The sequence below is a fragment of the Cyprinodon tularosa genome, unplaced genomic scaffold (assembly GCF_016077235.1).
Source record: "Cyprinodon tularosa strain WSP-4 unplaced genomic scaffold, ASM1607723v1 ctg41, whole genome shotgun sequence".
In the NCBI taxonomy this organism is placed as follows: domain Eukaryota; kingdom Metazoa; phylum Chordata; class Actinopteri; order Cyprinodontiformes; family Cyprinodontidae; genus Cyprinodon; species Cyprinodon tularosa.
In genome coordinates, this window is record NW_024039130.1 from 1195743 (window position 1) to 1484100 (window position 288358).

Below are 288358 nucleotides of genomic sequence, written 5' to 3' on the forward strand. Positions count from 1 at the left end.
AAGATTCACCCGGGGTCTCAGGTATCCCATCAATGACCACATTATTTCTTCTCGATAAACCTTCCAGGTACTCTTGTTTATCCACAATTACCTGTAAGCTTTCACATATCTTGATTATGTCTGTCTGGATTGAATTACCATGATCAGACTGTTTTGCCTGAGTGATCTTTAGCTCATCCACATCTTTCTGTGTGAATTGTATATTTAATTTCAACTCCTGAATTTCTTTTGTAATCATGTCCATCCTTGAATTTGTTGAATCCATTATAACTTTAACAAAGTCTTTGAAAATGTCCTGCTGTTGCTGTAATAAAGCTGTAAACATGTCCTTCTGGTGATTCAGCAGGTCATTTACCTGAGTGAGTGATACCCAATCCTCCTCAGTGTTTCTTTGCTGTTTGGGACCCATTTTTCAAGGTAGTATGGTGTTACCTGATAGTGGAGGCTGGGGCCTGGCCTGGAGGCTGGGGCTCGTTCTTGTAGTGGTGGCTGGCCTGGCGTGGAGGATGGGGCCTAGCCTGGCCTGGTGTTGGAGGCTCCTAGCTTGGCCTGGTGGTGGAGGCTAATGCCTAGCCTGGTGGTGGTGGTTGGCCTGGCCTGGTGGTGGTGGCTGGGTCCTGGCCTGGTGGTGGTGGCTGGCCTGGTGTTGGAGGCTGGGGCTTGGTCTGGTAGGCTGGCTTGGTGTGGAGGCTGGGGGCCTAGCCTGTTAGTGGTGGTTGGTCTGGCCTGTTGTCGGAGGCTCCTGGCTCGGCCTGGTGGTGGAGGCTAATGCCCGGCCTGGTGTCGGAGGCTCCTGGCTTGGCCTGGTGGTGGAGGCTAATGCCAAGCCTGGTGGTGGTGGTTGGCCTGGCCTGGTGTCGGAGGCTCCTGGCTTGGTTTGGTGGTGGAGGCTAATGCCTAGCCTGGTGGTGGTGGTTGGCCTGGCCTGGTGTTGGAGGCTCCTGGCTTGGCCTGGTGGTGGAGGCTAATGCCTAGCCTGGTGGTGGTGGTTGGCCTGGCCTGGTGTTGGAGGCTCCTGGCTTGGCCTGGTGGTGGAGGCTAATGCCTAGCCTGGTGGTGGTGGTTGGCCTGGCCTGGTGTCGGAGGCTCCTGGCTCGGCCTGGTGAGGAGGCTAATGCCTAGCTCGGTGGTGGTGGTTGACCTGGCCTGGTGTCTGAGGCTCCTGGCTTGGCCTGGTGGTGGAGGCTAATGCCCGGCCTGGTGGCGAAGGCTCCTGCCTGGCCTGGTGGTAAAGGCCGATGCCCAGCCCGTCGGTGGAGGCTAATGCCTTGCCTGTTGTTGGCCAAGTTGTCCTGTAGATTGTCTGTCTCTGCTGCTGCTCAGTGCTGCTGCTCAGTGCTGCTGCTCAGTGCTGCTGCTCAGTGCTGCTGCTCAGTGCTGCTGCTCAGTGCTGCTGCTTAGTGTTGTATATTTTGGACCTAACCGTTTAAGTAACAAAAAAAACAAAAAAAAATACTGTATTGCCACCAGACAACATCAACCATAAGATGCCAAATTCTTTATGGACACAGCCCATGATAACTAGTCTGCTGCTAAATCCACAAATGCAGCACATTTTAAAACTAAATTAACAGGCTTTGCTGTGTTATACAATTTAATAGCTGATGATTTGCAAAATAAGATAAATAATAAATTTAGCCAGATATACTTGCTGTGTTGACTAAGAATATATGTTTTGTTGTTAAAAATGGGCTGGAAAATTTGAGATGCACAGGAGTACCATTTACTTAGAAAAAGCTAGGTAACTTTTTCCCCATAGAAATTCTTTGTACATTTTACTGATTACAGTAGAATCTAAGTTGATTTTATTTACTGAGAAGAGTAAATTTAACAAACAAACTCAGGTAAATTTTACTACCAAATTTCTCCTATCAACAAAATATGAACTTGTGTTTTGCAAGTACATTTTTCCAGAGAAGCCAATTAACCTACCAGTCATGTTGGAACATGGACTGTGGGAGGAAGCTGAATTACCCAAAGAGAACCCATGTATGTATGGGGAGAATATGTCATGAGTCAGCCCTTTGTGGACTTCTGTTTAAGTTTCTTTTTGAGTTTTCAGATATTCTGTTGATCTTTTTTTTTCCCATTTTGTGTTTTATTAAAGCAGTGTTAATTTTTGAGTTACTCTGTGTTGCCCCCTTGTGCCAGTCTCGTTTAATGAGCTCCTTTCTAGTCACTTCCATCCACACCTGCTCCATATCAGCTAATTAGACCATTCTTTGTTCTGTCCCCCATATACACCTCCTGTACAGTTCCTCGTTGCTGGATCCTCTTCATATATCATTCACATATTATTTATTCCCAATATATAAGTTGATATTCTATTTAATTGTGTTGTTAATACTATTTGCTAAGATAAATTAAATTGACTTGCCTTTTGATGGATAGAGTTACAAATTAATTCCAGCACATTAAATAAAAAGTGTCATTTTGAAATAAGGGCACTTACATGGCAGTTTGCAGTAAGCCTAACATAAAAACTGAGGTAACATTTACAGGAACAAAAAGTGCCTTTTTCAGTATTGTTCTGAATTAGACTTTTGACTAGATTGTATAAAACATACCTACTTTTAATTTCTGTTTGACAGTGTTTTCTTTTTTTTTTTTACAGAAACATGATTAAAATCCTGTTCAAATTTCTACACAGAAGTTTTGATCAAAGAAGGAACATTTACTATAACAATAATGTGGGAAAATAAAAATACCAAAATTGTTATACACTGTGTATTGTTCATCTTTAAAAATTATCTTTACAAAAAAAGTCATGCCTTATACAATGTAGCACCACTAGAGGACAGCAGTGCATTACTAGACATGTGTTTTAGAGCCATAAATAGAAACGGGTCTGAATTAAAAACAAAACCACAGGCAGTATGTGTTGTTAAACACCAAGGGACCTGGAAAACTCATATGCTTGGTGAGGTCATATTAGGATTTCTAATTTGTAATATAATCGAAATGGCTTTTAGAAAAACATGCTATGGAATGAAAGATAACTCAAAATGAGATCTTTTTACTGTATTAAGGTGAACTAATATGTGATCTTCTGCAGTTTTTACCCAGTGGCAGATGACACATAATGTCTGTAATAGCAGTAAATAGGGTGGGCCTTGTACTCAGTTAAACGGGGAAGTTGATTTTTATCAGCTCAGTCAATCAAAGTTTTTGTTCCGTAGGTATGACGTTGTTTTGGTTTAAGCTGACCTTTAAAGTTTTCTCTCTGATGTTGCATAAAACCATGTTTTCAGCAAGAGAAATAACCTATTAATGCTTACAAGAATATATAAGAACACATCTCCTTCAGCCTAAGCAGGACTAATGATAAGCAAAACTCATATGTCACTAAACAAAATCAAACAATTATCTGTAGCTACTATTTTATTGTTTAATTAGTGTAAAAAAAAAAATCCTTGAATGGTCTTTGTAATACATTTTCTAATACAATTAAAATTGCCTTGTCTTAATAGTTACCACCCTTCATCCACCTGACTCTAAATTTTCACCCTCAGAAGAATGAGATGTTTCGGATGTCAGAGCATACAGGAACAGCTAAGGTTATTGGGGATCATAGACCACATTCCTCATAACACCAGAGTCCCTTCTATAAAATAAATCAGGTTTTACATCAAGAACTGAGAGGCCATGGTGCAAGTAAGAAGAACCAGCTTAAAATGAGACAAAACTAAAATTAACAGATTCTCTCACAGAAAGTGCTTTTTATTAGGAAAAAAAATAATTCAAACTAGACTAATGTTTACAATTTATAAATCTAAGAAAATATAAGGAGTCATGCTAAAGTTTTTTTTTTTTTTTTCTTTTTTTTCTTTTTTTTTATCTAAGAACTTTTTGCCTACTGCAAAGCATGGAGAGGCACACCATGCCTAGGATCTGGGCTCAGTGCTCATCATATTGAAACATATAATGGAATAATGAAAAGTAATAATATCTTCAGTCTTCAGCTTGGCATCAAACAATTCTCTAATCAGTAATGACCAGTGGTCAATCTATTCGATGTCCCAACACTCTTATCGCCATAATGAGGTGGGAAGAGCAACAGTTGCACAGGACGTTACCACCATCCCACAGACACACACATAAGGCCAATCTACAGACCAATTAACCTCACATACGGTCATATAAACTAACAGACCATAGATGTTCACTTTGTTTCTTGTTTGCTTCTCTACTATTTTTTTTTTATTTAAAAAATAACTGAATAAAATCCTTAAAGGTATAATGGAGGATTTCTCAAAAGACCCGCCCTCTCAACTTAAAAAAAAAATGCACGTGCAAGACCATGCACGTCCCCATTTGTCCTCGTGAACACCCTCTTTAAAATGTGCTGTTCTCATAGCTCATACAAGCTTATTGTGTCTACATACAGCAGGGACTTTATAGTTAACTCAGTTAACTGACCTTTTGGACTGATGATCATTGCTTTTTGCTCCATTGGTCATGTAACTCCTCCTCCGTGCAGTGCCTGCGCCATCTTTGTTATTAGTCACCCCTAGCGACAGCCTATGGCAGCATCGGGCTGCTCTGACAGCAAATCCCATAATGCTTTGCGACGAGAGCTCTCTGCGGGCAAGCACATAGGACGACCTCACGTAAACATATCATCAGAATGAATGACAATTAGGAGCACTTATTTACACTTATTTAGATGATCAACCCAGATTATCTATACCTTTAACTTAAATCCAGTCAACATGAAAGTTCAGCTTTAGTAAACAACTTAAACAAGACTTATATAGAGGCAAAGTGTGTGACGACATTTTTACACTTTCACAAAATGAAAAAGCACAGTTCATGGAATTTTGACTGCATTGTGGAGGACAGACCAATATAAAATGCTTTATAGACATATGCTACTTTGTGTTCAAGTTTTGTTTTTGTTATTTTTTGTATAAAATGTAAATTACATCCACTCTTCTATTTTACTTTGTGGCTAACATGCACTTAAATGCACTGCAAATGACTGAAAAACAAATTTATTTTTAAAGTCTGCAGACTAAGATAGCTTTGCTCCCTTTTGGCCCCGCCAACAAAAATCCACTTTCTAACTGAGCTGAACATGTAATATCCTGTGTTGTAGAAAAAAGTTTAACTCAAAAGTCAATTGAAGAAGAAATGAAAAAAAAAATCAGAAGAAAATCATGTTTCCATATTCTTCTGAGGTGCTGTAACAACTGGAGCCTACTTGGAAGTTCAACTGAAGAAACTCAATGTTTTTTCATACATCCACAGCGAATCAGCTTTGCACCAAACCTCCACGAAAGCCAATCAGCAGCTGAAGTTCATCTTAAAAGGCCTCCGATCCGCATCAGTCTGCTCCTGTGCGCGAGCGGCGGATGCGCTGTGACTTCATTCAGATGACACCGTTTCAACCCACCTCCAGCGCCTCCTCGACCTTCGTAGCTAAAGCTTCATCAGAGTGTCATCCCTCCCGGACTCTTACTGCGTTCCCTGTCTCATCTCAACTGGTCCGGCAGAAGACCGCCATGTTGAGCCTGGTTCTGCCAGAGGTTTCTTTCCAGCGGGGAGTTTTTCCTCTCCACTGTCGCTTCATGCTTGCTCATCATGAATAGGTTCTCTCAACCTGTGTTATCCAACTGGACTTCCATCTTCCAAGTCCCTGAGTGAAGCTCTAGTATCAGCTCACGCAATCCACTGGTTCTCCCCATAAAGCTCAGCATACCATCTCTCTAACCAGCAGTCTACAGACTGACCAACTTCATCTATCTCCACTCCACCACCAGTTTCAGGCCTGGGGGGGAAACAGCCCTATTCTTTGCTCCTGTTCATGCATATCTATCAAAATTAAGCGCTATGTTTCCTGCTGAGATCTGAGCGCCAAAGACAAAGTAATTGTATCAATAAATTTCTAATTGTCTTTTCTCTTTTTGAGTTTTTTAGATTGAAATATATTTCACAAGTTTAAACGTGAGTGAGTGAGTGAGTGAGTGAGTGAGTGAGTGAGTGAGTGAGTGAGTGAGTGAGTGAGTGAGTGAGTGAGTGAGTGAGAGAGCAGTCGAGCAAAGCAAATGTTTGAAAATGCAGAATGCCCAATTTGAACCTTCCCATTACATTCAAAAGGGTTGTTTTCTTTTGTTCATCCACTGACATTTTCAAACAAAAAAACAAAGGTAAACCTGAATTTACCTGGCCAAACCACTAATCCTATGTTGTGAGCGGCTGCGGTATTTTGATGAGTCACCCTGTCAGCAGTGCAAATGTTTTGTTGCTTAGTTTTAACCCTCTCTACATGCATAATATTCCATCATTGTCATTTACACTTTTATTGATAGTGACTACATTATATATAGCTTTAATCTGACTTAAGCAATAATTTTATTTAGTTTTAAAAGACTTGATGATCATTTGTGTAAGTTGTAGCCTACTGTACCACCACTAGAGGCTGCTATGTTGTATTCTTTGCCTTTCTGGCAGGGGAAACTCTTATAACAGATGAAAAAGCCCCTTTTTTAGGTGACATGCGGATGACTTCTGACATTTTCACATGGATCACCCACTTTTCACATTTACTCAGCAGTTCTCTGTCCAAGTTAAACACAGAAACCAAAAGGTGACAATAGCTAGAAACAAGCAACTGTTTTTTCTCTTATCGAACACCTACCAGGGAGTAAAAGTTTGAAAAAAAATCCCATGTGAGGAGGAGGTGTGAAGCTAAACTTAATGCTTAAGAGAAATGTTGTTTATCAGAAATGAAAAACAACCTCAGTTAAATGAAATGAAGTTCTGTAAAGCCTGGAGGGTATTTACATTTTCTTAACAATATAGAAAATTCATTTATAAATGCAATAAAATAGTTACCTGCTGCTGTAATCCATTGGGTTACTTCATAGATACACTGACCCACTCAAATATACATGGGATCAGAATGCATCCACCTGTACAGTGTAGCATGGCAATGGATAAATGTAAGATTTCCATCTAGACATCATCATGTAGTCAGTCACGCTATTCAAATTGCATCTATTCTTTTAAATCTGAATTTTTATATTTCATCTGTTAGCCTAGTAGGGTACATTTATGTAAGCTAATATAAGAGGCTTAGCCAACTTATAGAAAGTGGGGGATAAACTACTCAACTATAGTACTTGAGTAAAAGTAGCGATATTCATGGTCGAATCTTACTCAACTACAAGTGAAAGTTAAATTCAGTACTCAAGGGTATCTTGCATGTCTTAGTTCTTCTCTCTCGAGGTAATTACTACCTCCTCAGCATGTCAAAGTTCTGCATATGCCTGTTAATGGGCTACCATTTGACCCAGGTATGTTGAACAAGAGGAATTCCTTAAACATCCAGGATACCTGTTCTGAAGGATGAAGTTAGTGAGAAACATATTGTGGCCAATTGCATTTCAAGGGAGAAAAAAAGGCAACAAGGGATTACAAAGCTAAGCTGAGACAAATTGAACGAGAAAAAAAATAGCTTCCTAGAAATGCAGTGGACTAAAATGTAAAATATTTGACTAGGAAATGTAGTAAAAAATATTCAAGTAAAGATACTCAAGAAATGTGCTTGAGTACAGTATTCACGTAAATTTACTCAGTTGCTGTCTATAGGCTAGCCTTCAAACTCTTGCTAATGAATGCATATCAGCATAGGCTTAAGAGAAAAAGAATGGCAATAGGACATATTTGAATTTTATCGCACATTTACACTCTGATAAATGATGGTAAACACAATGCTGGAAGAATAGCAACTATTGTTAGAGAGTGACTTAACCCACAATATATTTATTTTAAATATGCAGTAAAAATGGTAAATTAATAAAATAAATGGGTCTTAAGGGTGTTATCCTATTGCTTAAAACAGTACAGCTTGGTAACTGTCTATATCGCAGCCCCACCATTGCACATTCCAATACAAAGGCGTTGTGCATTTAACTCTGAACTTGGAACAGGGAAGTCAGAGGGAGATGATCTCTTAGGAGATAGCATTCCGCTCTCTCGCTTGTGGATTCTCCATTGTTTATACAAGGCCACTATGGCAACCATCACAACCATAAGAATGTATACTGTTATGGTATTCCAACTGCCAAGTACAGATGAAAGTGCTGCTCAAACCTGTTCCATGTTGAAACCACAACTTCAGACTTTTACTGGTCAACAGAAAGTTGTGCATAATGTTTGCATGTTTTTTGTTGTTGTTGTTTTTTATCAGTATCATACAATATAAAGTTATATTTTTAAATACCTGAAAATCTTTTATATGTGTCTATTAGCTTTTCACATTTGAATAAATGCATGTTCTTTGTAAACATGCATAAACTTGGTCTGAAACGAGAATCTAGATGCATTACATTTCAACTCTTGCAACAGGTTCTCAATTGCATCTAGGTCTAGATTTTTACTGAGTCATTCTAAAACAAAGTATGGTTTAATCTAAACCACTTTTTTTTTTTTTTATTGGTTTTTCTTGACGTTTTTCTTCTAATGAATTTGCACCCCTTCCTCTATCTTCTTACCTTTCTACCAGTCTCTATGAGGTTTAAGAAATAAGCACTTTAGTAAGGGAACTGTATAAAAACATTAGAATGGATTATAAATGCATAATACCGGTATATCAATATACATTCATCCATTTAAAAAAAAAACTGGTAATTCATTAAAAACAATATATTTGTGCTTAATCTCTTTTAATGCAGCTGTGCAAAAACCACCTGCACTGCAGCTGAGCATAAATGAGGTTTCTCTGATGACAGGAAAAGTCCAATACAGAGTGCGCAAACATGCTCTCAGTTGTCAGCAGGCAAACATTTACTAAGAGATGTTTTTCTGAAAAAAATGTGAATAGTATATTTGTGTTATTTGTGTTTTTTTTTTTTTTTTGTATAAAATACAATGTTAATTATCATTGAATATTAAAAAAGTTTTAAAGTCCTAAAAATGGAACAGGGTCTTCCTGACAGTTTTCTTTTTCCCCTCTCAGTCGGGGAGATGGACTTACCCCTTGACAGATAGATAGTAGATCAGTCTGTGTATTGTGACTGTATGGAAAGGAAAATAAGAAAATATAAAGGAGGAAGTAGAGGCTGAGCTAGAGGGAGAGATGTGAAACTAGCAACCACGTCACTGTTGCTGTCACAACAGAAAACTCCGTGAAAAGGCGGAGAGAATGAGACAGTCTGGCTTTTATGTTCTTTTCAGATCAATTGGTATCACAGAGGAGAAAGCCGAGTATCCTCGGGGGTGATATTTATCTAGTCTGAAGATGGTTTTAGTCGACCAGCGCTGATACTTGGAATGAAGGACATTTTTGGAAGCTACTGAAGGGATTTTGACTGAGTGATTATCTTTCCAAAATTCATAATGGAGATGAAAAAGGAGGCACTGATTCCTCTTTTTCTTTTTTGTTTCATCAACCATGTTTCAGGTAATTAGAGATTTAATTTTTGATCTTAAGTCTCCTTTGACATTTAAATGAATTAAACCTATTACTATAAGCCGTCTGAGCATTATTGAAATTGTACAATGTTATTACAAGTGGTTTCATAAATCATAATGGGCGAAAAAATTCAAACAGTTTTGTGTCTTTTTTCCTCAAATATTAATGATAAATGATCGGATGAAGGTACAAGATAAGCCAGTCTTGATGTACTAATGATGATTTCACATGTCTAAAATGTTCCTTCTTTCTAAAACGTGGCTTTTATTTTTATAATCAGAGTTTTGCCCCCAAAAGAAGTAGACTGTTCTATAGAAGCTTAGCTGCAATTTGAACTGTAATTTCGATCCAGGGATTCCTAAACTTGACCTTTGGGTTGTTTGGGATATTTTTCTCTTTGTCCCGCATAAAGTCACACACCTAGAAAGTAGTAATTCTCTGTTCCCTTTCAGGAAAAAACCCAGTGCATGTGATGATGATTTTCAGAATTTTGACTCCCTAGTCATCTAAGCTTCCTCTTTTTACTTTGGGTCAAAGCTTTGGAACACTGTCTAATTATACCCTTCTCAGTATCTATTTAGCATAAATTTAGACAAAAAAATATTCACCCTTTATGCAAACCATGTAGAAGCAATTCATGTTTGGAAGATATTAAAGGACTCTGTGATAGCGCTTGTATACATTTTAATATGAAACATTTCTTGTTACAGGAGCAATCATCCCTCCACCTAAAAAACTTGAAGTCCATATTTCAGATGGAGTGGTTACGGTTTTGTGGGAACATCCTGAGGACGCCCCACCAGAAGCAGTGTATAACGTTCAGATGCGAACGTATGTAGAAAATGTAGATATACAGATGTTTTTGGATTTTTAATCAGTTTCCCATTTCTGTAGTTCAGCTTTCATGACACTCTGTATGCTCCTGTGAGTCACATTTTTCTTTTTCCTTTTTTATTGACCTGCAATTTGTCTGCCTCCAGGCATAATCAATGGGAGAATGTACCAAACTGCATGGGAGTCCGAATAAACTACTGCCTCATTAGCAATATATCTAGCTATTTGCCAAAGTACCAAGTCAAAGTTCAACTGGTCAAAGGATTGCAAAAGTCTGATTGGGAAGTTAGTAAGAAATTTCTTATCAATGAAGGTAAATACTTTAATTTCACATGTGAATGTATCAAACTTCACATAGAATAAGTTAATTTTGCAATTATTTTGTGCTTTTTTGTGATTTTTTTCTTTTTTTTCTCTCAAAGGTGAATTGCTACCACCCTCCTTCACTTTGAAGGCTACATCCAGCAAACTTACAGTTTATGTTCATGAAAAACCCATCTTAAGAAAAGTCTTCCCATTTGGAGCTGCCTACACTTTATATCTCGAGGAAATTGGTGAAGTAAACAAGGTGAGACCAACAATAAGGTTTAAAAACAAACTGAATGACATTGGACCTTTAGAAAGCACATGCAACAATAAGAACCAACAATATCTTGTTGGCTCGCACATAAGACTCAGTCTTGCTGCAACTTAGTTATTCATGGCTTTTGAAAAAGAAATTGAAATTGGATAAAACCCTGATGAGTTCATTTCTTTTTTTTTTTTTTTATCAACAGACTACCACGGTCACTCTAAAGGATGATGAGGGAAAAGCTATGAGGACAAAGACTTTCTCATCTCTCCACTGGGGAAGAATGTACTGTGTCAGCGGGAAAGTTGAAGGCAATGGTGGCCTCAACTCCAGCCCTGTGTCTGAAAAACAGTGTTTGTTTCTCCCAGAGCAAGGTAAAAAGGCCAATCATGTTTACTCTTTGCTCTAATTTGAAATGCCTTTTAAAAAGTATTCATAATCTGCTCATATTTACATTTGGTAATGATGCTGCAACATAATTACATATATATTTTATGTATTTCTACATGATAGACAAACAAAGTGAAGTGGAAAAAAAATTTTCATCAAAAGTACAAAGTGTGGCATGGATTCATGCTGACTCCATTTATTGTGATGTCGTATAAAATACAGTGCAACTGAATGCCTTCAGAAATTAGTGTATTAGTTAACATTATATAACTGCAAAACCAACTAAGATATGACTGTCACCTAAACTAAAACGCCAGGCAGGAAGAGCATTTAACAGAGGAACCTGCCCTTTGTGGAGGGATAATAAGAATAACACCACTGCTAAATCTTGTTTCATTATTATTTTTCTTAATATCCTTTTTTTCCTTTGCAACATGGCTAATACAAGGAGCCCAGTAAATATGTAAAAAGAGGTCCTCTAGTCAGATAAGACCAAAGCAGAACCTTTAGATATTAGGTGTTCCTGAAAACTAACAATGCACATCGCCTTGAACACACCATTCCCTGGCTTGAACTATGTATGTGGATGGATCATCCTGGTCTAGAAATGCACAAAATGTAATACTTGACCACCTCTGTGAATAACAATTTTAAACATTAAGTGTAAGGATGAACAATAGTGAAAGTCCTGACCTTAACCGATTTGAAAAGATGTGACAAATGAAACCTGTTTTCAGTCTAAATGAGCTTTAGTTTTTTGCTAATAATGGTAACTTCTTCAGTCTCTAGATGCATGAGCAAAGTTTGTGTAGGTATACTGTGAAAAGATTTCCCTTTGTAACTGCAGTTGACTACATATTTTCTCTACTATTTAAAAAATTAAAACTGCATATTGTTTTCTTTTTATTGAACAGTTATAAATATGCCTTTGTGTTGATCAATAACCCGAACTCCTTACAAAATCCAAAGAAGTTTGCATTTGTAACAAAAAAATTGAAGGTTTCTCCTATGAAAGCATAACTTTAGTTACCTGAACCTTTTATGTTTGTAAAGTTTTTGCCTTCATCTAATTACATACATGGTCATCAGTTTAGAACTTTAAACATGATTTATTTTCTTCTTTCAGAATTTTATATCATTGCTGCATCATCCTTATCTATTCTGGGGATCATGGCCTTTGCTATTGTTATTACCAGCATTGTGTTGTGCTACCTGAAACGCCCTGCAAAAACACCTGTGGCTTTGGTAAGACAAACTTGGAAGAATTTGTCCAAATGATGATGATAATATGAAATCAGAGGCTCATAATTCCTTTGTCTTCTATTGCCCCTTATGTAGAAATCACCAGTAAGTGGCTGGATGCCACTCTCTGTTGCAGAAGGGACCATGGAGGTGGTCACAGACAAAGCATGGTTTCTTTCCAGTTACAAAATCAATACCAAACCTATAAACCTCCCTGAAACCACCATCACAATAACAGACAATGGTGAGGAGGAGAACAGAAGGACTAGCTTGGACAGCGGCGTCAGCGTAGAAACAGACCCTGCAGCGAAAAGAGGACAATGTCCTGCAAGACAAGAGGACAGTGGTTGTGGAAGCATGGGAGGACCAGAGAGCTCTTCCAACAGTCACACGGATTATCCTTTGCAAGATGAGAGCATGGAAGCAGATGATATCAGAAAGACAGAAGACAGCGGGATGGGCTTGAGCTGCCAGATGCATTCTTCTTCCTTGAACCTTTATGGTCAGGACACAGAAACTCTTGTGGAGACTGTCATTGTGGGAAATTACCGGACCCAGAGCCCATCTGAGATCCAGATCCAAAGCAGAGATAGTGAGGACATGTTAAAACAGATCCCTGCACACACAGTTTTAGCGGAAGTGGTAGCGGGATATAAAGCCGGGCCTCAGTCCTGTATATGTTCACAAACAGGCCAATGCACTTGGTGCCTTAGACATGGCCTTTACAGACCTGAAGAAACCAAACTATGCAGAACTGTTTTTATGGAGGATTTGTTGATTGACAGAAAAAGCGAAATGGTGGACTCAACCACAGCTGTTAAAACACACATGGACTCTGTCATAAACTTCGAAACAACATTATTACAACTATCTGAGGCCTTTCCTTTGCTTACATCAACATTCGAAAAGGACAGCAATATGAACATTTCCCTTTCTCTTTGTGACGTGGAACTGACAACTGACTAATATCCAGTGGAATGAAACACTATTTATAAACGCCTTCTGAAGGAGCCTGACGTACGCACAAGTCAGCCTCAAAAACAGAGGCCATGGTTGTTGTGAAATACTTCAGTGTTTCAGCTGGCAGGATAGAACAGATACTGGACACAGTTCCAGACTGTTAACCGTCTCTGATGCCAGGGAACCTTGTTGATTGAAGACGTTCGTCAAAACCTTCCTCTTTGGGTACATTATAAACTGACTTAATAGCACTTGCAGGAAATGAAACCTGAATGAGCAACTCAGTGAAGTAACAGTTTGACAGTTAACCGCTTTGGCATTTGATGATTTTAACTCCCCCAACAATGATGCTTGGTGTGAGTTAGATTACTATAAACACAGAGTGCAGTTTTTTTTTTTTTCAAAAGCGTCTGTTTTCTTTGGAATCGAGACTTTTTCATAAACTCTTACATAATCAAAATAACAATGTATATTAAAAAAAAGCAGAGACATTTATTTGTTTTTGACGATGTTCAACATTACTGTTTCTGCTTCAGTCTGATCTGCCTCAACAGATAACCTTTTGAAATCATGTTGAGAATATAAGCTGTTTCTGAAAATGAATAAATATTTATTTATTGTTTGTGTTGGTTTATCCTTGCATGTGATAAAAAGAAAACTCTCTTTGGATTGTTCTGTAATTTTCCACTATTTTACATGCCATGGTTCATTGAGGAAACAAATGACACAATATTTATGCAAGGAAAACCCTGAGAAAAAAAAAAAACTACTGGGGGAACACAAATTGCAATGTATGTGTCAGCATCAGGGAACCCCAAATGCAGATTAAGTACAGGAACCAGTGCTGTGGTTTTTTTTACATATCTAAACAAGGAAACAGATACTTCCTCTGCACTTACGTCCACGACATTTGAAAAAGTCCCACAGCACAGTTCTATATCATGTCTTCATATCATGTAATACATAACACACAATTTCCAGATGGTGTAGAAAAACAATGTGTGGCCTCTTTCTTTTCTTTTGCACTGAAGGGGAAGTGGGACAGATTTTGGCTTTTTCATGCGGAATGGAAAAAGAAAGCCTTTTTTGATCCAATAAATGTCACATTGTTTTAGCACACGTGTCTACCAAGTTTCCCAGGAGCCCATTTAATGAGTTCAGTTTTTCCGCTCACATATTTAAATCTAAATAAACAGAAATGGTAAACTCTTGACTCTATATACATCCACGTTATAAAAATGTTAAATAGTAAAACAAACATACTTTCTTATTATATATATATATATTTAAATACAGTTGAAATCAGCTGTTAGAATATTAAAAGATATTAAAACAGACTAAACTTTTTCTATTTATAACTAGACGTGTTATCAAAAGGATTTATTTTTATTATTAATGTTTCTAAAAATAATTTTTAAATTTCTTAAATTTAAAGTTACTGAGCATGTAATAGTTTTATAGGTGTGTGTGATTTTTACGCAGAAATATTTATTAAACACAGTGCTTATTTGTATGACATCATGAAAAAACAAACAAGTTCAATATAATAGAAATAATATAAGTAATGCACAAATATTTATTAGGTAACAAAAGCAGGGACCATTTTTAATATACTAGCTGCAGTCAGAAATTAATTGTCATGCCGGCAGTGTGCTGTAATGGACTAAAAAGCTATTTAGAAATGAATAATTAATAATTTTAGAAGTCAGATTAGCAAATTAATTTTAATCTTAAACACATATCCTGTGATAGCATAAAATAAAGCTTTAGTAGCATATAAAACATTGGGTAAGATCCGTACTAAAAGTGTATGTATACCCAAAAACCCAAAAAAAAATAAAAATAAAATAGAAATATATATATATATATATATATATATATATATATATATATATATATATATATATATATATATATATATATATATATATATATATATATATATATATATATATATATATATATATATATATATATATATATAGACATACAGTATATATATAGAAATTATAGGAATGAGATAAAAAAAATCACAGGTGAATTCAATATTTGTGTACAAGGTTATGATGTGTATTCTACCCCCTACCCAATGTTTAACCCTGAATGCACAATGCAGAGGACCTCATATGTTAAAGGTGTCTCCATGACCCATCTAATCACTGCTCTTTGGTTAACAATGGACACCTTGGAGAAAAGAGCAAACAAAATATCACCAAGACAGTATCAACACTAAATATCATGTTTATTAGCCACAGAAGTGGAGTGATAAATACAATTTTTTTTGCTTCTCAAAAAAAGCTTTTGGAGAAGCAATGATTAGTTGTGTCAGCAATATCCCAGACCTATGTATAATTATAAAGTATCCCATAGTTTGTAAAAGTGGCTTCCATCAGAGAGTTGATAAAGTCACACCATTACACAGTCAACTGTGAAGTTTAGAAATGTAAAAAACAGTTATTTAAACATTTGTTTAGTCTAATTGAAATATCCAAGAGTTAATCCCTCACAATAAATGGTGGAGATTCAGGGTTCCTAAATTCAAACAGCCAGTGTGTGTATTGGTTTTAAAGTGAAAACTTAGCAGAGTTTGGCTTAATGTTTAAACTCTTGTTTCCTCAAAGGCACAGCTGCTAAAAGTTGGACTATTTCTGTGAGCTGGGTGTGTTTTGTTTCTTTTATCTTTTTAGCAGATCACAAGTTTTGCATGAAAAAAGAATTACACTAGTTTCAGGCCATGTTTTTGCATGTGGAACTGCTAAAAGTCAGGCACCAGGTGTCTATCCATAATGATGACAGGACAGCTACATTTAGGTGGGGAAAAAGTAAAGCTTGCCAGCATGTATACAATATCTCTATTGAAAAGGGATGGGTCTGTGAAAAATTACAAGGTCTTTTGCTGAAGAAGGTTGGGTTCCTCTTATGCCTCATTTTGAGAGCTTGTCCCAATGCATCTAAAACAGAACTACAGTTCTATAGAGCTAGGTTTAGATGCATTGTTGTGCTGTGAGGCACAACCACCTCAAACCAGCTCAAAAAATGGAGGTGGAGGTGGCAATTTTGGTTTGTTTGCAGCCAAAAAAACTGGCTACCAAGCAGTCTTTTTAGTCTACTTCATATTCTAAAATATTCTAGAGTCAAATGTGAAGCCATCAGTGCGAAAGTAAGAACTGAAATTTGTTCATCAACAGGATGATGATCCCACACTAAGCAGCATATCTTTAACTGTTTAGGTGATAAAGAAAATGAAAAGCATGCTCTAGTTACTTCTTAAAATAAAGACTTGAAATGCAGTGGCAAATCTAAAGAATGCTGGGAAACAACAGAAAGAAATACATGGAAACCTTATGAAGAGAGACTACATTTCAAAGAAGATAAGACATATTTCCTCCACAAAGAGGCGAGAGACTGAAGAGTCATACAGAAGCTATAAAGCGTTACTGTTAAAGTTTTTTCACGCTGTTGAAGAGGTGTGAATTTTTTTTGTGTTTTTTTTTTTAAGTTAGATACATAAAGTTTTCAGAACCTGGTAAAGCCCTATTAATTCTTATTATTAAATGAATTAACTTCTTTACATACCCTTCAGAAGCAAAGTATCTCAAGACCCTGTTAACTGATTAGCCAGAACATGAAAAACTATTGTTACATTACCAATTCATGATGGTATTAGGGATGCACTAGACAAACAAGACTGTTCTATGGACATCCAGTCCAACAACTCACAGTACTTGAGACATCATTTAGAGATACCATAGCTCAGTTCAATTTATTCTCTAAAGTTCATGCTTTGATGATCATAATATTATGCCACAGAAATATACAATGTTTCATACCAGTAATGTTGCCTAACTCATCTTTTCTTAAATTTTATCTTAATTCACTTCACCTTATGGGGTCATGCTTTATTGATAGTTCTTAACTTAAATATACAGTACCACAATTTTACATGCTACAGTCCATCGGTTTTGTCTCTTGTGTTTTGCATTGGTAACTAATGACATGCAAGTGTCATTTGGAATAAAATAAAATTGGAGTGTACAGTTTTGCTATTACTTATTTTGTGTTATTAATAGCTCATTTGAGTATGCATCTCTCCATTCATGCATACCCAACTGTAACTGAGAGTCAGCTGCTCTGCATGGGGTTTTGCACCTTATGTACAGATACAGTGTATAGTACAGAATGGACAAGTACCATTGCAAACATTGTAGTGGTTAATGTATGTATTAATACACAATTCTATATGTATGATAGGGGATTTGATAACAATTTGTTCCCCTAAATGTTTAGTATACATCAAGTTGCTTATTACCTAGAGTATAATTACTATGGGATTATCCACCCATCGCATCTAAAAAGAACATGTTTTGGAGTAAAATTGGACAACAATTCCCCACAGAGAATCACATTCTGCATTATCATTGACTAAAATACCACTCAGGCAGGGGGATGACATTTTAAAAAAGTAAAACACAAAGAGCCAGATTCCATTATGTAAATACATACAGACACAAATACCTTGGAGATATTTCCAGCGGCCTAAAAATCTTAATTTTTGTGCGCAGTTACCATTGCTACTTTACAAGGAGAAAAGAAAATTGGCTGGAGGCTTTGAATCACTGTCCCAATTGTAAGGAAGGGTGGTGGAAACATTGTGTGTGGGTGTACTTTTTTTTGTGTCTCACTCGTGCCCCTCTCAAAATAGCTAGTATCATAAGGAAAGAAAGATACAGACGCAAAATTCAAAGTTAACAATGAATAGATTAAAGTTGAGGGAAATAACAGGTCTTCCAGATTCACCACAGCACAGTGATGTGTAAAGCTTTTATCAAAAGGGAAGGATATTGGTCGACTAGATCGTGATGTTGGCACTGGTATCATTGAAACCGAAAGTTCAATACATTCATTTAGCCAGCTATAAAAACAACATTGGGGTTTTACAAAAGCTATTAAAGGTAGAAATATGTGCTGGTCTTTCTGTGCATTGCTGCCTCTGGCACAGGGGAACTAGAATCTGTAAAGGACAGCTACCTAAACAAGACATGTTTGCCAAGGTCATTAGTCTGAACCTTTAACATTGAGCACAGAGGTAGTAACTAACAGGTGGTCCTGCACAGCTTGTTTTAATGAAGGATAGGAGTGCTAGTGGGAGATAAGGCACAAAGGATTCGTGCAGAGAAACCTAATGCCTAATATGTTTGTTTAAGGCCTCATCAGATGAAGCTGCGTTTGACTGTATACGATAAGCTTCTTTTTTTTTTTGTTTAGGGGTCCCATCAAGACAAAGCAGCTGCAAAACATACTACACTGGAAACCTACTTCTCAATCATGATACCCCATATGCCTAACTGACAACACACTGATGTGTTTGTGACACAGTGACTATAGTGCTGTGATTCTGATTTAGAATTAGTTTTATAAACTATTAAATGTATGGTGGATTTTATAGTTTCTTCTTGCTGCCTCTTCTTTCCAAACAAAATTTCTTTTTATCCCCTCTCTTTAACATTCAATACTTTACTTCTTCACTGCTTTGTTGTAAGAAAAGCATAGGTGTCAAAAAAACCCACATCTCACCCAGGGGAGATGTCTGCATCTAAGCCTACACTGGAAAAAAATCGAAATCTAGATAAGTAATTTTAAATAAAAAAAAGTGCATTTCTTCTTTAATTGAGGAGGTAAAAGAAACATTTTGCCAATAGAACAAGACAATTTACAGTTATAATAAGAAAACACAATTTAATTGTCTTATTTCAAGTGCTTATTATCTATTTATCTTATTTTAAGGGTAAAAATATTAATTCCATTGGCAAACTATCTCAATTACCCACTTAAATTAAGGGAGTATATACCTAATTTAAGAGATTTTTTACTTATTTCTAGATCATCTTTCCAGTGTAACACCAAACTTATTAGAACACAAGTGGGCTTTACTCAATGGTTTTGGAGGGGCCACCACATTGGCATTTTAAACTTCCCTTAGTAGGTTGTATGGAAATAAATGCTCAATTATAAAAGAAAGTCGCTTTTGAATAGAATTTTATTGTCATCTCTTTATAATCAATTTACATAAGTTTAACAAAAATAAAATGATTTAAAACTCCATTCATCCATCTATTATCTGTTCATGCTTTATCCTAGCTGGGGTCGCAAGGGGTGCTGGTGCCTACTGTAGCTGTCTACTGGTGAGAGTCAGGGTAAACCTTGGACAGGTTGCAAGTCCATCAGGGCAACACAGAGACAAAAGGGACAAACAACCACAATCACGCACACATTCACACCTAAGGAGAATTTAGAGAAGCCAATTACCCTAACAGTCATGTTTTTACTGTGGGAGGAAGCCAGAGTACATGGAAAGTGTGCATGCATGCTCAGGGAGAACATGCAAACTCCATGCAGAAAGACCCCGGGCTGGAAATCGAACCCGGAACCTTCTTGCTGCAAGGCAGCAGTGCTACCCACTGCATCACTGAGATGCAGATTTAATACATCAATATATTAAATTTTCATTTGTTTTTTAGACCTAAAATATATACTGCAAAGAACTAAAAGCAATATTTCAGAATCCGATTATATAGAATTATGACAACACACGACCAAAGAAGAAACATGCCAAAACCACCATGAGTGGATCGAACACTTAAGTTTCTCTTTCACGAAACAGGGTATTAATCAGACACTGAAAAGGGTCTGAAATTTTTTTTTCATGTTTTTTTTAAATGATCTAAGTTCTGTTTTGAGACATCAACTACATATATGATTGTCTTTCATTGAATGCAGGAGATGACCTCGACTCACTCCACTAGAAACTGCTCATTTAAGGAATAAAAAACTTAGACAAACAGCTTCTGGTTTCATTAGAGGAAAAACAGTAAGACGCTGAAGTTCAGCTTACCATGAAAAGTATCACAAGGGCGGTAGATATGTGAATTTGGAGGGAAGTCACCCGCAGTTTATAAGAAAGCTGATGTGCTTGGTTCCTGTGGCTGGGTTGGTGATATATTCTTCCCTTTGTCTGATTTATCATCAGCACTGAATTGCTTCTGCTTTCCCCTCTGTTTCACTCAGAGAGCTTAATTAGCTTTGTATCACGAGACACCTCATGTTGTCAGTTTCTCATGACACAGATCAAAACTGGTAAAGTGAAATTGCACGACATTATCTATTTACAAATTGAGTCCTTGTTTTACGTGTAATCTATAGTAATAATAGACAATGTGCTATAAGACTATAACATATTGTCACTATCACAAGTGGCATTTTTGCTTCTGCTTAAAACAAGGGAATGCATGAAACAAAGTATAAAGAAACAAATAATATAATTATTACATTACATTATTACATAATATAAATAATGTAATAATACATTAGGCAAAAAGAACAACATACCAAATTTAAAAAGCAAAAATATATAATAATATATAACTACACAGACATGAGAAAAAAAACAATCAGCATAGGCCTCTTGTTCTCTTGAGGAAGTAAAACATAAGATGGGTTCCTTCCATTGTGTCGGAGCTTAGATTACTGCCACAGACTTATTTCATGGAGCCACTAATTGTGAAGGGAGGGTTAGACTTTTTCACGCCAACTTTGCTGTAAAATCAAAACAGAGCAACGGTAAATGCCACCACAACCCAACTTTGAAGGAAATAAAACTTCTAAATATGGCTTTAAAAAAGAGACAGCCAAAAAATACTTACGTGAACACTCTGTCTTTCACTGATGGCTCTGCAAAGTAAGAGGAAATATGGTTAGAATGTATTTCCTTATATGATCAGCAAGAAAGGCTACATAGTGCCTTGCTTCTGTGGGTTTGAAGTTGCATATATTTATTCAATAGGTGATTCTCAGGCCTTTTGGAACACTTTGCATACACTGAAAAGAAAATGTGTTTACTTCATACTGCTTCAACATGAATCAGCTGACTTCTTTGAACCTAACATTTAATGGTTAGCTTCACTTTGAACTACTGCATGTCATGTGTTAAACAGTGTTGTCTAAGTTATTATACTTTACATGCTGTGTCTGTACCTGTAACCCATGACACATTTCTGGAATAAAGACATTGAAGTGTAATTAAGAATCATACTTTTTTTCTTGCAGCACTTTTTCAACTTCTTGCATTTGTACTTGCAGCAGAATTGCACGATGCCAATGGTGAAGAGGATTGCCAGGATCCCGAAGCCCACAAGAACTCCAACCGTGGCTGAGTTCACCCTGCTTCCTATAAACAAAGATGTCCAGAACGGCATGTTTCCCGATATAATATATATGTTCTAAGAGTAGCAGTTGGATAATTGTGAACTTACAAGACTTCTTATTACTGATGTTAATTTTAACATAGTGAAATTGACTAAATGGGTCTAAGTACATTCCTAGTTAGTATGAATAAACATTATTTTTAATAGGATAGGAAAACTTAGATTTTCTGTGGAAAAGCAACAATAAGGTTGTGGATCAAGTATCAAAAAATATTCAACACTTGTCAAAATTCTACATTAACACAGTTAATTTTTCAATTAGCTTTAATTATGTGAGTAGGACATTTAAAATGTCATGAAATAAATTAAAATATCTTCACAAGCAATATTAAATCAAAATCATTGGATACAATCTAAAGTTTAATCCTATTTGTTGCCCAAACTCTCTGCTTGACCCTAAGATATACTGAAACTGAACTAAAAGTTACTTAGAAGAAGAACTCTTACCACCATTCCCCATGGCTGTGAAGCCACAATGACCACTGCTATCTTGGTTTTTTCTTATCTTCTCCTCCCTTACTTTTTGGGGTTGAGTTCTGTCAACGCGTATTTCACTTGAAATAAGATTTTCATGAGATTATTTTGCTTTGGATCTAAGAAGCTAAAACAAGGAGCTGTCTTTTCTTTCCACTTTTGCTTGTGTCTTCCAGTCATATCCCCATACCAGACAATCCTTAAAACCGGTTCATCTTCTTTCGCTGTCCTGCCTACAATTCACCCTTCCTTCATTAGCAAACTTTAAGTCAAACTGATGGCTTGTCGTTGTCATTTCCATGCTTTAGAAACTCATCCTGGAGTACAGTGATTCTGGAATGAAAGATTTTCTGTTGTTCTTTTTGGTAAGAACATTCACAAAGAAGCAAAAGCAAGAAAAAAACAGGGCCTTTTTTCTCAAAATAGAACAGCTACGCACTTTACACATGTGACCATTAATATGACGTAAAGGTGGGTGTTAACATCTATGCTGACAGGTGAAAGGTGACTCTTATAGGAAAACAAAGTTACTGCACCTCCTCATGGTGAAACCACACAAAAAAAATATCTGAGTAAGAGAGAAACACCAGTAGTTTTTACACTGACTCAATAGTCTACAAACAATGACTTAAAGTACAAAAGTCCCAGATGTTCTTGCCTCCAAAACAAATAACTCTGAGTAAGAAATGGTCTCATCATATCCCGTAGTAAAATTTATAGTATTGTGACATTTTCAAGATGGATTGGCCTAAAATTTAATCTGAAAAACTCACACGAAGAGAAAAGACAATTAGGAGAAATTTATTGATAGAATTACTTGCTCTTTGGCACTCAGACCTTGGCAGGAAACATAGCACTTAATTAGCATATAAACTTAATTGAAAGATATGCATGAACAGGGGCAAAGAAAAGGTCTGTTTCCCCCCGGGCCTGAAACTAGGGGTAGAGTGGAGATAGATGAAGTTGATCAGTCTGTAGACTGCTGGTTAGCGAGACGGTATGCTGAGCTTTATGGGGAGATCAAGTGGATTGCATGAGCTGATACTAGAGCTTCATTCAGGGACCTGGAAGATGGAAGTCCAGTTGGATAACACAGGTTGAGAGAACCTGTCCATGATGAGCAAGCATGAAGTGACAGTTGCGAGGAAAAACTCCCCGTTGCTGGACCGGTTGAGATGAGACAGTGAACGCAGTAAGAGTCCGGGAGGAATGACACTCTGATAAAGCTTTAGCTACAATGGTGGAGGAGGGTTAAAACGGTGTCATCTGAATGAAGTTACACAGCGCATCCACGGCCTGCACACAGGGGCAGACTAGTGCGGACTTGAGGCCTTTTGAGATGAACTTTGGATGCAGATTGGCTTTCGTGGAGGTGTTGTTCAAAGCTGATTGGCTTTTTTGCAGGTGGAGCAATGAGTTTCTTCAGTTGAACTTCCGCCTTAGCTCCATTATTCATTTTTTGTGTGTACTATACAAATTAAATGAGTACATTTAGAGATTATGAAGAAAGACAAAGTTCTTTGTATAGAATGCCTTGCAAAAGTATACACAATTATAGGACTTTTCCATATGTTGTCATGTTTCAACAACATTTTTAGATAGATGTTTCTCAAGAGTTTACTTATAGACAGACATAAAGCAGTTCTCAATTGTAAAATACAAACAAAAATGTGCAAAGATGAAGCTGTTTTACAAGTAAAAATCTCAAAACAGTTGCATGCATTTCTCTTCAGCACTCTTAAGTCTGATACCCTAAATAAATTCCTTTGCATCTATTTGTCTTCAGAAACCATGTGATTAGTTAATAGACTCTTCTTGTTTGTTCTGGGATCTCAGTATGAATACTGCTGCAAATCTTAGAGGTTTGTTAGAGACAAAAACAGATCATAAATTTGAATAACTTTCAAAGGTATTGTTAAATAATATGTCCAAAGCTTGATTCTATAGCCAGTCACTGGATCCTTAAATCCTTTGACCTTACAAGGTCAAACCCCTCTAAAGACTATATCCAGTCTAATTTAGTATAAAAGTAAAATGTAGCTACATAGACTTTTATATTCATACTACCTATGCTGAAAGTATAATCCTTAAAGAAGTAAAAGTTTTGGGATTCATTTTGAAGATTTGTCTCCAGACTTGATAAAATGACCTATCACTAAAAGTTTGAACACATACTAGTTATTCATATCAGGGGCAGAAATTCTGTACAGTATGTGAATATCTCTGCACATGTTTAAAAGCACGTGTCACCAATCATCAACGAAGCATTATAAGCTCTGTGTGGTTAAGTGTTTCCTGTTATTTAAACCGGGTAAGTCACTCTCTGACATCATGGGTTTAACTGCAAAACATGAAACCATAAATTGCGGCAACATTTTTGAAGTAGTTAGAGACCTTATCTTGTCTGACAATAAAGCAGCATTATCTATTTTATACTTATTAACTAAACTACTTTGATGAAATGTATTTATGTACTTATGCCATATCTCTGCCAGCAGGCTGAACAAAATCATTTTACACAAAATTGCAGGTCTCCTACTCTGCCAGGGAAAATTTCAGCACATTGATAAACTATTCATATTAAACTCCTTTACATGATTTAATTCTATAACCTCAAAATAGTTTTACATTTGTGTATAAATAAAAATATGACATGTACTGTGATACCCTTGAAACTAGATCCAGTTTTTCTGATAACCATTGGAAGCCTCCTATTGAGTAAATATGATTCATGTGTGTAATTATTAGATTTAAAATTATTAGATAATATTTTTAGCATGCTTGCATTACATTAGATCCATGCCTTACATGAAGATCCTGAGTTTGAATCCCAGTGGTGTGGGAAACTTGGAAGAACCTTTTAGAGTGGTGCTGGCTGAAGATTTGAATTTGAAAGGAGCAAACAGAGACCCATGAAAAACCTCACCAAGATATCCAAAGGGACATATGGAAGACCACCAATAACCATGTCAGAAGGCTGGCCTGAGGACACAGAGAGTCAAACATGGCCTTCTGAAAACTAAAATCTTTGACAGAATTGACAGACTAGAACCCACAATTGTATTACTCAGTGAGAAGCTTTAGTGTTGGGAACTCAAAGAGGAGCTTGGGAAAATAGTGACAAAGCTAGGACAAGCTTTAAAAGAGCACAAGATAATGAAAGTAGAAGCTTACTGTTGTCCTTCATTTTCCTCATAGTTATAACATAACTGTATTTTATAATATTATTATTATTGTTTAATGAATCTGTGGAAATTTATGTATGACTTAACAAGACTACATCATTAGTGATTGATTTTTACCTTTTCACTTGGTCAACATGGATTCTGCAGACAAGCTTTTGATACACCTTTTGATTAAACTATAAAAGTGGCAGAGCATACTCCACAACATACTCAGCCAAAAGCCTTCTCACTTCTCCTGGGTTAAATATCTTCACCTTTGGTCTGGAAAATTCAACTTTTGTTGTTTAGATTTCCTCGTGCCTTCATCTTCCGGCTTCTCACTGGTAAGAGCTTGTTTAGCCTATACCTTAAGGTTGCTGTGCACTCTCTCCAGGTGTTTCTTGAGGTAACTTGTGCGATTTTTAACCATAGACAGGTGCTATATAATACAACATCTTCTTTTTGTAGGCATTTAGGACTCTGGCGCTGGCTCTATTTGTTTCAAGAAACAGGTTTAAAAATCTTCAACTCTTATTGATCTAGCCTAAGGTCAGAAACTCTGAGTTTTTGGTTTCACAACAATTAGTTCAATCAACTCTAAGTAGTGCCATGCAGAGTTGAGTGTTTGCGTAAGAAGTACACACATGATTCCGCAGTTGGCTAACTCAAGTGGTAAGTAAAGTCCTGCAAACAGGAGGCCTGGGTTCTTATCCCAGCTGGGGGGAATGAGCTGCCGGTTTGAGTCCTTAACCAAGACCCTTCATGCTAGTGCCTGCTTTGGGGAGTGGCGTTAGGTTAGGGCGTTGCGCTTGGAATCCTGAGGTTATGAGTTCGAGCCCCACTCCCATGGACTGTCAATCTGGCTCCCTAAGCAAAGACCCTTAACCCCACACTGCTCCCCGGGTGCCACACAATGGCAGCCCTCTTGATTTCGTTGTGCTGTACTTGTGACAGTGTAATGAAATAAAAATGCTGATAATAAATAAAAACACTGGATTTGAGGAGTCACTATGACGACAAGTTACAGGAAGTGCCTATATCACACCACTGGAACTAGAGATTTTAATGAAGAAATTTAAAAAAAAGGAGAATGTATTTAAAAGTTAGAAACAGTGCAGCAGCTGCAAACGAGAGGAAGATGGCAAAGGGGAAGATTGCTGCTGGAGTTACTAAGTAGGTTTATATGAAGTGGTGTATTGAAAGCACTCTCCTCTCAGTTGTTTCTAAATATAGATCACTAAAATAAGATTCTTCCTGATAAAAATCACACTACAAGACTGAATTGTAATAATATAGTTTCAAAATATTGTATTATAATTATATAATATATTATAATAATAAATATTATATATATTATATTATTATATATTATATATACCTGGAAACATTTTCACATTTTAAGTGGCTGTTTTGACATTTATCAGCATGACTGAATATGTATTTATGATATCTGAAATGGGGCTGCTCAGTGGCGCGGTGGGTAGCACTGCTGCCTTGCAGCAAAAAGGTTCTGGGTCCCCGGCCCAGAGTCTTTCTGCGTGGAGTTTGCATGTACTCCCTGAGCATGTGTGGGTTCTCTCCGGGTACTCTCCGACTTCCTTCCACAGTCCAAAACATGACTATTAGGTTAATTGGCTTCTCTAAATTGTAGTTAGGTGTGACTGTGTGTGTGAATGGTTGTTTGTCCTGTGCGTCTTTGTGTTGCCCTGAAACCGACTGGTGACCTGTCCAGGGTGTACCCCGCCTCTCGCCCATTGATTGCTGGAGATAGGCAGCAGCACCCCTCGCGACCCCACTCGGGAAAAGCGTGTCAGATAATGGATGGATGGATGGATGGATGGATGGATGGATGGATGGATGGATGGATGGATGGATGGATGGATGGATGGATGGATGGTTGGATGGATGGATGGATGGATGGATGGATGGATGGATGGATGGATGGATGGATGGATGGATGGATGGATGGATGGATGGATGGATGGATGGATGGATGGATATCTGAAATGCGCTTCTCCATTGTCAAAATAATAGAAATGCTGAACAATATAAATAGGAATATTGAAATCTGAAATTTATTTCTAGACATCCAGAATGTTTATTCTAGTGAAGGATATAATTTATTTATTTTTTACTGTGTTTCTGAAAAATAAATTTTTTTTAAATATCAGGAAGAAATGTCCAGTAAAGCTAATATATATATAATTGGCTTGCCATGGCTTGTTGTAACCACAATAACATTATGGGTTTATTTCTTGAACTGTAGTTGATCATTGTATCTATTTAGGTAAAATCATCTGGCAGCAGGTGAGGATGAAGCTTAAAAAGTTGTTCTAATAGAAGGAACCTGTTCATGATCTCATTGGGTTCCTCCAGTTTGATTCTGTCTTACATTACACAGTAAATACTAAGTGGCTGTTTGCAGTCGTTTTGGATGTTATCATCCCAATAAATGGTCTTTATTAGTGGTCATCTGTTGTCCGGGTTGATTGCGTGACAATCAGCCAATTTTTGAGAAGTGCCGACTTACAGGGGAAATTCTAGTTTACTTAGATAATGTTATAAATAGTAATTTAATAGCCTGTGTAGGATATAGATTTTATATAGGCCTAACTTACTGCAGTCACTGACTTGCTGGAGTATAATCGCAATCTCTACAGTCATTAATGTAGTTTGCCAGCTTTGTGCTGCCATAGAGCAAAGATGTCTGCCTCCATACAAATGCGACATGCTCCTCTTTAATTATATACAGCAATTACTAAGGCAATACAAACATAAAGATAGAGACTTTCAGTCCTTAGGTTAAAATGAATAACATACTGCTGTATAAGATATTACATTTCTGTCAATAAATCTCTGTAATTATTACACACTATAGCTTTAAGCTTTTTCAGCTCTAAGAGCTTTACAGGAAATAACTTATTTAGAAATTTCATCATCTCAGCTGTTCAGAAAGTACTGTGTACAACTCACAATGTGGAAATGGCCTCCTGCTGTCGGGCCTTGACCAAAAAATATAATTTAGTATTTCAGGAAATGGAGCATCAATTACATGCAATTGTAAGTAATTATATACTTTGTACATACTTTATCATGGCATCTTGCAAGAAATTTTTTAGTGGCAGACATACTGTCGCCTGTTGGGATCCTCAGGCTTGCCCACCAGAGGGCGCCAAGGATCCTCTTCTGCTCTCTTTGTCTTTTTCTCTTAGGGCTGGAGTTACTGTTAGGCTTTGGAGATTACCCTCTGTCTCCAGCAGAGTGCGCCGTGGGTCCTCCTGAGCTGAGCCTCCAACACACCTGTGGCTGATCTACTCATCAGTAGGACCATAGTATATAAGCTGCCTTCAGACCTTGCTTCCACGCCGCAGTGTTGATCTTAGTTGGTTAGCTTGCTGAGCCTCTGTTACAGAAGAATCTTTGTTATCTCTAGTGTGAGATCAGATTCTAACTCTTCCTTGTTTCTGCCTCACAGAAAAACCTGTCTCTTCGTGAAAGCTCTGGATGAGCTCAACCTCCTGTCTCTACGTGAAGCTCTAGAAGAGCTGCCTCTCTGGCGACCTGTCTCTGGCCTGCAGCTCTGGGAGAGTTGCATCACAGGAAACCAGTCTCAAGCCTGAAGCTCTAGGAGAATCTAAACCTGCTAATCTGCCCTGGTGAGCCAACCCGAAGATTCCTACGTGGATGAAACCTGAAGACTTCTTGTGGAGTTTCCCTAGAGGTTCCCATGTGGATTTTCCCCTGTTGTTCCCTGCTAAGAGCTGGTGGCTCAGCCTGAAGAATCCTTCGTGTTTATCCCCTGTTGTCCTCTGCTGTGAGCTGGAAGCTTAACCTGAAGAATCCTTTGTGTTAATCCGCTATTGTTCTCTGCAGTGAGCTGGAAGCTCAGATCAAGACCAACCATGCTAAGCAGAAAGCTAGATGCTTAGCTTTTCATGAACTCTGTTAACCAACCATCTCCCGTTTCAGTACAGTCTTCATTGAACCTGCTCCCCTGCCTGAATCTGTTCCAGTATTCATGTGCTTGTGTTCAAAATAAACTCTTTGAACTTTTACCCAGTTTTCCCGTGTGTGTTCTGCATATTGGGCTTAAACTTAGAACCCATCATGACATCGCCCTAAAACCAATTTTTTGCTATGTCAGTTCTAAGGGATCAACCATCAGGATATAAATACGATATTTGGTCCTTTTCACACCCCACGTCAGTTGACCTCATGCAAATACCATTGACAACACATAAGTTATTTAAATATGCAAAGAAGGAACTAAGTCAAAGGAACTTGTTGTGTGGAAAAGCAACCTATCAAGTTGAAAAAACGTATCCTCTTTGTATGTCATTATCTCCCCCTCACAAACCAGTTTGTATATATTAAAACTCAATAATAAACACATCTATATTATACTTCCGTGAATCAGAATAAACTGCTTTAGCCAAGTTAATGCAAGAAGTAAGGAAATTGACTTGATAAAGAGTAGCATGTATATGACTGTTTGCTTACAGTCCCCATGTTTTTTAATTAAATTTTCATTGCAGTTATCGTGATAGTCCTGATATGCTTGTTTGCTTTCAACTTCTCTGACTGGGAGGAGTTTATCGCAGAGACAGCCTGAGGAAATAAACTGTTTTTTTTCCCGGCTCATCTTGCAAATACCTGCCTGAAGGAATTCTGAGTACGATGTGTAGATGTTTTTTCATTTTTTCCAGATTCAATATTTAGGGTTTACTGGTTATATTTCATGAAGAGCTTTTGTATGCAGTAGTTCTCTGAGGTTTTACATTTTATTATTAACATCAAACCATCAAATCTGTCCAGCAGAGTGGATTTTCCTTCATTTTGGTAAGTGATGGCCAGTGGTAAGTCAAAAATGATTTTAGAACAGGGATGGTAAAGTGTTTATCTACTCATACAAAAGTACATAAACAAGAAACAGCACAGGGACACAATGTTTCATTTGTTTGCTTTTATAGAAAACTTTTTTAAGGGGGACATTTTGTAATAATTTCTCTTTTATACTGTCTAAAATCAATGACTGCATTTACATGTGTTACTGATGTGATATTATCTACTAATAATCAGATTTATTTTCATAAGCAAAGAATTTTATATTAGTTTATGCATAAGGCTTGTCAGCCATTTGCGAAGCACCATGACAGTCTCACATCTTGAGTATGATAAGGCTGAAACAATTAAGCAGATAAACTGCGGTTAATCTATTATTGATATAAATGTCCACTAATTTAGTAATTTATTGATCAATAACTGGAGTATAGACTCTAAAATATAGCCTGACGTAGTCCGACTCAATTCTAGTCAGAATATGAGTCTGATACTGCTCCATAGAGCTGTGATTATGGGGCGTGTTTTGAACGAACCAGGAAAAAAAATGCCTCTGCACTCAATTGGACAGACGTACAACCAATAAGAGCAACGGAGTGCGTGACGTATGTTAAGCAACGCATAGTTGTTGTCAACAAAAATCAAAGCGTGCAGTTGCACGCCTAGAACAAGACGATGAGCCTTGATCGCGTTTCTCTGTTCCTCTTTTAAAATTAAATTGCTGTCCATATCTTCTAGAACAGACCTAATAGCAGAATCTACTCACCTCAACTCTCCGGCGGCAGCCATTGTTGTTGTCACCCAAGCGCGCTTTGGTCACGTGGTTGATTACGTTACTGTTGATCATCTGTCCATCATAGTATAAAGCCCGCCCTGACAATTTGATTGGATCGCCTGACAGTGGGCGATAATACTCGCGCTACTATGGAGCAGAGCCAGACCGAACTTCCCGACCTCAAACCTTGTGGGCGGGACTAAGTTCGGAATGGCACCCAGGCTATCTAAAATATGCCTTTCGATGACAGTGCAACCCACTAAGAGCAGTAATTATAGCGAAATCGTAATAAAAATTCATAAATACTTTGAGTTAAGATTTATTTTTAACAAACTCTAAGTGTCACCTTGTTTAATTCTGTAAAATAATTTTTTAAGGAACCTTTCTCAATAAACAGTTGATTGAAAAAAATCATCTGCAGATTAATCGATTGGCAAATGAATTGTCTGTTGAAGTCAAAAATAGTACTAATGTGCGGAATAACAGCACATTTCCCCTTGCTGGCAGTTAAGTGCAATTAAGAGGCGGCAATGAAGATCATTTGGAGACACTTACCTATCAACTAAAAGTCTGAACTACTGAAGGACTATGCAAGACCAAGCATATACAGCAGCAGTACAAGAAACGGATTCACCATCCCCAAGAATGTGGAAAAGAAAACTCAAGAGACAATGAAACAGGAAACATCAAAAAATGAAGATAATCATCAGGCAAGTCTTCTCTCGATGGAAGGAGCGGATGAAGGAGAAGGATTTAAAACAATGAAGTTGATATGTTTATGCAAAGCTATTCACTACTTCTTGAACTTAAGGAAGCTTCCTCATTTCGTGTCTGTCATTACTGGAAAAGCTGACTTTTCCAGATGTGCCTGGCTGGTTACTGAGGTCATTTTCTTTCCAGCCATCTCCTGACTTCTGCCCCACAACCTCCACTGACAGTGTTTAAATCTCTTGTTCTTTTCCATGAGCTTCACATCAGAGAGACACTGGCATGAAAACCCAGGCCCACATTCCAGATTTCCAAACTGACCGAGGCTAAGTCATGATAGTTGACATTTAAGAACCGAACTGCTGACAGGGGCCAGTGTGCACTGCTGAAAACAGATATGTGCTAAAAACAGATATGTGCCAAAAACATCTTATGGTCAATCTATATAAACCAACAGGAACATTAATCAGCAAAAACAACTATATTTTCCAAATATATCACTGAAGACAAAGCTAGGCGCATAGTTAGTGCCACTTAAAGGAATTTATTGTTCTAAATAATATATAAATTATGGGTTGGGCAATGTTCTATAGGTGACTTCTAGGTGACTGCAGAGACAAATTCTTGCCTATAAATCCTAAAAACAAATTGCATGTTATTTAACTAATTAAGATAGAAACTGTGGAAAATCAGCATGAATGTCAGAACTCATTGAGGTTGTTGGAAACAGTGATGGTTATAAAGTCTCACAGCAGCTGGGAGGAAGGATGTGTGATAACACACCCTGGTGCATTTAGGGTTCAGCGGTCTGTTGCTGCTTTCCAGTTCTGCAACAGCTTCATGCATGAGGTGGGAAACATTATCCAACAGAGACGTTAATTTAATTAGGATCCTTTTGTTTCCCACCTCCTGCACTGAGTCCAGAGGGCATCCAATCACAGAGCTGGCCTTCCTGATCAGCTTATCTAGCCACTTTTAATCAGCTACACATAAGCCACAGCTCCAATTGACCGCTCCATAGAAGGTGATGCCACAAAAGAGTCATAGAAGGTCTTAATGAGCACCTCCAAAAGGCCTCAGTCTTCTCTGTCTGTTGTGACCTGTTTCGAAGGCAGGCTTTTTGTCACAGTAAATGCCAGCTTGCATAGACCACACCTCGCTTGGTATGACATGGATACATACATATATATATATGTATATGACACCCCTTGTGGGGTGGTATGTGTCATACACCCCCACAAGGGGTGAGAAAACAGTTGTATGTATATATATATATATATATATATATATATATATATATATATATATATATATATATATATAGTCAAATTACAAGTTTTTGACAAATCTCTCCTACACGTTTTGTCGTGTGTAAGTTATGATCTCCTTTATGGTTGCCCATTTACCACTCACTTACAGTAAGCAGAAAAAAAGGGTTGTCAGGAAAGAAAAAATCTTTTTTGTCATTTAAAGGTAACAGATTTGCAGTTTTCCAGTAAAAAATATCATATAACCAAGACTTCCCAGTTGGAAGTGTAACTGATAGTTGTCACCAGATTAGGGGAATATTAGGTTATCAGGCAGCAAAGCTCCACAATGATATCACCTATCCTTCCGCTATTATGCCTCAAATGATATTACTGCATTCATCCGTGTTTGGTTTAATAATAGGTAGCATCTTTCAGATATCTGAGCAGAAGCTTTCCCTTTATTGTAACCCCATTCTATCCGCAAGAAATGACAAAACATATATATCAGTAAACATTTACCGAAAAAAAAGAAATGCAACAGATGGACGGGTTTTTGTAATAATCTTTTACTGAGTCCCTCTGCTGACTTAGCATAGGGCTTTATAGAAAAAAAAACAGTCCAATCAAAACTGCCAAAACTTAAAAAACACTTTTATCGATTAAGATATCATAAATAAGTGATTGCAGCAATGAGAATATGTATCACAAAAATCTTGAAAAAAATCAGAGAAGCTATAGTGTTTATTAACATGTTCAAATAGATGATTATAGCAGACAGACAGAAGGAAATAAGGTGTTAATGAACAAGTGATTTTTCAAACCAGACTTACCAGAAATTGTTTAAAGCTCAATATCATGTTTCACAAAATTTACACCTGCGAGCACAATAAAGAATAAGACGCCCCCATTGATGGTGGCGGTAAGGAATAGGTCAGCTGAATGTAGCTAGGGCTCTGTGTGTGTTTGAGGGGTGGGAGTGTGTGTGTGTTTAAGGGACGTAAAGAGTGAGAGAGTGTTTACTTTGCCAGAGGAGGTGGAGAGATGGGATGAAGAAACATTCAAGGGTGTTCCTTCAAACAATAATTGTTGGTTCTGAAGGTCCTTAGAGGAAAACATTGAACAGTCTAACAGGAACTACTTCGCTTCATTACATTTAGATGTTTTTGGGATACTATTTTCACCTGAAACAGAAGAGTAAGAACTTCTGAGGCAGGTGAGGAAACCTCCTATAATGATGATATGTGTAAGGTAACTGTTTACATCTATTTCATGAATTCTTCCTCGAATATGTATATATATGGATATTTCAACAGCTTATGATAAGGGATTTATTATAGAGAACAGCAGAATGAAGACCAAATGACCTGTATGATGGGAAATGTTTGTTAGGTTTTACCGTCACAGCTTGAACTTTGGCCAGCCTCTGTTAAAGTTTAATTTCTTTCTGCTTTTCGGATAAGAATAACTAACTGCTCATAAGGAAATAACCACTTTAGAATGTGTGTTGCAGTGCATTTTATGGGTTGGTGTTTTGTTCATGTGTGTCTTTTAATGTTCATTTTTTTTGAAAAGTGATTTTGAGTCCAGACAGCAGATAATATTTTTCAAAAGGTGACAAATGTCAAAGCCAAAAAAGCAGAATTACATGTTATATCAAATACCATCAACCACGTAAAAGTAACTTTCTTTTAAAAAGATTTCAATTTAAACATCCAACATTATGAAGTTACATTTATGGGTTTTCTTAGTAAAAATGTCTGAGCATTCTACACAATATCCCCAAGAAGTTAATACTGTTTATATCTTCAGTTCTGCTACTCTTGGGCATCACATGCATTCACCTTTAAAACAAAAACAGTTAATTTTACCATAGGTTATAAGTCAATTTTACCCTTTTGTCAGCATGTACCAAATTCCATACACAATTTTCCCTCAATATATTGATTTATTCTCAAGCATAGGGGATTTTAATGCATTTTTAAAAAGATCCTTGTCTATTCAGTTCAAAGGGACATTATTTTCTGAAAGTGTCTCACAGGTTTTTTCCATTGATTGTCGTAATCACTGTTCAGACTGGTTTATTATTCACCGATGACTCTATGTTGAGGTGCTTATTTAACAATATGTAAATAGATTTGAAAGGGAAATGCAGTGGAAGTTACATCTCAAACAGTATAGATTTTCCTGTCTTACAGCATTAGTTACACTGAAAAAAGGGACTCTTTGGTCCTGTAAATACTACAGCACCTCAGTTTTTATGCAAAAATGTACTGCAAATTGTCATGTAAGTGCCTTTATTTCAAAATGACATATTTTGTTTAATGTGTTACGTAGAATGAATTTGTAAAACTATTTTCATCAAAAGACTAGTAAATTTAATTAATCTTACCAGATAGCATTGACACAAAAATTCAAATAAGTACTCATCTTAACGGATGCAAGCAATATGTACTTGATACACTATATTGCCAAAAGTATTTGCTCACCCATCCAAATTATTGGAATCAGGTGTTCCAATCACTTCCATGGCCACAGGTGTATAAATTCAAGCACCTAGGCATGCAGACTGTTTTTACAAACATTTGTGAAAGAATGGGTCGCTCTCAGGAGCTCAGTGAATTCCAGCGTGGAACTGTGATAGGATGCCACCTGTGCAACAAATCCAGTCGTGAAATTTCCTCGCTCCTAAATATTCCACAGTCAACTGTCAGCTGTATTATAAGAAAATGGAAGTGTTTGGGAACGACAGCAACTCAGCCACGAAGTGGTAGGCCACGTAAACTGACGGAGCGGGGTCAGCGGATGCTGACGCGCATAGTGCGAAGAGGTCGCCAACTTTCTGCAGAGTCAGTCACTACAGACCTCCAAACTTCATGTGGCCTTCAGATTAGCTCAAGAACAGTGCGCAGAGAGCTTCATGGAATGGGTTTCCATGGTCGAGCAGCTGCATCCAAGCCATACATCACCAAGTGCAATGCAAAGCGTCGGATGCGGTGGTGTAAAGCACGCCGCCACTGGACTCTAGAGCAGTGGAGACGCGTTCTCTGGAGTGACGAATCGCGCTTCTCCATCTGGCAATCTGATGGACGGGTCTGGGTTTGGCGGTTGCCAGGAGAACGGTACTTGTCTGACTGCATTGTGCCAAGTGTAAAGTTTGGTGGAGGGGGGATTATGGTGTGGGGTTGTTTTTCAGGAGCTGGGCTTGGCCCCTTAGTTCCAGTGAAAGGAACTCTGAATGCTTCAGCATACCAAGACATTTTGGACAATTCCATGCTCCCAACTTTGTGGGAACAGTTTGGAGCTGGCCCCTTCCTCTTCCAACATGACTGTGCACCAGTGCACAAAGCAAGGTCCATAAAGACATGGATGACAGAGTCTGGTGTGGATGAACTTGACTGGCCTGCACAGAGTCCTGACCTCAACCCGATAGAACACCTTTGGGATGAATTAGAGCGGAGACTGAGAGCCAGGCCTTCTCGTCCAACATCAGTGTGCGACCTCACAAATGCGCTTCTGGAAGAATGGTCAAAAATTCCCATAAACACACTCCTAAACCTTGTGGACAGCCTTCCCAGAAGAGTTGAAGCTGTTCTAGCTGCAAAGGGTGGACCGACGTCATATTGAACCCTATGGATTAGGAACGGGATGTCACTTAAGCTCATATGTGAGTCAAGGCAGGTGAGCAAATACTTTTGGCAATATAGTGTATTAGTTATTTTATATATATATATATATATATATATATATATATATATATATATATATATATATATATATATATATATATATATATATATATATATATATATATAATGAGTTCTTTCATTGTGTCAAAGGTGGGGGTGTGAGGGTACTCCGGCTTCCTCCCAGTCTAAAAACATGACTGCTAGGTTAACTGTCTTTTCTAGATCCTCCTTGTGTTGTGTATAATTGATTTTTCTATGTGTCTCTCTGTGTAAAATCTAACAGCATAACAAAATGATATCTTTTAATGTTAGGATAAATTTGGTAGAAAAAATTAGATTAGTTTGTTAAATGAATTCTTCCCAGTAAATGAAATCAACTTAAATTGTATTGAGTGAAATTTGCAAAGAATATATGTTGAAAAGTTACTTTTTCTTAAAGGAAGTTTTTCCTCTCCACTGTCGCTGCAGGCATGCTTGGTGTGAGGGTTTGCCTTTGAGTCAATGAGTCGATACAATCAACTGGTTTTCCTTAGATAGAAAACTTTAATTAAATTTGACTGTCTGATCGTAATTGTAAAGTGCCTTGAGAAGATATGTGATGTGAATTGGCATTATATGAATAAACTGAACTGAATTAAATTCCAAGTAATGATACTCCACATTTTTTTCAGTGTTCATATAGCTGTAAGTTGGCAAAATCAAGACGATCAATCAGTGGTATGTTGCTTTTTTTTTTTTAAGAATATATATTAAAATCATGGCTTTGATTTTGCAATAAAAAAAACTGCTGAGGTCAGACAAACAGATCAAAACACTGCTGTTCTTATTTATTGTAACAGGGTGGGGCTCCTATGTGTCATAGCAACTGCATACCTGAGTGAACACTTAACAGAAACTGTTTGCAGAAATAAAGTATGACATCAGCAGTTACAAAGTAGATGAGCCTAAAACTTATTTTCAGGTTAGAACAATCACTTTTTAATCAAAATGTAATTCATCCGGCTTGTTATAGTGCAAGTTCATATATACAGGCTTCCTTGTGGGAAAATAGGTAATGAGTCATCAGGTGCTACTGGTTGAAGTTTTCTAGGTGAAGACATATTGGAAGTGAGCCACCGGTAGCGGAGGTCACACAAGACAGTTAGCTGCTGTTTTCTTACAAAGGCTTATTCTGTTCTCCATCTTTACATCTTTTCTCACTTTCAACCAACTTTTTCCCCTCTAGTTGTCTGTGATCTGTTTCCCATCATTTCCTCAAAGGTTAAACATTTATCAGCATGGATGTGGTAACAAAAAGATTATTACGTGTTGTTGAATCAATGAACCTGTTGGAAATCAAACTACAGCAATCATTAGCTGTAGTATTACCTGATATGATCCAATATGTAGCTCTTTGAGTAAATGATTACTTTAAAAACTGAAAGTTGACGCACAGATTTTCTATCTCAGATTTTAGGTTTAGCCAGTTTAGTCTAGTTTGTAGGAAATGACAAGGTAGAGAAATCACAAATAACTACATCTACAATAAGGAGTTTCATAAAAATCAGATACCTGAATATTCTTTGTAATTGGCAGAACTAAGCCCAATAACTAGAAATAAGGATATTCCACTCTTTTGCTTTGTCCATTTCAAAGTTCATAGTTCTGGAGTATTTGTTCTTTTTTTAAAATCCAGAAATCTTCACGTTTTCATATCAACATAATGATTTTAGAGAGTGATACATACCTTTTTAATTTTTCTGCATATGAGTTATATTAATTGTTGTATTATAGGATGTACCAGTCTAATTATCAAAGGGCTGATTTTTTTTTCTTTATGCTAATCACTTGCTTAGCTGAGTTTGATAACTTTGCTGAGTGAATTCAGAATGATCATACCAGCATTAGTTTGATATATAAGACTTTAGAAGAGAAAAAAGCTAGAATAAAGTGGTAGTATGTACATGTGAGTGTACCTATGGTTCCATTCTTTTTTTCAGTAATAGTGCAGATATGCTTACTTGTTTTTCATGCGGAGTAGCTGATTCATCATGCTGTGAAGTGTTTATTGTGTTCATAGGAGGAGCGCCTATAGGGGAGTTAATGTTTACAGGTGCTGGTCATAAAATTAGAATATCATGAAAAAGTAGATTGATTTCAGTAATTCCATTTAAAAAGTGAAACTTGTATATTATATTCATACATTACATACAAACTCATATATTTCAGATGTTTATTTTGTTTAATTTTGATGATTACAAATGACAACAAATGAAAATCTCAAATTCATCATATCAGAAAATTAGAATATTACTGAAGACCAATAAAAACAAAGGATTTATAGAAATGTTGGCCAACTGAAAAGTATGAACATGAAAAGTATGAGCATGTACAGCACTCAGTATTTAGTTGGGCCTCCTTTGGCCTGTATTACTGCAGCAATGCGGCGTGGCATGGAGTCGATCAGTCTGTGGCACTGCTCAGGTGTTATGATAGCCCAGGTTGCTCTAATAGTGGCTTTTAGCTCTTCTGAATTGTTGGGTCTGGTGTATTGCATCTTCTTCTTCACAATACCCCATAGATTTTCTATGGGGTTAAGGTCAGGAGAGTTTGCTGGCCAATTAAGAACAGGGATACCATGGTCCTTCAACCAGGTACTGGTAGCTTTGGCACTGTGTGCAGGTGCCAAGTCCTGTTGGAAAATGAAATCTGCATCTCCAAAAAGTTGGTCAGCTGCAGGAAGCATGAAGTGCTCTAAAACTTCCTGGTATGTGGCTGCGTTGACCCTGGACCTCAGAAAACACAATGGACCAACACCAGCAGATGACATGGCACCCCAAACCATCACTGAATGTGGAAACTTTACACTGGACTTCAAGCAACGTGGATGAAGTGCCTCTCTTCTTTTCCTCCAGACTCTGGGACCTTGATTTCCAAAGGAAATGCAAAATTTACTTTCATCAGAGAACATGACTTTGGACCACTCACCAGCAGTCCAGTCCTGTTTCTCTTTAGCCCAGGCAAGACGCTTCTGACGCTGTCTGTGGTTCAAGAGTGGCTTGACACAAGGAATGCGACAGCAGAAACCCATGTCTTTCATACGTCTGTGTGTGGTGGTTCTTGAAGCACTCACTCCAGCTGCAGTCCACTCTTTGTGAATCTCCCCCACATTTTTGAAGGGGTTTTGTTTCACAATCCTCTCCAGGGTGCGGTTATCTCTCTTGCTTGTACACTTTTTTCGACCACATCTTTTCCTTCCCTTCGCCTCTCTATTAATGTGCTTGGACACTGAGCTCTGTGAACAGCCAGCCTCTTTAGCGATGACCTTTTGTGTCTTGCCCTCCTTGTGCAAGGTGTCGATGGTCGTCTTTTGGACAACTGTCAAGTCAGCAGTCTTCCCCATGATTGTGTAGCCTATAGAACTAGACTGAAAGACCATTTAAAGGCTTTTGCAGGTGGTTTGAGTTAATTAGCTGATTAGAGTGTGGCACCAGGGGCCATCAATTTTGAACCTTTTCACAATATTCTAATTTTCTGATATGATGAATTTGAGATTTTCATTTGTTGTCATTTGTAATCATCAAAATTAAACAAAATAAACATCTGAAATATATGAGTTTGTATGTAATGTATGAATATAATATACAAGTTTCACTTTTTAAATGGAATTACTGAAATCAATCTACTTTTTCATGATATTCTAATTTTATGACCAGCACCTGTAAGTTCAAATAACTTATTTAAGTTGTTTAAATAACACTCTAACACTGACCTGAACATAGGATTCAGTCTTTGACCACTATGGTTGGGGTCGGCAGAAATATTAGAGGCCTTTTTTCTGACCTTGAGACCTGTAGAGGTTATGGATCGAGGGAAGGTACCCCCTTATGATCTTCTCCACAGACCTAATTGTTCAATATAGTTTGGACCTGTATTGTTTTGTACCTGAGCAAAATCACACAGAAATAGATGCACTGTACACAAAACTGACAAAATAGTGGGCATGTAGGAGATGACCTTCAGCTCTTGAGGAAGGTTGTAATTAGTCAGTTGCAAATATATTTTATATTCAAGGAAATATGATTTAATAAAAATCATATTCAGATGTAAATTTAAAGCACCAGGTTCTCCCTCTACCTTTATGTGCACTTGTCTCTGTTCTGGATCAAGCCAAAAATATTGTAATCATCTTCAAACTTCAGGGTTTTTCATGTGTGTATGGGGAGAAGAAAAGAGGAGAAAGGACACACCCCAGGGGGGCACCAGTGCTAGAAAAGAGGCTCCCCATCCACCTCTGCTTCTGGTGATTAGTCAGGAAAACTAAGATCCATTGAAAGTTGGAATGGGTGAGCATCTGGTTAAAGGCCATGCAAAAGCCCACAAACAACATCTTGATTGACGTTCTGATAGAATTAAAGGGGTGCTTGATGAGATAAAGTACATGTTGATTTTAACTTCTGTTGACCTGTTTGCCAAGCAGACCACCTGCTGGTGGTCCAGCACGCAACCTCTGGTCTCCTTCAGTTACTTTAAAACCATGTACTCCACAGATTATATAACCACAGATGTCAGGGCAAAAAAACTGAAGTTATTTTCTGTATTGCAATGACAGTGCATTTTATGGTGACAGGGATTATTTAATTTTTTATCTATGGTATTTTAGGAGTCCCAAGCATCTAATGCCATGTCTTAAATATATTTAAAACACTTTAAACACTGCCGCCACCTCTGTGAGGTTGTAAGTCCTGTCCAGAACCTAATTTGGATTTAAAAGAGATAGTAAAACCTTACCACACATCTTTCTATACAGACCTTTTGCTCTAGCTCAGCACAATGTAATTCATTTGACCATTTTTAAACAGTTTAAATTGATTAACTAGTTTTGTGCACCATTTAATCTTTTATCTGTTTATATTATGAACGGCTTCTTTAAAATGTGACTGTACAGAACTTTGGTGTAACTAAGCTTGTCTTTAAATGTGCTCTTCAAATTAAGTAAATTAATTAAAATGACTCAATCTGAAGTATAAAGATATAAATGGACAAAGCAATAAGTATTACATTCATCCAAAAATGATCACATTTTGTTCAGATGAGTAAAAATGTGCTCACATAATAAAATTTCTCAAACTTCTAGTTTACTTTAACATTTCATACAGCTACATTTTTTAAATCTTTCATTATTTTGAGGCAAAAAGTGCACATAAAAATAAAATAAACATCTCATAACGTGACTTGCGGCATTAGTCATGTTTGACTGATACCATTACTGAGTGCAATGCAGTCAAAACAAAGTAAGTCCGGCCACGCCTAAGCCTGGAGGCATGTGATTGCATACCTGTTCTGTCTTTTAATTCTCTCCTACTGTGTACATACATTACATTAAATGACTCGTAAATATATACGTTCAGGGAAATACTGATTAAAAAATGCTGAAAGGAATAATTACAATAAAACATAGAAAAATGAACATTGTTCCTTTAGGGTTTCTTCCTTAACCTAGCAGGTAAAACATGAAAGAGGAGGGACAACACAGTGGAAGGCATGCAGGTGGGACGGAGTGTCATGTTACCTGGATTTAGTTTTGCTTCGTCAACAGACTAAGGACGTTAAAAAACAAACTTCTAAACCTGCCCTGCAACAAAACTCAGCACTGTACACTTTTTATGACAGCTTTGGGATTTCAAAGAAGCGGAGGTCAGGCACCCTTCAAGCCAGATTCAGTTACTCAGGTGTCGATAGAAAAGGAGAGGGAGGACGAAAGGGAGAAGGATAGGATCGCTCCTGGTTTTCCTGTTTAAACCTGCTGAGGAAAAGAGTGACAAAAAGCAAGAGAAAAAGGATTTAGAGAGCAGCTCCAGCTGAGCAAAGGGCAGTGGTCTTACTAGGAGAAGTGCATCATGTGGGTGAGTAAATCATAAAAGGAACAACTGCATATTTTAAAGAGGACTGTTCTCTGTTCTAACTGTTGTAAATCAGATGAAAATTTAACCATAACCTGAAAACAGGCTTGTACTCATGGATGGTATAAAAAAAAAAAAAACATTGTAAAACTAAAGGCGGTCTCTTCTTAGGTCAAGTAAAATTCAACACTTTGCAGGGTAGTAGGCTTAAAAACTAATGCTATATTTGAATTAAAAGAAAATAGATCAGTCTGAAAACAAAAGGCAAGACTTTTTTATATTATTAATATTAATTATAAGCAGCTTGGGAACAGTTAGGAAAATATCCTAATATCATTATGTTATCTAGGGTGGTCATCGCTTGGTGCTGTTAATTTTTAGGTTTTGCTTATATTCACAATTTATGACTATAGGCTTAATATTTACCAGAGCTGAGGTAGAACTATGCTATAGATAATTCGTTCTTTATACTAATATATCTGAAATTATATTTCAACCATGCAGTTGTTTTCATATATGTGTTTTAAATTCACAATCATAATAAAAATAGATAATTAATTTATATAAATGAAAATATAAGTGGACAAGTGTTAAATCCAAATTTGTTCTTTGATATCCATTTTCAGACCCATTGACGATGATCCTTATCACTACTTTTATACATTGTATAAACGTTTTTCCCCTTCCTTTAAATGGAATTTGTTTGATCTTATCAGTTTTCTTATTTTGTCCTATCATACACGTCATGTTCGGTGTTTTTACTGTTTTGATGCTAAACAAATGTTTATGAGTATTTGAAATAACTCCGCTATCTATTCATGTGTACAGCTTCCGAGAAATGACTCACATCTGAGGCCAGAAAAAAACAAAAAGACTTAAAACTTTGTTGACCTAGTTATACCTGTTTTTTTAAAGGTGGTTTGCTTCCCAAAAACGCTGAGTAACCCGAGAGTTGAATTATCATAACATAAAATAACAACAAACATCTGTACCTTGAGTGGTTTATATCAGTCATGATGTTCTTTTTATGATCTTACAAAAAAATTGTGTGTCATGATGATATGAGGAATGGAATCAACCCACTGCTCTCAGAAATGTTTTCTTTCACCTCCAGTGCTCTACTTTCCAGTTTCTCAGGTTGTCACTGGTAGTTTTATCCCATCTTTATTCCCGATACTGTGACTTAATGGCACACTTTCAGGTACAGGTGACCTACTTTCCTGTAATGATTTCATGACGTGTTGCTGTGATTGATCGACAGGAGTTTATTACCTATATATTTTTTTGTTTTTAAAGAATAGATTAATGCTTTCAATACAATATGAGATGATTCCTGTTACCTACACTTATTAATTTAGATTTTATGAAGAATAGATCAATCTCACCTCATTACAAAAAAGCACAAAACAACGAATGCGGTAAAAAAAAGTTGCTCTTAATAAATCTTATAAAGAGAAAACAAAATTACCTTGTATTTTACTTAGCCTTTTTGTGACCAAGGGAGTTTATCTGGTAAAATCTTCCATGACAGATACAACAGAACAGCAAAACTGACTGAAAAAGAAAACCTGTTCAACTACCTCTGCTTCTGTTTCTATTTGAAGTAGGGGGAAAGGATTGTTTACCATCTGGCAATAAACAAGTTGAGAAATAACTTGCGAATCCTACCTTTTTTTATTTTCAACATATAAAACAACTTCCACTGAAAACAGGATTTTGACCAAAAACATTGACTGAAAAACTAGAACAATCTTAAAATAAGAACAAAAGGCAAACCAAAGAGTTCCACAAACCAACCATCTGTATATAATCTGCTAAAAGTCTTTTAATAAACCTGATGGAAGCTGATTACTAAGTGAACAGAGTCTGCCTTTTATGAGTACATCCTTGAAATAAATTAAATTTTACTACAACAACAAAATCTCACGCTATGATATTTCTTCGACACGAAGACCTATTTTGCAAATTCAGAAATTCCATGATAAGAGATACAATGTAGCTTGATCTAGCGTGAGACTTGAAACCTGGCTTCATTCGTTCTACAAAGGCAGAGCCAAACTCACCAGATATGTTCTGTAAAATTCAAAAAAAGAAAGCTTCCTGGAGAGGTGACGAAACATCTTCAAATCTTGGAAACCAAGTCCAGTGTATATTATTTTTAATTTTTACGGAATGACTATGACCTGGATGACTGGGAACCTTCATGAGCATATCACCAGATATGGCTTCGTCAAGCAAGAGCCCTATTTCACAAAACTAACGGAAATGATTAATTCTGGATTTTCCAAATATCCTGGCATGATTAAGCCTCAACTTGGTTTCACAAAAGTTACCGCATAAGTTACAACTGGGATCAGTTCTTTGCAGTTAAACTGCTCCAAACCAGGCTAATATCCAGGCTTACTTGGACCTGCTGCCTTACAGTATCAGCTCTGTTAGTGGTGAGCGATCTACTCATCCCTGCAGATCACAGGGATGAATTCTGGAAATATCGGAATTCAGGTGATAAAACATATGTTCTGTTTAGTAAAGGATTCAATACAGTGTTAAGAATTAAATTCACTCTGCCACATTGAAGGCAAAGACATAAAAATACTTAAATCAGACCTCAGAAAGACTCGATCCTAAGACAAAAAAGTGATATAGTAAATCTATAAACTTAAGCTCTGCACATGATAAAAAAATAAATTTTAGGTGAATATTTGTTCATTTGAGAAAATGACAGGTCACTTCTTGAAGTATAACATTTTCAGTTAAAATTTTGGTTTTCACTGGCTTTACCTCTTACCCTGGAATTTCTGCATTGGTTTTGTGAAATGAGACAATGGGATGTTCTTTTCTAGCATCTATTGCTATTTCTAAATGTGAACATTTAACATTTTGATGACATAAAGCTAAAGTACATCTCTAAGAAAGAAAGCATGGTAGTTCTATTATGAATAAGAATCTAATCTAAATTAGAAATTTCCTGAAACTGGGAAATTACACTACATGTGCAAACTGAAACAGTAAGAGGAAACTTACAGCTGTACAATTAGACTGTGTAGGTCACATTACCTAAGATGGGGTGACTGGGGACAGTTGCAGGACTTTACACCGAGACAGTAGGGCCAACACACTATTATTTATATATTAAACTTAAATCTCCCTGCTAATGGCTCATACCGTTTAACAAAATCTACCAAGTCATACCAAAATCTAAATCATGTCACAGACTCTCCATCAAACTGACCATATCAATGCATTTTTTTGCACCATGTTTTATCTCCCAAAATGTTTATGTTTGATCACTGCTGCACTTTAAGGAAATGAAAATGTCATGAGAGCTTTACAAAACAAATTTGTTTTGTATAAACTCTGTGTATACAAAATAACAATAAATGTTGTCTAAGTCTAATTTAAATATTGCACACAGATTTTTCACAATACCAATAATAATTTTTTTTAAAGTTAATTGTTGCAGCCATTTAATGGATGGGGACAATTGCAGCACCTCTTAGGGACCATTACAAACAAGTTATACATTAATTCAGTTTTACACATAAAAGTTCATTATTTGTCTCGAGTCTGTATATTGTTCTGTGAATTTGTTTTACTTATAAAACTTAAAAACTGAAACACTGAGGCTGATGTCTGCATATACACTTACAGAAATCATAATGAAAATAAAAATCTCCAAACTACATTGGCTAACATAGCTTACTAAAATATTAATGACAGCCCTAATGGCAGCATTAATGGGAAGTTAAAATTATAAGTGATTTTAAGACTACTGACACTTAAATAAAAAAAAAAAAAAAAAAATATGTATCTTACTTTTTTTGGTAACAACCCATTAGGGCTGCACAGTGGCGCAGTTCGTAGCACTGTTGCTTTGCAACAAGAAGATCCTGGGTTCTATTGCCAGGGTGCATGCGTGGTTTCTCTTTGGGTACTCTGATTTCCTTGGTCAGGAAAGTTTAACAAAACTACACAACAAGGAAAGACATACTTTCAGTTCACAAGAACACTTTTTTATCAGTAAAAAAAATATCTTGAATGTGTCTTAAGTCGTACTTGTGGTGGTGGGGTCCAAATGAATGTGCAGTATTAATGTCATCATGATAACCGTCAAACCGTCCCTCATTTAAACTGACCCCAGTCCCTCCAACTTACTAGTTATTGTCCAATCCTTATAGGTACACTTACTTTATTTCACCTATTCAAAAAAATATATATATTTATATATATATATATTTCTGTCTGTGTATACATAGTTAAAATAAGCCATGATTTTGTATGCATTAGATTTTTCTTCAGTACTTTTAGTTGTACAAATTGTTCCAACACCCTAAAACTGATCAGACCAGTCTAGCTGGTGCATGTGCAGACTACAAAGCTGTTAGCCTCAATTAGAAAGCACCGGATTCAAGTGAATTTCAATTATCAGGAGCAGTAGCCTCAAGGCAGCTTTTATAAAAGTTCAGCCATCACTAAGGGTGTTGACACATAAAATACACACTCTCTATAAAATAATTTACATGGTTCTTCAGTCATAGAATCTAATGGCAAAAAAACAAACAGGAAGAACAATCAGCCACGCAACAGCACCATCCTCCATGGCTACAACACATTGAAGACATTTGTATCTTTCTTGGCGAAAAAACAAAAACAAAAGAACATTTAATGATGGACAGTATAGTACAAAATGATATCATATCAAGAATCAGTTCTTTTTTTCTTCTTTTTTTTTAACAGTGTCCTGTCTGACAGTGTGGCTTTAAGAATAATTGTCTTGATGCCAAAAAGAGCTCAACAGATTTTGCTTTCACAAGTGGAGCAGTACAGCTATCGCCATAGAGTTCCGCTTGATTTATGCATATAAGTAGCTTAATTATAATTAATGCAGGGAGTATTACATATTATATTTACACTGCTATGGGAAAGTAGAACAGGAAAGGAAAAACAGGAAAAAGCACAAAAGCTGAAAGAAAGAGGAGATAAAAGGGAGGCAATGGTAAAACTTCTGTCTGCTTCATCACCTGCAAAGAGATGTAAAAAGAACAGCACAACCAACTGATATAGTATAAGAGATACAATAAAGTAGCACCTTGATACTATTGCTGAAGTACAGGTAGTATTATTTAATCTGACATGCATACTGTGGTAGCTAAAGATCAGAATGTGGGTTTTCTGTATGGAAGGGAATCTCTAAGTACCTGGAACCAAGCCCCTGTAGTTGTTTGTGAAAGTACTTGCTACGCTAGAATGCTAAAGAAAGAAGAGAAAAGGCCAATCAGAGTGAAAAACTGCTTCAATTAGAACCCAAAAAATTTTAGTATTGCACGAAATGTGTATAAAAACACATATGTTGTTACTAACCCTTCAGTAGCCTTGCAAATACCATTCTCTCTCATTAATTGGTACTCAGGATGGGAATGGAAGGGGTCAAATTTGGTATAAGCTCAACTTCCACTTGGATGGCAGATTTTACCAACCCAACATCTCTGTTCTGTTTGGACCACAAATGGTCTGGTACATCTGTTAGCATTTTCGTTAACATTGCATTATCCTCTGATAATATTTAATTTACATCTGATTAATAATTTGGTTTAGCAGGCAACATTATTACCAGTGGTTTAGCTGCCATTCTTGTTTCTCACAAAGTCTTTATCACTAAGGCATCGTTTTTTTGAAAACAGTATGGATTTTCTGTCTTTTCCCATTTAACCTCAGTTGCAGTTTTTATCATCAATCTGACAGCTTTTGCATGGCCACCTCTGTGATCAAAGAACTTTATGAAATCATAACCTGGGAGCATCTGTGCTTCACTTTCCATTAGTAGATACGTGCTGAAAAATGTTGAACTTTAGTAAGATCAAGCATTGTGTCACATTGCAATATAGTGGCTGATGATTTAAAACATTGACATTTTGATTCTGTGAATAGGAAAGTCCCCAGATATTTTTCTCCATTAAACGTTTGGAAAGTTTTTGTAATAACTTAAAGTTATCATATCAAAAATCGGCTAAGATCCAAAGAGTTGAAGTGGTAAAGTTATTTTTAGTCTCTGAGCCATAGAGTAAGCTGAAATGAGCTTATAGATAGCCTTTTCAGGGTTTATCAATTCAATCTACAAAACTTTGAAAACTACAAAGTTTTAAATATATTCAGAATCACTCTAATAGTTGTCAGGTTGTCAGATGGTACTATTTCAAGCTCTGACATTTAATGTTTCAGTTTTCTTCAGTTTTCTTTCTTGTTCAGACATCCCAAACAATATTAGTTTGTGATCTTAATTTATTCTTGTACATTTACAGCAACCATGACCTAAAAGCAGTTACAAACTTTAAACTGCAACTGGTAAAGGGGAGATTAAATTTCACTCTTTACACCCTAATAATTTCACTCTCCCTGAAAATGTTGCTGTTTTCTGATTTGCATACATGCAAAGTCTGTTGGTTGGTAGGACTTTATCGTATCCACTGAATTTACCCACCTGCTGACAAAAGCTACCTAAATAAGTTACCCATTTAAAAAGGTAGCCAATAAAAACGGTATTTTTGCTCAGAAGAACCAATCACAAAACAGGCATCTCAATCTAGATTGACTCCTCTTAAGCCGTTTGCTTTGTTGTCAGTTCAGCTAGAAAAGCCCACAAACAGCAACCATTAAACAAGTAAAATATGCGTGTCATCAACAACTTGGGAAAGTTTTCTGCACTGCTTTAAGGTATGCCATTGCCATTTCTTTATGATACCTGAACTCTGGTCTTCTATAGTTGAAAGTGGTATCACTGAGTTTTTCTTATATGTCGTACATTTGAATTTCCTTTTAATTTGCAAGATAATTTAGATATCCCTTATTAAGCCTTCTAGTTAAGTCCTACCTGACCCGGGAACACATTAAAGAATCACCATAAAGTTAACTTTTCAGATGTTAGTCTACTAAATAATTGAATGCATTCAATTATTTTTGTTTTTTTCAATATGTTTCGGACTGATTAACACAAGACTGTGCAGTTTTAGACTTCTAAATGATTGAGTTATTACATTTTTGTGTTGGAAAGGTGTAAAGATGCACATCCCATCAGGTTGGGGGGAACCCACCATTTGTCCTAGTCCAGGCATCCCCAAACTCGGTCCTCAAGGCCCCCTGCCCTGCAGGTTTTAGAGGTTTCCTTGCTCCAGCACAGCTGATTTTAATTGAAAGCTGATTAACAGGCTTTTGGTCTACTGCAATCATTATAACCAGCTGTGCTGAAGCAGAGAAACCTCTAAAACCTGCAGGACAGGGGGCCTTGAGGACCGAGTTTGGGGATACCTGTCCTAGTCCATTTAATCAGAAAAAAGGATTGAGGCATTAGAAAATAGTATTCCATATCACCTTAAATAAAGCAATTGATTCTGTATATAATGATTTCTATATCACAGCAAAATCCAGAAACAATATGCTACTGTAACTAGCATAATTGTTCTTTTACTGTCTCATATGTTTATGATGTTTCTCTGTTTCCACATACTTGATTTTAACAAATGGGAATTGGTAGAGCTTCAACGTAAGCTGAGGGGATAATGCGATCAGCAGAATCAGGTGTGCTGAACCAGGGACCCAGTAAAAATGCTGTGACACATAATTAGGAAAGGCTTGGGCACTCCTAAACAAATTGGTCTTGAGCTCTCTGCAGTTCTTTCCAAATTGCATGATAATGCTTGCAATGTGATAATTAACAATGCAAAACGCTAATCTTTATAGTGAAACTGTGCTCCACCTACTTTGTTTTAATAGGCATCATTCAACACCACAAGACCACGTCCTTTGGTCTCTGTGGTTTAGAGGTGGCTGCAGGCAGCTTTACATGAATTCCCATCATCAATGCCTTATTTTTTACAGTATGTTGCTGATGGACTGAGAAATTAGCCGTTCTCCATGAACTTCCAAACTGCTAAAGTTTTTTTTATTTTTTTGTAACTAAAATTCCATTCAACAGTTCTACTGAATATTTGGCATAAATTTATTCAAACCGGGATTTTAATATTGCTTGCATTGATCTTGAATGTTAAGTACATTTTTGCAGCGCTACTTTGCAGAACCTAATGTCGTTGTTAGCGGTAAGTTGATACTGATTAGATGATATCTAATGAGATAACATCTAATGGAACCTATAGAGAATGTGATAATGTCATCTGTGTCAAAAATGTTTGTTTGGTGCAGTGTTCTGATTCTCACCTTATAAATGTACTTAAATGGGTCACCTGTTTGTTTTCCAATGGCTTTGTTCCAATTTTAGTTATAATCACGCATTCCTTCTTCCTGACAATACAATTCCTCCTGTTTAACTTTATACAAGGGCAAAATATTTTAAGTGTTTTTATATATCACTCAAAGTTCCAAAACATATACTGTATACGTGCTTTTAAGTTATTGAAATTTTCTGTAAATAGAAAATGCTTTGATAATAATATAGCAGCAAATTTAACCCAAACCTGTGACGGAACCTGTCAGAGGTGACAAAAGCACAGCTTAGCCTTCATGTCTACTATTTTGTTCTTTTTCAGTGCTGTACTCTATACTAGAGACCAAAACTGACAAAATTAAAAATATATATGTACATATATGGTAAAATAATTAAACATTATACCTAAATTTACCAATTAACATGAAAATATTGATTGACTTTTTGAGAGATAACAAAGAAAGACGGCCTACCTTAATTGTACAATGGAATTGAAATGCATAAAAAAAAGTTAAAAACGTAGGCTGAAAAGTTTTAAGATGCTTTTCAGAATAAGTTTATGGGGGGAACTGAAGGATCGCAGTAGGATCCTTCAGTTCCATTGTATGGCACCAGGGGAGCAATCAGGAGTTAAGGGTTTTGCTCAGGAACCCAGAGTGCAGGCTGAGGGGATCAAACCGGATTATTGGATTATTGGCAAACTTCTCAGAGCACAAGCGCAATACTCTAACCCACTAGGCCAACACTCCTCCAAAAATGTGTGGTTGAGTTAATAGTTTGGTATATTGATTGACTTCATCAATCTTACAGTGCAGAAATGTACTTGTTACACTGGCTCAAAAGTCAAAAAGAAGAAGAAGGTGCCAAAAGGAAGAAAAGGTGCATGGGGTATATACAGTGCATCCATATATATATATATATGTATGTTTGTTTGTATGTATGAATATATATAGCTATTGCACTGGGTATCAAATGTAAACGGGTACATGTAAACATCTTTTTTGAAGGGGGTTCTGAAGTTGAGCTGAGGAAGCACAAAGTAGAGGTACTCTGAAGAAAACTTTTTTACGTGAACAAGACCTACAAAACCATAACGCTGATCTACAGGTACAGTTGAGGCTAAAATACTTCTGCCAGATTTGGAGAAATCTTTTCATTTTGTTAATATTCCCGTCATTAGTGGAAGTGATCATGTTTCAGCCAAAGTCTGAACTTGAAGCTGGCAAAGAACATGTTAGGGGAGCTAAAGATTAGGGTGATGGCAATACGCCTTCCAGTCCTAACATAAAGCTCATCACTAAAGGTACGTCTCCAAAATACCAGTGGAGGCATCCGAAATGCTGGTCTTTGATTTCTAGAAACTAATTAAGATATTTACAATTACTAAACACACTATCAAGCTTTTTATGGTAAAGTAGAGACTTTTTATGAACACCCTCTGTATCGCATTTCAGTAAGGAACATACTTCTTACTACCCCATGCTTAAAGGAGACTTGTATATGCATAGCTTAAAGGCCCATGTCTTCTTTAATCTGGCCCAAGCATCACAAACGCCTGTGCTCTTCTGATATCTGTCATCTTCTCTCCTCAGGCTCCAACACCACAGCAAACGGACAGCTCCAAACCGTTAAATCCTGGGAAGCCAAGTAAGTTAGGAGTCCATTTTTGGTTTTCTAGATGTTGTACTAATAGATTTGATGGTCGATAAGGAAGCTAAAACAAACTTGAAACCGAGACTCTGACACATTCTGTTTTGGACACTTTTTCACTTCCTATAGATAATCTTGTGGGTTTTTTTTTTCTTTTTTCCTTTTTCTTTTTGCCAGTTCCTCGACCAGGCCATCGCAAAAGACCAATGACAGACCCCAAGCCTCAAAATGCAAAAACGTCGAAAAGGAGGAAAATATTACTCAGTATTTTGATAGTGGTTGTGATTGTGGGAATACTGGTCACTGCAGGATACTTTAGTAAGTCCCAGTACCTTTATAACATATCTTATTAATGTATTTTGGAGGATTAAAACAAGTTTTTGTAAATAGAACAAGAATGTTCTTTAAAATCTTACCTGAATTGATACCATATACAAATATTATTTTAAAAGTCTCAATTAGGTGTACTTATCAGAAAAGCATTTCTTAACCATGCTATCCTCTACTATTCCTACATTTGCTGCCTCTCTCCTTCAGTTAAAAGGCTAATTGACAGCAAATACTTCTTCTGCAAAAGTTCAGTGAAGTTCATCCCACTCGATAAAGCCTGTGATGGGAACAGAGACTGCTCTGGAGGAGAAGATGAAATTACTTGTTTATCATCATTTACAGAAAACACCACATTTCCAGGTACTGTACAACAAAACACTTTGCACCTTATGTTGCCTCAGATAAAACTGGAGGTTGAAAGAAAAAACATGACTCATTTTTTTTTCACCTTCCTCCCAGTGCGCCTTACTACTTCTAAGCACGTCCTCCAAGTGTACAGTCCTGGCTCAGGATGGAAGACCATGTGCAGTGACAACTGGACTGAGAAGCACACTCAGACTGCTTGTCAGCAACTGGGGTACACAAAGTAAGTTAATAATAGGGCCATGTGTTAAAAAAAACAAAAAAAAAACTGTTTGCTTTGGTTCAAATTACAGTTTGCATTTCTTCCCTCACTCTGTGCGCACAGTTCCCCTACAAGCAGTACGGTCAAAGTTGGTTCTTTACAATCCCTTCTGAAAAGTCAAACATTCTGTGCAGTGGGGAACAAAAGTCCAAGCACACCAGTGCATGAGGCCACTACTGAACGGTAAGAACAAAACAGCAAATTCAGTTTTTAATGGAGTTGATTTATGGCCCTAGTTGAGTTTCAAGCCATCCGACTGGGCCAATAGGGCTCAAAATCTAAAAAAAAAAAAAAATTATATTATATTAATATTATTCTAACTGTATTACTGTACAGAAAGGTCCCCTTTATCTTCAGGTTTCTTGCAATCTTGTTTTCTTCTTAGAATATGCATGGGAGAGACTGTTGACAAAGTTTCTGTTCCTCAAATGCAAAAAGTCCCATTTTTTTTCCTTCCTCAAATTAATTTTTCCCCTATTAAAAGTGAACAAACAGGTGCCTTACTAAATGAAAATGGAACAGAAACTGGGGCATAGTTCAACATGGGGTATTGCTGTTTGGTTTTGGTTATACTGACATACGAACAGTTTTCACTTGCTTTCTCTCTCTGCTTCTCTCTCTAAACAGCCGGCTGTGCAGTTCTGGATCTGTGATCTCTTTGAAGTGTTCAGGTGAGTTCAGTTTTGACTGAACTATGTGACTATGTTGTTGACACATTCTTATGGGGTACATTAGGTTCCAGTGATGAATAAGAGATGTCACAAGTTTGGCACATGCAAGCCTAAACATGAATACAATTAAAAGCAAAACAGTCCCGGCACCTCGCAACAGCTTGCTCCCTTCTTTACAACAGCTTAAGATCCTGGAATGGACAAGCTGACGTTTTTACACTGCAAACTTTGTCCAAATATTTTATTCTTAATTTTAAACAATGTCAGTTATGTCTTGAAAATCTATTACTGTAATTTTTTTAAAGTTTGTCTAAACTTGCATTGACTTAGGAATCTGTTTAAAAGGTTTCTCATGCCGTAGCAACAAGGGAAAAAAATTCCCACCAAATTACCAGCCCCTGAATAAAAGTACCACTATAATTGATGGTGTCCTAATTTGTCAAGCTTATGCAGTGTGGGTAACATAAATCATTCGTTAAACTGATTGTTTTATTTCTCAGACTGTGGAGAGGTGGGCAATCAAGACCGCATTGTTGGGGGTGTAGATGGCTTCATAGAGGACTGGCCGTGGCAAGTCAGCCTGCAAGAAAATGGTCAGCACAGGTGTGGGGGCTCACTGGTGTCCCCACGCTGGATTGTCACTGCCGCCCACTGCTTTGCTGGGTCAGTAAGGCTCCCCCTGTTCACCATTTAGGCCTAATGGGAATTCTGCTTTGTCTCAGAAACTTCAACTCATTCTCCTACTTCTTCTATCTCTCACTTTTGTTCTCTGGTCCCTGCAGCAATGTAAGAGAGTTGAGTCGGTGGAAAGTGATGTCTGGAGAGACGCACATGAATGCAATAGGAGGCTCCTCGGTGGATAGGATCATACTTCATGGAAAATACGATACAGATAAAAATGACTATGACCTGGCAATGATGAGGCTCAGTAGCCCGATCTCAGTGGGAGGTTAGATCTTATCATTAAACCTATGAAACGTATTTGAAATGTTAACCTGTTCAGCTCAATCTGTAGGTCAGTTGACTTTTTTTTTTTTTTTCTTCCAAAGCATTATTTAAGAAGTGCCCTTTACTAACATCTAGTGGTCAGTTTGTTCCTATGCAACTTCATAATTTTATGCTTACTGTAAGTCAGCTGGATAATAAATGCATATCATTATTTCTATTTAATTTTTTTAGGCATCCAGGTCATGGTTATCATATATGGTTAAAAAGTGGCTAATTTAATTTGTGTTGTCCCCCTTTTCTTAATGTGATTCACAGACAAACGCAAGCCAGCGTGTCTCCCTCCTAAATTTCTTGAAATACCTGACAAAGCTGCAGTGGTTGTTACAGGGTGGGGGCTGTTGAAAGAAGAAGGTGAGACACTCAACTGAGAACGGGAAATTAGATTTTTTTTTTTTTTTCTTAATGTAACAGTTTGTTTTGATGTTTAGGTAAGGCGTCATCAACACTGCAAAAGGCTAATGTGGAGATGATAGCTCGAAGTACATGTTCAAGCTCTGCCATCTATGGCAGCTATATAACACCAAGAATGATCTGTGCTGGCAACTTGAAGGGAGGTGTGGATGCCTGCCAGGTGATAAATTGTATTTCTAGTCATCTTCAAATGTATACCTTGAGTTCATCAAGGGTGTATCACTATTGTTCTTAAAAGTCAGATTTTTAAAATTGAATGATTTGTGTTTTCAAACTGCAGGGTGATAGTGGGGGCCCTTTGGTGTACTTCTCCTCGTTTAGCTGGGATCTGGTGGGAGTGGTAAGCTGGGGTGTTGGCTGTGCACAACAAAACAGGCCTGGCGTCTACAGCAACGTGGATGACATGCTCAACTGGATCTATACAGTCATTGAGGTACTGCACAAATGCATAAGGAATCTCCTCTTTAAAGCTATGATTATCTAAGTTTGGTTTTATTTATTTTGTTTTTTTTTAGAAGAACCAGTGATCTTCCCCTCTGACAAGACACTTTGGATGGCCTCAGGCCTTTTTACCCGGGAAAACTGTGAAACTAAAAACTGTTTAGCACTGCTTTATGTAAATAAGGGAAGAGAGAACTAAATATGCACAACTCAGTAAAACCAGCCATGTTTTACAACATGAAAATGCATGCAGACATAATTTATTTCCAAAGATTGGGCAATTTCCTATGTTTCTCAGGGATCATGTTTTGATGTTTGTTGCCAATTTAAGGGTGCAAGAGGTTGTAATAGATGTTTTAGCTTTTTTCTAAATAACCTTAACAGTTTTGTCAGGACAAGCTAGTGTGAGTGGCTTCACATATTCTTTTATTTTTACATGTATGGATGTTTTTAGAGTGCTGGGTTTGAGATTTTTTCCCAATGAAGAAACCCACATTTTATTTTATTTTTTTTACCAGAAAATTATCTGCTACAGGATGATTTGAGCCTTTTAGGTGTAAATTTAGCATTTTTATATTATTTTGAATGAAGACAGATTAGTGAAGTTCTGACCCAGTAAGTAAGCATTGCTATACTAGTTAATTGTCAATCCTATTTATTTTTTGACAATGGTATCTTTAAAAGCACTGGTCAAACAACCTCCCTTTATTCCTCGCACTTAATAGGAATGAGTAGCTTCTTTGGAAGCAAACAATTTTGATTTACCCACTGCCTCAAATGTCTAACTGTCCTAGCAATAGTAATGAACCATTGTTATTGTTTGTATTTGTTCTTAAACCTGTAAATATGTTTGGTACTTTCTCAATCTTGCCTTTTTTGGGTTACAGTGAAAATAAACTTGGAATTCATCCTTTTTATTGTTTAATCATCCTTTCCGAGTTGATGCTTTCATTTTGTTCCCAGTAGTTCAAGACCAGAATCCATTTTATAGTTAAACACAAAATTATGTAAAAGCATGTTTAACCATTGAGCATATTTATTAAGATTATTTGTGAATTATTTTTGCTTTAGAGGTTTACATGCCAAAAGTATTGGCTCACCATGACTCTCATATGAACGTAACTAACACCCCATTCTTAAAATGTGATATTTTGCAAATAGCTTGAACTCTTTCAGGGAGGCTGTCCACAAGATTTCGGGGTGTGTTTATTAGAATTTCTGACCATTCTTGTAAAAGCACATGTAAGGTCATGGATGATGTTGGATGAGAAGGCCTGGTTCTCACAGGAAGAACTTTCCAGTGTAGGAAAGGGACTTCACTCTGTGTACTCCGACGTCGAGGTGCTAACGTCTCTGTTAAACACTTTAAAAAACTCTGAAAATGGAATACGAAAGGTGGATTCTTGATTCTTGCCGTCGGAGTACACAGAGTGAAGCGAAAAGACTACAACTGTGTAAACAGGCCCCGTTTCCGGTGGCAGGGGAATATTGACTATTCCAACAGAACTCAATGGGATTTACAAAATGCTAAATAAAACACTACAGGAACGTTTTTTCTTTACGAAACTTTTTTTGGAACGTCATTGAACAGCGCTGACGACCCGGTGAGTAGCATATTTTAAAAAAAGAACGTTTAAGGTTGTTTTAAGGACATTATCGGACATGCTCTATGCAAGCCATTCTAAAGCAGCCAGGGGTGGATTCTAAATGAGCCAAAAAGCAGAGACAGGACCAATTGTCAAAATTTTGGTGTCGATCATTCGATTTCATCCTGGACACTACAGAAAATGGGCTAAAAGTGTTAAAAACCGAACTTCTCCTTTAACTTGAAATGGCCAAGCTGCTTCCGAAAAACCAGTGCAACTTTAAAATGGCGCTCCATCAAACTTTACACTTGCACAATACAGTCAGGTCAAGTAAGTGTTCATCTCCTGCCAACCACAAAATCCAGACTTGCCTTAAGATTTCCAGGTTGAGAAGCATTATTCATCATTCCAGAAAACATGCCTCTAATGTGGGTGGTGGCATGCAACTAACACTTTTCATTTTATACTTCATTTAGTGCTTGGGTGTAGCTGCTCAGCCATTCCATGAGTTTACAGGTGCTGGTCATAAAATTAGAATATCATGAAAAAGTAGATTGATTTCAGTAATTCCATTTAAAAAGTGAAACTTGTATATTATATTCATACATTACATACAAACTCATATATTTCAGATGTTTATTTTGTTTAATTTTGATGATTACAAATGACAACAAATGAAAATCTCAAATTCATCATATCAGAAAATTAGAATATTACTGAAAACCAATAAAAACAAAGGATTTATAGAAATGTTGGCCAACTGAAAAGTATGAACATGAAAAGTATGAGCATGTACAGCACTCAGTATTTAGTTGGGCCTCCTTTGGCCTGTATTACTGCAGCAATGCGGCGTGGCATGGAGTCGATCAGTCTGTGGCACTGCTCAGGTGTTATGATAGCCCAGGTTGCTCTAATAGTGGCTTTTAGCTCTTCTGAATTGTTGGGTCTGGTGTATTGCATCTTCTTCTTCACAATACCCCATAGATTTTCTATGGGGTTAAGGTCAGGAGAGTTTGCTGGCCAATTAAGAACAGGGATACCATGGTCCTTCAACCAGGTACTGGTAGCTTTGGCACTGTGTGCAGGTGCCAAGTCCTGTTGGAAAATGAAATCTGCATCTCCAAAAAGTTGGTCAGCTGCAGGAAGCATGAAGTGCTCTAAAACTTCCTGGTATGTGGCTGCGTTGACCCTGGACCTCAGAAAACACAATGGACCAACACCAGCAGATGACATGGCACCCCAAACCATCACTGACTGTGGAAACTTTACACTGGACTTCAAGCAACGTGGATGAAGTGCCTCTCTTCTTTTCCTCCAGACTCTGGGACCTTGATTTCCAAAGGAAATGCAAAATTTACTTTCATCAGAGAACATGACTTTGGACCACTCACCAGCAGTCCAGTCCTGTTTCTCTTTAGCCCAGGCAAGACGCTTCTGACGCTGTCTGTGGTTCAAGAGTGGCTTGACACAAGGAATGCGACAGCAGAAACCCATGTCTTTCATACGTCTGTGTGTGGTGGTTCTTGAAGCACTCACTCCAGCTGCAGTCCACTCTTTGTGAATCTCCCCCACATTTTTGAAGGGGTTTTGTTTCACAATCCTCTCCAGGGTGCGGTTATCTCTCTTGCTTGTACACTTTTTTCGACCACATCTTTTCCTTCCCTTCGCCTCTCTATTAATGTGCTTGGACACTGAGCTCTGTGAACAGCCAGCCTCTTTAGCGATGACCTTTTGTGTCTTGCCCTCCTTGTGCAAGGTGTCGATGGTCGTCTTTTGGACAACTGTCAAGTCAGCAGTCTTCCCCATGATTGTGTAGCCTATAGAACTAGACTGAAAGACCATTTAAAGGCTTTTGCAGGTGGTTTGAGTTAATTAGCTGATTAGAGTGTGGCACCAGGGGCCATCAATTTTGAACCTTTTCACAATATTCTAATTTTCTGATATGATGAATTTGAGATTTTCATTTGTTGTCATTTGTAATCATCAAAATTAAACAAAATAAACATCTGAAATATATGAGTTTGTATGTAATGTATGAATATAATATACAAGTTTCACTTTTTAAATGGAATTACTGAAATCAATCTACTTTTTCATGATATTCTAATTTTATGACCAGCACCTGTACTACGTACCTTTCTAGAGCTAATATGGAGCATAGGTGGAAGTTCAGCTAAAGAAACTCATTGCTTTTCATACATCCACCATTTCAACAGACCTCCAGCCCCTCCTCCACATTCGTAGCTAAAGCTTCACCAGAGTGTCATTCCTCCCGGACTCCTACTGCGTTCCCCGTCTCCTCTTAAACGGTTTTGAGCCTGGTTCTGCCAGAGGTTTCTTCCCAACGGGGAGTTTTTCCTCTCCACTGTCGCTTCATTCTTGCTCATTATGGACAGGTTCTCTCACCCTGTGTTATCCAACTGGACTTCCATCTTCCAGGTCCCTGAGTGAAGCTCTAGTATCAGCTCACGCAGTCCACTGGATCTCCCCATAAAGCTCAGCATAGCGTCTTGCTAACCAGCAGTCTACAGACTGACCAACTTCATCCATCTCCACTCCACCACCAGTTTCAGGCCCGGGGGGGAAACAGCCCTATTCTTTGCTCCCGTTCATGAATTAAGTGCTGTTTCCTGCTGAGGTCTGAGCACCAAAGACAAAGTAATTGTATCAAATTTCTCCTAATTGTCTTTTCTCTTTGTGTGAGTTTTTTAGATTGAACTGAAGGCCACATGTAATTTCTAAGCTTGCTGATTGCAGGAAGTTGGAGACCTCTGAGCACTAACCACATTAGCATCTGCTGACCCAGCTCCATTAGTTATCATAGGTCTGGACAATATGGCCCAAACTCAAAGTATTGTCTCAGTTAAGATCAGTTGATACAATAGAAGTTCAATATTGACATAAAAAATTAAAGTCTCTAAGAATGTGGAGAAAGCCCAAAAGAAAACGTAAAAGAGTTCTGTAAAAATGCATTAAAATTATCTTTATAAGTCAATATCTTTATAAATCGCGTCTACTGTAATTTCTGTAATTTTAAATCACTGCCATTGAATAGTGATATTTTATACTGAATTATTGTGCACCACTAGGTAACTTGGCCTACCAATACATGGCCGAATTGGCTCCAATCTCTTCCACTCTGTTATAACACTGATGGTGAAATTTGAAGAAATGCATTTTAATCACCTGGCCTGCGGCATGGCACCCAATCACTTCACTACACTGGAATTCACCAATTGTAGAAACTCACTGCATGCCTTATTAACTGATTTTTATACACCGTTGACAATGGAAGAGACTGGAATACCTGGTTTTAATTATTTGCATTGGTGAGCAAACACTTTTGGGAATATAGTACCGTATTTTCACGACCATAAGGCGCACCGGACTAAAAGGCGCAGTCTCAGTTATGTGTCCCATTTCTGTATTTAACACACACATAAGGCGCACCGGACTATAGGGCGCGTTTTTTATATACAGGTACATGTCCTCTCAGGTGGATTTTCCCACTTAAAAACATATTAAAACTACTTTATTCCCACTGATCACAGCAAATAAAGCTGCAAGGTGTATTTATTACAAAGTATTATTCAAACCTGGGAACCGGCATGCTGATGACACAGGGCTGTGATTACTCCTCTGATACAGTTTATTGAGGCATAAATTAACTTAAAACATAGGCAGGATAATAATCTGGATGAACTGACTGCAATGATTAAATTTTCAGGTGGACTTTCTCACTTAAAAAGATTTAGATTATTTAGATGAAAAAACACCTGCGGAGGTGAGCCCGTATGCCCCGCGGCCCATAGGCTGCTGTTGAATTGAGTTTTCAGGTAGAAAAATAGAGCGGGAGCAAAACTGAGTATGATTGTGCTTTATTAATGTATTTATTACAGAGTATTAATCAAACCCATCAAAGTCCTCATCCTCTGTTTCTGAATTAAACAGCTGCGCTAAATCCGACATGCCAGTTTCCCCTTCCGACATGCCAGTTTCCCCTTCTTCTTCGTTTATTGACGCATAAATTAACTTAAAACATAGGCAGGATAATAATCTGGATGAACTGACTGCAATGATTAAATTTTCAGGTGGGCTTTATCACTTAAAAAGATTGAGATTATTTAGATGAAAAAACACCTGCGGAGGTGAGCCTGTATGCCCCGCGGCCCATAGGCTGCTGTTGTATTAAGTTTTCAGGTAGAAAAATACAGCGGGAGCAAAACTGAGTATGATTGTGCTTTATTCAAGTATTTATTACAGAGTATTAATCAAACCCCTCAAAGTCCTCATCCTCTGTTTCTGAATTAAACAGCTGCGCTAAATCCGACATGCCAGTTTCCCCTTCTGCGCTGTCAGTCACTTTCCGTGCAGCGCAGCTCCTCAGAAATAATGCCGGCTTTTGCAAAAGCTTGAACAACAGAGCCAGCAGATACGTTAGTCCAAGCATCTACAATCCATCCGCAAACGGTGGCGTAACTTGCCCGGCGCTGCCTCCCACTTTTCCTGAAACTGTGGTCTCCGTCTGTCATCCATCGCTCCCACGCCGCTCGCAGCCTTACTTTGAACGGCCGCGTCACACCGATGTCGAGCGGTGGAAGCTCCTTTGTCAGACCCCCGGGATAACGGCGAGCACAGCGTTCATTTGATTCACCTTTTTTTTCACATCGGCTGTGAGATGGGCACGCAGCAATGGTGATGCGTGGAAAAAACCACCTAGTCTTCTCAGATACACCTGCCTCAGCCACGCATCCATACGGAGCCACCCAGCCTTATACGCGCGTCAACCATTGACTATGCATGTAAACTCGCTGCTTCTGCTGCACCTGCTGGGTCCGGTTCACACCGATGTCGAGCGGTTGAACAGCGAGCACAGGGTTAATTTGTTTCCCCATGTTTTTCACATCAGCTGTGAGATGGGCACGCATGGAGTTACATATTAACAGCGATGGTGAGGGGTGGAAAAAAAAAACACCTGGTCTCCTTACATTCAGCCACTCTTTCATCATCTCCTCAATGAGGTGGTCTCAAAAGTCGCAGTTACAACACACATAGGGCGCACCGCACCATAGTACGGAGCCCCCTAGGGGACATGGGGAATTTTTTTTCTTTTGCGTTCCCTCGCAATACTTTTGCGTTCCCTCGCAATACTTTTGCGTTACCTCGCAATACTTTTGCGTTCCCTCGCAAAAACTTTTGCGTTCCCTCGCAAAACCTTTTGCGTTACCTCGCAATAGGGCTTGGTCGTCGTGACCATGTTGACGGCGCACTTTACGGCTTCCTTAGACTATTGCCTGTGTTCTCCCTCTCAGCCGTGTTTTATTTCGTTTAATTTCACCGTAACTTGATTTCAACCATGGTAAACCGTTGCTGTATTGTGGGCTGTAACAGCGCATCACATGATCGCCGAGGGAAAAACCTACAAAATGGGATAACTTTCCACCGCTGTTCTGCCTGGAGGCGCAAACACGGAGACCAAGTTTCACAGATAACAAAGAGTCGTCGGCTAGCTTGGATCGCGGCTGTAAGACGACAGAACAGAACTTTCCACAGTATCCTGATGTCAATGCGAGTGTGTTCCCTGCATTTTCATTCTGGTAAGTTAAAGATGCACGGTTTTATTTTATAGCCTACAGTGTTTCCTTCCTTCATCCGTGGCACCACAAACAAGCATGAACGCGCGCCCAGAGACTGTTGATATAGCATTTTCATCCTCGTTGGTAGAACACACTGCCAGTTCCTACAAGGACAGGGACATCCCTCTCCATTTTCAAAAAAAACCCTGAGGTTGACAGCTGTCATAGCACCACTTATAAATTTTGCTGATCCTAGCGCTTACCAGCCGTCTTGTAATGTAATGTAATCATATAATACAATTTAATAATGTGTATATTGAGGATCATTGATAACATTATGGTTCTATATGTGTTCAACACTGCTGCTGTGGATAATAATTTTAAATTGTGTCACCAGGAAAACCAGCAAATGAAATGTACACCTCGCATCCGGATTGGGCACCATCACTACACTTGGGCCACACTGAGATAAAGGCCACACAGACTGCACGCTATGAGAGACAGGAAAAGAGAAAACGGCAAAGGACTGACAGTACACCTGCGAGGATGAGACAGCTATTGATGACCTTGTTCCACCCGGTAAGCCTTACAGAGCCAGCAGATTCAACACCGTATGTTGCTTTTGTGGCTTTTTCAGCTGCATGATGCACATTTAGCTAAAAGATGTCCTTATTTTATCCATAGTGGAGACACCAGCACCAGCTGAGGATGGAGCTGAGCAGACACCGCTGACAGAATGTGACTTCTGTCAGCGCCGGCGTGCTGAAATCAACCGGCTGCTGGAGGAGAACAAGACCCTGAAACGTGAGCTTGGCCAGAGACTTCAAGCTTAACACTAGCTTTGTGACCATTCATTCAGTGAAAGGAATCTCAAATCTTCATCAAAACATTATTCAAAATATTAAAAAAAAATTTAAGAATAATTTGCTGAAATAGAAATCAGCATTTGTTTGATACTTAGTGTTAGAAAAAAAATGTGTCCTAACAGGTTTTCTGAACCATCTTCTAATCTAGTCTCCCCCAGCTGCTGGTAGAAACAAGATTTTTTTACCATCATTCAGAAACTGGATAGGTGTTACATCTGTATTTTGTTGAAAATCATTTATTGAACATTGTTATTAATAAAATTTTAAGGAATAGATTAAATAGTCAAAGATCCGCAAAATATAAAAAAATAAACAATAGTGCAGTGCTGTGGCCATTCAAGTTAACTCCTAGTTTGAATCAGAGTCTTTCAAAGTGAACTATTTAGAAAAATGAGTGCAGTATTGACTGCGGGTTATTAAATCTGACCTCATAAAACACTGTAACGGGTAACTTTGAGCTTAAATCATTCAGTCAGAGGTATTATGCAGGTTTAAATGTCCTGTGCTCATTTCATTTCTTTTTCTTTTAAGTGATATAACAATATAACAGCGTGGTTGTTATACTTTACTGTTGTATAACTGTGATTTATATGATATGTATACACATGCATGAGGGGTTGAGGTTAACGTTTGCTTTCCAGCATAGAATGAAATATAATGGTGTCCTTACCTGCATAATTTATGTCTATTTTTTTTCTCCTCAGGTCTTGCACTCTCAGCGCATTAATGAGACTCCCCTGAAGCCATGGGTCATCATTGCTGACGATGGGCAGGTTTGCTGTGCACACTGTACATGCATGGCTGGAATTGCAGAGGCATGTACACATGTTGGGGCTCTGCTGTTTAAGATTGAGGCAGCAGTCCGCATCCGTGGGAAAAAGACTGTGACAGATGTGCCAGCTTATTGGAAAATACCAGCAGGTATCAACAAAGTCAGCGGTGAAGTCGCCCACAAGATGGACTTCACTTCATCCAAAGTGCAGAGGATTGCTCTGGACAGAGTCATCGATGACAACATTCCCATGCCTGGCCTACGGACACGGGCCAGCAGACGCACTGCCCAAGCCACATTGGACGACTTATCGTCAATGTTCCCTGTTCTTCAGAACCATAGGTCAGTTTGTATGTCCACAGTGAAGCCCTACTTTCACAACTATGCTGCTCCTGTCCAGCCAGCTGTGATCCCAAAACCCCTGCAAGACCGTCTGCGCGACCCAAAGTTTGAAAATGCTCCACCAGCTGTCCTTCTCCAGCACTGTGAGACAGTGAAAGACATTGCAGCTGCATATTATTGCACGTCGTTATATTACAATACAATTATAGATTATATTATTGTATATCATGACATATTGCATCGCAGCCTTTATTTATACAATTTAAGAAATGCATATTGTTAAAAGTAATTATATAAGACATTGCACTAACATTGTTTTTTAATGTGTACTATAGTACCGGTAATAATTTGCACTACTTCAAATGTTATTGATATCTGTTATTACTTAATTTGATCTACCTCCAATTTTTATGTTTGTAATTGATGTTTCATAAATACGTATTTTTTATTACTTTGGAATTTTTTTTATACATAGACATTTTTTATAAAAAGCATAGTATTTTGTATTATTACATTGTATTGTTATATTTGCATATTATTGCACGTTGTTATATTATACAATTATAGATTATATTATTGTATATCATGACATATTGCATCGCAGCCTTTATTTATACAATTTAAGTAATGCATATTATTATAAATACTTATATAAGAATTTGCACTAACAGTGTTTAACTGTTAATGTTTACTATAACTACAATTTGTATAATAATAATTTGCAATATCTCCACTTTCCATTTCTCCATTGATGTTTCATTAAGACCGACTTATTAATAGGATTGAACATTTTGTATAAATACATACTATGTTATTGTAAGTAATTGCACTGCATTTTCATCGCGTCCATTTTTTATTTGTAACCATTTACCTACAAGCATTCAAACTGCACTGCTCTGTTCTGCGCTGCACTGTGTTCTCAAGTTTCACTACTTGCAAATAAACACTGAAAAGGATCTGATCGTTTGAGACCTCTTGCTTTTGGGTATGGATGCAAAACACACCTATGGCTAAAAAACAACCCACTTGTTAAATGTTTGCTTAGAGTGTATTGTTGATACAAAGAAATTGTCAATTCCATATTGAGCATCAATCTTTTCTTTAAAACAGTAATTCATAAACACCAGAATAAAGTGGTTGACTTTAAGGTGTGGAAGTCCAGTGTAGTATTTCACTTTGACGGTGTCTTCCTTCAGGAAATCTTCATCCATTTTTCTCTGGCCAAGCTCACGTTTCAGGGTCCTGTTCTCCTCCAGCAGCCGGTTGATTTCAGCACGCCGGCGGTGTCTGCTCAGCTCCATCCTCAGCTGGTGCTGGTGTCTCCACTATGGATAAAATAAGGACATCTTTTAGCTAAATGTGCATCATGCAGCTGAAAAAGCCACAAAAGCAACATACGGTGTTGAATCTTCTGGCTCTGTAAGGCTTACCGGGTGGAACAAGGTCATCAATAGCTGTCTCATCCTCGCAGGTGTACTGTCAGTCCTTTGCCGTTTTCTCTTTTCCTGTCTCTCATAGCGTGCAGTCTGTGTGGCCTTTATCTCAGTGTGGCCCAAGTGTAGTGATGGTGCCCAATCCGGATGCGAGGTGTACATTTCATTCGCTGGTTTTCCTGGTGACACAATTTAAAATTATTATCCACAGCAGCAGTGTTGAACACATATAGAACCATAATGTTATCAATGATCCTCAATATACACATTATTAAATTGTATTATATGATTACATTACAAGACGGCTGGTAAGCGCTAGGATCAGCAAAATTTATAAGTGGTGCTATGACAGCTGTCAACCTCAGGGTTTTTTTTGAAAATGGAGAGGGATGTCCCTGTCCTTGTAGGAACTGGCAGTGTGTTCTACCATAGAGGATAAAATGCTATATCAACCAACGAGGATGAAAATGCTATATCAACAGTCTCTGGGCGCGCGTTCATGCTTGTATGTGGTGCCACGGATGAAGGAAGGAAACACTGTAGGCTATAAAATAAAACCGTGCATCTTTAACTTACCAGAATGAAAATGCAGGGAACACACTCGCATTGACATCAGGATACTGTGGAAAGTTCTGTTCTGTCGTCTTACAGCCGCGATCCAAGCTAGCCGACGACTCTTTGTTATCTGTGAAACTTGGTCTCCGTGTTTGCGCCTCCAGGCAGGACAGCGGTGGAAAGTTATCCCATTTTGTAGGTTTTTCCCTCGGCGATCATGTGATGCGCTGTTACAGCCCACAATACAGCAACGGTTTACCATGGTTGAAATCAAGTTACGGTGAAATTAAACGAAATAAAACACGGCTGAGAGGGAGAACACAGGCAATAGTCTAAGGAAGCCGTAAAGTGCGCCGTCAACATGGTCACGACGACCAAGCCCTATTGCGAGGTAACGCAAAAGGTTTTGCGAGGGAACGCAAAAGTTTTTGCGAGGGAACGCAAAAGTATTGCGAGGTAACGCAAAAGTATTGCGAGGTAACGCAAAAGTATTGCGAGGGAACGCAAAAGAAAAAAAATTCCCCATGTCCCCTAGGGGGCTCCGTACCATAGGGCGCACCGCACATTTTGAGGGAAAAAAAAGACGTTTAAGTGCGCCTTATAGTCGTGAAAATACGGTATATCCTGGAAAAAAAAACAATTCACATGTTTACACTTTTTGCAAAGATTCAATATCTGATCTAACATCTGATCGACTACGAGAGCAGATCAATCAACACTATAGGTCGGAGAAACCACCTGGAGGTCATATTTGCTTAGCTTTATTTCTTTGGGCTATGAGTAGATTGTACAAAGACTGGTTGCAAAAGGGTTTATAAAATACCTCCATGGAAGATTCTGTTTCTTTATGCAAATAAGAAAGTGGGAGCAAAAAGACAAAAAAAAACTAATAAAACACAATAAACCCAGATAGAGAAAGTTGAAAAAAAGCTGCAAGAACAGAGTGAACTTATTTTGATTTTAAAGTCCTACGACATAGAAAAGCTTCTTTTTTGTGGAGTATACATATGCCTTGGCCACCATACAGATGTGGGTAATGATTCATGTCTCATGACCTTGAACAAGGATCACAATCATTTGATCTGGTTCTCACACCAGAATGGAGTGACACCCACATTAGAGATGATGTGACCAGACTCACAAAACAAGAAAGTAGGATAAGAAAGGAAAGATCGCAGCTAAGGCCTCTAACCTGATAAACTTTATAACCATTTCTGGATAAAAGTAATTAAAAGCTGATAATGATTAGGTTTAAACTGCAAAAGAGGAAAGGAAACCTTGCAGGTGGATTTAACTCTCACAGACAGATGCATATGATCACATATGAAAAATCTTTATTTTAGAATGTTTTAGATAGAACAGTGGAAAAAAGAACCGATTTACAACAAGAACCCTTCAAGTGGTAGAAAGCAGATCAGACAGTGCAAACTTAACATTTTCTAATCTCCTCTGCATCTTCTAACCTATCAAAATGAATCCCATGCAGCTTTAGTTGACAAATTCAATTAATCATTGCAGGAGGACATCAAATATTTGCCTGAAACCAAGCTATAGTAATGAAGTATGACTGATGTGGTTATCTTCTTGAACCGCGGCTGTGGCCTTTGAACGGGTTGCCCTGCATCAAATTAAAAGACAGAAAAAAGAAAACAGGAGTAAAGACTAATTAGTTTACTGCAAAAGCTGCCACAGGCAAATCTAAATAATCTATATACATTTAGGGCTAGTTTTTTTTTAAAGCTTACAGGATCTAAAAATTCAGAACTATCCCATCCATTTATGTTTACATTTCAATCCCATATTTCCTCATACCTCCTCATCGCTGTCATCAAAAGCAACTCCTCGAGAAGTCTGGCTCTGGCTTTGAGAACTGTACTTTGGGAAGGATGATGTTGACGTCACAGATGATCTGTTTGATAAGAAAATTGTTCACTTAGAATTTAATTAAGAAGCAGTAGGTAAAAAGCATCATGTTAACCTTTCTCTCCCAATGGTGCATTTCCACCCAACAAAAATTATGCAAATGATTCGACTGCGCTACTATTAACATGTTATCCCCAAGAAGAGTTGCCTTTAGGAACGAAGTCATGCAAACGAAGAATTTCTAGTCATGCAAGTGGCGTGATTAGGGCAATTATAGGGAATTGAGAGCCAAGCAAAACCCACCATCAGTTCAAAACAAAACTCGCTGGAGTTGAAAAATCTTAAAGGTATAGTGGAGGAAGTTCTTTTTCCAGGTGGATCATCAAAATAAGTGGTCCTTCTAATTGTCAATCATTCTGGTGATATGTCTACGAAAGGCCGTCCTACGTACTCGTCCCCATTTTCACCAATCGTGGCGAGTGACATAGTCGAAAAATTGCAAATCTTCTTTTGGAAAGTAAGCTTGCATGATCGATGCATACAGCAACTTTTAAACAGAGTGTGCATAAGGAGAAATGGGCTTGTGCACGTATAATAGACATTCCCTCTCGGGAGCGGGTACAGGGTTGTGTATCTGGATTTCTTTTTTTAAGTGGAGAGGGCGGGTCTTTTAGAAATTTGCTAAAATACTCCAATAAACTATTCTGTCACAACATATATTGGCAACCAAATTAGGAACTGGGTTTGGCTCTGATGTAGTGTAAGGAGTGCAGCGGAGCAGAAGCTTTTTAAAGATCAATTAAATGGAAGATTAATTGCTCATGACATATCGAGTGAGAGTCCACAGGCAAACAAACATGCTGTACTCGCATTTGGTGTGAACTCACCACAACCCATCACATGTTAGATTAATACAAACCTTGAAGGTGGCCTGGTAGCTTTCATTACAGGTATATCTTCATCTGAGTCATCGATGATCACCTGAGCATTGTCAAAAAGCAAAAAATGGGAGTACAATATTATATTTAACAATTGTCAAACCTTCAGGAATATTTTCACAGCAACATGGTAGCTACAAATGCTCTGCAAATATATGTCTACATTTTAGGAAAGATATGTTTTTAAAGTGAAATTTATTAGTGACTCCCAACTCACTCCCCCGTGAACATCCAGGGGCAGGACATAGAAACAGTGGAGAGTTTTAAATACTTGGGTGCTAACGTCAATAATAAACTGGACTAATTTTTAGAACGCTACAAAAGCATATATATATATATATATATATATATATATATATATATATATATATATATATATATATATATATATATATATATATATATATATATATATATAGGTATGCAGGTGCATAGAGAGGGGGGACTGCATCCAAGAGTAGTTGATTAATGTGCAACATACTCAGGAAATCAGGTGCATTTTAAACATTATTTAGTGCAGTTTAATTACATTTATGAAGTTTGACAATGCATATAATTCCACTTACTTTGGGATATTTCATAAATTTTACTGGCAGCTGATTTTTTTTTTTCTGTCTTTGGTATGGGGTATGTAAAACTTCAAACACAACGGTGCATTTAGTTTATCTTCACAAAGCAATAACCCTCAATGGAGGACTTGGATTATTGATCAGTTTACCTCATCAATAGCAGAAGAAGAGGATCCTCCAACGCGAGATCTTTGGGATGAAGCCTGAAAAGCTGAGAAATGGAATATGTGACTCATATGGCAAATAGAAGAAATAAAATGATTTGAAATATTTATGTAGATTCCATGTTAACGGTGATAAATAAAGCTTTCTCTGTACCCTGAAATATACTTCTGCTTTGAGATGCTGGTGCTGATTTCTGAGAACGCCCCCGACCAGCTGGCTTTGGTTCTGCTGCTGTGGCTCCTGAATGGACACAAAGAGCAGTGGAAGGATGTGGAAAAAGGATGATGAGTAAATTAATTTGGCCAACCTAACAGGTCAACTAGTGTTAAAATGAGACAAAAAAAACTACTTTAGATAACACAAAAGATTAAATACTGCAAGCTTATTTAACCATTTGCTAGGTGAACTCTACTATGTCGAAGTCACTCCCCGATGAACCCATGCCTGAACAACGTACAGAGACCATATATGCAAACTTCCAGCTGGTTTCCCTATTCAAATTCAGAAATGAGGAACTAGCTTGTAGCTAAAAAAAATGCTTACACAATGGAATTCAGTGAGATTCATCACACATTTAAAATGATGTCAACATCTTTAAATTACACCTAATACACCACCAGAATAAAATAACTGTTTAAGTTCACTGAAATCAGTAAAAATGTCTCCACCTACATAAAAAACAAAGCTGATCTAATGATAAATGTGATAGCATTACTGTCATTCTACATGTTTGAAACTAATTTGTAACAGTCAAATGGAGCTAGCAATATTTCTTAAGGTCATAAGTAATAACATATAATAAAAACAAATACATACAAAACAATGTAGAAACAAGCATACTCATATTCAGACAGATCAGAAAGAACACATTTATTTAAATAAGAGTGAAACTCACTGGATTGGTGGATCTAATGAAGAGTTAAAAGGTCCAACATGAAATAAATATAAAACTGCACAGCTGTAGACAGCATGTCTGCTACACAGTAGGCTAATTCAAATAAACTGATACCCTGACTAATTAGTTTGTAATGTCAGCTTGTGTTTATTTTGGAGCAGAATTATTACATTTTATTAGTCGTTAAAAAAAAAAAAATCACTTAAAATATAAAAGGGACTTTTGACTCTATTTTAAGTATGTACTGTATATAGATAAACTTGTCATCACTGTAATAACCGGTATGCTTATTGCTGTCATAATATAATACTGCTATATTTACTCAAGGACAGGGAGACTAATATAAGTCTGAGTTTTATTAAACATTTAAATGGGTCTACAAAGCTGTTTAGATATTGAAGTAAAACTGTATTTATATGATCATCCCTATCTGCTTCTTAGGAGCCACTCAAAAAACAGAAAATGAAGTAATGTGCTTACTGCAATGATTTATAGGCTATTTTTTCCTAAGAAATAAATAGGAAGCAGAATTAGCTGGAAAAACTACAATCTGTGCATTTGAATTTCCATGCTAGTTAAATTACAACGAGGCCGCTTTGGTAAAAGGGGAAACTTTGGTTTTTCTCTGCTTTCATTTCTTGGAATTTCTTTTATAGCCCAATTTAAATATTACAGTACATATTACAGTACAATACGTTAAATAAAGAATAGCAGTAAAATGGATTAAAATTAAATGACATTTACATAAATATTTATAAAAAATCCTTTTAAACCTCATGTTCTATCGAAACAAAATGAAAAGCTATGAAGATAAATTTTGAGTGAAAAATGCCATATTAGAGGGGGGAAAAAAAGCGAAGAGATTTACTTTAGTGCAACTCTTGTATCTGTTTGTTTAGGGATTTAAAAACGATTGGCCTACCCAGGAACATCTTATACAGCCAGTCTTCCTTAATTGCAAATTAAATTGCGAGGTGTTCACAGAAACATAGTTGTGATAGTTAAGAAATGATATGTTTTTATCTGTATTATTAGAAGGAAGTTATGTTTAGGGAGTGCAGGTGGCGCAGTGATTAGCGTGCATGACCCATGTAGCCCTTAGTCCTCGACCCAGCCGACCCGGGTTTCGAATCCGACCTGTGGTCCTTTGCCGCATGTCTCTCCCCCTCTCTCATACCCCCTTCCTGTCAACCTACTGTCAAAAAACAAGCCCCTAGTGAAAGAAGTTCTGTTTCTGCATCATAACCACATTATGAGCCTCTGATATTCCTACACCTCAGCAGATGTGTTGTTTTTCGAGGGAAGTCTGGGTTTTCTGAAGCCTTTACGCAGTTTAATTAATAATTTTTTTTTGCGTGTTCATAATTTAGTGGCACAAAAGGAAAGCATGAACCTCCCAAGAAAAGGAAAGAAGGGTGTTTAACACTAGAACTCCCAAGGCTGTGACTTTGACCGTTCTGAGATTTTAAAAGAGAAAGAACTTTATTTACATTAATCATATGTTGCTCATGTTAACTTACTTTTCCTGTTTCTATATTTCCTTCATTTTCACATAGTTGTTTTTAATAAAATAAAAACGTAAAAAAATAAATATGGCTATTTTTACCTCGATCTCACACAGCCCTCATTTGACAGTTCTATTAGTTGCACTGTAAATTCCTCTTGTTTCTCTACTGTTGCCTAGCAACCAACATCTACCTAGAACTCTTTGGCTAATATGGAAAAATGGCTTTCAGAAGAAATTTAACAGCGATTCAAAATATTGATGATATCGATTCAGGCGGAGAGGGAGAGACCGATGAGTAGGACTAGTCTGTAGGAAGCAGCCCAGATTCTGTTAGCGAGTCTGAGGATGTTCACCTACAGGAAAACGCAGACGTATCAGTGACCCATCAGACAATAGTGAAACTTTTGTTCAAGCTTTGGATAGCACTGCCCACACGAGCTGGTACACTCTGGTGTATTCTGTAAAGCCTCCAAAGCGAAGGTGGCTTGTGGCTGTATTTTACCATCTCGTAGCCATAGCAGCAATAAACGCGTTGGTTTTGTTAAGGACCTGTTTGAACGTCACTGTCTCATGCAGAGATTTTTTCCTTAAACTGGTAAAAGAGTTGTGGGCAAATTGCAGGTTACCAGTCCCTCCACCGCAGTAGAGCAGCTGCACAAAAAAATGCTCATATGGCATCTCTCATAAATGTGAAAACATGGTTGTTCGGGGGTAACCAATCAATTTCTGTAAATAAATTGTCATTTCAAAGTTTGAACCTGTGTAGTTAAACAGTCTTATTTTACCTTTTTATTTTTAATACAAATTTAGACCACAAATAATAATAGCAAACAATAGAGCCTTTAAAAAATAAATATTTGACCTGTTTTAAGGTTTACATATCCGCAATGGGTTTATATCGCACACTAGAAGCATTTTAGTTGATGATATCATCAATACTCATGCGTTCCATTGGGAAATCTGTCACGCGTCAAATTGATGGTCAGAGGGTGCTCTATTAGTATCAGAATTCTGGGAGTCCTAGTGTTAAAAAGTCATTATCTTTAATTGACCCTTTAACTTCATTTAACTCATCTCTCAAACAAACTTTCCTTCCTTTTCAGGATGAGAACATTTTCAAACCCTGAAAGAGTGACAGCTGGCCTGGAGATGGGTGTAAGCCACTGACTCATGATGCTGCTGGGCCATGGTTTTGGTCAGTGGCTGCTTTTCTTTCCATGCTGCAAAAAGGTCACATTCTCCTACCTTTGTGGAATATGGCTTAGCTGTTTCCACCACCGTCTTTCTAACATTCGTGCGGGACTCTCACCTCTGCCCCTGCCACGACCCCCACGCGCTCTGCCTCCTCGTCCTCTGCCTCGTGTTGGAGCAGGAAGTGCTACCGAACCCTCATCGGAGTCCATGGCAACATCTGCAGGCTCATCTGATAAATCCAGGTCACCACGCTCCAACCGATGAGCTCTGGCTCTGCTAATAGCCTGAGAAACCAACAAGTATTGAACACAGGCTCTTTACATTAGCTGAGAGTTTGGCTGACTCTCCTACTTACTTCTCTGATGTCATTCTCTTCTTCAGTCGTGTTCTTTTTGGAGTCTCTGAATTTCTGAATCTGAAAAAAGATTCCACATTATAAGGATGCACATGAAAGCGGCTTGCTGTACTTTTTGTGATGCCTTTTGGTCTGCCTTGCCTCTGCGTCGATATCTTGCTCTGTGGTCACAGCTCTGCTCTGAAGGTGCCGTTGTGTCTTCTCTAACTGGTAGGTGATGAGCTCCTCGATGGCATCCTTCTCGTCTTTGTCCACAAACTCCTGAATAGCTTTACCCATGCCCTGCTCGGTAAGCAGGGACAACTGCACCTTCTGTGAGGACATCACCCCAACACACACCCCCATATAGTCTCATCAACAGATAAAGCACAAAAAAAAACCACTGAACTCTTATAAGTGATGTCGGCATTGGATCAAATGTTTAACACACCTGCTCAGCTGCTTCAAAGTACTGTTTAACCAGGTCCTCCACTCTCAGTCCCTCTACAGCCGCTGGTTTCACTAGCTTGCTGTAGTCAACATTGAACTCATCTAAAATATACAATAAATCATTTCACATTTGTTATCAGCCCCTTGTGACTCTGGCAGACAAGTGGTAGAATGAGGATGGGTGGTAAACACATCTGCATTACTTTGAGTACAATTTCCACATGTTTATAATTCATCAGTTGCACTGCTTTTCATTTGACAGCATGCACGACTACGAAGTGTATTTGTTCATTTTCTACATCTGATGTTAACAATTTCATTGCAGGCATTTGAAGAGGATAGCAAAGTGAGAGTATCAGGGTAAAGCTAGTGACAGTGAGGAAAATATGTCTTTGAACACCCTGCTATTTTGCAAGTTGTCCCACTTAGAAATAATGCAATAATGTCATCATAGGTGCATGTCCAATGTCAGAGATATAGTTTAAAAAAAGAAATTCCAGAAATCACAATGAAATCACTAATTATTTGTATAATATAGCTTCAAATAGGTATTTGAACACCTGCAAATATCAATGTCAATATTTGGTACAGTAGCCTTTGTTTGCAATTACAGAAGTCAAGGGTTTCCTGTAGTTTTTCACCACATTTGCACACACTGCAGGAGGGATTTTGGCCCACTGCTCCACACAGATCTTCTCTAGGTCAGTCAGGTTTCTGGGCTGTTGCTGAAAAGCATGGGGTCTGTTCGAATTTATGTACTGCATCCTCCGAAGGCCAGATTCAAAGGCCGATTACAACATAATGCGACACAGAGGTATGGTCGGATTCAAAGACTCCTCGTTATGCAACCGACAAATGCATCCTTTTTTTTTGCCTGATTTGAAGGACGGGCCATGACGTGCTGGTTTAAGCAGGGAAACCTTCCGTGCCATGCATGATATCAAACCATGACATCTTAGTGTATAAACCAACAGTAACCTTGGAAACGGTGGTCCCAGCTCTTTTCAGGTCATTCACCAGCTCCTCCTGTGTAGTTCTGGGCTGATTTCCCACCTTTCTTAGGATCAACACACGAGATGAAATCTTGCATGGTGCCCCAGTCCGGGGTAGATTGATAGTCATGTTTAGCTTCTTCCATTTTCTAATGATTGCTCCAACAGTGGACTTTTTTGTCACAAAGCTGCTTGACAATTTCCCCATAGCCCTTTCCAGTCTTATGGACGTTACAATTTTGTTTCTAGTGTCTTTGGACAGCTCCTTGTTCTTTGCCATGTTAGTAGTTGGATTCTTACTGATTGTATGGGGTGGACAGACCTCAAACAGGTGCATCTAATTAAGGATAATAAATGGAGTGGAGGTGTTCAAATACTTATTTGCAGCTGTATCTTACAAATAAATGGTTAAAAAACGTCTTATTTTTGTTGCTTTCCTGTCTTTTTGTTGACATGTCTGGACAGAACTTTCTTCTCGCAATTTAGATCATCACTATTAAGCAAGAAAAGCAGAGAAGATTTTCTTTTCTTTTTAAGGGCGGATATTATTTCAGGTGTGGGAGTCAGCACAGCGATCTACTATGCAAGGGATAGTTTAAGGATCGGCAGGCAGAGAAAGTGAGAAAATATGAACATTTATAAACAGTAAAGAAATAGTTTGTCTGAGACTTGGTAAAGGACATTCAGTGGGGCTAGATTTTTATATTTAAACTAGTTTTGATTTGCATAGTTTTGTTTGCATTTGCATGTTTTTTAAACATACATTAACTTTGATAAACATTCTGCAGAAATGTATCTAGCCAGGGTCCCACCTTTGATGTTCTCCTTCTGCTCTCGCTTTCTCAGGAAGTGAATTATGTCTTTTGGGTTAGCAACACGGTCCACAAACTTCTGACTGAAACGAGAGGTGTTGAATGTTTCAAAACCTCCACTGTAATCCACCTAGAAACAAGAACAAAAGACATTTATTTGAAGATAATGCCCAATTTCAAGGTAAGTGCAGACCTCAACTCACCCTCAGTCGGATTAAAGGTTTCTCTGGTGTGAGTGGACAGCCCAGTCTTTCCCTCTCGGCTTCTTCTAACATTTCTGAGACCTACATAGAGAGAATTCAGGTGGACAAATGAGACTTAAGGTCAAGTATAAAAAGAGAACAGTACATTTTAAAAAGACTATTGTTACCTTAGCATAGCAAAGGTTCTCCACTTTCTTCACAACCTGTGGAGTATCAGGTGTGAAGAGGTCCTCATAGTCAGCCAACACGACATCCTGAATGAAAAACTGGCGGACTGTCTTTAACGGGATCTTCTGCAGGTTCATCTTACGACCTTTCACTCTAAGCAGCCCTATATGCCTAAAAGTCAAAGGCTTAAGGTAGTACCTGTTAAAAGTACAATCAGAATGTTGTGCAGTGTGTTTGTTTACTTTTTGGCAGCTTCTCCAGGTGACAGGGATGTGGCTACAGAGCTTCCTGGCTGAGTCACATAGAAAAGCTGTTGTTCATTTCTAGTTGGAGCTATCAAACACTCATGTTCATGGCCCCACACCACCAGGTCAATAAAATCATCCAGAAACTGCTCAGGGATATAGTTGGTGGGACCGTGTTTACTCCTGAGCAGAAAAGAAATATATCAAAATCCTTCAAATAAAGGTTATTTTGAAGATAGCACACCATTTACAGTTTGACTGTAACATCATACTTGACATATGCATTGGGATTCAAATGCAGTACCTTAGTACCTTTAAAAAAAATCATTACATTCAGTTGCCTCGAGTCCAACTGTGTTTACACAATCACGTATAAATCTAGCCGGAAGCCTCATAAGGGGACATTTGTAACAAACGGCATCATAAAGACTGAGCATTACAACATACAAATCAGCAGTTAAGTTTGCTATAAAACAATTTCCAAAGATTTAAACATCCAAGAAAGTCCTGTTTAAGTTCAGAGAAAATATAAAGAGTATGGTGCTGCTTCAAGCCTATCAGGACATGGCGTGGTCCTACACTGACATGCCTAACAGAGACTTATACAAAGAGAAGCAGCCAAATAGACCATGGTAACCCATGGAAACAAGGTTTTAAGAGTTGTCCACATTACAAATCTGGGTTTAATGTAAGAGTATCAAAATGAAAGTCACTTTTGAAATAAAGCCAGATGTAGGGAAAAAAGCAAGTGGATTAAGGTACTTTAGAAGGTCAAAAAAAAATCAAACCTTTAACCCAAACGCTGGAGAGACAAGATGGATAAAACTAAATACAGGGCAAATATTGAAATGAAACCAGTCAGAAACCACAAAACGTGAGTCTTTTAAACATACAAGAGACTAAAGGGGTGAAGATTAACAGCCATTTGTGAGTTAAGGCGACTAATTAACAACAGATAAGTCTAAAAACATGATAGTTATGCAAAAAGTTGTATTTATCCTTTTATTTAATAATCTCTGTTGGTCTAAAATCTTTCTCTAGCTCATTTTAATTTTTTGTTTTCTAATTTGCAAAAACATTGAGGTGTTTTTTAAGAAGGCACTTAAAGTCTTATTGACTAAAGACTTTTTACCATATACCTTCAAACTGTTCAAATAACATGTTTGGGCACACACCTGTTTTGGTGGATTGCAAAGAGGTTAAACCACTCATCTTGATCTTCTTTGGGTCGAAGCATTGTAACCTGGTTGTTGACAAACATCCTGTACAGGCGCTCATCTGGGATAGAACCTTAACATAGATTCATACATAATTTAGGTAAAAAGAGCTAAAGTTATATCAGATCCCTGAATAAAAGGACCAGTAGAAAAAATAAACTTACCGAGACCATAGAGGGCCAACTTGGTGCTACCTTTCTGCAAGAGGATTGGACTGATCTCAATCCTCTCCACAGAGTGAGAGTGCCCAAAATGGTTGACAAGACCAGAAGCGCTTAGGAGGTCCAATGCACACAAACCTTCCGCCTTAGAATAAAGACAGGATAAACATGCAGACTCAAACTTGACAAAATATATACCCAATCATATATACCACCCTGATTTATTTCATATAGTTCTTGTTTTTTAGAGTAAAAGTAACTAACCCCAGTTGGATCATCATGGTTGCCATGAATACTGAACACAGGGATGGAAATGTTCAGGTTTTCATCCTGATAGTTCACCCAGGGGAACCTACAACACATTGAGAAATACCTTTGGTAAATAAACAGCACTAATTGAAAACCCTTTAAGAGCAGCAACAAAACACTGACTGGGTTGTGTTGAAGTTAACGGTTTGATCGCTGAGGATATTGAAGGTCACAGGGGAGTCTCCCATGCAGTATTTCCTCAACATAGAGATGCAGCTATGGAGGCATCTTCTTGACGGTTTATTCTCATGAAACAAATCCCCACCCAGCAGGATGAAATCTACCTAAATACGGGAATACATATAAATCAGGCATGTGAGCAACAGATAAACATTTGGTTTCACATTGCATCCTGACAACTTCCATATACCTGATTTTTCTTGGCACATTCCAGGATTTCATCCAGTGTGTTGTAGGAGTCATTTCCACGGATAGCGTCCTTCTCAAGGTAACCAAGATGAATATCTGTGGAAATCAGGATCTTGAATGTGTCCTCGTCATCCCTACAAAAATAAGACAAATCTATTTAAAAACTACAGCTCGTCAAGTCAAACTAAAGTGTTAATTTTATAAAAATGGTTCCCTATAGAAGTATAACTGCTAAGTATTACTGTGAGATTACTGCTAAGCTAGGGGCACAGTTCAGATTGTACTGTTAAAATAAGACTCATTCAGTGGTACTGCTTCAACTATTACCAGTTAGAAAAATGAAATTAACCTGAAGGTATCTTAAGAATTGGAACTGGAGAAGGCATTTGTGGGAGGCACTCCCGGAGGCCTTGGGCCCTTTAGTTAGGACCATTCCATCTCTCTACAAGCGGATCAGGAGTCTGGTCCACAGAGACCCCTGTTGCATGTTGGACTCCAGCAGGGCTGCCCTCCCTCATCGGTCCTGTCCACAAATGTTATTAACAGGATTTCCTCCCTGCTGTTTGCAGATAATTTGATTCTGATGCCTCCCCTGCCAAGACCTACAGCACGCACTGGGGCGGTTCACAGCAGAGGGTGAAACAACCGGCATGGGAATCATGTTCATAGTTCTCAACAGGAAATAGGTGGCTTGCCCTCTTAAGATTGAAGGAGAGTTTCTTCCTCAAGTTGCGAAGTTCAAGTATCTTTGGGTCCTGGAGTGAGAGTAGAACTAAGCAGGAGATTGATAGATGGATAGGTGTGGCCGTGGCTTTAATCACTGCACTGCTCTGATGTGGGAAAGGGAGAGCTGAGCCAAAAGGCAAACCTCTTCATTTATGAGTCAGTCTACATTATTACCCTGAGATTTTGCTCATGACTGAAGGAAAAAGATCCCGAATGCAAGCTGGTAAAATGAGCTTCCTTTGCAGGGTGGCTAGATTCACTTAACATGGAACTGTCATTTATTTCTTTTTGCTGCCTATTTGTCAATAAAAAATATAAATTGCATTTGTATCTGTGTTAATTGTTACCTCCTTCTAACCATGTTTGTCAAGGCTAAAGCCTTCCCTCACATGGCAAGATGTATGATTTAATCATTCAACTGTTGAATTACATCAGAAATGGATATCGGCAGATATGTTTAGCCCAGGCATCATAGAGGGAAAAACTAGATCAGTGCATTTCTGAGAGGAGCCAGATGAGGGGGCTAGGAAGTCTGTCCCAAATGCACCCTGCATGCCCTCCTAGGGAGTTGTTCCAGGCACATCCCCCTGGGAGGATGCCCAGGGGACAACCTGAGACACGCTGGAGGGAATATGTCTCTTAAACAGACATCTGTTGTAAAATTAGCAGTAAATAAATGACCTATATATTTTTCTTCCTTTAATCTAATGCCAACCAATAAAATAAAATTGCTGAGGTTTTTTTAGAGGAATGTAGTAAATTCACGGCATAACAAACTTAAAACAAAACACATCAGAAGGATGAGGAATTCGAGTGAAAATTTAAAGCAGGATTGCAAAGCAGTTTTGCAAGCTGTAAGCCTAAAAGTTCATGGGCAGTTTATTTAAACTGAAACTCAAACACTGATCTCACCATGATACACAGTAGTGGCAGCATCATGCTGTGGACATACAGGTGCTGGTCATAAAATTAGAATATCATGAAAAAGTAGATTGATTTCAGTAATTCCATTTAAAAAGTGAAACTTGTATATTATATTCATACATTACATACAAACTCATATATTTCAGATGTTTATTTTGTTTAATTTTGATGATTACAAATGACAACAAATGAAAATCTCAAATTCATCATATCAGAAAATTAGAATATTGTGAAAAGGTTCAAAATTGATGGCCCCTGGTGCCACACTCTAATCAGCTAATTAACTCAAACCACCTGCAAAAGCCTTTAAATGGTCTTTCAGTCTAGTTCTATAGGCTACACAATCATGGGGAAGACTGCTGACTTGACAGTTGTCCAAAAGACGACCATCGACACCTTGCACAAGGAGGGCAAGACACAAAAGGTCATCGCTAAAGAGGCTGGCTGTTCACAGAGCTCAGTGTCCAAGCACATTAATAGAGAGGCGAAGGGAAGGAAAAGATGTGGTCGAAAAAAGTGTACAAGCAAGAGAGATAACCGCACCCTGGAGAGGATTGTGAAACAAAACCCATTCAAAAATGTGGGGGAGATTCACAAAGAGTGGACTGTAGCTGGAGTGAGTGCTTCAAGAACCACCACACACAGACGTATGAAAGACATGGGTTTCTGCTGTCGCATTCCTTGTGTCAAGCCACTCTTGAACCACAGACAGCGTCAGAAGCGTCTTGCCTGGGCTAAAGAGAAACAGGACTGGACTGCTGGTGAGTGGTCCAAAGTCATGTTCTCTGATGAAAGTAAATTTTGCATTTCCTTTGGAAATCAAGGTCCCAGAGTCTGGAGGAAAAGAAGAGAGGCACTTCATCCACGTTGCTTGAAGTCCAGTGTAAAGTTTCCACAGTCAGTGATGGTTTGGGGTGCCATGTCATCTGCTGGTGTTGGTCCATTGTGTTTTCTGAGGTCCAGGGTCAACGCAGCCACATACCAGGAAGTTTTAGAGCACTTCATGCTTCCTGCAGCTGACCAACTTTTTGGAGATGCAGATTTCATTTTCCAACAGGACTTGGCACCTGCACACAGTGTCAAAGCTACCAGTACCTGGTTGAAGGACCATGGTATCCCTGTTCTTAATTGGCCAGCAAACTCTCCTGACCTTAACCCCATAGAAAATCTATGGGGTATTGTGAAGAAGAAGATGCAATACACCAGACCCAACAATTCAGAAGAGCTAAAAGCCACTATTAGAGCAACCTGGGCTATCATAACACCTGAGCAGTGCCACAGACTGATCGACTCCATGCCACGCCGCATTGCTGCAGTAATACAGGCCAAAGGAGGCCCAACTAAATACTGAGTGCTGTACATGCTCATACTTTTCATGTTCATACTTTTCAGTTGGCCAACATTTCTATAAATCCTTTGTTTTTATTGGTTTTCAGTAATATTCTAATTTTCTGATATGATGAATTTGAGATTTTCATTTGTTGTCATTTGTAATCATCAAAATTAAACAAAATAAACATCTGAAATATATGAGTTTGTATGTAATGTATGAATATAATATACAAGTTTCACTTTTTAAATGGAATTACTGAAATCAATCTACTTTTTCATGATATTCTAATTTTATGACCAGCACCTGTACATTTGCTAAAATATAAAGGGAAACTGTGCATAATGGAAGACTTACAAGGTGTTCTCTGAAGACATGACTATAGAAGAGGCTGAGGGACCAATTCAAAAGTTGGCACATCAAAGAAACCTTCACCTGTAGAGAACAGAAAAAAAGACAATCCAGTTTATGTAGATTTTTGACACGCTAACAGATTTTAAATACGTCAAACTATATTAAAGCATAGAGCTTCTTAAGACCTACTCCTGCCAGAATATTTAAAATGTAATTCAGCTGTCATGAAACAATGTCTATGTTTATTTAAAAGCAACACTTTGCCTTGAATAACTTAATATATTATATTTTAGTCAGATGAAATGAGGTTGTTACTGTTCTATTTGTTAAACTATATTGACTATAAAGCTCTTTATAAACTGCTATTCGAGACAGTAATTAAGCAGACATGGTATTTAGATGGGCATTTAAGCAACAACCCTGGTACTTAAATGCAGTTTATATGATTTAATCATCAAATAGTAAAATAAACAGTTTTGTAAACAGCTACAAAAGGCTACGAACTGTCAAATTCTAAGAAAGTAGGTTACTTTTTTCATATGAAGTAAAAACTACAAAAGAACTTAGCTTAAAAGAAAGGTATTCGATGTTAATTCAATCGATGTGGTCCTAAAACTGCTAAACTGGAGTGAAAGCTATAGCTAACGTGTAACTGAATGGTTATTTATCGTGAGGACGAGGGTTAGCAGCAAAGAAAGCTCAGAAAACGGTGTGGGATAGTGGGACAAGCTTGTGCGCGAAGACACTAGCTATATTTAAAAATTTATTTGTAAGGCTGGAGTACGCAAAACATGCAAGTCTAACCACCCACCTCCCATGAAGTTCTGAACCTTAAAATCCTGGCAACTCTCGCAAAACCTGGGTCCACTCCTTCCCGCAATGCTCATGGTTGTTGTAGTTTCTAACATGTTTGCTCGCTACCCGGATATACAGCATTCTCTGGGGGAGATAACTACATTTCCGCTAAGTTAGGGGTTCGCTTGTTTTACTATAGTAGGAGCACCGATTATGCTTTCACTCATAGAACGCATATCAAAATATAGAGACAAAGATACATTTGCGTGCAAATCGTAGGCCACATTTGAAGACGCAAACAAAATCAATCAAATAAAGTAAATATGGAAAAGGAGATAATGGCGTATTAAAGGAATTTTAGGGACAGATGGAGATAGGGAGGAAAATTTAGTTATTAATAAAGCATTGTTTTTATTTTTACATAGGTGGAACTATAGAGCTATACACTCATATACAGTAGGTGGCAGTATGCACCTATAAGTTGTTTGCAATCTGCCAATCTAACAAAGAAGAAGAAGAAATCAATAAAAATTTAACTTGAAGTTGAAATACATAGTGATAATAAGCGACCATTTAGTGTTTATCATGCAATCATTTCTGCTTTTTTTTTTTATATGATCCTATATTCTAGTCTTAGACGTTGTGTTTTTATTAACAGTTAACAGAACATCCTTATAAAAAGCAAAGGAGTCTAGACCTTTGAAAGTTTTGGCTTTTCCGTATTACTTTTAGGCCACTTGTAAATAAATAGGAAAGGCACCCATTTAAGTATCCATTAATTTGAATAAACTACATTTTATTCGATGTGTAATAACGTCAGCTTTAAAGTACAGTTTATGGTAATTTAAAGCATACACTGCAGCCTCCGAAGTGAAGTCGCCACTCGCAACATGGCGGCGTAACTGACGTATCCCCTCTACCGGGCAACGCAATGTAGCGGTGTATCATTCGCTCGCCAATGAGAGCCTTCTTGTGGATCACTTTTTTTCACGTTTACACAGGGAGGCTGAGCAAGCAGCAGAGCTTCGCTAGCTTCTCCTAATTAAAAAAAAAGGCGTTGTTAGAACAACCTTTAAACTATTTTAATATTTTAAACGCTTATCTTCCTTGGGAAGAGGCAGACTGTATCGGCTGTGTATTAATGGAGGTACTTTCGAAAAAACCCGCAGCAGAGTCCACTCGAGAAAAGGTAGCTCTACTTTGTCTCAGCTGGCTAAATACTAAATGTTTCTTCCAGCAGTGGTTGCTTCTTCTTAGGAAACCCTCTTGCACCTTGAAAAACATGTGGTCAGATTTGATATTTAGTTCAGTGGTAAATCGAGAGATGCATTTTTATTGTTTTTGTTATTTTATCTTATTTACTAACTCAGAAATAGCTTGTTTGAAGTGACGCTTCATAACTTATTGATGCTGGGGTTTTTTTTTTTTTTTTTCTGCAGGCATCACTTCCAGCTAAAGGGTCAAGTAGGATAGTGTCTGACACTTTGTCCCTTCCATCATATAAAGCCTACCCTGCTTCTAGACCCCTAATCAACACTCTTGTGCATCACACGCCCCAAATACGCTCTGAGTTCTCATATCATCCACCTTTACCCACCAAAGCCTTTCCAGAGAGTAGAAGTGAAGGTAATGTTTTTGTTGAAAAAGTTTCCATTCAAACAGTGTGTTATGTCTCCATGGTTACATGTGCAATATGATCCCACACGTCTTGAATGTCTCAGCTGCTAGAGCATCATTGTATCCATTCAGTCTTTACTCCAATCTATCTAGCTGTTAGGGCTTACGTCGATCCATTTCTTTCAGCAATCTTATCCGCCTTGAGGAATCTTCAAGAGAAGATTAGGAGGCTGGAGCTTGAGAAAGAGCAAGTACACCTCAGCCTCAGCACTTTAGGGAAGGATGAGCGGCGAAGAGATCAGCAGAGTAACCGTACTGCACACAGACTCCTAAATGACAAGGACACAGAACCGAAAGCAAGGGACCAATTGAACTGCAACCAAGGTTTAAATTAAATAATTATCTTCAAATATCCTAGTTTGATTAGTTTAACACAGTATATTCATTTCTCACATCTTTTTATTTATTTTCTTGCATTTATCAATGTCTCTTACTTGCAGTCTTGATAACCCACCTTGCTGCTGCAGAGGCTCGTTGTGAGAAGCTGGAGAGACAATTGGAGCAGATGAGGAGGATGTTGCGCAGCACCAGGACAGAAAAGAGGAGTCTGCTTAATCAGCAGGTGAATTTGGAGTTATTGGTGTCTCTTAAGAGTTGGATGCTTTAAAATGCACATAATATTCTGATACGACCAAACCTTTTTTTGCAGACTTTTATGGAGAGAGTCGGTGCAAGTAGTCAGCAGCCTGATGAAGAGTTGGAGCATGCACAAATGGAAAAGCTGGAAAAACTTGAGCAGGAATATCTCAGACTGACCAGCACACAGAAAAATGCAGAGGTGCGTGTGATCGACAAAAAAATGATCAGGGAGGAGAGTTTCTGAAGCATGCATAAGTGGCATCCCACTTTCACAGAAGTTTGTAGTTTTAAGTAGAACTGAAATAATGAATTGGATTAATATTGATTACTCGATTATTGAAATAATCATAAACTAATTTAGTTATCAATTAATTATTAACTGGTGCATAGAGACTCTAAAACATGCATTTAGCTGATAGAGAAACCCAATTAGAGCAGTAATTATATGAAAATTGTAAAAACATTTGTAAACATTTTGCATTTAAGAAAAAAAAAAATACATTCTCCTTTGTCAGTATGCTCTATCCAGAACTCCTCAAGTGAAAAAGTTTTAGATTCCCCTGGTTAAATTCTGTAAAAATCTTCTTTAAGGAACCTTTTGATATCCAATTATTAATTGAAATAATTATGAACATAATAATCAATTAGCAAAACAAATGTAAGTATTTTAAGAAGGGATGCTCAATTGTATTGCCATGCCGTCAATATTTGCTTTCAAATTAAATATCCGACATTGGTCGTTCCACCGACATATTTCACTGATATAAAGGGTAATATTTTATCAAAAAACAAGTGAGGATTATGTCTGCAGTAGTAGTAAAGTAGAAGTAAAAACAGTGTGGATGTGCTTTAAAGCTTTAGAAACAGATAGCTGCAGGACAGGAGGTGGAAAATCACAAGAGTGAGACTTTAGCATCATGCAGTGCCCCAAAAATTTGACTTTTTTTATTAATTTTTTTTACGTTGATTCATACCTGAACTGCTCTAACTACATTATGGCCTCCTGATGATAGTCTGATTTGACCAGAAAATAGAAATGAAACAACAATTTGAATAAAAAGTTGTCAACAGTTGGGGTTTCAGGAAAGTTTCACAGGGGTGGCTGGCCGGGTAGAGACCGTGCATTGGGGGTGGCCTTAGAAAAAAAATGGGCAGCAAAAACCACTGCATTAGGAGGAGAATAAGGTATCAACAAATGTGTAAGTGTGAAGGAGACACACATTGAGAGTAACGTTAGATTCCGTGATCTGGATCCGGACCCAACCTGAATTAAAACATTTATAAATGATCGCATGTTGTCTGACGACAGTGTACCTGTGTACCCCAAAATCCCACATCCTCCGTCTCCACTCCAGACCTCCTGCGCAAAGCAAAGCCTTAAGCCTTAAGCCTCTGCTTTTCCTCCCGTCTTGCTCTGCTTCGACTTCCTCGGGGCTCAAGGAGAGCATGCGTTATATTATTATTAAATTCAGGAGCAAAAACATGCAGAAATGAATGCTTAATGTTTTATGACATATGAAAAAAAATCCCCACCATCATCCAGCCTGCATATGTTCAGTTTCTCCCCAAATATCTTCGTTGATTTGTGGATAACTAGGATCATACATGGTTCGTATGAACTATGTTTGTTCTCTGCTTCCAAACTCAGAATCTCCTCATTTGTCTGAGATGAGAAGTTTCTTTTGAAGTTATGAGAGGCGCTCTTGGGCGTTTTAACTGGATTTGATGAAACTTTTAAGCCTCTTAGTATAAAATAAATATTTTGATCGAGATGAGAAATCTGTTTCCTGGTATGTTAAAGTACTAATAGTTTGCATCCAATCATTTAATTAAACGGTCTTAGTTTTTGGGAATAGGTATAGAAGCTCACGAATGAGCCTGGAATGACTTGAGAATGGCTTTGTCTCCATTCAAACCCAGGTTTAAAGCCTTGCAGGGCAGCCTAAAGACCACTGCTCTCATTAATCCATAAAGAAAAAAAAAAGTTCAGGTGTTTTATAAAATATGTAAATCAGGAAATTGTCTATATACCAAACTGAAAGATTATTGTTCTCTATTTCAAAAAACTATTTAGATCTTAAAGTGGAAAAATGTATTTATTTAAAAATCCAATGTATAACATGGATGCATAAACACCTCATTTTATTTCAGTGTTAAACTCTGTTTAAAATAACTGATTATAATGAAAAATGTCTCCGGACCTTTACTGGTTGATGATTTTCTTTATTCGGACCCCACAGATTTTTAATTGGTTACCCCTGACATAGACCTTAGTTTTATCAGAAAGTTACCAAACATCTTATTATCAGCTACATAGTGATGGTGACTGTTTTGCATTTCAGATGAAGATCTGTGAGTTGGAGAGAAAGCTGTTAGAGGAGGAACATCAAAGGAGGCTCATTCAGGATAAGGCCAACCAGGTAGTAATATTTGATTACTTTCTTGTTCTTTTAGAATTTTATTATTTTGACCCTCTAGCAAAGGTCTGCAACCTTTGGTTCTGGAGCCAAAAGTGGCTCTTTAGACACTTGAAAATGGCTCTTCATCACTTTGGCAACAAAAAAATGATGAAAAGCCAGCTAATCTTTGGGGGAACCCAAAGTATATATATTAAAAAATGCCGGGAAATATTCTGATGAGCATTTTCTCCACCGACTAGTTGTGTTGAAGTTCCTAAATTAATTGGCTCTAAATGGAACAGATTTTTTTTTTTCAGTGGGAAAAAATTCGGGTTTTTTAACAGAATTTAAAAAACTTTTAGCAACCGATTGGAATCGTATTTATTTTCTTTTTGCCAGTTTTTTCCTCAATTTCAAAACCTTAAAATGTAAAAAGCATGGTGGATGTTTTAAAAAAGGACAAATCTTTGGTAGCTATTTCTTAAATATAAGTTATTTTTTCTCTCTTTATAAAAATGTCATGTAATGTTTGTGTCCCCAAATGAGTTTTATTAGCTGGAATTAATGTAAAAATGCTCTTTGGATTGTAAAGAGAGCAGATATTTCTTTTTTAATGACAAGCTAACCTTCTTTCACACATAAAGACAATTTCACTTATTTTTCTTATGTTTGTTTTTAGTTTTTTGTTCAGTTAATGTTTTCTTTTACAAACTTCAGCTACAGACAGGTTTGGAGGCCAACAGGATCCTGTTGCAGTCAGTTTCCCCACATCAGTCTGTCAGACAATCCAAAGAGAAGAAGTCCAGCTCAAAGGTAATGAGCTTGTTTTTCAAGAATCCTTTGATGCTGCACTTTACTGCAACCTTTCAGTGAAAAAGTTCTTGCTTCTACTCTCACGGATGGATTTGCATGCTAACTGCAACTCTCTCTTCCATTCTGCGCGGTGCCAATCTCACCTCAATTATTGCACAATAAAGGATTTCTTTTAAGCTTTTAAAACCAACACTTTTAACCAGCCATTATCCAAAGCAACACTTCAGCCATCATATGTTGGCCTTTTTGCAATAACTTCAGCTTGTAGCTAAAAAGATAGGTCACTTGATTACCTGACGTTACAACATATGTTTAGTTGCATTACTGACTTTTTTTCTGTTTTCTCCTTTTCATTTTTAAAATGTTTCTTCACAGAGGTCTTCTAGAAAATACACAGAGCCTCACTATCGACTGAGCCTAAAAGATGTACCATTTGTTACTGGAACGGTACCTTTTACATTTATACATGCTAACGATTTGAATGAAATGATCGAAATTGTCGCACCCTGCGCTTGACTGTTTGTCTTTAACTCTCTTGGTTCCTAGTCAGTGGACAGCAGCCACTCTGTCAGAGCCAACGTTCAGGCAGTATTGTCCCTCCTGAAACGACATCAGCCTCATCTCTGCAACAGACATGTCCTGTCTCTCAATGCAAATCGCTCTGAAACAAGCATCCATTCAGAAAGTTCATCTACCTCATCTTCCACTGGTGGAGAGGAGCTATCTGAGCTGCTACAAGCCCTACAGGAGGAGCTGCGCTTCATGAGTTTGTGAGCTAGCTTGCAAATGTACTTGGTTTGCATTTGTGTTTGGTAAAATACAAAGGGTCACTCTATATTTATATATTATAGGCAGCAGGCTGAGTTGATGAGGCAGGCGGAGGAGAGCATCTCTGAAGAGGAAAGAAAAAAGCTTCAAAGGGAGCAGGAGAGGCTTTTGTTGAGAATGGAGAGGAAAGGAGAGCAGATCAGTAAGCTCTGTAACTGTAAATCACAGGTGAGCAATGACTATTATTCTATTCAAAGTTTTTGTTAGTGTCATCTGAATGTCTTCTTATTTTGTGCCGCAGATTACAAAGTTAAGAAAGGAGGTTAAATCTAGAAAGAGCAGTCGAACAGAAGAAAGACCTGTCACCAGGGGGCGCCCTGCAACATCAACTAAAGCTCAGCCAGGAGAGAGAAGCAAGAAAAACCTGAGGCTGCTAAAGGACATGAAAGCTCTGCAGGCCTCTTTACGGACCTAAATCTCACCTCTTACCCTACCTCATAATGCTGCTTTATTATTAAACAGTGCACACACAGCCATTGCTTTCAATTTTGTTTATGGTATCATTGGTGCCTTTAATTGTTACATAGCTCTTAGTCAAAAATGAAACTAGACAGTTCCAGAACAGAATCGTCTAACAGGGAAAATTATAAGCTTTCATGTAGCCCTTAGATACATTTTTGATGTGGCTGCCATTGATGCACTGTAAAACAGTTAATGGTATTAACAGTTTACTGGCTGTTCTGTTGGGTCTTATCTCATTTATCAGTGACAAACAAAGTACTATTTAACCAGTATATTGATGCACATGTTGCTTTCGTGTTTAAACACTTAAAAGTGAGACATTTTTAAATTTAGACAAATGGCTGTTTGCAACACATTCCCCTGGATTTCTAAACAGAAGAGAGTTTACTTGGGTTTAACATCAGTACCAAACATAAGCTCTGATTTAGCACACCATATACCATTATCACATGATTCGTTTTTGTGTATTTTTTTACTTTATCAATTTTGTTTTGTATTTGTTTCAGCCTTTTCACTTTTTTTTAAAGCAAATTTGATTGATTGTTTTTTTTTTTTTTTTTTTTTTTTTTTTTCAGTGGACCGTTGATTTAAAATCTAGAATTACTGTTGAGAGGAGTTTATTCCTCTGGCATCTTCCTTAACTTCCACCTCTGACCAGCAGAGGGTATAACTAGTTTTCATTTCAGTTCTGATTTACTGGTACTCTTTTGACTCATTCATTTGATGGAAGACAGTTCTGACTTCTCAGGAAGAGAGGAGACATAATAGCAGTGTTTTAAAAATTTTCAGAATATTAAGTTATTTCTTGACAAATTAAGACATTTCAAGAAGTTCTTGGTTTTCAGAGTTGTGCCAAAAAAAAAAAAAAAATCTCTTTAGGAGATTAAAGAATCTGCATTTTCAATTTTCCTAGACAAATGCTAAGTTTTCAAAAATAATATAAAAATCCTTCCTAGTGACCCAGATTTAAAAAAAACTTACAACTACAACTCTTTATAAAAGCTTTTAGGATTATGCTTTTTAAAAAAAACGATTCCTTTCATTAAGGCTGAAACAATTAATCGGATTTATCGATTAATGAAATAATCAACTAATTTAGTAATCAATCGTTAGATGGAGTATAGAGACTTTAAAACATGTCTTTAGTTGACAGAGAAAACCACCTTTCGCAGCATTTGTACCAAAATTGTAAAAAAAAAAAAAAAAAAAAAAACATTTTGCATTTAAGATCAAAAACTTTTCATCTGTCATTATACTCTATCCAGAACTGACGTGGAAAACTTTAAGTTTCACCTGGTTAAGTTTCGCTCAAAGTCTTCTTTAATTAATCATTATTAATTGATCAATCGAAAAAATAATCAACAGATTAATCGATTTGCTAAATAATCGTTAGTTGCAGCCCTACTTCTAGTTATTTGGACAAAAGGTTAAAAAGTCAAGTGAGTTTGGTTCAAGATTTTTTTTTTTTTTTTGCAAACTGAAGGGTGTTATCAGGCCAATCTTAAACAAATTACACTTTATAATGTTAAAATCTTGCTGAACAATATGTATTTTCTTTTTGGAAATATTGAGTGAAATGAGCATGTTTAGGGTTATCTCAAAGTTGTTTTGTTAATGACAATAGAGGTCATTCAGAGTGACACAGTTTTTTTTTTTCCTTCTACAGTCTCCTATTCTTATGTTTTCTTTTTAAATACCTTTTTTCCTATCTTTGTGTATTTCTAAATTAGCCTTTTAATTTTTTTATGGAGCACCCAATTTTGTTTACTGATGAATAATAAAATACATTCATTTTCTATTCACAAACAATCTAAAATGATTTTGTTTCACTCTTTAATAATATTTGGTAAAAGTTAACCTAAGTCAGATGAAACAATATTTACCTTTTTCTTTTTGTTTTCTTTGGTATTGAGGTTGGTCATTGATCCAGTCCCTGTTTTCTGTAAAAAATACAGGATTTAACGTTTCCATCAGATTATTTAAATAAAATGAAAATTATCTATTTGTTTGTTGTTTATTTATTAATTAATTAATTAATTTTATTTATTTATTTTTTTTGGGGGGGGGGGTCTATTTTAAAATATAGTCTTTTGATGGGGAAAAAAGTGACGCAACAGCTTTTAAAAGCCTGCCCTGAATCAACCTCTAAAAAATCCTTTTTTTAGAATGATTGATGAAATGCCAAAGCCGTGCCAAAGCCACCGTAAGGTGGCTGGATTTAGTAAAGTCCATTTTACATATGGTCTTACTGAAGCAAGTAATCAGAACAGGTCCAATCATACAATGCCAATGCAAAGTCAGTTCTAAATCTGAAGAACATTTTGTCCTATTACAACAACATATTTTGGTGGGCTTTATCTATTAGACAAAAAATAATAATTTGGGGGACAAAGATACATGGTTATCTAAATACTTTGCAAATAAAAATGGATAAATCAGTGACAGCTTGGATTGATACTGAATGTTAGTCCTGGTACTGAAAATTAAGACACTGAAAATCTAAACACTGAAATTTCAAACATGGAAAATGCAATAACTGGAAATTAAATGTGATTTTGGCCGTAACAAGAAACTTGACTAGGCCAACTTGTACTATTTTTTTAATTAGATGTGATGATATATTTACTCCAAGGTTATTCACCAAACATTCTAGCAAATATTCCAACAGAATTTATAGTGTATATTCCTTTAGATATAGAAAATGTCTTTAAACCAAAGCAGAATTTCTTTGATATCACAAACTGTTGTGTCTTATAATAGAAGACTATATCCTACAAAAATCACATAGTAATATGTTCAGGTTTGAGCCTAATATAAACCTCTTGTTTTTTAAACAACTAGAATCTAAATACTTTGTAAAGTTCTAATTTCAGTGAAAGACATACAGTACGCATTAAGGAACATTAAAAATCTTTATTTATACCAACAACAAAAATATTCTGATTTAGAAAAAAAAACATGTGGCTCAATTTTTCTTAAGGAAACCAATCATTTTATATTTTATTTTTAGCTTTTAAACAGTAAAATTTTGATAATATGTGTGAGTTATTTTTGAAAAAGCTTCCTGATCATGGACACAATTTGCTGCTGCGTTTAAGCCTTTCAAATTTAGGTGGGTTATAGCAAATCTTCAGGAACAATGAAATATAGGAGTTACAGTTTAGCTTGGCTATATGTTTTAAGTTTACTTTGTAAAAAAAAAAAGGAATAAATAAATAAAAAATGGGACATTGCTTGCATGGCCTGAGTTAGCAACCAAAGCTGAGTCTGAAAGGACTGCCACACGTGTCACCCTGAAACCACAGCCCAGGCCGGGAGAGGAGTCTGGAAACCTGATCCTTTCTGCAGTGGGGCCCGTGTCTCATCACTGTTGACTAGGCATAGATTGCCATGGCCAAATGAAAATAACACCTGTAATCAGAGACTCCAGTTTCTTGGTCAGGTGTGATAAAAATCGGTTTGCTTACTTACTCATTAGGAGCCCAATCTAAAGTGACCTAGTTAAGGAGGGCAAGAAAAAAAATGAGGCTGCAGAGTTCCAGTTTGTACTTTCAACCTCTACCAGTGATGCGTCCCAAGATTTTTAAGTGTTTTTCAAGAATCTGTCTCGGCTATTGAAGCCAGGCCAGTGAATTTGGACTCCTCTTGGTGTTTGGTCAGAACAGGCCGGCTGGTGTAAATATCATCAACTGGCAGAAGGAAGGTCACAGTCTTTACTTTGGCTCTAAAAGAAAAGAAAAATCACAAGAATCATTTCAATGTAGCCACAACATGGTTGTGGCTTTTCATGCAACTCTTGCGGATGGGCTTTGTACCTGTTTTTATGGATGAAATCCTTCAGAGAGTGCTGGCTGTTGGTATCCTCTTCTTCTCCAAACACGTCTTCATGTAGTCTGTCCCAACCTGAGTTACTTTGTAGGCTCTTGTCAATTCTACGATCTCTTTCTGTCAGTTCAGGGGGTTTGGAGGTTGTGGAGTACCTTCTTACAGTCATGGCAGTATTTTCTTGTAGCAAAGAAAAAAACAAGAAGAAAAGGTAACTATTGCGGTAAGCACTTTTTTATTTTATTTTTTTTCTACTTCAAACCAATAGTTATACAGCCATGTGTCAATATTTTTTATTGTTTTAAAGACATTGGGACTATTACCATCTTTGTAAGATAAATAAATCTGAGGTAAAATTACTCTAACAGATTTTTGGTGGTTAAAAATATCCCAACATGACATTGATTACACTGAAATACACTATATTGCCAAAAGTATTTGCTCACCCATCCAAATTATTGGAATCAGGTGTTCCAATCACTTCCATGGCCACAGGTGTATAAATTCAAGCACCTAGGCATGCAGACTGTTTTTACAAACATTTGTGAAAGAATGGGTCGCTCTCAGGAGCTCAGTGAATTCCAGCGTGGAACTGTGATAGGATGCCACCTGTGCAACAAATCCAGTCGTGAAATTTCCTCGCTCCTAAATATTCCACAGTCAACTGTCAGCTGTATTATAAGAAAATGGAAGTGTTTGGGAACGACAGCAACTCAGCCACGAAGTGGTAGGCCACGTAAACTGACGGAGCGGGGTCAGCGGATGCTGACGCGCATAGTGCGAAGAGGTCGCCAACTTTCTGCAGAGTCAATCACTACAGACCTCCAAACTTCATGTAGCTCAAGAACAGTGCGCAGAGAGCTTCATGGAATGGGTTTCCATGGGCGAGCAGCTGCATCCAAGCCATACATCACCAAGTGCAATGCAAAGCGTCGGATGCGGTGGTGTAAAGCACGCCGCCACTGGACTCTAGAGCAGTGGAGACGCGTTCTCTGGAGTGACGAATCGCGCTTCTCCATCTGGCAATCTGATGGACGGGTCTGGGTTTGGCGGTTGCCAGGAGAACGGTACTTGTCTGACTGCATTGTGCCAAGTGTAAAGTTTGGTGGAGGGGGGATTATGGTGTGGGGTTGTTTTTCAGGAGCTGGGCTTGGCCCCTTAGTTCCAGTGAAAGGAACTCTGAATGCTTCAGCATACCAAGACATTTTGGACAATTCCATGCTCCCAACTTTGTGGGAACAGTTTGGAGCTGGCCCCTTCCTCTTCCAACATGACTGTGCACCAGTGCACAAAGCAAGGTCCATAAAGACATGGATGACAGAGTCTGGTGTGGATGAACTTGACTGGCCTGCACAGAGTCCTGACCTCAACCCGATAGAACACCTTTGGGATGAATTAGAGCGGAGACTGAGAGCCAGGCCTTCTCGTCCAACATCAGTGTGCGACCTCACAAATGCGCTTCTGGAAGAATGGTCAAAAATTCCCATAAACACACTCCTAAACCTTGTGGACAGCCTTCCCAGAAGAGTTGAAGCTGTTCTAGCTGCAAAGGGTGGACCGACGTCATATTGAACCCTATGGATTAGGAACGGGATGTCACTTAAGCTCATATGTGAGTCAAGGCAGGTGAGCAAATACTTTTGGCAATATAGTGTATCTGCAGAGATTTACAGTTCACTTTTAAGCACTTTTAAGTCTGCTCTTCACCTATTGAGTAATTATGGAAGCATGTGAAGAGGAAAAAGATGCGGTTGTAACAAAGCCATTAGACATTTTCTTGTGAAATACACTCTGGATCGATAACACTTTTACTTTACACTTTTGCTGAAAAGGGGAATAAATGAAAATTTTACACACAGCTGCATCCAAATAGGGGTGGAAACCTGTTAATGGCTTGAAGCTGTGAAAACTTCTCCTTCAGACAAGAGATACACTTAGCTAGAGCTACTGGGAAATATTCAAGATCAAATCATATGCATAGCTAAGAATGGCCCAGGATATGGCCAAACCTAAATTGATTTTTGTGTCTGCCTGCATACATCGGGAGGTAAATGAAAGAATAAATACTAAAACTAGTATTTAAGATATTCTAATGCACTATTAAAATTCAAAGAACCAAACTTTGGATGTTTGCAAAGCACTTTTGCCTAAAACTTAAAGCCCCTACCCTTGTATTGTCCCTCTAGGACGGGCGCAGACGTATTCCTTCTCAGGTTGCCATAAGGATTTTCCAACATTTCCTTTTGCTCAATTACAGGGATGGACTCCTTGCTGGCTTGTCCTCCTGTTGCTGAATGCTGACCACATTCCCCTCGCAGCTCTCGGTTCTCCTCCTCCAGCTTCTTGATCTCGTCGCGCATCTCCATTATGACCAGTGCCAGGCTGCGGGTGCTCTCCATGGTGCTGCTGCTGCGCTGCCAGTACCACGGCTTCCCAAATACTGGAGGGTGATCATGCAGGAGGAGCTCACCTTGCTGCTGGGGATTTAACATGCTGCTTCTAGGAAACTTAAGTTGTCTTCCAACTGAGTGCGTCTCCAGGCCCTTAATATGTGTCTCAATCTCAGTCCAGATCTTAATGTGGGAAGATTATGTCGCCTTTCACCACTTATACAGCTGACAAAGCTCCAGTGATCAGCCAGCACCGCACAGGGTATGTATTATTTATCAGCCCTGGAGTTTAGTTTCATGAAAGCCAAGCAGGGGTCGGAAATGAAATGCGCTCTACACAAGAGCTTTAATTGGAGACCAAAAACAGTGAACCCAAACAAGAAGTGTTTGCCGTTGTTGTGGTTGGTAGTTATGTTGGTTTATCCTGTTTTCCTAACCAACAGCTTAACTATGCAGGAATATCTAGGTCAGATTTATTTGGCACCTCATTCAACCTTTTTACAATTAATTGGGATTTAGATATATTACGCCATCAGAAATAGAACAAAACAAATTAGGGCATAATTGAGAGGCTGTAGGAGGAGAATGTTGTAAGATTTAAAAATAAGCATTTAAAAAAATACTCAATGTGTTTTTATTTATCGCTTTGTTATATATCTTTAAAGAAAACTAAGAGCAATAAAGTGCCCTGAGAAATCGCCAAACAGATTACAATGTATTAGGTGGATGTAATTTATAAGGAGAAACCATAATAAGGAACTCAGCTAATAAACTACAGGTATGCCTATAATTAATTAAATTCCATTTATTTATAGAGTGCCAATTCACAACACATGTCATCTCAAGGAATTTTACAATTCCACCAGATCTTATAGTCAAATTGATTTAAAGTTTTCTATCTAAGGAAAACCAGTTGACTGCATCAACTCATTGACTCGAAGGCAATCCCTCACAATAAGCATGCTCGTAGCGACAGTGGAGAGGAAAAACTACCTTTAACAGGAAGAAACCTCCAGCAGCATCAGACTCAGTGTGAGCGGCCATATGCCAAGGCCGACTGGGGTTCAATTAAAAAGAAGCAGACATACAGAAAGAAGCAGAAATACAAAAGGCAACTGTAAAATGTGGCCCTGTCCAGGAAACACACAGCCAGGCAGACGAGCTCCAACCCAACTCCAATGTCAGAGGATGAGGAGAGCACACATCCAGCTAGTCAGAGTCAGAGAAACAGGACTACACTGAAAAACAGGCCAATCTCCAACATCTGTAAACAAAGGTGTTGATGGCAGCAGCACAGCTGATATTTCATTAAATATTCATTAAAGGTTCATTAAAAAGTTGAAGTTAAAGACAATTTCAAACAGGTTTAGGTTGCAAAACACTATCCCAAACATTAAAGTACTATTCCATGAAAAATCAGAAAATGGAAAGAGTATGTATGACAAACCTACAAAACTACTAAAACATGCCAGTCAATTGGAATATTGCTTAAACACAATCTATTGTTAGGAAAGTGCTTAGAGAAATCACTTTATGCAGTCAAAAACAGGCCAGGTATAGGAGAGCCAACAAACATGTGATAGGAGCTCTGGTGAAAGAAAACATGGCGTTCATATAGAATGATGCTAGTCAGAAAGCTGACAAAGCACATTTCTGTAAAACACAATGGCTTTTTCTACCTAGTGTTAAAAAAAAAAAAATAGCACCAGTACCATGCTTTTGACTTTGGAGGATGGTCAAATTTAATGGAAAAATCAAAGAAGCAAAATACAGGAAAGTTTTTATTATTTTTAAAATATATTTGTCCTCTTAACTCACAATTGGCTCTTATTTATGTTAGTCAACTCCATCACATAATATTCGAATAAAATATTTTGAAGGGGGAGTTTGTAATGCATCAAATAAGATGACGCACAAAGAATATTAATAACTTTGAAAGGAGTTGTGCAAAGCAGAATTTAACACAATATTTTGAACTCCTACTACAGTTGCATAGAGAAATCAGATACTACCTGTTTTAAGAAGTAACTTGGGCAGATTTTGCTGTCTGTCCTCAAACTGTAAGTAGTGCTACAGTAGATATAAGCAAACCAACCCTTTCAGAGGCTAAGCTACAGCAAGAAAAATTGACAAAATCAAACCAGTTAGTAGAGGAGAAAAAAACAATCAAATCCAAAGTATGAGCTCTCTAAACAGGCTAGTGAGCTAAAAGGAGGTGGAAGACATGGAACAGGAAGAGGTAAAAACTGGCTTGGACAACAATACTTTGTGAAGTTGTATCAAAGGAGGTCAGTGCAACTCTATCCTCTTCACCTGTGGTGTGCAACAGAGCGAGAGTGAGGAGGCGGAGATATAAATGTGTCAGCTATCTTATCAGGCAGAGATAGTATCCGAGGCAGGAGACGATATTATGATCCAGGCCACTTAACCTCTTTCTATAAGCAGTGTCCTCACCTCAGGCTTGACATCAATAAGTAAACACCGCTATTCTGTTCTTTCTCTTTGCATGGTCAGTAATTATGCCTAACAATCGGAAAAAATGTCATTAGATCCCATGGAAACTTTGCTGGAGAGTAAGGTAACAATTAAAGTAATTTCACTTTTATTAAAGCCTCTTGCTGTGCTTTCTGTAACAGAATTAGACTAACACAATTTTGTGCCCTTCCTTACTCACACATTTGAACATCTTTCACTAAATCAAGAGTACAAGACCACTGCACACATATACATAAACTGAGATGGAAATGGTGACTTAAAATATGGGGTAAAAAAAAAACAAGACAAAACTGACAATCTTCATCTGCATTTAACCACTGATCCTAATAACTCATGTTAAATGCAACTTGCTCCATGATGTCTGTGTGTAAAAATCATGAGGACAAGGATAGTGAATTAATTAAGTTGTTTTTGTTTGAGAAATGGCTAACCTGTTTGGACTGAGGCGGGGATTGGTCCAGGACTGAAACCTGTTGAAGACAGCAGTCAATAAGGATAACGTCATCTACAATATATTTTTTGCATCTTCCAATGAAGAGAATGCTTGCTGACAGACATCTATGGGGAAAATATCTAAAGAGGGTGAAACATATGATTGTTTTAGAGTCAGTATAATGTTTTCTAATAAAATTAGAACCAACCTTAAATATCTAAAACAAAAAATATCTTTCTAAAACACTGTCTTCTTATGTCGGCTTCAGGACTGGAAAACAGAGGGGGTTTTATCATGCCTGTTGCTTGTGTAACAACAGGACAGGTCCCCTTTGTTTATTTCCTGCTGTCACCATGTTCCATAATGTTATGGAAGGACCAGGAGATGAAAACTTGGGCATGTCCAGAGAGAGAAAATGTTCCAAACATGACCTTGAAACAGATATTTTCAATGGAGCTACTTCACAGTTTTTAACATGTATACCGGTATTTTGTTGTGTATGACTTGGTTTATAAAGGAAGAAAAAATATGGAAACAGTATCTTGTTGCCTAATCTTTTTTTCTGTTATTATTTTAGTATTTAAAATACCAGATTTTGCATGAACTTTATATTCTGTTCTCTCTTATTACATCATTTTAAATAGTAAATCAAATATCATTAGCTAGTCAATACCTCTGCTTAGAAGGCACTTTAATTTAAATAACCTACATAAAAAAAATGCTTTTCAAAAAGAATAATAGAAAGATCAAGAAACAATTACATTTCAAATAATACTGACAATGTCTATAAGTCAGAACATAAATCAAATAAAAAACTGAAATAATCAACTTAAAATACAAGAGCCACATATGCAAAGTGGGATAGGTAGTAAAAATGGATAAATAAAACACACTGTTAAAGTTAGAACTAGTGCAAACAAGCTATACCAATCCACCTTTGTTAGACACAGACCCAAAGTAGACATAAAAGGTTTCCTAAAGATAATACAAAACCTCCTAATACAGTACCTATTGGAATAGACTGCTACATGTGGTACGTTATTTGATATAAGGCACAGATTTGATTTAAAAACCTTAATCTCATTTAAGATGACAAGAAATAATCTAGATTATGAGGTATAAGGACTGTGTAAAGATGAAATGAACTGGAACTTTAATGCAACCACAGGAATCCTTCTGTGGTAACATCCAGAAAGCAGATAAAGGAATGCAAAGAAAAATGAATCAAACAGTCCTTTAACATTAACAAATTTTTATTCAAATCTCATACATAACACTTTAGTTGTTTTTTTGTTTGTTTGTTTTAAATTCAGCTAAACAAATATTAATATAATGTATATTTTATAAAATGAGACATTTCAAACATTTTTAAATAGTAATACTTCTTATTTACAATTTCAAACATGAAATAATAGCTAACAATGTCATCTCAATTATAAAAATGTTACAAAACGTATTTTTTTGTTTTCTGGCTTTTGTTTGAAAATTGGCACAATGATATCTGTTCAGGATGTTTAAAAGATAAAAAGTAGCAATGTGGAGCTGCTCTACATTCAGATAGTAACTGGAGGTCCATTTAATACCTCACATTATTGAGACCTCTAATCAAATCCCTTTTTTATTTTTCACATTATTCTTCTTAGAGAGTTTGAAACACATTGGGATTCCATAGGTAACCAAAAACTGAAAATATGTGCATAAGAAATGCACCAGAAATGCGCCTTCACCTCAATAAGGTCACTGTACTCCAGAGGGTAAGGGGGTTTTGGAGAGAAGGTGCATGTGTCTTTGAACGAATCTTCTGTATATTTCTCAGTTCATAATGAAAAAACTGGCAGGGTTGGGGCATCTGTACCAAATCAATACAAACAGTAGCTAACAGTTCAGGAGCCTAGCCTCTTTTCAAGAAAGTCTAAACTTAACAATGACAAACAGACTACCACAACCACGGTCTACACACTTGTTCTCCTTTCTTTTCTCTAAGAAACGCCGGTCACAGTTCCACTAAAGTGCTGCTCCATGCAGCAGTAAAACAAAGTTACAATCAAACACAATCAAATGAGCAACGCTGAGGCTCAAACTCGCACAAGGAATTTCTGTTTCTACAGGCTTTTCAGTAGGTGCTGTGTCGCTCTGTTCCTGGTTGTCTTGTGTGAGGAATCTGGGCAAGAGCAAAGACAAAAAGTCTGAGTTGGAACAGGAAAATAAGTGTATTAAGACTCTGATGGATTGATAGCTAGTTTACAAAGCATGCAACAACGAGGCTGGATGGGTTGCATGAATTTCGAGATGGCGAAGAAGTTTTAGGAAGAGTAGATGGAAAGGAGGCACTTTAAAAAACCAAAATTTTGTAAAGCTACAAAAGATAAAAAACACATAAAAAGGTACAGTTTAAACAATACATGGAATCCATTGCAGAATATTGGATAAAATAATGCAAATAAAAAGATACAGTGCAGATGCAATGCGAATAAACACAATGCAAATAAGCAGAAGGCATTTAAAATCGGCACAAAATGGTAATAAAGTCAGCAGTTATGTCTCATTGTGATGTGAGACCTGTTCATTCATGATGCCAGAAAGCTCAGCGATCATGTCCCGGTAGTGAGCCCTCATCTCCTCCTGGTACTCCAGCTGATCCTCCTTGATGAGACGCTCATTCACATCCAAAGCCTGTCCACAGGCTTCTGCAAACTGCCTGCATAGGACAATTAAAGAAGTAGATCATTTATTGGAATGTTAGAATGTTAGCTACTGATGATGTGAAATAGCTTTAATTAGGGCTGCAACTAACAATTATTTTTGCAAATTGATTAATCAGTTTATTTTTTTCCCCATTAATCGATTAATAATCGGATAGCCAAAGGTTCCTTAAAGAAGATTTTTTTTGCTAAATTTAACCAGGTGAAACCACTTGAGGAGTTCTGGATAGAGCATGTTGACAGACAAATTACTTTTTTTAAAATCTCAAATGCAAATTATTGTTGTTGTTTTTTTGTTGTTGTTTTTTTGGATATAATTACCGTGGGTTGCTCTATCAACTAAATTCATGTTTTAGAATCTCTACAATCCAGTTAACAATTAATCGATTACTAAATAAGTTGACGATTATTTCAATAATCGATTAATCATGATTAATCTGATTAACTGTTTCAGCCCTTGCTCTAACAATGGCTACAATTCTAGCTAATTTGATCACATACCTTGTTATGGGATTTATACCTAACATTATAGCAGAGGTACCCAAGTCCAGTTCTTCAGAGCTACTATGCAGCAACTTTTAGGTGCATTCATTTTTTTAACCCACTTGAATCAAATGAGGTGCTTGTTACCAGGCTTTGCTGAGCTAAATGACATGCTGAGGAATTTCAGCCGTTAAGGCATCTTTTAATTTCAAATCAACCCCTACATTTGTTTTCATCACCGATAATCCTGCTCCAAGATTTTGCTCATCAGTATTTTGATCCATATGAATGGTATGTTTAATCATAACAATATGCTTTACTTATGTAGGCATTTAAGTGTTACAAATTTAGGTCAAAGATCCCGAATTTAAATAAACAACTTGTAATAATAAGAGAGAATGGAAAATCATACCTGAATATCTCCTTCAGGAGTTTGACTTGGTTGTCAGGATATTTCTTTGCATTTTTCTCTTCCAAAAATGCTCTGGCATAAGCCATAGGTCCTGCATTCACCTGCAAAGAAACAATCAGAAGCTATAAAAGCAGAAATTTACCCTAGACTATTTAGTATTTTTAAAGGAGTACTCACCTTTACACTAACGCTGCCCTGTAGTTTTAGCTGCAATCGGATCATGTCTACCTCTTCCATGTTGCAGAGCTGGTTGAGCTCAGAGACTTTACGTGACATCTCATCAATGGCGACTTCAATTGGATTCATCTCTGTGCTTTGTTGCTCCACCACCTGGATTCGCTTTTTTAAATAAGGAAAGCTGGAGCTTGCTGCAAAGAGGGAAAAGGGTCATACAAAAACTAGCCTTATTCTTTTTGTTTTTTTCAAAATGTGAGCAAATTTTAATGTATCCTGTCGGGGCTGTCAGATTTCTAACTCTTAAATCTTTAACCCCACCAGTGGAGCTTCAAAGCTTAAGGAGCCAATAGGTTTTAGCCAAGGCCAATTACTCGAAGATGGCAAACAGAAGGTAAAACTGAGAAACTAGATTCTGATTACTTCTTTCAAGAGGAATATGGTAAAAATAAAGATAATAAAGAGATGAGCAAATACTTACTGGTCAGTATGGTGCGTCTTTTGCATTGCTCCTCCACGTCACCGTGTTTCTTTCCTGACAGAGTGAAGGGCGTCTCGAACACAAAGCGGTTGATGTTGTGATGTCTCTCAAAATCCGTTCTTTTGTCCTGCTGCTCTTTCTCGTCAAAGTACGGCACTACGTATGTCACCTGAATGTAGGCGTACTTCGGGTCCAGGTCTTTAGGATTTACCTGTATTAAATAATATGTAGGAAAAAAATAAGATTTCAGCATTAATTCAGCTCCTTTTCCACTTACTGGCAAAAATATAAGAAATGTTAAAAATATTAAAAGATTTATTTTGGCAGTTATTTTGTACATTGCATCATTTTACTATGAAGTGAATTGATTTATTTAAAAAGGGAAAACCTTACTGCAATTACTTAATTACCGTAATGCCCTAGACAAATAATTTCTGACTAATATTTGAGGTTATTCTGAGTCCTCAGTTCACAGCATCACAGATCCTCCAACATACTGTATTTGAAGATAGGAATGAGCCTTTTTTTTTTTTAAACACATTCATCATTTGTTTTAAACCAAACCCAGACTGTTTCTTGCCAAGAAGTTCAATAATAGTCTCAGCTGACTATGGCACACCCTGTGGTAGCCTGCAAGATCCAAGCTACTGTTTGCTAACATTGTCTCACAATAATCTCTGTGATTCTCTCACTGTGACTATAGATATAAGAAAAAAGCAAGAAAATAAGGAGTATTTCCTTTCCAACTGCCTCTTCTTTTTAATTTTAGTTTCTGAGTTAATGAGTCTGTGTCACATCAGATCTATACTGAAGCAAATAATTTTAGGCTTGAGTTATAAAATTAAGATTCTGGTATATTTAGTCAATATTAATTTTTTTTTTTTTTTTTTAGGAAAATTGAGAATGGGGATTTAAAAAAGAAAAAGCTTTTAATTCATTAAATGAAGAGCTAAATTTAAAGATTGCATTATTTAAAAATAGTGAGAGACTCTTTTTTATTTTATTTTAAATAAATAGTGGGAGAATAAGTTAAAAACAATATATTTATATGTAGGCATTTTAAAAATCTTTACCAAGATTGCAAGTGCTTGCCTAGGGTGTTCAATTATTTTTTTTAGATTACATCTACATGTAATACTACCAAGCAGTCAATCTCTTCTGTAAATAGTTCAGTTTCATCATTACCTTATTGGAGTCCTGGATCATCTTCACATTATCAGCTCCAAACTTGTCAGAGTAGAGTTTTAGTAATCTCTGGGAGATCTCTGACAAACCTGTCAGCTTCGGCTCTTTATAGATAAACTCTTTGCTCTCCTCCTCCTCAAAGAAGCCCTACAGCCACACACATAAATAGAAAACTGATCAACAACTGATCAAATATAACCCAACCTTCTTGCTATCTTAATTTAGATTTCAGTGATCCAGCAACAGATATTTTGAGTCACTGAAGCTGCAAATAAACAGGTGATAATGCACATTGTCAATGCAATAAAGGACTTTACTCTGCAACAAAAGCATGATCTGTGTTAAGGTTTGCATGAAATTTTTAAATCAATAATGGGAAAACTGTCAAAGGTTAGGTATATTATGTTGATCTTCCTGTTTAAACTGGGTGTCTTATGTCAATCTTTCTTAATATTTAGGGAAAAAAATAATATTATCATCAGGCATTATAGGGAGTAATGAGAACCACAACAAACGCCACACAACCTTTCAAAGGGTAAGAGTATCAGATGTTATTATTGGTAAACGGACAAGAGAGGTAAGAATGGTTAGCACAGAGGAAAATGAAGATTAAAGGGCACCCAAAACTTACCGCAATCTTGATTTAGAATTTGATAAACAGAGAAGAAAGGAGCAAACAGAGAAATTAAAGATACTGATGGAAGATATATATATTTAAAAAATATATATTTTACTTTCCAGTTATGTCTAAACAGACTAGAGAGTAGAATTTGAAATCCCACTGATCCCAAGGCAGCTGAAATTAATAATTTTTTTTTCTTTCACCTAAATGACAACAACCATAGCTGTACAGGCACATTATCACTTCGGAGGTTGGATTCCCACTGTAAACATACCTTGGAAACATTTAAAGATATAGGATGTTCTTTTTCCAGGTTGATTATCAAAATAATTTGTCCTCCTAACTGTCAATCATTCTGGTGATATTTTAACTAAGGTTGTCCTATGTGCTTGTCCCCATTTTCACCTAACAGTAATGGGTCTGACAAGTTGAAAAATTGCAAATCGTCTTTTGGAAAGTAAGCTTGTATGAGTGATGCAAACAGCAACTCTTAAACAGAATGCACAAGGAGAAATGGGCTCGTGCATGCTCTTGCACACGTTTAATAGGCGTCTTCTCTCTAGAGTGGGCACAGAGGTTGGGCATGTGCTTTTTTTTTCAAAAATTCGCCAAAATCCTCGACTATACCTTTTAATCATGTCTATTTTTAAATGTTAAGCAGTTTTGTTCCATTGTTGAATTTTAATAGCTACTCACTTGTCCATAAAACGCCACACGGTAATAGCGTCCAAAGAGGCGTTTTTCTGAGTTCACCACTTCTGTCACCTTCAGATAGGAGCGATGGATGTCATAGTACAGCTCTGAAAGCCTCTGTAGACGCAGAATAACACAAACATAGTAAGAAATTGTTCACCTGAATTAAGTTTATTTATATAGCAGCAATCCGCAACAGATGTCAATTAATCAAACTGAATTTTGAAACAATCCAGATCAGTCAATACAATAGTGTCAAATTGAAAATCACAAACAAATCTGAAATATGACCTTAAAGTCTCTCCTCTTCTCAAAGACGGCAATCACTGGTTTGTTTATATCAGCAATAAGCTCGTATCGCTCAGATTTCCACAGATAGTCCACACAAAGCTCCAGCTGCTCCACTAAAGTGTCCTAAAAGGAACATAAATTATTATGAAATGCTAATTTTGTCCAGTGTAGGGTTTTTATTGCAAAATGAGATAACTCACCTCAGTGTACGGGGTATCCTGTGTGCCAGTGTCTTCCTTCATGGCACCTTCCTCTTTAACATTGGGGCTAATGCACATAAATGCCGCCCAGCCCATGGAGAAGGATGCTAGATTGTCAAACATATAAAACTAACATTAGGGCTAACAACTTCTTTATAAATTTACAGATCTTATTCATGAGCTTCCCACAGTATAAATAGTGAAACATGTAGTGATTTGTAAAAGCATTCAAAACCCTTCGACATTTAATAATTGTTTCTTGTTAAAAAACTTGTTTGTATTTTATCATGATCTTCTGTGAGAGAACAGCACAAAATAAAACCATAACAATGAAATAGAAAGAAATACATTATCCTCTTTATATAAATTGATTTTGGGGATCTAGCTTACAAAAAAGAAAATGGCAAAAATGTCACACTTTACATGTACAAGTTGGTGAAAATAGACCCCAAACAACTGTAGGCTGTAACTGCAAAGAAATGCAGAGGGGCTAAAGTAATATGCGCACCACACTTTTCAGATATTTCTTTCAACAAAACTATTATTTGTGCTAACTATTTTGTTTTACTATCACATAAAATTATAATAGAATAAGTTAAGATTTGTTATTCTTAAACAGACTATATTAAACACGTGCACAATTGAATAATTCAATGTGACCAGTTAAGAGCATTTTTTGTGACATAGATTATTAAGCAAAACTGGTGTCAACAATACCAGGCAGGCAGTGAAAAATCTTTTTTTTCCTCCAACAAGCCACCTGCAATCAAAGCTAGAATGATGATCTGAGAGAAAGGATACGCTCTACTGCAGAGAGGATGTAAAAAAAAAAAATAAATAATAAAATAATAAAAAACTCCTCTTCTCCCAATATCAAAACCTTAGAACGAAATGTTACAACTTTCCGCCCCTCCACCCGACAGGACCCCAGGCGCACACACTCACTGTCTTGATCTCGGGAGGAAGTTAGTAAGGAGCTACAGTTAAAGAGAGGGCTCTCCTGAGGGGACACACTGGAAATCCCGGCTTTGTCAGCTCTCCAGTAGCCTGTTTGGTATGAGGGGAGGAGGAGCAGCAGGTTTACTAAAATTTGAATCCACTTGCTTTCATCTTTAATGCTTTAGGACATGAGCGTAAGCAGCTAAGCAATGGTAGCAACAGGCCGAGTTAGTAAGGTGCTTGCAAATAGGTGGCAGGCATTTGTAAAAATATAACATGCATGCTCTATATGTGAATGCATGGAAACGACGAGGAGACATGACAAGGAAGTACATGCAAACATGAAGAAATCAGCCTCTTTTTTTTTTTTTTTTTACAAGAAACCAGGAAAGACTGATTATTAAGAACTAGAGCTCTTTAGAACTTTGTGGAAAAGTAATTCAGCCTCACTCTCTTTCAGTCATCTTCCAATCCATCTGCACTGTCCAAATGCACACATATTCCTCTGTGATTTCAGAAAGGAATGATGCCTCAAAGTTTCAATGATTACGTTAGATGAACGTACCATGTAAGCAGAGATGCACAGAAATGTATGTTCGGTATGCACAGATTTTTTTGGCACACAATTACACAGATAACCCATGCTGCAAAAGAAAGCTTGTCCAGTTTAAGTAGCACCAGGTTTAAACTAACCTCTTCTTTTAAGTGATTCTGCAATCAGGGCTGAGATGTGGATGTAGCACATAGCAGCCTATGAAGAAAACAAATGCACATCATTAAATGCAGTTTGCCTTAAAAGCCATATAAATAGGAAGTGATCATACCTATCATGATTCATGCAGTAAAATATTTAAAAGAAGTTAAACAAATGGTAAAATAACAAAAACTGAAATGAATAAATGACAATTTAATTAGCATATTACTACTGCTCATCTGTGATTCTACCTTTTCCTGAGCAGATGCCACTATCAGTACTTAAAAAGTAGTAATGGAAATGTTTGAAAATTGGGATGGAGTGAAGCCCATTGTGTTGCTCCTTCTCACCAAGTCTCTTTATCTACAAAACAAGACTAATTAAATTGTTATTTATCATATATCAAATTTTTTTATGTATTATTGATCTGTTTTTTGATACTTGCATCAAGATGTTTTTATGTTTAGAAATGTATAGCTTAGAGTTAAAATATTTACTGCTATGTACTGTAGCTTTTGAGAAAAAGCTGCATAGAATAATAACTTTACTATCAAATAGAGCAGCAATGACTCCAACTGCTACAAAAATAATAAGGCACGCGAAGTATTAGTTATGTTTATGTCATGTAGACCATTCATTTAATTAAGCTTAGAAATTCCGAATACTTGCTTAATTCTGTGGCGATGCTATAAGTGCTCACTGTTAAAAAAAAATTGTGTATTTTATAGTTTTGTTCAATTGATTAGGGAGGCTATTTACTTGGGTAGAGTCTGCAGTCAGCTGCTGTTTAATATGTAGATTTGGAGAAGTTTTTAGAGTATTGGGTGTTGCACCACTAGTTTCTAAACCATGTTCTCCATTTTTTTTTTACATTTGTTGTGAGTCAAAGTTGTTTCACAATATACTTCATATCTTCAGATAACTTTGGTCAATTCAGCATGTTTCCATTCTTTTTATTTCATTTCCCCAAACAATAGAAATGTCAAGACCAAAAATTGAAATTGAAACAAGATCTAGACTTTAAAACATGTGGTTTCCAGAAGAATTAGAATGACCACAATACGTTATGGGCTGCATTAGAAACAAGAAATGGTCTCAATTCCTGTTTGTTAAGGTTAGGTGGATCACGGTCATGATTCTTAGGTAGACCATGTGATACTGGGACAAAAAAAAAAAACTAGGTTGGTATGTTATAGCACCTCATTTATATTTTATAGGATTAAAAATCTGTATTGATAAATGTCTATTTCTAACTTATCTGGATATGTGATGGGAAAATAAAAATTGATCCTGATTGGAAACCCCATCTTAAAAGTGCTTGACAAGTTACTGAGGTGAGAATACTCAAAGAGGTATAAAATGTCTGACCTCAGACAAATCCCCATTCCGGACGTGAACTTTAGCCATGCTCTCCAGCCAGGTGCGTCTGAGCTCAGGTGTGCTGGCGTAGGAGTTAGCCAGACTGTACTGCAGGTCCACCAACATTTCTGGATCTTTCTCATGCTCCTTCATTTGTGCCGTAGCCATCAGGACGGTCCTGATCCGTTTGGTCAAGTCCTTCACCTCAGCGGGGAACTGCGTGTTCTGAAACAATAGTAAACCAAGCAGTTTATTTATATTGAACCATTTTCAAACCTTTGTCATCTCAAGGTGCTTTATAGAGTGAATTTAAAATAAATAAAAAAGACATTACTGAAGATCAGTAAAACATTTTAGGGAATCAAAGGAAAGCTAGCAGATTGGATCAGGTTATCGACTTGCAGAATTCACTCCTCCTAGATGAGCACCTAGCAACAGTAAGCAGTCGCTTGCATTGTGCCATTGACTTTGCAGCAATCCCTTATACAGAGGGATTATGTATTCAAGACTATGAATTAGGAAAGAAGAGCATTTTGATCTTTCTCAATAACCTAACTTGCTTTACCTTGAGTGGCACATCTCCATTGGCAAAGTTGTTAATGATGGCCAAGGACTGTTGAAACCTTGAGCCTCCAATTCCAGCATCTGCGATCAGCTGGCTCACTGCTTTGATAACCTGAAGATAAACAGATAACGGCTCAGCATGGAACTAAAGCAACACTGTTTTCCATTAAAGTAAACCAGAAGTCACTGACCTGCAGATGTGAGCGGACAATTGATTTGCCTTTTGTAAACTCAAAGTTTTGCCTCATAAAGAAATAGAGCAGGGCAGCTGCCTCCGTCTGGGTCAAGCTAGATCGATGGTTACAGCACTTGAGTATCTCATAGCATAGACAACCACACAGGTCTGCCTTACCCTGAAAGAATGCACTGGGAAACTGCAGAATGAAAAAGGATTAGACCGAATATCAAATTAGGAAAAAAAAATAGGTGTTTACAATACATTGTGCGTCTTTGAATGAAGTATGCTGGACCTTTTGCACAAAGAGCCTGAGTGCAGCAAAAACATGTCTCAGGGTGGCAGTTGACTGGTTGATCTGAAAGAAGAGCAAGTAGGTGTCCAGCACCTTCTTCATCAATGTGTTCTGCCCCTCATCCTGCAGCAACTGCTTCTGTGAGTTAGAATAAAAGAAATAATGGAGACAATGCATGTTATTTAGTTATTAATAACTACAAGTAAAAGGAACAGATAGGAATTGAGGATTGTTTGTAAATTTTACTGATTATATATTAAGAAAATTACAATACATAGTGTGCAAAAAAGAAAAAAAAAATCACAGCATGAATCATTTAATATAAGCCCTGTGTTAAATGCGTAGAAATCTATAGATAAAGTATATCGATTAAAGTGATTGATTAAAGGTGGCTGTTTTTGTTATGTGCATTGCTTAGTTTCTTTTTAATGTAATTTAATATCAGCCCTGATGGTTTTACAAAGATTAGTTTTCCAACCATCAATTTATCAAAGGAATCAAGTAAACCTATTTGAATCTATGTACAAAAATGTTTGTTCCCATTTCTGAATTAAGAAGAAATTGTAATAAACCCTCCACTCTGATGTGAGGCACTGTTCCTCAGTATATCAGTAAAGTGCATTAGTATAGAAATGGTTACAAAACCATTTCCAAGGCATTGGTACCAGAGTGAACCACCACAAAAGCCACAATCTTAAAAATATGGAAAACATGAAAGCACGTAAGACCTTCTCAGAGAGGTCAGCCCAACAAAGTGAGTCCAAGAGAGCTTTGGTCACAGAAGTTGAGATAATGTTCTATGACCTTAAACAGGTCTACAAAGAAAAGATGGCAAAATACTGCTCAGCTTCCAAAGACTGAGTGCCTGTTATTACCTGATGGAAATATTTGCCGCTGAGAGTGGCACATCCAGTTATCAGGTTAAGAAAGCAAACTGTTTTCATATTAGGTCAGATTTTCCCAAAACAAATGTAATCATCTTTTTAAAATTGTCTGTGCAAATCCACTTTTTCTTGAATGAGATTAAGATTAGCTCATTTAGTTGAAGCACTAAAGTGAGAAGAAAACATTAGAAATTTTTATGTCCAGCTCTGGTTCATTTGATAGGATGATTTTAATGTGTAATGTGCATTTTCTGTACTGCATAGAATGTTTCCTAAATCCTAATTCCTTACTGAATATCTCTTTAATGGAGATTGAATAGATTAGGTCCAGGCGACGATCCAGCACACGCTGGAGAGACTATGTCTCTCGCCTGGCCTGGGAGCACCTCAGGCCTTCCCCCAGCAGTCATACAAGTTGCATATTGGTTGTTTAAATCACATAAGTTCACACTCTATGCAACATGCAACCTTTTATTTATTATTTCATGTAATTAACATTATGACATTATAAAACATAATAGTGCTATTTCTAAAAAAGAATTGGAATCAGCAGATCGGACGTTTTTAGTTCACCAGTTCATCAGTTGACCAGAAGCTGCCATTGGTGCACCCCTATATAAAAGTCTGAGTTCTGGCAAATATTTGACGTATACTAGGCAAATATGGAAAATAAAATTTTACATCATTGAATTTAGGTAATCAGACAGAAATTGAATTCCTTACAACTGTTGTTTTGCGTTTTGTATGGGCCAACATCTTGTTTTTGTTCAGTTTGGCTTTTCTCTGCATTTGTATACACACATGTAGAGCTATTTATACAAATCTGCCCAAAAATAGCAAAAACTAATATGTCACTGCTTTCAATTGTTCTCTCATTCCTCAAATTCTTTCACCTTGACTGCTCTCTTGGTCTACTTATACATTTAAACCCCTGTGTTGTATATATGGGCTAAACCTAACTTTGCAACAACAGTTAATAAAGTAGATGAAAACAAAAAAGTCAAAAGACATGGATCAACCTTTATAGAACAAAAGCTCACTCGTGAAACTGTTTTTCTTTCCACCAGGTGGCAGCAAGATATTAGCTAATATGTTGTTGAATCCCTACACTCCCTACTCCCTCCATGTACACAATAGTGAAAGAGTTGCTTACAACTCCCATTTTTTTCTTTTTTATAAAAAAATATTAGATAAAAAAAAACTAAATATAAATAATATTAGAATATTTTATATATTAAACATTCACAGATTTCACTTTGTCTGCCACAAAGTGACAGTTGTTTCAATTGTTGGTTTTGGTACCACTTGGTGCGAGATGTGTTGCTGTGGGCCCTACAATTTATTCTTTATTTTTTATTATTACTATTATTATTATTTTTATCTTTATTTTTTCTTTTATTTTTTTCTTTTAATCTCTGTAGCACTTTGAGATTAAATTGTAGTTTTAATTGTTGGTTTCAATTGTTGGTTTTTGGTGCCGCTCGGTGTAGGATGTATTGCTGTAAGCCCTACAGTTTGTTCTTTGTTTTTATTATTACTATTGTTATTATTTTTGTCTTTGTTTTTTTCTTCTTCTTTTGGTCTCTGTAGCACTTTGAGATTCCTTTGAAATGTAAGGTGCGTTACAAATAAAATCTATTATTATTATTATTATTATTATTACTTAAACATGTCTACTCCAACAAATTAATGCTAAAAATGAGAAACTGTGTATTAGCTTAGCCTGTACGTCATTAAACCTACCTTATGGTGGTGAACAAAGAGCTCTAGCACATCCAGCACGGTGAGAGACACCTCCGTGGACAAGTTGGCCTCAATGTCTGTGGGACTCAATGTGTCACCATCCTGAATGCTTCCATCTAGAAACAGAAATAAACATGAAAATGTAATATCAATCCACTGAAAGCAGCATCATCACCAACTAAGCTTGCGTTCTACCTGTCTCCATCATATGCAGCAGTTTTGGGTTCATGAGGGCATTCTTGCCCCTTATGATGGGCATGGTTTGGGAGCGAGCATGTCGGTGGCCCTCCCCTCCAGACGCCATCCTGGTGTCAACAATAGCAAGCATATATTTGCATATTAATCTGATTGGATTTCTAACAGGAAAATTGAAACTTTTCTGTAGAACTATAAATTCTTTCAAGACATGACGGTTCATATTGACGAAAAAACACAACAGGTATGAGGCGAGACATGCTCAAAACACAGTTTACAGTCTATGACATGGAAACACAATTATGCAGACACAATGAATATACATACCAAAAGTAAAATAATAATAAAAAATGGATTCCATCTACTTCTAGTTTACAGTTGAATAGTCTATGGTTTCTTGCTATTAAAGTCAACCAGACATCATTAGGATTAGTCTTTGCTTTAACTCATTATTATTATTATAATAATGGCTGAGGTGGAGGGATATTACCATTGTGGGAAGAGGCTTGAGGGTTGAGAGGACTGGGAGGGGTTGTTAGAGCCCTTCAGGGTGCCATTGGCCTGGGATGCCTGGGCCAGCTTTACTGCCGCCGCTAGCTTCCTGTTCACAAGCCAACCACAGCAAAGCTAACATTAGTTACCTTAGTTAGAGCATTCAATAGCCTTATCTCCTTTATTTATCAGTCAATAATACTAATTGTGAGAGGCATGCTAATAGCTGTCAATGCATGCCTGTAATCAATAAAAACACTTTAAATGTTATGTACACCAGGAACATTTTTGATTTTTCCGGTTGTACATAGTATATCAGCTGGCTCACAGTGTTCTTTTTATGTGTTTTTTTTTTTTTTTTGTCCAACAGGGTAAAATGAAATGCAATAAAAGAATTGAAGATTTTTAAAACCCCCCTTGGCAGGATTAGAGCAGCTGGAGTCAAAAGATCATAATTGAGCTCATAGCACTACAGAATCCTAGAAGTAAGCTGAGTGTTAGGTTTAATGCACATTAGTATACAAAAGCACAGGAATTAAAATGTGTGGCTTTGAGATATAGATTTGATATCAGCAATCAAATACCTGACCTCAGATTAGGTTTGTCTGAGTAAATATTTGGTGCCGTTGTAAGACAAAAAAACTGAAATATTGCAGATGGAATGCAGCCAATCACAAAGCTGAGTGAAGGTTACATGCAGGATCAGTAAAAAAAAAAAAAAAAAAGAATCATATTTACTTTACAAACAGTAGAGGGAAACCAAAGAAGATATAAAGGTGATTGATTCATGCAAAACATCAAATAATTTTCAGTGGTGATGCACCATAAACATCAAAACTAAGGGAAGACATGCAACCTGATGAAGATTATACAAGATTATACAAGATTATTGGACAGGAACAAACTTCGTTTTTAACATCATACACTATACAAGGTAAAGGTGGGCAGTAAAAGCGTGCTGGGTTAGTGAGTATGCAGGCTAAGATTAAGCTAAACTGTTGATGATTTGTTTATTCTCTTTTCTTTTTGCTCTAGTTAAATACGTATTTGACACAATATTACATCATCAGCAAAGTAGTGATTGCTGATTAGGCTATTTTGTTATAGAAACAGCAACTTTAACAACAATACTTTAACATTTTGTTCAACAAAAAAGCTTAAAAAACGACATATTAGATACAATGCTCAAATAGTAATTAGCTTTTTGCACCATTTTATGCTCTGAATTGATATTTTTAGAGTCTCAAGTTGAAAGTGAAATGAAACATGCCCTCAAGTCAAAATTTTGAAAGAAGAAATGTAAGTTCTCTGAACTGATCTGCTTTCATTACCCAATATGGCTGCAAAAATTAAAAAATTTATAGAAAGTGTCAAAAATAAATTATTTTCTAACAGTTCTGACAGTATTTATGTCATTAAATAGTAGCACATCAGTTATGAACCATGTTATTTGTTATATAAACAAACCCAGGTGTGACCTTATTCCCAGACTCAAATTCCCAGACTTAAAGTTACATATTTTGTGTTAATGTGTTTAAAATCAAGTATTTCATTTTAAAAGAGGGATCTGCGACCTGCGGCTCTGGGGTCACAAGTAGCTGTTTGAAACCCCAATAATGGCTCTTAATAGTCGCTAAAAATGATAAGGAACCAATTAACAATTTAGATTATATGGTATAATATATTACTGTCTTGAAAGCCTTAGCAGATTTTCAATTAATATCTAAGTTGAATTTTCAGAAAGAACCAGCAAAATGTTTTTCGATCTTCTTTTTCTTGTCATTGGTTCAGAAAGGACGAGAATTTTTTTTTTTTTTTTGCATAATTTTCCAAAAATATTTTCATATTGAAACATTAAATTTTAAAACCTTAAGATACAAATAAATGGCAGATATTAAAACAAAAATAAAGTTTGTATTTTATGAAAAGATCACGAAAAATATCAGTCTCTAAATAACTTATTTGGCTGGACTCAGGGAAAAATGGCTCTTTGGATTTTAAAGGTTTCTCACCCCTGTTTTTAAAGAAAACAATGCCTTTAATTAATTGCAAAGGCATGTATAGAAATTAAACCGCTAAAAATGCACTAATGTGGTACCTAAACAGCAAATACATTAATGCCATACCTGTACATAGCACCCTCTGGAAATCTGAATACAATTTGCCAAGATTTACAGCATATATTGTTGTCTGACTTATTGGCTGGCTGCATACTACACACATACAGTATTTTCATCCTTTTTTTTTTTTACCTACAACTGGTGCCCACACTGACTCAGCCTGGCGCTAAGAAAAAGACAGTGATACATACGCTAAGGCTGAGAATCCCCCCATGGCCTGGTATTACAGACGAATGTTAAGTAGGTAGCTCAACCAAGATCCAGAGCCTTTATCAGGCTTCCAGGTATCCATGTTGAGTTAAAGCCTCTGCATATAGAAATGCACTGTGTTCATTCAGCATTTTAGTTGGCTTACATCTCTAAGACCTACTGCTGAAAGGGAAAAGATGGCTAATTTAATTAGCTGCGAGAAGCCAAAAGATGGAAGGGTCTTGTAGTGCCAGCGGCTCTACTCCAACAAGAGCAGACGCTCATAGGCTATCAACCCCCATCCTGTGCTTTCCAGATCATAGATGCAAAACCCAGCAGTGATTATTTCCTCACAGCACGATCCAGGAGTTTGATCCCCCCTCCTCCCTTCCTTTTTTTTTATTCCGTCCTAATCCATCGTCTTCTCTTGAAGCTCATCTACAAGCATGCACACGCATGCAGAGCACATATTAGTATTTCTGCTTGACTGTGTCTGATTAATTTGTTTGTGTGAGCTCCAACACATCTGAATGTGCTTGCATTTATGCATGTGTGCAACCATGATTATATGAATTATGTATCAGGTTGTAAGGGCATACAAACTCTCAGCTGCAGCAGGTAACAGGCTTCCCCATATCTTTAGCTTTTTAACAAAAGCATGTTAGCAATCTCTAATGAGGAGAAAGTAGACCTGGACATACCTGGCAATGTGGCGTTTCCCCAGAAACCTGAAGTGTTGAAGACAAAGCCTAAAGAAAAACAAAAAAAGAAAACAATTGTCTTGAGTAAGACTGTGCTTCAAGAGGAAGTTAAAGAGGAGGAGATCAAATTATGCTGGACAAGAACTATTCTAAATGCTGACAAACAGCAAGCATAGAAACCTAATTTAAAGCACTCCTCTGTGGATTGGGGCCTGAAACTAAAATTGCGGTCTGTTTTCCTTCTCTTGCTGTGTCATTATTTTCATCTGTTCCCTTCTGGCGATGTTCCCTTTTCTTCTCATTTGCCTTTTCCTACCTCTGGCTGTCTCAGATTTCTTTCAGATTGCCTGTAGGTTACATCTATAATCAGTCAAACAGGACCTGTGCTGCTGCTCTTTCATCAAGAAAGAAATGAAAAACTCTTACTCCAGGATGTTAAAGAAGTCTGAGATCTCCTGGTGAATGGCCCGCTGCCAATAGGATACCAGCACATCTGGAAAGAGTAAAGACGGGTGATCAAGTCACAAATATTTTTTATTGTTGTTGTTTTTTTTGCAAAGCGAATAACCAAGCAGAGTTACTCCTGCAGCTGGAGAAGCAAAGTCCATACAGCTTTTGCACAAGGAGAAATAATATCCCACCCCCTACATTCAATAATTAAAATTGTTTCACATCTGTTACATTTAAATAAATGCAATACAATGTATCTGTTTATTTTTCAGCTGCTTTCAAATGTAACTATATTGAAACAAACTGAGAATGATCTACTGGTTAAATTAGCTTTTTCTGATGCAATCTGAGGGGTTTGGAGAGCAGCAAACGTTAATGCATTTTGATGCCCCTCATACCGTTCCTAAAACATTCTTAGTTTGTTTAGTCTACAGCAATGCTTCTGTAGATGCTATTTGTCACATTAACTTCAACATTGATGGCAGGACCCAAGGTGTCCCTGAAAACCATTGCCAAAGGATTATGCTAGCTCAGCTGACTTTCTGTCTGGAGTATGTTGGTGCCAATTACTCTCTTGTTAACCAAAATACACTAATACGGTTTACTATGTAATATAAAAGAAAATTTCCTATATCGGGCAACCATTTTTTATTCCATCCAGTTATGGTTATAATATGCCCAGACCCTGACTGATATGAGATTTTACTTCTTAGTCCCGACCCCGTTACATCATCAATGACCCCTCACACCCACACCATGAACTGTTCTCCCTGCTGCCCTCCGGGAAGAAACTGCAGCATTTGATGCAGGACCTGCAGGCTCTGCAACAGCTTTTTCCCCACTGCCATAAGACTGTTAAACTGTTGAAACTCTAATCAAGTCACAAATCAAGACTCTGCATCAGACTTGTAAATATCAGATTTGCACTACATGATAAAGTTTTCAAGTCCCTTTTAAACTGAACTCTCAATGTTTCTACTGCATTTGCACCATATTTTTCTGATCACTGCTGCACTTTATTAATAGAAAGGTTCCTTTCATTGTTTTAAGCTATTCATTCTGTGTTGAAAAGCTGTCTGCATCAAAATTTGTCTTGTATACAAATTGACAATACAATTTATCTAAGTTTTTTAAATCTGTTGATCTTAAGTTATTTTTTTTTTTATCTCTTTTTGTGTATTGTTCAATCATTCTCTAATCCTTTGCATCGGACCAGGCTTCCCTTCCCACATGCATTATAGAATTTTGTTTGGCATAAAAACCCTGTTTTTAGTTCTCTACTGTTCTTCCCTTGGACCAGTTTATAAATAAAATGATGCACTGTTCCAAAATAGCCAAAAAAAAACTTGTCCTTGATCAAATTTGATTGAATTGTTATGCTCCTTCTATTTGTCCTCCATCTACAGTAATTAATCAACTCTGGTTTCTCAATTTTTATTTGCTGTCACATACATCCCATCTTGTGTGAATGTACAGTAGAGATAAGAAGGCATTCACTTCACCTGCTTTATATGTGCATTCTGACTTGGACTGTGTTGAAAATTAAACAGAACAAGGCTACACAAATACAAGGATCCTGGAAAATAAGTGGTCAAAGTAGTTTTAAACAAAAATACATTTTAAGTCTAAAAAATTCCATGACAATGTATGAACTGAGCTTTCCAGTCAAAGTTATTTAGTGGGAAAAAAATCTTACCTTCTGATATGGTTTTCATGATGTGTAAAAAGCACATGAGGAGACTTCTGGTTTCGGCCTGGTCCAGCTTGTCACAGCGAGAACCGTAACCAATTAGAGACTGAGGACGGGCAAACTAAAACAAAGACACCCGAAAAAAAGAGTCTCCATTAAAAATAAATCATTTTGGCTGTGTTTATGGAGCTTGCTTTCACATCTACAGCCATTTCAGAACAGATTGAGTTGGCATTTTAACTAAAGATCCACAAACCAATTGCAGAGAGATCAAAGTCAGATGATTTTGTTTGGGAAAGACTGAACTAATTTGATCAGATGTAGCTCCTTTTTGAAGTGTAAAAATCAACAACAGAATAAATGGTAAACAGATGCTGACAAAAAACAAGACAACAATAAGAATTCAAAATTGGACGTAGATTTACAATTAACATAAAGCAAAACCTCACATCCAGTTGCCTAAATTTAACTTTTTAAGCTTGACCACCACCTGGATGACTGAGAATCTCCATATATAAAGCAATGTCTGTATTCTCATCCTTTCAGATTTACTTGTTTTTTTTTTCAGTTTAATATTAAGGTTTGCTTTTCATGCTGTGAACCTAATTACAGTTTTGAATCCATCTAAATTTTTTACTCCTCTCACCTTCTCACATCCATCCATCTTTTCACTGTTTCTGTCACTGTTGCTAGGGTTGGAGTCCACACTGATCAAAGAACCTCGAGAGTCAGCCTGGTTACCCGTAGCAACCACCAAGGATGAAAAAGCTGGTGCAGGGGAGAAGGGATAGGAGGAAGATGGAGGGGATCAGCATCATTTTCCCAATTAATGTTTCTACAAAATGTTGGCTCTCAACATAGAAAGGCAAATATTGCTTGTGGCTACCTGTAATAGAATTGAGCACATCTTTGGAAAAGGAGGCATCCACGGAGTTTCCATGGCGAGTCATAGGAATCCCCCCTCCCGCCACTCCCCCACTCACACTGACGTCATCTCGAGAGCCCTGCAAGGTGCACTGCAAAAACAATCCAGAAATAAGTAAAAAATGGCTTAAATTAAGTATATTTAGCCTTAATTTGAGTAGATAAATAAGATGATTTGCCAATGGAATGAGTATTTTTACTCTTAAAATAAGATAGTTAGATAATATTTACTTGAAATAAGAGGATAAAATAGTTTTTTCTTATTTTAAAAGGAAATTGTCTTGTTCCATTGGCAAAGTGTCTTACTTACCTCCTCAAATCAAGGAAAAACACACTTATTTTAAGAAAAAATAACTTATTGAGATTTCTATTTTTTGCAGTGCAGGGAAGAGACAATATTATACCACATCTACACTACTGTTAATGCATTTCAATGAGCATTTTTAGGTCACTCAAAGCTACTAATAACAAGAACATGTTTTAAAAGAAGCCTGCTTATAAATTAAAACAAGACAAGCTTTTTTTTTTCTCCAAACCATTAACAGATGTCTATGCATATAGAATATACAGTTTAATCGCAGTAAAACAACTAATATTTGACAATAAACTTTACTTCAAAAAGTAAATGTAGCATCTGAAAGCTCATCACAGCACAATATCGTTTTTACCTACTTTAGCATGCCTGAAACTTCTAAATAATTTGGATTCGCTAGGCTTTCTCTAGCAAATTTAGAGCAAATCACCTTTGCAGAGCTGAAATAAATATTATTTAGGAAAAAAGTTTCCGGTCTATCACTGAGAACAGTTTTTACTGTTACAAGTTCTTTATTTCCATGTTTATGTTTGCAGGAAATCCGAATCAGCATCGGTCTCTCTGACTTACTTGGTCACTGGATGTGAAGTAGATGGGGAAGAGTTCCCTGAGGAAGAATCTAGGCATGTTGTCTAGAATGAGTCCATATAGAGGCAAGTATAGGGATGCGATTCTTGCCTGCTTCTCCTGGAAAATTACCAGAGATTAAAGAGAAAAAAATATATAAAATCAGGATCATTAGAGAAAAATCTACAATTAGGAATTGAACGTACATTTGGAAAATAAATGCACATGTTTTCATTTTTGGATGTGTTTTATATCTTTAATTCTTTGATTTTTGAAAAGGAGACAAAGATAACAGAAAAAATAAAGCTAAAAAATTTTTTTTTGTTTTTTTTTCTACTTAATTTCCTGCAGCACATTCATTTTTACCTCTCAGGAGACTGTCTGGGTCCTGACTGCAGTTCTGCTGCTTGTTGTGGTTGGAGCTGCTTATTTGTTGGCAGATTACAGACATAATCTGATCTAGATATTTCCCAGCACTCATTAAGAAATCCAGACAGCTGTTTGCAGCTGCTATGGGGAATATCATGTCATCATGTGTGTGGGTGTGTGAGTCTGCGCATGTGTTTGTTTGTTATAATGAGTCACAAAGGAAGGATTTCTGTTGCATGCTCATGACTCAGCTCAATGAGTTTACCTTGGTGGCATAGCGTGAATCCAAAGAGTGCTTAGCCATCAAGGTTTTTAGGGTGGCCAAGGCTAGATGTCTGAGATCCTGCTCATCCTGAAGAGCCAGTCCCAGTTCTCGGAGCAGGAGCCCAGTGAGGAAATGCTTCCTGCAAAACTCTCCAGTCAGGTTGTACTCAGGCACTGAAACAGAACAAAGTTAGTAAATGTTAATTGCAAATAAATATAAATAAAATTATGCTTATAATTTAAATTAATTTACTTCAGATGTTTAGGTTTGCAGCCAAAGAGCTTTTACACCATCTGTTTATTGCCTATTGATATCTTTCAACTAAGACTCTATTACAAAACATTATAAAAGACATTGTTAGATGCGTCACATCACAATTTTGTTTCCAATTAGCCAGAAAATATTCACACACATTCAACTCAAGCAAATATGGAGTTTTGCTTCAAAAATGTATTTTATTATTCAAATCTTGGATCAAAGGGAATTTTGTTAAACCATTCATAACAGGAATCTCGTTACTCTAGGCAACAAATAGTGACAGGACAAACACAATGGTACAAAAGAATGAGTGGAAATATTTACCATGAGTGCTCTGCAGCTCAGGGGATGCATGATCTGACATACAGTAGTCAAATACAATGATTGAAGAAAAAAAAAGTGGACAGAAAAAAGTTATGTTAACGAATGTTAATTATGTAAAATGTTAACAAATGGATGAGAATGAGATTTCCTCAGTGTAAGACTTTAAAAAATTAGTAATAAGGGACATTAAGCTCCAGGGACTCTTACCATTGATGCGAGCAGAAGGAAGGGGCAAACTGAGAGGGATATAGTGTTCATGATTACACACCTCCCTCAGAAACTCGAATTTTAGCTCACAGAGAACCTATTGATCCCACAGAAAAGGAGAAGAAAAGTGATATTTATAGTATTTACATTAGCTACAACTTCCCAGTTATGACAATATCTCTAATAATTGTGTTTACCAAATCTCTGTTACCTTGCTGTCTGTAGCAGTAATCATGTTTATATAGTTGCTTATCAGTTTAAAGGTGAAACCTCTGTCCATCAGTGTAAAACAGCGCTGCAAACACACAATCAAATCAGAGACTCAGTTAAAAGTTATAGATGATATCCGAAACACTAAAGGAATTTAATAGTGGAAGTTAAAATGCTCTGAGGCACCAGAATCTAAGGATTTTCAGTTGCAGAGGTTATGATAAGTTACCAGCAAGCGTGAAACCCAACACCTGGTCTTCTCACTTTTGGTATGAAAATATTTTTTGTGCTTTTTTTAATTACTTGGTATTTGGCTTTATATTGGACATTTTTTTCCACTTTCTTTTCACAGCTCTGCTGGGAGTTGTTTTGCTCAATCATGTGATCGTGTTATGATAAATACTGAAGACTGTTGAGTTTATAGACAAAATGAACAAAATTAAAGTGCATGGCCCAAAAATACAATATAATAAGGCAAGCGTATAGATTGGAAAGCCATTGAATTCAACCAGAGTGAACTACTGGAGAAGATTTTTTTAAGTTATAGCATGCAACAGGGATAATTTTAACTTTTATTCTTAGAATCGCCAAATAATTTCAAATATAGTAAAGAGATGAAAGAAGCTACCATATGACATAAGAGACATTTGTGAGACTCAGTCAGGCAGGAAGAGTGAGGCTTTTTCATAATAACAATAAGGTTGATGGCTGCATGTGTTGCTCTGTTTTATGCTTTTGAGCTCTCAGTCACTTCCTGCCATGAAACATGCTGGACTAGGGAATAGTGGCAGACATTTGGAAAGAAGAATTTCTGTTATGCCAGCTTCTTTAACCATGCTAACATCGGACGTTAAAGGCATCTTAAACTTTATAGTCCTTATATCTTTGCATTAAATAGTAAAAACCCAATTCTACAGCAGCTACTCTCATACCAAGTACAAATTCATCATTTGTCAGCTTTTGGGGGGAGTGGCAGCCTAGTAGTTAGGGTATAGAGGGCATATGGTTGCTTTAAAACCAAAAAAACATGTACAGTACTGAGATCAGCGCTGTGTATTTATAATACATTGTGCCTACCTTGACAAAAGAAGCCACAGCTGAGTTGGCACTGCGGGTTTCTTCGACCAGGTCTTTGTACTTCCAAAAAATGTGCTCAGACACTGTCTCCACCAGCGTCTCCATGCGGCTCAAGTAAGAGGAGGGAAAACGTTGGGGCCTTGGAAGCTATGACACAAAGATAAGCAATCTTTAGATCAAGCCATATATGTGGTTACTGTACATGTATAATTTTCAAATTCAGTTTGATGAAGGTTCTTCAGTGATAGTTTACCTTTAGTTTGTCAGAGTCGACCAAATGATGGGCCATGGACTTGACAATGAGGTCAAGGAAGAACCAGGAGAACTGAAACCACAATAATACCCATTGGATCATTCTCCTACCACATTCAACTTAAAGGTATAGTGAAGGATGTTCATTTTCCGGGTGGTCCTCCAAATTGTCAATCATTCTGGTGATATGTTTATGTAAGACCGTCCTATGTGATTGTCCCCATTTTCACTTACCGGTGGTGGGTCTGACATAGTGGAAAATTAGCAAATCGTCTTTTGGAAATTAAACTTGTATAAGCGATGCAAACAGCAACTCTTAAACAGAGTGTGCATGAAGAGAAATGGGTTGTGCACGCTCTTACACTCATTTAATTGGGGTTCCCTCTCGGGAGCGGGTACATGGTTGTGCATGTTCTTTTTAATCTTAAAGTGGAGAGGGCGGGTCTTTTCAGAAATTCATGAAAATCCTCCACTATACCATTAAGACTACAACTATACCTCCCAAATATTTGATCCACAAACAACAAACAAATAATTTTCTTTGAATAAAGTGAAAAATGCATTGATAAGTGAGTGGAGGCGAACCTTGAGAACATTCCTGACTGCTGCCTGCTCATTGCTCTTCAGATCAAAGGTCATCCCCTTAGCCAGCTCTTCATGAACTGTCCTGAAACCATGATCCTCCGATTTAAACACATACTGCAAAAAAGACAGAAAAACTCATCTTACAGGTGTACCTGCAGCAGGGCAAAGTGTCAGAAAAAAAAGGGTTCTATTATTATTATTATTTCTAACTTACACAGCAGTAGACGTTCTAACACATAATGACATTCTAAAGTTCACAGCATTGCTTCTTTAAGCAAGCCCCTTTGCTTCTCTAACTTGGTACCAACGTTCAAAAACTTGGCTGATTTAAACCCTCATTTTGCTTCTTTTTTTAGATATTTTTGGGGCTTGAATTGGAGAAATTTTAAGCCCAGAAAAATCTATTTCTCAGCTCCAACATGGAGCTACTAGTATCTGGCAACACCAAAATTCTGCCTAACAGGACTCCAAACAGCTGTTCCTATAGGTGCAAAATCATTTTATGTTGAAACTGACATCGTAACCAGAATTATATAACATATTTCCATATTATTTATATACATTTTTTCTGTAAAATTAAAATATTTATTCTGCAGCACCGTAGGCATTTTTTGATGTATTAATTTAAAAAAGTATCATTATGGTAAAAACATTTTATTTATGACCTTTAAATACTTAAAAGAGAAGAATTCAGAATGTTCATCCTTTTTACATTGGGGGGGACAACGAGAAAGTAAATATTCATAATATTATAACCTCTCACAGGCTCACTCAGCAGCTTAAATTGGACACCACTTCATCATGCTAGTCTGTTTCTATGGCAACCTCAGTTTCATTAGTGCCACTGGTCATCTGGTTCTTCCCAGCGCCCTTTCTGTGGCTTCCTTTTCAGACTCTGCTGTTTTTTTTTTTGCTTGAACATACGTGGGTCTTGTGTTTTTTGTAAAAATTTCTCTCTGATTTCCATTTTCAAAAACAATTATGTTTTGTGTTTCAGAATGAGATAGCTGAAAGTGCCATAGCCTGTTCTCCCTTTCTTTTTCATTTCCCTCTTTGTGCCTACAGTATGTGTATGTTTTTGTTTTTTTAAAAACTGTTACAAACAAACATGTTCCTAAAATAATCAAACACACACAAGGTGAAAAATATTAATTCACAAACACAGATATATACTGTATCTAAAGCCAAACAGATAAACCTTTGGTTTCCCCTTATTCTATTAATAATCATCTGAGTTTATCAGCAAGAACAGCTATTCCCTTTAAAAGATAACAGCTTGGGTTCTTTCTGATTATGACTAAAATCATTAATATAAAAAAAAAAAACAATTCTGCAGTGATCACACACACATTCTTCTTTTACAGCTTACCTTAATATAGGACTGCAGGTAATGATCCAGATTTTCTTCATGACACTTGCTAACAATATGAACCAAAACTCTGTAAAAACAAAACAAGAACAAAGAGTTTATTTTATTTTCAATCAAGCCACATAGTCTACCTCCTTAATACCTTCTTTGCTTTTCATATTTTCAGTGACTGGGAGTTTTTTTCACATTAACAAATACATATTTAAAATTACTTAAGAAAGTTGATGTATTAATACTATTCTTTTGAGAAATTGTAGCCCTGCACATACAACAATCACTCATTCAACACAAATGCCTTTGACACATGTAAGGGCCCTGCAGTGCTACTATTTACCTGGTGGTGGCAGTAGTGACCTCATCATTGTCATTTTGAGTCAGAACCTTGAACAGCTGGTTGAAAAGAACAGGCAAAAACCGAACAATCACTGGGATTCTCTCCATGCTGAGGAGACCCTATAGATGTATTTGGAGAAAATGATTAAATAAATTAGCCAGGTGATAAAAATACATAAAAAAAGGCTGAAAAAAAAGTTGGTTGCTGTCATTAAGGAGTTATAGGCCTTTACAGAAGGTTTCTGTCTGCTACAACTCTAGATATTACAGATTGAGCCGACTTTCCTCTGACCTTCAGGCAGTTGAGGAAGTTTGAGGTAGGAGGTTGAGAGAGGTCCAGCTCTCTCTTCTGGCACTGCTGGAAGAAACGGTTCAGGTGGGGGTCCTGGCAAAGAGGGACATGCTCATGAAAAACGGCAGCCAGCAGCTGAAACATTACTTAAATGGCTCATTTCATTTCAAAGACAACGCTATACCCCCGCTACATTTTTGTGATTTAAAGTCAGTCGCTTTATTTACCTTAAAAAGCTTACAAAACGTAATAAAAGGAGGAAAAAGTGATACATCTATGACAAGTATACTGTATCCTTAGCTTATTTTTTTTGGAGTAAATAAATATTTCTTAGCAAATAAGCATGGAAAAAATTTCATATTTTAATTGAAATGGATCAAAATTTTGGACTTATTCAATAAAAAAAGAGGTTTATAAATTGGTTTAATTTTAAATTGAAAGCCAGCACAAACATCTCTCTCTCCCCAGTGATCAATGTGGTGAGCCATTCCATAGATCAATATATAAATGTCGCAATGTGTGGGGAATTCACATGGATTGTTGCAAACATTTAAACAACACAGAACCACCCCCAGTTATGGATACCAACTATGCTGGAGAGATTGAACATGGGAGATTTAGGGTTTGAAACGTATTACCAGAAATTATCCTACCTATAAGAAAGGTGTGTGTTTTTCTTTTTATTTTTGGCAGATCAGACTCAAAACAGCATTGCTCTTGAATCAATGTTCTAAATAGGGTCCAGTACTGGAGAAACCGATTTTTCCAGTTCATCTCAGGTGTTAAACAGGAGAAGGTCAATACGCATATAAGCATAACAGATGTAGAAAAAAAGGTTGCTAGATTTTTTTTGTTAGTTAACCACTCTGCAGTTCCTGTCAGCTCTGACCAGCACGAATTCCCATATATGTGTTAAACATAGTCAACAATTAATTGACTCAGCCGAAAGCCGTTTTTATTAACCAAAATAATTCCGCAATTTTATCTGTGAAGCTGAGATATCACAATAAGTAATAACTGCAATGCTGCCTAGATGCCCTACCAGACTGGTGGTGTCATTAATTATACTTCCTTGTTTTACTGGCCTTCAAGTATATCTATTAGACCTTTCACCTTCCTCACCGACACTTGGTTAAATTGTGATTTTCTTCTGATTTCTTGGCTGTACTGACTATTGATAAACAATAATATTGATCAGCTGGCTTATTTAAACACAACATGAAACTCGTGTTGTGCTTTGCACGGATTATAAAAAACTAAAGTTCCCTGGATGTAAAGTTCAAAATACAGCTGTGATCTAAGGAAAATTGCTGGGTTTTGTGTTTGCACATGATTTATATATTAGGATTTTTTGGGGGAATGTATTCTATGTTCGGGTGTTTGGCTTGCCTACACTTTTAAAACATTCCTTTTTGATAAAGCTTATTGTGACTCTCTCAATATTTATGCTGCTATAGGTTTAGGCTGCTGGAGGAGATAAGGACCACTTCTCATTATTTTGGTTAATTCTATCTCTACTCTCCCATACTGCGGTATTTGTTAGTTCAACCCCTAATTTTATGTTCACTCTGCTTTTCCTTATTTTAGTAGCTTAATTTATCAAAAAAATAAACAGTAACCAGCAAAATATCTTTTCTTGATATAAATTAGAGATTCTTTGGGTAGAAAATTTTGCATCACCTCTTGTGAACCTGAACTTGACGGTGTTTATCAGCCACATATAGTTTATCAAGTTGCTCGTGCAGTGAACCCCTGAGCGTATCAGGGTGCATCAATTATCAAAGTTTGCAGGGCGTGCAAATACGGATTTCTGTATGAGAACAGCTGGCAGAGCAGAGTTTGCCAGAGTTGACCAGCATACGACACACAGTTAATGTGCGTGTGTGAGATTTAAACATTGCATATCAGTCAAAACAAGTTGGTAACTGTTCACTGAAATTGGTGGCACAAAATAGCAGACAGTAGCTTTTCCGGAACTGTGTATAACCCCTATAACCCTAGGTTATAGATGATATGGGCTCAGCTTCTACTGTGACCAATTGTATGTGTTGTTTTTCATTTCTTTGATATAAAAACAAGCTCAGAGATCATCTGCTTAACTTTTTCTGTTCTAGACAGAGCCACCTGTGGAGCTCGTTTACCTTGATGTTCAACATAGAAACTATTTATAGATCAGTACTTTTATTTTCTTTGAAATGGCTGTTTCTCTTGAACCCCCACTCAGCAAAGAGCAGAATGCCATGCACTATGGGTTCTGCAGAACGTTTCATCCTGTATAAATTGTTTTTTTTCCTTTTCACTGTTACTATTTATGGAAGGATTGCTATGCATGGGTCTCCATCCCTGATCTTCAAGATCTACAAATTACCTCTTCAATGATATTAAGTTTTGCAAAGTTCCGTTAACAAGACATTTATTTGATTTAGCTGTGTTGGATCCTGAATTCTACATCTAAACCTCCAGGACAGTGGATCTTTAAAACCAGGGTTGGAGACCCAAGCTGTAGAGTCAATGACAAAATGCAAGTCTATATCTACCGCTCAAATACGCTTATCCAGGAGGAGCATGTCCTGCAAATCAATGACTTGATTTGATCAGTTGGAGCAGATAGGATCTGGCTGACTGTACGATCGTATTGAATTGTCTATAAAGTGCCTTGAAATGACATGTGTTGTGTATTGAGGCTATATAAATAAACTAAAGTGAATTTAACTGATTTTAGCATGGATGCAAAACAATGCTTTTTTTTATCAGATCCCTGGTCTTCACTGAAGTTACAAAGCAGCTGGGACTGTAAGTGGCATAGATGCACTTTCTGGCATGCACTTTTCATGCAGAGAAATTAACATGTTAAAAATCTACTGAAGCCAACATCATCTGGAGATCAGATAAAATATAAAAAAAAAATGTGGTATTGTAAATGAATTTTCAAATAGTAATAAAAATATTTTTAAATTAACTAGGAGTTTTCAAGGGGTTGATAAAATGTTGTTTAGAAACTGGTTACTGGTTGTCATCTGCATATTGATACCTACAAAGATCTTTGAATAACCTGCAAAGTTTAAAACCAAAATGTCTGTCTTACCTGAGTGTATACTGTTGAAACTACATTGGTGGAAAGTTTGAAGATAGCTTTTCCTCCATCAACCCATTTCACATCAGCCCCATTCTGGTAAAAGGAAGTGAAAAAAACTATAATTAAAGGTGCTGAAAACACAGCATCCTTCAGATATCAATCTTTGCACAAGGAGGTATTTCACAACAGATTTAGTTACAATTATCTCCTAATCTCTCTAACATGCATGTCTATTGCTCTTACCTTGGTGTTGCTGGCCTCTTTGATTGCCAGGTAACCAGGCGGCAGGTTGCAGGATACAGGGATGTTGAACTCCTGAGATGAAACTCGCCCTTCTTTAAGTATAGGCAGCCAAGAATAGCCCACTGATAGCGAGTAAAGAATATATTTATTTTTAAAGTATATTAAAAAAGAAAACTATAACAATGAGCCAGAATTTATTCCATGAACTGGTTAAGGGTTTAGCACCCTCTCACCTGGTGTTTCTAAGGCCTCTTTCCTTTTTGAGCTTGTCTTTGCATTGATGTCACATGTGACGTGATAAAAAGAGAAAAGTAGATGGTGCTTTTCATGAAGTTGAATAGGAAGCTCAATCTTAACCTTTAGAAACAAAAACAATGGGTTAGTTGTAAGAAGATGAGACCCTTCTCAAGATCCAGCTGCCTCCTCCTGCTCACCTCATCATAGAAGTCAGGATTCTGAGAGTGATGAAGGACGGTGGAACAGGCCGCTGTGGTGAAGACTGGTCCTCCTGGCTTCCCATAGATACACTGAAAATAGAAATCCCCCATGTTGGAAAAGAAACTTAATTTTTGGTAAGATATGAATAAATTATTTCTAAGAAAATATCATCAGGATTTTCTTAGTGGGGGATAATGTTCTACCTTTAATGGTTTGGCAACCTCTTCATCTGAGCTTCTGAACTCTACATAGACTGCAATGTTACGAGCCTGTGAACAGGAGGCCAATATTATTACTAATGGTTGAACACTCAAACAACAAAAAAAAATCACATAAAGAAAATGCATGCTAAGACGATTGTTGAAAGTAATTTTACTTTGACAAGCATGTATTTTTACAGACTGCAAGTAAAGAATCAGTTCCAGTAACACACACCTTGGCAAAACTCTTCTGGCTGTCATATTTGAGGTGTTTTGGGTAGACATAAATGTGGTTTCTGTACACACGGTGTGGTTGGGTGAACTTGGTGGTGTCCTGTACAAACTCCTCCACCTCAACAGTAGGCTGGTGTTTGCTCAGCTCTTCAAAAGGCTTGACCGGAACATATGAGGAGGTAACACAGTCTGAAAGACAGGGTTTTAGGTTGGACTGTAGCCCTGACAGAAGCAGAGAGTAGAGAAGTATGGGAATACATACTGGGGTGCTCCATTGGAGCATTTTCTATTGCTATATCCAGGGTCCCAGGCACTGTCTGCAGTTTGCTGGTCTTCTCAGCTCTGCAGATATAAACATGTCTTAGTGCCTTATCTTGAAAATAATATGTTATCTTTTTTTCTCATGCAAGCTTTCTTACCTCCTGTATTCAGAAACCAACTTTATCAGGTCATCTGTAGAAATCTTGTTGCTCTCCTGTTTGAAAAGGGGTGAGAAACGGGACTCACGGTCCAGCCCACCATGGCTGTCTTTAAACACCGGCCTTTTGTAGACAGAGAGAGCCACAGATTATATATCCCTTGAGATCAACTATGGAGAAACGTGTTTCATTGAGCCATCACTCACCTAACGGACCATGCGAATGGCATGCGGTACTTCCCTAGTTTGCTGCAAAACTGCTTGTTGGATTTCAAAGTCTTTTGCACTGTCTGTCCAAGATACAAGCAAAAGAAAAAAGTTGACGAGTGGAGACTGAAACACGCTGCCACAGGTTACATTTTTGTGATCAGTCCTAAATTCTAGCTGGCCCTGATCAACTGACATCTAAATTAAGGGGTTGTTTGATGCAGAAACTGCAGTAACAAAGGAATGAAGGGAAGATGAAAGAAAAAAACAAAGACATAAGAAAGAAAGGAATTAGCAAAACAAAGCAAAGCAAAACAACAAAAAGTGGGTGGAAGGTCACAATGAAGAAAGTTTGGAAAAAACGAAAGACACAAAGAAATAAATAAGGAACAGAGGGATGGCAAGGGAAGAAACATGGCATGATGGAAAGAAAAGAAAATACAAGGTATGAAGGAAAAACACAGGGAAAGAAGGAAAAATTGAAAAACCAAGTGATGAAAAAAGAAGAAAGAACAAAGGAGTGGAAATGAGGAAGGGCAAAATGATGGGAAGAAGGAAACTAAAGAAGTTTTTGAGGGAAATGAATACATGTGAATGCAAGCTAGGAAGAAGGAACAGAGGGTAACACTTCTAGACAATAGGTAGTGGAATATTTTTCCATACCCATAAAGAACTGAGATGTGTTGAAATAAAACTTCATAGTTTTCCAGTCTGTAAAGATGTAAAACAAAAACTGACCTTGCTTGAGTCTGTATTTTTGATGTAGGGTTCAGTCCCTGATGCAATATTTCCCATAAGCACCTTTTCCACTCTTGCTACCATGACGATGTCAGTGTGAGGGTTGGTAACTGAGAAGATAGCCTGCAAGCAAACCATCAAAGAGTTAATCACTAAAATCAGTCAACAGCATAAAGACCTAACACACTAGGAAAAAAACTTGTACCTGTTTCGGGAAGCAAAGCCACTGCTCCAAGTCCGGGCTGAGGTGACAGTCACCTGGCTTCTTCTCAGCAGGAGAGCACAGGCCGTTCTCCTGAGCTCCAACCCCAGAACTCAAACCTACCGGCCTGTTGGTGCAGCCTCCCAGCATCTGACGCACAGCTTCATGATTTAGGTCTACGTGAAAGTCTGCAGAAACTTTTCTTCCTTCCCGTACGTCCAGCAGAGCCAGTGATATGAAGAAGGGTTCAATCTAGTGGAAGATATTCAAGTCAGTGTGTCAGTATGGATGCATTTGCAGATGCTTTATCTAAACCAGTATATCATCATTTCATAAATCAAAAATACTTTTCAGTAACTTTAGTTGAAATAATAAATACTATCTGAGAAGGTGAATGTCAACATTTCCTTTCCTCACATTTGTAACTGGCCCACTTTCACTTTCAGTGACACAGCCCTGCAGCATCAGATTGAGGGATTTGCAAGTTATCATGAATCTTCTGCCCAGCTTCTCCTCAAACGGACGCACCGATGTGCCATCAGTCAAAGAATGTTCCGTCCGAGGGCTCCTCAAAACCTGTGATTGAATAAACACTTCTACTTTTAGTTTGTCCCTGAAACAATAAAATCTATAATAATTATGGACCCACAAAGACAAAATAAGCTGCATTTTTTTTTTTAAGTCTCTACATAGCAAACAAACAAAAAAAAGTAAAAGCAAAAAACAACAAGAACATCGTACGGGAGTGTCGGGATCAAGAGAAAATAGATTCAAGCGCTCTTCTCTTCTGGCAGAGCGAATTCCATCATCTGTCTCTGAAATATACTGCAAAGAAATGAAGAAGAGCAGGACATTAAGTCTAGCAAATACAATGTTTGTGTCATCAGCAAATTGTGCAATTCTCCTTATAACATATATTTTACTTAAATTATTCAAAAATGAAAGCTCCTGGCATAAGCACTGACCCCTTAGAAACCCTGCAAGCAATGCCCAACCTCTCAGAGCAAACATCTCCCAACTTCCTAAAACAATAACTGAAGCCAGTTCAAGATACTCGGTCTACTTCTTTTCAGTTTAGTTTATTAAAAAGTCATGATTGATTGTGTCCAATGCCTGATTGAAGTTTTTAAAACATGGTACTACCTTGGCTATCTTCACTTTATTTGGGAAAGAGTTTATTTAAAATTACAAGTTACCTATATAGAGAATGGATTAAAAATATCATCAATCACCTTCTTGGCTGATGTGAAGTTATCCAGTGTTCTTAGATTTGTTTACCAGACCAAGTATTATAAATCTGGCAGAAGATTTACCAAAAAAAAACTATAAAGCTGCTTGCAATTTATGCAACTGCTGGTTGCAAACATGCCAGACAATAAGTTTATCTCCTCTTCAGTTTTTGGTTCCTATGTTCCACTTATCTGGGGGAAAAAATCCATAAAAGTTCTAAAAACCGAAATTGCCTCCAATGCAGATTAAAATTGTATTTATTTAGAGTATTCATTTACTGTGCTATTTAAAATGATTAGTTTGATTTTGTAGTCCACCTTGTTTCAATTTATTATGGATCATATTATATTTTCAGAATTTTATTATCTTGCAATATATACATTTCCCTGTTTGCCTATTATATATAGAACCTTGAATTTTCTTGCTACTAAACAATGCTATAAAGATAAACTTGCCTTGCTTATGCTGGCGATAGAGCTAAATTTTATTTGGTGGATCTTTCTCACCTGAGCAGATTTTCTACAACCAAAATGCAAAGGTTTAAGATCCTCTATAATAATCTTTTCCAAGCAACTCCATCTATCTCTGGGAAAGTAAAACGCACATTGGAGAAAAAAGAAAGAATGTTGCAGTTATATTTTGGGAGTCAGTCCTTGATTCATTTAATTCAGTGTTTCGCTGTCCATGACACCCTAAATCAAAATCTGAGGTTCTTTAGAGAACCCACAGGTCAAATTTTAAGTTTAGGTCCTTTGCTGTAAAGAAGTGATAGACATAAAGCCACTCTAATTATAATCATACATTCTGAGCTTGTTCTGCTTTTGTTTTGTTGCTTTTTTTTCTGTGGCTACATGCAAGAAATGAATATTGAGGGGAAATTCTTTACAAAATCATTAAAACTCTCCTGGTTTGATTGAAAGTGCAAAGTGTCAGAATTTGGTATGTGTGTGTTGGCAGTTTTTTAAAGGCAAAGTATCATAATAATGGTTTCCCATCCTTCTCCCAATGAAAGTAAAAAAACAACACACAAATTATACTGTAAATGTAAAGTGATCAAGAAAGATAAGATCAGCAGCACTGGTGTTAGTTTGTTTAAAAAAGATCAGCAAGTTCCTATGCCACTCTGCAAAAGCTGTAGTATATTGGTACTATTTTGTATTTATAATTCCTTTTTGCATATCCCCCATAACATTTAACAAGAAACACCACAGCAAAGCTCTTGGACTGTTTGTAAGACACGTCCATAAGTGGAACCAACCTTTGCCAGGTCTGGATGGATGCCATTCTCTGTAGATTCTTCATTTTCCTGCAAACAACTGTCACTCAGCGACAGGTCAAACATATCTGCAGAGGGAAGTAAACACAATGAGGACTCCCTGGAGTCTATTCATAAATGATGACTACCATCATCGATCGGCTGGGAATGTTTACCCAAGCAGTTCGTATTACATAAATATATCGATAGTCCATAAAACAGTTTCTAAAACAGATCTGCAGTAAACTAAACACTCACTGATCGGAGCCAGCAGACATATATCCAATTAAGTGTAAAATATGACTCCATTTGCAGCGTTTATGGGTAATAAGACAGGCAAACCTCTGCAGAAGTATACCTCTCCAGCTGCCTGGAGCAATTCCTCCAAAAAGGCATACTGGCTCATTAATGATAGGTCACAACACACCCAGAGCCTGATTTAGAGGCATGCTAACAGACCGCAGAGCTATGTAGCCTGAAGCTATTACATCATTCCCTCACTCTTTACTGGTTTAATGGTTCTGACAGCGTGTTATGCTCTGTCAGTGTCGACCTATAATGTAGCTGGCACATAAGGTTTTAAAACAACTACTAAAAAAAGGTGGAGTCATCTTCAGGTCTCATTTCCTGAAATTGAAAAACACTCCAAGCCCTGCAGGAATTCCCCACTAAAGCCACAGCATGGTGATTAATAATACACTTACTCATTTAAGTCAGGGAGGGAAAGTATTGCCTTTCCTACGGTTGTATGTAACCCATGCAATCAAAGAACTAAACGTTTGGAGAATTTATAGATATATTACAGAACATAAACACATCTCACCTTGCTGTTTTTCTGTGAGTTCCAGACTCTTACGATCGGGAGCCGGCCCATCGGGGGGACTTATCTGCAAAATGCGGGTCAATGTGCCGATCCATTCTTCCATGTCCTGCTCGCTCTCCGCGGCCAGCACGAAGTACGTCACCTCGTTCATCTTTAGCTCAAATGCATGCTTCCTTAAGCGGTTATTCTTTTAGAGTCAAAGAAAAACCAGTATCTCCTTTAGAACATGTTTGCTTTATCAAAAGGTTAACAGATCTTTTTTTTGTGTGCAAATTAGACTACCAATACTGTGAAGTTATGCGTTTCTGCAATATATTATTGATCATAAAGCTGCATTTTTTTTTCGTTTCCTTCGCTTTTACAAATATTCATATCTGAAAGCTAAGATTTCCATATTTTAGTACAAAGTGTGGTGTGTACTTTGACTGAATGAATTAAGTAAGACCCACCTGTACAACACCCGTGCAGGAGTCAAGGAAGATGCAACCTTTGGGCTCCTTAGAGATCTTTTCATCCTTGTAGAAGTTCATGATGTATGAGTTATCCGTCAGCTGAGTGAGCTGAAAATACCTCCGCTTGAAAGACTGTGCAAAGATAGACATAATATCAAATCCTATTATATTTATCAATTATCATTGTTCACAATTTGTATGGTGTGTCGGTATCAGGATGAAAGTTCTATAATTTTATTTTTTTTTTTATTCTGCTGGGTTACTTCTATTATGACACCAAAATCTCATCTTAAGTACCGGTAGATACGTTCATGCTTAATAACCATACAGGAAATGTTAAGTGCGTATACACAATCAACAATGCCCAAAGCAGTCAAATAATCATTGTCTAAATAAATAAGAAAGTGGGTATGCCACACTTTGCAGCTCTTTCCATCCATCCTCCAGTGGCTTAGTTAATATTCATCAGTGCAGACAGAGGGTCTGCATAGTGTAACATTAGATTAAGTAATGTTATTCAAAAATAAATCAGTGCTTCAACATTTGAGTTGTATTTCTGTTGCAGTGGTACACGGAGAGGTTGAGGCAGCATATTTTTCATTGCATGCCCAGAAAAATATGCATACAGTATATCAGATTGCATACAATGCTTAAATACATAAACAGCTGCACAACTTTATAGCTATTGAGCATTTAAAATAAGACAATAGAAATTCCCACTTTAAAATGGTTACTGTTCTTTGGTAAAATGTGCTCTAGCATGTGTACTGATTTCATTTCAAGCAGATTTAACCATCAAACAGAAGCATTTCTGGCTAAAGACAGAGAAAGAGTGATGATGATGACGATCAAAATGACACTAAAAATAGTGTGCAAAATGCAAACAAAAACAACAATGCATTTCTCCTTACCCGGACAGTGATGCTGTTGTTGTCAGTGCTGTTAAAGTTTCCCTTATAAAGCCAGCCAGACCGAAACACACCGATCCCTCCTCCACCTCCTCCACCACCTCCACCCCCTCCTCCTTTGGATGAGGAAAGTGATGTGGTGTCCTGTAGAACAGGTATAAATAAGTCACCTTTTCCTTTTTTCCTCATTTTAAAAAAGGAGCCCTTTCTAGACTTGAATCATTTGATACATTGCCTAAACTAGCCTTTTCTAACAAAACGCTATGAAGATCCTAACTCAACAAAGATAACACAAACCAAGAAGGATGTAAGCGGTATATAGAGACTTAGCACTAATAAAATGGTTATAACTACCTCGTCTTTGTCCACATCTTCATAATCAATCTCAAATGAATGGGATGGCAGCTTCTCTGCTTTGTACAGTTTCCTTGAAAAGAAATGGAAAACAAACCAAACATTGAATCATTACATCTTCAAATTGATGGGTGGAAAGCAGCCTTTGTTGTGAAGAGTAAAAACATGCAATGAGAGGAGAACAAACGACTGTGTGTGGCTGATTCTGCTCCATCTCTCTCTACCAGGAGTCAACAATAGGAAGCCCTCACTCTACCCCGCTCCACTGATTTTACAGGAGAACATGTCTTTTTGTGTATCTGTGAGCTGCAGACAGAGAGGCTGCAGTGTGTGGCGGAAAACCCTGGTTCTTCCCTCTAATAGCATTAAAAGTTATCTGGGAAAACATATTGTTGGACCATGTTTAGAAGAATCGTGGCCACAAAGTCGCAACCACTGTGTGGAAAACATGGAAGCCCTTTTCACTCAAATCACAGCAGTGGCAAACAGCTGTAATTCTTCATTGTACGGTGGGCTTTAAAGCATATTTCACTTTAGATTGTTGCTTAAATCTGGAAGCAAGCAGAATGCTTACATGTAAAGTAAACAACACTCTAAAATTTGAGTTTCCCACATTTTATAAATGACAGCACCTTAGGGACTACAGCTCTATAAGTGTGGTGCTGCAAGTTGTCTATGTGTCCCTTTTTTATTTAATGGTTCATCCTGTCTTTTCAGAGGTCATGTGAACCAGCTAAAAGAATATAGTGGTACAGAGGAGGGACATTCCTGTGGTTGCAGGGCTGCTCTGGGTCAGCTTCCCTGGGACTCACTAAACTAAACTTAAGTGACTGATAGTCTTATTTAAGTCAGAGACTTGGCTATTTAATTTTTAATCAACATGATAACTGACATCAGAATCAGTGAAACAATGTCAGATCTTTGGCAAAAAAAGGGGTCTACAATATAGGATTACATTTATTTATAGACCTTAAATAAAATGGACTTTTATAGCATATTCTTACAATGCAAAGCAATAGACATTTCTACCTTTAATCTGACTTTTTTTATTGAGCAATTGACAAACTCACATTGACTAAAAATGTATTAATTTATTAGAAGGCATGAGATTCTAATGAAATAAACATAATTTAAATTCCTTTATATTTAGATTATTACCGTATTTTCACGACTATAAGGCACATATAGACGTCTTTTTTCCTCAAAATGTGCGGCGGGCCCTATAGTGCGGTGCGCCCTATGTGTGTTGTTACTGCGGACGTTGTTGAGACCACCATGAGAACGTTAAAGGGGGAAGTGTGGGCGTGGACGAGGTGCCGCTCACTTTCGACATCCCGGTGAATCACACGGTGGAGAAGAAGGGGACCAGCACGGTAGCGATACACACAACGGGGTATGAAAAGGCGTCGTTTACTGTTGTGCTTGGCTGCCACGCAAATGGACAGAAACTGACCAATCACTATGGTGATTTTTCAAAGAAACTTTGCCTAAAGAGACTTTTCCAGCTGGAGTCGTTATTAAGGCAAATGAAAAGGGATGGATGGATGAGGAGATGGTGAAAGCGTGGCTGAGGGAGGTGTATGTAAGGAGACCAGGTGGTTTTTTCCACGCATCACCATCGCTGTTAATCTGTGACTCCATGCGTGCCCATCTCACCCCCGATGTGAAAAAAAAAGGTGAAACAAATGATCGGTGTAAACCGGCCGTTCAAAGTAAGGCTGCGAGCGGCTTGGGAGCGATGGATGACTGACGGAGACATCAGTTTCACGAAAAGTGGAAGGCAGCGCCGGGCAAGTTACGCCACAGTTTGCGGATGGATTGTAGCTGCTTGGGCTAACGTATCAGCTGGCACTGTTGTTCGAGCTTTCGCAAAAGCCGACATCATTTCCGAGGAGCCGCCCGGCACGGAAAGTGACTCTGACAGTGAAGAAAGGGAAATTGGCATGTCTGATTTAGCGCAGCTGTTTAATTCAGAAACAGAGGATGATGACTTTGATAGGTTTGAATAATACTTTGTAATAAATACATGAATAAAGCACAAACATACTCAGTTTTGCTCCCGCTCTATTTTTAAATACGCAGTAGAGGTATTTAAACGTAGTAGAGGACATGTACCTGTATATAAAACCCGCAGCCTATAATCCGGTGCACCTTATGTGTGTGTTAAATACAGTAATGGCACACATAACTGAGACTGCGCTCTTAGTACGGTGCGCCTTATGGTCGTGAAAATACGGTATTTATTTTTGGTAGTTTGCATGCACCCTTTAACTAGGGAAGTCCTAAAAAAACGTTTTGATTTCATAATTCGACATCAAATATAGCAGCTCTGAGTATTGAAGAATATGGATATTGACCTGACACAATATCAGGGTAAATCATACATACTTCAATTACTCCTTTTGTAGTGAGACATATTAAAAAAGGTTTGATCAAATGATATTACTCAAACAGCAATAAATATGAGAACAACCGGCTCGTTTATCATTATTTCATGGTTTACACAAACTTTAAACGGAAGGGGAGCATAATAATATTTGAGATTTTCAATACAAGTCAATAAAGTCCAATATTCATATTCAAGCAGATATCTAAACTGAATTGAGTTTGTATTATCACTGTGTTTGCAACTGTTTCGACTATTGTTGTTTTTTTTTACATTAAATAATGTCTCTCTTGTAATTGCAGCATTAAAACTAATGAGAAAGCATGCAGAAATAAAACTGAAATTGAAAAACAAAATCAACCAAAAGAAAACCGAGCAGTTTGTTCACTGTTCTATCATCACTGGAAATCATGTGGCAGCATAGGGAAGTTAGTATTTTTATGAATGTCTGATATTTCCTGATTACGGAGGCAGACTGTAAGGAGATAAATTAGTCTGCTCATGCGCTCTTTGTTATCTGAAAGCCCAAGCCAGAACTGAACCGCACTGAGACCTACCAATGAACTAGTACCATATTAGAGCGGTTCGCTTGTGTCTGGCGTGGTCCGGTTCAGTTGTGCGTGCCATTTACACTCAACATTTATCTCAGTTACCAAGCTTGGACCGACCTCCACACAATTTTCAAAAGGGTAGTCTAAATGGTGTCCTACAGTAATGAAATATGTATCTTATACAATTATATTTATACTTAATTATACTTAATTAAGGTGGCTGTGAAATGAAAATTATCTCTGCTGCCAGTAGCTAATGTCTGTTTTTAGTGACTGTGGAGAAACATAACAAAATAGCTAAATGACCACATGAAGCATGGATATCTGGTTATTAATTTTAATATATTATAGCTTTAGGGGTATATGATTTTGACATATGTCTGTCTAAAGAGGGGAGGTTTAAAACTGACCAAGATAATATGAACCATCACAAGCACCATAGGACTCCAGAGTTAATATTAATATACAGTAGAAGTGACCCTTTGTTTATTCATCACATTATTTTTTTTATGTGGATTTGTTGTGTATTAAATACAATCGTACAAAACATAATGTCTTTAAAATACTTGAAACAATGGTGACCAATGGTAGATTTTTCAATAATAAAAACATAAAACACATCAGCTGGAATAGGATATAGCGTCCAAATATGGTACGGATCTGCCATGTGGTCAGTCTCCGCCCCTTTCTGATTGCTGCAGCGACAGCTTACTCTTCCATATAACAAAATCACCATCCATGTGGTGTACGTTCTTGTCATTTGGTGAAACAATAGAGCTATTTAAGTGGTTGCAAATCATAGCTTGTTTAAAAAAATGCATTCCTGAGTCACGTCAGATGAGCCTCAACAATCCAGACACAAATGTGGTGAAGTTCAAAGACCACTTGTAGTTTACAAATCAATATATAATTGTGTATGCATCCCAAATACTTTTGTGAATCTTATCTTGTGAATGTGTAAATTTTTTGTGCTTGTTCAAATCATTATGTGCTTGTGTGGTTTGTCCTGTTCATGTGTTGATCACAGGATCACATTAGTATGACGGAGTATTAGCACCAGGCTTGAGATTTTTATTTATTTTTTTATTCGAGAATGAAGTCGTAATATTATGAGAATAAAGTGACAAAATCACGAGAATAAAGTCATAATATTATGAGAATAAAGTCATAAAATTAAGCGAATAAAGTTGCAACGTGAATAAAGTCAGAACATTACGAGAATAAAGTCATAATATTACGAGAATAAAGTTGTATTTTATGACAACTCTTACAAGAAGCACTTTCTTCCCTAAAATGAGGAATGTCGAGCATCATGTGAAGTTATACTTGGACATCGGTTTGACAAATAAGGAAAGCTTTTAGCACACCAGCTGGTCGGAGCTCGAAGCTTTCTTTCTGAAACGGGTTGTGGTATGATTACTTCATTCACCTAATTTTTCAACTTTATTCTCATAATTTATTAATTAATTTATTATTATTTTATGAATTTATTCTCATAAATGTACAACTTTATTCCCATAATGTTATAACTTTATTCTCGCATTTCAAATAAAAATTAAGCTGTAGCCTGGCCCTAATAATCTGTAGTACTGTTAGATACATATGTATTTAAGACTGATACAAAAAAAAAAAAAAAAAACTGGTCTAATAGTAATCCAAAGACATCCCAGAAATATGCCAACTTAAAAGTAGTATGTAATAGGAAGGCTATTTTTATTTATATATATTTTTTCTTATTGAGCAGAACGACACCTTTAAGTGTTTAACCTAAGTTTAACATGAAGATAATATTTCAAAAAGCTTACCACATCACCAACCTTGATATTATTATTTAAGTGCAAAACTAAACTATAAAGCTCCATCTTTATAGGCTTAGTGATTAACTCATTAAACTACTAATAGCCTTTTTGTTCTGTAAAATGCAAAACAAGTACAGGACCAGTAAAGATGTCATTACCTGGGCAGCAGGCGATAGTCTCCAGCATAATCATCATATTTGAACTGGACCACATTTAGCTCAGAGTTATAATATTTGCAGGCCTGGAGATAAGGATAAAGAACACATATTAAGTTTTTACAAAACAAAAACAATTCAATGGAAACTGAGGAAAAAAAGCAGAGAAAAGATTCCCACAGTTAAGATGGGTTCACTGGATAGATTTTAAAGTGAAAACTTCTCATTTCCATCAGAGCATTTAAATTAAAAAAGGGAAGTATATTCAGATGTTTGTTGATATCTTTAGACTGACAGAGATTGCTTGACTGGTTTAAGTACTACTTTCAGATGGTATGTGCAGTACAATGGAAGTCACACCGACTGCAGGGAAGTTTCACATCCTGCCTGTTTGATCAACATAGTTTCACTCTCCTTTATATATTTATACACATTTATATAAATATTTTATCACCCAGGAAACCTAAAACATATCTAATCTCCACCTACACAGTCAAAAATGTTTAATTTCTCCTCAATTTAACCAAAAAACATTGTCACATTAAAATCATCTAACCTGTCTGACCAGCAGACATTCAGCCTGGAGTTCTGCCCCCTCAGGGACTGTTGACTTAAGACTTCGTCTCTCTTGAGGCACCGTGGAAACCTGCAGAGATAAAGAGGTAAATAAACCTTGGTTACTCAGTTGGAATTACTTGTAAAATGCTCTACTAGTTAAAATAATTTGACATATACTGGGTTCTTTTTTTTTTTATCAAAAAAATAGGAATTCTTCTTTAGATCGTATGATATTGGCTTCTAGTGGTATTAGAAAAAAAAACAAAAATAGTTATTGAGATTTTGTCTTAAACCAACCAAACCAACATAACAATATTACCGTAATATGACTAAAAGCAGCCATATAATAATACATTTTCTTTATTGTTTTTGCTTTGGTGCATTAATGTTTACCTCTCTGTTACTATAATTCTCACATGGACAGATTTATTGATGAGGCTTTTCCTTGCCAATACCAATTTCTGGTTTTCTTTATGTCAGATCAGCTGGTTACACTTTTTACCAAATCTGACTATAGTGCATAAATGTAGAAATATATATTTTTTCTTTTTTTTTTTAAACTTTAGATCTAAGGAAGGTTGTTGGTAAAATAATTCAAATACAGCACTACATCCCTAAATCATGCAGGGTTATAGCAAATTGTTTGGACTTGATCTTTTGCAGATATTTCCAATCACTCAAAAATGTCACCATTGTATGACACCTAAAGAAGCTGCTTCTATTTGACTTATATTAAACAAACTGCTCTAAAGCTGTGGTTTGCAAGCTGCAAGGAAATTGTTGGTTAAAGCTGTGGTCTCCGGACTAGCTATCAAAAAACACACGTAATTAGTTAAACTGTTAGCTCAAAATAACTGCCAAACTGCTTTAGATAAAGATAGATAGATGCAAATTACAAACTTCTGATGTTTAATCAAATAGCTGGTGGCGTTTTTGACAGCTATGTTTCAGACTGTTTGCATTCTAAAATATTCCACTAATGTAATAAGTAATTTGGATCAACCCAGAAGTTTTCACTTCAGCTCTAATATGGCCAATAATATCACAACCGAATCATAAGAATAAGGCCTAAGACAGCTTTTTATTGACAGTAGAGAAAATAACAGACCTATGATTATTATCATTCTGAGTCAAAGCTTTGGATGAAAATTTAGATAATTTGAATCATAAAATAAACCTATAAACAGGCAATATTAACTTCTAAATACCTTATTCCTTATAATCTCAGCTAACAGCAGAACAGGACCTTCTCAAGAGCTACATTCTAGCTCATGTGGGTGTGAAGTGATTAGCATTCATCTGAAATGTAAAAATACAGCAACCGTTTCTACATTGTATACAGCTAAAACTCATCATAACTTCAAACTTTTGATCCATACAAAATTCAAAAAGAAACCCACACAATTCACTCTCCCCATGTAACCCATCCCCTTAGGGAGCAGTGGGCTGTCATTGTGCGGCACCCGGGGGAGCAGTATGGGGGTTAAGGGTCTTGCTCAGGGACCCAGAGTGGCAGTCTGTGGGAGTGGAGCTTAAACTCAGAACCTCAGGATTCCAAGCTCAATGCCCTAACCACTAGGTCACCACGCCCTTTCAGTAGCTGTGCTTTTTTATGAATCAGTTGTAAGTATACACGAAAGAACAGAAAGTTACCAACTGATGTTACTCTGAACTAGTCATGTTGAATCTTGGGTACCATATCTACATACGTGAAGGGGCTATGTTAATCTGTTCAAGTATTTATAAACCACCCATGAAAGGACATGGGTTCTGTTGCCCATAGACCAGCGTGTTCTACAGTAAAATATCTAAGACGCAATAATCCGGAACACAACATCAAAAGACTATATAAATATAGTAATAAAAGCTTGTAGGAGAGTGTAGTTCCACTGTTTGAAAAGAAAAACACAGGAAGAATCCATGACTATAAGATCAACATAGAAATAATGATTACATTTTGAGGTAAAAGGGAAAAGGTTGTAAGTCTAAGAACACTGCTCTAGTATGGGAATAGCAAGATGATGCTGTGTGGGTGTTTGCATGTTCTCCCTGTGCAGGCGTGGGTTCTCTCCGGGTACTCCGGCCTTCTCTCAGAGTTCAAAAACATGACTGTTGGGTTAATTAGCATCTCTAAATTCTCGAGTGAGTGTGTGTGTGTGCATGGTTGTTTGTCCTGTTTGTTCTATAGACTGGCAACCTGTCCAGAATGTACCCCCCCCCCCCCCCCTCTCGCCCAGTAGACAGCTAGAGATAGGCACCACCACCCCTTGCAACCCCAGCAGGTAAAAGCGAGATGGAAAATGGAACTGGTCCTCTTCATTAAATAGATAGATCATTTCCACACATTCATGAGCCGACATTTTAGCGACAAAAGTGACTTCAAAATTAAGAAGTACTTTAAGGATTTTATCATATTAGTAAGCAAGTGGCTTTAATACAGCATAGTCAGTATTTTAGAAAGGCCTACACAAAGCCTGGATCTCAGTCTCCTAAAAAGTAGAGACCAATCTGAAAATGCTAACATCTAACTGGTTTTTGACCAAATTAACCACCAGGTTCCTTCGTAAGAAAGTCCAACAAACTATTTAAAGAGGCTTGTGGAGTAAAACCTCAAAACTTACAAAAGGGATCCAGTTTAACCACTTAGCAAATAATTGAGAACATAACGACACCAGTTTCCTCATGAAAGTGATGTATCATTAGGAATGATACAACCAAGATAAGATTAGTGGGTTTAAAAGCAATTTGAGCAAATAGTGATGAATTTTATCTAAACCTTTTAATAAAACATATATAAAATACAATTATTCTGAAAATTAACATATATTAACTAAAGCATGGAAAGGGAAAAATATGCTTATCTTGTATTTAATGTCTTAGAGGGAGAGTGTAGTGGGGTAAAGTTGCTATTAGCAGGTCAGAGTGTAAAGAAATATTGAGACTGAAAAATTAACACACGCTCATCAGCATCTCTACAATCTGATCATAAAAATGTTACTCTCTCTGAGCTTAGACTAAAAAAACTAATACCTATAAATCATAAACCATGCAAATAATAAAGGGCTATGTTCCCAACTTTAAAATAAAAAATAAGCAATCATTGAGCAGACCTCAATAACCAATTTTAATTGTAAATGTTGGAATTTAGCCTTAAATGCCTATGGGGACAAAAAATAAAATAAAAATGAATCTGCACCAACATACAGACTGATTAAATGCTGTGCTGTCAGCAGTTTTTATTTCACCGATGATTTAGCAAAACAGCAGAGCTAAAAGTCTTCTCATTGATTAATATTCTGGCAGGACATGTTGACTTATAAGCAAGAAAACTGACTGAACATTGTGGGAATGAAAGTGAGAGAAGATTACTTTGCTGCCAAATAAGCCTGGCAACCAGCAAAGTCATAAAAAAGCTTCAGTTCTGAGGTCAAAAGCAAAGCAGCCAATGAGGCCATTTTATTGTGCAGCGAATGCACATCTGCAGCAAAGCATTGGCATAGTAATGTAGGTGGTAATGAACAAAGAGCTAAGGAGAGCCTAATCTTTTAAATGATTGAAAAGTAATGCTCTGCATGCAGGATTAGTGTGCGTAAATGATTGGCTTTAATAATGAGCTGAACAATGTTGAACACTTCTTTTTAATTATCCATCTATCAAAGCTCCTTTGCTTTCATTACTTTATATAAACACAACTCTCTGGCAATTCTTAGTAGTACTGCTACATTTGAATAAATTAACGATTTATTTATGGAGTAGGTTTAATATTTTCCAGAAGCTCCGTCTCAACAATAGACTCCTTCTACAAAGTCTTTTCACAGCTAAGCTATAATGGCTGTACGAAATACTGAGTTAAACAAAAACAAAAATATTTTAACATCAAACAGACAGAGGTTAGAGTAAAGCATCCCATTAATACAAATAACAGAAAAAGTACAATTTAGAGGTAACATATATAGTAGTTATACTGTATATGGTATACATAGTAGTATATATAGTAAAAAATCAAATATGATCTAAGGTTGATTTCTTAAAAAAAAATAAAACCAATGAAACCTCTCACCAAAGCATATACAATCGTAAACAAGCTTACCGAGAAATCATTGTCTGGAAAAAGGAGCAGGTCTCTCAGAGGGTCCTCCTTCAGCTCTTCCCAAAGTTCGGAGACAACAGCTTCATAGTCGAGAGGATCGATCAGCTTTGGCTTCTCCTGCTGCATAAAAAAAAAAAGAAATATTGAAAGTTATATTTGTGATCAATGGACTATAAAAGATCTATAGCTATCCAATATGTTAGAATACAATATAGAAATACAATAAAATGCAAAGCAAATGAAAGAGTTGCATATGTTATGTGATATAACTTGACTACAAGTTTATAAATCATTGCACATAATTGTAATATGGACTAATTTGTGGCTATGTTTAATAGTATGTTGGTTTTGAAAAGGGAAATCATTATTAACACAACACCAAGGCAGATAGACATCGACATTAACTGTAGATAAGCCACTGCTGCTTCCTAAAAAGCACTTTACAAACAATGTGAAGGTCTCTTTTACTGCATCAGTGTCTCAAGTTGAAAGAACATAAGGTGAGAAGGTTATGGCTAATGGAATAAAACTGAGCATTAATGGCTGGTTTGGAAGGACTATAGATACATTGATATCCCTAAGCAATTTTAGAGACTTTGCTAAGGGCAGCCTCATGCTGTAGGATCGCTTTTTTTCTTTGCAGAGACAAGAAACTGGTTAGAATAAATGCTAAAAGAAGCTAAATGAAGGCTAGTCTAAAGATCAAAGATAAACAGCGGCGGGCGTGCTTTGGTGGCGCAGTGGTTACCGCACACGACCCATGTATGGAGGCCTTAGTGTGGTCCTTTCCCGCATATCTCTCCCCCTCTCTCATACCCCCTTTCCTGTCAGCCTACTGTCCATTACAACAAGCCACTAGTGCCGTAAAATCTAAAAAAAAAAAAAAAAAAAATTAAAAAACATAAGCAGCGGCAAAAAGACTGGAGTGGAGGCTCACCTTCCGCTAGGACAACAATCTTACATGTACAGTCAGAACAACAATAGAAATGTGTAAATCAATTATATACACTAGGAAAAGAAAACTAGACACACCCCAAAAGACTTGCAGTAGTTATTGCAACAAAACAAGGTTCTTCATTCACTCAAGTGAGCTCAATACAAATGTGTGCCACAGTATTCAGATTTTAAATCACACAGAAAAAAAAAAAAATCATACTTTATTTTCCATCTCAATATTATATGCTCCTCTCTATTGGTCAATTACATTAAGTCCTAATGTAATACATGATCGTTTTAAACTTTAATAAGAAAAAATGTAAAAAAGTTCAAGAGACATAAATATGTTGGCATGGCACAGTACAAAAAAAATGTAAAAAAGAACAGGACACTATGTAAAACAGAACTACGTATTGAAACATCAGAGTATAGAAACCTTTTCATAATTTCAATCAGCAGATGCTGTCTCAATACCTCAGAAAACTGATTGGGCATCAGTATATACTTGCAAATTGTTTAAGTGCAATGCATTCTTATAGTCAAAGCAGATAATATATTTAGTGATGACCAGCAGAAAAGGTTCAACCAAGTTTATAAAAATTTTTTGAAAGGCCTCACAAACCTTGTCATGGAAATAAGGTCTATTTCTGCAGCAAACAACAACAACAAAAAGAAAACAATAACCATTTTACTAAGGTATTTGCCTATTTATAGCAACTTATGTAATCTTTACAGTACTAATGATGATGATGAGTCTTTTAGCAGCTTTTTGATGCAGGTGTCACCACAGCAACCCATAAAAATTACGCTCAGAGACTTGGCAGAGTTTTAAACCAGATGCCCTTTCAGATGCCAGTGGGATTCAAACCCCAGGTCTCCCTAAAGGATAATAGAGCATGAACTTATATTGTGTGAGATAATCATCAAATAATAATAATAATAATAATAATAATAATTAAAGCATGAAATACTTAATACCAGCATGGTCACACTGACTAAATGGCTTTCAGCAGAGAACCAACACAAACCCTGTGCATTAAACCTCTGAACACAATCATTAAAAACATTCTTTTACTGTTTAAATTATATTGGCATCTTAAGTTATTCTCTAATTTGAACTTTCAGAGTGATGCATCAAACAGACTGAAAAAAAAAAAACAGCAATAAAATGCAATCTCTTGTCAAGTGATTTTTTTTTCAGACACTTCTTTTAGAGTGTAAAGAACAACAGGACAAGGGATAAAACAAATAAGTGGTGGGATTTACCCCCAACGAACAAATAAGTGGTGGGATTTAGCCCTAATGAACAAATAAGTAAGCGTTGCTAATAGCCATGAACTTTAGGTGTTTTACCATGACATCACAGAAACCTTAAATAAGTTTCAGAGGAAGTGGAGCCGCTGCTAAAGTGCACCTTTGACACACCCCAGTGTGAACACTGTGATGCTTCAAAGCAAACAAGATGATTGGCAACATTGCATCACACATTTTTGTAGTTTCTCATTTTGATTAAATCAACATAAAAAGTTTAATTGCAGTTCTTAATATAATAGAAGGCGTATTTTCATTTATTCATCCAACATTAAGAAACAGCAACTCAACACTTAGAACTGTTTTCAGCTGCAATATTAGCCTTTGCTCAGATAAAATGTTAAACCACCCCACAGAATGTAAGACCTTTTCAAAAGAGCAATATAAAAATGTTTAGATCAGAGGACAGCAGCTTCTGTCATTCAGAGAGCAGCAGCCCTGAGCAACAACAGCAGAGCGAGAGGCGTAGCAGGTTGTGGTCAGAAACCCAGAGGAAGTTATGATCGCTAGTTCAGTTCACAGCAATAACGCAGTCTGGGCTTCACAGATACACTCAACAGCTTCATTGTTTCTATAGGCCCCTTTGGCACAAAAGTGAAACACATTAAGACAGACTGAAGGAAGTACGGTTTTAGGTCTATTCAAAGGCAATTATTATAGCAAGTTTCTCCATTAAAACTAAGCATACTTTATGTCACAAAAAGGGCACACAACTGGTTACCGCAAAGAAATCTAATTTAGGATTGTCATAATTTCTTTAAAATTACTTAATCTTGGTTATCAACAAAAGACCGCTGAACCTTTAGCATATTTGACTGAATACTACAAACTAATGAATCCATTGAATATTTGAACTGCATAAACATGTAATGTTATATTCAGCAGGAGATTAAGAGTAAAGTCTTATTTTAATTGACTCACCTTGACAATAATAAAACAGTTACAAGCATGTCTATGAAGGAAAAACAAAGGAATGCCAGCGTGTGTTTTTATTTTTTACAAAGCAAACTTAGCATGGTCAAAGATAGGTTTTTATTTAGAGGTTACAATTATCTAATGAGTGTAAATCACAAAAGTATATATTTTATAAATAATTGGTGGTCAACCACTGGCACATAATAGTTACTCATTTCAACTACAGTAAAGAAGATTGATACGTTAAGTAGAAAAACAAATACATACAATGCTGAGGCGGCTGAAATCCGCTCGCGCTCGTTTGGATTTTATTTTCCTCCTGAAGGTGATTTTGCTCCTGAAACTCATTGCCGGCAGCAGTTACAGGACTACACCAAGAACCTGAAGTCAAGAAAAGCTATACAGCAGACATTGTGGGCATGTGCTCTTTTAGAAGCAGAACTAACTCTCTGTATGAGCTTGCCTCAACACACGTGGATGCAGAGGAAGTTGATGTGTGACTGTCCAACAGACACACCACACACACAGCAAGAGAGTCCCCATTGAACTAGAAATGAACCAATCAGATTTTAAAGAGTCTAGACGGTGCTTTCAAATTTATGTGACTTTTCTGGTGTTTTCAGATAAATTCTCCAAACACTGAAAAAGGTTAGGTGTAGAAGCTTCATTAGCATAACAGAAACACTGAACATTTCCTTTCATTCTTTCAATATCTCCGTCACCTTCACAAGAACACAGAAATAAACACACTTAAGCCAAAGCTATTTTCTCATATTGACTGTGAGCAGAATATACTTAAGCACATAAATGACTGTTAATGGATAGTGAAAATAAAAACTAATTTTTAAAGCTACATGGACAAGATGACAAACATTACAGTAGCTAACATAAAGATATGACATGCATGACTCATATCATGTTTGACTGTTCGCAGGCCAGCACTCACTTCCCCAGACTTAGCAGAACAGAGAAATATACAAGAGGAAACAACTTTTGATGATACAACAAATCCACCTAATTTTTTTCTGCCAATGCAGGGAGGTGGCTCAAGTGGTCACTGGATGAGCGCCACAACAAATAAATACATTAGAGGATGGCAAATAGTAAATGGCCTGTACTTATATAGCACTTTTTTTTAAGTCAGAGGACTACACCAAAGCACTTTACTCTACATTCAGTCATTCACCTATTCACACACACACTGATGGTGGCAAACTACATTACAGCTACAGATAACCTGGGGCACACTGACAAAAGTGAAGCTGCCTTACACTGGTGCCACCGAGCCCTCTGACCACCATCAGTAGGAGGAATTCACATTAGAATTGCTTGTCAGATTCAAAGTAAAATCCATCCATCCATTTTCCGTCACACTTATCCCAAGCAGGGTTGCAAGGGGTGCTGGTTCAAAGTACCATTTATAAAAAAAAAAAAAAGTAGGTGTTAAATATATTTTTCATTAAGCTAACAATTTAGTATCAAAGCACTTTTTTATTGACCTGATGTAATATGCTAATCTTAAAAGTCTTCTTCTTGAAAGGCTTAAAAACATCAGTCTGTGTGTAATTTGTCTATTAAACATGTTTTACTTAGTGGGTGGGTTTATTGAAATTATATTAATCACAGCAATATTATAATTTATAAAATAGGTTTATATTTGAAACAAATGGCTGTCAAGGACGGGGCATTCTCTCCCAGTGCATACTGTACATGAATTTTCTCTGACTTCCTCTAAACCCCCAAAAATGAGCATGGAAGGTTAAATGCTTAATCTAAATAGACTCTAGGTCCAAGGTTTATGCAATGTGCATCACTGCCGGGCCCGTCTCTTTCCGTAATGCCAAGTGTGCCAACTGCCAAGAAGTAATCCCATAACATCCTTTCCTCCCACTCCACAGCACTTCTCCTAGCACTTTATGGTCAGGAAGTAGAGTTTTCTCAATTCTTCCTTTCCTTGTATAAAGGGAGAACAAAACAACAGCATTATTCAGTCCTACACAAGGACCTTTTACAGAGCCATGATCCATAACATACTGTAAAGCACCATAATGCATTAAAGGACCATAGTCAAGGACCCTGAATAAGAAAAATGCAGAGAAGAGTTGACATGCTTGTCCCAAGTTGGGTTGCGGGGGGTGCTGGTGCCCATTTCCAGCAGTCAATGGGCGAAAGGCGGGGTACACCCTGGACAGGTCCATCGCAGGGCAACAGAGAGACGAACAGGACAAACAACCATTCATGCACTTCCGGAGGAAGCCAGAGTACCCGGAGAGAACCCACGCATGCTCAGGGAGAACATGCAAACTCCTTGCAGAAAGATCCTCGGCTGGGAATCGAAGTATTTCTCATTAAATAATGTAAATGTGGTATATTCAAAAGTCAGGAAATGGGGATAAGAAAACCTCTGATCACCTAAACATCTTATCTACAGTTGTCTTTGTAACTGGAACTGTGACGTAAAATGCCGGACAAGAACCCGAGCTTATCTCACCAACCATGTCCCGTGATTATAATGGCAAGAAAGGTTAAAAAAAATCCCCAAATCTGATAGCTGCTGAGCTGTTATAGTTTCCGTCTTTAATAAACTGTGGCATATACAAAGTTGAGTAATGTCCCTTTTACTCGTCAACTTATCTATTTACCCTAAAACCATAAAGGTGTTAAATTTTGAAAACCAAAATTGTGCACCTTTGACTTGGGTCTCTTTGCTCTATGTGATGCAAATAACTCAACGGTGACATATGAAATGCTTTAAACCAGTGTTTACTGATACATGAGCTTTAAAAATACTAAAACCTTTTTATGGAATGCTGGAAAATGCACACACAAAAGATCTTTACTAGTTTCGACGGAATTTAAATTTCACATCCTATTGAGTTTTTGTGTCTAATGCAAGAGTCATATTAGGTATAGGATTAAACCACCTTTAGGTCTGTGGATTGGTAACAAAAATACAACAGAGAGAACATAAATTATGGTTTATTTGTGAAAAACAGTAAATAAAAACAAACATTTAGCTTAGTACATAATATGATACGGATTTCACTGCAAATACATACAAACAAATGTAAGAACAATTACTGAAAACATATTTAAAACAGCTAGAGGATAATTTTAAATCCTTTTACGGTCCTAGCATAAGATTTTTTAAGTAATTTAGATCTTTTTAAAATAAATGCTTAATTGATATGCCATGCTTATTTATAGATTACAACCTTATAAAGTAAAATAAACATTTTAACGTAGACGATTAAATTCAGAGTGACTTAAGTTCTTGGAACATCTCATTACATGGAATAAAAAAAAGCAGTAGAAGTTATCCAGTTTCTAATATTATGCTTGACTTTTAGCTGTAGGATAATTACCATTCTGATCTGTTCCTAAAGAAAGATTTAGAGTTTTAAAGTGAAGTGATACTGAATTGATTATGGCCAAAATCTTGGTGTCATGATGGAGAGGCCTGTACCTTCAGAGGCACATAAAGGCAGTTGCTCAGTCAGCCTTTTATCTGCTGAATAACATTTTCATAACTAAAATATGAATGTCCAAGCAGGATGTAGAAAAGCTCATTCATGCATGTATCTTTAGTAGAATTGATTACTCCAACAGGGTCTTCAAAGCTTTGGCAAAAAAGCTAATCAGGAAGCTACAGCTGATCCAAAACGCTGCTGCCTGTGTTCTCAATAGAACTAAGGAAGTAGGACACATCAAAAGTCCTTCCACTGGCTCCCTGTAGCTCAGAGAATAGACTTTAAAATCCTTCTATTAGTCTATAAATAACTGAATGGATCAGCACCTCAATACATAACTAATTTGTCAGTGTATCAACCTCCCAGACCGCCCAGTTCTTCTAGTTCCAACCTACTCTGTACACCCAGTACTTGAACCAAACATGGAGAAGTAGCATTTAGTTCCTAAATAATAAATTAACTTTGTTGATCTCATGCTGGAGAAATTAGGGGGAGCAGTGGGCTGCCATTGCAGGGAGCCCGGGCAGCAATCGGGGGTTGAGGGTCTTGCTCAGAGTGGCAGTCTGTGGGAGTGGGGTTCAAACTCAGAACCTCAGGATTCCAAGCCCTATGCCCTAACCAATAGGCCGCCACTTCCCTCCTATGCTCCACTGACCTGGAATAAACTTCCAGAAGACTGTAAACGTTCTGAAAGCCTGAGTTCTTTTAAGTCAAAGTTAAAAACCTATTTGTTTAGAGCTGCCTTTGACTGTTGAAGTTTAACTGCTAACTGGGGTATTAATTTAAACTTTTGATCCAACTGTTTTACTTTCTTTAAAATGTTTTTCTTTTTTAGTTGCTTTTGTTCTGCTTTTTTTGTGGTCCAATTGATTTATTTGTTTTACAAATGTTTTCGCTTTTATTCTGCTTTTATTTTTCTCCCATTTAATTATTTAATTCATATAAATTTTATATATGAAGATTATATAAATCAGTTAGAATTGTCCATGTACTGAATTGTACTATACAAATAAAATTGCCTTGCCTTGACGTGCCTTGCCTTGCTTGGTTTATACAGCATTTACCACTGCAGTCCGATTACTTTGCATAATTGAGAGAAGCATTTAAAATACAGTACACTACCTTTGATTCCAGTTTCTACCATATCTACATGGAAACCTGATAAAATGTCTGTCAAATCCCCTCTTTTTTTCTTCCCTTGATTGATGTTATTTCTTTGTTACATAACTACTCATTTTATCAGAAAATTTTTATTTTATGGGTTGAGAAGTCACTGAAAAACAAATGCAGATGTCTGTACAAATAATAAAACAAATAGATTTTCTGGAAGAAAAAGGTTCCGAAAATATTTGACTTGATACTAAAGCTGATCTGTATTTAACTTTGTATTTAACTTCTGTATTTAACTTTGTGTATTTAACTTTGTTTAAGCAAATAAGTAAATTTTTTGTGTGTGTACAGTCAGTGTGTGAGAGCACAGTCTGCTACATTGCACCAGGATATAGGATAACTTCGAAAAGGCTCAATAAATAAGGTAAAAAGGTTTCTCTGTCTTAAAAAAAATACAGATGGTGCTGATGCTATTTTGCCCTTATTAATCCGTTTACCATTTGCTGAATAATTTATTAAGACAATAGGTTGTGTTGACGTTCTAGAATGCTTTTTCTTTTTTTTGTCATATGGATTGGCCCAGGAACTAAGGAGACATTACTCATAAACATGAAATATCATGCCTTATGAGAGTTACCGTGTGTGCAGTAAACAAGTGAAATGACATTTATGTATAACGTTATACCATCTACGCTGCTCTAGTGACCGGGGCATTCCACACGTGAAGATAGAAATGGTGATAAGGTGATTTTGTTAAAAGCTGTTATGCATAATCATGGGGCGACACTCAATCCCCACGCAGCCAGTGCGATCCAGCCCACGGCAAATCCGGCTGTTCCAACCTGAGAGACGCTGGCCGAAATCCCGAGTCCCCCAATCGGACCTATCGTGAACTAGATCCTGCTGACCCCGCGGAGCCCAATGATCCTACTTTAAGTCTAACTAAGATATCCCAACATATTTTTAAATGCATGGTTAATTGTAAAAATATATTTGCATTTGTGCAGTGCTTTTCCACAGCCGGACGACATTCTTCCTTTCACTAAATGAGTTCTGGAAAGCCACTTCATTCAGCAAGTCAGTTCTTGACCTCCCTTGGTCTGAAGGGATCATTTTAAGGGTTGAATGGCACTTCCCCCTAGCTCTTAAAATTATTGGGACACACTAACCTTATACATGATAGCTCAAAACCGAGTGCAAGTGAGAGAAATGAGACTGGGCCTAAGACTTTTTGATTAAGTAGATATGTTAAAAGTACCGTATACACTAAACTATAGCTGTTTAATCTTTAAAGATAAAACCCTCTATTTGCTTTCTATTCTTTATCAAGATTATCCTTGGGATGTCTATAGCGCTTTAAATGTTCAGACTGGGTTGGATTTGAATAGGAGAGTTTTTGCTTGGTTTTTTATTAAGGCTGAACTTTTTTAGCAAAAATCAGTATGGCGATTTTTTTTAACCAATATGGCAATTGTGATTTTACATTCATGTTGTGCACTGACCAGAAGCATGAAAACGTTTTACTCCAGAGTTTCATAATTTTCATGATCTTGATCTTGTGTTTAAAACTTTAATTGATCTGGACACTAGCTGCAACTCTCTACTCTTTTCTGTGTGGCAGCAAATCTTCTATAAGCACCATACCGCCATCCAAAGGGCTGGAGGGAGAAAGTCACTCCCATACTCTTGATAAATGTTTCCAAAATTGATTGCATCTTTTGTTTTATTGCGATTATATATTAAATACAATTAAATGTCAAGCTCTTGTTATTATCAGGTTGACCCCGGGAAATTTCTGGAACTTGTTTTGAATAATTTATCAAATCAAGCTTTTACCTAAATTAGTTAACCATCTTCTCCTTCAAATACAACTGCTCATCAAATGATAAGTGCTGCATTCTCTCTGAAGAAAAGATGGATAGTATTAAAGAGAAAAAGAAAAAAAATAACACAAAACACTTAGTTTACTAACAAAAAAAAATAAATCAGTGTGCTAACATTTAGAGGAGGAAATACAACGAAAACCATCATTAAGAAATTCTTAACAGCATCACTTTTCAAAATATTATTTTTTGGTATTTTTATAAGTAGGCAATTAAAATAAGGTATATAGTTAATAGAAATCAAAGCTTTGAACTGAAAAAGCTTCCTGTATGGGAAGCTAAACGTATTCACACTTGGAAACAAAGTCCAGTGGATTGTTTTTTAACTTTATTGGAATCATTCGCCAACCATTCCCCTTCTTTGTACCTTCTCTCTTAGCAGGGTTAGTACAGTAATAGTGGGTGTGGTTTTTGCTATATTACAGCTGCATAGAGGGCACTAATAGAGCCCTAAACTGTTGGCTCATAGCGTAATATTAACTAGGGTAACTGCGAGCAAATAAATTAGAGGAGAACGCAGATTTATTAGAAGATGGGTTGTTCAAGGACAGGCAGCTAAGGAAGACTTTTCATAGCTTTTCATTCTAAAGCAAAGATTTTAGGGCTTTACATCTTGTTAGAGTCTAAAGGATGGAAGAGACAGAGGGAGAGGGAGAGTTACATATGAGATACAGTGTAAAAGATTGATGTGAGCTAAAAAGATGGAGGCAGAATGGGACAGAATAAGCAGAGATTAGCTGGCCACAGACAGAAAAATGTCTGCTTCATATCATTAAAGCAACACAGGCAGACAACTCTGAAACTGAGAATCATTCATCTAATATTCCTACCTAAGAGAGTAAAAAAAAATATCAGGTTTTTAGGTATTTAAAACTTAAAAGAAACATTTACTTTGTTGAAACTAATACTAAATGTGGTGATTATTATGAATTATATGTTTGATAAAGCTCCATATGCACTAGAGACACTGAAGGAAGGCCAGAATGTTGAAACATTAAAAAAAGTAATCTAAAACAACATTTTAAGAGTTTATTTCCCCTGGCCAAAAGAATTGATAACTGTTATAAAAATCACCATCAGTGACTTTAATGAGGTCTATTTATTCACAATGAATTAACAGACAACAGCTTCTAAGGGATTTAAAAAAACAATCTCTGAGATAACAGAAAAACTCTCATTCAATTTGCTGTTCATGTTATTGACAGGATTTTGTCATTTTCAGTTGAGCATCCCGTCTCCATTTTTTATTGGGTGCAACTTTTATTCAGTAGATTGAATAGATGTCTTATAATCTGAAAAGTGTGTTTAACTCGAGCCTTTTTTCTACCACATTTTAATGTTCCACTGGGCAAGCCACTTAACCCGCAAGCTTCTGATCTGTGCATCAGTGTATCAATGTCTGCACATTTGTATATGCAGCAGGGTGCATATAGACATGTTTACCAGGGAAGATCCTCTGCTTTTATACAGCGTTTTGCTATTCATGTCCTTTGAACACTTATTCATTCCAGGGTGACATAAAATATGAGTTAATTAGCAGCATAAGTTATTTTACAGTCACATTTAAAAATTTTAATCTTTATTTAAATTGGTCTCTTATGATCTGATGGCTGCATTTGGAATAGAATCTATGGCGCAGATTCTTAGAGAGCATTTACAACAGCCCTGCTGAATCGCACCAAGGTTGGTTTTATCTGTAAGTCCAGTTTGTTTGCAGAGGTAAAATGTGTTTAAAAATTGTGACACAGATCAAAGCTAAGTCTTTCTGAAAACATAGCTGTGTTGTCGTTTTCAAGGAAACAAAATGCAATAGGTGGAACTACAAGATTAAAGACTGTGGAAAAATATAACCATAATAAACACCTGTGTAGATGGCCAAAATAAACCACTCTTGATTAAATTTGGAGGGAGCCTAGTTTAAAACCTCTGACAAAAGTATGGTCACGTTTAAACTTGTTACAACTGCTGGTAATTCCTCAAAGGACCAAAGAGGTTTATGCAGGTAGGTGGGTAACGGGATTCATCGATGCAGAAGAGTAGCACCACACAAAGATGCTTTATAAAGCAGTAAATAAATAACCCCTGTTGGACATATTGTTATTTCCACTATGAGAAAATCTGACTAAGACATGTGACACTGATTAAACAAAAGATGTATAGAGCTGTTTTGCTCTATATTTGAGCAGATGTTTTACAAAGTCCAGAAAAATACACAATTTGGTTTCAGTCGTTCCATGAGCTTAATAGATCAGCTGAGTCTACATGCTAATGTGATTTAGCATTGGATCTTGTTCTCTTGCTTATAACAGAAGGCTGTTACTGGGCACCAAAGAAGACACGATTTAGGGAGGGAAGGAAAAAGTAAGGGGAAACAAAAGGGGTGACTGTAAAGCTCCCCTTACTGCCAAGACTAAAACATTTTTTCCACTTGGCTTACAGAAAGTAGGATTTCTTGGACTATAAAAAAAAACTGGCTAAGAATAGTTGTTACAGATACCAAACAGATGGCTGACAGGCAACTCTGTAGAAAGTAGAGAAGATGGCAAAGGAGAAACATGCGTACTTATATGTATTCCATTCATCAGCTGCATAAGATATTCTTTCATTCATTGAAACACTTCTCATACACCGCAGCTTGGTTTTAAAAGCATTTTTGTTTTTCCTCTGCAGGCCAAATGCAAAGAAACATATTTTTCCCACAGAAACCAGATTCCTCATGTATGACCCCACCACCCCTCTCAACTCTCCTTCCATTTCCTTCTCTCTGCCTCCTTCTCAGCTGCAAAGCTAAGTGACCTCCTCAAATCATCGATCAAATGTCAGCCTTAGCAATAATGAGGGACATTTAAACAAGAAGTTAAAAAAGACACAAAAAGACAAAAAAACATTCTGTGATGTGAGAACTTTGAAGTATTTGATAAATGTTTAAACGGCACAATAAAGCAGATCAAAATGTATTTGATGTTTTGTACATAATTGCTATTGTTCCAACATCATGCAGAAACACATGCATTTTGTATTTAATGGGAACTGGACATGCAGTGGCATCTTTTACCATTACAATGATGGTCAAAGGTGAGTGGGTGGTGGTATAACCCTCCAGAGTGGGTGTCGCAGTTTCCACTGATGTCTGGTCCTGTCGTGAACATATGTGACCACAGTCAGCTCCGCCCACTGAACGAAGCAGGAGAACCACGCTGGCCGAGCACCCCATTCTCTACCTCAGTGGCCTCCAAGTCTGCCCTGGTCCCCTCCAGATGAGCTCAGCCTTGTCTTTCAGAAACAGGTCTCTGGTCCAGCCAGAGGTGTTCTCCTCAAGAAGTGCAACACCTAAAGCTCCACCCAGCACAGTTGGGGTCCTACAAGCAGTCCCACTGAAATATTTGTGAGGTTTTCCCCTTAGCTTCTTTGCTTCAGCCTGCAGCTCCTAATGTTGCTGTTGCTGAGCTGACACACTGGCAGTCCTGCATGTCTCTCCCTTCCCTTCTTTTTTTTTTTGCTCTCTCTCTCTCTCTCTCTTTCTCTCTCACTCACATTTTTGTCCTCCAGCAAACATACACACACACTGACTTCAGCTGTGTGGGGTTCAGCCCAAGCCAGGCACATCCAACAAATTACACTCAACGAAAGCAGTCACCTGACCAGAACCAGCTGCCACACAAATACATGTACACAGACTTCACACACACTCAGCAAAACAATCTTTTTTCTGATTTCCATACTGCTGCTGCTCTGTCTCTCTCCATTTTTTCCCAACTACAGCAGTGCTTTCAAGTTGGAGTTCTGCAAGCTTTGTTTGGACCTTTGCGGTTTTTGCATAAAAGAGCTGTAGCAGCCTTCCAGCAAAGATTTTTCAAATCTAAAACTGCTGGGATAAATGATGTGTACCGTGTTTGTTATGCCTGTTCATCCCCACGCATGCTTTTGCATCAGTACTGTGGCAGAGGGGATGTTAGCAATGAGAATGAGAGCTATTGAACAGAAGGGAGGAGGAGAGAAGGGATAGGTTGGCTTTATAGATGTGGTGTTTTAGCCCTGCAGAGCCTACATTTGAAATCATTCTAAATTTGCTGGGGCAGAAAGATAAGCAATAGAAATTCCATTGCTTCCCTTCAGATGTAAGTGAATGACTTTCTGCTTGGATTTTTTCTCATGTCTCCAGGACATCTGCTCTTGCTTTATTTTTTGCATTCCAATTTCACAGACTCTGGCTTAGCCGCAAAAAAAGGAGAATTTTAAGAAAGAAACATTTCTCATTTTGAAATAGCTGTCATCATAATGAAACCATTGGATTCTGAGCCAGTTGTCCTCATTGAACTAAAAACTGAAAAAATAAAGACTCTTTAAAATAAAAAGTTGAATGTGACCCTGGTTTTTGATAGATCTAGTCAGAGCTAGAATAATTTGTTTTAGATTAATGTGTATTCATGCATAAGGATATCCAAATCAAAGTCTAGATCTGTGGTAAATAAAAACAAAGGGGTGATTACAGAAAAACTCTACATATTTTAACTGAACTGTAGCTATTTTAAACAGAAGAAGGGTTAACTTTCAGTTTACATATACTGCAGTAGAGGGAGCAGACTTGCAAGCCACACTTTCTAGATTATTTTTTTTTTACATTTTAAATGTTAAACCTTATGAATCTTTTATATCTAGTTTACAGTTTTGTGTTTGATTACCACATAAAATACTGTACCAATAGAATGAAAAGTTTGAAGCTGTAACATGTAAGTAGAAAATATGTTCACTTTTGTGTAAGATTAGGCTAACAACTTGAGCCTGCAATTTTTTACATTTGTTATAACTTATCACAATACTATGCAAAAAGTGAAAGTAAAGTCAATAAACCGAAAGGTTTAAAGCAAAATATTTAAGCATAGCTTAGGAAGGTCTGTATGTCTCTAGATTCGATAGGAAAAAAGCCCCTCAATTGACTTATATGACGAGGCTGAGTCATGTCATTTGGTCAATAAATGCATAGCTTTTATCTTGGTTTCTGTATTACTTTATAATAATTCAACAAAGAGTTGTATTAGTGAAAATGAAACAAACTGCAAAAAGATGAGTAAGTGAGAAAAACACCAGAGTACAGTAAATATACTGTAGAAAAAAAAAGATACTGTCACAGAGAGCTGCTTCATCATGTAGGACTCAAACAATTTAGAAATGTAAAAATGCGTGGCTTTTTGGGAAACAAAAGGACAGAAGACGATCAGCACCTCCAAATCCGAGGCCATTTTTCTCCACCGGAGAAAGGTGGATTCCCCTCTTCATGTCGGTGGAGAGTCCTTGCCTCAAGTGCAGGAGTTCAAGTATCTCTGGGTCTTGTTCACGTGTGAGGGACGGATCTGTGCTGTGTCTTCAGTGATGCTGTTGCTATATCGGACTGTCATTGTGAAGAGGGAGCTGAGTCGGGTGGCACAGCTTTCAATTTACCAATCAATCTATTTTCCCACCCTCCCCTGTGGTCATGAGATCCTGGTGATGACCGAAAGGACAAGATCGCAAAAACAAGTGGCCAAAATGAGTTTCCTTCGCAGGGTGGCTGGGTCCACCTTGCGAGATCGGGTGAGGTCTCAGTAAACCCGGGAGGAGCTCAGAGTAGAGTCGTTGCTCTTCCATGTCGAAAGGAGACAGCTAAGGTGGCTCAGGCATCTGTTCCAGATGTGTCCTGTCACCTCCCTCGGGGGGTGTTCCAGGCATGTCCTATTGGGAGGAGGCCTTGTGGAAGGTCCAGGACATGCTGGAGGGACTATGTCTCTGAGCCAGAGAAGCTGGAGGAAGTGTGTGTGGATCGGGAAGTCTGGGCATCTCAGAGTATGTATTAGGAATGCTTTAATCCTGTTACAGCAGCAACCTGTTATCACCTAGACACCATGCTCCTCTTCCACACAATTGACTTAACTTTTGGGGAGGCATCTCCTTGCCTGATAATGAGTTGGAAGGATTATATAGTCGTTCTAATGAATATTGGATTAGGATGTCTCCTGGAATTTTGGGTTAGAATGTCTCCTGTGGGATCTTCTCAGGAGAACATGCCCTGAAAACCTCCAAAGGGAGGCACCCAAGGAGCAGTTTTAGTGACTTTCATGATTTCTTTGGTGATTACTATAACTTATATCTGATGACCATAGATGAGGGTCAAAACTTGGATGAACTCCAAAAACAAGCTCTTTGCATTTTGCAACACCAAAATCACTGGAGACAAAGCCCAAATCTGTCTGTTCAATTCAGTTCCATCCTATTATCACTTAGCTGTTTTTTTGGTGTAAGATAAACAAACGTTCGGCCTAGGACCAAGCCTTTGCTTTTCTTCCCCCCAATATGTTAAAAACAAAATTAATTTCGATCTATCATGGTGAAGATCAGTCAGTTTGGAAGAAAATTTGATGTAATATGTTAAATGATTATTTCCTAAATATAAATCACAACTGGCTAAAATTTGTGTTGACATTTAAAAAGTAACAAAAACAGACATAAGAATTTAGAAAATTCAGAAAAAAAGTGGGGATTGTTCATAGCTTTCCTACCTCACTTAATGTAGTTACTCCAAGACATGCATACAATAGATACACAGGTGGACAAAATGGTTGATACCCCTCATTTCTTTTTAAAGAAAAACACCCATAGATTTACCCATGCTTTAAATGATTGGAAAATTAACTGATGAAACAGACCTGGATAAAAGATGATGGTACCTCAAGAAAAAGACTGAAAACCCAGTGACTAAGGGGACATGTAAAAAGAAGGTGTCTCCATTCATTAGCACCACAGGTGTCTACAATCTTGTAACCAGTCAGTGTATAAAGGTGTACAGGAAGTCACTGTGCTGTTTGGTGACAGTGTGTACCACAGTCAACATGGACCAGAGGAAGCAAAGGAAATAGCTGTCTCAGAAGAAAGAAAATTATCGACAAGCATGTCAAAGGAAAAGGATATAAGGCCATCTCCAAGCACCTTGGTGTGTAGTTGCACATATTATTTAGAAATGTAAGATCTATAGAACTGCATGGAGGTGGGAGATTATTGAAAATCAAAGCGATGGAAAATACAACCGGTAACAATTGAGCCCATAAAAACTTCTAAGGAAAAACTTCTAAAGAGATTAAAAGCAAACTTCAAGTTTAAGTATTAGATTGCACCATCTGTCATTGTCTTTACCAAAGTGGACTTAATGAGAGAAGACCAAGGAAGAGACCATTGTTAAAAACAAATCATAAAAAGCCTAAATGGAATTTGCCACATTAAATGCTGACAAGCCACAAAGCCTCTGTGAGAATGTCCTATGGACAGGTGAGATGAAAATATAACTTTTTGCCAAGGCACAACTACTCTATGTTTACAGCATATCAAATTAAGCATATCAGGAAAAGATTACTGTCCCTACTGTGAAACATGGAGGAGGCATTGTTATGTTCTGGGGCTGCTTTGCTTAATCAGAAACCGGGTGTCTTGAATCTCTGCTGATTCATTGGAAGCTTAAGACAACAAATGGATTCTAGAGAGAAATATGCTGCCAAATGTCAGAAAGTTTTGTATCAGGTGCAGGTCATGGGTCTTGCAGCAGAATAATGACCAAAAATGCAGAGCTAGAAACACCCAAAAACAGCTAAGAGGAAAATACTTGACCATATTCTGAAGTGGCTTTCTATTAGCCCTGAACTAGATTATATTGAGGATTATTGGAAGGAGTTAAAACATGATGTCTGGAAAAGGCAACCTTCAAACCTAAAATAAAAGGGGCGGTTTTCTCATTAAGAATGGATCAAAATACCAGCAAACAGGAGCAGAAGTCTCACTGACCATTACTGGTATTGTTGGACTGCAATATTACCTTTTTATGAATCATTTTGTTGAAGCTTGGTTGAAAAACAATGTTTGACTCATTGTTTTCATACAGTTTTTATTCATTGTTACTTGAGTCTGATTCAAGTTTTTTTTTTTGACCATTTTGGGGGTTTTCCTCCATTAAACGAGGGTTACCAACAATTTTGTCCATGTGTTTTGTCTATGGAGAGATTTAGTGTTTTTGAAGTATTTCAAAACTATAAAAAAAAAAAGCACCTGATTGACAAATATTCTGCATGAAATAGTTTATGAAACTGATTAGTAAGTTTACAAAATATAAGCAACACAGACAAGGGTCCTGACATTTTCACTGTTTAGGTTGTACTGAGGAGTGTGAGGTAACTATGGAGATGTTGTTAGGTCATTATTAGGCTCCTTAGTGTCCATGACAGTGCTGTGCAGGATCCCACCCACCACCCACTTAGATCCCCATTATTACAATGCTTTACACCGCTATATATAAACAGCAAAGAAACACAAAGAGACACCAAAGTACAGACATGTGAGTTAACCCCCTCCCCCCACACACAGTGTTGTTATCAGGGCCCACTTAGCAGGAGAGGACAGAACATATCCCATGCAGCCTACAAAGTGGACAAAAAGACAAACATTAACTGTTCCCACTATCAGCCTCGCCTCCTTCTAGATCCAATGCCTGTCACTGAAAGCCGCTCAGTGCTACATGCCTTATAGCATCAGCGTTTACACACTGAAGCCACAGAAATGGGCTTTGTTTCTATGCCAGGCTTCTACAATGGTCCCATCATGCAGACATGCCCACACTAACATGCCCTCCGGTTTCCAGCACTGTCGCCATGTCACACAGCTGTCTTGATCTCATACACCGATTCACCCCATCTGCCCTCGCACTATACCCAAACACATGGTATATTATGAGATATTGCTGTAAGTATGTTCCCAGCCAGAACTGAAAGCATCTTAAAATGCTCAAAGATAAAGGGAGGGAAGAGAACTTCCTGCAGATTTAGTGTCATCTTATAGCCGAAGCATTAGTTTTCCATGCTTTCTAAAGTAATTTAGCAGATTTTCATTTCATCTTATTTTTACAGTTACTTGTAGAAACCAAAGACGGCCATTATCCAAATAAAACTATAAAACACTCTGGCAAAGCCTTGGGAAGGATTAGTAGAGACCACTTTAATGGATAATCAAAAAGTCTATCTCTTGTGAGAGTTGCTTAGAGTGCTTTTGCACAGTGTTTCAATCATGATGAGATCAACCAGAGAGAGCAAGATTATTTCAAAATCAGATCTAGAAGATCACTTAAAATACAAATTATTATGAGGCTGTTACTGAATACTCTTTACAATTCCATTAGTGTTTTGGGATGTTGTGTAAGGTCTGTCTAATGTCAGGTTCAACTATAAAAGTTCCCTTTATTTAGCTTAAACTTTAAACCTTTCAGAAGAAAAAAGAATCTTGTAAATTGTACACAGAAAATTAAGGAATGACAACCCTTTTAAAAGATAGCCAGAACCCAGAAATTATTGTAAGGGCATGATTTAAGGTTAGCACTGAGGAGTATTTCATACAATTTTTAACAAAACTGAGATTATGTAACTAAAAATACAATTTGCCTGAGGCACACTAACTTCAACAGTGTCATGCATAGACTTACATTAAATCAAATACCAACCCTGATAATCATCACATGTCAAAGACTTAAACAGACCATAAGCAACGGATTACCACATACAAAAAGTTTTTAAAAAAAAAAGCTTTCCAATGTAAACTTCTATGACCTTTATGAACTTGAACACATACATATTGAAAATAAGAAAGGCAACAGTAAGGTTAACAGATATTTTAAAAGACAAAAAAGTGTAAAAAAAAGAAGAAAGCTTCGATCCATGTAAAAGTATCAGTAGGATTTAAAACATTTGGCTGACAGTTTCTCGCACCTCTTTTTAATCCACAATTCTGAGATGAAACATCAAGATCTTTCTGTAAAATTTACAAATATATAAATGAAGATAAAAAACTCACCAAATTCCTCACCCACTGCGGACGGTCTCCATTTTCTTCCTCCAAGCTGGGTTCCTCTACCAATGGCCTGGGGGCTTGAGGGTTCTGCGCAGTATCTTTGCTGTTCCTAGAACCGCACTTTTCTGGACCAGGATGTCTGATGTATTTCCAGGGTTCTGCTGTAACCACTCCTCAAGTTTGGAGGTCACTGCCCAGAATGCCCCAATGACCACGGATACCACTGATGCCTTGATCTATCAGGTTTTCTCCAGCTCTTCTCTGAGCCCCTGGTATTTCTCTAGTTTCTCGTGTTCCTTTTTCCCGATGTTGCAGTCGCTTAGTATTGCCATGTCACCAACAACGGCTTTCCTCTGCTTTATGTCAACCACCACAATGTCCGGTTTGTTTGTGTCATGGTTCAATTTTGGCCTGGCTATCACCTCCTGTTATTTTCCAGCACCTCCTCCTCTCACACAGTTCAGCCTCCACTCCCTCTGCAATTAGTCACACCGGTTAAGCACCAATTAGTCAATACTTACTCCACCTGCCAGCCTCTCTACAAGAACTTCCCTCAGTTAGCTCTTCCCTGTCGGTTCGTTTTCAATCATTACTAACCCAACACCTCGTCAGTCAGGTTCTGTGCTTCCGTTGCTGCGCTGCTAGATCTTTTGCCTTCTGCCCTGTGAACTCTTTTGTCTGCACCTGGGGATTTACAGCAGCTCAGCATCTTCTAGAAAACTCTCTGTGGTCCTGTGGATTTATTGCAGAATCTTCTTCACCAAGAACTCTCTCTGTTGTCCTTTGGATTACTGCAGCCTCTGTCTCTCCAGGAACTCTTGCTGTTTCTCTGTTTCCCTGTGGATTACTGCAGCTGGTTCTCACTCTGTGCTCATCTCGAACCATCACAGCCATATGTTCTATGGACTCACTTCATGCTGCTTTCCTGGTGGGTTCTGCAGCACCACATCCAAGGAACTCCCTCTAACTGCTGCTTCGGTTCAACAACAGCCCTGCATCTCCAAGTACTCTCTCCAGTTCTCCAGCTCCAGCTCCCATCTACACCTCCAGTTCTAGTCCGATACAGCCTCTGGTTACATCATCCACAACTCATTACTTTCAATTAACCTTCAAAACTAGCTCTGTGTGTGTTTGGTGAGAATTCTGGGTTCATCAAAAAAAAAATCCTGATAGTTTGTCATAACATTTCGGTCCGTCTGTATCTGGAAGTCCCACAGGATCTTGGCTCAGTCATTCATTACCATCTTAGGAGGTGTTTCCCACTTTGACCATGGGGTTTCCCACCCATACTCTGCACAGATATTACTGTACACTATTCCAGCCACTTGATTATGGCGCTCCATGTAGGCTTTGCCTGCTAGCATCTTACACCCTGCAGTTATGTGCTGGATTGTCTTAGGGGTCTCTTTGTACCTGGTGCCTCCATTGCTCTGGTGCTCATGGCCTGCTCCTGTGCAGCCACGATGAGTGCCTCTGTGCTGTTCTTCAGTCTGGCTTTGTCTAAGCAGTGGTAGGATTTCCTGATATCTGCCACTTCAGCGATGTTTCGCTGGTACATCCCGTGAAGGGGCTTATCCTCCCATGAAGGAACCTCCATATCCTCATCTTCTGATCCCCATTTTCTGCGACATTCACTGAGCACTTCATCTGTTGGAGCGTTGTCCTTCATGTACTTAAGGATCTTGGATGTTTCATCCTGGATAGTGGCTCTCACGCTCACTAGTCGTCGGCAACCTACCTTATGGCCAGCTTAAATTTTCAGGGTGCTGGATTTGGGGTGGTACCCTCCTTGCATGGTTAGGAGCTTTCGTGTCTTTAACATCTGTGGCCAGCTAATTATTCCTACAGGGTATCTGATTACTGGTAGAGCATAGCTATTTATTGCCCGAGACTTATTCTTGCCATTGAGCTGGCTTCTTAGGACCTGCCTCACTCGTTGGAGTTATTTGGCCATAGCCGCTTTCCTTGTCACCTCTTCGAGGTTGCCATTTGCTTGTGGGTTTCCGAGGTACTGGTACTGGTAACAGGGCTTAATGTCTGCTATTGATCCTTTTGGGAGTGAGAGCGCCTCTATGTGGAGTACCTTACCTCTCTTAGTCACCATCTGACCATGCTTCTCTAGTCCGAATGACAACCCGACGTCTGTGCTGTAGATCCAGGTGGTATGGATCAGTGAGTTGATGTCTCTCTTAGTGCACAGCTTGATGTCATCCATGTAGAGGAGGTGACTGATGGTGGTCCCATTCCTGAGTTGGTATCCCTAGCCAGTCTTGTTGATTATTTGGCTGAGGGCAATGGGGATCTCCTTGGTATATGCCACTTTTGATGGAGACTTATCAAATGCAGGACCTGCATTGAATGCTGCGAAGCCTATTTCCAAAGAGCAGCAGGGAGAACAGTCCATGGTGGGGATGTGAGGGGTCACTGATAATGTTACGGGCTCAGGACATGCAGCACTGGGATGAAATGTATTTTATGGAGGCAAGAGGAGCCCCGATGATCTTCTCTGCTGTTCTATATTCTATAGTCTGTGGATACTGGATTTGGGGTGCAATCCATCATGCATGTTGAGTAGCTTTCGTGTTTCAGCATCAGTGGCCTGAATTTCCTCATTAGGATATATCAACTTTTACCCCAGCAGGGTATCTGATTACTGGCAAACCATTGCAGTCATATGAGTAAGATATACAAAACATTATCTGCAAGAAGCCCAATACTTTTTTACAGAATCGAAATCAGAAATACTTTAATAATCCCAGAGGGAAATTCACAGCATTGTACTTCCAGAATAAAAACATCACAAGACCTATAGAAAAAATGGACTCAATTGTATGAAAAGGAAAAGCTGAGTAAACACAGGTAGCTTTTTGCCTTAGTTTATGATATACATGTAGATGTGTGGCTACTTGGTTTTACATGTGAGATTGTAATTAAATGATAGGTGAGCTTGAATTTCGGAAGAAATTTACATCATGGTGTTGTGTGTAGCAGACTGCTCCCATTATGTGTGCCGTTAATGCATTCCAGCTGTGGAGCCTCCATCATTGTAATCCCTCTCTTCCAGCAGGACAGCTACACTGCTGGCAATCCTTAAAACAACACAGTAAATGCTTTATGTTCTACATCTGCAGGAAAGATAATGCACACTTGCACAGTGCAGGTTTTTGCTGGTTGCATACTTTAAGTAAAAAACTTCATCCAACTAGGCCAAACAGGAAGGTGCAATTCATTAAACATCATGCAAACACTGCTTTGTAAGCAACTAGCTTTGCTATAGTTAGACTCCCTGTGGGGCTGGAAGCTGAATCATGGCAGCATAGTTTGATGTGGTGTGGAGCTCCACTGAGTTTATTCAGGAAAACATTCTCATTTATCCATAGTAACTACAGTATGAAGGATGCTGCCATTGAAGAATTCAGTAAGCTACAGTACAGCATTTGAATTCAGAAGAAATACAAGAAATAAACTTGTTGTGGCCAAATTGGGTTAAAATTTTCACTGCATCTGCAGAAATCATATCAACTTATCACAAAGAACTGACGTAAACCCTGCAAATGCTCCCGGTACCATCCCATCACTGGTGATATTGTCTCAAAGTATTCTCAGTTCTAAGAAAAACCACAGCGTACTGAGGCATCACCACAGAATGCTGTCTTAGACAAACAGGAAAGCAGAAAAGGTGTAAACTTTGTATCCTTTTTTAACTTACCTGATACACTTAGTTAGTTGACATCTATTTCAATTTGTATAATTTTGATCCCTTTCTTGCTGTAATGCTTTTTGGTTTATTTTCCTTATTTTTCTGTGTGATCTTATACATTGCTTATTGTATTCAAGACCAGTTAGTTCTGGTTATGACTTGCAGACATTTGCAGAACCTTAATTTTTATTTTTGCATTGTGGCATGCTTTCAAACCACCTCAAAATAGATACAAGGTTATTCTGAATTATTTGCAAAGAATATGTTTTCTGCAACTGATTCATAATAGGTTCATAAATCATAGCGTTTTAGAAAGAAGCCACCTTTTCAAACGTGAAAAAAATTAACTTTGCATAAATATTACCTGCAAATTTGATTAGAAAGCTGCAAAAGTGATATCAATGTTGCCTTGACTGTTAGCCTACAGAATTATTAAGTAAAATCGTGACTTTCTGTAATACAGTTAGGCCGCAGACAAAACAGGAAGGCAGTGTAGGGACAATGTTTATGTTGGTTGTTAACAGAAAGAGCAGAGATACAGTACACTGCCAATGCCATCTAGTGCTGAGAGCTAAACACAGCAGTGTTCTGTAGACGATATGTCACTGTTTATAAAGGTCTGACTTTTTTCTGCTTCTGCTGGCACAATTTTAATGAATGACCTCAAGGAGGCGCTGAATACACAAGATGCTATCTGGTTCTATGGTAGTTGGTTTGTTTAGAAAAGGAAGCTATTAAAATGTCTTTAACTACAGCTCAAGTCCTGAGGCAGAAGGGATGTTGGGGGAAGGGGTGAGAGAGTGAGGATGAGATGGAGAATTTAGGAGAGAGGGAGGTATTTAAAATTAGCTGTTAGGTACAAAGGGCATTGTCAAAACTTTCCAGTGCTTCTCTAAAGTTTAATTAACTGAAAGCAGGAAAACACCACTTGATCTACATTTTAATGAAAGTTTGTTTAGTGACAACCAAATAATAAACCATGTAAGATTTTCCTATGCACATTAAAATTTAAACTGCATGCAAACCAACAAAACAAAATATTTTTAGTACGATAGACAAGCATACAGAGAAAAATGAATAAGACCAAATTGAATAGTGGGAGATAATGATGCAGGAAGTAGGTAACAGGGAGGTTTCAGAAATCAGACTGTCCATTGCATAATTTATATTCAAGTAAAACAACCCTAACAAAAGGTTGTAAGGTTGTTTTTGTCAGTTGTCCTGTACTTGGCTGTAAAAATAAAGCTTATTTCAGACTTTTGTATTGGCACAACGGGAAATAATACACAGATCTAAAACAGACCATGAAAAAAGAAAATAAATCGTTAACAGTTCTAAAACATGTAAAGTACTAAAAGCAAAGCCTGTCAGAACAAATAAAAACAGCAACATGGAGCTACTATCTCAAACCTTCAGTAATTCTACCTCCCACACTGCAGATCTCCACATCTCCTGATGTCTCTTCTTCCCATTCCCCCCACCCGCACCCACCCACCAATCATGTCTCAGAGAGCTGAGGTCCACAACTTCAGTTAAATATTACAGCGGGCATCCTTTACAATGCTTTTCATATCTCTTGAACATTTTCAAACTTTGTAACATTACATAAATGTGGTTCATTTGGGAATTTATTGTATGTAACAGACCAGATGTGGTAATTAGCCATCACTGGAATATATGTTATAATATTTGTTGTTTATTGAAATTGAAACAATCGAAACAAAAAAGTGTGGTAATTTATATATTCAGGCTCTTTACTACAGTACCATCAAATAATACACCTTTACAAGTCACCCAAATGACAGTTTTTCAGAAAAAATATAACAAAGGAAATGAACACTTAATAAAACGATACCAAATTGTAGCTGAAACTGTGGTGAAACTAGGTTCAACCAAAAAGACACTGAATACGACCGTATCTCCTACAATTCTTTAAGATTGTTTTATTATAAACCATAATATAACTTTTACTCCACTTTACAAACCTGCACTACATTTTGTTGGTCTACCAAAAACAATCCCATTCAAATAATTTGGGTTCATTTTCAGAGAATATGTGGAGAAATCGAAACAATATTAATGCTGTTGTGAAACACTTTAAATATTCACTAGAGCTAATTAAAAATAATGAAGATAATTTTGTTGTAATGGCCAGTTTCTTTGGCAAACATAGCAAACATAATTTTGGTTGCAAAAACAAATGCTTGGTTTTAGTGAACAGTAATAAAGCATCAGCTCATTTAATAAGATGGTATCAGAAGTAATAATATGGCAAAATTAGAGCAGCTTTGTCTTTAATATGATTCTTCATCCCTGAAACAGACCATAATAAACACCAGGCTAGCATGGTGACTATGATCTTTTACTCTTACCCCTGTTATTGACTCCTTATTTTAAATAAATTCTATCTGTGACATGTATACAGAAGTGAGCCTGTTCCACTAGCATGTTTTAAAAGTTTTTTTTTTTTATCGCTAACCTTTCCTTTTCATGAACACAAATAAAGCTTTTCCTCAAAGCATTTTCTCTATTCATTCTTTCTTTCTTTTAAAACATAATTTTAAAACCGAGTCCTAAATTTGATCTTGATATATTTTACAAACATGAGACTATGCCAATATTCAGTTATATTTTCAAGCCAGAAATAAATACCAACCCAAAAGGTCAACTATATCTATATGGAGAACAGCTTTACAGACTCCAATCCTTGCTGAAACAAAAAGCCTATTTTAATGCTTAATTTTGTATTAATCATTCAGTCAGGACTCCCACGTATGACACCTACACAAAGCCTACATGTAACCTCAGCATAAACTCCACACCAGTTGTATCTACTAAGCAGACGCCCACTCAGCTCTGCTCCTTCTCCCTAGGGTCCTAGTTCATGCTGAGGACGCCGCTGCATTGAAGACTTTTCCTCATGTGGTTTAAATATGAATAAAGATGCTTTACTGTTTCCCCTTTATCTCCTCCCCTGTTACGCTTGTCCCGTCATAAACCCCAAAAATATTGAGAACACGGGCCCAGACGCAGTTTACATTTTGCATGGGCACAGATTTAAGTTTTAAATGTTACTCATCTCTACAAGCTAAATTCTAGCAGTATTTTTAAATTAACAAACACACAAACATTGTCACCATTCAAACCTCCTGGTATAAATCTGCAAATGGACCACAAAAAACAAAAACAAAACAAAAGACCCTACAAATTATGAAAAACAAAACAAATATTTTTTTACCATATATAAATTGTTATCTATATATGCACAAATATCTTTTGTTTCAGTATTCAGTAAAACTGGGGCCCTTTTATAAAGGTCATCAAACATCCAATAAAGTATTTTTCTTTTTTTCTGCATTTCTGATTACTTTTGTCATCAAAGTAAGAAAATCCTTGTAATTGTCAAAGATTAACAGTAACAAATGTTTTTTTTTAATAACAGAAATGACAGCAAAACAAACACTTAGAAATTAAATCATAAACAATAGGGGAAAAATTTTACATTTATGTCACCATGGACTCTCAACAATTATTCAATCAAGTCTAATTAACCCATTTCCCACTGTAGTATAATGATCAAAAAATGGTCAGGCTGCATCTGGTATCCAAGTTAATTTTGAATTATTTGTTTAATATTTTCCCTTTTTTTCAAGTTTCCAATACAATATAGCAATTAATGATCCCAGATCAAGACTTAATAAGACTAAGCATCCACATCCTTGCAGATATATTTGCACAGTGCAAATGATGAACACAATTTTATTTTTTTTTTTTCTGTTGCCAAATTGTGTAAGACATTCCTACTATTGAGGATACAAACTCACACATGTTGAAAAATTTCATCCTGGAAACAAAATACAAACCAGAATCTCTTAAGGGATTCTAGGCTTCAAATTAAAACATTGTATTTAATTGAATTTACAGATTTACCTACAAACGTATTTGAGTAACCTTCAGCATAATAGATTCCTCCTGTACAGATTACTTCTCGCCCTGTAATAATACTCAGCTCTTATTCAGCTGCTGTGAACGTGACCTGGAATGACTTTGCAAGGTTTTTGCAAAGCATCAGGGTCAGGCAGCGATGGCAGGAGCATATTCAGCCTTCTTACTCTGGAATGCAGGATGAGGGAGAGGGACAAGACTTCGATTCACTTGCACAGTCACTGAACTATTCTTAGTCCAGTATGTGAAGTGGACCTTCAGGACCAGCCCAGCCATGGTTTCACCGTAACTGTGAAAAGAGTGTGCATGGACAAGTGCATACTGCAGCCCGATAAAGTATGTGGCAGGATGTTTGAAGCTGAACGTTCTTTTGCAAAAACTCTTTACAGATGCAAAGTCTTGCTGGTTACATATAAATGAAGGCGTTCACTGGCTCTGAAGGCTTGCCCAAAGAGCCCATTGTGAACGTACGTCAGCACAATGCCTGAAACCCCGAGGACCTCTCTCAGTTCATGTCATTCATCTGCTCATGTGACCTTTCAAAGGAACTGCTATACTGGCAGACACACATATTCACTCTACTTTTCCCACGTAGATCAAACAAAAATGTCTCTTTTTCTTCTTCAATTTCAACCCAGCGAATGGAAATACAATATTTCAAAGTAACATATTTTTTAAAAAGTATTTCCCGTGTTTACTTTAGCACAGTTATACTGTGTAGTCCATCATGCAGTACTCAAACAGAGGAGTAATTCAGTCAGAGACAGTGCTAATAGTGACAGGCTCAGGCAGTAGCTTCTTTTCTGCTTTTATGTCACTGCCCTTTGCGAATGAGTCATTTAGAATATCAGCACCATCACACATCATGGCCTGGCAGTGCAAGTTCCTCCTGCTCCAGACAGAACACTGTCTACACAAGTGTAAAGTATAAAGCAGTTACCTCCACTAAGATTTGCATTAAAATATGTAATTAACCTAATTACAACATAATGGAAAAAATATTGTGTTAGTGTGCGGTATCTCTTAATGTGATGATGTAGAAAAAGAAAATTAGCTGTAGTTCACGGTTACAGCATGCATGCAGTTAGGGAAAGAGCAAAACAGATATCCCCTCTCACACAGTCTTGAGCATGCACAAACAGCATCTGTGAGGTTAAAACCTCAAGATTTTGGTTAAACACTCGCTATGGAGTTTGATATAAAATATGCATCAGTGAGGCGGGTGTTGCACAGTGCCTCTATATCTCAACATGAGATGCGAGTTGCAATTGACAGGAAACTTTGCAATACATTGAATATTGACACACACCAATAGCTTTAAATAATCAGCTAATACTTCTCAAAAACCTATTTTGAATAGCAGTTCTTTAGACATCCTTTAAACTACATGGGGCCAGTTTATTTTACCCCCTTCAGTTTAGGATGAAAATGTCCATTACCAAAAAAAAAAAAAGAAAACTATAAATGCGTCTTTGTCTACTTTCTTTACAATTCCTTTAAAACTTCAATTCCATCCAAACCACAAAACTACGGTTGTATGGAATTCAATGCCTGTGTGATTACCTAATCTCAATTGTATGAAATTAATTTTCCATATGCCAAATATAAGTGCAATATTTGCCTGAACACAGACTTTACATAGGGGTTCATCAATTAGAGCTTCTAGTTGACTGATGGTCCTAAAAATGGCTGATCTGCTGATTTCAATTATTTTTTATAAATAACACTACAAGATGTTATAATGTCTTAATATTAATTACATTGACATGATAATTACAAGGCTGCATGTTGCAACAAGTGTGAACTTAAATGACTTAAGCAGCCCCATTTAATCTGAAATCTTACCAAGAGTATAATATCTGTAATTCACAGAATTCATTATACAAAATTAAAATATAAGAAAATAATTTAACACACAACATATTTCCATTTAGGAAGATAAATAATTGGGAAATTTTAGAAGGTATTTTTGTCAGTTATAATTTCAAACATTTTTAATCAAGCATTCAAAGTATTCAGTACCATCCTGTTAATAATAAACAGGAAGATACATTATTTGCTAATAAAGTCCAGGAGGATGTCTGCAGAATACAATGTGAGGTTTTAAGACCTACACAAACCGGATGAGCTATCAAGCATGGTGATGGTAGCATCAAGCTCAGGGTCTGCATCACTGCCAATGGAACTGGCAGAGGTAATTAGTTAATGAAGATGGTGGTTTACACACAAATTTATAACCTCTGTGAACTTTCAAATAAAGAGTAGTTGTTGAGACTTGCAAACTGTTGGTGTTTCAACAGGATATTAACACTAGTATTACCCCTCTAATACCGAGGAAGCCGAGGTGCTACCAGGCTAGCCAAGAGATGAAGTTACTCCAGTATGTCCTGGGTCTTCGAATGGGCCTCCTCGCTGTGTGACATGCCTGGAATACCTTGCAAGTGAGGCGTTCAGGTGGCATCTGAAAAATATGCCAGAGCCACCTGACCTCACCTGAGTTGACTCCTTTCTATGTGAAGCTCCGAGCTCCAAGCCCCTCCAAATGACTGAGCTCCACCCCCAATCTCTAAGGAAGCGCCCATTTCGGCTGCTTGTATCTGGGATCTTGTTCTTTCAGTCATGATCCAGATTTCATGACCATAAGTGAGGGTAGAAATGAAGACCGAGCCTTAAAGCTTTGCATTTTCGCTCAGTTCTCTTTTCACCACAACACCCTGGTGCAGCAGCCGTATTATAGCAGCAGCCACACCGATCCATCTGTCGACCTCTCGATTCTCCCCTAGCTTGTGAACAGGACCCAAAGTTACTTAAACTCCTCCACTTGGGGGAGGAACTCTCCTCCAAACTGAATGGGACAGGCCACCTTTTTCCGCCCGAGAACCATGGCCTCAGGCTTCGAGGAGCTCTCATCCCGGGTAACTTCATACTCTGCATTAAATTACCAAAGTGTCTGCTGTAGGTCTTGACAGGAGGGAGCCAGCAGAACTACATCATCCTCGAAAAGCTTGGATGAGATCCACCGGACCCTAAACCAGTCCCCCTCTGTCAATTCGCTACACCTAGAAATTCTGTCCATAAACGTTATGAACAGGACCGGTGACAGTAGGCAGCCCTGTCGAAGTCCAATGTGCAATTGGAATAGGTCCGACTTAATGCCGGCAATGCGGACAGGCTCCTGCTCCACTTGCATAGAGACCAGATGGCCCTTAGTAAAGGACACCCGACTTCCTACAGCTGAAAAGCCCCCACAAGGCAACATGAGGGACCCTGTCGAATGACTTCTCCAGGTCCACAAAGTAAATGTGGACTGGTTGGGCAACCTCCCATGAACTCTCAACCACACTGCAGAGGGTGCAGCACTGGTCCACTGTTCCACAGCCAGGAAAAAAAACATGCTGCTCCTCCTGAAAGCCGAGTTTCGACCATCAGCTGAACTCCCCTCACCTGCACACTGGCACATGCCTTATCGTGGATGCTGAGGAGTGTGGTTCCCCTATAGTTGAAACACACTCTCCGGTCCCCTTTCTTATGCAGGGGAACCTTAACAGTTCTTAGAACTGAAAATATTAAACAGCAATTTTTGAGTTTCAGGGCGTCACCCTTTATTTTTAAAAAAATGTGGAAGTACTGTTTGAAACGTCATGGTTCAAGATTATCACATTTAGGGGAAGTTTCCTGAATCTTATCATCTGTATGACATTTTAATATTTCTACATGACAGGTTTGCACGGCTTACTAAATCTCCACCACAGAGTTTCAGTTTTGCTCAGGTGTTGCTTCTTTTGCCATTGCATGACACTTCACTGACTCAGCCAAACTCAACTGTTGCAGCAAGCTACACTTGCGTTCTTGAGCTTGATTTGCTCTTAAACAAGTGTTTTACTGTGTTTTACATATGTTCCGTAAAGCTACAACAGAAGCCCAGATCATGCTTTTCAACATATCTACTTGACAGTTGAAGTGTCCACACAGTTACTCTAATTTGCTTTTATGTATTATTTTATTTCCTCAGCATTGCAATGGTTCAATGTAATCACCAAGTGGAAACATGATCAACTGAATTTGATCACCAGCAATTGGCTGTCTAACAACAGGAACTCTACGCTGAATTTGTCCACCTATATAATTTAGGAATCAATGATGTGGGAAGATTAACAATGGATTTTATGCGTAATTCTGATGTTAATGACATGCAACACTATGGTGTTTTTTTTTGTAACAATTACTAAACCAACCATATAGATACATTTTAAACTTGAATTGAAATGTAATGAAATGTCTCCTGACTAAAGCACATTTAAGGTTTCAAACATGTAATCACTCTGAATAGAAATGCAACTTCACATTCAGTGTTTATCACATTAATCAGAATAAAGAGCTGTATAATTTGGAATTATTTTTTAAAATCTACTGAGCTAGTAAAATCAGATCTTAGTTAATATTGCAACTGTCATGATAAGTAGCTCTGGACCGAAATAAACTGAGGCTCGGAAGCCACATGGTACATTTTGAGAACTTAGTAAAGTTCTTGAGGCATATGAATAATAAAACAATTAAGGAGACATGAAGATGTCTACAAAGCTGATGAATACTGGCACGGAAGCAGCCAATTAAATGACTTTTTTGGACGAGGGAGATATGATGTACAGGGGGAAAAAACACAGGAACAAACTAAGAGATGCCTGTCCAAATTCTCATTGCAACCACAAAGCAGGCTTGAATCAGAGGCAACTTGACAAAGTTTCGACACCTATGCTGGAGTCTTTCTCAATTGTGTAGGCTTGCGCTAGAGCAATTTGTAGTTGGAGCACTGATGATTTTAAGCTCTTGGACGCCCGTCGTTCTCAGAGGACCCCAAGTAAGACACCAATCAATGACATTCCTGTTGTTTCTTTTGAGTTGTTGGAGTCTGTTTTCTTTATGGGTTTTTGTGTTTGGTAATATGAATAATGATGAGCAGGCTTGTGTAAACTCTTTGAATGAGTTCCAATATAGAGTTACATATGCTTAAAAGATTTTCTCTTTTAACAAAGAGGATTTTCTTCACTCCAACTCTTTTAAAACCATCTGCTTTCTCTATCCTAGATCCAAACATGTTTGTCATCATATGTGTGCCCTGTGCTCTTGAGGAGTATATGTACAGGTGAATCTCGCCCAGAGCTTCTGGCTGCATTGTGCTGTGCCGTGTGTTTGTCTAGTTGTTGTTTGGTTCCTGTAGAGCAAGAGTCCAGGCAGTCCTCTCTGCCGTGAACCACAAACCAACGCTGCTCAGCTTTGGTTTGGGGTGTTCTGTCTTTCAAGAGAACCTTTGATTCTCTGAATTTGTTATTATAGTATTTCGATAGTCCTTTTGAATCAAAAGGGATATTTTGAGGGACACAGCCTCAAGTTAATAATTATTAAATCTATCTATACGTTTATATTCTTGTCGAGCTGTACAGACTTGAAATGACATTGCTATCACTAGTATTTAGCATCCATTAACTTTGCAGCTGTCAGGATCCCAGTTTTGTGTCTGTCTGTTTGTGTTGTCTTTTGTGTTCTCCCTTCCTCCACCAGGAGGCGCCTGGCTCCGGTTCGCCTTCTCACACACCTGCAAACGGTTACCTCATCACCGGACTGCTCTTAAGCTGCTGGTTGCCATTACTTCGACGCCAGAGTATTTGCCAGTTTGGGGTACTCTAGCTAAGCCTTGTTTATTCTGAGTCTAATCTGAGTCTTTGCATTTTGAGTTTTTGTACTCTAGCAAAGCTGAGATCACATTGAGTTTTACTGATCACTCTCTGAGTAAGGAAATCATCTTCACCACTACCCGTTCAAGTACCACAAGAAAACTGAGTTGCAACCAGCGGCTGCATCATTCCACTCTGTCCGAGTTCTGGGTAAACCCTGTTCCACCCTCCACCAAATCAAACAATCTCTGGAAGACCAACACACAGACTGGAGTCTAAGTGTCTCTTCCTCTCTGGAAACGTGAGTGGCCACAAATCCTCTCCTTCAAGATTAACAACTCCAATTTCCCACTGAGCCTGAATCTAACAGCCTGTCTTCTCCTCGTCTTCCAGTTCCCGGCCGAGCAGAGTTCGGAGGAACTCTGCACCAAACTCAAAATACTCTTCAATAAAACCCGTTGAACCTTTACTCTGTGTCTCTCTGTTTGGCTTCACTGCATGTGGGTCCGAGCCTTAGATAAAATCATGACAGCAGCCACATTTTAAAGGTTCAGCAGTTGTAGGGTAGAGTTAGATATTAGGTTTGTGGGTTATGGTTTCCACTTCAGTGTCACAAATAATCATACCAAATTTCTAACAGTATTTGAGTTATATCCCTCTTGAAATTAAACACTGGATCTTGGTCTTCATTATCTTTACACTTCGCTGGGAGGTGCTATATGGCTTGGCCTCTTAGACTAGGGTTTTATTTATGAACAAATTGAGCGAAATTGAGCCACTTTAGGCCCAGGGGACGACCCAGGACACGCTGGAGAGACTATGTCTCTCTGCTGGCCTGGGAGCGCCTAGGGCTTCCCCCAACAGAGCTGGAGGAGGTGTCTGCGGAGAGGGAAGTCTGGGAGTCTCTGCTTAGTCTGCTGCCCTCGCGACCCGGTTCCGGATAAAGTGGGAGACGACGAGTTGAGCGAAAAAGAAAAGTACAAAACACAAAAACAACAAATAATACGGGAGCAGGAAACGGTAATCTTTCAAAACATTGTTCATGCAACCAGAGTGAGTTACTGGCAGCCAAATTTAAAAGATGTCCAATAACGTGACTATGTACCTTTAAACAAAGCACTTCTAGGACATAAATGTTCCAAACTACATAAATTAATAAGTTAAGGCTAAAACTATTTAGCCTGACGTAGTCCGACTCAATTCTAGTCAGAATATGAGTCTGATACTGCTCCATAGAGCTATGATTATGGGGCGTGTTTTGAACGAACCAGGAAAAAAATGCCTCTGTACTCAATTGGATGGAGTGCGTGACGTATCTTAAGCGAGGCATAGTTGTTGTCCACAAAAATCAAAGCGTGCAGTTTCACGCCTAGAATAAGAAGATGAGACTTGATCGCGTTTCTCTGTTCCTCTTTTAAAATTAATTTGCTGTCGATATCTTCTAGAACAGACCTAATAGCAGAATATACTCACCCAAACTCTCCAGCGGCAGCCAATATTGTTGTCACCCAAGCGCGCTTTGGTCACGTGGTTGATAACGTTACTCTTGATCATCTGTCCATCATCGTATAAAGCCCGCCCTGACAATTTGATTGGATCGCCTGACAGTGGGCTTTAATACTCGCGCTACTATGGAGCAGAGCCAGACCGAACTTCCCCGAACTCAAACCTTGTGGGCGGGACTAAGTTCGGACTGGCACCCAGGCTAAAAACTATTACCCATTTGAATAAATAATACACGGATATTAAATGTAGCCATGAAATTATGGAACAGCTGAATGTAAGTAAAATGCTCATCTCATTATTATAAAATAGATTACATAATATAAAGAATCATCTAATTTGATCATCTATCCCAATTACTGAAATAACCATGGAGGCATTTTTAATTAATTCTAATCTATTTATTGTTTGAAAATTAGCTTTTAAAATGTCAGCTTTTATTTTTTTAAAGATGTTTTCCAAATGAATGATTTAGTTGGCCAATCACCAGCAGTGGGTTGGACCTGAACCCCTATTGACTGATATCAAACAGCTACTTGATTGTTATAAAGAAATTATCACTGGGTGGCTATTTTTTTTTCTTTTACAACTTTTTGTTGTCATTACACTGTCACAAGTACAAAGCAAAGAAATGTACTCTCTGCATTTAACCCACCCCATTGGGCTGCCATTGTGAGGTGCCTAGGGAGCAGTTTGGGGATAAGGGTCTTGCTCAAGGAGCCAGAGTGTCTAGGCTGCCACAACCCATACAAAGTCAGAAGATACTATTTTGAGTCGCTATAATTGCACTTTTTAAACCATTGTCATGCTTAATAACTCTTTCTGATGTAAAAACTGATGATGCTGTGGTAGAAAAAGAAGATTTGGGTTTCAGGAGTGACAAATGTTACAGTGTTTTCAGCATTCATGTGGCAAAGTGGTGGAACTGGAGTTGGTTAATCTCAACTATTATAGCTGATGAAATAAAAAAGTGATGGGGAAAAACATCCTGAAATAAAAGCAACATCAAGAAAGTTACATTTTGAAATAAACACTGCTGTAATTAAAATAAAGATGCCTAAACAAAAATGTATGTTACTGGGATAAAATGTCAAATGAAATGATTATTTTTATTATTTTGAAATCTATTTCATAATGATAAGCTGTGAATTTTATTTGCATTAATTTGTGTATTAGTTATTTAAGTAGCTATCTATTTCACTTTGGCGTTCCCTAGCCATATGCACAACATAACAGTTTGTTATGGTTCTAAGGCTGTGTATGTAATTACTTGACACTGCAAAGGTTATGTGTTCATTGCTAATCAAATCAATTCAGAGAAATCTTTGTGCTCAAACAAGAAGCTTGAGAATAGACATATGAATTTCTTCTCCTTGCTTACATCCAATCCTTTCTTAGGACCACATAAACATCAAAATGTGCAATTACATCAAGACAATTACACACACAGTTTAAGAACAAACCTATTACGGAGTGTTTAGAGAAGCTATCATCATCAGAGTCCCAGTCAAAGATGAGTGAGATACTGAATATCTTTCTTCCTCTTTCATCCATTTTCCCATAATTTTCTTCCTGGGTTTCCGCTCATCACAGTCTTGGTCTCTGATACGATAAAAACTGTTGATGTCTGAGACATCATCAGTTAAAGGCTTTCCGTCTCCATTTTTAAAAACTATGTTTAGATAATATGTTTGACATAAAGAGCAGGGATCTGTGCAGGAAATGAATAAAATCTATGTTTTTGGGCATCTTATTTAGGAATTGTGGCTGTTAAAACAAAGAATCAGATATAATGGACAAATAAAATAGGTGTTCAAAGAGCTAATTAAGGGGGCTGGGTAGAGGTGCAATGGAAAAGAGTTACAGTGTAATAAGATTCAAGACCCAATTTCATAATAACCAGAACCATAGTGGAGGAGAGTAGAGAAGCGCTGTAGAAGATTAAAAATGATGAACGGAAAAACATCTGAAATGCTTCCTGTTAGACTCCCACCCCCTCAGCCTGAAAAACTGGTGTCTGCCCTGTGACACAATTGATTTTAAGGATGATAAACTGGCCAAGCAGACATGAGGCAGGGGTTTTAATAACCGATTCTGCACGCTGCTCAAACCAAATCAAAGATCGCATTGACATCTCTCTTGTTTAAGCACCACAGCACACTGCGGTGAATCAAGCTCAACACAGATCTAAAGCAAGTTGAAACTCTTAATGTGTATGTAAAACCAGAAATGTTCTAAATACAACTATGACACAGACAGACACAGAAAAAAATGCACGTAAACCACTTTGTGCACTGAATAAATAGACCAATGAGCTGTTACATACGATGCACCCCAGGCGGTCAACACAAAGTGTCATGCAGAGGAAGCAGAGTGAGACGGCAGCAGGTCCCTTTAACCACAGACAGCCACAACATATCACTGGAAAATGTCTGGCAAGAGAGACCCCAACTACAACAAATGTGCATGTCACAGTAGGCAACCCACATTTTAGCTCCAGGAAACAGGCAAGCTTAGTTAGGGTATTACAACTAAAAACAAGGAAACACACATAAAGCAAGTGGCTCAGGAGACAATGAAAACACACAGATAAATTAAGTAAAATGCAATATTTCTAAAACATTTTTAAATATTGGTCATTTATTAATTCTGTTAGCATAGGAAAGAGCAGACACAGAATTAAAAGAATATGTTCAAGGACAGGTGATAAAATATGAAGATGTCTGGATGTATTCTGCAGCTTCCGGTTCAAGCTTTGGAAGAAAAAGAACATCTCATTCAACCTGATTTTGGAATTCTGCAACTTACAAAGTGAGCTTGTGTCTTCAGTTTTAAGGCTTTTCTGAATAGTTCAATTAATCAAAAGTAACATGACAATACAACTATAATCATTTAAGTTGTATCTGCCCTGAAACCTTTAAAGCACTTTCAGACAGTTCCTAAATGAGTCAGTTCTTAAAATTGTGAAATAAAAATACAATTTTGGAAGGGGTGACAAAATTATTTAAATAAAACTCACCCAGGTTCAACTTGAAACATAATTCTGTTTATTTAGCAAATATTTAAAACAACTGTCGTGTCAAGGCACCAAACAACTCAAATCGTTCAAAATGGTAATTTGTCTAATATAGTACTGATAAACAGTTTTCACTTGAAAACATCAGATATAACAACATACAGGCACAACAGGGATGGAATTTGGTAGAAATAAAAATACTTTTGGTATTTAAACCTTGTGCTGCTTTCAAGAAAACAGACAAACAATAAAAAAAAAAAAAAATGGATGTGCTTTTCCTAAACCTAAATAATAGTTTTATAAGTTGTATAGTTTTAATGAAATGATGGGACCATACTTAAGTAAAACTATTCAAAAGGCTGCTGGTCATTAAGGTTAGGTCAAGAGCTGAGTAAGTACTATAGTTCAAAGTGATTTTGTATTTTACCCATAAGTCTTTAGGATGTATGCAAATTTTTAGAGAGAGAGAGAATTCTTAAGATGCTAAGAATCCACTTGGAGAATAGGATATATACGGAGAAGTGCATAATATTTAACTAGATCCTGTTGAATCAGGATGGACATTCGGCATAACACTTCTGCCAATTCTGTCTTCAAGTTTGACTTGCAGTAGTGGGCTCTGTAGCAGTAGAAAGACTCACTTTTATTATGAAATTGTAACGACATATTTAGTCCTGTTGGAGCAAAGTAATGTCTTCTTTCAATGTTTTAAGATGAATGTTTACAAATTTTTGGTAGACTTTATGTATATAATTAAAATGTTATTCTGAATCTAGAACACCTGCATTTTTTGCATTTTCTGTGGTTTTGAGTTTTACTCGGTTTAGTTGAGTGTAAATTAATAACCTAGGATCAAATCAATGATTTCTTCTTTTTCTGCACTAAAGATTCCTTAAAACTGATATAATATATAATGATAATTCTGAAAGATAGAGTGGGGGATGTTTTCTTTTTTTTTCCCTTTTTCTTTTTCTTGTGCTTGCTCTGGCAATTGTTTAATGGGCGTTCTCTCGAGAGAGAGCGGGGACAGGGTTGTGCATTTCTTTTTTTAAATGGAGAGGGTGGGTCTTTTAAAAAATCTTCAAAAATCCTCCACACTTCCTTTAACTTAAAGGCAGTTAGGTCAACAGCATACATCCTGTGGAAGATGTTGTAAAATGCTTTGCACTTTAATATTTGGGAAGCATTGATATAAAATAGCTGTGGCCCAAGAATGGAGCCCTATAGAACCCCACATATAAACTTTGTTTGTCAGGTTTTAAAATGACTAAATTACACAAAGTTATCCTGGGCAGTCAAAAAAGGTTTAGTCTGATGAGGCACATTAGGAGATAGGCCTATATAATGATTGTATCAAAAATTGTATTTAAAGCTGAATAAAATACACTTGTAATAAAAATCCAGGATTAATTTGGCACAGATGATTACCAGTATGGGGACCAGCTTTGAGGCTTGTGCTGCCATAGTAACATAAGGGATGCCAAAGACAATGCATGATATTTATTACTGATATTTATTTAAAAAGAATATATATATATATATATATAGACTAATGTGTGAGAATGACTACATGCACAGCACCCTTGCCCTTGTTCTGTTGGTTAAACACATCATGAGTTGCAGTGATCCCAGGGTGCATGAGAACCCTAGTCTATTGCCAAGCGACTGTCGAGGATGGTAGCATGGAGGCATGGTACGACATGTGCCTTGCCCCACAGGGCAGCCAGTCATAAGAATGACACTTGTGTGTACACTGCTGTGCTGGTCAGTTCAGCTGAGCGCCATAATAAATCCACTTAGTGCTTCAAGATACAAGAGCATTTCTTGTTAGGTAGTTTAAATTGCTGCCCTTGAGGACTGTTCCATTTAACAACTATCTCATTTCTTTCTCCGAACAACATATTTCATTTTCTTAATTTCTTTATTGAGTAACTGATGTAGACTAGCTCTACTGTAGACATTCTCTACTAAGATCTGTAAATCTATGGCTCAATGAAGCTACTCCTTCCAACTCTGCATATTTGGGGATGGGTGGGCTGACCACTTTGCTAAACACTCTGAAAGCATTGATTACTTTTACAGAGCTGCTCATCTGAGGAAAAATTCAACTTTTACCAGTGGGATTTTTGAAGGTATTTTGTTGGGTGAAACGCACTTTCACTCGAATTCTCAATGACTGACATTATGTGAGGTCATAGAGAGTAAACAAGGTTCCACATGTAAGTAAGACATGTAGGAATAAGGTCCAGAGAAAAGGTGAGGAAAGCCAGCAAGGGAAAGAGGGACTAATATTAAATGAGTGAATAAAGCTGGCAAGGATGAAAAGCGAGACAGGACGAGGTCAGTGGGAGAGTGAGTATTCACGCTTCAGTGAATCTTATGCCATAGGGTCTGTTTCTGCTGACCTGCTTTCTTTCACTAACAAAGGACGGCCGTTTGCACACTCCAAAAGCATTCCACACGTGCATACAACACTTCTGGAGATTTACATGCACACTTAACCAAAGTCTGTGTTTAGGGTACGCAGTTCTAAAGACACGCCTCTACTTAATCTTAGCTCCATGCCTATCTCTACAGCTATGTGCAGAGGATATTGTACTTTGAGGGTGGTCTTTTTTTAATCATCATCCATTTTAAGGCAGAAGATAGAAATGAGATTATTATTAATAAGTATTATTAAGTCTTTAGCCAAAAAATAAGAAAACGTTTTGTTCACTGCTTTGAAAGAGAAACACAGTAGATGTTTCCACTTCAGTTTCCTCTTTTAATAATTAAATCACTCTTTTTGACACTAGGAGGTTTGATTAAAGATGCAACAATAACTTTATATACATAAAAATAACTTCATTTATCCATATTTTACGAGAGGTAAATAAGAAACCCATACAATCTATAGAATATTAGAAATTCTTCAACAACAGGTATCTTTTGAACATGTACCAGAATGATACCTAATTAACATGGTCTATATTCATTTCAAGCTAATTCACAATGTACAGTCGCGACAGATATAAGAACAGAACATTTTTAAAGGGCTTTCAGCATATATGAGGGGCATGAAAATGCATAATGCTTCTGTTGGTTTTGTGCTTATTTTTTATCATTTAAAAGTCAACATTATATTTCAATTAATTACATTTATTTTAATAGTTGAAATACCTTTAAGATGCCAAGTCATACCTTAAAAATAAATAGATAAAACGGCTCAATCGAAAATAGGATAGCAAAACTTGAAAGTTGAAGAATATTTGACTGTAAGTATCTAGTTTTCTTCTGTTTTATAAGATTTATCATGAAAACAAGCATTAGTTGTGGTTAAAATATGGTACTTTTTCTGACACATTTACATACTCCGTGTAAAACCTTTGAAAACAATGTAAATCATTATTAAACTTGTCCCACGGATAATTTGATATAAATTCTGTACAATTACACTAAAAAACAAAGAAATCTCTGCCCAGAAGAAAACCAAACTGCAAAGATGTTCATTAGGTTTCACTAAAATCTTCTCTAAGAATCTCTAAAAATCGCCAAACCGTGCCTTTGGGATCTGATTTAACATGATATAAGCATAATGGATATGCAGCTGAAAAATCTGCAATCACTCTGTGAAACTGTAATGTCAATATGGACATAATGCAGATGGATGTTTCCAGCACATTGTTAATTCATGCAAATCAAGGAAGCCCAATTCGGTTGGTGTATCTGGAAAGTGTATTAATGTCATCCTGTTTTTTTCATACCAATGGATATTACAGTGGACTGCACTAGTTTGAAGATAACTGATATTTAAATCATTGACAAAGTCAATTTTATTGCAAGAGTTTCTTCCTCTTAGAGCCTCTGACAGAAATAACATTGTCTTTTTTACAATGAAATGTAGCATCGCCTAAATCTGTCATGAAAGGGATAGTTATTTAAATCCTGTCATACAACTATCCAAACCAATCCCCCACCTCTCTCAGTGTGTGTCTGTCCCACTGACACAGTAACACCAAACTGAAGAGGATGTGGAGTAGGAGTAAAAAAAGACTGGAGTAGAGTGGCCTTTTCTCTATGCTAATCCCTGCAGACTGGAAACGCTCACAACAAAATGCAGGATCCTTTTTACCCCCCCTTCCCATTAGATAAATTATAATAAAACCATCAAAAACACAAATTCCTTTCTCTTTTCCCCTTGCATGACAGGGTCCTATTTTTTCAGCATCACCCCTCCTCCCACAATGTTATCTGTCAATCAAAGCCTTTCTTTAAGAAGCGCGACACACCCACCACAGCGTATCTATCCCATTTCCTAGTATAATATCGTAATAATATAATCGGTCGTAAATTAAGCACAACAGAATTCATTTTATTATTTTTCTTTTCCTTTCTTATACACTCTGCATGTTTCCCTATATGGTTTATTCTTGCACCTCTGGGCAGATGTTAACCGCTGGTTGCCATGTCGCATCCCTCTACCTATAATCCTATAATTTCCTGCGATTCATTCAATTAATTTCATGCACTGAATCTAATATACATACATCAGCTTCTATTTGCTCATATCTTCATTTGCATTCATACATACAAATGATTTAATCAAAAATTGGAACAACTATATCAATCATTGTGCTTTTCTTCGTTTTCGCTGTATTGAACTGCTTCCACTGCAGGATCAATAGAAGTGAACAGGCACTGCTGCTGCTGCTGCACTGCTGCTTGCGCTCAACCACTGCACAGGAAGATGCAACATGAATGTCAATGTCAGGTTTTCCATACAGCTGTGCTGCAGTGGTGCAACCAGGGAAGATCCCCCAAATTCACTTTCTGTCAAGCAATTTATGACAAAATAGGGCTTTTTTTTTTTTTTTTTTTTTTTTTTCTATCTTCCCACCAGAAACATCTCTATACATTTTTTTCCCATCCACAGAGGTCCACTCACCGTCGCTATGGAGTGTCTGACTGCGTTGCACGCTGTCTGCCGTATCTCGGCCGCGCTCCCCGGTTTCAGAAGGTTTTTGGTGAATCTCCGGGTTGATTCGGCTGCCATCTCCTCATCTGAGCGAAGCGAGTGATCCCTGCAGCGGCCCTAGTCAATCCCTGGCCCCTTGCGCTCCTAACCTGATCCTTCCGAGCTGTGTTTACACATACGCGCGCACTCACACAGACGCGCACATCCACCCTGACACACGCTCCACACTCACGGCGGCGTGTCTGTGGCTGGCTCTACGTGAAGTTAGTGGCATTCTCGGAAATTACTCATGTCGGGGGCTTTCAAATTAAAATCCAATTCATAAACCAGAAGAGAATGCGTCATTATCTGCAATTAGTGCTTTTATTTTGAAGGGACACACTAGTTTCCACGCCGTACAGATTTTTTTTTTTTATTCCACATGAAATCAATTGCCAATTTAAATCCGGTTTGAATGAATCGTAGATCTACACCAAGAGAAATAAAAACTCTAATTTCAGCCTGATCTGATTTTTGAATCAACCCTCGGATGCATCACAAATATGGGATCTGAAATGTCAAACAGTCTTCAGCAGTCCAGTCACGATTAAGGAAGGGTTACAGTGGAGCCTTCAGAGGAGGGATAGTGCAAACCATGTATGAACAGTGACACCTGGTGGAAACACTGCATTATGACATTCATAAAGAAAAAAAAACGTTTTGTCTCTGGATTAAAGTTGCTTACCTAATCAGTTCAGTGTGAACACATTTCCAAGATGGTTTAAAGTGAAAGGGAAAATATGAACGCATTAAAAATATCAATTACAATAGGCAACCTCTGAATAATAGAAAGACCCTAAGGGTGAAGTGGAAAGAAAACGAATCTACGGATTTCTAACTACTATATTTCTTTTTGCTGCGACCTGAAAATAAATGTGAGAGAATGTACAGGCTTGTATTCTGTAATAATGTAGATCAAACTGTGTAAAAAAATTGAAATACTTTAAGGTTTGGTTTTTATTTTGTTTTTTTTGTTTTGTTATTTGTTTCTTTTTTAATATTTTCGTTGTTTTCTGTTCCGTTTTTTAAGGAAGAGGATTAGGGCCACTGAAAAAAATTAAAAAAGCTAACTGATTTTAAATTTTATTTCTGTATAATATAAGTAAAAAGTCAGAATTCTGAGATTAAAGTCAGAATTCTGAGATAAAAGTAAGAATTCTGAGAAAAAAAGTCTGAATTCTGAGAAAAGAGTCAGAATTCTGAGATTAAAGTAAGAATTATGAGAAAAAAAAGTCTGAGCCCCTCTGATGACATGGTCAAAAAAAAATTTTAATTGTGGCCACGAAGTAGTATTTCGTGCGCAGGGCCGGTTCTAGCCCTTTGGTTACCCTAGGCGAGATTGAGTTTTGCAAACAAATATTAAATAAATCAATTTCAGAAATTACCAAATAACAATAAAAAACAATAAATTTAAGAAATTCTTCAACCAAGGACTACATAAAAAAGTAATTGATAAACATTAAATTAAATTTTCTGTTCCAGTTCAATTAAATCATTTGAACATAAATAGAAATGAAATAAACAAAAAGAAAGGATTAACAAAAAGAAAGGATGAAATAAACAAAAAGAAAGGATTAACCCTCTACAAACTTCACTCTGTGTACTCCGACGTCGAGAATCAAGAATCCACCTTTCGTATTCCATTTTCAGAGTTTTTTAAAGTGTTTAACAGAGACGTTAGCACCTCGACGTCGGAGTACACAGAGTGAAGCGAAAAGACTACAACTGTGTAAACAGGCCCCATTTCCGTTTCTGGTGGCAGCGGAATATTGACTATTCCTACAGAACTCAATGGGATTTACAAAATGCTAAATAAAACACTACAGGAACGTTTTTTCTTCACGAAACTTTTTTTGGAACGTCATTGAACAGCGCTGACGACCCGGTGAGTAGCATATTTTAAAAAAAGAACGTTTAAGGTTGTTTTAAGGACATTATCGGACATGCTCTATGGAAGCCATTCTGAAGCAGCCAGGGGGTGATTCTAAATGAGCCAAAAAGCAGAGACAGGAGCAATTGTCAAAATTTTGGTGTCGATCATTCGATTTCATCCTGGACACTACAGAAAATGGGCTAAAAGTGTTAAAAACCGAACTTCTCCTTTAAGTAGTTTTAATTTAGATAAGCTTCTTTCAGCAGACACTACTGTCACAGGTAGTGTGACAGCAATTCTTAGGGCCACCCACATATTTGGAAAAACTTCATCAAGTTTCTTCTCCTTCAAGTAAGTCAGAATTTCCATTGTCGTCATGCCAGCTTTTGGCAACACTAGGAAATTTTTCAACTCAAGTGCCAGTTCCCTCCCGTCAATATCTTTATGGTCACCATGGCTCAAAGTGTTGCTGAGGGTTTCGCACTCCTTTGCGAGTTTTTCCTCTGGCAAATTCTGAGAGTTAACCAACACTCCAAACTTCTCCTCAACATCACCTAAGAGTTTGAAGCATTCTTGCAGTGATGTAACTGACACATCAACAATGACATTGAAAAAGGAAATTTCCAATTTCTTTAGCGCATTCTCTCTGGCTCATCAGGGGATTCATAAGAGAACTGTCTTTTGGTTTTTCTCAGCCTCTTCTGCTTTAGGACAGTGTCCACATTCATCTCCTCACAGAGATCTCTTGCAGATAGCTGAGCAGAAGCGAACCCGGTGCTTCTGTAGCTGACAAGAGAGGCTTCAGTTGTTTTCAGGAGATTCAGAGCCACATCCAGTTGCGAAGAGATTGACTGCAATGCTTTGCTGACATGATGAATTTTGGCCAGCATGTCATACCACACAACGCTACAAATGGAGAAGCGGTATGACCCAACCTCTTCAGTCAAAGACTGTGCCTCAGTTTGAATCATGGAATCAGTGGCTTTCTCCCTGATCTCAAGAAGGGCATCCCTCACCTCCGCTGTCTGGAATCTCACAGCCTGTACACTGTTAATGTGACTCTCCCATCTTGTGCACGAATCGTGCGCACGAAATACTACTTTGTGGCCACGCAATAAGTATAACGTGCGCACGAAATACTACTTCGTGGCCATGCAATAAGTTTAACGTGCGCACGAAATACTTATTAATAATATTAATATCATTCCTGGACAACTGGGTAAGTAAATCAAGCTGGCTCTCAATATCCAGTTTAAATGTCTCTCGGTAATGATGGTTCTTTGCAATGCCAGGCTTCTCAGAATGTCTTTGTAGCTCATTCCCAGTCCAAAATAAAATTCTATCATACTGTCCCTTTCCATCGTGGAGCTTTAGCCTCTCTAATGCCTCTACCTTAGACCTTAGAGAAGGCGCGCTCGATTTGCCTACCCAGTTGTCCAGGAATGATATTAATATTATTAATAAGTATTTTGTGCGCACGTTAAACTTATTGCGTGGCCAAGGAAGTAGTATTTCGTGCGCACGAAATACTACTTCGTGGCCACAATTAAACATTTTTTTTGACCATGTCATCAGAGGGGCTCCGTAGAATTCTGAGAAAAAAGTCAGAGTTCTGAGATTAAAGTCAGAATTTTGAGAAAACAGTCAGAATTCTGAGATTGAAGTCATCCTCTTCCGTATTTTTTGTTCACTCGTGAAAGGAACTAAGAAAAAAGTTTTTTTTAAGTTTCCTATTGTAACACCTTGCTCAACCACTAGGGGCACTGGAGTAATAAAACAGGCCACCAGTGTGGAGAGAAATTCGTCCTTTTGTTATTTAATCAAACACAAAGAAAAAAAAGGTAAATTTTTTTTTATTTTATATTAATTTGTGAACCAAACTTTTTTCTTGCTGAATTAAATTAATTTACATTGAAGGTAAAGTTTTGCTTCAAAATATATTTTTAATTAATAAAATCATCAGTTCAAGTCTTAAAAGTTTTGATCGCATATATTTATTTTTTTATGTGTTTTATATGTTCTTGAATAATACCAAATTCAATTTTAAAATATTTTATTCTCAAAATAAAAATCAAAAACAAAACACCCTCGATAAACAAGCTTCTTTGGAAAAATAGCAGATTTTTTTTTTACAATATAAGAAATCTTGATCATTTTACTCAGACCTTTTATTTCCTATAGAATATAGGAAAATATAGAATAAAAAATAAATTAATTAATATCATCTAGGGTTTTAACTGAGTAGCTTATGATATCTTAGTGTTAACTTGTTTCTTTTTATTTGGGACCAGTTAGTGCAACACAAGAAGATGCAACATATATACACTCTGTTGATGCATGATCTGTTACAGTAAGATTCAAATCTTTCAGGGCTGAAGTTTCTAATAGCTATTTTATATGTTTTGACAAGGGCACACGCATCACAAAGGACGTTGAACTGCTGATGATTAAAAGAAGAAACAAACTTTATATCTATATATCTATATATCTATCAATCTATCTATCTATCTATCTATCTATCTATCTATCTATCTATCTATATATATATATATATATATATATATATATATATATATATATATATATATATATATATATTATAGATAGATAGATAGATAGATAGATAGATAGATAGATAGATAGATAGATAGATAGATAGATAGATAGATAGATAGATAGATAGATAGATAGATAGATAGATAGATAGATAGATAGATAGATAGATAGATAGATAGATAGATAGATAGATAGATAGATAGATAGATAGATAGATAGATAGATAGATAGATAGATAGATAGATAAATAGATAGATAGATAGCAATTTTCTTTAGATTAAATTTCAGGTACTTTACAATAGGCAGCACATTTGAGCAAAATATAAAATTTCACAATGCTTCATAGAAAAATAGAAGCTATATAAAAGATAAGAGTACAATACAATACAATTTTCAAAAAGTGTAAATTAAAAACAAAACAGGGTAAACATCAAAACTAAAATATAGAAATATATCTGACATTTGAATTGGGGCCTGTGGAAGGTGGATAGAAAGAGTATTGTGAGTCCTCCTATTAGATCCTTGCAGCTGTTTGGATCAACTGAAGCGTATTTAGAGCAGCTTTGTTAAAACAAGTAATATAGAATTATAGTGGCCAAACGAGAAAAACAAAATTAAAGCACAAATCCTGCTCTGTTGACTTTAAAGACAGTGGTCATTGAAGGATTTTATGCAAGAATCATGACAAGATCACAGTATGGCCTTAACTTGGCAATGTTTCTCAGCTGATAGAAGTTTTTTTTCAACAAGAGCCTACAGCGGATTCCAAGAGACTGTGTGGTTGAACTATGCACCAAAATTTCTAATGTCTAAATAAGCAAAGTCTTTATGTTTCAAAGAGATTCCCTAGAGAGAAATGTAAAACTGGAAACCACTGATATTAAGGTGATAGTACACGTTTGAAAAGGACTAATGATTTTGCCAAGGGGGCTGATGTACAGCATAAACAAGATTTGAACTTAAACTGTTAAACTTGTACAAATGCCTGTTTGTCAAAAGGATAATAGAACATAAGCAAAGTAACAAAATGGTTCCTTGTCCAATAACAAGTTCAGGGAGGGATTCGAACCCCACAGACTACCGCTCTGGGTCTCTGGGCAAGACCCTTTAACCCACAGTGCTCTTTTATTGTGAGATCAATAAAACGTTCAAAGTCCAAGTTGTTTGAAGAAATGTTTGCCTGCATTAATATCTTAGAGAAAGAGAAATTGGGGGATTTTCTAATTAGATGTTATTAAAAAATCCTGATCATAGAGAGGGTATATAAAAAAAGGAAAGTAAAGAAAAAAAGTATTATGATGATTTTAATTAGATTCCTTCTTTCGTTACTTACACTCAAACAAAGCATCTTAAATGCAAAAAAATAAAGCAAAGATAAAAAAAAAATATATATATATATATATATATATATATATATATATATATATATATATATATATATATATATATATATATATATTCTTCCATTTGTAGGACACCATTTAATCCTCATCCAGGCTACATCCTACAAGCATTCCATACTAACATCATCCACCTCCTATATATATGTTGTCTGCACAACATTTATAAAGTACTGCAGTATTTTTGACAAGACCAGCTTTCCCCATCATTTTCCTAAGAAACTCAAATCTCTATAGATGATTGAATTTCACAGCAGTTCATCACATACCTGCTGTAAAAGGCCTCCATCTTGTGACCGTTTCATTTAATAGTTGTCTCCTTTATCTAATCTTTGTCATGTTCTTCTGTTTCTTCCCTAAAACCTTTATCCATTATTTATTCATAATTTAGAAACTCCATGGGTCACATCTTGTTACATTGACACAGTATTGTAGGAGCCACTTGTCCTTTCCTGTGTTTATCGCCACCAGGGGTGTATTTTATTTTGAGTTAGGATTGTCTGATGGGGTTATTTAAGGTCAACCATGATTCTGTTCAGGTGTTTTTAATGAGATGAGGAAACTGTTTTCTACTGTGTTTTGGTTTAGATTAATGCCAAATTTATGTATTTATGTAAAGGAAAATATTGCTCTGTTAGTAAATGACTTTATATAAAAAGATCGGCATGATAATCTTAATTGAGCGTAAAACGTAAAACTAAGGCCTTTCAAGGATAGCAACCAGTAGCCTAAAATCCAGAATGGTATGACAGAATCATAGTTTTTGTCACAGATATTTTGTCAGAAACTTTAAAAAATCTAAATCATTGTACAGTTTTTATCTCAGAAATAAAAGGTCTCTTCCCTATTAGTCATTTATGTTTTTCTTTGTAAGCCGTTTCTGCAGCAACAGACAGTAATAGTTCCTCATTATGGTTGTAGTCAGATATCTATATTTTAAATGATAATACGTCACTAAGGTTTATGATTTCTTTACATATGAGGACTGCTACGTTAGTTACTTGTGGAGAACTAGGCCAGAATGAACTTCATATAAACAGTTTTGCTGACACTGGATTTAAGAATATAAATATGTGCAATACCATTAGGTACAGTGAGTGCTCCAAAACTCTCTATTTACTTTCTCATTTAAATAATATTTATTTCTTTTTACAATTATTTATTTCTTTTATTTTATTATTCTTACTAATGATATTTATAAATTTCTTAACTATGTAAGTTTATTATGTTTGATATCACAAAATTCTTCTTGGGTAAAAATTTTAATTCACATGTAGTAACAGAAAAGGAATTAGAGGTACTTAAAACATGCTTTTATGTTAACAAATTATCTCTTCCTTTAACAACATTTTGTGTTTTTTGGAAACAAAAACAGGTACATAATCAGATAAAACATAAAATAGATCACTAAATAAAATCCGATAACTTCAACTCACACTGAAAAGTTTTGCCAAATACCATATAATGAAGAAGCAAACATACTGTTGATCTGAAGTTTAGTATTTCCTCAACCTCTGACATTCATCTGAATTTAAGCCTTAATACAAAGCAGCCCACAAAACGAGATGGGCATGTAAACATACAAACAAACAAAGTTTCTTTACAATCTGCAGTAAAAAAAATAAATAATATTGATGTTTTGAATTGTGATTAAAAATGACTAGGAATACATATTGTGTTGTACCAGTTTTTACTCTAGATGGCAGCACAGCACCACAGATTTGACAAAATAAGCTTATTGACCCATGCATTTGAAAAGAGGCCCTTGAAGACAAATATTTTGTTTTTATTGATGCTCTTGCTGCTGTTTTTAGGAAAACTTCCTCCAGATATATAGAGTTTGTTCTGTTTTTATGATACCATGGAGATGAAAACCCAGTAAATAAATTGCTTACCTTCTCATTTTGATTATGTTTTGTTAATTTTTTAATGAACCCGAATTATGTAAATAGTGGAAAAAAAAAACTGTTAGAAATATGATGCAGTGGTAAAAGATTAAACTTACCTATGTGAAAAATTCCATAGGATTATATAGATATATTTCCACAAATCTGAAAGCAGTGCTAAGAACCTCACTGGGGATTCAAAAAGAGCCAGCTGGAATATGCTAAAAATAAAATAAAATGAACAAAACCACACACATGCATAGGGAGAACTGCATACATAAAGCCTGAGATTTAAACTCAGGACCTCTATGTTAAAAACTGCTCCACTCTGCAACCGGTATCTATCTTAACAATAATATTTCCTTATATGTTTTATAAAATCATCTTGTTTTTATGTATCATTTTCTTTCTGATTTGAGTCAAACTTATTGTTGAAACAAAACATATTATTCTTGATAATCTCAAGAGAAAACAATATAGTCAAATCTTATTAATTCCCACGACAGAGTTAGATTCAAAAGCATATTTTATGTTACATACATTTTTATCCTGACTGAAGTTATCATTAATATTTCACCCAGGTTAGGTCCAACTTAAGTCTAGAGCAAGATAGTGATTAGGGAGATGGGAAGGAGGCCTTCAAGCCTTGAACACTTGGAACCCATCATCAAAGATAAATCATTAAAATACAAGTAATGCAAATAAGTATTTTTCTATAGATTTTTTGAGAGGGCTTCCCGTAATTTCCACCAAGTCGTTTGGCCTAAAATGCAAATAGAAAGGCACATTGTCTTTTGCATTTTTCAGATTTAATACTCCTTTTACATAGTTTTGCTATCAATTGAAATATTCCTCTCTTAGTTACTTTCAGAAACCTTTTTTTTAGTTTTTTTATTATTATTCATGAAAGTAGAATTAATATTATTGGTATATGTTGAGCAATGCATTCTAAATGTTGGTTCATACTGTTAGTGCTAGTGAGGGCTAAAGCTAAAATAACTATTGTCTGGTAATAGGAAGAATTCTGTTTGATTATAATTTTTAAGTTTACCAGATTACACTTCTATATTCTGCAACTCTCCTTTCAAAATTATGAAATAAAAGCTTAGTCTTTCACATAAAATAGGTTTTGAAACTGATGTGTCTCATTGCAGATAGGTTTCATTCCTGAATATTTCCACCACTGACCATGAAACAGTCCATCGTTCCTTATATTTCCAGCATATTAAATCTATCTTTTGTTGTCAAACTAGCAACTAAAGAGACTTTAGGCAAATTAACTCATATCAACATAGACAAATAAAGCAAGAACAGACTGGACTACAAACGAGGGGATTTTAAGCAGCTCAGGAGTGCCGCTGTGCACTGTGATGCATCGTCTCCTTTGATGTGCTCTTTGCGCTTTACAACTTGCTGACTGCTTAGCCTACATGCACTAACAGCTATAATTCCTCCCTAAGGAAAGATATCTAGCATACTGTACTTTGAAAGAAAAAGTTTTAAAAACCTTCAGATAACTTGGGAAAGTATTTACTGAATCTTTTTTTTATTATTATTTAATTATTAGTACAAATATTAGTACTTTTATTTAAGAATCTATTCTCGACCTTTTGATATTCTATCACAACCTTCACAAACTGTATGAAATAGACCAACAATTACAAATTATAAATACATGGTTTGCTGTTAGTTCTGCACCATTTACTTTGATATTCTTTCATAAAATTCATTTTAACCAATTGCTTTTTATAAATCGTCTCATAAGCTAATAGAGTCCATCTGTTTGTTTTTCAATCACCATCTGTTCTGTGAAGTCCTCAGGGAACTGTTTGAAGACATCTGTGAATAAACTGCATCATAAAGACCAAGGAACGGAGCAGACCGGTCACTGATAAAGTTGTGGAGATCTGAAAAACTTGATGAGGTTATGAAATAATTTAGCAAGCAGAAAGCACCTCACAAACCACATAGAAGTGCAGCCAATCATCTGAAATTAGAAAGCAAATGAAACAACTGTAAACCTACCAAAATATGGTGGTCCTAAACCAAGCAAAGCGGACATTCGCCAGACACACAGAGGACCTGGAAGAGCTACATGCTCAGTTAGGAATGTTTGGGTAGTTTTGGAAGGAAACCTCTAAGAAGCTTCATAAACTAGATAAAATGCAGAAGAGCAAATCAGGTCAAAAGAGGTCTGTTGGTATGCGTGGATGATGAATTCATCTCATAATACTTTAGCCAGACAGTCATAAAAGCACAAAGTCCCTTCCCTAATCCTAGTCCTGCATGGCTGACAGGAGAGGGTAACTGAGAGGTAAAAAGTGACATGCAGTATGGGATAATAAAAAAAGTGAAAAGCAGCCAAGATAGCAAAGGAAACGAGCGAAGAGAGTGAGAGAAATGCTGGATCTCTTCAGAGATAAATTGGACATAGTGAGGCTTCAGCCAGCCAATAATTCTTGTCAAGTTCTCAGATTCAATAAGAAGATATCCTTCTCCAGCATCCAGAGGTTTCTAACTCCAAAATGGTCTTAAGGAGGAAGAACTAAAAAGGCCATTTATAGCTTTCAGTGACTTCTTCAGTCCAGGTCTTTGATTAAGTGTCTAAATTTAATATCCTTTTTTTCTAGCAAATATACAATGAGTGCCTATCCATCTGGAGTTGCATATCCCCTGTGGGGGACACAGAAAAGAAGAAAGTCTTTAACCTAGGAAAAGCCATATAGAGTGATGCGTATGCAAAATGAAAATCAGGGGGACTAAAAACCACAAGAGGTATAAGAAAGGATTAACAATATAAATAAAACAACACATTACTGTAACTTTTAAAACATTGTGAATGTCTATGCTCAACTAAATGAGGACATGTTTGTGTTAAAAAGAAAAATGAACTACAAGTTCGAGGTCTGCCACAAAAAAGTTTCTTTTAATTTTAAGAATAGAGGCCCTGTTAAAGCTCCAACAGGAAACAGATATTTTGTCCAAATCAGCTTTATTCCTAAAACAAGCTATGTGACATTGGTGTCTTTCATAATTTGAGATGGGTCAAAATACAGAAAACGAATTTCCTCATAGTGGGACAATAAAGGATTATTTAAATAAATAATAATAAAAAAACACATTTTGAATTTTTCAATAATCCTCTTAATCTCATTATTATTCATTTTCCTTCTTTCATTATTTGTATTTCTTTTATGCCAATGGGATGAAGGCTGCTTTTTTCTTTCGCCTAAAGAAAATTATATCTTACAGCAATAAAATATATTGCATTAGTTTGCATGGAATTTGAATTCTAAGGTATGGATTTGAGTAAACACTGCGTACTTAAGCACCAACTAAATGGAGTTTTCTGGAAGTATTTCCAGACTGGTGTTTGTTTGATCTTAAAAATAAAATGCTGACATTTTTAAAACCACACTTTCAGTTTCCTGAACTAAAGAAAAAAAAAAAACTGATATGGCACAGGTAATGGTTAATCTTCCAGCTAGAATACAGCTTGTCGCTCATCACTTACAAAGCTCATTCATTCATTCATTCATTCATTCATTCATTCATTCATTCATTCATTCATTCATTCATTCATTCATTCATTCATTCATCAGTAAGTAGTCTTTTTATTTTTCAAAATTTATTTAAAGGCTACTTACTGATGGATGCTAACTAACTTCATGATCAGCAGGTCACAGGGTTCCCACCTTAGTTTTATAATTCCTCTATGCTAGAAAGTGGGAATGTACCATAAAATGCATAAACAGACTTTCTCTAGATTCAGGTTTCCAGATATTAAACAACATGCAATTTTAATTAGTTCTTTCTACTGTCTACTTTTTTTGTTCTTTGGCAAATTGCTTGTGTGTGGGTGCAGGTGTGTGTTTTTTTCATGTGTACAGTATTGTGTGTGTGTTTAGTGCCTGGGGTGAAATCAGGCAGATAAAAGGCATTGATGAGGTCTGGATCCTCAGCATCCTGACAGCTGTAGATTAAATTAAAGAACTTCTGACAAATCAAACAGTTTCTGTCTCTGTCTTTCTCTCCATCTCTCTTTCTATCCCTTTTTACCCCCAGAGCCCTCATCAGGCAAGCTGTGTGCGTAGCTTAAAACAAAATGGATTTCATCTTTAAGGGCTTGAGTGGGCTTTGAAACGGCACCAGCTGCCGGGCCTGCTTTTCAGTCCCTTTTTTCAACCCTATTCTGGTCTATTGGTTCAGCTTTTTTTTTTTTTTTTGCCTGAGACTTCAACAAACTTGAGCCATATTGTGGCAGATAAAGGTAGAACATCAGTTCTTCAAACCTTGACAGTAATTGAAAGATAAAACAGACACATTGTCCAGGTTCTGAGAGGCTCAATCAGATCGGCACATCAAATGTTCCCACTTGGGATTTCCATGGATTGACAGAGTGGTGCTCCACAACCACAGGATAAAGTTTCAGTTGTTAAAATGACATTACCTCTTTATAAGACCATATTTTGGTGGATTATATTTATATATATATAATATGTATTAATAATTGAATTTAATGAGAGATATTATCTATCTATCTATCTATCTATCTATCTATCTATCTATATATATATATATATATATATATGTATATATATGTATATATATATATATATATATATATATATATATATATATATATATATATATATATATATATATATATATATATATATATATATATATATATATATATATATATATATATATAAAGTTCAGCTTCCGTTGAATCAGAGACATGTTATTTTAGATTTTTCCTTCATGCTTGTAATGACAAAAAAACAATAAAAAAATGGTATAGTGTTTTGGATACAATATTTCTTACAGAAAAAGCATTAAAAATTTTAACATAAAAAAACTACTAATTTATGTATGGCTTATCATCTAATATATGTATAATATATTATATTATACATTCTATATATATATATATATATATATATATATATATATATATATATATATATATATATATATATATATATATATATATATATATATATATATATATGTTTCATTTGTTATTTTGAATGGGGGAAATGTTGAACTAGCTATAAACCCAAAAAACTGTAGACTGTGCAGAAATGAAACTACATATTTTCTTCAATTCACTAGAGAGCAGTGTTGGGCAGCAATAAAAGAGAAAGTGATAAGCGTATGCCTATGAGTGGGAGAGAAACTCGCCAGAATGCAACCGTGTTTGGATTCAGAAATCCAAGGCTGCAGCAGCTGGCCATACAGAGTGAGCAGGGAGTCCTGCAGAAGCTGTGTTTGACTGTGTGAGGCAGGAGTGGTACAGACTGCTGAGAAGAGGCCTTCTTCTCACTCCGACTCCTCAAACCAACAGAATTAATAAGCTCATTTGCCAAGAAAAACACCCTAATCAGTGGGTTTCCTCTCATTAAAAGTTAATTAGTTTGACACGAGTTTCCTGCAGAAGAAAGTATTGGCCACTTAGAACTCATTAGAGCCAAAGGAAAACATTAAACTGAGGAAAGCAAAAAGGAGAGGGGAGAAAGAAGGAATGATCCAGCGCACGCTAAGAGACTCCCACTAGCTGGCAGAACTAAACATATGCATTACTTTGTCTTTTCAGACTGTTAGTGACAAATGTAAACATGCATGCCAGCAGACATATACATAAAGCCATACATAAGTATCATATTTACACCATGATGATATATAAAGCAACCTCATTTGAATGCTTCCCTCGTGGTAACCTGTTGTAATCTGAGGTGCATATGAGACCTTGAAACATGTGACATTTTGTATTTTTTCCAACCATTTAGTTACATAAAATGTCAGGCAGTTTACTAAAACAACACTTACGGACTGAGGTTAAACAATTGGAAAGACATCCAGACGAAAGCATCCAAGGAATCCCACAAAGTACATTATGAAAAATCCACAAAGAAATAACCACCAGACCAACAAATCTAGAACAAAAATCTCTTCTGTGAAGCCAAAAGGTTATCCAAAACTCTGAATTGCTAGAGTCACAGGTTTGAATTACTGCTGTCTACAGCAAATATTATGCAAACAAAAGTAAAAATAAACCTGTTTTATGTTCTCGTTTTATTCCATTATTACACATTGGCATATAAAACATCAGATAAGCATCAAGGCAGTTTGAAATGAACTTAAGAACTGTATATAAACAAAGCTATAATATAGATGAAACATCTTAATGCTTTGATGTTCTGAAAAAAAAAGATATTTTAGAGTTTCGGTACTTCCACCCTTGGAGGGTTGCATTTGACTGTTAATTATGCTACAGTGCAGCGAAAAAGGCTTTCCAAATGCATTGACCTCAGATTATATAAGACCCTGGGATTTCAGTTTGTGAACAATATTTTAGTATTACAAAAAGTGAGAAGCTTTTCTTTAAAAATGGTCATGATTGGATACAAACACTCTTCAAGTGTTAAAGGAGCGTGTTTTTTTTACTGTGTAGATTTTGATCTCATCTCCTGTAATCTTTCTCTTCACCCCCTGTTCTCTTCAGAGGCTTTTCCTTTTACCTGTAACTTAGTGGTAATCCAAAATCTATTAAAATTTGAACTCAAATGAGGAAAAAAAATGGGCCTTCATAGAGCCTCAGACCTCCCCCCACCTTTAAATAATCACTTATTTCTGTCATCTATCTCTTCATTGGCCTTTTGGAGTTGGTGTGATAAAGAAAAAACATAATTTAAGAATATTTATGATAGAGGGACTTTTATGTCTTTTTCACAGCTCTCAAGTAAATTAAGTTTTCTTTACTGTTATTTCCAGATAGTGTGCTTGGTTCAGAGTCCAAACCAAAAATCCTCCATTTGTCCTTCAGGCACTTTGATCAACACTTTAATGACTCTCGATCTGACCAAAAACAACACATATTTTTACAACCTTATCAATTCTACTATTGATAACCCTTAATTAGGCCCCAAGCATTTTTGGAGACAAGATCTTGGAATCAGGTTGCCTGACAACTAATGGCATCAACTTTAGCGGACACTTCACTCTTGTTCAATCTGTGCTAAAGTTGTATTGGATTTACCCTAATGTAACTAATCTGTAATGGGTGTAAACGATATCCAGTCAACCACAACATGTGTTGGTATTGCCCCAGGCTTATCCCAATCTGGTCAGATATTTTTAAACTCTTATACTGCAAAATATAAAACAACCATCTCCCCTGATTCCCTCCTTGTTCGGTCTCCCTGTCCAACCCTTCATCTTCAAACATGCATAATATTTCAGCTTTTATTATTTTGTTGTCCAGGTGGCTCTTACTCATAATTGGAAACTTTCTCTTCCATAATCTCATAACAGGTGTGTAAAGGTGCTACTATAAATCAAACTTGAAAAACTTAGATTATCTCTTAAAGGTTCCTTAAACTTTTTAAAAGTGGTGCTAACTCTTAAATTTAATTAGATCTATGACATTGCTGCCTGATTGTGATGATTTAGCATCTCCACCCAATTTTATTTGATCATTATTATTATGTATTCATAACTTAAATTTTTTCATTTATGTATTTTTTATGATCTGTTAATGTTTAGTTTTATATTTCTACTTTTTTCTGTTTCTTATATTTTGTGTTCGGTTTTATATATTGTATAGAAATATATTTATTTTCTTTATTAAATAATATGCAAATCATAAAAGAATAAATTGGCTGCCATGATAACAAGATTTCTAAAAGGTACTGCTTATGGGACTTGTTCTATATAATTATTTTCTAAAATGATTATTATCAGTATTACCTCCAACTAACCTTTTTTACCTTTTTTATGGCCACTCTCAATCTGCCTCTAGCACAAATAAACAGTTCATTTAAATGGGTTTAACCAAACTAGTTTTCATATCTTTCCATTTGTGCAAAAACATTTGTAGTCCACCCACAACAAGCCCACTTATTGCACATGCAAAAAAAAAAAGAAAAGAAAATGCTATTGCAAGTTAGTGCCCCTTATTTGCAATCTTTATAGTTCGAGCCATGAATAGTTCTGGTTTTGCTGTTACATTCTTTCTTGACGTAGACAAAACATTTGCATAGTGTAGCATGAGATTAGGTAACCCTATCATAGAATTTTTGCTGCAAAGTAATTATATTGTTGAACCAAATGAGAAGAGCAAATTAGTATTAATCTTCTAAAGCTGAATACCATCACAGGCCTTTGAAAAGAAAAACATAATTTGCATGATGAGTGGCATAAGTAAGTTACTTTACTCAAAAAGGATACAATCCGTATTTTCCTTTTTCATAAAAACTTGGTGATGAATGGGAAAAACTATTTGAGAGAAGGATAACTGAACCCATTAAAATGATTTCAATTCTGCAATAAGTTTATGGTTCTATACCTTAACATCTTGTGCTTTCTTAAGTAATGAAAAATCCCTGTGCATTTACCTAAATATTTTAGTCAGCACTTTGCTAAAGAAAATTAGGACTGAAGCTGAAGAAAGAGACAGAAGAAAAACTTATGAAGGACCAACGTGGTTTATAATCAGGTAAGAAATGTGAGAAGTGTCTAAAAAGGCCTAAATAAACATATAGATCACAAAATTGCTGACAGTTTTAAGAATGTTCTTGTGGTAAATCTAAACTCAGACAAAAATGTGGGTGTGCTTTGCGGCACTGCTAAATGAAGTAAGGCATCCACACCCTCCCCCGTTTCCTCCCTCGCTTCATCTCTCCACTTCTCCACAGCTTCCACTGATCTGTCCGGCCTGCTCAGACTTCCCCTTGTTAATGAATCATGAAGTTTGACTTTTACTCCTCAATAAGCAGTGTTTTGCACAGAGCGTGTGGAAAGCTCAGAGTTTGTTTTTGTTTAATTAGCTCAGCAGATTCTCTGTCCATGGGGCTCATTAAAGGGAGAAGGCTCAGAGTCCGCTGAGCAGTATTGAATGATATGCTGAAAGGCGCCCTTGCTGCCAGGTGGCTATAAGATGAATGGGCCCAAGTACATACTGAGACGGGACAGGAAGCATAGTGGCATGGCGCTGCGAAGTGAAGAACAATGATGGGAAATGTTCCGGTGAAAACATGTGCACCAGTGGTGAAAGATGGAGGAAAGAAGCAAGGAAAGAAATTGAGAAACAAAATAAAAGTAAGACACAAATAAAGATTTTATTTTTTCAATGTATAGATTTTTTTTTTAAATGTTTCAGCCAAACATGCAGCCGTAGTGTTTGGTGAAGTGTTTGAAAAGTTGAGCTATTGTTTTCACTGCATTTAACTTTATATCAGTCCAACAATTGGATGATATATATTTCATTGTTGGACGGATATTCATTATATTTTAAAAATTACTCTATAGATAATTCTAGCTATGTTGAAAAAATGAAATCCTCTTGCAAACAATGAATGTAAAGCACAGAATTGTATAGCTACATTAGCAAGAGGCTGCTGTAGAATCTGTGAATTTTACTTTACGTGGTGAATGCTGATACTGTTATTCCTGGGACCTGGAGGAGGAGTAATTGTAATTTTAAAAAGTGATTTTAGATATACACAGCTAGCATTATCAGTGCCATTCACCAGTTTTAAGCTAAGATTGTTTGAGTTTACCGTTCAACATAGATTGATGTGCAATACAAGACTTAATTAATGACTTTGTTAACATTGGCTGATTAAATTGTAAATGTGATCATGTTCCTATTGTCAAAGATTTTGTTAATCATGTTGTGATGATCTTGACGCTTCTTCTTCTTCTTTTGTTTTTTAATGGCAGATGTAAACTGACCTAAGGTGCATTTAGGGCCCCCTACCAGACTGGAGTGTGGTCTTCAATGATCTCAGAGGAAAATGAATAATACATACCTCAATGGTACGCACGAATACGCAAATGATCTTGGCGCTGATGACTGGCTTGATTGTTCATTCCCTTCACATGAATAGCTCCGCCCAGTTTCTTATCACTGCTAATTTGATCAACCTGCTCCAGTCTTTATTTAACCTGCCTGTTTCCAGTCATCAGTGCCAGATTATTCATGTCTTCATTGAGAGTTCTCTAGCGTACCTTATTGTGTTCTGATTCCTGACCTCTTATATCTGTGGACCTCTGAGTCTGCCTGTTCCTGTTCTGATTTGTTTGCCTGAGCTGTTTTCAGACTCCTGTGGGATTCTGCCTGTTTACCGAACCTGGATCTGCTTTATGACACCCACCTGGAATTTCCTTTGGTACATGTTTGGACCTCTGATCTCCTGACCCAGACTCGTGTGAACCTCCTCGACACCGGCTCTGGCTTTCCTCTTTGGTCAGAGCTCAAACCTCTCCTCTTATGGACCCTCACTTTACTCACTACTTTTGCTGCCTTTGACAGGTTTGAGTCTGTAAACCTTTATTTATAATGTTCAGAGTACTTTTCTAATTTGACACATGCCCATGTTAATATACCTAAAGCTCAGGTGTATAAAGTGTCGACTGCTGAGCCGCTGACTGGACCGGATGTCAGTAGAGAGCCATGAGCCGTCCCTCCTCAGCCGGAGGAGGGGGGCTGGGGGCCGGTAAGGCAGACAGGGCGAAGCATGGGGCTGCCTGTGTCCAGGATACCGTCACTGGGTGTGGTTTGGTCGCTCTGTCCCCCACTGGCTCCCTGTCCTCTTCCGCCGGGGCTTCCCAGACCAGCCCCGGAGCTCACGGCTCGGTTCGAATGCCCGGTGTGTTTCGACTTTGTGCAGCAATGTAGTCGACCAAAATCCCGGACGATTTTGAAATTCCCCCTGGACATTTTTTGAGGTATGAAAAGTAGGACACATCCGGGAAAATGAGGAAGTCTGGTCACCCTACCATATCAACAATTTCGATGTTTCAGTGAGTGAGTGCTTGTTGCTATGATGCATCTTTGCTCAGCAGCTTCGCTCATTATAAAAACAAACCAATCAGTGCACAGCTTATCTAAATCATGAGCATACCATAAAAGTAAGAAAACCTGTCGTTTCATTCTAGGGCTTTTAACCAGGCTTGCATTAGGGCTCACAGAACAGCAAATATGCCATTTTCAGCCCAACCAAGGGTACACACCCTATTCAGAGACCTTAAGGACCGACACCAAATACACTTTATAATCATTCTATGACCCCTTTAAAAAGCAAAGCAACATTACCTCAGCATAGGTTGCAAACCACAATGATCCTCTGCAAAACTGCCAAGAGTTTCTCAGTGGGGTTTGCAAACATCTGAGAGTCTCAGAGAAGGGAGAAAGTCTAAGTATGCTCATAAAATACTTTTTGCAGAATATCAACCAAAATAAGTTCTGCAGTCCTTACATATTGAAAGCTAATTAAGCAAAAGATAAAGGACTTAATGTAGACTTTTGTCTATGTAGAATAATGTAATTCCTAAATAAATATCCAGCCGTTAATTTACTGTGACTGAACTAGTTATAAAACAAACTCCAATAAAGCTATGACAACATTTTATGAAAAAAAAATCTGAAAGTCATTTTACATTCTGCACACTCAGGTCTCAGCTGAAATAATTATAGTTTACAAGTACAAATTAAACAATGACTGATTTTTCCCTGAGTAAATTACTAAAAAAAGGAATCAGCTGCCAGTTTGATGGAGCCTGGCCAAAGCTGCATGCTTTATTACCACCTTACCTGGTGACATTGTGTTGTTGTGTGAAGTGGGATGCCAAGATGAGACGTCTCACCTGTTTAAGATTATCCTTCTGCGTTCTCCTGCCAAGCTCACCTGGACTGTTTAAGCTACACTGATGACCTTGTGTAACTGAATCAAAGAAAACAGTGTTGTACTCTCAATACACAAGACAACTGAGAAGAAGGTGCAAGTCACATCAGAGTCGGAGTGTCCCACTAGCACAGTTGGTCCTTTGGTAGTTTATAGCGCTTAGCCAAACCCAAATTATTGGTGAGAAGGGAAGCAACACATTTGAGAGGTTTTAAAGAATTTAGAAAATTGACTGAATAGACTCCAGAGCAGTGGATCAGCAAATGTAAGTTGAGGTGTTTAATATTTCAGAAAAATATGATACTTAAAAAGGTTATATACCTCAAAGTCACGAAAAGCAATACTAGCTGAAAAAAGTACAAAAAAGGGAGTATTAAAAACATTTAAATAAAAAAAAAAACAATCAACCCCTAAAAGAATATCATCATAAGAGTATGATCAAGTGTTTTTTCAAAGCTGCCTTTCCTCAGTGAAATTAGAAGATGAAAGAAAAAGTGACCATTCTTTGTGGAATGTGAACATCTTTGGATTGTTCTTCAAGATAAACATTTTCCTGATATATGGCTAGATTCTGCAATTATTTTATATTTTGTACATTTCTTTAGAAGGCAATGAATTAAGGACAGTCTGTTGAATCTACTTTTTACAGTCTAATGTTGTCTGTAAAGAGACAAAATATGGTTACATGAGCTCAAAAAAACACCCTTTTACCTACATGAGGTCACTTTTAGTTCTGTTTCTGATCAGAGGTAATTTTCTCTCACATTTAATAAGAAATAACTATCCTAAACTGTAAATAATCCAAACCAGCAGTTAAAAACATACGTTGTGATACATTTATTTCTTTTTGTACAGACATTGCAATTCACTTTTATTAAAACAAAAGAATCCCCATAATTATGAAAAAATGAAATACTTTATGTCAGTAAGAACAATGCAATGTTTTCTCTTCTTTGAACCCAAGCAAGAGGACTATAATTATTTGTAGGAAAGTGCTGTGTCTTAGAGTGTGAGGATAAATAAAATGAACAAAGAGAATTGCAAGGTTTTTTTCTGTTTTATAGAAGCTCTGAGGGTGGTACAGATCAATGCTTGCTGGGAGCATCTACATCTTAAACATCAGAGGCATTTGCATTGTTTCACTGTGGGTAAACCAGGTTTAGACATACAGTAAGAGTATTAGCCCAAAGGTTTGTTCCGGACTTCATGCTTTTCTTTTTATTAGATATATATATATTTGTGTATAGGGGGGGCAGGGTTATATTTAGAGAGATTGATATTCTCTATTTAAAGAATGAATTTCATTAACCAAACAGGAAGCTGTTGGCATTGGCTTCCATGTTGGGGTTAAGGGAGTGTCTGGAGTTGAAAAATATCAGCATAACCTCTGCTTTAACCCCACATATGAGCACTTATTGATTCATTCACTTTGAAGAGGTCCTTGAAATTGTTTTGATGAGGAACTATTGTGGCAGTCTGTTGGGGCTTTCAAGGCACTAGTCCAAATGAGAATGTCTCCAAGCTGGAGACACAGAGACAGACAGATTCACAAAGGGTTTTGAAGAAAGACAGACACACAGACAGTGCACAAACAAAAAAAAAATGAGAAAAATAGTAAAGGAGCTATAAAAAAAAAAACAGAGTAACCCTTGTTTCAGAAACAATGACTTTCCTGCCAATAGAAAGTGATGGCTGAGCTGTTGCAATATCCATGTCTCTGACAGAACTCAGAGCGTATCAGGCTTATTGCATTACCTGGGGAAAAAAAGGGAAAGGGTAGAAATAATCAAAAATGCATCAGAAATAATGCACTTTTCAGACTCTATCCATCATTGTTTCGGCACCCTCGATCCTTTACGAGAAGTGAGCGAGCCATGGGAGGGGGTGAGGCACTTGCTGCCGCTCCCGTCGCCAAAGAGCAGGGTGGGTAATTAAATTGCGTGTCGCTCTCTAAGAACTAAAATGAATGAAATAGATGAATGCTATTGCATTATGCCACAATCGTGACCTGTAGAAAACTAATGGTGGAATAATAGTTTTAGGTATCGGCTCTGTCTCTCTGACAGCCTCTTGAGTGAATATGCAACAGTACTAACAGTCAAAATAGTTTGTCCTACACCTGTATTGGTTTCCTAGTCTATTAGCCTCTTCTTTCACAGCCTTTCCTCAATCATTTAATACACTGACCTTTCCTTCCCAAGATGTCAAGAGTGCATGGCCTATTTACAAGCACAGCTTGTAGTCCAAAGCAGTTGCAGCGTTTTAGTTCTGTTTTCTGTTGTTATGGTTATGTTTGAAGCGCACAGCCTCTATTCAACATGCCTCCAAGAGATGGGCGCCTTGCTTTGTAGTTTGTTGACTGCAAAGAGTTGAGAAAATTGTCCTGAAATCCTGAGCAAAAAGAAGTGTAAATAAAAGATCAAACCAGGCCTGTGAGCAGAACCAGCGGCCTGGTATTCAGCGCAATAACTCACAACGTGTCGCCATGTATTAGCTTGATGCGTTCACTCCGGGGTGGAGAGAGGTAGCCAGGAGCTCTTCTCTGCCTCTGCCGCCGCCGCTCCTGCACTGTTTACTGTACAATCACCAGAGGACATACAGCACAGTCTGCTATAAAGAGATACAGTTTACTAAGATATCCAAGTTCTATTAGTTGCTCACCTGGGATCTCCTCTGAATTTAAGATTAAAGCATCACAAAGCTCAGATAGTGAGAGGGGAGGTGTTAAACATTTTTATTGCAGTCTGAAAATTGTTGGGCTATTTTTTCAACACAAATGCCATTTTATGCTGTTAGGGCAAAAGTGGGTCAGTTTCAACTAAATCCCAGGTCAAAAACTGGAATTTGGGTTCTTTGCTTGGACTAAAGGTCATAGGAAGCCTTCTTGTTTCCCACAGGCAGTCATTTTAAGGTGAACATAATCTGATCAGATTTCAAAAACCCTCTTCCTTAAGAGCTATATTCATGTTAGAGGATTTTGTTAATATCTTTAGTCTGAGTTTAATCCTTAATACAGTGTTTACCTGCTAAGTACCATCATTAGTAAGGCTAGTGGTAGCTGTGTTCAACATTTATACATTAGCCAAAACATTTATTGGGCTTGATGAACAAGGAAGGTTTCAAGGTTCAATTTTTAAATATGCATTTTCCATCCAGTTTCTATGGTTTAAAATGCTTTTAGCAGACACCAGATAAAGTTCATGAGTGACTCAAATTTCAGCACTAGTTTTTGCTTTGCGCCCTTTTCCACATTGTCTTTCAATGGATCTCAAAAAAAAATATAATAATAATCTTTTCTGGAAACTGATATGCAGAAACTTAAAAGGAACAAAACAGCAATCTCATTATAGATCAGTTTGGGGCATGTCTCTGATCAGATGCAAGTTCAAGACTGCAAGTTATTGCTATATAACCCCTGGGGAAAGTAACTACTGACTGTTTAAAAAAATAAGGAGCAGGAGAATGGACCCATACTTTGGACAAAATGTAAGAGAAAGCAATCTAATTTCCCATTCATATCCTTTGCATAGGCGTTGGTGTTACTAAACTGACCCAGAATAGGCATTTTGCAAGGGTACTTAGGTTTTGCTTTAGTTTTCTCCAACACATAATATTTTAAACAGAGTAAAGCATTATATTAAATAGCTCCTTAGATCAAAGAAGGTAATTGGTTATGAGAGTAATAACTGCACTTTTTTCCCTTTTGCTTCTTGCAGCTACACTATATTGCCAAAAGTATTTGCTCACCTGCCTTGACTCACATATGAGCTTAAGTGACATCCCGTTCCTAATCCATAGGGTTCAATATGACGTCGGTCCACCCTTTGCAGCTAGAACAGCTTCAACTCTTCTGGGAAGGCTGTCCACAAGGTTTAGGAGTGTGTTTATGGGAATTTTTGACCATTCTTCCAGAAGCGCATTTGTGAGGTCGCACACTGATGTTGGACGAGAAGGCCTGGCTCTCAGTCTCCGCTCTAATTCATCCCAAAGGTGTTCTATCGGGTTGAGGTCAGGACTCTGTGCAGGCCAGTCAAGTTCATCCACACCAGACTCTGTCATCCATGTCTTTATGGACCTTGCTTTGTGCACTGGTGCACAGTCATGTTGGAAGAGGAAGGGGCCAGCTCCAAACTGTTCCCACAAAGTTGGGAGCATGGAATTGTCCAAAATGTCTTGGTATGCTGAAGCATTCAGAGTTCCTTTCACTGGAACTAAGGGGCCAAGCCCAGCTCCTGAAAAACAACCCCACACCATAATCCCCCCTCCACCAAACTTTACACTTGGCACAATGCAGTCAGACAAGTACCGTTCTCCTGGCTACCGCCAAACCCAGACCCGTCCATCAGATTGCCAGATGGAGAAGCGCGATTCGTCACTCCAGAGAACGCGTCTCCACTGCTCTAGAGTCCAGTGGCGGCGTGCTTTACACCACCGCATCCGACGCTTTGCATTGCACTTGGTGATGTATGGCTTGGATGCAGCTGCTCGACCATGGAAACCCATTCCATGAAGCTCTCTGCGCACTGTTCTTGAGCTAATCTGAAGGCCACATGAAGTTTGGAGGTCTGTAGTGATTGACTCTGCAGAAAGTTGGCGACCTCTTCGCACTATGCGCTTCAGCATCCGCTGACCCCGCTCCGTCAGTTTACGTGGCCTACCACTTCGTGGCTGAGTTGCTGTCGTTCCCAAACACTTCCATTTTCTTATAATACAGCTGACAGTTGACTGTGGAATATTTAGGAGCGAGGAAATTTCACGACTGGATTTGTTGCACAGGTGGCATCCTATCACAGTTCCACGCTGGAATTCACTGAGCTCCTGAGAGCGACCCATTCTTTCACAAATGTTTGTAAAAACAGTCTGCATGCCTAGGTGCTTGAATTTATACACCTGTGGCCATGGAAGTGATTGGAACACCTGATTCCAATAATTTGGATGGGTGAGCAAATACTTTTGGCAATATAGTGTATATTGAATAATATATATATATATATATATATATATATATAATATATATAATCATTTATTCAATTTAGAGATATTAATGATAGACATTAAAATCAGTGTACTGTATACAACAAGCAGCATTATTTAAATTAAAATTAAAAGCATTTGCGTCATGTTAGGTATTTTATTGCATTTATTTGTACTAATACTGGACTGTTTGAAGGTTCTTCCAGGGTCCTTTTGCTATTAAAAAAAATGGCACTTTAGACTAGCCTTTGGGGTATGGTTTATGTAGCTGCTGAGTTCAGGGTGTGCTCTGTCTATAGATATACATATAAATATATATATATATATATATATATATATATATATATATATATATATATATATATATATATATATATATATTATTTATGACTATTCATTATATAGATATTTTTTTCTATATTTTTTATTTTTGTGTAGGGGCAAGCTAGATGGGTCAATATTTCATGTGGTGTTGATATTAATTCACAGTCACAAAGCACTGATTAATTAGGGTATGATGTCAAATCATAAATTCAAAGTTTGTTTTAAATTCATTGATGAAACATGAAGAAAAATCAGTGATAACTTTGCCCTTATCCTGTAGCGTCTCACCAGAAGATGGCGGCACTCAGCTATGCTTTTTGCCTCTTTTGATCTGTTGTGCCAACTGGTCTAATCATGGATGAGCACCACAGCCTCTGATAGATGGTGCTGTTTTGTGGCTTTGCTTGCAACACTGTTGATACCTGAACATAATTTGGGTCTGGTTCTTCTCACCTTGATCCCTTTTCTGAAACACCTTGAACCCGTTAAACTGTGGCTTACCTCAAGCGACTCACAAACCCTACAGCTGATCAACAGAATCACTGGTGACACATCCTGGCACTGAATGGTAAACACAAACCAAGTAAAGTCTGTCTGGGGAAATGAATAGGAGAGTGTGAGAGTACACAAAAAGCAAATGTACACAAACCTTTTAAATGACTCCTCAAACTTTGCTATAGCCTTGAAGAAAAAGTTGCTGTCCTATTGTTAGACACAGGCGGCCCGGGTTTATTTCTGTTTGTATATGCTGCAGGGGGTTGGATCTCTTGCTCCTGTTAGCCCCGCTATTTGATTTCCTCTTTCACAGAAGGCCGCAGTCAGAGCTCATGTTTGAGGAATGCATGCAACAACAAAACAAGCACGACTGATAAATACCTGCCTGTTTTCTTTTTGCTGTGTTGTTTTTTTTTTAACTGAATGTGTGTTTTTTAACAACTGTGCTTATCTTCAGGGCTGTGCCGTGTGTGATCTTTCTGGAGTGCATCTGAGGAAAAAACAAAACAAAATAAAAAAAGTCTTCCACACAAAACAAGAGCAGCGTGAGACAACTCCAACCCTCTAATGATGTTTAATGATACCCATCACTGAAAACACATACACCCGCACAAACACACACCTTTCATTCAGCCTCCCCCTTCTCCTCTAGGAGCTGCAGCTCCTCCCCAACTGTGGAATTACACGCAGGTGATAATCAGGTCAGCCTGCAGCTCTTTAGGGACTGGAGGTATTCATAAACATTCCTGCCGCTGCTCTTTTTGTCTTACTTCCTGCGGTAAAAAGGGCGAGCGCGCTCCAGTCGAGCCAGCACAGGCCCTCGGTCGCCCCTGGGTGCACCATCCCCGTGTCTGTCTGTGCGAAGAGGGAGACACACACACCTTCTGTTAGGGATGTAAAAAAACACTCTCCATATAGACATATCATCAGAATATTAACCACCTCATTAGCATGAAAATCCCTCCAAGTAATCTACATCTGATTTGACATTTGGCATTGGAATCAGTACCTTGAGTTAAAATAATATCTAACAGCGTTATATATTTCTTTTAAACACTGAACATGTGTGTGTGTGTGAGTGTGTGTGTGTTACTTGAGGTTGATTCTTGAAGCCAACTACCTCCTCCTCCATGTTCAAAGCCTCTACAAACAAAGACCAAAGGAACACAAAGGCGTGGGTTCAGTACGTGCCTTTTTTTTTCTAGGAATTTCAGCCTGTGTTTTTCAAAGATTTGACTCGAGCATTGCAGTCAAATAAAACCCTTTTGGTAAATTGATTAGGCTCTCTAAACTTTTAGGGTGTTTGATGTGACTTGATGCGGATTGTTCGATACTCCTGTATGCCTTTGCACTGAAAAGTTCACCACCGTGTCTTGTTCTCCTTTTTTCTCCCAGTTGGAGACCCCGAGGCCTTTTGTTGGAGCAGGTGCAAAGAGGGCATCTGAGAGGAGAAAAGAAAAATGCTTTTTTGTCACCTTGTGTTGTAGAAGCTGTCATTGATTTTTACTTCTTCCAACATGTATTTGAGATCCATTTAGCGTTATTTCATTTAATTTCAGTTTTGGAAACTTTTTTCCAGGATTAGCACAAGAAAGTAAAACAAAAAAAAGTCGTCCTTGCTTTTATGTTTATTTTTTATACTCTAAATATATATTTTAAGCTACGTAACAGTCATTCCTTTGTTGGTTTGATTGTATACTTGAACATTTTGAAATCGATAAAACAAGCTATCAGTTTTAGTTTTACCAGACAGCCAAACATTTTTCTGCAAGGTTTAGGGAGGTCGAAGAATTGCTTGGATGTTTTATTTGGATGAAAGCATCCCGTTTTTCAACTTAATCCCCAGTCCACACACATGGAGAATACAGGAGATTGGTGTTCAATATAGAACAAAACAGGTCTTTTTAGCAGCTCTTTCAATGTTTCTGTCTTTGACCAGTTTCAGGACATCAACATCAATTGGTGACTATTTTCTTTGTGTCAGGATGGTTAGGCTATGTCAGTCTCTACCATTCCTCCCTCATATCTTTAGCATTTTTCATAACATAAATTCCTATTTTCCTACAGCACCAGAATTTGTGTGCTTTAGTTACCCTTGGGGACTTTAAGATTTTAATCTGTCAAATGATAGTCGATCTCATTTTTTTCTAACACTCTCAATTACAAACAGTTTTCCTAACAAATATATGGACATTCTTTTGCTTTTTAAAGCAAAACCATTGCAAAATGTTCAAAAACAAACTCGGTTTGCAACACCAAACCCAAAGATTGGTAGCCAAAGAGGATTTCTTTTCTCTTAGTAGCAGATGTAATCATACCATATGAAAAAAAAAAAATTTACTATAAAAGGTTACAAAGACATAAGAAAATGTGTCTTTGTACACAATCCTTGGGATTATTTGCATTTTTCCCCTGAATAAACTGTCACAGCGTGTTTCCCTGAGTTAGTTTTTTCTAATTAAAAGAAATATACTTAACTTTATTAACAACAAAATAAACCACACATAAAACAGGTTGTTCCTCTGTTTATCTCTACTGTACAAGCAAAATATCCCCACCTGCTTCCTTTAGCCTCCAGGAGACTAACAGTTAAAACAAGTTGCTGATTAGATGGGTTAGATTATTCTGTTTAAATTAAGGATGTTTCAAGTCAAATTTAACAATATACTCTTAATCACAGGTTCCTACAGAGGGAATATCTGTATAACTACAGTATGTGCATTTGAGTTAAATTCAGTACGTTGTTGATGGAGGGATTCAGATGAGGCATTTATAACAGATATTCATTTTAAGTTAAACAGGTATCTATTTACTTTCAAAGAGTGCCCTATGGTACATAAATAGGGTTTGCTCCAAAGGTTGATTTCTTTTAGCCACTCTTAAAAATAGGAAGCAAGCACATTATATTTAAGTAAGGTTTTATGTGTGTTGTTCTTGATTTATCTGGTAAATATCTTTTCAAGTGAGTCTTACATCAGAGATGGGGGACATGCTCAGCCACTGAACCAGGTGAATCCAATCTACACACTGATTAATTCACTGTGCAGATTGAACTCACCTGCTTCAGTACCTGAGCAGAACAAATGCATGACATTGAAAAGATTTGTTGACTCCAGATCCTCCATCTCTGTCTCATATTTACTCTAAGATTATCTATCAAATGTAAATAAGAAGTAAAACTATAATAAACAAGGGTCCAGAATTATCTTTCCTATGCACACAGTGAGCAGAATAGTACAGTAGGTACTGTAATACAAATAACTGCAATAAATGCAGACGGTGTTATAATGTATTTTTTACTGCAACTAGATTGTTCTTCTGTCTTTGACCTGTCCCCACTCACAAATGGATACTGATTCTGCTTAGAGCACAGAGAGTGAAGTAGGCCTCTTCTTCTCTCCTCTCAGCTCTTTTAGTGTCAGCATTTTTCCAGCAGAGCTATGTAAACAGCTCAGCCACAGCACAGAACTCACTGTCAGAGCCTGATTGCCTTAAACAGCCCCCAAAATCAAACAGGTATGAAACAAATCACAAGTAATTAGCTCTACGTTTTAAGGGTTGGCATTTCACTGCTGTGGCAGTAAAATCTGACTGAGGGTCAGGTTTGATGCATCAAAATAAACAACTCAGACCGGCTTTGTTTGCTTTACACACCAGACTATACAAGAGATTTTTTTTAGCATGTTGCTGTTTGAACGATGAATCAGTGAAAGGAGTGAGAGCAGCTCAAAATCTATTCAGTTATTTTGCTAATGGGAAAGCTGCAACCCTCTAAAAAAATCTGTGCATCTCTGATGTCTTTTCAGAATAGAATCTGTACTAATTTTGTTTTAAAGTAGACAGACTTTCTTGAAAGCTTGGAACATGATTTTTGAAAACTCAAGTGTTTTTGACACTGGCTGCATTTTCAGTCCATGGTGAATGTTTATACCAGACCATTTTTAAATTGAGTTTATTTTGGTCAGGGTCAAACAAGTGGATAACAAATGTAGAAACACCAAAGGCTGAATGTCATATGACAATCCTGGTAAATATAACCTAACCAATATAAAAGATCTAAAATAAACGTTGGTTTCATGAAAGGGAATTGTAAACCAAATAGGCATGTTTTACATGTTCTGCAGAGGGACTGAATAAACAGGTTAAAATTGTTAAAGCTGAAGAATTTACAATACAGTTTTTGCCTAAACTCCTTTTTTCTTATTTTTCTTACACAAATCACTTTCTTAACAAACTTTAATCAGTTTTGCACACTTTGGCCAACATTTGTAATTTTGTACAATATCTATTCTTAGCTATTATGTTTTGCTCACAATGAGGTCTTGTCACTATGATATTATGAAGAAAATCTAAAATATTTAAACAGATCACCACAAAAGGCATAAAAGCTTTCCAACAGCTGTTGTACATTAAAGGAATATAGAAGTTCCTTTTTATGTGAGCCAATTTTGATGAGCTAAGACAATTACCTCCTGGCATCAAATAACGCCCTAGGAGAAATTATATTCCCCCAATCTGACCACCCACTACACTTGTTGTTTGCACTATTGTTTTTTAAAGCAAGAAACTACAATGTAAGCTATCTGTATTCTCTAGACTAAAGTCTAAAGGAAGTCTGTTCCAAGTTAATTTACTGTCTTCAACCTATGAAGTGAACACTTATCTAACAGCTTTGGCCAAAGAAACTGAATAACATTACTTTAATAGTACTTTATTGATTTCATAATGATTTGATTGTCTTGCTGGATATCAAAAGACTTCCAGGTAGAATTCCTTTACTCCTAGAAATCTAACAAATTGGGAACAAGTTAAAAAAGTAAACCTGACCATTCCTAAGATAGCATTTGACCACCTAATAAGTAATTTAAATGTTACTAATGGTACCCATCGCTGTGGTGCATTAATTTAAAGGTGAGAAAACTGCACCTCTTAAGGTGTGCTTTAGTGGGATTTTTTCCCCCAACAATTTTTAAGAATGAGGGCAAAAATAAAAAACAGAGGGAAAAAAAGGTATTCATATGGATCCAACGTATGAAAGAATAATTTTGTTCCCAAAATGCAATCATCCAAATTTACCTTTTCTCAAGTTTCCTTTCACTATATCTCTCACTTAGCCCTATATATGTTACTTTTTTTTACTAACAGTAAGCAACTAACAGTCCTAGAATGAAGTGCAGTGCAACCAATAAACCATTTCCTTTTAGTTTACGTACTCACTTATCCATTACAATTGTGCAGAACAGTAAGAACCGCTCACGTTTTTGTTCTTTTGCATGGTTCTGCTATGATATTTTTTGAAAAAGACACTCTAACAACCCGACAGCTTTGAAAAAAGGCTGCAGCCAATTAAGCCTTTAACTGGATTATCAGAAGTTTCATCATGGATAACATTAGAACTGGTAAAATTGTATTTGTACTACTTAAAGGTTAGCTGAATAAGCTAAAATTACAGTAGGCAAATATCTTTTGTCTAAGAAGGACCACTGAAAATGAGAGCATATGTACATTGTAGAGAAAACCATAATCTCCCTTCTTTAATTGACCCCCAATCTAATATTATCTATATCTCTCACTTCAACACTTCAGGAAATATTTTATTTAATGGAAATGTGTTCGTAAAAGACAGATTGAAAAAAAAATCTCTGTACTACTTTGATGGCATACTGCTAAGTGGGTAAAATATTGGTCTATATTTGATACAGCCTACTGTCTGTGTGGGGCTAAGGCAGCGGTTTTGGTGTTAACACGATGCTGTACGTGTGATAGCCGTGTAATAGCATGTCATTAAACTGTTATGGTTACACAGCTTGGTGGAACGGAACAGTGGGTGTAAAACCTTGAACAAGGCAAGGCCCTTCATGCCTGAGCCAAAGCAACCATCTATAGGGAAGATGGGGAATGTGTGCGGGAGTGCAAGTGTGTATGTGTGTGTCATCTCATCACGGCGCTCCTTCTGATTTGTGTATTCAACATTACAGTTTAAATAAGCACAGCAACCCTGTGCTACATTTCCAGTATTTGATCAAAATCCAATATATCTAAGGAAAGCGGAGTTATGGCCCACCACCTAAAGAAAATACACTAATACACAGGGTTTCAGCTGCAAACCCGAACGAAGGAGTTTAAGCACATGAGAGAGAGGGAGAGAGACATGGCATCTGCAGCAAAGGGGAAATTTAGATTTCTCCTCTGCTCATTTGTTTCTGTTGGTTATTTTCTTGCTGTAGCTGAATGTTTACTGCCATGACTCAAAGAGCTTTTATTATTTTACCTCAAACGACCACTGGAAACACAAAGACATTAACAAATTGTTGACTGAGCCGAGTATGTACAACAAAAGCGTAGCAGTCTGACTTGAAGAGTGTTTATAGAGCATGACCTTGCCATCCTCGTTCTCATCTAAGTCCAAATGTGGTTTCACGTCTTGCCTCTATGCCAGAATCTGTCTCTTTTCAACTCCTTCTCCCCTCAAAACAGCTGGATTTAAAACCCTTCAAAAATCATCTAAATGAAAATTCTGCGTTTTGACCAATGTTATTACAATCTTTAACATGCCAGTAAACACTGATGAGGGCAAGCAGTAATGTGACCTGCCTGAGGATTTATGTGCCCCTGTGAAGGCTACCTAGCTGCCGGGTGGGTCGGCATTGCAGGGGAAAAAAATGAGTCTGTTGTCAGTATCAACACTACCCTTCTCTTCTATTTTGCTAACAAATGTTTTCATTTCCTCTCTGCAAAATCTGTTCTTTATAACATCACACAGAAAAGGTCGGGATTGGAAAACGGAGAAGGTGCCAATGAAAGGGTAGAGAAGGAACTGCAGAAAAGGAGTTCAGAAAAAAAAGGCTTGATTCTGTGATTTTCCTCCAGCATGATTGTGGTTTTACAGTAAAGTGGACAACTTATTTGAGTGTTAGGGTAGGACTTTGCTGAAACAAATCAGGATGTTGATATATCAGTGTTAAGGAATAGTTAGTATCTTTTTTTTTTGTGGAGCAGGATTACTAAATTGGCTGGGAAAAAGAAAGTATTGTCCAAAATATACTGCTAGACTCCCTTTATTTAAATCTCTTTTCTTACCATCCTATATATACATAATGCATCCTTTTTTTATGCCATTTCCCTCCCTGGTTTAGTTCTTCCTTTCTTTTCCTCTTTGTGTCCTTCCTTTCTTTTAATCAATTTCAAATTGTCTGATTTCCTTCTGTGCCTTTTGTTTTCCTCCATTTTTGGATTGTTTCCATCTCCTTCCATGCCTCCTACCATTCTCTCCTTGCCTCTTTTCACCCCTCCTGTCTTTTACACTTTAATTTCCTTAATTCCTTACTCCCTGCTGTTTCCTAACCACTTCGTTACCACTCCTCCAATATTTTTTTAATGTTACTGTTTCAGATCAAACCATCAAGAGGAGAGGTCAAGTGTTCTGTGTCTTCTCTGCACACGTTGTCCTCCATGTGTTAAAGTAGAAAGGGTTGTGCACTCGCCTTAAGGACTACCCACTCCAAGATACTAACTGCTGATAACAACTCTACACCTTCTCACTTCAAAAATCTGACCTATCTTTTGAAACGCTGCAAGCTGAGATATGATGATACAAGCTACAGGGTATGGGTGGACTTTGCACTATAAACTTATGATTTAGACCTGAAGAGTCGAGCATACGCAAAATAATGTGTCCTTTCAAATTTTAATATCAGTAGGGTTGGTTTAGGCAAAAAATAGCATTTCTTGGAAGCACAGAAGAGGTTTATATTATGTGAGGTTTGAGTCTAAGAAACACTGACAAGGTAATTATTTAAGTTTTATTTTTCTATTTAAACACCTCATAATTCTATTGCTAAGGTATGGAACTTCTGGGTATAAGTTTTGAAATGTAGATTTACTGTACATGCATGTTCCATGTTGGCAAAAACTATTCACTTTGGATATAAAGTATAGAACTGCCAATGGGCATTCTGACAGAGGGAAGCAGTATTTTGCACAAGGTTAAAGAAAAGTACAAGAAATATAAATTAAAAAAAATCATCCCAATGTGTGCATTATCACAATTTCAAAGGAATGCTAAGAGGAAATATTTGGTTGGACATATATTAGGTTTGATCTCTTTTTAATGAAAGAGATGCTGAAGGTCACAAAGGGTGGTGGTGAAATAATATGATGAAGAAATGGAAAAGAAAGAGCCAAAGGAAAGTTGGTTAAACATATTCAATATCCTCATGGCAATATTCTGCAATAGTATTGCAATTGCATGTTTTTTTTATATTGTGAAGCACTAGTTTTAACCTCATTAAGGATATTTTCTTTTTACACCACTTCTAGCCACCTGAATAATCTATGAATACACATATCATAAATTGAAAGGTTGGCGCATCCTTCCTTTAACCACTGACTTTATATACCCCATCTCTTCCTATGAAATCAAGGTAGCTGGTTATAGGCAGGTTGTTTTTATTTTGTTGGGATTTTTATTTTTTATTTTTAGCTTGGACAATGAACTGGTTCATCTATTAGAAAAACTGTTGGAAATTGTTGTCAGAATTAATAACAGCTATTCATTTATTCTGATACATATTTATATTATAAATGCTCTAACACTTAGTTGGTCTCAAGATTAGTCTCAATCTTAGCCATATAGGTAAAACAGAATATTATTCTATTAGTTTTACTATTTTTATTACTAAGAAGAATGTGTGCTACACTTACTGTAGCTATGCAGTTAATGTTGCTACCTCTGCTGATGCCAAACATGGCACTAAAGAACGAAGTTTGATACAGGTCATCTACGAAAACCGTCAATAAGCTGAGAAATAATCAAAAGGCAAGAAGAGACTGATGTAATAATGCTTTATATTTCTTAAATCATTTGCTGCAGAGCCTTGGCTGGCTCTATGCTTGTCTGTCTGACTTTTTCTGTAGTTTTGAGGGTAAAAGCTCACGAACCGATTGTATCCACTGAAAGGGGAAGGCAGGATTAACGGTAAGATGAATGGCATGTTTGGTAATGACATGAGGCAAGAGAAAACTCAGTATAGAGACCAGCATTCAGCCTGACCCTCACTGATCTCTGCTGTCTATTGCACTCAGAGCTGAAGAAAGCTGATTCACTTTCAAAAAACACATCACTTGTCAAAAGGTGCTGTCAGACACTAAGGCAGGAAGGCACTTCAATTAGAAGATACAAACGTAAGGTTCGTATCCTGAATGTGACGTTTCTGTTGATCTGGCAGTTTTCGCAAACAAGAGCTCAGAGACAAGAGAGTCTGAAAGAAAAAGCAAAGAATAGAAACTAAGGAGAGCAAAAGTAAGGATGTAAGAATATATTCAAGCATAACCTATTGTAACCTTAAAGCTTAACCTTAATTCATTGTTTAAAGGTATAATGGAGGATGTTCTTTTTCCAGGTGGATCATCAAAATAAAGCGGCCCTCCTAATTGTCAATCATTGCGATGATATGTTTACGTAAGGCGTCCTACATGCTTGTCCCCATTTTAACTTATTGGTGGTGAGTCTCACATAGTGACAAAAACTGCAAATCTTTTGGAAAGTAAACCTGTATGAGCAATGCAAACAGCCACTTTTAAACAGAGGGTGCACAAGTAGAAATGGGCTTCTGCATGCTCTTGCACAAGTTTAATAGGCATTTCCTCTTGGGAGTCGGAACAGGGTTGTGAATGTGCATTTTTCTAAGTGGAGAGGGTGGGTCTTTTCAAAAATTTGCAAAAATCCTCCTCTATATCTTTAAAAGTATCTTAAATATTGTCCATTGCACTGGTGCAGCTTGATATTGTCCTAATTGTAACACAATTTGAGCCTTGTATTCTTTACAACAGGGGTCACCAACATGGTAAGTGTTTGGATTGATATCTGATTACAGTGGAGATCATCAAGTGTAGGAAACCTATTGAAAAGAAAAAAGCTTGAGATTACTTGAGCTTTGTGATGCATGGTATTATAGTTCTTGAAGTAACCATCAGATGTTAGGTACACTGTGGTAATAATTGGAGTGGCAAGGTCAGCATTAACTTTAGCTTTTACTAAGCTTTCTACGGTGCACCAGGAAAATATCTCCACTACACCACCAACAGCAGTCTGAACTGTTGATACAAGGCAGGAAGGATCAATGTTTTTCATCCTGTATTCAGATTTTTTTTTCCATCTGAACGTGGATACTTCCTCTCTAGATGTTATTTTTAAAATATTCATACACATGCAAAATATAGCCCCATGTTCTTTTAGCCCATATAAAGTGATTCAGAGGTGGTTACCTTTATACAATGGTGAAAAAACGTTGCTATTTAAGCCTTTGTTTTTTTTAACCTGGGTTCATTCTCCCAAAGCTCCACATTAACAAGGCATTTGTGTCCTGGAAAATCTTCCCTCACCTTTTGTTTTTTCAGCCCATTCTTTGTAAAGTGAAGAGATGATGCAAATCATGAAACTTAGTATAGCACATCTGGCACCTGTAAGCATGCAAGATTCAAATTTACATAAAATTACACCTCTTTTCCATTCTGACTCTTATTTGAAATCTCAGCAGCCTTCCTTACTAGGTTTAGATACATTTACTGAATATTTGCCTACTGATTTGGTGATCAGGTTTTGTGTTAAGGAGTAATTGATGAGGTGTAAATCATACGCAGCAGTGGCCAATTTGGTCTTGTCCAAACAAAGTTTGAGTGTATCAGCGAACATCTTGGTCAGATAGAGGGGTCACCTCCAGATAAAGCAGCAGCAAATCAAGCAATATCAGGAACTGGGTTCAAGGGGCAGCTTGGTGTGAGAACCCATCTGCATAATGAGCTAAAAAGACAAACAACAACAGACTTCTGTCGGGTTTTTTTTTTTTTTTTTCAGAAGCACTGGCTCTTACCGCTGCTCAGGGTCAGTTCAGTTTTAATTTTGTACGACTCCATGTGGACTAATCCCCAGTCTGTGACTTTTTTTCATTTTCATTTTATCTTTTTTCAACTTCTCTTGTGAATCTTTTGGGTTTTTTTAGGGAGAATAAGATACCTTGACAACCACTGAACAAATGAAAACACCTCTGTGTGACCTGAATATTTGAAGAAGCTATGATGAGCTTAAAGGATACTAGTTTGAATCATCAGTTGTTGAAATATATAACTCGTAACAGAACAACTGAAAGGTGGCTTTGAATTCATGCATTGTTGTTTCAAAATATTTTGTTGCACGCAGCTCAAAAATCTATATTGCAGAAAAAAATTATACAAAATGGAGAAGCAAACACTTTATATCACTGAATGTAATTAAATGTTTAAATTGTGATGGTAGCAATGCATTTTCAAGCATTTAATGTGTCTTTTTCATGCTTCCAGTGCAAAACATGCAATAATTATGATTTTGTTATTCATAAAGTCTCCCTGTAATTTAAAGCAAACAAAGTTTACCAAAGGTTTTTAGTGTTATAGTTTAAAAGATTTTTTGATTCTGTTTTATCCTGAATGCTGTCTCACAGTCTCTATCAATTACAGATGATAAGTATTCTATAATATATTAAGAAAACTGAACTTTTTTTCTAAAATGATCGAGTTTTTTATTAGGCCACCAACATTATGAGAAGGATCATGCACTGGGCAATGAACAATATTTTCACAACCTAGAGTTTGCTGTAGCACAAAATAAAAATTGCAATGTGTATTAAGCATTAATGTTGGAACAATTCTAGAATTTGGAGCATTTGACTTATCCATCTTAAAGTTGGACAGAAATAGTACAATGTATATTGTGTGTTTCAAACCATGGTATATCGATGGAAACAGCTTTAATCATGAGTTAGCTTCTAATAAGTTCCCTGGTTAGATCAAATCCTGGAAGGTAAATATTTTTGGTTGGGGAATAGGGAAAAAACTTGTTTCAACTTGAAATTGTTTGAGGAATACATATATTCTGTTTTCTTTCCAATACCTATGTCCTCTATAGCACACTGTCTCATAACATAACCTTTTCACTTTTTCTCTATTCCCCTCTTTCCTGTTTTATTCTACTTTAATGGCGGTTTATTCCATTTTTTTGGCATTATTGTGTTTTTATATCCATACCCATTCTGTCTCCTCTCTGTCTTCCCCCCTTCTTGTTTCTTGTTCCCTGCTTTTCCTTCCCTCCACTCCCATGAGGCCTGTGTTGAGAGCACAACAGTAGAATTTGTTTTGCTGCCTCTCATCAGATTAGTGTTGATTTTTCTGCCACAAAGCCGCAGCTCAACAGAGCGGAGGAACTTCTTTAACTGTTTATCAGAGGCACATTTACCCTGCTCTTCTCAGCACTTCTATGGTTTGTTTCCTGACATTTATAACGAAATAAAAAAAAATCAATGGATGCAAAAAACATCAATTTTACTGCCTGTTATTGTTGAGAGCAGTGATGATTTCCTGTTTAAAGGAATGTGGAATGTCAGTCCCAGTATAGGTCTAGTGTACTGTAGCTGTTTTTTTTTCACCATGCTTGTCGCCATGACTGTACTTGATGTTTGAATCTTTGTCTCTTTTCTCTTCCTTCTCTCATGGCTTTTGTCTGGATCAATAAAGAACAAATCATAACTTAATATAAGATAGAGTGGCTCTTCGAATCAAACATCTTGCAGCGCCCCCAGCTCCCTTCACACTGTGCCATCTAACAAACTACTAAAGGATTCTGGACATCCAGTAATTAAACCAAGAGTTAACTTTAGCTCCCTCCACTCAAGTTGAGATGTGCACCAGACAATGATGACACAGTGTCATGTCAGAGAAGTAATGACTAAGATTTGCACTCTATTATTAGAGCTGGGCCCCATGAGCTGCCACCAGAGACCCTTTCCTCTCTAATCTGGATCCAGCAAGAGCGTGGACAGAGACAGAGCACAGATCACAGCTAATGCACCAGATAACACACTAGTAAGAGATTAAATAACAGTGTTTGACACGTTGTACGTCATTCTTCCTCATCAGTAATTGTCAGTTTGTGTAATTTTATATGCATTAAATATCTGCTTTCTTTTAGGAAATCCATGTGTAGAATAAGGGACTAAAGCAGAAGTTTTTTTTACATTTTTCATTATTTTCTTTCCTATACAGTACAGTACAGTATTGGAATTCCCACTGAACAAATGAATCTATATTTCCATGAAATTATTAAATTACTTGAATTTGAAGGCTGTTGGTAAGGCATATTGCATAATTTCCTTTTGTCTAAATCTACCCCTCTCCGTGTCAGATGTTCAGTTAGCCCTCTGCCTCTTCCTGTAATAACAGTAGTCTTTTTTATCATAGAAGAGAGGCTGCCAGAGATAGACTTCTGGCTCTAAGTGAGACCAGGCCCAGACTAGGGGAAACCTAAGTCTGATTCAACTTTGGATGGTGGAGCACTTCTTTCTAGGAATCTGTACACAGACCAACAGTACAAAGGGCAGCTATTTATTTTCCCTCCTTCACAAGCTGTTTTTGCGCCTTTGCTTAAGAAGATCTTTTCTCTACCCAAACGACGTGATTCATTTTCGACCTATATCACTCTTCCTTTCTTATTTAAAATTCTTGAGAACATAGCTACTAATTAAGTGTGGGAGCACTTGGACTTCCAGTCAGGTTTTGGAGCTCATCTGGGCACTAAAACAACACTGGTAAAAGTCACTAATGACATTCTCATAGCCTCAGACAATGGACTTGTATCTGTATTGTGTTATATATCAGTGCTCCACTTGATATTATTGATCATAATATTTTTTAGAAAGGCTTGAACCTTCTATAGCAATTAAACTAAACAGCACAAGACTGGTTTAAATCTTACTTGTGTAACAGATTCTTCATGTTAATAATAAAATCTTCCTCAATGTCAAAGATTACTTGTGGAGTACCACAGCTATCAGTGCTCCAAAGTGTATGCTCCAAATTGATACATTTATTAAACAGTATAGGATAAATTTCCTCATGTTGATAACACCTGCTTTACAGTTTGATAGATCCTGATCAAATTGACCCGTTACATAGACTAAAGGCATGTCTTGAAGACATAAAAAACCTGGATGATGCTTAACTTTCTGCTTTTGATTGCACACAAAACAGAAGTTATTTTCTTTGGACCAGGGTCTCTGAAAGATGAGCTGATTAGTCAGTCACTTAATCGGGATGAAATTTAATTTGCCTCAGATCGTAAAGTAACAAAAACAAAACCTTGGTGTTGATTCCAATTAAAATGTGTTATTCAAATTCTCATATTAAAAGGTTTTTAAGAATTTCCTTCTTCATCTCTAGAATATTCCAAAAATGAGATGCTGATAAACAGTTCTGTGCATTTGTGACTTCAAGGCTGGACTATTCTAATTTGCTAAATATAGATAAAAGTCTTCAGCTGATTCAACACTTTCCAGACAGATTTCTGATGAAAATTAAAAAAGACAGATCCTGTTTTTCCTATTTTAGAATCCCTACACTGCCTTATTAGAGATCCAATCCTTATGTTACTAATAAAACACGTTGGTCTCAACCTGTAGTGATTCCAATAATTTCTTACAGTAGAATGGGAGGCAGGTCTTTTACTTATCAGGCTACTCTCATGTAAAAACAACTACCAGTTTTAATCCATGAGCTAGACACTTTTTCTACTTTTCAGAGTTAAAACTTTATTTTTTCAAAAAGCTTATTTATAGCTATGCTGCCATTAGCTTAGGCTGCTGGAAGATGCAGGGGCAACTTTTCATCTTTCTGTTTCATTCTACTTCTGGTCTCTAATTCTGCTTTACTGTCACATCTGACTTCTTGGAACCAGACAAAGATACCTTCAAATGCTGTGTATAAATGCATAAAGATGTTTTTTTTTTAATGATTTATCTCTTTTATTAAGTGGGAAAAAAGACTCTCTTGTGTTGAAAAAAACACAACATAAAAACCTTTTCTTAGATCATAAATCCAATCGGATATACCACATTGCAGTGGCCAGGCTTAGAGATCACTAAGTTAGAACCTGTCTGACAACATAAAGGAGGCAGCAAGACACTACAAAGAAAAACTGCATATTACCTTTGATAACATCCTCCTTAGTACTTCAGGAGATGTCAATAATAAATGATAGACAGACTATTATACTGTAAAGGCAAGCCAATTTTAAGGCTTTGGGTCTCTAAAGACCCACACCAGGGGCTGTTTTACACAAATAGAGAAGATGTGGAACAGCAGTAAAGGTTGCCAGTAAGGACTGATATCCCTATTTTATTCCAGGAGCCTCCCAAAAGAACCTATGGTTTCAAAACCTTTGCTCATTTAAGGTCAAGTAACTTGCAGTTATTTAAGGTGTCATTAATACTGCTCTCTACCAGAAAGTTTTTAAGTAAGTAGTCAGGTTTCAATACCTTAACATTTTCTTTACTAACATATAAAAGTCAGGTACTCGTTGTAAAATGTGTTTAAAGTGAAAAAAAAGATCTTAATAAAAATTCAGACCTCTTTAGAAGACCTCAAGAAAGCTCAAAAAAAGAATCTGGTTTCTTAAAAACAATTTACTTTAGTGTCCTAATGGTGTCCGAGATTTGTTTTATCACATCAGTTTATTCAACTCAATTAGCAGTACCAAAATAACTTATCTACATCACGGATGCAAAAAATACACATCCCCACATCTTTAAAGACAGGTCTCCACTTTACCATCTGCTAAGCTTGTATGTCTCTGCGTGCACACACATCAAAGCAGAAACAGACATACACTTGGTCTGAAAGAGCTGAAACCTCCAGAGAGGGAACTAGTGCCAAAAAAAAGAAAGCAAAGCAAAACGATGGGCGAAGATTAAGACCCGGGATAGAAGACTCAATGACTCTCAGCAGGTGATTTAGAGCTGCTTGGCAATGTCACCGTGTCATCGACATAGGAACATTGCGCCGGCAGACTCTTTTGGGCTATTAGACAGTTGTCAAGGCAATGATAAGATAAAAGCTTTGTTTGAAGGAAACATAGTGTGATGGGTCTGAAAGGTACCAAGAAGTTGATACAAAAATCAGCAGAGACCTGCTCAGAGGAAAGAGTTAACTGGTGGGGGTTTGGGTATAGCACAGCTGGATAATAGAGAAGGGCAGAGGGATGAGTTGGAGAAACATGAAGTTTTGTTAGACTGCCACTGGCAAATCTCTGTCTCTGTTGAGGCCAGTGGCTTGTTTTTCTTTTGATTTCTAAATCACGTCCCTTGTAACGCCACTCTTACCCCAACACATAGCTGTAAAAACATGGCTCTGTCTGTGACATGTTCATACACGCAGATGCACATGTTTAAAGGGAGGGTGTTGGGTGTGTGCTTATCTAATGTTGAGGATTGAATTCAGTTAGCCCCAGTGGGATTGGGTTAGGAGATGTCAGAAAGATAGATGGGCAACGTGGAACAACACCTCAGCCCTGCAACATCCCTAAAATTGTTTTGCATGTATGTGTTTATCATGCGTAGCACATACTCCTATTTATGAATTCCGGACATTTTAAAGATAATCTTACAAAACAAGAAGAAGAAATACGGAAGTTTCTATCCAGAAGAAGCTTAGCTGTAATGTAATTGTCCTTCATACATATGTGTTTTTATGTCACTGTTTGTTTCTGTAGCAAGCATCAAATTCATGCTGCATAGTGCTAGATTATAGCCGTTGTTGCCAGATCCGGAAATAATAAGAAATATTAAAGCATCGAAGTTGATGGATGCTTTTGGGAGCATGAGTAGATGTTGAACACATCCCCATGGTCTTTGTTCCAGAGGAGAGTATGTCCATTTACCTCTGCAGGATCCCGATGTATCTCCTGTCCTGAATAAGCTGTAATCTAATGCTGGGGTGTTCTCAGTTAGTCCCTGCAAACAAATGAATAAGGCATCCAAACAGGTTCCTATGGAAGCCGAGAGCGTTCGTCTCCCTCTGATACTTTTTCAGGGTAGTTTTCTCAAAAAACCAAGTTAATTTTCTCATAATCTCAGGCTGTTTTCTCATAATAATGAGATGATCATTTTCTCATTATAAAGCCATTTTCTCATCATAACGAGATGATTGGTGTGTGTTAAAACTGATTACATCTTTCAACACCAAAACAGCAGGAGAGGATTTATAAGTATAAGTCATGGTAGCCTATGTGTAATTATGTAAATAATCCTGTGTTTAACTTTTAGGTAACGAGACAACGTTGTTGGTTTGATGACTTGCTTCCACTTCTGATTCATAAGCAATTAGACTTATGCCTCTGGTGCCTTAGCGCCTGGTGTTTTCTGAACGGCCCCGGGGTTACACAGGTATAAGATGCATAAACCCCCAAACTGAGTCCAGATTGAAGATTTCATTAATAAACAGTCAGATTTGTTTCTACTGTATTCTATGAAATCCAATCATCCACCACGATCTGACAATGAGTGAAAATAAAAAGGAAACAAAAAAAACTGATTGTTTGCTCAAATGCGTTACCGCGACTGCAGAACTGCACCGCAGGCATGGATGGACTGGGAATCCAGGGCTTTTGGCAAGCCTCATTCAGTACTCATACAGGTTAATCATCTCGTTATCTCGAGAAATCAATAACTGTTTTCTCATGATAACGAGATAATTATCTTGTCATCTCGAGAAAAAAATTAATAGTTTAACCGTGATAACGAGAAAGTTATGTCATTATCTCCAGAAGACAAAGGAAATAAAAATAAAAAAGTCGAGTACGACCGCTCTTGGCTTCCATAAGTTCCTTAACTCATTGAAGGAAAAAGAAAATTTAAAAGAAGAAAAAAGCCATCAGTTGTCCCATTGCCTCATTAATCTTACCAGGTCACAATCCAGTTTATACCCTGTTTTTGTAAATAGGAATTTAATCATTTTTCAATATACGCTATTTATATTTATGCATCTAAACACATTCTTCTGTACTCGTGTACTTTAGCATTTGATATTCCCCTGGCTCAAGGATTTTTTTTTTTTGAGATTTTACGACACTGGTGGAAAGGGGATATGAGAGAGGGGGAGAGACATACGGCAAAGGACCAGGGGTCAGATTCGAACCCAGGTCGGCTGCGTTGAGGACTAAGGCCTCTGGGCATGGGTCGTGCACACTAATCGCTGCGTCACCTGCACGCCTGGCTCAAGTGATTTAATAAATGATTATAGACATGATCAAAACCAACAAGTACTCATTATATATTTGTCTTATTTATTTGTTGTTTTGTTTTGTTTTTTGCTTTTATACTTATTGCATTTTGATCTGTACAGGATCTAACCTGTCTCTCGTCCCAGAAATCTAACTGTTTAGACGACATAATTAGGAATAAAACTTGGAAACATTTTTCTCTGCACACGACAGTTGCAGTGTGGTGGTGTACAATTTCATTTTTTTGTTGTTTTTAGTTTTAGATGAAATTTAAGAGAAAGTATAATTAAAAAGCATACACAGAATTGCACTTGCCCGTGGCACGCTTTGCGGTTTGTTAATGTAAATTCCTGGTGATAATATGTGACTATTGGCCCCTTTAAATGAAAATGAGATCGGCATAATGCTATTTGTTCATATGGTCAAATATATAGTGTGTATAAATATATTAGAAGCTTCAATTGCTGATTTTTTAATCTCCTGGTCTTGTATTGATTAGACAAATAGTCACACAATGGATTTTCTAATTTCCCTAATGTTACCATTTATGGACATATCTATGCACAATGAGTAATAGATTGGCTGTCCCAGATTACAAGATCATTCTATCGAAATAACAATTAATGTTCCGAAGTTTTATATCTCTTTACCTTCGTCACTTATTGTGACGCCTTTTTTTTTTTTACAGCTTTACAGAGACCCACATAGACACTGTACCTATATATGATTGTGAATGGACCTGTCTGATCTGCTCCCCAGAGAAACTGATAGACTGTGATGCCCTGCAGGAACAGCTAGCCATACCAGCCATGTCCATAGCTGCCTCCACATCATGCCCTCAGGCAACTACTCAGAAATTCAACTTTGAATACAATGGACTAGAGCTAACACACACATACACACGCATGCACACCCATACAACAAACCTCTGTCAAAGCTTCTGTTGAGTAATGAATTTCTAGAACTTGGAAAGCTCCTTCTGATATACTTCAAATAGGTACTAACAAAAAAAGACAGCCAAACCTTTATCTTGCCCTACCTCCACTGTCTGCTTCTGTGTTACCTCATGATGCTCAGACAAAGGGCATTTATGAATTCATACCTTAAAAAAAAAAAAAGAAAAATCATTGTTCTTTATTGTATTCTAGCTTTCAATTTCAGGAACATGAAACCCTTTATGTTTCTCTGTACGATCATCTTAACCTTGATAAAATGGCACTCTGCATATTCCACCTCTTTCTTTTTCCCTGCCCTTTGGGTAAATTTTAATGTCTAAAATCCTACTGTAGTAAAACAGTGAAGAACAGGAAGCACATATCAGTACATGCCAATCACCTTCTAAGAAGAAGCAGATAACTGAGAGGACACGTGATGCTTTAGTGGCTCCCACACTCAGATTTTTTTAATAAAGAAAATAATTTTTTGTCGCTCTCCCTTGTCTTCTGCTGAAACTCCGTGCTGCAGGAAGAGGCACATAGATAGACAGACAGATGGACAGACGGTCAGACAGATAGACAGAGCAAAGTCTTGCTTCACTCTTATGTACTAGGATCAGTATCTGTATCTAAACCTAGATATTATGTTCCGTTCTTTTACTTTTTTATCTTTTACTGTTTCAGTTTAGTAAAGGAATTCAGCCCTCCACCACATTTAAGTTTCTTCAATGTTTTTCTTTGGCATTGTTTTGACACATATTTTCATACTGGATTTACACATAGTTGTTTGTTTCAAATTTTGTCTTAGATCAAGTTTGTTTGACTTTCAATTTAAACCTTTATTTACATGTAAAAGCCACAATTTTTCCCACACTTTAAAGAGATCGTTATAAGATTTTGGGGAATTTTCTTTTCCTTTTTTTCTTATTGTTGAAATTATACAACATGAAGGCCTAAAGCTACCATCACAAGCAAACAAACTGTATTGAGGACAAAGAAAAGTAGTTCAGAGGTTGTCTGTAGATGGATGGAAATTTGCTTGCAATGCAATAATTTTATTTAAAATAAATTCTTGCTGAATATCAGGAACTAATTTTTATTATTTCAATCACTGCTTTAACATCTCTTATGGCTTTTTATTTTGTAGAGTTGAAAGAGTATCTTGGTTGTTCTGTTAATATCATCAATAAGTACACCACATCTGAGCTAAAATGGCATAGCAAGCCATGTTTCCCCGCTATTTGTTTTCTACCGAGGCTGCTGCGGTCATATTAACATCAACCTCCGACTCAGAGTGTGACTCTGTAGGCTAGCGGTCCGCTTTGATTGGTTATGACCTGTAAAGTGTGATGCCTCCATGTTCCTTAGTATCCTTACCTGAGCTTTAACTAAAAATGGTTAAACCAATTCCAGAAGAGATGTTCTGGAACAATCATCAATGTCCCCATCCATCCCCATTGTAGAATAATGAGCTAGATGTCATAGGTTCTCCCTCTGAAGTCAACACATGGAGATGGGTTTTTACAAGCCCTTAATCAGAGTGCTACCGTTGAACTACTAAATGTATATTTGTGTCAAATTAGCCTGTTTTATTCGTAATAATTTAGAACAGGGGTCTAGAGGTGAAACAGGCGAAAAAGGATTTAAATAGCCAACTAATATACTTTAATAACAAACACCAGTCTTAGGAGCTTCAATGGCTTTTATAAAGAATATTTGAACTAAATCTTAACAACAGAATGACATTAAAATAATATGAAATATGTTTTTAAAGCCATTTTTCTTTGAATGAGCTTGGAAATGACATAATTTATCATTATTTATCATTATTTTAAATTAAAAATACCAATAAAGTTTAGCAGTTTAAGATGGAAAAAGATTCCCCACAACAGATATTTAATAAAAATAATACGTTGCCTTTGAATAAAGAGTCATGTTATATTTTGTGGCTCTAAATGACTTTAACCTAGTCTGACTTGGGGAAATATGGCTCTTTGGATATGAAAGGTTGCAGACCCCCGATTTAGAACCCTTTCGTATGCCGTGCTGTGTGATTTTAATGTGCAAAATTACATGAAATCAATATTGCATCATCAACACTTTAAACCTTAACCTTTTTAAAAAATACATTTTGGTTTAATCAATACATAAATATCTCCATGTGATGCATTGTGGTAAATATAATCTTTTAGCTTCAAATGGCTGTACAAAAGCACAAAAGTTTCAGGCTTCGGAAGATATACCAGTAGAATTGGGGAAGTTACGAAAGAATGGTGTCACTAATCCAAATCAAGGCAATTGCTATATTGGATTTCACGTACCTTACAAAACACCCTGATTTGCATAAAGAATTCATATATGAAGACAATAAATAAACAGATACTTCATCTATTTTTATAAATTGTCAATCACATTAGGTTGGTTTGAGACCCTGCGCTCAAACCCAAAGGTATTTTTCGAAAATACTTGAATGTAGGAAATGTTATGCCCAGATGTGAAGAGATAAGACTATATATAGTTAGTTCTATCCTTGTCAAAGCTCATAACAGAGGACCCAGTATTCAAGGCAGACTGACAGTACAATTACTCAAAAAGCATTAAAGCATTAAAACACGGATCTGCAGTATCAGCAGCTAGGGAGGCTATCGCAGGAACCTCTGCAGAAAGGAAACAGATGTTAGTGACCACGTAAATCTGGTGGAGGAAGATTATGAACATGAGTCACTAACCTGCTTTAATAGTTTAGTTCAAGCCCAGAGAATGAGGTAGGATTCAGCCGGTGGGTTGCCAACAAGGTGCGGTAAGTGCCGCCCAGAATATCCCAGCCGTTACACCCCCAGAGGACATAGAACAAGCAGGAGACCAGATCTGGGCAAACGAAGGACGGCAGGAAAATCCAGAGGGCAAAGTCAAAGCGGGGGTAGAGGAGTGCTCAGGATTCTGAAAGAGGAGATCAGAAGTCCGAAGAGGTTCCAGAGGGACGGTCAGTGATAGGAAACAGCTCCAGGTTCATTAAACAGGCAAAATCCAACATGAGTCAAACAGGTTAAGCAAACAAATAAGACTGGAACAGATAGGCTCAGTGGTTGAGAGGCAGAACAAGTCAGGATCAGGAAATTATTCAACACTCATCAAATACCTATAATTGAAATGTTTCATTACGCAAGTTCATCATCATGGTTGGGGATAACACTCAGTTTTTTCAAGTTGTTTATATTTAAATACAACAATGAGGTGATTTTCTTAGGAGTCATTACAATTGACCTGGATTGACAAGAAATAAATAAAAATTAAGAAATTTCACATCAAAGTTTGATATCCACCAGTTAATCAATGGAACTTCTCATCTCACTAGAAACAGTCAAACATTAAAAGATCTGATTTTCTCAAAAAAAACCTGATCAAATCACAAAGCCTTATGATTTAGTATGTGGTCTCTCAGATAATGTTTTCATCCCAATAAATGGTCGTTATTAGCGGTTATCAGTCCAATAGAATGGCTTCAGATTGTACCAGAAGGCTCAGTAGGTTATTATCTGCATGTCGCTCATATTAAACAAACCAAAAATGAATAAATCTCATATCCTGTCAACTGAGTTAAAGATTCTTCTCGCTATAAATATTCAATTCTCTATTAATTAATGCCAGTCATTCTTTAATAAGATCTTCATCAAACAGACATGTAATTTTTGTTTTTAAAACCTAATTTTTCTCCCTGAAGTTTTCTGATGTATACATATATATGTATACACAAAAAATATATATATATATATATATATATATATATGTATATATTATATATGTGTATATTATGGTCAACTGTGTCAAATGCAGCACTGAGATCTAGCAGGACAAGTATAGATACAAGTCCTTAATCTCAGGCCATAATAACATCATTAGCAATTTTCACCAGAGCTGTTTCGGTGCTATGATGAGCTCTAAAGCCAGCATGAAACTCTTCAAAATGTTCTTGATGTAAATGGTCAGACACTTGTTTAGCAACTAGTTTCTCAAGAACTTTAAATAAGAACGGATGATTGGATATAGGTCTAAAATTGACTAATTCATCTGGGTCAAGAGATGGTTTCTTAAGTAAAGGTTTAATTACAGCTAACTTAAAAGCCTTTGGCACATATCCCTGTAACAGGGAAATATTAAGGAGCAATTATTTTTACTATATATATGCTCAAAATCGGTAGAATTATTAGACAGCATGGGATTGATTTTCACTGTTATGCTGATGATACTCTGCTCTAGCTATATCTGTCTATAAATCCAAATGAAGCTAAGCCATTACATAAATTACAGGCATGTCCTGAAGGATTTAAAACCAGGAAGGTTCTTAACATCCTGCTCTTGAATGCAGACAAAACAAAAGTTATAGTCTTGCGACCAGAGTCTTTGAAAAAGAAGCTGATTAGTCAGTCACTTATTTTGGATGGGATTAAACTGATCTCAGATAATAAAGTAAAAAAAATCTTGGATTTATTTTTTATCAGGACCTGTCATTTAACTCCCATATCAAAGAGGTTTCTAGAATTTCCTTCTTTCTTCTGCAGAATATTTCAAGACTTAGAAATATCCTGTGCAGGGGTAATCCTGAGAAATTAGTCCATGCATTTGTTACTTCAAGGCTGGACTGTTGTAATTCTTTACTATCAGGAAGTCCACAAACTGTTGTTAAAAGCCTTCAGCTGATCCAAAATGCTGCAGCCAGAGTTCTGATGAAAATGAAAAAGAGAGGTCTCATATCTCCTATCCTTGCTTCTCTTTATTGGCTTCCTGTTAAATCAAGAATAGAATTTAAAATGATCCTTCTCACATATAAATGGCCAAGCTCCATCTTATATTAGACATATGATTGTTCCTTATGTCCCTAACAGAGCACTTCGCTCTCAATCTGCAGATTTACTGGTGGTTCCTTGAGATACTGAAAGTAGAATGGGAGGCAGATCTTTTAGTTATCAGGCTCCTCTCCTGTGGAACCAACTACCAGTTTTAGTCTGTGAGGCAGACACCCTGTCTACTTTTAAGGGTAGGCTTAAAACTTTCTTAAAAAAAAAAAAAAAACATTATAGTTAGAGTGGCTATGGTTATCCAGCACTATCCCTATAGTTATGCTACTGGATGAAGGACCCCTCTTTCATCATTCTGCTTCATTCTATCTCTATCTCCCACTCTACAGAATTTGTTAGTTAACGCTATTCTCTCTGATTTTTCTCATAATGGCTTCATCTGTTCTGTTCCTGTTTGGCTCTGACACCATCCTGGAGAAAAATATCAGCTGTACTGCTGCCACCAACACCTTTGTTTATAGATGTGTGTAGTCCTGTTTCTCTGATTGTGACTGGCTGGATGTGCTCTGGCCTCTCACGTGGTAGCTGGCTTGGAGTTCGTCTGCCTGGCTGTGTTTCCTGGATGAGGCCGCCTATGGAGCTGGCTGACAATTGACTTTTGTATCTCTGCTTCTTTCTGTATGTCTGCTTCTGTCTCCTTGAGACCCAGTTGGTCTCTGCAGATGGCCGCTCACACTAAGCCTGGTTCTGCTGGAGGTTTCTTCCTGTTAAAAGGGAGTTTTTCCACTCCACTTTCACTACAAGCATGTTTGGTGCAAGGGATGACCTTCAAGTCAATGAGTCGATGCAATCAACTGGTTTTTCTTAGATAAAAAACTTTGAATCAATTTGACTGTATGGTCTGGTGAACTGTAAAGCGCCTTGAAATGACATGTGTTGTGAATTGGTGCTATATAAATAAACTGAATTAAATTTAATTACATATTTCATCCAAGTTATTAATGTGTTTAACTTTCAGCGAGTAGTTAAACCCATTACCTTTTTTTTGTGAATGTGTTGTGAATTGTCGCTATATAAATAAGCTGAATTGAATAGGAACATACAATCTTAATGTTTAGAAAATATTAACAATGGTTATTTTAACATTTTAATACTAGATTATCAATTTCTGATGGTAAAACTGGAACATACCAGTGGGTTTTTTCCATATTTTGGTAAATTACTGCTATAAGCTTGCAGCTCTTGTTGTGAAGTAGGGTCAGATATTGGTGTTGTGTTTATATTTGTTTCAGTTTCTATTCGAGTTGTATTTGAGCCCAAGGTGGGGTAGAGTATTGTAAATATAAAACCCTGACTTCCTGCTGTCTCTTCCATTAAAGCAGCCACAGAAACATAATCTGCCTGAGCGCCACAGCTGCTCTGTCATTCTGCCTCTCATTTTTAACTGAATTCTTTCTTTACTAAGCCCAACTGCTGCTTCATTGTAACTTGGCTTCACTTGGCTTCATTTATATCCTGTTTTTATCCTTGAATAAATATTAACAGAGAGGAAAAAGAACTTTATATACTTAATTTTGTCATTATTATAAGTTTAAAGTTGCTTCTTACATGTGAATACCAAAGTTAAATTCTTTCGCTTTCTCTCAGTTATACCTTGACCTTGCGCTTGGATGGCATTTTCCAGTCAGCAGAACGCTTTATCTCTGAGAGTAATAATCAATAAGGATAATTAATGATGCCCGCTGCAATTATAGCCTCAGCAGTCATCGCAATGCATTAATCCATGCAGTCAGAGGAGGGTCAAGGCCGGCCACATTGCTCACCTAGAGGCGTGGCACAAATTAAAATAATCTACACACTCCCTGCTCTGTCAGGCCTTTTCTGATGCATTCACCTCCATTGGACCGTAATTAAAGATGGCCCATTGCTAGGCGGCGGAGCGCCGGGGTGACAATCCACTGCGATGTCTCTTTAATATACAACACTTAGCCCAGAGGATGACACTAACAGCAATCTGTAGGAACTCATCTCACCTGCAAGCGTGGGAGGTGGGAGGGTTCTTCCTCCCTTTTTTCTCTTCCCGAGATGCACCAAGACATAAATCAAACGCACAACATGCAATTTTCTAATAACGTGGCACGATCAGAAATATGATTTAGCAGTAAATATAATTTTGTCTAGGTGTGAGACATATCAAGTGAATGTATTATCCCTGCAGTGATGATATGGTGAGGAGATAGAATGTAATAAAGACCTGTTTTAACTGTTTATCCAATTAACACCTGACACTGGAGAAGGTTCTGATGTCTTATCATAAAATGAAGCACTTGATATCTATATATATAGATATATACTGTATATATATATATATATAGATGTATAGATAGATATTGGGGGATTGGCGATCAATAAAATTTAATTATTATTTTACTGTCATCCTTTGGAATAGTTTAATCCTTTGATTTTCGAACTGGTTGTAGCACCACAGTCAAGAGAGAGATGTCTTTATCTGCATCCGCACCTTTTGCCAGATTTCCCGGATTTAGCTATAGTTTAGAAGTGTGTGTGTGTATATGGTGTCATATTGTTTGTTTTTTTATTCTGTGACATACACTGTGTCTGTCACATGCTGATATAAACTCCTTTATATATTTTTGGGTTAGTTCGCTACATTTGGGTAAGTTTCATGTTTTGCACCTCTTTTCCGAAAGGCTGTTGTCTCAGTTTGCATGCGTCACTCATAAGACACATAAGACTGAAAACTATACTGACTGGGCACAGCAGCCTGGAGCTCCTTCCTTACCCTGGATAGAGTTCTTACTGTTGACCCTGTGAAAGGAGAAGAGATAGAAGTTAGGAACAAAAGGTAGGAAAAATTTGAGGTATTTGGATAGAGATAAATCTTTTTTTTTTTTTTTTTTTTTTTTTTATGTTTTGGCTGGCCTCCAGACATGGGGGAGTGCCAAGGGGCAGAGGGGAGAGGTTTAAGCAAGAGATTGCTGTCAATGCATGCAGAGAAAAGGAGAAAATACATAATGATTTTTAAAAAATGCATTCATCTGCCATTTCTGCTTTCTCAGAAACATTGCAGTTTAGATGCAGGGGTGTTTGTGAGACAAAATAAGGTGGACGTCACATTGAGCATTCACAAGTAAAGTTAGAGATAACATCAAAATCGAAAATCCTGCACTGCATCTAGCTAGAAGTTATCTTTGTTGATGAGGAAAGTCAAACTGGCAACATCAGGAAGAGCGCTTGATGATGATTGACAAGCATTGGTTGTATCTCCCTCCTACGCACGATTACGCCATCCTGATCTATCCTCCAGCAGCATTCTCACCTTCAGCTCTATTTGGATAAAGTGAGGAGGCGTGCAGGCATTGCAGTATAAACGCATGTGATTTCTATCAAGTCCATCACATCAAGTTAACTTGTTCTTTTTTTACTTTAAATATCCATCATATTGAACTTATTAATGGTCATAAAACCAAAGGTGCCTGCAGGGTAAGCTATAAACTCCCACAGAGGCAAGTCAGAAGGAAAGACATGTTCACTCTGCTAAAGGCATATGTCAAACACATAACAACGCTTGCAATGAGAATCTAGGAAATGTTCTCTTTCAAAGTATTCATCCTTGTAAGTGATCCCCTTGATTATTTTCCACGAAATTAGAATTGGAGATGAATGTTTTACACGCTGTCTGTATGGAGTAAACACTGCCAGCATGTTTCAGGAACATGAACAGTATGTTAAGATTTCCCAGCACATGAAGCCAGCCCTGTAGCATTTATTTTACAGCATACTTTCATCCCTATAATTGGTCAAAAAATAATTAAACCCATATTTATTGTTTTAGAATTGTGTATACTCTATTGTTAGTCATGGCTGTCCAACAGAGGCTTTGTATCGCTAACATTTTCACACACTTTCAGGATAAAACTGCATCTTACTTCTAGATAAAGATATGTATTTGTGAAACTGATACAAACACAGAGCAGAGCAAAGTGAACATTTTAATGATTAAAAAGGAAAAAATGACTTAGGAAGCTGGTTTTGCACAAAGGAGAGACAGGGGTCATAGAGAAAATGGAGCAATGGGAGCATAAGGGCAACCAAAGAAAACATTTAAGAAATAATGATGACCAGCAAGCTTGGATATGGGCAAAGGTGAGAAGAAGGCATGAAAACACAAGTGAAAAAGATTGAGGTAATTAACAGACACAGGTAGGATGACTGAGCTTAATTGCCAGGTGGTGATGCATAAGGAAAGCAGAGCAGCTGAAGGAGGAAACTGGAGCTAGTCATACCAAAAAAATGAAATAAAGATTAAAAACATAAAGAACCAAGCAAAATGCAGAAAGCCGAGCACTTACTATGTGTAAGAAAATAGGATATTAACAGTATAAAAATTAGACTGAAAACTCAAGCATTATCTAAAATTTGGATTGCTTGGTCAGCATCACTTGCACCTCCTTGTTACTCCTTACAAGTTGAACATATAGAATGTACCGGTATCAATTAACCACTATGTGAAGTTTACCAGTGCAACTAAATTTGAGGAAATCAGAAAGGACTAAAACCTTAATCGATTTGGAGTTGAGGCATATGTTTGTATATTTATTGATAAGTTTCTCCCAAAAAGATGTGCAATTTTCCAGTTTCCATTATTCAAAGGTATTTTACAATTGGCTGATTTTCAGACTTGTGTCATGATTAAGCTGCTGTCTGTTTCTATTACTGTTTCTCCTTATTAGTCATTTTGATGCAGATCTTTTTAAATTCAACAGCAGTTAGATAATTGTCCTTATCATTCTTAGTTTAGGCATATAGGGCAGATTAATCCTACTAGAATTCTTCTTAACAATCCTAAAACATTTTGAACTGAAATTCAGGAAAAGGTGAATAAATGCAAACATGTGTCTGTGAAAACCCTTGTTCAGGAATCACAGAGGTCACCACAATTCTTAATATTGCCGCCCAGGCTTCATTTGGCTATCAGCCAGTGAGGCACTTACTCCACAATTTCCTGCCTGAATTGGAAGGTTTAACTATCGCTCACCCAGGCAGATCGAAAGATTCCCTTTATCTCGTAAATAAGGGATCCCTGGTGCACCTGTGTCAATGCTCCCCATCACCAGAAAACACATATTCTATGATAACAAGCTGAAACTGTGAAGTGAGACACAGGTTAGCTTCAAAATCCACAACAACTAAAAGCTTTAACATCTCGGTTTATTTCGTCTTGGACCTGCAGTTGTACATTTGTTCCTCTCTGTGCGCTCATGTAGTGTTTGTGATTAAAATTTTTGAATGTCTGTGTGCTTATGCACCCTTGTCTAAATGTGTGTAGCCAGTGTCGTCCACTTTGTAAGACCGGCTTTTAACTTTTTATGGTTTTCTCTTCATTAATTGAAAACATGACGGGGTGCTCTCGGGGCCTGATGGATGGAGCAGGAGAATTGAGAAAGCCATTAGCTTCCCTGGAATCACAGCCTGTCAAGGAGTCAATACACACTGCTTTATGTGTCTGCAAGCAAAGATGGAACAATTATCCCTTTTATTAGGCAGCCACAGACACACACACACACACACACACACACACACACACACACACATGCAGCACATCTCCGGCAAGGAGGAGGGCAGCAATAAAGATCAGCTAAAATCAGTCATTCATTACTGTCAAGTACACCTGACTCTCAGCTTATTAAAAACTGGCTTAATAGGAGCAAGGAGAACAAAAAACTTAATTAGTAAACAATTGTGGTTAGTAATCTTTAGAGAAAATAGACATTTTGTGAGCGTGGCTTACAGAGTGCTTTTGTTAGTTTATGTTAAATTAAACTACAAGCATGTGCTTTTTAATTTACATATACATCTAATCAGAGCTGTTTATGCATCCCTCTGCAAAGAGAATCATTTTCTTGAGCTTAGAGTCTTATAGTGCATTAACACTGAACAGGATCCCAGTGAAGTTTTAGGTTCAGTCTTCTGCTGTCACTTACTTAACATGTCCCTGGACCAGATTCTCTTACTAGTTCAGGAAGCAGAGAGCTGGATCATATACAGTATACAGTAGCTCTCTCAGTACTTCCATCTGACCAGGACCCCATAATGTTAACTCACTTTGGGGAAGGAATGCAGGAGAAAATCTCTGGAGTTGAGACAGGAACAAGGGAGATCAGAGCAAGACATCATTAAGAGAGAGCACCCAAGCTAGGCAGAGACAGTTGGCCATGCCCGGCTCTGGAGCTTATAGAGGACAGCGGGAGAGCAGACCAGCTCTGGAGCAAAGGAAAAACTGTCTTAATTGCTTTTTAAAAGTCACCCACAAGCCTCCTTAGAACATTCGTTACTTTATCCTATGTCAAAAAAAAAATGTGTCTTCTATCTATCTTTGATTAAGTAAAGCCATTATACCCGTTGCATTTACCGTAAATCCTCTAATATTGGCCAGTATTCTATTAGCCGCCGGGACTCTAACAATGGCCAGTCTCACTGTCCATAATGGCCGTACTCGTATACAGGCCGGGGCTGTAATTAGAACCAACAATGTTTCTGGGCAGTCCTCAACAACTTGTGATAGTAACATATAAGTACCACAGGGGGGCAAAATGTTTGCTAATGAATCCAAGCCATTAGCATGAAAAGTCCCATCCTTACACAGAGATCGTAGTGGCCCTACACAATCATTCTGATCTGAAAGAAAAATGTGATTACCGGTAGGTCTGGTGGTAACCAGGCAGCGTTAACTGTACTTTTTCAATAAATGAACCTAGTATTTTATAGGTTCAAAGAGACACAATATCTCGTTTTTATTCATTCCACTGATAGTCTGTTTTGATCAAATAGAAATAGAGGCCTGCCTCTAATTCCAGCCTCCTTCCAATAATGGCCTGGACCAAGATGTACCTGAGTGAAATAAAGATCCCGGCCTATATTAGAGGATTTACGGTATTCACCCTTAGTCACAACATCCAATCTCTGCTTGTTACTGTAAGATGAGAGTTGACAGAAAAGTAAAGATTTTTTAACTTTAGCCCAATTCACTTTGCATCCATTGGACGTTTAAATTGGCTCTCGCTTCTCTATATTTGTTCTTATCACGCCAATCCCATCTCTAGAAACCTGTCCATTTCTAAGAGCAGCTCAACATAACTCACACACTCCAGTGTAACACGAATACTCTAACATCTTTTATTGGGATTTTATGTGATAACCAAAGAAAGGGAAGCACACACTTGACACAAAAACGCTACACAGTTTACAATAAATATCTGTGTCATGAATACAAAGTACCCCAGAGTAACAACTTTGTGTAATACCTTCTGCTAACATTACAGCTGCAGAATTCCCGTGGGATTTATGTCCTTGATTTTGAGTAGACCATATGCCTAAACCATGATATTATAACTCAATAGTTAGGTAATTGTTTAGATCCATCCAGCTCTTACTAGCCTGTAATGTCAGGGATGGTTTGTTTAGGATGATGTATTCCTAATTCACTATCACACATTTAACACCATGTATGTTCTCCAGACTGTTACATCTGCTCAAAGCCCCTTGTTTTTAATGTTTCATCTCTACAGGTCTTCAAACAAGATTTCTTGTGGCTTCCTTACCTATCTTCTAGGAACTTAGTGAAGCCATTCTAATGTGGAGGGCAGGAAGAATAGTTGATGGGATCAATGCTCTGCTTCCATGAGCGATTTTAGTTATACATTTTACGGATTGTGGAATTAACTGGTATTTGTAAGATTTATAAAGCATGAAACTTTCCAAAACATTATCCATGACTTGTTTGTTGTGTTCATTGGATCTACCTGTCTACAAGACTGTGGCAGATCCCTTGCACCCCAGCCACAAACTATTCCAGTCACTTTCCCCTTGCAGGAGGCTGCGGTCAATCAGGACCAAAACCTCAGGCCACAAGAACAGCTTCTTCCGATCGTTTACTTTGTATATAGTACATAGCTATATACTACATAGCAATATTGTATATATTATATTGTATGTTTATATTGTTTATAGCTATAAATCCTGTATTCTGTATATATATATGTATATATATAGATATATATACATATATATATCTATATATCTATATATATATATATATATATATATATATATATATATATATATATATATATATATATATATATATATATATATATATGTATACATATTTATTTTTTCTGCACTATCAACACCAAGTCAAATTCCTTGAAAGTGCAAACCTACTTGGCAATAAACTTAATTCTGATTCTTATTCTTATTCTGACATGCAGAAACCACTCAGGGACTTGTTTTAAAAAAAATAACAGTGTTATTTACCCAGTAAGGAGTAAATACGAATCATTTCCAGCAGTTGGTCGCAGTTTGCACCTAAGAAAAGAGAAGACAAACGTTACTACGGTTTGCTGGGAGGGAGATGTTTGGGTGTAGCACTAAGTAAAGTGTGCCACAAGCTTGGGTTTTCTCAGGGAACTTCCTTCCAGGTAGAAATGCAGACAAGCAGGGAGGAAGGCACAGGGTAGTGAATAACATGAAATCTGAATCAGTAGGCAAATGTGAATGCTGCAGTCTGCAAGGACATGCCCACAGGTGGAAAAAAAATCTGCAACTCGGACAGTATTAACAAAAGCATTTAGTTTGCACGTTTTCAGCGAAAGACCTGCAGGTAATAGATTTCCAAATAGTGTCAGGCCCTTCGTGGGGTCATACACCCTCCCATCCCCTCTGACTGGGGCTGAGTGGCAGAGGCTCACAAGTTTACAAGCCAGCGACTGTTTTTTTTATTATACACTGATGGCTTTTTGCAACTGATGAACAGGTACAGAAGCAGTAGAGATATCACCGAAAGGAAGACTTCCCCAAGGTAAAAGCAATCACTGATACTAACAGAACAGCAGGGATGCATTGAACAAATAAAAGTACAAAACATAAGCACATAAATTAACCTGGCCAAAATAGTTTCCAAATATGGGTAATGATTCAAAGCATTTGTTTTAGAAAGGAAAATAAAAATTTGGATTGTGTGAAAAAAAAAAGAGTTAGTTTTTTTCATTATTTTTCATCACCTATTTGCCATTTTTATATAAGCAGTGAAGCACTTTACATAAGATTTATTGCATCCAAGCAGAAATATTATCTTCTGGGGGTGCCATTCATCACCCGGGCCACGAGACGCTGTGAATGATACCACCAAATTATGTAAATCAGCCATGTCTGAGGGGACGATTCAATTTGGTAACCTTGGTAACCCCAGGTACTCTGAATCCCCATCAAAAATCACCCGATTTTTGGAACATCACTTGAAAGAGGCTATAAAAAAACAAGCACACCTGACTACATGCACACATCACATTAGCAAAATATGTGTGCTGTACATTTAAATCACACTAGCAACTATCTAAACAAGCACGGAACAGTGAAAGGAAACAAAATAAGAATATATAAAATTCTTAATGTTACATTGCAGATTTAAGCAATCTTTTAGCCCGTGACATATCTTAGATTGTTATCACTTTGTTGCAGCCACGTCTGTGATAGTACTCAATAATAAAAAATAATAATAAAAACTCTTTACATGCATCTCATAACTGTAGATCAGGATTTTAACATAAGATGATAGCAGAATTCAAATGCTTTGGAAGGTATCATTAATGAATTTGTCATTTCCAAAAGAGATTGTGAATTTAGAAAAGAGGGAGGGAAGTTTTGAAACATTAACCTCCCTAAAGAAAAGAGGTGTCAGGTAGTGTGGTGGGGTTTTTTAAAGGACCCAAATGCAGAGACAGAAGCTGAAATGGTTGCGTTTAATGAAAAAAAAAAAAAATACAAAATACAAAGTCCAGAGCCAATCGACAAGGAAAACTTCAGAACCAAAAAAGCTAGAAGACATGAGGGAATAAACCAGAAGAATGATGAGGATCAAATAAAGAATACCTGAACAGGAGGTGAGACAGAATCAATGGGAGGACAAATTAGTTGATAGGGAGCAGATGTACACAGAAGTCACTAGAAGGGAAAGGAGACTGGCACAAGGGGGCAACAGAGAGTAACTGAAAAAATTAAACACTGCTTTAATATAACACAAAAAGGAAAACCAATGATCAAGAAAACATAAAATAACATAAATCAAAGTTTAACAGAGTACTTAAAAAGAAACTTAAACAGAAGTCCACAAAGGGCACAACAATGACAAGAGGCAAGGCTGAGATACATTCTGGACAGAGTGTTAGAGATTACATTATTGTTATTATTGTTATTGCTGCAACGGTGAATTTGATCCAACTTTTTGAAGGCTGTACAGGCTTTATGGTTGCAACAAAATTTTTAAAATTTAAAATGCAGTTTCATGTCTCTTGTATCAGTTTTTCTCAAAAAATTCAAGTTAATTTTTGAAGATCTTAAGGCCTTTTGTGTTCCACCTCTAACGACCCACATTATTTTTGAAATCACTACCTAAACTACCCATATTGCATTATGTCATCCTGTAATCCCATCATCCTTTTAATTTTATTGGAAAATCTGAGATGTTTAGTGTTGATATCACCCTAAAATTAAACCCTTTATTTCATATTTCAAATAGAAGAAACATCTTTGAGGCCAAAAATGGTAAAGGTAAAATTGTGATGAAAAAAAAAATCTTTGTTCTCTACGTAATTCACACATTCATGATGTGTCCGCATTTAAAATGCATCTGGAGCTTTTCATTACATTTACAGCTTAACCTTTAACTTTCAGCTTTATGATTAAGCTTGAATCTGCTTTAAGTGAAAGTGAACCAGATTTTTTTCTGTATATCAGCGTTTTAATTATTTCAGTATGCACATTACTGTATATTGATCCAAACAGCCAACAAAATACTATCAATCAGGACTGTTACTATTGTTATCATATAAAAAAGGTCAGTTGCTGTTTCTGTCTTAAGAAATACACAATTCTTGGTATGTATAATACAACTAGCTGTGAGCTCATGTGGGTGTATCATAATTACCAATAATCTGTAAGAGTGTGCAGAAACAGAACTCCCCTCCACCCCCCATCCCCCCAACGCATCCACATACTTACGCTCGCTGCCGTTTATCCAGCGCCAAGCTGACTCAATTATGATGCAAAGGGGTGTTTTTGTAAAGCCTGGCTCATTTCTAATTAAGCCACACACTCATACCTATTTGTAGCTCATGTCCTGACATAATGCAAATGCTATGTAAATTAACTGCACTGATCTCCCTCTAGCTTCTCCCTCGGAGGCTCCTTGGAGATTCGCGGTGCATTTAGTCATACTTTAGACTAGTTTAGCTTCTTATTGGGCTAAACACAGTCAGAGGCAGACATGCCGGTGGTTATAAGAAAGAAACAGACAGCGCAGTAGCCTGAAAATCATTTGTGTAATTGTTTTACATTTCAAGCCTCCTTTCGCCCACACCTCCCCTTCCTTTTCTCTGTGCTTGTCAACGTATCGATCAATAATAATTAGAGCTGCTTGAGTAATCCCCTATGTTCATTCATTCTGGAGATGCCTTCACTCTGTACCGCTCCAGCCTGCAAAAAGAACCAGAGGGCCTTCCCTCCCCTATAGCAGCGGGACCCCAGCTGAGACTGTTTAGAAACACCATTAACACGCTCAGTTTGCCATCACTAAACAACCATGTAACGGCTGGTTAGGCAGCTGGCTGACCGTAACTGAGGGGTGAGGGCAGTGTTTAAGGATCCTTCTAGATAACATTACTCTATTACAATCTTAATGTGGCATCTGGATGAATAACAGTGCAAATATTTAAGAGTTTTTAGAAGTCAATTTGTGCAGGACACTCAATATATTTCAACAATAAAGCTATCAAAGGTCATCTGAGGTGTCTTAAAGGAGAAGTTCGGTTTTTTACACTTTAAGCCCATTTTCTGTAGTGTCCAGGATGAAATCGAATGATCCACACCAAAAGTTTGACAATTGCTCCTGTCTCTGCTTTTTGGCTCATTTAGAATCACCCCCTGGCTGCTTTAGAATGGCTAGCATAGAGCATGTCCGATAATGTCCTTAAAACAACCTTAAACGTTCTTTTTTTAAAATATGCTACTCACCGTGTCGTCAGCGCTGTTCAATGACGTTCCAAAAAAAGTTTCGTAAAGAAAAAACTTTCCTGTAGTGTTTTATTTAGCATTTTGTAAATCCCATTGAGTTCTGTAGGAATAGTCAATATTCCCCTGCCACCGGAAACGGAAATGGGGCCTGTTTACACAGTTGTAGTCTTTTCGCTTCACTCTGTGTACTCTGACGTCGTGGTGCTAACGTCTCTGTTAAACACTTTAAAAAACTCTGAAAATGGAATACGAAAGGTGGATTCTTGATTCTCGACGTCGGAGTACACAGAGTGAAGCGAAAAGACTACAACTGTGTCAAAATTTTGGTATCGATCATTCGATTTCATCCTGGACACTACAGAAAATGGGCTTAAAGTGTAAAAAACCGAACTTCTCCTTTAAGGTGTCTTAAATTTAAAGCATCCCAATTTTATGCCTCAAAAGTCACACTATAATAGATCTTAAATCTCATATTTGCATGCTTAATTTATTGTATCCTCAACATTTTTTGTGAGGAAGGTCAGTCTTTTGTTGTAATTTGCAATAGCTATTTTAGTTGTTATAACTCTAGGACAAAACAGCAAAATGTAATGCATCCCCTGAAGCTATTTTATCCTGGACATTCTGTCGTTTTCAAAATCACTGAAAGGATTTCAAGCCCAAAACCTGTGTATACAAATATTTAAAAATGTAATTACAATATCCATAGAGGAGAACCTAAGAATAATAGAGTTGGTATGATGCTCTGGATTTATCCAGAGGGAAACAATATTAACTTAGCATTCAGAATTACACTTATATTACTTAACTTAGTAGGTAAATGTTTGTTTGCTTGTTTGTGTGTAGTCATATATTTTTTAAGCCGTGTGGACAATTTCCCAGAAATATGCGACATTTTGGGGACCTATAGGTACCTTGAGTGGGGGTAGGTTTAAGACCAAGATACAGTATGAATTAAGTTTATATTATATTTAGGACTAGTTACCTGTTGGTAATTAGGTTAGGTTTAGGGTAATGGTCAGGGTTAGGCCATGGTCAGGGTTAGGCCATATAAATTAATGCAATATGAATGGAAATCAGTGGAAAGTCCCCACAAGGATAGTATGACACAACAGTGTGCATGAGTACTTGTACATGTTACCTATTTAAGACTGGTTTTGGTCTATTTACTGAACTTCTGGGGACCAGCAGGCTGTAAGGACTGATCCTGATAAGGTGGACTCCAATTTATAATGTTTTGGAGTCAGTTTAGAGCTATATTGGGAATTAACTATAGGTGAAGGTTAGGGTAAGGAAAATGGTTAAGGTAAAAATTAAGGTTAAGGTAAATATCAGGGTTAAGCATAAATGCTGTGACAAAAATGTATGTAAGTTAATGAAATGAAAATTATTAACATGGATAGATAAAACAAACTTGTGTTAACTATTTGCAAATACTTTAAACAGTTAAAATGAGAGTAGGTAGTGACTCAATACTTATGCAAGTCTAAATTGTTGCCATCTGCTCTGAACTCTTGTATTTTACTGCAGAATTAAAATGTTCAAATATCGTTACTGCCGAAAGCATCCTCCTGCATTTAGGTTTTGAAAACACATTATCTTTTAAAAGCAATTGCAAGCTGATCATTCACATGTATACAGTCAAGGGATGTCTCCTTCAATTAAAAAAAATCAGTTGTCTAGCTGTTGTCTTACCACTCACCATATATGTTCTCCTCACCAAATCTTTGGTCATTCCTTAGCTTGAACTCAACATTTTTCTTTTTATATTCCTAATCCACAGGTTGTTCCCAACAGATGTAATATTTGGTAGGTAAATAGAAACCCATTCTCCCTACTTCCCTCACCACCAAACACTTCACCAACATTCCCTGCAGTTGATCTTTGTTGCAAAAATTCTTTCTGTCTGTCTATGAAAACAGTTGTTTCTATTAAGCTATAAGTTTGTCAATAATATTTAAGGTTTGCCAGAAGGTGTCTTCCCAATACTTCATCTATACATGCTTGTTCCATTCTGTTTTGCTTTGTCATGACTTGAAGGACTCTCTTAAAATGACTCATCATGTTTGAAAACCAATGTAGAGGCTAGTTGTGATCTAAGTTTAATGTTTATGTGTTATTCTCTTGAGACATTTAGGCTTTTGCTCTTACAACATAATAAACACAGGTAGAAGCTTAGAAAACAAACCTTATTAATAAGAAATTCCACTCTTATTAAAGCATTTCTTTAAATCTATTTCTGTTCCACGTGTATTTAGTAGACAAACCTTTAAACTCTCTCATCTAAAAATGATGTTATAATATGATCATATGGCAATTGGGATATTTTTATTCACAAGCATTACTCTGATGATGATAAAAGATATAAACTGTTGGATTAAGTATTATAATGCTGTTGCATTTGATATATTATTCAAAAATGTTCTTTGCCAACTTTAAATTATAAAAGCCAAATGGAGCATGGCAGTTTAGGGAAAAAAATTAGGAGGCAATTTATTTATTTTGTACTTATTTTGTAATTTATGATTTATTATACAGAACCTAAGTATCAAAACCATAATTGCTTCCCAGGTAAATGCTACAGAGCTGTGACTTATTAGATGTCTCTGCCTTTAATCATTTGATAAGATAAGTTAATAAAAAGAAATGCTTTAAGAAAAATTAACAGTGTTAACATCATTAACATTCTGAAATATTGACAGAAGTAATTCCAGATTGATTACATTAATTGTGACAACTAAATATTTTCTTAGAGTATTATTAATATTAGAATAAGGATTTCTATTATACTATAAAACTTTCTTATTTAACTATCCAGAATATTATAGAACAAGTTATGGGATTTTCTTTTTCTCTTTAATAAAAAATATAAAATATGTGATTTCTAATGATATCTAATGATGCAACAGGGTTTTAAAACAACCAAATGGTTTGGTTTTTTTTTTTTTTTTTTTTTATCAGGTACTAAGTGACTTTAGGAAAAATGCAGAATAAACATCTACGGAGAAATGTTTTATCTTTTGTGTTTTCATCTCTGTGTAATATCAAACAGGAAACAAGGCAGTTTTCAGACACACTTCTGACTTCATTCACCAGGTGATTATGGCATGATCAAAAACATAAATCCTTACATAGTGTATATAAAAAGCACCAGTCAATTCTTCATTAGGAAAAGTAATGTGGAGTTTATTTTTTCCTAAATGGGAAATACTTGATTATATTAACGTTCCTGTGCAAACCTTTTTTTTGTAATATTATAAATGAATAGTAAAATAAGTTTTTTTCCCAATGCCAGACTTTAAGCAAATATCTCGCATGTCTGAGATGGTTTTAAATATTTGATAATCCACTCCAAATCAGACCAAGAAGGACAGGAGCAAGAGATGGAAACACAATAATACAAGTCATTACACTCAATCTGTCCAGGTCTAGACTTTGCTCTCTCTTTTGACTCATCTGTGCCATCAGTCATCTCTTTGTATCTTTGTCTCCCCCCCATGCCTATCTCCTCAGCCCATTAATTGTAGCCGAACAGTGCCACATGCCTCAATGAAATTAAATTGCTTTTAATTTGGGCTTTCCCTTTTTTGCCATGGCCGGCATCACTTAATTTCATTAGCTCTGAACCTGGGGAGCGCTGTTTCAAAGGCGTCATCTCATGGACGCACTTGAAAATGAAAAGAAGCAGCTCTTCTTTTTTTTTTTCTACCCCCCCTCTCTCTGTCTCTCTCTGTCTCTCCTCTCTCTGCGCTCCTCAATTAACAGAATCGTTTCCTTTCAACTAAAATGAATGTTATTGAAACCAATTAGCATGGACTGGAAAATCTCTCGTTAATGAGGGGAGTGTGGGTGAGTAAACAGGAATGAAAAGATGAAATTAGAGAAGAGGCTCTTCTTGTTGGCCTGAAATAATGACATGCTTAGTCGCTTAATTGTCTGCTGAAAAGCACCGCTGCGATAGTAACAGATTGCGGTGTTCATTAGGCAGCAATGGGCCACCTGCTGCTGGGGCGGCGAGCCCGCGGTGTCTGTACACGTGTTTATCCCAGGGGGCACTTTTTTTCTCTCTTTTTTTTTTTGGACACAACGCTCACTATGAAAAGCAAATGAGCTTGCCAATATGCTGCAATGTTGTGTCCTTATTGCCAAGGCACAGAAGCATGATATGTCAAATCAAATGAAATAAATGAAACCCAAATTTGTAAAGCATGAGAGTTTTCTCTTTTTAGTGATATGAGGGGAATGACCTATAAAACAATGCTGCTTAACAAAACTGCCTAATTACACTGTAAAATCCAAAAAGAAGACATTTCTGTTTTATTTTATCACAGCGCTCCTTATCGTTACTTTTGAGGCCCTGGCTTGTAAAGAGCGTGAGGGCTGAGAGATGGTTAATGGGCCTCTAATTGCAGTGCAGATCAGGATGGAAAGGGGTGGTGCTCTCCCAGCGTTTATCCCCCCGTCCATGAAATATTTAATGGCTCGCCGGGAGAAACAAAATCCACACACACACACCTTTTGCAATTCATAACCTGGAGATACTCTAATACGTAAGAACACAATGCATACATATCTCGATTCCTGCTCTTTGTTTTCTCTTTGCCTCCTGAGTTATGCCTGACTGTGCAAAAAAAGAGAAAAAAATAAAGGCAAGGGGATGTTTAAAAGTCGCCTCTCATGAGTGTAATGGTAATTAATTCATAATTAATTCTCATATTAGAGCTAAAACGGAGAGCACATATTCTTAAGCTCAGTGGGATCCTCTTTGGCTTTGAGGCAAAATGCAAAGTTTTTAATAGAGCTGTGACCCCTCCATGTTGTAAAATCACAAAAGCCAGCAGCTGCAGCATCTTTAAAACCATTTTTTCAAAGCTGATGTGGGTCAGGAAAGTTCACACCTATGTTTATTCCACTATTTTTTGGATGTGCTATCTATAAATGTGTATAAATTTGCATAAGCACATCAACATTGCGTCAGTCATGTAGTCTGGCTCTCCCTGACAGACCTCCACCAGCATGTTAATAAGTCCCATTGTTGCATGTTGCACCGTCTACAGCTGTTGGCTATAATTATCTTGCACATAACTTAAAGTGTGTCAATTAAAGCGCTGCTCTTTTTTTTGCTAACCTCATTTATCGCCACCCTTACACCTCACCAGGTTCAGGGTGGGGAAGCAGGAGGGTAAAGGTTTAGCATCCTACAGATGTGCTAGTGAAGCTGATTTGTTGGCGGTAATTTGTTTGCTACATAAACATCCAATTAGAAGCTCTGTTGCTGTAAAATAGTGTGCTGATTTATTTGATGTGTTTATATTGGTCACACAGGTTGAGAACAAAAGCTTGGAGATTGAGTCTTTTATTTATATGTCATTATTCCTGTGGATCTCCCTTTGATCTTCCAATGAGGTTCAGAGTTTGGGTCTTTCTGTTCAAAAAGCTAAACGTACCCTAGATGGTACCTCACTCCACCTTCTTTTCCCTTTACAGCTAATTCAACCTCTGACCTTTATTGTTTAGCTTGCACTTCACCAAAGGCAGTTTACATAATCAAGTCTTTATATTTACTTACAAAAATTGGTTATATAAATTAATTATCCAGTGATTTTCATGCACAGAATCTTTAGCACCAAATAATCAATTCAACTATCAATTTGTTTAGTATTTAACTGGTAAAAAAAAAAAAAAAAAAACTGGTGTATCTAGAGGGTTACATTTTTAGAGGTTAAGGTAACCCTATCTGAGCAAATATAATAGCAGTCAAGCATCTTTTTTGTCATGCTCAAGTATAAGAAATGGCCAAAAATGTCAAATCTCTATCGAGGCCAAAGCTACAAGAACTAATAAAAATATGTGGCTCCAGATTGGTTTGTACTGGAAATAGCGATAACCTTTATAAATTATATGCTCATTTTAACGGTCTTTTGGGAACTGAAGTGTGCAAACAACACCTCTCCTTCTCCCTTGAGATCCTCTTGGCTTAATTGATTTACTCTGTGCACAATGACATGCCCATTAGCGCCTTTATCGGATCACGCATCAGTGGCGTGTGCTGGGATGCCTCCCATAAAAATAACAGGTTATCAGCTGTGACACAGCAGCAACAGAGGGGGTTGGCAAAGATATGACGTCACTTTTGAGTTCAATTAATAAAGCAACATGATATTAAAGCACACACCTTGTACTGCTTTTGCTACCAGAACAGGAAAATGTGTTTTTTAAGGTACAATATGCATGAATCTTTGTGTCAGCTTGATTTTACCTGTGATCACATTAAAGTTATGTGTATTATTTTTAGCCATTTGTTTTACTTGTGGGTCCTCAGACTTAGACCCACTAATCCAGGTTTACCACTGCCACATTTAACAATATAGTGAAGTCTCCAAGCCATTGGGATGTTTTATTTACTTAACAAAAAGGTTGACTAGAGTGAAAAACACACTGCAGCAAACCAAACTATAGATATTCCAAAAATAAAAATGTTACGGAAACAACAACAAAAAAAAAATAAGATGATGGCAATAATACATTATTTTTGTTGGTGTATTTAAAATTGAGCTCTGCAGGACAAAAAGTGGGAAGCTAAAGCATATTTAAGGCAATATGGGCTCCTTTCATTCCTTTGAGGTTATTGTATCACTTTTAATGCTCTGCTGATCTAGTCAGTTCATCTATAATATAATCAAGATTGTATAATACAGCATGATGCTGCATCAGGAATTTATGAATTTTTTTTCTATCTCAACATAATTTTTTATTTCCTGTTCAAGCATCAACTGATTGCCTCAGAGTATATAAATCTATTGCAAGCACCTAATTAAAGAACAAACTATGCTGAGGTGAGTAAGATGAAAAGGTGTTATTACTGGATCATTACTGTGCCATGGTAGAGGTATACCTGCACAATAGTCATGATTTTCCATGAAAAACATGTTTGGAGCTGAATCTACAGGTTAAATTTGTATGCACAAGTCCAATTCATATCAAGATCTGTTGTGTTTTCCTATGGAACTCAGAATTGTGCCATTGGCAAGTCCTCTAAAATAACCCTTGGATTTTACAATGTCATAAAAGATTACATGCAAACTCCCTAATAAGTTTCTAGAGTAATCTGGACTGAATGAGAAAATATACCAGATGCATCACATGCATGCACCTTACAGGTAGGTTACACAGGTGACAGTTTCCCATTTTGATCAGCATAATATGCTACCCTGAGCCTAAATTAGGATGAAGTTCTAACTTCAGACATATATACATCTCTGGTTGGCAAGGGTAAACAGGAAAAAGACAGTGTCAGATCAATCAGGATCAATTAATTTGACATTATGTTTAGCAGATATTGGTAGTTTTGACAATCTACCAAGCAAGAATATGTAATTTATAATCAGATGGTCAAGTCACAGGCTTTTGGGTGATTAAAACATAAGATACATCACTGGTAAATTAATAATTTACCCATGTTTGAGCCAAATATTATTCAAGTGATTGGGAAGTGTGTAGACGGCCTCGTGGTGTCATGGTTATTAGGAGATGACTGCTGAAGTCTAGATAGTACTAGTTCACAGCTGATCACTTCTGCTTATTTTTGTTCTTAATAACATTAAAGGTCATGGTCTAGATGGGTCCAATCATTTAGAGGCTGCAGTCTCTGATTTTGGACACACTTATAGCTATGGAGCATATTGCTTTCATCTTGTGTAAACCTCCACTTTTAAAACCACACACAAAGAGACGCACACTTTACCTTAGTGTGTTTATAGCTTCAGATGCATCGATGGACCATTTAGGTGAATTACACTGGTATTCCCAGAGCCATAGGAAAGGCAACAGGGATAAAGAAGGGATACAATGAGATTAGCACGGGCCAATAGGTATTGATGAATAAATTGATAATAACATTGATTTTAAGCCAATTCTGGCTTAACATATGCCAATAGGTTTTCTTGGCGGCTGAATTGTGGATTAAGGTCAGAGGACAAGCGTAAGACTGAAAGCATGTTTTTTTTCACAACCTCTAATTTGTCTCCCTCTTCTGAATGCTTCTGTCTATTTTTAGATGCAGCTCAACCAACAACAGACCGAATGTTGACAAGCTCCATTGTTCATCATCTTTAAAACAATTCTCCTGTTTGACTTCCTCATTTGTTTGGCTCTCTGTTAGTCCCAGTCCAAATGACTCTGTGTTACCGCTGAGTCTGACTGGAAAAGCTTTTCAATCAACAATTGAATGGGGTGGATGGATGGATGGATGGATGGATGGATGGATGGATGGATGGATGGATGGATGGATGGATGGATGGATGGATGGATGGATGGATGGATGGATGGATGGATGGATGGATGGATGGATGGATGGATGGATGGATACACCATAGTGTTGGGTTAATGCTTAAAGGCTCATAAAATCTCAGAACTTTTTAACTTTCTCTTCCTCTTTGATTTGATAATCTAACACATACTTCCTGGTTTTGTAATCTGACATTTCCTGTTTAGCTTTTTATTTCCTCCAGCTGGAGTACATAAAGTTTAGATAGGAGGAAACTGTTGTTTTAGGTTTGATTAGAATGAAGTTTATCTCTATACACTCTCAGGAAAACAATAATTGTCTCCTTTCTGCTCTTGACCTGTCACTTTTTTCTGTGTGCTCAGCAAGTTGCACAATAATTATTATGCTCCCACTATGCCGTTAGTGAACTGTTGTTTTTATTACATTTATGCCCGCTGCCTTTGGATCATTTAACTTAACTGAGTTTTAAAAAATTAGGCAAACAAATATGTATTTTTCTATGTAGAAATAAGTAGCAGCTGGTGTGATCATTGTTAAATTGAATCAATCAAGGATATACATAGTTTTCTGTTATTACTCACTTTTTTTACATTTTGCCAAATCTGTGGAAAATATTTATCTATCTGCAGTTTTTTTTTTTTTTTTTTGCTCAGATGGCTCCCACAATGGGGAAATTCTGGTGTCTACAGCAGCAAGAAGATTACAAAAAAAAAATTTTCACACAAATGTGGACCTTAGAGAAATGTATAAGAATAACATACTAGTAAAGAGTTAAAGGAGAACCAATAAAATACTGTACTGTAGAGTAAATTTCTAACATTATAAATCTGTGCACCTGGAGTATAAAGTAACCAATATACAGCTATGGAGATTGAAACAGTAAGGGATATGTGAAAAAAGCAGCAACATCAGAGATATGCAAACAGTAGTATGTTATTCAACAGATTAAGATAGAAACTATACAAAAGCAGCATGAATGTAACAACTTATTGAGGTTGTTGGAAACAGTGGTGGTTATAGAGTCTTACAGCTGCTGGGAGGAAGGATCTGTCATAACGCTCCCTGGTGCATTTAGGGTGCAGCAGTCTGTCACTGAAGGAGCACTCCAGTTCTGCAACAGCTTCATGCATGGAGTGGGAGACATTATCCAACAAAGATGTAAATTTAGTTAGGATCCTTTTGTTTCCCACCTCTTGTCCAGAGGGCATCCAATCGCAGAGCCGGCCTTCCTGATCAGCTTATCCAGCCGCTTTCTCCAGAGGTGGTTCTAGACAGGGGCCAACAGGGGCCTGTGCTCCCATAGAACTAGTCCTGGCCCCTTTTATGGCCCCTGTACTGAAAACACTCCAACAAAATTGATGCAATTAGGTGATGCAATTACCGTAAATTCTCTAATATAGGCCCGGGCCTTTATTTCACTCAAGTGCATCGCGGTCCAGGCCTTTATTGGATAGAGGCCAGTATTAGAGACAGGCCTCTATTGCTATTTGAGCAAAACAGACTACCAGTGGAATGAATAAAAATTAGATTTTGTGTCTATTTGAACCTATAAAACACTAGGTTCATTTATTGAAAAAGTACAGTTACCATGTCTCGCTTGGTTTGAAGTAAAAAAAAAATATAAAAATCCTCCAATTCTGTTTAATTCTCCTCCTCAGTTTCCTCCTCCTCTTCATCTCTCCCTTTATTCTCCTCATCACTCGCGCTGCTCCTCCTGTTCTGCTGCGTGTCTGTTCTCTTCCTCGCGTAGACGGGCAGCAGCAGGGCTTGCAGTTCAGCTGCGCAGGGCTGTGGTACTTGTATGTTACTTACTACCACAAGTATAATGTTGAGGTATGCCCAGAAAAAACGTTTATAGCCCCGGCCTGTATTAGAGACCGGCCATTATTTACCTCCTCTGATAGCGAGACCGGCCATTATTAGAGACCCGGCCGCTATTGGAATACAGGCCAATATTAGAGAATTTACGGTATTTAAATATTTTTGCAGTGTAACTAAATCAATTTCTAATGATTAAAGATACTTTTACTGATTTGTACCTTGGACCAATTCAATATTTTGGCTGGGCAATTTACCTTAACAATTGTAAGCCGTTTTAGCTTCTACTGTACTGAGAAATGATCACAGTTTTTATCCATTAGATCAAAAGTGTGCAACCTAGGCTTTATGGCTCATTTATAAAACTAAACAGTTTGTCCAAGATTTTTTGTTTTGTTTTTGTTTGAGTTATTTTTTTAGTTGTATGCCCCCCACCCAAAAAAAAAAAAAAAAACGGCCCCATCCTGCCTTACCCTGGTAAATTTCTTCTAGAACCACCACTGGCTTTTTCTCAGCTACAGATAAGCCACTGCTCCAACAGACAGCTCCATAGAAGATGGCTGATGCCACAACAGAGTCATAGAAGGTCTTTAGGAGCCTCCTGCAAATATACTATCCTAAATGTGTGAGGAACCTTACTTGATCAAGTGGATTAATACTATTAGCAGCCTCAGTACATGTACAGTGCTGCTTGAAAGTTTGTGAACTAGTTGAGTAGTTTAGATTTTTCTTTATTTTTATCATGATTTTCTTATTTTTTCATCACCAGTTTTTGTATATGAAATGTCAGGTTCATGTTCATCAATTCCATTCATTTGTTTTGAGGAAAATGTGGGAGTTGAAAGCAAACTAAATGAAAAACGGAATCAGAGCATCTGCAAAAGTAAATGAACCACAGCTGCACTGGTAAAGACAATCAGGTAAAAGACTCAGGTGAAGCACATGTTAGTGCTTGAGTAATCAATTAAGCAGACCAATCAAATGAGACGTCCTTGGGAAAAGTTTGGAGGTGCACTGGTTAAAAGGGAGACGAAACCAAACAAACCACTGTTGTGTCAAGGCATAAAGACCAGATCAACAATGCCGAGAGGAAGGGAGACATCTGAGGACGTCAGGAAGAAGGTGGTGACAGCCCATCAGACTGGGGAAAGCCAGGGGCGTTGCTAGGCACAAAGCTTTACTGGGGCACTGGCCCCCTACCGCATATGCCCCTCCTGCCATACACAAATACAGACAAGCACACTGCCCCACCCTGATACATTCCTACCAATATTACCAGTTGAGATATTAATGAGTGTAAGAGCATATTTGTTTTAACATACATGAGCATTTTCAACATTGCAGCTATAAAAAATAAAACGTTTTCTTATACACATTCCAAAGTAATCATTAATTCCTATAGGTTTCAGAGTTTTAGTTCAGGGGAAAGTTTAACTCAACATGAACTAAGTTTTTCTTTTATTTTTTGAGCATTAAAGTGTACCTCCTATTTTTCATTTTTGCAAAGCGGTCAATCACTTGACTGTGACTCAGCTTAGAAAGTTCTTCCTTTTCAACTGATAAAATAGCAAGATGATGGAGCCTGTCTTGTCCCATTGTGCACCTCAGCCAAGTGTGGATCCTTCTCAACACACTGAATGACCTTTCATAACTACAGCTTTTGACTGGGATTGTGAGGGAGATCTGGATGACTTGCGTTAGTGTGGGGAACATGGTGTTATCAAGCAAGTTGAAAACACACTGCATATCCTTGATGACAAGGCTTTATTTTTCAACCAAAAGCTTTCAAATAATTTTGAATTAAATGAAAGTTTTTTTAACTCCAAATTTGTGCTGGGGAGAGTGGGACAACTTCACTTGTTTAGGACCATCATGCTTTCCCCCTAAATCACTAATGTCCCCTTCTTATTTGTGGACGCTGGTTGTTGCTCCCTCATCACCTTCATGGTCCCGTCTCTCACCTGTCTCTTGCCTGTCAGTCTCGCCTCCTCCTCCCTTTCCTACTCCAGCACCTTCATTCTCATCCTCTACAGCAAAAAACGTAAATTTATAATTATGTAAATATCTATCATATTGCTTATAACGTCCCTAATGTAACTGCTTAGCTTAAATCACTAATTCATTACGGTACCTTACCTCCCTCCCTCTCATCTTGTTTTACTGCTTCCCTGTCTCTGCTTCGTGTGAGGAATTTCCTGATATCCATCTACAAACCAATGCCGTAATTTTCAGTTAGTAGCCTATAAATCATGTGGTTAACTGGGAAAATAATAAAATTGACAGGTAAGAAACGTTACCAGAACTAAAAATGCGTCGCGGCCGCACAGTGTCCCATCCAACTCAGTTGAGAGCAGCGCGTTAGTTTACCTGCAATTCATGCAGTGACATGCGCTGACGTGGGGGCGCTAATACATCCTCAATTTGGAGTTACAAACACACTTGCTGCGAATTGGAGTAGAAATATACGTCTCCTCCCGTTGGAATTATCTAAATTGATGCATTAAAAAATGTATCACTGTTGCAAATATTCATGAGATTTATACTGGGGCACAGCTCATTTATACTGGGGCACGTGCCCCAGTAAATGGGGTCTGGCGACGCCGATGGGGAAAGCTATAAGACCATCTCCAAAAGATTCCAGCTTCATCCATCCACTGTAAGACAAATCATTTACAAATGGAGGGCACTAGGCATCACTACAACTCTGCCCAGATGTGGACGGCCGTCAAAACTTTCACAAAGAAGCACCAGAAAAATAATGATGCAGGTAAAGGCCAACCCACACATCACCTCCAGAGAATTGCAGACCTCTATGTCAGCGTCTGGGATAAATGTACATGCGTCTACAATCAGGCGAAATATCAATAGACATGGCATTCATGGGAGAGTTGCTACAAGGAAGCCTCTGCTCTCAAGAAAGAACAAAGCTGCACGTTTAAAGTTTGCCAGAGAACACTTGGACAAACCAGAGGCTTTCTGGAAGTCCATTCTCTGGACGGATGAGTCCAAAGTTGAATTATTTGGCCACAATCACAGGCGCCATGTTTGGAGAAAAGTAAACACTGAATTTAAAGAGAAGAACCTCCTCCCAACAGTGAAGCACGGTGGTGGAAATGTGAAAGTCTGGGCCTGCTTTTCTGCCTCTGGACCTGGACGACTCCATATTATCCAGGGAATCGTCAATTCCCAGGGCTATCAACAAATTCTTGATCAGAATCTCTTGCCATCAGTAAGGGAGTTGAAGCTGGGACGGAAATTGATTATGCAACAAGACAATGACCCAAAGCATTCCAGCAAAAGTACCAAAGAATGGCTTAAGAGAAAGAAGATTTGCACTCTGGATTGGCCCAGTCAAAGTCCAGACCTCAATCCCATAGAAATGCTGTGGCAAGATCTGAAACGGGCAGTACATGCCAGATGTCCCTCCAACATCTCTCAATTGGCAGAGTTCTGTAAGGAGGAGTGGACAAAAATCCCAAAAAGCAGATGTGAGACACTTGTTTGTGGTTACAGAAGACGTTTAGTTGAAGTAATGGCTGCAAAAGGCGGTGCCACAAGGTACTAACTGAAAGAGTTCACATACTTTTGCACTTGGCATATTTTCTGTCTTTGACAGATAAAATACTTTTGTTGAATAAATAATAAAAAGATGCATCTTTTTTGTCTTTGTGTTCCTTATTTGGAAGGTCCGCATTACAATTTGAGCTTTGGATGTTCATTTTACATGATTATTATAATTTTTCTTTAGAAAACAATGGCCATGTTTGGATGGTTCACAAACTTTCAAGCAGCACTGTAGTCTTGTGTCGTTAAACAGTATAATAATATTTTTCATGTTTTAGGAAACTTTATTTAATGAAACTTCTGCTCACTGTCGGTAAGATAACAGTCACTGATATCTACTCTACAGATCACAGTATGGGGGAAAAAATGCAGCTTTTTATTTATTCATTTATTTTTATCTGAACTCTGGATCATTTAAAGAGAAAAGCGCGACAAGAACCCTGCAATTTTAGTGTGCGGAGAGGTCCTTCAGCATCTTCACATTCTAAGGTCACTAAAGAAGAACCATCTTTAGAAGAAATAAGTATTAGACTTCAACCCAGGATCAAAAGAATGTGAACTAACTGCCAAACTTTCACATACTGCCCTCAGGCAAGCAATACAAGACTGCTGAAGGCTAAATGTGAGTCATCAATCCACAAAACTCTAACAAGCAGTAACAGTTCCCTCAGTTAAATGTTCAATAACTGAACTTGTAGGGCTATTTGCTTGAGTGTACTGAGAACTTCTTTTTATTGCATTTTGACATATCTGTTTAATTAGTTGTTCCTGTGTTTTATTATTCGACGTGTCTGACATTAATATAGCCTGTTCTAACCTCTCCCGCTGACAGGGGGGCCTGGGTAACGTGGGTCAGTATTAGATTCCTATTTGATACAGATTCATTGCTTTAGACCAAAGAACTAAAAGAGCTAATCCAATGAAATCTAGAGGAAAATTCAGGGGAAAAGTGTGACAAGAAATAACTAGATACAGAAAAAAATTCAATATAATAAACCATAAAAGATAACACAGCTGAAAACAAAATGAACTAAAGCAAGTCCTAGCAAGGAAGTCTTCATGACCCAATGTCATCTCTTCGCTTTAGCACCTGAATGAATTGATTGCATGACCTCCCCAGGTGCCACCCAGTGCTACAGCAAAGTTTTGATTCACCATTCAAAATAAGTTTATGGAGGTATTAAAACACTTACAACATACAAGCAATATTTTCAAGGAAGCAGGATTGAAGGTCTCAGACCTAATGCTTTGAGATTATGAAATTCTGCACTTACTCTAAGGGTACAAGTTGCCATAATACAAATTTTTTTCCACATCTGTTGGCAAACATTGTAAAATAATGCACTAATTGATAAAAGAAGTAGGGATATTCTGACTTCTGAAAGCTTAAGCACCTTAATGAAGCTTCCTATCAATGAAAGCACCGTGCTGCAGCTGCTATGACACTGAATGAGGCTAACAGGATTCATCCTTTATCAATACTGCCATGATTAAGGTCAATGAACAACCCAAACCTTGCTTGCCTTACTCTTAGTTCTTAGTTTTATTTATATTTGTAAAAAAGCAAAACATAATGTTCAAACTTTACGCAGAATAACTAGACAGTGTGTACCTGCAGTCACAAAGATCTTTGTCTTGCTGCGGTGTATAATATGAAAATATATTTTTAAACTTGGCATCTCTAGAAATACTTCTTTTTTTCTTATCTTACAAAGACAGCCATACTCTTTTGGGCTCTATCGCTGAGCCATAATCTACTCCAAATAAACTTTGACTCCACTTAAACCACAAATACGATTTGGAAAAATAACATTGTGATTAATGCATGCTAACTACATAATAGAACTTAGAAATGCAATTAACAGAAACTCCCTGCAACTAATTGCCCTGCCTCTGTTATTCATTAGATTCCACTGAGAACAAAATATGGGATATTAGATGCATATTAGAGGCATTACTATTTGATGTTAGGAACACAGCTTAAAGAGAAGCATTTATTATTTATTGTCTTTTGTTTTCACTTGGGATTACAGCTATGAATATGATATTGCTCTACCACAAGCCTCTATAAAGCAGTTCTGCTTTGTAACAACGGCAATGCTCTAGATTCAAAAGTTAAATTGATTAATTTACATATTTATCTGTGTTTGTCAATGTCAATGTTACATAGGATACATACTGTAACACAGACTCTGAAAGGATTGGTACATTTAAAATATTTTGTTTGATTTTTGTGTCTATTTTTCATGTTTTTTTTCAAACCTAGATTCCTTTTCTCTATGTTATATCCATTAAAAATGTGACATGCACCGCTTAAAGTATGTTTGCTTTAAAGCCAAATTAATTTAAAAAATAGTTTAATCCCAAAAATTAAAATAAAGCCCCCAGTGCATTAATGCATGCTTAACATGCATTCATTCTGTTAAGCATTAAAGCATGTAATAACTTTAGTTGAAGAATAGCCAAAAAATAAATTTAGGAATTTCCATTAAGTTTGTAAAAACCTGGGTTATGTTTGAAACTGATGATGCGACCAAATAAAAAAAAGAAAAAGGAATGCAATGGCTGCAAATGATTAGAGGATATTTTATTTTAGATTCCACACATTATTCTTGACAAACTGTTTAAGAGGGGTTTTGACATATTTTGCTTTTGTTTTTATTTTTTTTAAACATTATTTTGCTAAAACTGAGACTTGGATGCTGTATGGTTTAGCAATAGAACAGACATAAAGAGAGCTGAAGACCCATTTAACAAAATACAGAGTTCATTAATTTCAGTAGTTCCATTTACCATGTGAAACACATTAAATAGATTAATTAGACACAGACCAATGTTTCAAGGCTCTATTTCTTTTAATTATGATTTTTTATGTTTTTGCTTACCAACAAAAATTGAAAAAAGGAAACTTTTGAAATACGTATAAAAAAAATAGAATATGCATCAGTATGAGGCTCTTTTTTCAGAAAACACCTTTTGAAAATAAAAACCTTTAAGCAGGTTTTACACATAAAGCCCCCATTTCTATTCTCTATTGATTAATAAATGTATGTTTTTTAACTAGCTGTAAGCATGAATAATTATTAAAAATGAAGGCTTCAAAACACCCGTTTTTGTGTAGCAAATCTATATAATATGTTTCACTTGGTCATTAGTCTGTGTTTAAACTAACCAAAATGAAAACTCACAAAAAGAACATTAAGGTGTGGAGGCCAGCATCCTTCACCTGTGTTCGAACACTTTGACGAACGCTCCTTAGATATTTCCTGACCTGCTTTCAGTGAAGAATTACACGGCAGAGAACATGACATGTATCATGGGTTGATACCTATTTTTGTGCAAGACATAGCAAAACTTAAAAAAAAACGTCTTACAGGATTAATTTAAAACCAAACGTCAGATCCAGCTGATTTGTTAATGTATTGCAACCAATTTCCTTTTCGTTAATTTTATATCAATCAATCCTTTTTACTTTTATGTCATTTTCCTAATTCACCAAACTGTCTAATATTGAGCTTTTCTATTCTTCACTTAGTGTCATATTGCAGCTCTTTCTTTGTAAACTAAATGTCTCAGTTACTGCAGAGGATTAGCAGAGGAATTAGACTTGTAATACTGTAAAGTAAGCCCTGTGTTTTTTTGTTTTCAGGTCATGAAGACAGATTGACCACACAGTGGGGTAAGAAACAAGGAAAACAACAAGAACAACCAAAACATAGGTAACAGAAGGAATCCAGCTTTCAGGTCATGATGGTCAACATTAAGCTCAGGTCCCTTTGCCCCCCTCCTGTTGTTTCCTTCAGTCACCACCTACTAATATTACAATAAATAGGCGCTAAATGGTTGCCTTATACTGTGTGAAAACTCTGACCACCTGTTCTCGCAACTCTCTAACTGTAAGGTTATATGCTATACAAAACTCTTATCTGTGCATCTACATTTTTAATAAACTTGTAAAAAATTAATGAAATAATTAAGTTTAATTTCAAAACATAATTTCAATCCTATTTCAATTTAGATAAATTAACAGGTAATGCTCATTAACATTAATGAAAAGAAGAATTTCCTCTGACAGCACGAGGTCGAATCACGTATGGCGCGCACACATCGCCTCATTTCCTACCATCTTTTGTCACCTGCTGCAGCTACGGCCGGCGGCAGGACGGGAGCAGAACAGTGGCCTGATGGGAAAATGGGAAATGGGCTGTTATCAGGCTAACAGGGCACCACAGTCCGCTAATCAGATCAGGAAGCAGGGTGTGTGTGTCCTGTGAAGAGAAAGCAAGTGCATATTATAGTGCATGTTATAGAATGTGTGTGCTAATGGCAGGCATGTTTTCCAGAAACAGTAGACTCCAGAGTTTTAGGCATCACTTAGAGCAGCAAGGGGCCTTTCCGGATCCGTGCGAGCAGCCGCCTGAGCATGAGTCAGCTGCCAGTCTAGGAGAGTAAATATTTAGGTCCTGGAAAGGAAACGTGTATTTCCCTTCTTTAACTGCAGAACAATAATTCCCTTCTTCTCCTGCTCTCCGTGTCTGCATCTCAGAATAGCAGTAATTATCACACTTCCCTGCATTCACTTCAGCAACTCATTGTCTCGGACAGCCCACCAGCAGGCCTTGAAGAAAAAAACAGGTGGCGATGTTCTTAGACTCTCAAATTGTTATTTTTATTCCTTAAAAGCAATGAGTTTTGTGCCTTATTTGTACACATAAATGAATAAATCTAACCTTTTTAAAATATTTTATAGTGGGAATCAGAAACAAATAGTTGCATGGAGTGCTTCCTGTAAGAACTTACATCGTACATCAAATTCTGCCTATAACTCTTTTCGTTTTTACTTTACTATAGAAATTAAAAATTTCATCCTTAACCCTAAAGGATATCAAATATGACAGATCAAGCTGTTGTTTATTGTCTAAATGAATTACGTTCCAAAGGTGTAGTATTTACACATGTGTGAAGACTTAGTGACACTATGACAGACATAAATTCCAGCAAAAGTTTGTTATTAGCTTGCTCTATCAGATCAGTTTTCTATCAGCTTTTTTCTTGGGAAAGAAACGAAAATAGCTGCTTCTTGTGAAGAATATCAAATCAATAATGTGTGCTATTAAGGGAAGAAGTAAAGAGAGCAAAAGGCATTCAGTTCTGAATAAATAACACAAACACACATATTATTCCCCCATAACAATAAACGCATTGATTGGAAAGCCAATACCACTCATGGAGGCGACCAACTGGAGAGTAAAGAGACAGCCCAACAAATGAACCGAATTACAGCTGGTTTGATGTGACTGAACCAATCAACCGAAGCTGATGGGAAGCCAAGACCTGCTGTGGGTCTGTGACAGAATCAAAGCCAGAGTGCGACGCCTGCATATGAGGTGCTGTCACTCACACACACGCACACATGCTACAAAACACACACAAATATGCACATACAGATTAGGGTCTAAAAGATACTTGATTTTGACAAGCTGATAAATCAACATTATAAAGCTATACTTCCCAACTAAACCCCCCCACCCCAACCCCACACACATGCACACACGCACACACACGTTGCAGAAAAATATCATCTTATTTACAATAACCTGGCACTCTACTGTGCTGAAATGGTATTAGATTCTAGATGACAAATAAAGAAAGTAAGGTAGAGAGCGGGAGGATGACAGGAATGTTGGGATGGGGGTTTTCTGGGGAAGCTGCATTTTTTAGTATGCATGTTGATTCTGTTAGGCTGAAATGCAATAACAGATAACGTAGGTCCCCTCCACAGGAAGAAGGACCCTTGCAACTCTCTCTGACTACCTTCTATTTGTCATCCATGGATAGACTGTCACTGGAAAGAATATATTGCTTTAAAAAGTCGCTGCCATAATAGGACTGATCTAATTTCCATAAATTTTCATCGAGAATTTGATATTTTCTTCATCAGGGAACAACATAAACTATTTAAAAGAGGGATGCTGGTGTGGCAAACTTTCCTTTCCCATCCTTAAATTTAGTTTTTAGATATTCTGTTTTGATGGATACTTTGAGTGCCATTGTAGGAGGGATACAAATATTGGTTAGCTGGTGTAGCATACACACAAAACTCAACTTCACATGGCCCTATCTATGACCCTGGACTTTCCATTCATAAATTGCTTACATTCTCCATCTGTTTTAGCTCTTGTTTAAGACTTTACTTTTATTAAATGAAGCAATGTATTCCTACTTTGCATCTGGACTATAAAAGTTAGAAGTTTGATGTTCACCATTAGCTTAATTTGAGATTAATTTGACAAGTTTTGCATTTCAACGTTAAAAGCAAAAATAAAATAAAAAAGATAACCAAAGAAGGATTTTGATATTTTTTTCAATCTTTGTTTAGTCCAATTGTACCTTGAGATAGAAAAGGAAACGTATTTTAATCTTCCAATTTAACAAAAGTCTACAGTAGGTAGGGTGCTCCATTTTAGCATGATGGTTATCCAATGCTAAAGGAAAAAAAGGAAACTAGAACTGGTGCAGCTGGTCTCTAGTGATGCAACAAATGTACTCATACCTAAGTGCAATTTTGTGTAGCAATTAAACATAACAGTCCCATTTTATGCACTGATGAAGGATGCCAGAGAAACTGCACTGTCTTGCATGTGCAGGGAGAGGATTTGAACTTCATTTGTAGGACTGTGGAGAGATACATCCAAGCACAGTCAGAACATTTAGGGATGGAAAAGGTTTATAGAAAATGGTGCAAGAGCACCCTCGAGAAGGTTGTCCAGCAAAATCCAATAAAAAAAAATTGAGGGAGCTTCAAAAGGAGTGGACAAAAGCCATAATCATGTGTAGGATTATCACCTACACATGGGCAAATCCTACACATGGGCTACAAGCATCTTCTCTGGGCTAGGTAAAACAGGCTGAACTGGTGCCAAGTGATTTAAATCTCATTTTCAAAAAGGGTAAAGTTGGCATTTAATTTGGAGCTGTAGATGTTTTCCTGTTAGGAAGAAACCTCCAGAGAGTTCCTCTCTACTTTCGCTGTATGCTTGCTTGGTATGAGGTATTGCTGTAGAGTTAACAACAAAATGTATACAACTATCTAGTACCCACATGCTGAACAAGGAGGAGGAAATCATGCAGTCATTGACTTGATGTAATCAGCTGGGTTTCCTTACACAGAAAACATTTAACCAAATTGACTGTATGACCTGATTGTCTCTGTGTAGAAGTACCTTATGGTGACATGCTTTAACTTGTCACCCTATGAATAAAGTAAACTGAAGTGAAATGGGGCTACACTGTGTCACAGTTTTTACCATCTTTGCCTTGCAGCAAGGTCCTGGGTTTGATTTCTAGCCTAGGGTCTTTCTGGATGGAGTTTGCTTATTCTCCCCATGTGCATGTGTGGGGTTTTTCTGGGTACTACGACATCCTTCCACACTCCAAATACACCACTCGCTACTAATTAAATTTGAAAAAAATATATTCTCAATGGAAACACTTCAATTTAGAGTTTTCAGTTTAAAGGTTGATGGGGTGTTTTTTTTTGTTTTTTTGTTTTTTTTGTCGCACCACAATTAGATTTCACAAAAATCTAGTGGAAAAACTTTTTTCTCATCACATTAGTCACATGATCTGCAACTGGACATGTACTGCCTTGTAAAAAGAGGAAGAAGTCAAAAACTTACCAGACGAAGAGCTTACTAGATAATGCTGTCACAGCATTCTCTAAAAGTAAGACTGCGCTTTTAGATTTAAGACAAACATGTTTGATTTTCTCCCGACCTCACGATTCCTGATCGGGAGGTGGTCATGAGAGGCAGATTGCCCCTCGCTACCCCCTCTACACTACACAACGCAGGATCAGGCTGAAAGTCAGCCCGATCGGAAAACTGTCGCACGACTGGAAAATCACCCCAAAAAGGGCAAAAAATCGCACAGTGTAAGCCCAGCTTCAGTTTTCAACAATTCACGTGATGAGCACTAGAGGTGTGGCTGATATATAACTCATAATCTCATGTTTTTACATCCTCGGCTGCCAAATACAATGGCAATAACACAACATAGTTTTACACATATTTTTTGTAATCAAAACACTAATTACTTGTAGGTTAATTGGCTCTTAGGGGTTCTTCGGCATGAGTCTGTCTGTGCATGGTTGTATGTCTCTCTGTGGTGCCCTGCTGCAGACTGGCGACCTGTCCAGGGTGTACCCCGCCTTTTGACCATAGACTGCTTGAGATAGGCACCAGACCCACTGAAACCCTGACGGATGAGCAGGAGAGGATGGATGGACGGACGGACGGATGGATGGAGTAAAATCAGTCTGGAGGGTGAGGTTACAGAGTCTGAAAGGTGAATGGAGAGGCATGGAATCCATGTTGCCTGATGTTTCTGCAGTCAGTGATGATTTGAGGTGCCGGGTCATTTGCAGCTGTAGGTCCAGTCTGTTTCCTGAAGTTCACAGTTAACGTGCTTATCAACCAGGAAAGGTTACAGTAGTTTATGCCTTCTGCTTACATACCTTTTGGAGATGCTCTCATTTTCCAACTTGTTCCATGTAACCCTGCCAAAGCTACCAAAAACTGCCTCAAGAAGATTACGGTCACCAGACACAACAATGCAGATGACCTGACCGCTTAAAAAGAAACCTTGGCTTCCATTATACCTCAGTAGAACCACAGATAAATTGCCTCAATTCCACATCTTAGTGATAAAATAATTCAGCCAAAAGGACGCCTGACCAAGTATTGAGTGCATCGAGATAAACACGTATTATTGTGCTATTTTTGGACTCTGATTTCCATTTTTTCCATCTATAATCATCAAACATACATAGAAACTAAACTATAAACAAACTAAATGTTTGGAATATTTCTATGTATTTTAAATGAATCCAAATATTAAGTTTCACTTCCTGAAAGAAGTAACAAGAAATAGTTTTTTTTTCTAAATACCAAAGTTTTTTATATTTACCTCTAGATGTTGAAATTTCTTTACATATCTACAGTTTCAACTTTATAATGAATATTGAACAAAATACATGCACAACAAAGTGCATGTGCAACTTCTAGTAAAGGTAAAGGTAAGACATGGTCTAACCTGGAGGGCTCTGGGTGAGACAGCATGTAGGGGTGGTAGTGGATGCTTAAGCAGCAGGTAACTTTGTGTCATCAGGGAGATTCATCAGTCCTGAGTTCATACAGAGCCTCATTAGTGAGCAGTGAATTACACTCCAGACACGTCTTTATGTAGACTAATCATATAACAGCTAGTGCGCTCAGCTTCACCCTGAGGGAGACAGACATAGGAGAAAGGGGAAAGCGAGAGGTTGCCTAACTTAACTGGTGGATTTAGCCAGAAGAGCTCAATGTAATCTAGCATCTCTGACTGATGCTGTTTTATCTATCCCTCCATCTATCTGGATGTGTTTGTTGCATGGCTCCTCCCCCAATCACATGCTCACCCCATCCCCTTGTCAACCACAGCATCTATCTGTCCATCGTGCTTGTTTTGGCTCCCCCTCCCACACACACCTATATCTCTACCTCTCATACCAACCCTCTCTCTCCCTCCAAGCCACTGCATCCCCACCCCCACATTGTCAGTTCTGACAAGCAACTTTAATGGGCAATGTGGCGCGTGCCTCTGACCACTGAGCACAGTCATTAACCTTCACTGGCATAATTGAATTCAAGGTTGATTGCTCGTGACCCTCCCCCCCGCCAAGGTCCCTCTCAATGTACATATTCATTACAGGGCCCTGGCTCTAAATGGATTGCACAGAGAAAGCTGTAGCAATCATCCAGGCTGCTTGGAGGGGGCAGTGACGTACCGATCAGGGGCCACAAGGGGACTTGGTGGACGGAACAAGGATTGAGAGAAGACAGGGGAGGGGGACTAATTGCATGTTAGAGGAAGAGGATCAGATTATGAAAAGAGTCAGAGAATGAAGATGGATCCCTGTGACACTGTCAAATTAGGGGCAAGCCTTGTAACACGGCAGAGCCCTGAAAATGTACAGTGGCGCCCACTTCACCAGAGGAAAAGCAGAGTGAGATGAAGGGGGAGTGAGACAGAGAGGGCATTGAGGCTAAGAGAGAATTTAATGTAGAAGAATGAAGTGATACAGACATACACACAGAGATACATTACACAATCGAACACACCTCCACACAAACACACCGCCTTGTTTGCCTCCGAAGAAGAGCATATATCACATCACCCCAACACCACCACTACAACCCAACCACCATGATACCCCCCATCTCAAGCCACCAGGTCTGTAACTCTCCCCTCTCTACTAGCTGTCTGATTACTATCACCCAGACAAGACATCTTGCTTCCCCTCCTACCTCCTTTTTCTCCCCTTGCCCATCCTCTGTCATCTTCCTCATTCCCCTCCAGTTCTCCTTTTTGTCTTCAACTTCCACACTTTCTCTTTCCTTTTCCTTCTATCCACTAACAGGACCTCTTTTTCATGCGACTTTGTTCCCCCACCCATGATAGTAACCTATCACCTCATCCTGCTGAGCAACATCTCCTGGATTTTTTTTCCAACAGCGCATCCTTCTTGAATGTAAATGTGTTTTTTAACAGAGCCAGAAGTCAAAAGATGAGTAGATTTTGCAATCAACACTTGCAAATCATGATTTGCCATTGATTGCCATGCTGTCCAGGCTTCAGTCCATCTTGGACAATGTCTCACACCCTCTTCATGATACACTAGCCCATCAGAGGAGCTCCTTCAGCAGAAAGACTCCTCTTACCAAGATATACCACAGAGCATCACAGGAAATCATTCCTGCCTTTGGTCATCAATCTCTACAACACCTCCCTCAGAAAGTAATTCACCCCCACTTAGTAATTCTGACTCAGATTTATAGAATGATTGATAATTATTGACATTTATTCATTCTTTTTCTCTCTTTTGCACATTGATATTATCACTGCATTTTAGATCTGTAAATATATATAAACACACACACAGATATATATATATAGTTACATATGTATATATTTATACTTTTAGTGTGGAATGTTGTATATATATAAATATTTTGTTTGTATACCTGATTCTAAGTGACATTTTGACTGCAACAAGTTGCTTTATCTGTGTTCTATCTTGGACTAAACAAGGCGCATCAGGTATGACCTTTCAAACAAAGCATGTTTCTTTAAAATTCTCATGGTATACTACAAGTGTTATCCAAAATGAAGGCATTTAATAGACTGTTTTCTCTTCCTAAACAAGATTTAAATATATGTGGAAATGTTTTTATTTAGAACATGAAAAAATAAATAAATAAATAAATAAACTATATACTCTCCCTATAGGGGATGGATAAAAAAGGATTCATAATTATAAGCCATGGGCCATTCATTGAACTAAACTATGTAGTTATTCTAGTCAATTTAATTCAAAAATACTTTATTCATTACAAAGGGGAGTTAAACGTTCCATTAACTAATAAGTCATTTTTAAACAGGTGTTGTAGCTGTAGATGGCTTTGGGAAGGAAGGATCTTATGTATCAGTCTGCCTTGCACCGTATCTTTAGAAGCCTCTTACTGAAGACACTCTGTTGTTGTTTTTCAAATATCTTCTGAAGAGAATGCTCACCGTTGTCCATAATGTTCTTCACTTTTTGAACAATTCTTCTTTGTGAAAACATTTCCAGATGTTCTAGAGGAGTTTCTAAAACTCCTAGAACTTCTTTATTAGCTTTTTGAGCTTTTTTAAGTCAATAGCTCTGATGCTGTTACAACAGCAGATGATGGCAGAAGTGATCACAATCTCCACAACAGGCTTATAGAAGATATGTAGCATCTTGCTCCAAATGCTGAAGGACCTTAGCTTCCTTAGAAAGTACAATTTGTTCTGTTCCTTCTTGTAGATGGCTTCACAGTTGTGTCTCCAGTCGAGTTTGTTGTCTCGGTGAACACCTAGGTATTTTTACTCCTCCACTTCTTCTCTGGGGATGTTAATAGTATTCAATTTGTTTTAGTATTTTCCGAAATCTACAATTATCTCCCTTGTTCTGTTGACATTTAGGATCTGATGAATATCTCAACACAATGCCACAAAGTGGTTCACTAGCTCCCTGTACTCAGCTTTCTGTCCATCTTTGACCAACTCATATCAGTTATTTCAGTTTTAGCTGTTGTCGAAGCTCAGTAGCATATTATGTCCTGTGTTTTTCTTTAAAACAAAAAGACGTATATAAGCCGGGTATGTTAATTTAATGCAATTCTTGAAATGGCTCTGCTAGTTGTTTCTGTCTAAACTTTGATGAATTCAAAGATTCTCCAGAGTCTTTGTGTTACTCATTTTTCAGATGTTGGAGGTCTTACTGCTTTAGTTAGACACCAAAAATGGTTGTAAAAATGTTATATCAATGTTATATGAATTGTAATTTTTAATGGTAACGAAACCCTTCATTCAGGCGCTCCATTGAGACTCTGATCTGCACTTAAAGAACTGGCAATTTTTTAAAAATCTTTTCCAGTCAAACATCAGGATTAATTATTGCTAAATGTTGCTGCGGGAAACTGACAGAGCTCAGGGTTATGGTTTTAACAGCTAGTGGGCTGCTTTCGTGCAGCTTGGGCTTTTCATACTGTGGCTCTTCAACTTCCCTTGCTTTCTCCTGCTTGCCAATGCTTCCCAGGGTAGGCTAATTAGTTATTCTATTTTGGCCTTAGGTGCTACAGTAGTTTGCACGGCTGTCTGTAGCTGTGTATTTGACTCCAGGATTTATGTCTCAACTCATCTTTTAGCATGGCCTTTTACAGCAGGAATCTGATCAAACAGTCTGTTGGAGGTCTCTTCCAACAGCACTAAAAAGCTGAAAGGACAAAGAATTATCACCATCCAAGGGAATAAACCCTGATCAAACCAAATGTGGATCTTAACTCAAAGCTGGTGTTATTTTCTATTTAAAATCTGCAATGAACAGAAGCTTTGGTGTATCTTGTTAGAAAGTAAAGATGTTCTCTATGTAAACACTAACTTTTGCTTTTGCCCTTTGGCTGGCCTTGCTCATTGCTACTGTAGTCTGGCCGGAAACCTCTCCGCCCTCACAGACGGCCAGCGGTCCACAGAGAGTCATCCAACTGTCAGTGAGCCGTACTGTTCCAGCTCTACGTCAGCTCTGTGTAGGAGCTGTTACCGGTACATGTGCGACCATCTTTTTTATCCCCTCGTCATCACTAACAGGGTTTCCCAGGCTCTGGCTAGGAGAGTGTGGGTCACAGAGCAGGAATCAAACAGCAGAACAATGGAGAGTTTCCTCCACTTAACCTCCTAATGGGCTCTCAATGGCTCCCCTGGCTCCCTCAAAACTATCAGCCACTGGATTCACTTACCTCAGTGCAGCAGCTCAAACCATGTGTGTGGGGGGTCTGTGTCGCTAATTATGGTATATCTTAAAAAAAGGAATTGTGTTATGCAAAAGTACTTATATTTCCCAATTTTCTTGTGCTTTGTCACAGAAAACCTAAAATCTTTAATATGTTACATTAGCATTATTTGATCTAAACAATACCATTGTTTCTGCTTTGTTAGGGTCCATTTTCTGCTATAGCTGTACCACTGACCCAGGTTTCTTTTGTACCTCTAAAGATTTCCATTCCACAATCGCCTCGTATTTCTAACTAATTCCACTTTCTGGGATAAATGTAAAGGACTCAAAGGGGCTCAATAAACTCTAATTCTTACAACAGCCAGCTGTAAGGATCAGGCTGCTCCAGTGGAAGAGGTGGTGAAAGACAAAAAACTGGTGAAGATCAGGACCATTATGGACAATGTTGTATATTTCAGATTATTGTAACTCATCTCTTCTGTGTACGGTAGTCAGATTTTATCACTTACATGTAGCCTTTAAAACTGTCTTACATAACCAAGATTTTTTTGCATATTTCAATGACATGTAGGGTTTGGGCACTGAGAATGGAGTGGAAACAGGACTTAACCAGTCCCATTTCTCTCACTTGGTTCTCAGAACACTCCAGTGAGTTCCCTACACAGTGCAACACACTCAATGAGGGAGGTGCAAGTGAATATTTTCTCCCTAAGAAATGGGACATCATGTGTTGCAAAATTACATCCCAGCCCGCTAGATGGTGGAAATAAATAACCTGTACACCTCAGTGATGTGTACTCATAACTTTTCAACAAACACATGCATAATGTTGAACAACAAATATATTACAAAACGTAAAAAGTCAATTTATGAGCCAGCATGGATAAATAAAGGTATCAAAACCATCTCTAAATTAATAGATAATCATAGTAATATAATTAGCTATGACAACTTTTTGATTAAATATCAGTTTCTAATCAGATACAAGGAATACAAATCAATAATACTGTGCAACCCCAATTGACTCTAACAATTACTAAAATCATCACCACCAAATGTTTCTCTATGAACTGTATTTTCTTGGCACCAAATACAATAATAAACACATACGCAACACATTTCAATAATAAAAATGCCTCCAACCTAGAGGCAAATTCTACTGGAACTCCATTTCTAATCGAATTAACTGGAGCAAATCATGGTCACTACCTCATCAATACGCTATTACCAATAAAATACATGAAATTTATCTCAAAATCCTTTATAACATCTATCCTACAAATAATGAAATAGCTAAATATCTTGAAATAAATCCCTTCTGCAATATTGAACCAGAACTAACACCTCACCTATTCTTTACGTCCTGTAACAACATTCTTTATGAAAAGCAATAGAGCAGTACTTACTCAAAGGTTAAACTCCAGTATAACCCTCTCTACTCATAGCATTATCACTTTTTTTTTACATACCTAAACAAGGCACTCGCAAAATTAATGAATCTATTTGGAAAACTTCACATTTATAGAGGTAAATTCAATAAAATAAAACCCTCTTTATTCACTTTAGATAGTTAAATAGAGAAATAAATACAATCTGCAAATCATATCAACAATAAACAAACTAACTCCATAGTTAACATATACCAGAAACTGATCCTTAATTTACCCCAACTACCAAATTAATCTCAAATCTTAGCCTTCACAACTTTATTCACCCTCAAATGCACTTATTATTGTTTTTGGAAATTTACTGCCTTTTTTATTATGTACTTGAAATTACAGTAATATGATTGTCTCTTCTTCTTTAAATATTGTATAGATCTTTTCCTGTATATTTTCCTGTATATTATGTATATGTAAAAAAAAAATAAAATAAATAACACTTTGGTGTGTTTCAGAGAAGAAAGGTGCATAACTGAACACAGCGGCGACGCTATTTTGCTCTTATTAATCTGTTTACCATATGTTGAATCATTTATTAAGAAACTAGGTTGCATTCACGTTCCAGAATTCTTATTCCTTTTTTTAATTGTCCCATGAACTGCTGAGATATTACTCATAAACCTGAAAAATCATGCCCTATGAGAGTTACTGTGTGCATGCTGTGCAGTAAACAATCGCTACAACAATTATGCATACCGTTATACTTTCTGTGCTGCTATAGTGACAGTAGAAATTCCACGCATCAAGATAGAAATGGTGATAAGTTGATTTTGTTAAAACCTGTCATGCATAATCATACCACTAAGAAGTTGGTTAGAAGCCCAACACTGGACACCCAAGCCCTGCATAGCCAGCAGGATCTGGCTGAGAGATGCTGGCCGTAAACGGAGTCCCTCAATCGGATCAACCATGAGCTAGATCCTGCTGACCCTGCGAAGCCCGAAACATCCAACCTCCAACCCACCTAATTCGGTCATAATCATCCTACTTTAAATAAAGAATAAAAAAAATCTCGGTAGATTTGTCTATTGCAAGAAATAGTGATTTTGCAATATTCATGTTTTAACACAACAGTAAAGAATTCAGTTTTATTTACATCTAACTGAGATATCCCAACATATTTTTTTAAAAATGTGTAGTTAATTGTGACAATATACTTACATTTGTGCAGCTCTTTTCAACAGCTGGGCGACATTTTTCCTTTCACTGAATGAGTTCTGGGAAGCTCCTCTGTTCCGAAGTCAGCTCCCGACCTCACTCGGTCGAAAGGGATCATTTTAAGGATTGGAGGGCACTTCCCCCTAGCTCTTATAACTATTGGGACACACTAACCTTAAACATTAAGGCAAAAAAAACAAATGCTAGGGACCAAACCAAGTGCAAGTCAGAGAAATGTGATTGGGCCTTACATTCCCATTCTCCCAGAATAGTTCAAGTTTTTTATTTTCAAGTACCTACAGTAGTTTCAATGCCCAATGTGCTTACCAAAACAAGCTCCCAGATACAACTTAAACATGTTCTACTTGTCTTGTGCTTGTGATTCTGCTAGCAATTTGCTAGTTTTGATGTTACTTGAGCTTAAAGTTTACCTTCAAGAAACATCAATGCCAGATAATAATCCTGTATTGTTTGAGACACAGTGGACTTAATAGGAGATAACAAAGTAGGTCTCTATTGTTGAAAACAATTTATTAAAAAGTCTGGAAAAAGATTGGAAATGGCCAAACTACATGTTGACTAACACGAGATTCTAGAGGTAAATGTGGTGCCCATTGTCATAAAGTTTAATCTCAGTTCCAGCTAATGGGTCTTCAACAAAATAAAGACCCTAAACCCACAGCTAAAAACATCCAAGAATGGCTAAAACGAAAACTTTGGACTAATTTGAAGTATTCTCCTATGAGCTTTGACCTAATTCCTATTGAGCATCTTTGGAAGGAGTTGAAACATGCCACCTGCAAAAGGCACCCTTCAAACGTAAATCACATGGAGCAGTGTGCTCACGAGGAGTGGGCCAAAATACCTGCTGAGAGGTGCAGAAGTAACACTTACAGGAGCCATTTGATGGCAGTGACTGCCTCTAAAGCCTGTGCAACAAAATATACCATCATACCCTGTGATAAACTAGCAACCTGTCTGAGGTATACCCAGGGCTTAATAGACTGCTCCCACTGTGACATGGATGGATGGATGGATGGATGGATGGATGGATGGATGGATGGATGGATGGATGGATGGATGGATGGATGGATGGATGGATGGATGGATGGATGGATGGATGGATGGATGGATGGATGGATGGATGGATGGATTTTATTTTTTAAATCATTTGCGAAAGCATGGTTAAAATGCAATATCTGAGTTTCATATATATTCAAGAGTTCTGATAATATTAATAATATATTAATATATTTAAGAAGGTTTGGAAAGTTACTTAGTGTTGGTTTAAACAAAAGTTTAATCTCACTCTACCAGACTTATGAATAATTTTAAGCTGAACTGATAAAACCTACTAACTGAACAAGTATTAAGCCTTACTATCCACATATCAAATAAGGTAAAACATGACTTCCACGTCTAGTTTTTTGAGGAACCAACTTCTGTCAGGGAAACTAACCTCGGCACAACACCTGCTGTGCTGCTTTTTTCTCTGGCTCCCACATACAGCCTAGCACCTATCTAGAATCAGGTGAAAATAAAAACTTTTGATTGTCTTTTGACCGTCTTATACAGTACAAGTGGACCTTCCTAACATTTATATTAGAATATTCCATCCTGACATTTCTCTTCTTTTTAATGTAACACAGTTTCTGGATAATGGGTTAGGTTTAGTACAGTGTGCAGTATTAGTTTTACAGGCATATAGAAATGTGCATGTTGGACAAAAAGTTTATTTATTCTCATATTTCACTAGATTTTTTCATTCTGTGTTTGTGTTATCTTGATAGCTAGTGGCAAACTGCGAAGGGGTATTATTTTACTGACTCCTTTTTACTTTCCCGCTGTTCATAAAAGCCGGCCTGAGAGATTTTATGCTAACAGAATGCATTGAGGATTTTGGTTGTAAAGTGAAAAGGTCTGGAAAAGTTTAAGCAATGTGAATAGCTAAATATTTTAATGTATGTGTGACAGACTGAGTATTAATATGAGTCAGAAAGCCAGACCACAGCCAGAAAGACACACTACAATGACTAGTTTGCTTTTAACGCATTTGGCTTTCAGTGTTATTCGTCTCTGAGCTGCAAATCTCTCTTAAGTCAATGTTCATAAAGCTCCCGTGAACTAAATAAGGGATGCTAGCTCACACAGCAAGTATTTTTTCAAGTGCGCAATCAGAGTCACAAGTGTTATGGCTGACCGTTAGAGAAGTATCATAGAAGTAGCACATGTTGGTGTGCAGGGATTTTACCATTGAGGCATGCGGTTCCACTTCAATAATTACTCTCAACACACACTCCATCAGAGCACCTTCACACCCCCACCCCTCAAAATCTGCAAAGACAAGTGGCCTCATTTATTTCCATGGAGGAAAATAATTTAGCTGTGTCGGGCACTAACGAGCTAGAGCGCTGGGATTTCTAATTAGATTCACATTGTTTGTGTCATTTTAATTACGTTATGGTCCCCAGCAGTGGAGCCACCAGTGAACCCATATAGCTTGGCTTGAAGGTGTAACTCTACGTAGGGTCCTAGAGGAGGCTGACACAGAGAATAAACCAAACTCTTCTTTTTGTCAACCAAAGCCATGACATACTCAGTTTTATGCTAATTTGTTGATGTTTAGCATGTTTGGCTGCTGTGTCACTTTCATCTCAGTACAACACCACAAAGGTCACAGTCTTCTGAAGCAAACAAATAAACGCTGTCTAAACTTTTAGGTTTTTGGTGATGAGTCATTATGTATTGCTGCAAATGAAAGGCATGAGGGACAGCTTTTGTTGCCTCTGTAGTCTTAAGCGGTGTGTTTATGTTCTGCTTTTGAACGGGAAACTTCACTTAACTAAAGCACTTTGAGGTTGCTTTTGAAGTATTCCCCGAAGACATGGTTGCTAATTATTTCCCTTTTTATGATGAATCCCTCCTCAGTTCATTAGACTGTTTTTAACTGATGTTGCTTGCTTAGATCTTGTCTTTCTTAACACGTGAGCTCAACCATTTAGATAATTGAGTGATTAATTGATAAATAATGATCAGCATAGACCTTATGTTCTACTCTTATGTTAAACTGAACAGTTTAATATATAATGCTCTTAGTAATTTTTTTTAAATCTTTTTGTGCCTTAATATGATGCATGTAATTTTGAAGCAGGCACACAAGATGTAAAAATGCATTTCTTGTGATGCGCAAGAATAAAAAGTTTATACATGGAGGCAGAAGATCAAAATAGTGCAAAACATCGGAAGAGGATGCCTCTGGGTGTTGTGGTGTCCTTTCAGTGGTGTTGTTGGTGATGGTTTCATCCCATCTGTCTTGTGTTGTGTGATAGTGATCAGTCTTTAGGGACCCACCTGCACAGATGAGGTCAGCCTTGCCTGTCAATCACCCTGCTCCATACCGAGGCCCTTTTTCCACTGAGGTCACCTCAAGCAGGGAATTCCATGTCCTAAAACCTTTAAATTGAAAGAGTTTTTGGGGCACAGAAAATGAAAATGTGGCTTCTTCACATAAGCCTATTGGCTTCTTCACATAAATTATTAGATTAAGTAATTATACTTGGACAAATTTCCGAAAGCCCTACTTTTATGTGGAACACAGGAGTGATTTCTCTTGGGTAGCCAGTGGTAAAAAAAAATGTGGCCAAGTAAAAAAGTAAATAAATGTCTTTTTCGTCTCTCATTTTTTGTATGTTTGAACATTGTTGGTTACAGAATGGTTCTTATAAACCCTAACCTGTTTTCTCTGATCATATGAGATATCTGGGACAGATTATGAAAGTTTGACACAACCAGATGTGGCACAAAGACTGAAAAGCTATGTTTTATCTTAATAGGATGTAGTCACGTGCTATGACTTTACAAATTCCTACATCACTAGCTAACTCTGGTTTCATATTAAGGTTTTTCAATGTACTTATAGCATCCTTTAGGTATATTTTATTTTATTTCTGTATTCTACACTTAGTTAATAAATATTATTTATTTGTTATTGAAAAAAAGTTCTGATGTATACATCTAAAATACAAAGAAAATATCATACATGTTTACAGTCAGCAAATAAGGTAATGTCGCTGACATACACTGTCTGTGGAGAGACAATAGATATATCTTATATCTTTCCAATTTAAACCCACCTTACATCAGTAACGTGCATTTCCGTTGAGAGAAAACATCAACAAAGAGGTAAATTGATGCAGACTGCTGTTGTGTGTGAAGACACCATTGATTACCCTTTAAGAGCTGGTATAAGTGAGAGCCGGCTGAAGGCTTAATGATTCTTGTGAATAAATCATGCTGTGTAAACAGTGCATTATAAGATGTAACAGTTTTTTTTTTCTGTAAACCGTTAGATATTAAGAAAGAAGCACAATGGTAAACATCTTATCCTCTGAAAGGATGTCCCCTAACAAACAATGTTATTCTCAGAGCTGTGGTTCTCTTTTCATCAAACCCTCCTCAGAGGAGAGGAGGCGTTAAATGTCTAAAAATCAGTCATTTTGACGACAGTGATATTTGTATAATTAAAAAGGAGAGGGTATCGTTGGGCCCATATATGATGTGACTCCTGCATTGATGAAATTATCTATCTTGAAATAAATTAATATGTTTATCAGGTACAGAGGACATTTTTAATAACTCAGCTGTCAAAAGTACCCGATTATGTCTAGGGAAACTGGCAGCTGATAATTACCCACAATTCATGCCGAAAGGGTTTGAATCTTTGCAAAAGAAAAATTGATGAAACACAATCTGAATTAGGTACTGTGATCCATTCCAGGTTCTGATGGGAAGAGGCCTATGTAAAGAGTATAAATAAGAGAGATTCTCAGTTTAGATTTACAGGCTCGGTTTCATTCATTTATATGTCACGCTTAAGTTACCTTGCAGACCTCTTTGGGTGATTCATTTCTCCCCACAGTGACCTCACTAGGCACTCTCTCATGTTTAAACCACCTGGATGCTTCTCTTTCAGGACACATCAGGTCTGTGTATCAAGCTGGCGTCCCACTATCAGGTTAACACAGGCCTGTACTTTTAGCTCTTACTTAATGCATCCTGTGGTCATTTCTGGAGAAATTAATAGCAACCCAACAAGCAGTAACCCTAAGTGAACATAGCCTCAGTTGGACATTAATCTCTGTGTGTCATTTGGGTCATATTATCCCACATCTTCCTGCTTTCTTGTTCATCGTTACATTTATTATTATACATTTTGTGTATTCAAATACTCTTGATACTCAACACAAGAGGAAAAGAGCAAAGTAAACCTGCCTAGACCTCCCTTTAGTTCACCCTAATCTGATAAATATTTCTTGAAGTATTCTATCACAATCTGTGGCTTCCATTCGGATGTATTATCTGATAACAGAAACTATAACTCTGGTTCCCATATGGATAAGGGGACTTATTATGATTACGGAATCATCCACAGATCAGAATTGATTAGGTGGTCCAAAGGTGAAGAGAAGAAAATACATTTTTAAGGGCAACAGTTCGTCATCAGTCACTTTTAAACTAAAATGCTTACCATTAATGGTCACAAAAATTACTGAGAAGCATAATCACCTGAAAAACCAAAAAATCCTCCTAAAAAATAATAAACACATTAAGTCAATCTGTTATACAAGGAAAAGTGCTTCAAATCAGTTATTTGATCAGTTATTATCAGTTTTTGTTTGGAAGTGGCTCAAGCAAAACATTTATAGGTAAACAGAGAACTATATCATCAAGATGTAGTAACAACCATAATTTCTATTTCTTTGGTTTGATTATACCCTTGTTCTTCTGGGGGACTTCAACGCTCACGTGGGCAATGACAGTGAGACCTGGGGAGGCGTGGTTGGAAGCAATGGCCCATGACCTGTCCTGAACTCAAGTGTTGTTCTGTTGTTGGACTTCTGTGCTCATCATGGATTGTCCATAATGAACACCATGTTCAAGCGTAAGGCGTTGGATGTTGGAGTTTGCACTGAAATCCAAGGGTTGACGGTTCAAGCCCCGGCTCTGACTTTCATTGTCGTTGTGTCCTTGGGCAAGACACTTCACCTGCATTGTCTACTGATGGTGGTCAGAGGGCCCGGTGGCACCAGTGTAAGGCAGCCTCGCTTCTGTCAGTGAGCCCCAGGGCAATGGAATTAATATTTTTACCCTTAAAATAAGATAATTATGTATTATGCCCTTGAAACAAGAAAGTGGCATTGTTTTTTTCTTATTTTAAATGTAAATTGTTTTATTTCATTGGCAAAGTGTCTCGTTTATCTGTTCAATTCAAGGAAAATGCACTTTTTCTTGAATTGAAGGATTATAAGAATAATTGACTCGGTTAAATTTAAATTTTTGCAGTGTGTCTGCAAGAAAGCAGGAGCATCTCACCGAGTACTTTAAAACATTCAAATAGCTAAGAGATAGAAGATTACAGATGTGTTTAGAAGGAGGAAGACTTACATTTTAGAGTAAATGAGCTCAAGTCTACGGGTAAATTTGACTGCAAATCATTTCTCATACCTAAGGTGAGCTGTGAGCAATATATTTCCTCACAATCTTATAAATTCTGCAAACTTGGCCGCTATTAGCTAGTCAAGATGTGGGCTGCTAAAAGGTCAAACAAAACTACATTGAGTCTTAATATTGAATCAGAAGTGGCTTTACCATATTTTAGTTTATGCAACTTTTCTTTGTATCTAGGGTTTTCTGTCATCATCCTGTTCTTTCACATGAAAAATGACATCTAATAAGGGTGTGTACACATTTGAGACCATCTGTATCAGCCAGAGACTTAAATGCAGTAGATGTATGATGCATCTCTCGGTTTCTGTGTTAGATATCTTACAAAACATGGCCAACAGCTGCAATTATTTTTTCTTCCACTTGTGGATTTTCCTCATTTCTAGGCACACATTGAAGGAAGATAACTGCAAAAGCAGTAAAAATACCAAAAACTAAAGAAAACACCTCCAGAAAACCTGGAGGACCACTGGTGAAGATCCCCAGCTTCCCAAGACAAAGGATAAACATTGTAGGAGGGTGTTAAACATTTTGGGTTTGCATTTAAAAAAAACATATATGTTACCTTAAAAATGAGCATCCCCTTTAAAGCATTGCTATTGATTCCTGGGAATGGCAATGCAAAGGGCTCTTCTTATGGTGACAGCTGGACCTTCGGAAATAAGAGACATGTCAATGGAGGAGATGCATGGCAGCCAGCAGAGTTTTTAATCCGTCTGTCTGTGTCTCCTCTCTGTCATTAACCTCACGCCCTGACAGCCTGCTCCCTGTGACACTGACCTGCTTCACCTAATGAGCTACCAATTACTACAAATTAGGCGAGAGAGAGGCCACTTCTATCATCTACTCCACACTCTTCTCAACACTTCTGAGGGATGTAGAGGGACTCTGACACAGAATAAATAATTGGGGCGCCAAAAAAAAGCACAGTTACTAGTATGTGCAGTTTAGAGTTCCAGGGGTGTAAGTGTTCAGAATGCAAGGAGTTTACATTAGTGTCTCCAGCGAGCTTCAAAGATCAACTGAAATTGCACCTGCTCCTGGTGCAGTATGTGTATGTGGGTGTGTGTGTGTGTGTGTGGGTGTGTGTGTGTGTTTGTACCTACGCCCACATAGTTTGGTCTTTAACCTTACACACCTGTCTAGTCTGCGAGACCGGCTTCTCTCCAGCCTTCTGGATGTTTATTCATTTATTTACGGATAGTCTGGAAATCATCGCCCTTGTCTCTGTCTCCTGTGGCAGCGAGGGGAGTCGGCCCAAATTTATGCATGGCAGCAGAAATTAATTAGGCATCAATTAACTCATGCTAATGTTCATGTACTGATTTTTTTTTTTTTTTTTTTTTTTTGTATAGCTCGCCTGTTAACTAATTTGTAAAAACTGTTTCACAGAATGATCTACAGGCGGGAACAGATAGTCTTCTAGGCTGTTATGCACTTGCAAAAATATAAGAATCAGAGTGAGAAAGCATAAAGTGCCTTGAGATTTTAATAAACAAAGCAGGAGGAGGAGGAGAATGTGGCCTGCAGAGGTCACAGCACTGGAGTTTCCTTCTCCTTTTTATTTAGCTGTGTCCCTGGTCAATAATGGCCTGCAAGCTAACCAACACACACAAGATGCACAGAAAGAAAGATTCACCGGAAGAGAGCAAGAGAGAGGAAGAGGGATGCAGGGAGAGCAGATAGGAGGAAAGGGAAGTGAGGCATTTCATCAGCTGTTTCACTGTTAACGGGCTTCTGGTTTTGCACAAAACCCCTAAAGGTAGAGTTCAGGGAAGTGTGTGTGTGTGTTTGGTGTGTGTTTACCTTAGAAGCCCAACGCCATGGCCTTTTGCCAGGTTACTAACACCACTAGCACTAGCAGAAGACAAAACACATTCACTGCATATTTGAATTATTCTTGTTTGTATAATGTACATCTGAAATATACAGTTTATATCAAAAGTGTTCTTACTTATGAGCCTTTTCTGTATTTTGTCACATTACAGTGTCAAATTTGTATTGATTATATTGCTAATTGAAGTGATAGCCGGATATAAAGCTGTGTCAGCCGTTTAGTGGAGGGAAAG

At 37.3% G+C, this 288358-nt stretch overlaps 6 protein-coding genes and 1 long non-coding RNA gene across 17 annotated transcripts; 4 read left to right on the top strand and 3 right to left on the bottom strand.

Annotated features, from left to right (window-relative positions):
* Positions 1-9138: 9138 nt before the first annotated feature.
* il10ra (interleukin 10 receptor, alpha) lies at positions 9139-14554 on the top strand. The gene is made up of 7 exons (XM_038298567.1): positions 9139-9406; positions 10129-10249; positions 10399-10565; positions 10675-10820; positions 11029-11197; positions 12340-12458; positions 12552-14554. The coding sequence occupies exons 1-7, from the start codon at positions 9343-9345 to the stop codon at positions 13419-13421; spliced, it is 1656 nt and encodes a 551-aa protein (XP_038154495.1). The 5' UTR covers positions 9139-9342; the 3' UTR covers positions 13422-14554.
* A 15577-nt stretch (positions 14555-30131) lies between these two features.
* On the top strand, positions 30132-56720 carry tmprss4a (transmembrane serine protease 4a). Of its 3 annotated transcripts, none has more exons than XM_038298614.1 (13): positions 30132-30153; positions 52262-52316; positions 52497-52637; positions 52857-53009; positions 53109-53235; positions 53338-53457; positions 53902-53945; positions 54446-54608; positions 54728-54894; positions 55209-55304; positions 55382-55524; positions 55645-55797; positions 55880-56720. In XM_038298614.1, the coding sequence occupies exons 3-13, from the start codon at positions 52526-52528 to the stop codon at positions 55889-55891; spliced, it is 1290 nt and encodes a 429-aa protein (XP_038154542.1). In that variant the 5' UTR covers positions 30132-30153; positions 52262-52316; positions 52497-52525; the 3' UTR covers positions 55892-56720. The 3 variants fall into 3 exon arrangements, with proteins under 3 accessions (XP_038154542.1, XP_038154541.1, XP_038154540.1); XM_038298613.1 differs by lacking the exon at positions 30132-30153 and adding an exon at positions 33919-34099; XM_038298612.1 differs by lacking the exon at positions 30132-30153 and adding an exon at positions 42125-42457.
* An 11527-nt stretch (positions 56721-68247) lies between these two features.
* mre11a (MRE11 homolog A, double strand break repair nuclease) lies at positions 68248-83575 on the bottom strand. Its single transcript, XM_038298620.1, has 20 exons — positions 83472-83575; positions 82664-82741; positions 79328-79460; positions 79081-79241; positions 78913-79000; positions 78652-78793; positions 78446-78560; positions 77268-77453; positions 77025-77196; positions 76858-76938; positions 76655-76784; positions 74852-74952; positions 74563-74733; positions 74422-74481; positions 74182-74350; positions 70624-70710; positions 70455-70516; positions 69718-69779; positions 68748-68844; positions 68248-68553 (listed from the first exon to the last, which is right to left on the bottom strand). The coding sequence occupies exons 2-20, from the start codon at positions 82681-82683 to the stop codon at positions 68512-68514; spliced, it is 2079 nt and encodes a 692-aa protein (XP_038154548.1). The 5' UTR covers positions 82684-82741; positions 83472-83575; the 3' UTR covers positions 68248-68511.
* An 861-nt stretch (positions 83576-84436) lies between these two features.
* On the top strand, positions 84437-90223 carry cep57 (centrosomal protein 57). Of its 2 annotated transcripts, none has more exons than XM_038298558.1 (11): positions 84437-84644; positions 84895-85081; positions 85259-85456; positions 85573-85694; positions 85782-85910; positions 88054-88131; positions 88828-88923; positions 89299-89370; positions 89470-89693; positions 89775-89919; positions 89993-90223. In XM_038298558.1, the coding sequence occupies exons 1-11, from the start codon at positions 84597-84599 to the stop codon at positions 90164-90166; spliced, it is 1473 nt and encodes a 490-aa protein (XP_038154486.1). In that variant the 5' UTR covers positions 84437-84596; the 3' UTR covers positions 90167-90223. The 2 variants fall into 2 exon arrangements, with proteins under 2 accessions (XP_038154486.1, XP_038154487.1); XM_038298559.1 differs by having other exon boundaries at positions 85600-85694.
* A 2064-nt stretch (positions 90224-92287) lies between these two features.
* LOC119792128 lies at positions 92288-96657 on the bottom strand. The gene is made up of 3 exons (XM_038298611.1): positions 96206-96657; positions 94029-94218; positions 92288-93937 (listed from the first exon to the last, which is right to left on the bottom strand). The coding sequence occupies exons 1-3, from the start codon at positions 96528-96530 to the stop codon at positions 93808-93810; spliced, it is 645 nt and encodes a 214-aa protein (XP_038154539.1). The 5' UTR covers positions 96531-96657; the 3' UTR covers positions 92288-93807.
* A 3967-nt stretch (positions 96658-100624) lies between these two features.
* Positions 100625-189281, bottom strand: dock10 (dedicator of cytokinesis 10). Of its 8 annotated transcripts, none has more exons than XM_038298581.1 (57): positions 188993-189281; positions 146753-146872; positions 142661-142750; positions 142108-142190; positions 137214-137286; positions 136863-137003; positions 135949-136083; positions 135500-135686; positions 134680-134765; positions 132933-133016; positions 132609-132767; positions 132195-132443; positions 131990-132112; positions 131252-131334; positions 131046-131168; positions 130889-130968; positions 130628-130815; positions 130396-130461; positions 130189-130281; positions 129988-130111; positions 129755-129876; positions 129521-129604; positions 126436-126528; positions 126145-126263; positions 125811-125880; positions 124442-124555; positions 123858-123929; positions 123605-123751; positions 122529-122612; positions 122318-122414; positions 122111-122143; positions 121529-121707; positions 120898-121014; positions 119977-120094; positions 119737-119858; positions 119097-119211; positions 117377-117443; positions 116951-116998; positions 113939-114049; positions 113449-113558; positions 113254-113369; positions 110627-110764; positions 110348-110530; positions 110158-110268; positions 109602-109817; positions 108233-108290; positions 107546-107647; positions 106601-106707; positions 106401-106523; positions 106113-106226; positions 105426-105431; positions 104795-104941; positions 103610-103820; positions 103132-103322; positions 102955-103055; positions 101917-102055; positions 100625-101518 (listed from the first exon to the last, which is right to left on the bottom strand). In XM_038298581.1, the coding sequence occupies exons 1-57, from the start codon at positions 189098-189100 to the stop codon at positions 101471-101473; spliced, it is 6528 nt and encodes a 2175-aa protein (XP_038154509.1). In that variant the 5' UTR covers positions 189101-189281; the 3' UTR covers positions 100625-101470. The 8 variants fall into 8 exon arrangements, with proteins under 8 accessions (XP_038154509.1, XP_038154506.1, XP_038154510.1 ...); XM_038298578.1 differs by lacking the exon at positions 188993-189281 and adding an exon at positions 159433-159834; XM_038298582.1 differs by lacking the exon at positions 188993-189281 and adding an exon at positions 150182-150345.
* Positions 189282-205637: 16356 nt separating this feature from the next.
* On the top strand, positions 205638-207619 carry LOC119792095. The gene is made up of 3 exons (XR_005281937.1): positions 205638-205878; positions 206503-206598; positions 206882-207619. It is a non-coding gene; the product is annotated as an uncharacterized LOC119792095 (long non-coding RNA).
* Positions 207620-288358: the final 80739 nt, after the last annotated feature.

Coding starts and splice junctions, on each gene's coding strand:
- tmprss4a (XM_038298612.1), top strand. Junction 53,458..53,901: donor CATGAGGCCACTACTGAACG/GTAAGAACAAAA, acceptor CTCTCTAAACAG/CCGGCTGTGCAGTTCTGGAT. Junction 54,895..55,208: donor TAGCCCGATCTCAGTGGGAG/GTTAGATCTTAT, acceptor TGTGATTCACAG/ACAAACGCAAGCCAGCGTGT.
- mre11a (XM_038298620.1), bottom strand. CDS start 82,683: ATGTCTTCAGAGAACACCTT. Junction 78,794..78,912: donor ACCATGATGATCCAACTGGG/GTTAGTTACTTT, acceptor CTTTATTCTAAG/GCGGAAGGTTTGTGTGCATT. Junction 78,561..78,651: donor GTTGGCCCTCTATGGTCTCG/GTAAGTTTATTT, acceptor ATCTATGTTAAG/GTTCTATCCCAGATGAGCGC.
- LOC119792128 (XM_038298611.1), bottom strand. CDS start 96,530: ATGTTAAATCCCCAGCAGCAAGGTGAGCTCCTCCTGCATGATCACCCT. Junction 94,219..96,205: donor CCTAGAGGGACAATACAAGG/GTAGGGGCTTTA, acceptor CTTTGCTACAAG/AAAATACTGCCATGACTGTA. Junction 93,938..94,028: donor GATTTCATCCATAAAAACAG/GTACAAAGCCCA, acceptor CTTTTCTTTTAG/AGCCAAAGTAAAGACTGTGA.
- dock10 (XM_038298578.1), bottom strand. CDS start 159,591: ATGGGGTGCTCGGCCAGCGTGGTTCTCCTGCTTCGTTCAGTGGGCGGA. Junction 137,287..142,107: donor GACTATCGCCTGCTGCCCAG/GTAATGACATCT, acceptor TTTCTTTTCAAG/GAAACTGTACAAAGCAGAGA. Junction 135,687..135,948: donor CCTGCACGGGTGTTGTACAG/GTGGGTCTTACT, acceptor TGACTCTAAAAG/AATAACCGCTTAAGGAAGCA.
- cep57 (XM_038298558.1), top strand. CDS start 84,597: ATGGAGGTACTTTCGAAAAAACCCGCAGCAGAGTCCACTCGAGAAAAG. Junction 88,132..88,827: donor TTCAGGATAAGGCCAACCAG/GTAGTAATATTT, acceptor TACAAACTTCAG/CTACAGACAGGTTTGGAGGC. Junction 88,924..89,298: donor AGAAGAAGTCCAGCTCAAAG/GTAATGAGCTTG, acceptor GTTTCTTCACAG/AGGTCTTCTAGAAAATACAC.
- il10ra (XM_038298567.1), top strand. CDS start 9,343: ATGGAGATGAAAAAGGAGGCACTGATTCCTCTTTTTCTTTTTTGTTTC. Junction 9,407..10,128: donor TTTCATCAACCATGTTTCAG/GTAATTAGAGAT, acceptor TTCTTGTTACAG/GAGCAATCATCCCTCCACCT. Junction 10,250..10,398: donor TATAACGTTCAGATGCGAAC/GTATGTAGAAAA, acceptor GTCTGCCTCCAG/GCATAATCAATGGGAGAATG.